This window comes from Sciurus vulgaris (genome assembly GCF_902686455.1).
Source record: "Sciurus vulgaris genome assembly, chromosome: 5".
In the NCBI taxonomy this organism is placed as follows: Eukaryota; Metazoa; Chordata; class Mammalia; order Rodentia; family Sciuridae; genus Sciurus; species Sciurus vulgaris.
In genome coordinates this window covers 81,008,930-81,252,722 of record NC_136465.1, presented here as the reverse complement: position 1 = coordinate 81,252,722, position 243,793 = coordinate 81,008,930, and the positions used below count along the sequence as shown (strand labels likewise).

The 243,793-nt window shown below is 36.8% G+C and overlaps 2 protein-coding genes and 1 pseudogene across 4 annotated transcripts; 1 reads left to right on the top strand and 2 right to left on the bottom strand.

Annotated features, from left to right (window-relative positions):
* Nucleotides 1–16,930: 16,930 nt before the first annotated feature.
* On the top strand, nucleotides 16,931–196,075 carry LRP6 (LDL receptor related protein 6). Its single transcript, XM_079140029.1, has 23 exons — nucleotides 16,931–17,127; nucleotides 34,077–34,470; nucleotides 85,677–85,874; nucleotides 104,320–104,516; nucleotides 106,533–106,664; nucleotides 109,258–109,654; nucleotides 110,687–110,858; nucleotides 136,798–137,014; nucleotides 137,663–137,952; nucleotides 138,988–139,214; nucleotides 141,724–141,908; nucleotides 142,537–142,863; nucleotides 150,483–150,685; nucleotides 152,730–152,941; nucleotides 154,288–154,478; nucleotides 161,111–161,320; nucleotides 163,740–163,865; nucleotides 174,492–174,728; nucleotides 175,745–175,855; nucleotides 179,289–179,519; nucleotides 180,781–180,917; nucleotides 188,590–188,687; nucleotides 191,359–196,075. Exons 1-23 carry the CDS (start codon nucleotides 17,073–17,075, stop codon nucleotides 191,651–191,653), a joined length of 4,842 nt encoding a protein of 1,613 aa, XP_078996155.1. The 5' UTR covers nucleotides 16,931–17,072; the 3' UTR covers nucleotides 191,654–196,075.
* LOC306662252 (max-interacting protein 1-like) lies at nucleotides 70,832–74,560 on the bottom strand (annotated as a pseudogene). The gene has a single exon. The product of its transcript is annotated as a max-interacting protein 1-like (transcript).
* Nucleotides 196,076–209,135: 13,060 nt separating the features above from the next.
* Nucleotides 209,136–231,518, bottom strand: BCL2L14 (BCL2 like 14). 2 transcript variants are annotated; one of them, XM_079140068.1, is made up of 6 exons: nucleotides 231,329–231,518; nucleotides 224,326–224,764; nucleotides 220,084–220,251; nucleotides 217,639–217,712; nucleotides 213,872–214,138; nucleotides 209,136–209,911 (listed from the first exon to the last, which is right to left on the bottom strand). In XM_079140068.1, the coding sequence occupies exons 2-6, from the start codon at nucleotides 224,756–224,758 to the stop codon at nucleotides 209,873–209,875; spliced, it is 981 nt and encodes a 326-aa protein (XP_078996194.1). In that variant the 5' UTR covers nucleotides 224,759–224,764; nucleotides 231,329–231,518; the 3' UTR covers nucleotides 209,136–209,872. The 2 variants fall into 2 exon arrangements, with proteins under 2 accessions (XP_078996194.1, XP_078996195.1); XM_079140069.1 differs by having other exon boundaries at nucleotides 217,639–217,709.
* Between the last annotated feature and the right edge of the window lie 12,275 nt (nucleotides 231,519–243,793).

Here is a 243,793-nt window from a genome sequence, read left to right as displayed (position 1 = left end):
TAAAGGAGGAAAATGCTTTAACAGTGAAGTTCAATGCTAGGACAAAGGTCTGATGGGATGAGGTGGAATCACAAAAAAAGGTCAAGGAAGGTCTAGAGAAATTAGTACCTACTCTTCAGAACATGGTTTTGAAGAAAAAGTAGAAAGCAGCTGAGTGAAGAAGGTAGAGGTTCCAACCAAAGGAACAGCATAAGCGAAGACAGGGAAGTTGAAACAGGGCTATGGAGGTGATTAGAAGTTGGAGTTTGAGACTGGCAGATTAGGCAGTGAGGGAAGGAGAGAGATGGTATCCAAAATCCCGCTTTGCCTAGAACTTTCTTATTAGTAGTCACCCCTGTCTTTCAGTTCTGGGAAAACTAGGATGATTGGTCACACTAAAAGGAAAGCCATAATAGAAACAGAAGGTTCTATGGGCCATGGAAAGAAGCACATTCTTGATTCATTGGGGGATTAGTCATTAAAAGGGACAGGGTGTGTTTGGACAAATATCATAAGGTTGCATTATCAAGCATAGGAGTCAAAAAATGCAATGCAAGTCAAGGGAAGGCAAAATCAAGTTTCCTAGATTTTACTATTCCACACGTCAGTGAAAATTGACACACATAAAGAAACTTTGTTAAAGAGGGAGGAAGGCAAGGCAGGAAAGCCAGCAGAATATGGGACTTAAAGTCTGGAGTCCTGTGTTCATTCTTTTCACTTACTCACACACCTCTGCAAGCTTTTGCTTCCACAACTGTGAAATGGGATAATACCTACCTCCCTGGTTTATTTTGATGATCAAACGACACAGTGCATGTGAAAAAGCTTGGTAAACTATAAAGTACTATATGACCACTGCCACACTTAAAATGTGTCTAGCCACATCAATCTAGAAAGTGTAATTTGGGGTGTAATTGCATCACATTGCTTTCTGCTTTTCAATAGCAGTATGTCATCATTAATAACTCCTGAGTGTCAGCTGGCTCAAATGAGGTGGAGTGGCTGGGGAGGATTGCTAGGGAGGAGGCAATCCAGAATGTTCCTTTGCTTGCACCATAAACATTTAAACCAAGTAAAATGAGGTTAAAAAGAACAAGAGAGCCGGCATGGTGGCACACTTACAGTCACAGCTACTCAGGAGGCTGAGATGGGAGGATCGCTTGAGACCAGGAGTTTGGGATCAGCCTGGGCAATATAGTGAGACCCTGCATGAAAAAAGAAAAAGAAAAAAACAAACAAACAAACAAACAAACAAAAAACCGTAAAGGAAAACAAAAGCAAAAAAGAATAAGAGGGGTGGGGGGACAGAAGAAAATGGAAGAGATTTGTTTTAGATCGCAAAGTGTGAGTCTTGATATCAAGTTAGACCACACTCTGCTGTGTCCTTTTAATAATCCCTTTTGCCTAGAAGACAAAGTTCACTCTTAATCTGCCCCCAACTTAACTCTCTAGCTTCTCTTTTATCTTCTCTCCCCATAGACCTTAGATTCCATTCAGGACAATCTACTCACCATGGTGGAGCATGTCCTGTTCTCTCTCAGATCTTCTTGTCCACTCAAGTCTTTCTCTAACTTTCCTCCTGAAGTACATTTCCTCAAACTTCAAATATGAGCTCAGATGCCACCACCAATGTGAAGTCTACCTTGGCTTCCTCATGCAAAGTCAGACATCTGTGAGCCCGTAGCACCTTGAATGCTTCTCTAGAATAGGGAAGAGCATGCAATATTGTGTATTAGACTGGGGCATTGGGTTTCCAGTTACATGCCAGATTTAAGACCCAGAGCTAGCATTTTTATCTTTGGATGAGGTGTAAGGGAGGCACTCATGTGGATTGTGAAGAGCATAGATTCTGGCCAGATGCCTGACTGTGGGACCTTATGTAAGCTCTTGGCTTCTCAGCACCCTTGTAGGTAAAACAGGGATGATGATAAAGTGTCCACTTCATAGCATACTTGTGAGGGTATATATATATATTCACACACACACATACATATATATCCATTCACACACATATATATATACACATATATGCACATACATACACAAATGAAGCACTTAAGATCTGCCTAATACATGTTTGTTAGCTTTTGTTGTTAATCTCATACTTTCTTCTTTTATGAAATACAACAACACTTACTGGAGAGAGCTAATATGAGGGTTACTAGAGACAAGAAGAAATGATGATAAAAGGTTCATAATAAACCTTTTTCTTACCTTTTACCCCTTGCCCTTTGTATTAAAATTCTTCATTTATATGGACTTTACCACTAAAAACTCTAAGCTCCTTCAGGGAAGAGGTAGGTTCATCCATCTCTGTGTCCTCAGCATTGACACACAGTAAATATTCAAGAAATGCATGGTGAATGAACTGATAAAAATATATAAATAGGAAAATTCAAAATGACTGGGTGTGGTGGCACACATCTGCCATCTATTCCAGTGACTTGGGAGGCTGAGGCAGGAATATTGCAAGTTTAATGCCAGTCTGGGCAGCTTAGCAAGACCCTGTCTCAAAATAAAAACAAAAAAAGGCTGTGGTCATAGCTCAGTGATATTGTGCTTACTTTGCATAGGGGAGACTCTGGGTTCATTCTCCAACGTGTGTGTGTTTGTGTGTGTGTGTGTGTGTGTGTGTGTGTGTGTGTGTGTGTGTGTGTCTATGCAGAGGAGAATGTATTTTGTTTTGTTTCTTTGTGTCTGTTTTTTCCTGTCACAACTTCTCTATATTCTATACCCTATGGACAGGGTTTCTCAACTTGGTTCCTAAGAATTCCTTATTATGGGAAGCAATGCATTGTAGGATTTTTAGCAACATTCTACTAACAAGTTGCCAGTAGCATTTCCCATTCCTGAGTTTAGTTCAGTTTTTTCTTTAAAGATAATTTTATTTTGGGGGAAAAGTTACATTTTTGTTTCATACCTTAGTAATTAATGAATGGATTTTTAGATTCTCTTATTTCTGCACAAATAAGTATCTGATTGCTTATGTGTTCAGAGTACATATTTCTAATTTATTTTTATTGACATATTATTTGTATAAATTGATAGGTTTCACTGTGATGTCTCCATATATGCATACATGGTGCACTGATCATGTCCACTCTCCATTCTACTCTCTCCCATCCTCCCTTCTCCTGCTGTTCCTTCCCTGTTCCTAATAGTCTTCTACTTTCAGTTTTTTTTGTTTGTTTTTTTTTTTTTCAGTTTCCACATATGAGAGAGAACATGAAATACTTGTCTTTTTGTGTCTGACTTATTTCCTTTAGCTTGATGGTCTCTAGTTCCATCCATCTTCCTGCAAATGACAGGATTTCATTCTTCTTTATGGCTGAATGATACTTCATTGAGTATATACCACATTTTGTTTTTATCCATTCATCTGTTGAAGGGGCTCCTAGACTGATTCATATCTTGGGTATTGTGAGTAGTGACACAATAAACACGTGAACGCAGGTGTCTCTTTTGTATGCTGACTTGATTTCCTTCAGATATATACACAGAAGTAGATTATATGGTAGTTCTATTTTTTGTTTTTTAAGGAAGCTCTGCACTGTCTAACAAAGTGGATATAGTAATTCGCATGCCCTCCACCCCTCCTAAAATTTCTTTGGACATTGATGAAAGTTGGGGTATGTGAGTGTGTATGTACATGGGTGTGTGAAAAATCTCCTACCTCTTCTAAGCATTAAGGACCACTTGTCCAGGGAATCTGTTGAAACATTTTCACATAAAGTCAGTTTTGCTAGGATTCATTTTTTTTTCTTTTTAATCTCCAAGGAGAAAAAATGAGCTTATATGTCTCCAAATGAAATAGATTTTGACAGTAAAAAAGGAAAAAGAATTTCTCCTTCCCTAACTACAATATTCTTCTCCATCTTCACTCTCAGAAATGGCAAGGAGGAGTAGGTAATCTGGGATGGTAGGGGCAGACAGAACTCAAGACCATGTTTTATTTATCTGGACATGTGCTTCCAAAACAGCAGTGGTATATTTCTTTCATTTAATTTTGTGGGAAAATTGAAAGAACATAGTGTTTTGCAATATGGATCATGGCTAAAAAATACATGAAACTCTGTGATTTTTCTGGGAGAAGTGGAGAAAGTCTGAAATGCTATAACTGGAGGAAAATTTTTGACATTAGAAAAACTTTTTACAGCATTAAAGAAAAATGTGTATGTTGAGAAAGAACATGCAGGCTAAAACATATTGTTGCCATAAAATCCTGAATTTGAGGCACAGTTCACAATGTTGCTTTAGGAATGGTGCAACTTTAAACCTATTTAAGCTGGGAAATTTGTTATCAGGTGACTCACACAAGTGGGGAAATCCAGTTCATTGATGCCAAAGATGAATGAGAGAGATAAGGCATTTAAATGCTGAGGTTCCAGTCAGTCTTGTGAATGAATTGCAGCAGTCTTGGATGGGGAGAAAAGAAAGGGGGCAGTTACTCACTAAGTTAAAAAGTTAAAGAGTTCTCTGGATTTAAATAATAAAACCTTATACTTATAACATGTTTATCTTTCAAATAGCATAAGTACTTTATTTCATTTTTATTTTGAAACACAAAGTTTAAAAAAATAAGTACAGTACAAAAAACATTTTGTCCTCAACAATTTGAGAATAAGGACTGTATGCTCCATCATGCTCAAACACTTTTTGGTGTTTTTTTCCTATAAATAGAACATTTTTCTATATAATCACAATGCAATCATCAAAATTAGAAAATTAAAACTGAGACAAGGCTATTGTCTAAACCTCAGACTCCACTTAAGTTTTTTTTTTTTTTTTTTGGCGGGGTTATCAGAATTGAATCCAGGAAAACTCAACCACTGAGCCATATCTCCATCCAAACTTTTTATTTTCTATTTTAAGACAGGGTCTTGCTAAATTGTTTAAGACCTTACTAAGTTGCTGAGGATAACTTTGAACTTGTGATTCTCCTGTCTGAGCCTCCTGAGTCACTGGGATTACAGGTGTGTGCCACTGCACCCAGCCCCTGTTAAGTTTTGTCAAGTGTTTCAATAAAATGTTTTCTAGCAACAGGCTCCAGTTCACAATCACCCATTATATTAAATTGTCATGTCTATCTAGTCTTTAGCTGGTATAATCCCTTAGTCTTTTCCTGACCTTGATATTTTTAAACAGAACCAACCAGTTATTTGCAACTTCTCCCTTAATTTGGGGTTAACTGATATTTTCTTATGCTTAGATTGAGATTATACATCTTTGGGAGGCATATCATTGTTAAGGTTTGGATATATCACCCCAAAAGCTCATGTGTCAATACAGAAATGTTCAGGGATGAAATGATTAGATTATGAGAGCTGTCATCTAATCAGTGGATTAATCCATTGATGGATTAATAATTTGAATGGATTACTGGATAATAACTATAGGCAGATGGGGCATGGCTGGAGGAAGTATGTCACTAGGGGCATGCCCTTGGGGATTGTATTTTGTCTCTGGCTCCCTTGCCCTGTCCCCCCTGCCCCCTGCTTTTTCTGGCTGCCATGACCTGGGCAGCTTTCCCCTACCACACATTTCTGCCATGATGGGTCTTCCTCAGCTGGGATCCAGAGCAATGGATTTGGTCAACTGTGAACTGAAACCTCTAAACTCATTAGGCAAAATAAGCATTTTCTTCCATAAGTTGTTCTTGTCAGGTATTTTGATCATATTGACAAAAAGCTGACTACTATTATCATAGAAGTGATATCATATCAGGGAGCAAATGATTTCAGTTTGTCCTACCACTAATAAAGTTCACTTTGATTATAGTGGTATCTGCCAGACATCTCTACTGCAAACATGCTCTTTTGAAACCATGTAACCCCGTTTCTCATAGAATTGTGACGCATATATGTATATGTATGTTGGATATTTGGACTATAATTCTCTATGTTACACAGTGGGTTATAATCATTTACTGTCATTTTTTTTTTTTTTTTTTTTTGCGGTACTGGGGATTGAACCCAGGGCCTTGTGCTTGCAAGGCAAGCACTCAACCAACTGAGCTATAGCCCCAGCCCTTTACTGTCATTTTTCATTTTGATACTAAATTTGTTAGTGAGTCAGTCAGTGGAAGCCTTTTCAAACTGGTGTTTACATCCTTTTAACAGGTTCCCATGGTTCCTTGAGCCCTTTCTTGCTCTATTGCAACAAGGTGTTCCAAAGTACTCTTATACTTTCCTTGCCCAAGATGTAGGAGCAACCATTTCTCTGTAACCTCTGGTTACTTTTATAGGAAAATGTTATTTAGTAGCTAAGATCCACAGTAGCTGTGCTCATTGCTGTCACTGCTCCTAGGCCTGCTATAGTGGCTGTGAAATGTGTCACTTGATCTCCTACTGAACATATTAGATTGACAGTCCAAACTCTGCTTCCTGGATCTTCTACCCCATTCACTAGGCTTCCAAGAGACACTTCCAGACAGTGGTTGAGCCCAGCACTGGTACTAAGGCAGGCTCTCTGGCAAAGACACAGGAGTCCTCCAGTGGGCAACTCTGGCTTAAGAATTTCCCATCCACTGGGTAAATCCATTCTTGGAACTACACTGCAGTCCAAGACCCTTCTTCAATCCTTCAATCCTTCCCTCTATCTTCTTTTTTTTTTTTTTTTTTTTTTTTTTTTCGGTGGGGATTGAACCCAGGGCCTTGTGAATGCTACACAAGTGCTGTAGCACTTAGCTACATCTCAGTCTGAAGAATTCTTCTTCTCTAGTTTCTTACTTTATAGTTAATTACCTATTACTGAATAACAATCATCACCAAAATGTAGTGGCTTAAAACAAAATAAGTGTTTATTATTTCACAGTTTCAGGAATTCAGGAGTAGCTTCATTGATTTGGAATCATTTGATGACTTGACTTTTGCCTGAAAGATTTACAAGCAAGATGGCTGAGTTGGCTATAAAGGCCCTCACCACATGGAGCCCTCCACAGAGATTCTTCTTTTCTTTCTATTGATTTTTGAATTTTAAATTTTATATATATATTTTTTTTTCTGGTACTCTTTTTTTAATTTTTATTGTAAACAAATGGGATACATGTTGTTTCAGTGTGTACATGGAGTAACAGCATACCATTTGCATATTCATAAATTTACATAGAGTAATGATGTTTGATTCATTCCATTATTTTTTCCTTCCCCCCACCCCTCCCACCTCTCTTTTCCCTCTATACAGTCCCTCCTTCCTCCATTCTTGTCCCACTCCCACCCCCCATTAAGTGTCATTATCCGCTTATCAGTGAGATCATTCCTCTTTTGGATTTTTGAGATTGGCTTATCTTACTTAACATGATATTCTCCAATTTCATCCATTTGCCTGCAAATGCCATAATTTTATTATTCTTTATAGCTGAGTAATATTCCATTGTATATATATATATATATACCACAGTTTCTTTATCCATTCATCAATTGAAGGGCATCTAGGTTGGTTCCATAGTCTGGCTATTGTGAATTGAGCCCCTATGAACATTGATGTGGCTGTATCTCTGTAGTGTGCTGATTTTAAGTCCTTTGGGTATAGGCCGAGGAGTGGGATAGCTGGGTCAAATGGAGGGTCCATTCCAAGTTTTCTAAGGAATCTCCACACTGCTTTCCAGAGTGGCTGCACTAATTTGCAGTTCCACCAGCAATGTATGAGTGTACCTTTTTCCCCACATTCTCTCCAACACCTATTGTTGCTTGTGTTCTTGATAATCGCCATTCTAATTGGGGTGAGATGGAATCTTAGTGTAGTTTTGATTTGCATTTCTCTTATTACTAGAGATGTTGAACATTTTTTCATATATCTGTTGATTGCTTGTACATCTTCTTCTGTGTAGTGTCTGTTCATTTCCTTAGCCCATTTGTTGATTGGGTTATTTGTATTCTTGGTGTAGAGTTTTTTGAGTTCTTTATATATTCTGGAAATTAGTGCTCTATCTGAAGTATGAGAGGCAAAGATATTCTCCCACTCTGTAGGCTCTCTCTTCGCATTGCTGATAGTTTCCTTTGCTGAGAGAAAGCTATTTAGTTTGAATCTATCCCAGTTATTGATTCTTGCTTTTATTTCTTGTGCTATGGGAGTCCTGTTAAGGAAGTCTGATCCTAAGCCAACAAGGTGAAGATTTGGACCTACTTTTTCTTCTATAATCTGCAGGGTCTCTGGTCTGATTTCAAGGTCCTTGATCCATTGTGAGTTGAGTTTTGTGCAGGGTGAGAGATAGGGGTTTAGTTTCATTCTGTTGCATATGGATTTCCAGTTTTCCCAGCACCATTTGTTGAAGAGGCTATCTTTTCTCCATTGCATATTTTTGGCACCTTTAGTATTAGTATTAGAAAATATTAGAAAATTGTATTTGTTTGGGTTTGTGTCCGTGTTCTCTATTCTGTACCACTGATCTACCTGTCTATTTTGGTGCCAAATTTTATATTTTTTGTGGGGTTGGGGATTGAACCCAGGGCCTTGTATATGCTAGCAAGTGCTCAACAGGTGAGCTACATCTCCAGTACTATTGATATTTTTAAATTTTTTTTATTCCAAGCTGGATGGCATATCCATAATATAATTTCATTTTATCTGTTCAATGTAAAAATAGTTTAAAATAATAAAAACTCTCCTCCAAATCATATTAGACATAACTATTAGTGCAACAGAGCTGCCTAACATGAGAAGACATAAAATGACAGACAGACAAAAAAGTCTAGGTCAGAGAGAATCTTAGGGAAAAAAATGCTGGGAACCAACCCAAAGGCCTGGTGCATGCTAGACAAATGCTCTACCACTGAGTTAAACCCCCAACATGGGCAAGACAACCTGATAACATTTTGAGCCATCCTTTTAGGAGAGATGAGTGTTTTAGATTTAGCAGGATACTTGGATAAACAAGTTATTGATACTCAATTTTGTCCCCTGGAAAATGTGTGAATATAACAATTTCCTTACAAAGAACTCACTTGTATTAAATGGAACAATGAATACAAATAAAGTACATGAAGGTGTTAAATGTACTGCATCTAAGTTTTCTGGAAATTAAATGAACAGATATTTTAATGAGATAGAGAAATGTAATACTACTCATTTCCCTAACTCCCAAGGCAAAGATGACTCCTGTCTCATCTTTGTGTATACTTTTTTGGTATTGAGGATTGAATTCAGGGGACTCAGGGGTGCTTTACTACTAAGCTACATCCCAACTCTTATTATTTTTATTTTTGAGAGGGTCTCACTAAGTTCCTTAGACTGACCTTGAACTTGTGATCCTCCTTGCCTCAGCCTCCCCGAGTTGCTGAGTTTATAGATGTGAACTACTGCATGTGGCAGCTTGTGTACACTTTTATTATAGCACTTACCTGTTCTAAATATAAATCTCCTTGTATCCTCCACACAGGATGCCCCTCTAGGAATGCTATACCTGTTCTTATTGTATTACCCACCCCATCAAGCCTCTGGCCAGTACATAATGAATCACTATTTGGAGAATTCTGGGAATACACTTGTGTTTTTGAGAGTGAATATTGACAAATCATACAAACACTGTAAATACATGAGTCAGTTTCAGCTATCTAGTTGGGAACCACCAAGATTGTGAACAAGGATTATGTGCACTCATACTAGTATACTTAAACAGTTCAATTTCTTGTTGGTGTATGTACTATTTATAGCAGTGATTTGATTTAAACATGTTTTTTCACTTTATAAATATTTCATTTGTCAGTACTTCTGTTTATGTAACTCAGCTGAATAATATAAACTGAAAATTATCTGAAGTTGAATGGCATTGAAATGACACCTCCCCCCTTTGTTTACACAATTCTTTTTTAACTTTTTTTTTAAATTGTTTTTATGTAGTGCTGAGGACAGAACCTAGTGCTTCACCATGCTAGGCAAGTGCTCTTCCACTGAGCCACAAACCCAGCCTGACACCTTTCCCTTTAATCTTCTACTTATTTGTAAAGAATACTCGCACAGGTCATTTAATTTTTCTTTCCTGCTTATTTACTTCCTAGAATTTTGTGGGGTGAGGTTGAAGATCAGGTGGTAAATTTTCCAAAAGTCCAGGTAGCAATGCGAATCCTTGATTTTCTGCAGTTTATTCCTGGGACAGGAAATGCTCTCACTAACAATCATCCAAGGAGGAAGAGAGATAAATTGTACTGACAAACAAGGGGGCCTGTGCACCTCATCACCTCCCCATCCAGTGCATAAAGCTTACTTCACCTACGGGGTTCAGGCTGCATCCACTAACCTGTAGGACCCAGGCAGGTCTGCATCTTACAGAGATGAGCATACAATGATTTCAGCAAAGAGGTGGACAGGAACCCATCCCATTAAGATTCATCTAGTCTTGGGTTTCTTGTTTCCATGAATGACATATCTGTTTTCCCCCTATGGTGAGTGTTCCAGAAGAACGAGGCAAACACCACTATTTATTTAATTTTCTAGTCACACTCTGATTGCTTCAATAGGTCAACCTTATTGAGCGTGGCAAGAGATTTCACAGAGGTGTGACTACCATGAGGTGAGAAACATCAGAAGCTATAGAATGCCCTAAATAAAACTCTAACACATCAAATCCTGCCTTAGTTATTGCTTCTCAGTAGGCAAGAACTAACACATTTGCTATAGAGATAGGATATATATTTTATATATATACATATGTATATATATGACTTTTTATATGTTCATATATATACGTGTGTGTGTGTGTATATATATGGCTTTCTTTAGTTCTTATAGTACATTTAAGACAGTTGATTTAAAGTGTTTGGTCAGTCCAATGTCTATGCTTCCTCAGGGAGTTTCTGTTTTTTTTTGTTTTTTTTTTTTTTTTTTTACTATTTTTAGCTGTAGATGGACACAATATCTTTATTTATTTTTTAATGTGTTGCTGAGAATTGAACCCTGTGCCTCACACATGCTAGGTGAGTGCTCTAACAATGAGCCACAAACCCAGACTGAGTTTCTGTTAATTTCTGTTTCTCCTATGCATAGGCCAATAATTCATTGTTTCTCAATGCCTCATATATATTTTTTTTGGTTGAAAACTGAACATTTTTAATATAATGATGTGGTAACTCTGGAAATCAAATTCTCTGCCTTCCTAGCATTTGTTAGCTTTGCTTGCTTTGAGTTGAGATTGTTTAGTGACTTTTCTAAACTATTTTTGTAAGGTTTATATTCTTTGTATTGTATAGTTTCTGAAGACTATTCCTTTAGCTTTGTGGTCAGCTAGTGGTTTAAGAGGGGTTTTCTTCAACTCCTAGAACCAACAAAACAAAACAAACCTCTCAGGTCTTTTCAGACTCTGTGTTGGGGACAATGCTTCAGTGCTTAGACAGACCATTTATAACTCTACCTTATCTATCACTTCTTGCTTGTGGCAAGTACAGGTCAACCAGAGGTGAAAGCTTATGGTCTTATCAGATATTTTCTGAGAATGTGTCCTGCTCTTGGTATGCATATAGCCTTGATTCCCCTTGATTTCCCTTTTCAAAGTCCTCATTCTCCAAGTATCAATCCACAGCTTTTCTTCCAAGAATTTCAACATTTCTATTATTTGCATAAACTAGTATCTTTTACCCTGGGAAGAGGTTTGTTCATTTGCCTTTCAGTATTTTTGAAGAACCTCCACTACATAGCCACTTTCTACTTTGCAAGAGTTCTAAGTTAGATAAAAGAAAGGCAAGTCCCTTATATCAGTCCTTCAGGGAGCCCCCAAGCAGGTCAAAATATGCAAACACATTTCCTTAGGAACAAGGTTCCCTTTTATACCTCCCAAACCAGGAACCTACAATGTGAAAATGGTCTAGCATCTTCTAGATCATTGCTATACCAGCCAGGGGAATTGGACTAGGGTGCATTAAAATATGACAAAATCTCTCCTACCATGAGTATTCTCTTGATTATATGGTTACTTTGTTGTCCATTTGCTAGAGTTTCCATAAAGTTGATTTTGATACTTTTTGCCAATTTTTTTTTTTTTTGGTGTGCTGAGGAGAAAGACCTAGAATTCCCTATGCCACCATTTCCATTGAACTTGGCACCAATATATCTTCCTTATATTTGTAACTCCCTTCTCCAATAGTTAGAAACCCAGATTCCATTATCTTTCATATAATTACTTATTAGATTACCCTCTGAACTTAACAAATATTCTAATTCTGTCATTTTCTTTTCCTCTGCACAGACACCTTTCTTGACTCTGACATTGAGTGCCTATTCCAGGCAACCCTCTACGTATACATGCCCTTTCATACTGTTTGGGGCTAACATGAGACTTTTGATGTGCAGTGTTTTTATTTATTATCAATATTTTGATAATAATTATGGGGGGTCATATAGTTGATATTGAAGTAAGAAAAATATTAGCAGAAATAGATAATACTTATTTTCAAATTATAATGAATCCCTCTTAGGCATCCACATCTTATTGTCATGCTATAGCTAGAAACAAGTATTATGACCATTCAAAAATGGAAAATTATAAGAAGGACATTCTTCATAGTATCCACCAAATATATGGTAAGCAGAAGCTCTCTCTTTGATGTTAGGGAATCCTTAACATGTTCTTTGTCAGCTCTCTCTTCTGTCCTCAGCAGCAGCTTTTCCAAACCTTCACCACTTTCCTGAACCTCACACCATTCTCTTATTTCACTCTCAACAGATTGACTTTACTTTCCATTTATTAAGAAAACAAAGATCATCAAATCTTTCCTCCATTATTACTTCCTTCCAAACCCATTTTATAGTTATCAGAGAAGACAGGTTTTGCAGTGTCTGAGCACATACAATTAGGGAAAGGGGCATTTTAAAGAAAATGGATACCAAAACCCCATACTTTTGTAAATTTTACAAAAACCTATGATCATGCTGAATTATTGCCAAGGTCTGTTCCAAACCCTCTGAAAGAAGTCTGTGAAAATGTGGGAGGAGGGAAAAAAATTAAAGGTCAAGCAGCTTCTTATAGCCTCGCTCATTCTTCTCTCCTCCAGAGGTGGTGATCCTCCCCACTCCCCTCTCCTCCTCTTCCTGTCCAAGCCTAATCCATTTGCTAAGCTCCAGAACCTCTGTGAAACATCTGATACATTTTTCTTTGCCCCTTCTTTATTGGATCACTCACTTCAGATTATAAATATGATCATGTTCCTCTAAAACTTAGAAAAAACAAAGTAAGCCATCAACCTTAACCAAGTCAACTCCCAAATTCCTTCAGCTCCAAATTCCTTTCCAGTCAAAAACTTGCTGTTTTTCCTTTAACAACAAAATTTTGGAAAAACTACTATCCTCCCTCCCTGTTTCCCCTTCATTTCTCAATGCATTGCACTCCTGTTTGGGCTCTCATAATGCTGTTGAAACTGCTTTGGCCAAAGTCACCAATGACTATTTTGTTCAAGTTTATAGTTATTTTTAAAAAGCAGTTATTTGAAATAGAGTAAAAATGTTCCTTCTAGCTCAAATAATAATAAAAATGTCTAAAGTAGAATTAAGTCTCCTCCACCCTTTTAAGTACATTGCTCTGTGTCTACTCTTGGCAATTTCATGTTTATTGCCCCAATTTTGTACTTTGTCTAGTCAAATTCAATATAGACATGTATACAACTATATATGATTCCTTTTTCTGTCTCTTCCTTCATTCCTTTCCTTCTAAATAAAAAATTCCACCATGCATACACTATTCTGTAACTTGCTCTTCAGTTAACAAGACATTATTACTGTATTTAAAAATCCATACATATAAATCTATCATTTTTTTTTTGAAGCTATATGATATTCCATAAGGACATACCATTGTGGCCAGATGCAGTTGCAGATGCAGTACACACCTATAATCCCAGAGACTTGGGAGGCTGAAGCAGAAGGATTGCAAATTTGAGGCCTACCTGGGCAACTTAGACTCTGTCACAAATAACAAAAAGAGATGGGTGAGTGGCTCAGTGGTAGAGGACCTCTGAGTTCAGTTCCCAGTACTGGGGGGTAGGTGGTGGGTGGAAGAAGTAGATTTGTTTATTAAACTATTCCTCATTGAAGGGCATTTGGGTTTTTTTGATTAGGCTGAATCATAAAAACTGCCATTTTTGTAGACTTATTTTTTTCTATTACATATAATGTTATAATAAATATCTGTGTTCATAGCTCTGTAAACTTTTGCTTCTGTGGATAAATTGCTAGAGGTAGGTTTCTATTTTCTCATTTGGAAAGTTCGTATATTTTATTCCCAAATTGCTTTCCCAAAGTGTTGGCATAATGTATGGTCCCATCAGTGACCTTTTGGTCAGTTCTAAGTTCCAATGTTCTTTTTCAGAGCTCCTCTCAGCAGACTTTGTCACAGTACTTTGTATTTGTCATTGTTGGCTATACCTTCTTTTGTGGTAGTACTTTCAGTCATTTGCCACTTGCCTCTTTTTGGTCTCTTTTCCTAGCTTTTCTTCTGATTGCCTCTAGATATTGTATACCACATGGTTCTGCCTTGGCTCATATTTCTATTTATATTAAATGCTTTTCTTAAGTAAGTTCATGGTTCCAGCCAGATTTTTCATTGCTGCGGATTGAATCCAGGGCCTCGCACATGCTAGGAAAGCATTTTACCACTGACCCCTTCATCTAGAATCTTACCCTCAGCCCACGACTAGCCCCAAAAGTGACTTCACCTGAATGAGGGAAGTTTTCCTTTCTTAATTAAGATGACTTTCTGCCACTTTGCACCTGCTATTCTTTTGCTTGGAATCCTTGTCAGTCTTGTTGTCCTGACAAACTCTGACTTACATTTCAAGCCTCAGTTCTACAGTTATTTTCCCTTCTTTAATTGTCTAGAAAGACTTCAGCACTTTCAACATTCAACAATTTTTACATTTAATTTTTTGATTAATTAATATTTCCAAAATAAGGTTTTAAACTTCTTGAATGTATGGACTATGATTGCTCTCATTTTTAAATCTCCAGAACTTAATACAGGGACTGGCATTTAACAGGCTCTTGAATGACTGAGAAACAGATTTTGTAATAAGAGCATCCTGGCTATGGCTTATGCCTAAGCCACAGATTTTCACTTAAGTAATTTAAAAATTTGTACAAGACATAAAATGTGTTAAAATAAATTGAAGAAAAGTGTATCTCCATCCTAATGCCTATTTTAGTGCACTTACTTCTGGTCTTTGCTCAAATATATGCTCTTTGTGTGTGTGTATCCTTATATATTTGTACTATACATATTTTACCTAACTAAATAAAATTTAAGTTCACTTTCCACTTTTTTTCCCTTCTTTGTTGTTCTGGGCATTGAACACAGGGCCTTAAGCATACATGTGCTCTACCACTGAGCTATACCCCTAGCCCCACTTTCACTTTTTTAAAGTTCAACTAATTGGGGGCTGGGGCTATAGCTAAGGGTGGAGCGCTTGCTTCGCACGTTTGAGGCACTGGGGTTCAATACTCGGCACCACATAAAAATAAATAAAGATACTGTGTCCATTTACAACTAAAAAAAAAATTAAAAAGAAGGTTCAACTAATTGAAACATTTTCCAATATTCTTGCACAATTCTCCAAACTGGGTTGGTTCACATCCTGCTAGTCACTATTTGAGTGACCTTGGGTAAGTCACTGAATTTCTTTCAGGTTCTCACTTTCCTCCAGTGTGCAATGAATATAATAAATAATAATAATAATAAAAAAAAGTCTTACCCTAGGGTTGTTTTGAGTGTCAAATATGATAATGTGTGTGCAAGCACCAGGTGAACTCCAATGTCACTAAGATATTAGTAACACCTGTAGTAGCTCACTTTCTTGCCCATCTGCCTGCAGGTAAGGGCGTGTGACAGCTGGGCAGAATGCACCTGACGTCTCCATTACGGTTAACTCTTGGAGTGCCTCAGCCTAGACTGAAGCCTTTAGGTGATTTCGTGAAGTGTCCAGGCCATTACTCCTGAATGCCAGTGCACCTGGAGCGACAGAAAGATATGCAAAGTCTTATTCTGGGGAATTCTTTCTTCCTCAAGCAGGGAATTGATCATCAAAGCAAGCCAAACATTCATTATTAAATGCGACTTGTAAAATCCCCAATGCAGTCTTGTCCAATTGCCACTTCGTTCTGTAAGAGGAGCTGACTTCTTTATCTTGGAATTTTATCTGCCAGTTTAGAAATCTTTAGTCCTTGTCAGGCTTAATTCTGGGGTAGGTATGCATTTCCGGAATGTCAGAATAAAATAAATATCTGTTTTGAGTTGGCGTTTCACTTGACCCACATTTAAAGCTAGTGCAACCAGCATTTTTATTTTCCTTTAAAAAAAAAGAGATGCTAAACCAATTTCCAGACCCGGAGACGGGATTCATCGCCGGTGACAGGATCCTCCGCCGCTCCTGAAGCATGGACACGCGACTCAGCAGCAGCTGGTCCCCAGCCCGCGGCCCAGGTGACTGCCTGCGTGGGCGCCGAGCTCCACCTGGCCGGGCCGCCGCCCGCCGCACAAAGAGTGGGGCCAGGCGGCTGCCCGGCCGAGCCGCAGAAAGTAGTCCCGACCACGCCGGCTCCAATGTTTTTCGACGTCGCTTCACGCCCTCCGCGGGGAGGGCCGAAGCTGCCGGCCCGGGAAAGAATCCCATCGGAATGCGCTGCCGGGCGGCCTCTCCCCTTCAGCAGACCCCTGCTCTTGCGGTACATCGCCCGTGGTCTCCAAGCACAAGCGTGCTCACGGGTCCCCAACTCTTTTCCTACCTGCTCGCGAGGAGGCGCTGAGGGAGGGGGCTGGCCGCGCGCAGGAAGACCTCGTCGGCGACCCTTGGAGGCGGCGGCGGTGGGGCGGCCGTATCCCTACGCGCTGCGCCAGAGGAAGAGGCTGAATGAGGAGCAGCGCGGGGGAAGTGGGGCGCCGGGGGAGGAGGCGGCGGGATGGGAGCAGACGCTGGCGTCGCGCGAGCCCGGGGCAGAGCGGCGCGGTAGAGAGGGCGGCGGCGGCGGCGCGCGCGGATCCTTGACGTGCCCCTTTCTTTCTTCTCTCTCTGGGAAGCATGAGCGTGCAGACCTGCCGCTGCGGCGGCCGCTCGGGCTCCTCGCCTCCCCCTCTTCAGGCCGCCCCTCGCCGGTGAGAGAAGAGAACGCGAGAAGGGAAGATGGGGGCCGTCCTGAGGAGCCTCCTGGCCTGCAGTTTCTGTGTGCTCCTGAGAGGTGAGAAGAGTGGGGGAACAGGAAAGTTGGTGGGATTTTGAAGGGGGGTGGCCTTGTTTCGGTGTCTGGGGGGAGGGGAGGGAAGAAGGGAGGGAGAAGACCGGGAAGAGGAGCGGGGAGAGGCCTGGTGGTGGGGAAGGAGAGGGAGAGAAAGGGGCCCGGGAGAAGGGGCTGTGCGCACCGCCTGGCCACAATGCAGACCCCTGCTTGGGTTTCCCGACTGTCTGGACAAAGCTGAGACTAGGTCCGGGCTGCTTGTCTTGGCGAACCCCTGGTACCCCATTCTGTCGGAATGACTGAGTGTCTGTGTACCTCTTTCTGCCTGGAGTTTCTAGGGAAAAGGGTCTTTGTACGTATTTTGGCTTAAAAAATGTTTGAGCCCACGGTGCTTAATGTTGGCTTTTCCCTCGAAGCCCCTACCTTTTCAGTGTTTCTTAGATGAACTTTTAAAGTCCTCTTACTATTTTTCCGGACCTTATTACAACTAATAATTGGCTTCCGTTTGGGGAATAATGATTCTGGGTGAGAGCGCAGTTGGAAAGTGACTCCGAGGTTATAGGTCGAGCGTTTCAGCAATGGGAATCATCTGAGCTTCAGCCCATAATAAAATACAAACGTTGCCCTCGTAACCTCTGGTATTCAGGACTTGCCCCTATTTTCGGAGTATGCAATTGTACAGTTGGCACCAAGTAGGGAAGTCGTCCTTGTGTGACGAGGAGCCTATCCTGGGAACTAAATTATCATTTGCTGTGCACTTTGGGGGACTGCTTGGCACTTTGGTAAATATCACAGACCTCCTTGGATAATTTGCTCTGGGAACCACTCAAATTCAGTGCCCCTGTGATGTTTTGAATTGGACTGCAAAGCTGACACATAGGCTGTGACTTTTATTTTGTGACAGTTCTTAAAGTATTTTGACTGGCTGGCAAGATTGTCCACAGGTTGTCTCAAGTAGATTAGAGTTGAAGTTGAGATGAGACTGATGTTATCGTGCATTTATCAGCAGAGGAATTTAAGTGCTGCTTGATGCAGTGGCTTGTTTTGGTTTTCTTAATTTCACTTGTGTTCATGGTCAGTTTTTTTCAGGTATGGGACCTCTGGAAGCTCTGGAGATTTTTTTTTAGCTATTAATAAGCTAAACTTTGTTAAGTCCTCTAAAACTTAGGAAGTTTGGAAAACTAATTCTGTGGTATAAATGTGACAGGTGCATCATTTCTGTGTGTCTATATGTATTTTTGATGAGAGTGCCTTTTTGTCTAGAAGAACAGTTTTCTTTAGCTGCTCTTCTGCACCATTATGTTTACATATTCTATTTATACTTAATAATTATGCCTTGTCAGCATATTTCAAACTGTCTAGTTCCACATGTAAAGAAAGATAGTGCTTGTTTAATTTTCATGGCAGAGTGCTTAATGCAGTGTTATGTACTTGAGGGATTTAATAAGTGTGTTTATTATTATAGTACACTGTTCATTGAAATATTTTGCTTTAACTGTCAGAAAGAATTATATTTGATATAAGAATACGTATTTAAGACAGAAATTAATAGATTTAAACAAATATGAGAACCAGTAGATTGCTGTTTAGGGGAAATTAAATCCATAACCTGCATAGTTCTGGTTCCCCAGTTGTATTTCTTGGAGGAAAAGGGTGTGATGTAAATGCTGTTTGTTTGTTTTAACACCAGGTTTGAACCCAGAGTTGAGTTTGTTCATTACTTGAGTTTAGAGAAGTTGTACTTGTAGTGATATGTTTTGAAGTATGATCTTATGTAACAAGAACTGAAAGAGTTAATAGGTAGTCTCATTTCTACCACCAAAGCTTTTATAAGTGGAGCTCTTACTTTAGATGTAGCATAATCACGGTTTAAGGTGGTCTTTATGTTTAACAGTATTTAATGTGAGTACATATCATTTGAACTAAAACACTTTTGATGTAAAAATTTTTTGTTCTTAACTTAGATTATCTTCACTCCTTGATAGTGTCATCCCCTGTTTTGGTAGTGAAGCTTAGTCATCCTTGGACTCCAAGGAGAAAAATATTAATTTGTTGCTTTAAGGTCATTTTTCTAAAGAGTTGGAGCTTTAACATTGAATATGTGATGGGGTGTGTGAGAGTGTTTGAGAGACCTGTTGTCCTATAACCTTGTTTAATCAGTAGTTGAAAGCCAGGAAATACTATCATGATCTAGGCTGCATTCCTTTCCTCCTCATCAGGTAGTAAAGTATAATGGAAAAATTGGGGGATTTTAACACCAAAATCTTGACTTTAAGCCAAAGTTTCACTATTTCTTAACTGTGTAGTTTTGGTTCATTTAGTTCTCTGGGTCTCATTTTTTTTTTTTTTTTAAATCTGTGAAATGTTGGTAATGATATCTGACTAATTTGCAGGATTATTGTACATATTAAGTAAATGAATTTAAAGTGCTTTGCAAGTTTTTTTTTCCATATATACATATATGTTATATAGTGTGTGTGTGTGTGTGTGTGTGTGTGTATGTGTGTGTGTGTGTGTGTGGAGGGGCTGGGGATAGAACACAGGATCTTGTACATGCCAGGCAAGCTTTATACCCAACTCTTGGGCTGTATCACCAAATCTGTATCATAATCTTTGATTATTTGTGGATAGAGCCTCAACTGCTGGGGATTTGAGGTTTAATTTGTGAAAGATTCATGAATTTTTTTGTGGGGAGTACGGATACCAGGAATTGAACTCAGGGGTATTCGACCACTGAGCTACATCCCCAGCACTATTTTGTATTTTACTTAGAGACAGAGTCTCACTTGCTTTTCCTGAGGCTGGCTTTGAACTCACAATCTTCCCACCTCATCCTACCAGACCGCTGGGATTACAGGCATGGGCCACCATCTCACCTGGCAAGATTGATGAATTTTTAAAGGTAGACGGGATCTTTGTCATGTGAGTTTAAGTGCTTCATTCATAAGTGGGGAAAATTCAAGATTCGGAGATATAACTTGATAAAGATATTATGACTGATTAATGATAGAGCAGGGCTTTATTATTATTTCAGCAAATATGTATGGGATTCCTACTATACATAAGCTTCTGGTATAGTGGTGAGCAAAACAGACATGGTCCTTGCTCTAATGGACTCTGCAATTGAGGTTGCCATTCTTCTTCTTATTTTTTTTCCCATCCAGGTGCTGGTTAGAGAAAATACTATCTCTGATTTTCTAAAGAAAGTCTTTGATAAGCATTATAAGTTTCGAAATACTGTCAAAGCATATAGTCTGTGTAAATACTTCTTTGAGAAGACATTAGTTTTGTAAAAATTCTTTGCTGATTGCTTTTTTTGTTTTGGTGTACTGATGGTAATTGTACCAGAGTAAAGCACTGTTACCCAGACTTACATTTCTATACACGTCATCTTTTTAAAGCTCCTTTCTGCCTTTAAAATCACATATTTTAAATTTTTGGGGAAGGAGAATGAATTTTGGAGTGGAAATCAGGAGAATGAAGTTATAGTTCTGTTTTCCTTTAGTTACTTTGTAACCTTGGTTAAGTTACTATCTTTTTAGGGTAAGGGATCCTTTTGGGGAGTCATAATTCATATTATCACATTAAGGGCTCCAAGGAATTCTGAGGTAGAGAGAGTAGTTTTAACTTTGTTTAATTTATTTTTCATATTTGACAATGAAAATTTTTATAAGTCCTTTTAACATGCCACTGGACTTTTTTTTTTTTTTTTTTTTTTTTTTTTTTTTGCGGTGCTGGGGATTGAACCCAGGGCCTTGTGCTTGGGAGGCAATCACTCTAACAGCTGAGCTATATCCCCAGCTCCATGCCACTGGACTTTTGCTCCAAGAAGCACAGTTGGAGAGGGACCTTGACTAAGATAATCATTTTGTCTTGGATTGATTCATTTGAATTGTTATTTCATGACAATTTCATATAGTTGAACTGATGCTTTCTTTCCAGCTTTCTTCTTGGGCTTACTTTTACTTACTGAGCTAGAGAATAATTTGGTTATGAAACTTTAAGGTTTTTAGCTTAGTATTATCAGAAGGGTTAAGTGATTATGGTTGAATTTTCAGAGAATTTTTTCATGTGCTTTAATTGGAGTTTTTTCCATTTGCTGAACTTAACTCTTCTGTGTCTTTAAACATACTTTGGCTATAAGAAAGGACTATTAATATTTAATATCAAAAGAGATTCTGTGAAGAGATACATAAATGGAAAGTATTTTCAGAACATTTTTGTCTGAATAATCTGAAGGCATTGGAAAAACAAGTAACATAGGTTATAGTACTATTTAACCCATGGGTAACACTCTGAGAATCCATTTTCATTGTGGAAATTTTATAGTAAGTTTATATTTGGAGATGAAGAGGGGTACTGTAGCAGAAAGTTAGGGGCTTCATTGTCAGACATAGTTCATATTTTCTGCCACTTTATATAGCTTTGTAAAGTTAACCTTAATTCTTTCTCTAAGATGTGGGTTATAACTTTTATTTGAGTGAGAATTGATAGGGTATTGTCTGTGAAAAGGTAGTACAGTGCTGTCAGTAGTAGACATTGAATGGATGGTCACTATAAGATGGCCATGGGTGGGAGGAAGGCAAAAATGAAGGAAGGATGGATTGTATAGAGGAAAAAGAGGGGTGGGAGGGGTGAGGGGAAGGAAAAAATAACAGAACGAGACAAACATCATTACCCTATGTACATGTATGATTACACAAATGATGCGACTCCATGTACATCCAGAGAAACAGCAGATGTACCCCATTTGTGTACAACGAATCAAAATAAATAAATTTAAAAAATAAAGTAAACAAAATTCAGAACCAAACAAAAAAAGAGATGGCCACATTTCAGTGTGTAGTGGCACTCTCCTGTAATCCTAGTGACTCAGGAGACTTGAGGCAGGAGGATCGTGAGTTCAAAGCCAACCTCAGCAAAAGCGAGGCACTAAGCAACTCAGTGAGACCCTGTCTCTAAATAAAATACAAAATAGAACTGAGGATGTGACTCAATGGTCGAGTGCCCCTGAATTCAATCCCTGGTACCAAAAAAAAAAAAAAAAAAAAAAAAGATGGCCATGTTAAGAGAAATATTGCTCAGAAAAGACCAGTAAAACATTTTAAGTGCCTGTAATGTTCCAGGCATTGTTTTTGGCAGTAGTTTTGGGCCAGTGGTTTTTGAACTTTTTAAATTTTGCTGCAACTGAAACAAAAACTCTGTGAAATGCTTTTATTTCTTTTATTTTCTGTTTTGTTTTATATAAAATACAAAATATGGCCAAACTTGTACTTTCTAAAGGATTGCAGTCCAGATACACTGTACCAGTGAACTATATCCCCAACCCTTTTATTTTGAGAGAGTCTACGTTTGCTCAACTCCTGTTGCCTCAATCTCCTGAGCACCTGGGATTATAAGGGTGTGCCCTGTTAAAGGTTGCAATCTGAACAGTGCTTTTTTAGGTGATGATTATTATAAGCTAGAGATAGATCAGTTAATTGTGATACTTAAGAATTAATATGTTAGAGCTGGGCATGGTAGTGTATACCAGTAATACTGGGTCAAGAGGATTGTGAATTTGAGGCCAATATGGGCAATATAGTGAGATTTTAGCTCAAAAAATAAAGTATGGATGAAATCACAGAAATTATTTGGTACCAATCATTGAACTCAGCCACTGAGCTACGAAGCCACATGCCCATCCCTTTTTGTATTTTATTTAGAGCCAGGGTCTCACTGAGTTGCTTAGGGTTTCCCTAAGTTGCTGAGGCTGTCACAGCCTCCCGAGCTGCTGGGATTACAGGTGTGCACCACTGGGCCTGGCAGAAATTATTACTTTTTCTTTTCTAATTTATTTATTTTTAGTTGCAGATGGACACAATACCTTTTATTATATTATATTTTATTTTATTTTTATGCGATGCTGAAGATCGAACCCAGTGACTTACAGGTGCTAGGCAAGTACTCCACAACTGAGCTACAATCTCAGCCCTAGAATTTATTTCTTTAATAAGAATGAAAATTCTGTTGATGGACTCCTCCCTGCAGGTTGAGTAGATAATATACTGAATTCTTGCATTGTGTTTCACTTTTTCATATGTGTTTACATATCTTCTGTAAAATAAACATTATTTTAATGGCTAGAACACTTCCCTGTATGATTAACTTTGAAATTTATTTAAATACATGGGCCAGGCAACCTAAGAATAGTTGATTTGCCCTTAAAATTATTTATTTTAAAATACGATTTGTTAGTACACAAATACAGGGAAATAGTTGTTTCTCAAGCTGTGCATGTTAGTTGTGGCAGTGATTATGCTCACTTAAGGTTTAAGCTGTTCAGGTGTGTGGCTAGCACATATATTAAGTATGCTTTGGCTCTATTTGGTAAAAATTGTTGGTACTTTGGTCCTATTAGGTATAATATAACTTGTCAGATATATGGTGATACTTTTGTTTAGAAGGGTTGTGTACAAATGCTTACATAATTTGGAACTAATTTTAGGGGGAGATTGGGGATGCCAGATGACATTTTTAGGCAAAAAACTAAGGTATGTAAGTTAAGAATTGATACCAGGCCTAAAGTTATTGATTGCATTTTTAGTGAGAATAAAAATGCAGAGGTGAATGTGAACAGCAGTAGTCATTTTTTTCCCTGAGAAAATAGTCACCTAAGTAATAGAAAATTGTACCTTAGTGTGGTTGACCAGGAAGGGAGGGTGTTTTTTCTCTTTTGGCCTTGGCTAATCATTGTTTTATCACTGTTGGAACCAAACCATATACCAAGTAGATTATAGGGATACGAGTCTTCCTCCTTATTGGAATGCTTTATTGTGAAGTATAATTTTAAGACTATTCATATATTCAGTTTAAAGACATTTTATAAATCTGAGAAAGCTGAGAAATGAACTTCATTAGCATGCACTCTTAGGTACATGTTATGTGTTCTTTGTAAATTTCTTGATGTATGCTAAAGAAGAAATAGCTTTTAGATGAAAAGTTTCTTTATAATAGATTTTTTTTCCCCTTCATATACTACCATGTATCAGAGCTTTGGACATACTGAATACTGTAAATTTTACATTTAAAGAATATAAAATACGTGAATATTTATAACATTTATACAGACTTACTTGGAACTTCATTTTGTGTTTTGTCTCAAATCATTGATTAGACAGGGTTAAGTTATACATTTGTAACTACTAGAAAGATTTCTTACAGAGATTAGATATGGAAAACAGACTATTTAGAAAAAATCAATTTATATCTGAGGTTGAATTTGAAGCATGGATTATGTAATGTGTTTTCTGATTTTAGGATATCACAGTTGCATTAATAATATGCTTAGTATTCTCACATACTGTTAACCTTCCATATCACTGTTCTACATTCATATATTCAACCAACTGTTGATCGAAAGTATTTGGAAAAAACACTTTTTCTTGTCATTATTCCCTAAACAATACAGTATTTACGTAGGTGTTAAATTAGATATATTGTAAATTATATTAGGTATATAATTATATAGTATATAATAGTTAATAGTTATATAGTTAATAGTATATATAGTTAATAGTATATATAGTTAATTTACTAGGTGGGTCTTTTAAGTTTTGTTGAAAGTTTTTGAAGGACTCTAAGATTAAAACCCTTTTGAGGCTAGAGATGAAGTCAGGAACTTAACTTCGGTTTTTACTTGTAGTACTGATAGATTTGAGTTAGTTCCTACCTTGTTGAGGTTTACAAAATATTCTAGGGTTTCTGGACCCTCCAGGGAGTCACCATTCTTAATTCATCTGTGAGGCTGGGAACTCTGTAAACCATTTACCTGGAAAAGTTTTTGGAAATCCTGACTCATTCCGCTGGTGTGTTCTCATCTGTCTACATGATGCCATCAGAAGAAGCCTGTGCCCTAGTGTAACTGGCACAATTCTTTTTCAACAGGACTTTTTGTTGGAGACAAGCACTTTGAACTGTAACTTATTTTCAGGTATGTTCAGAGTAAATCAAAACAAAATGAAACTGTCTGAGCTGGATGAGGTGGTGCATGCCAATAATCCCAGACTTTGGAGGCTAGGATCACAAGTTTTTTTTTTTTTTAATTTTAATTTTAATTTGTTCTAACTAGTTAAACATGACAGCAGAATGCATTTTGATTTGTTGTACATGAAGGGAGCACAACTATTCATTTCTCTGGTTGTACATGATATAGAGTCCATGTCATTTGTGCAGTCATACACGTACCTAGGTTAATGATGTCAGTCTCATTCCACTGTCTTTCCCACTCACCTGCCCCCTTCCCTCCCCTTAATCCCTCTCTGCCCAATAGGATCACAAGTTTGAGGATGGCCTCAGCATTTAGCAAGACCCTGTCCCAAAATAAAAAAAAGGAATGGGGATGTAAAGCACCCAAAGTTTAACCCCCAGTACCTGGGGGGAGTTGACCTGAGAAGTGACAAAACAAAAAACCCTCTAAAAAAGACTATATGTAGATAACAAAAAGACTTCAAATAGTATAATTAATGTATTGCTGATAATTTTAAAAGTGAAAGATTAATGAGCGGTTATTAAAAAAAATGCAATTTTGACAAGGATGTTGGTATGCAAACCAAAATCAAGTCAATCTAAAAATGTTTTGGACAAAATATCTATAAGCAATGATGATTAGCCTTATTTTAAAGAAAATTGCTATTACATGTAATTTATGAATGTAGATAAATATAACCACCTCAAAGAAAAAAAACCCTAAAGATATATAATAATCCTGAGACATAGAAGGCCATGAATTTATCAAGCATATATAGTATATGATAAGAATATACCAAGATTATCAAGTAAAAAGATTTAGTCAGTCTAGAATAGGCCCTTAACATTTGTGAAATAAAATTTCCATAAGTACATATGAATTCAGTTGAGACCCACTGATCTAATAAGATAGTTTATTCAGATTAAAGAAGTAGCTAAGGCACAGTGGCATATACCTGTAATCTCAGTTTCTCAGGAGGCTGAGGAAAGAGATTGAAAGTTCTAGGCCAGTCTTGGCAATTTAGTGAGACCCTGTATCAAAATAAAATAAAAAGGCCTGGGGATGTAGTTCAGTGATAAAATGCCTCTGGGTTCAATCCCCCCCAAAAAAAATTTTTAGAGAAGTAAAATTGTGACTAAGTTAACATTAAAACAGACAAACATGGAATTTTGACCAAGGGCATTATACTGTTATTTAATGTCAGGCAAAGTAGTACCAGGAATCTGATCAATAGAAGTATATCATCTACAATGAGAGCATCACTAAATATCTAGGAACTTCTTGTGTACATTGTCTGAAATAATTCATATTAATAACATTTTACCTATACAGATTTAATTAGGGAGGATAAGCATCTCTTTTGATTTGACAGTGCTTCCCATTCAGCTTATAATGTTTTGATCAAATAAACAATTACTTTTTTTTTTGGAGCTGGGGATTGAACCTAGGGCCTTGTGCATGCAGGCCAGCACTCTGCCAACTGAGTTATATCCCCAGCCCCAACAATTACTTGTAACTTCTGAATTTTACAAGGTGAAAAATAAATTCTTTGTGGTTTCCAGGGGCCCTTGGAAAATCTCAGATAGTTGTTAGTATAAAAGACATCATTTAGGATTTGATTTTGAAAAGGTAGAATATCAAAATTTCTCAGGAGCTTTGAATGTTTAAATAGAATTATGGGTCAGTGAGAAAAACTGTTCGACTACATTTTAACCTAAGTGACAAAAAGAAACATAGGAAGTAACATAATGGTAAAGAACCTTAGTTCTTTGGAAAGGAGCTTTAGAGTAAAATTAAAAACTGTAGATGACAAAAGACTTCAAATGGGTTGGGCACTATGGTACATGCCTGTAATCCTAGTGATTTCGAAGACTGAGGCAGGAGGATCACGCATTCAAGCCAGCCTCAGCAAAATTGAGGCACTAAGCAACTCAGTGAGACCCTGTCTCTAAAATAAAATACAAAATGGAACTGGGGATGTGGCTCAGTGGTTGAGTACCCCTGACTTCAATCCCTAGTACCAAAAAAAAAAAAAAAAACAAAAAACCCCAGCAATATTAAACTAGTCTCATTTGCCAAGATCTACCCAAAGTCATGTTAGCTTGAATTTTTAAAACATTTGGGTTAGTTTTTGTAAAAATACTTTGGAAAAGTGTAAGAAGTTTAATTTCTTGAAATCTTAGGAATATTTAATTGTCATAATTACTTAATTAGCCAATCAGAATAGAGCTCCTTTAAGAAATTTTATAATCTTAATTTGTAATACTGTCTGGAGGGAGGGAGATATCATACATATACACATACATATAGAAACATAGACACAAATGAGAGTTTATACTTCGGTTTTAAAGTTTCAGCTCATTAATAGATTATATAACAGAGTTGACTTTCTTTTTTTTTTTTTTTTTTTTTTTTTTGAGAGAGGACTTCCCTAAGTTGCCCTGGCTGACTTCCAATTAGAGCAGTTAGAGATTTTCCTGCCTCACCCGCTGTTAGGATTACAGGTGTGTGCCACCATGCCTGGCCATAAGAGGTGGCTGTTGTTCTTTCCCACTTGTGCATTTTGCTAGATTGTCTTTCTGGCAGATGGATTAATTGAAGTTACCTGTTCAGATAAAACAAGGACTCAAGTATCCCTATCATGTATTTCCTGTGCCCTGTTTGCCCTGTTGTGTAATAATAATCTGGTCTCTTATGGAGACTAGACTAAATTTTGAGTGAAGGACTGAAGAGAGGTCAAGTGGTTTACTGGTGTCTCCAAGCCTCATTCAAGTGGATAAAAGATCAGTCTGTTTCTAGCCTCTGGTTCCTGAGTTCCTCATGAGTCCCTAATTGGGGAATGGGGACCCTAAAGTTTAAGTGAGTGTTGAGAGATTAGAGTGGAAAGGAGTTGGTCTGACAAGTGTGGATAGAGGGGATGAGGAACCTGAGGTAATGATGGGGGATAGATCAAAGGAAAAATTGAAGGGGATAAAATGGAAGAAGGAAGAATGGGGGAGTTATGGAAAGAAAGAGGACTTTGGTGAGCCAGTTTGGGGAGATCTCAAGTTTTTCAAGGAGGACATTGGAAAGTTCTCAGTTGTCTTTAATAATAATTTGCCAGTTTTGGAAATACTGAACTGAATTAGTGACATGGTGAAGCATATAGTAAGCAGAGGAGAGAGGGTATCCAATTAGAGGGAGAGCTACCTATGGGGTTAGATAATATAATCAGATAAAAGAACTTAAAGAAGCTAGGAAAGAGTACTTCCTTATGAGGAACCAGGGAAATTCCCTTGTGTAATCAAGAAGTCAAAGGAAAACAGAAGATTTTGCAATGTTTGTTAAAGAGTCTGTGATTTTCTACTCAAAGAGCTAAATAAATTATTTCTTTGCTTAAAAGAATCAAAGTAACTCCTTATTGTATTGCAGTAGTCAAGTTGTCTGAAGCACTGGTTAAGGTTGAACTCTAGGAAGGATTCCTAAATCTCTGAATGGGGAACAAGTCAGATGACTCCCTGAAATGCCATTATTGAGGTGGGAATTACACAGATCCATAGGTGAAGTCTAGTCTCCCATCCAAGTCACCATACAATTGTCAAATTAAGGTAAATCTGGACTTAGGAAGAGACTTCATTTGAAAAGACCGTTGTAACAGAGAGGATGCTCTGGCCACACAAGATCTTTAGGTGTCTCAAAATCAAACCCAAAAGACTTTCCTTTTATAGATGGGATCAGTAGCACCAGCAGGATCTTTGTGGGAGAATATGGCAAACTGGTCAGGGTTAGCAGATGATTTCTGATGTGGTCTGCTGATCTCTGAATGAGTTGTTTAAGAGAGTATGTTATGTATCTGCTTGCTTAAGCTAAAGTGAACGAAAGTTTAAGGGACCATGGATAAGAGGAAGCCTGACTAAACTTTGGTTAAGCTGAATCAATGTGTAATGATATTTGTAAGCTTTTGATCAGAGTCCTTTTGGCAAATATATTTTTAGATCAGGTTCTGGAAGATTGCTTTTAAATATTAATGAATTTGTTCATCTTATTGCTGTGTGCAGTGAACTATACTAGGCATTGGGAATAAAATTAGTATTAGATGTTCCTAAATATTTGAGATCCTGGTTGAGGCAGGAAAAACACTTAAAGAATGCTAATGTCAAGTAAGTGGTAAAGGCTATAAGGGTTAAAAGAAGGAAAGCTGAGACAGTTGGAAAGATTCTCCATGTATATAAAATTTGAATTTGGTCTTGAAGGATTTAGACTTGCTTTCTGGGAGAAGGTGAGAAAAGTATGATGTGGGCAGGAAAATGAATACACTGTGGTGATAGGACATAGTGTGTTTTTAGTTTACATGTTGAAAATCTGTATGGTGCAGATTATAAAAGATAAATTTAGAGTCCTAGGTAGTGGAGGACTGAGGTAATTCATGTAGTGGAGGGCTGAGGTATGGAGGCTATTTTAGGCAAGGGGAATCAGAAAGCTTTTGAGTTGGATAAAGTGTATGTATTAGAAATAGAAAAAGGAAAGTATTAAAATCATTTACTATTAACATAGTTTAGGTGTAAGATAATGAAGGTCTAGAGTAGCATAGTGGTTCTAAAAATGAAGAAGAGGCAGATTTAAAGACATGGTTAAAGAAGAGTCATCAAGATGGAAATTGGCAGACTGGGGAAAAGAAATGAGGGAAAGATGGCTCCAAGGGACACCAGTAAGATCTGGAGAATTGTATTATTGGCTGATGAAGAATTTTTGGAGAGAAAGATGATGAATTTAAGTAAATTGGAGGAAGATGTGGCTCAAAAGAAATTATAAGCATAGAATTTAAGGTTTGACTAGAGATGGTTTGGAAATTAGCTGCATAAAGTTGTTGACCAGGTGAACTTGATAGTTTTTCATACTCTGTCACTTGGAGAACAGCAGAACATCTTAGAATACTATATATGGGAAGGAGGAGGAAGGTTTAAACCCAAAAGGCAAACAAACAATAATAATAGTGTATAATATAAACAGAACATTCTACTTCAGGTAGGGATTTGACCAACAGTGTTGAGTGCTGCAGAGAAGTCAAAAGTAAGAACTGAGGAAAAAACTATTGGATTTGGTTATGAAGGCTTAGAGAAAATAGTTTCAGTTGAGTGGTGTGTAGGAAGTTAGACTAAAGGAATTAATACCTAAAAGTACATACCAGTGTTATGAAATTTTTTTGGTTAAGAGAAAGAGTTATTCTCTTGATGGTAACCAGGTTAGGATTATTAAAGCAAAATTGATAGTAGGATCTGTATGAGCTATTGAAGGTACAAGAAATACTGAACAACTGATAGAGCAAAGTTGCAGAGAGGAGATAGCCAAATTTTTGCTGTTGTCTTAGAGTAACCTCTCCTTTGAGAAAGAGAACAATGTAAGGGAGGTTGGGGAGAGATAGAGTCGTTTTTGAGAGGTATACATTAAGATTCTGGAGATGTTTGACATTAACCTTCTTGCTTCATTGAAATTATGAGATGATCTGAGAATAAAGTATTTAAGACATGAAATTTGTCCTCAGGAGTACAGAAAAAGTTTTAAAAGGCTGCTATAGGATGTTTGGTAGGAATAAAGGAAAACTAAAGATTCTTGAGCATCCATGTGTTTGGTAAAGATGTGATTGATTATTTGGGTTTAGGAATTCAGAAAGTAGCATTCTGGAATGGAAGGTATTGAGCATATTGCATATATAGGCTACAATCAGGGTAGGTGTGTATGGGTCCAATTATCTCTTTAGTAGATAAAAACAGTAGTACAGATCAAATTATATCTTTCAGTTATCCCCGTTATTATGTTGCTGAAAAGATACTGGTGATGATATGTAGGAAGGGTTCAAGCATCAGAGGGGTGGTTGTGCAAAATGAACCTGGTTTCCTTTTAATGTGTGTGGATTTATGTACAGTCCTTTAGAAAGCCTTTGTTGTAACTAGTACTTCTAAATTAAGAAAATATTGACTTACCCTGCTTCATGCTTTTTTTGTTTTTGGTACTCAGAAGGTTTGTGAGTCAGCCAAATGGTTCTTTGGCTTTAGAAGACCAAAAGTTCAGTGAAAATATTAATGTTTGACTTGAAAGTCAGAAAGACATTTGGCTGCCATCTAATGCCATATTCATATTTGATATGTAAACAGTCTTCTCAAGTTAGTGCTATAAATAAGGTGCCCATAAATATTAGATTATTATCATTTTTGGGTTTTAAATTTTAAGTGCTAGGACTGAGCATTGTAACCCCTCACCAAAAGGAACCTTTTTTTCCTTATGTTTATATTTGGCCTATGCTAAGAGAAGGTCAATATAATATAATGTAGTAGACACTCTCAGGATTGATAAATCAGTGTGATGTTTGAAGGCCTGAAATGAGTTAAAAGTGAATCTTTATTAAGAAAATTTATGGTTTTGCCAGTAGCTGCAGCAGAATAGGCAGAAACGATTCTTAAGTCACTTTTTAAGAAAAAGCTATCTTCCCATTTGTTTTTGACTAAGAAAGTTGGATTTATATAAGCTTGATTAAAAGAGAAGTTTATTTTGTACTTATGGATGAACACAGTGCATATTCATAACTCCATTTGGCAGACACAATCCAAGGACTGATTTAAACCTCACTTTTTTCTTTATACTTTTGTGAGCACCTTAATTTTTTTGGAATTACAGTAGTTTCTTTAAAAAGAGGGAATGGTTACTTTTAAATAGTAGTTGGACTTGGCTTTGGAGATACAGTTTTAGATTTTTAGTAAGTAATTATGAAAGAAGGTCATGTAGATTATTGCATCATAATTCTGTTCTTATTCTTTATTCCATTTTTTATTCCAGTCTCTAGATCTTTGCTATTTAATACCACCATTGAACACATTTGCTTATTTAAATTCAAATTTAAGTGAATTGGTATCTATAAAATTAAAAGTATAACTTGTTAGCTACATTTTAAGTACTGCTCAGTAACATGTGGCTGGTGGCTACTGCATTGTCCAGTGGCGGGAGCATTTCTGTCAGTAGAGTAAATTCTGTAGGACCTTGGTACTCTGGATTTTTAATTGCTACTTGATACCAGCAAAGTAAATGTCAGAAGTCTGGAATAAATGTTTTAAAAATTTCAGAAAACCATAGGATTAATACTACTTCAATTCTAGTAGCTTCATCTTTCTCAAAGTTAAATGTTACTTTAAGATTGTTAAAAAAATTTTTTTTAGTTGTAGATGCACACAATACCTTTATTTTATCCATTTATTTATTTATGTGGTGCTGAGGATTGAACCCAGTGCCTCACACACACTAGACAAGCACTCTACCACTTAGCTACAATTTCAACCCTAGGGTGGGTTTAATATTTAGTTTTGGTATCAGTCTAATAATATGGAGCAGAATAAAATAGGTTAAAATCTAACTCTGCTAGACTTTTTATTTAACAGTTTTCAGGTATAATCGATATACCATAAATTGTGTATATAAAAGTTTAAATTTAATAAGGTTTTTTTGTGTGTGTGTGGAATCAGTCTTTATTGTAGGTTTCCCACTGAGCCCAACACTGGAAGGGGGTGCTGCTATCTCGGATGGAGCTGGGGAGTTCTGGAGTCCCGTCCCCTGGCACATAGACATTGGGAGGGTATATGGGGCACTTGAGCAATGAAGGGGTCAGTCTGCAGGTGGGCAGGTGGGCAGGCCCCCTTCCACCACCAAGAGGTCCGAGGTGTCACTGAGCTGCTCTTGGGTTCAAAACACCTGCAGCCCTCATGAAGAAATAACCATGAAAGCTCAGGGGCAACCACACAGCATTGACTTCAGACAGGCAAAATTTAATGTTTAACATGTGTACACCTCTGGAACCATCGTCATAATCACCCACAAAAGTTTTCTCATGCTCTTTTATAATCCCTACCTTCCATTCTTTTCCAACCCCTCTCCTCACCTCACTTTGAGACATTCATTGATATGCTTTCTGTTATAATAAATTGACTTGTATTTTCTAGGATTTTATATAAATGTGAGGCACATTAACTACACTTTTTTTTAACTGGGGATTGAATTAGGGTGCTTAACCACATCCCCAGCCCCTTTTATAATATATATAATCTAGAGACAGAGTCTCACTGAGTTGTTCAGTATACCTCGCTGAATTGCTGAGGCTGGCTTTGAACTCGAGATCCTCTTGCCTCAGCCTCCCAAGCCACTGGGATTACAGGTGTGTACCACTGCGCCTGTCCAAAATATACTTTTTGGTTCTGCTTTCTGTTATTTTGAGACTAATTCATTTTTAACATACATGTATTCTATGGTAATATTTGTTCATTAATTTGTTGATCATATTCCAGTTTAAGTTATAAATAAACTGCTGAGAACATTTACGTACAAGTCTGTATGATGTATGTTTTTTATCTCGAGTTAATACCTAGGTATGCGATGACTGGATTATATGGCAGGTTGTGCATTTAAGAAGAGTTGGTAGTTTAAGAAATTACCAACTATTTTTCAAAGTGGCTGTACCATTTTATATTCCCACCTGTAGAGTATGAGTGTTTCAGTAGCACTGTATCCTTGCTCATTTTTGGTATGGCTAAGCTTTTAAATTTTATCTCGGCTTGTTTTCATATAAAAAGACTATTCTTAAGCTGGGGCTGTAGCTCAGTGGCAAAGTGCTTGCCTAGCATGTGTGAGACATTGGATTCAATCTGCAGCACCACATAAAAATAAACAAACAAAATAAAGGCATGCTGTCCATCTACAACTACAAAAAACAAAAGACTATTCTGGTGAAATTGGTTTCTCCTTGTTTTTAAAGTGATATACAAATAATATTTACATGAAAAGATTTTAGGTATTGCCCTGGTCTATTTATACTTTCTAAATTTTTTATGGTATTTGCTCACTAATGCTGATTTGAAACCCAGTTTTTAAGAGCCAATACATTTTCTTCCCTTTTCACTTACATATTTGTCTCATTTTGTTCCAGCGGCCCCTTTGTTGCTTTATGCAAACAGACGGGACTTGCGATTGGTTGATGCTACAAATGGCAAAGAGAATGCTACAATTGTAGTTGGAGGCTTGGAGGATGCAGCTGCGGTGGACTTTGTGTTTGGTCATGGCTTGATCTACTGGAGTGATGTCAGCGAAGAAGCCATTAAACGAACAGAATTTAACAAAACTGAGAGTGTACAGAATGTTGTTGTTTCTGGATTATTGTCCCCTGATGGGCTGGCTTGTGATTGGCTTGGAGAAAAATTATACTGGACAGATTCTGAAACTAATCGGATCGAAGTTTCTAATTTAGATGGATCTTTACGAAAAGTATTATTTTGGCAAGAGTTGGATCAACCCAGAGCTATTGCCTTAGATCCTTCAAGTGGGTAAGTTTTTACATGATGTTCAAAGGTCATTGTATCTCTTTCTCCTGGTTTCTCCTCACACACATTCCTCACTGCCAACTAAAAAGAAAGATAAAACAGGAAGTTTAGACTCTTCAGGTTTTTTTGCAGAGTAGTCTTTCTTGTTCTCTCTCTCTCTCTCTCTTTCTTTCTTTCTTTCTTTTTTTTTTTTTTGCAGTACTGTGAGTTGAATTCAGCACTTATGCATATCAGGCAAGCAGTCTACTACTAAGTTACATTCCCAGCCTTTTTTTTTTTTTTTTTTTTTTTTTTCCTCCTTTTGAGAAAAAGGAAAAAAAAAATTAATTGCTCTGCTAGCAAAGTGGAAACACAGGGGACTCCTGTCCCAGAGACTTATGATTCTGCCCAATGAGGGGAACAGAGGGCCTTTAAAGAGGTGATTCAAAGGCTGCGTCCAGAATTGTAATTCACTTGTTAATTTGGAAGATAGTCATTTCTAGAGATCTTCTGGTGCCTTACCTAAAGTCTGAATTACTTTGTTTCTGTGGTTGGTGTGTGCTCAAGGACAGATAACTGCCTAGGATAGGGGAGAAAGGTAATCCTATTTCTCCAAGATTAGGGAAGGGGAGGGAGGGAGGAAGAGAAAGAAACGACTATTTTAAAATATCAGTGGTAGAGCAGCAAGGGCTACATTGAAAGCATGAAGTGGACCACTGTTATATTTCCTCACTGTCAATATTGAATTCCATTTCTTCAGAAAAATGGGTGACAACTTCTCCAAGCTGCTTTTTGCTAAAGAGGGTGAAACTGGGGGGAAGTGACCTTCTCTGTCAGGTGGGGCATGGACAGTTAAGGATATTCAGTATCAGGGCAGTTCAGAGGTCCACGGTGGCAGTTGGTGAGTGACTGGAGAAGGCATACCTAGGGCAGGGGGATCATGTTGAAATTTTTCAGGCAAGATTTGTAAAAATTTGTGGTTGCATACCCCGAAGGAGGCTGAGGCTCTGTGGTCAGATCTTGCTGGTTTCAGAGGTCTCTCTCCATAGGTGGCCAACTCTATTCCTCAGGGCCTGATGTAAGACAGAACACCATGATGGAAGAGTAAGATAGAAGGAAGAGACTCTAGGCATGGCACCAGAAAGCAGAGAGAGCTCCCTTCCCTTTTTAAAAAAAATCGTTGTTTTTGAGACAGGGTCTGGCTGAGCTGCTGAGGCCAGGCTCAAACTTGTGATCTTCCTTGCATCAGCCTCCCAAGTTACTGGGATTACAGGAGTGTGCTGCCATGACTGGCTTAAGTAGTCTTCAATATGGAAAGTTATATACATATAGTAAGGTGTTCTATAGTTTTGTGTTTCTAATAGCAGTTATGAAATAGCCTTCTTTATAGTTCTTGGTTTTCTTCTGCATTGATTTTTTTTTATAATTATGAGAGGATGATTAGAAGGGAGAGAAAGGAATGGTGACTTAACAAGACTAGTATTTGGTACCTCTAGATGAAATTTAAAAAATTTATAGGTTTTATAACTTTATTATGTAACAATCATAGTCATATTTTATAATATTAATCTTTTATATTAACTTGAAATATTAAAAAATTTTAAATTGTAGATTGACAGAATGTTTATTTTATTTATTTAATTTTATATAGTGCTAAAGATTGAACCCAGTGCCTCTCACATGCAAGGCAAGCTCTCTGCCACTGAGCTACAACTCCAACCCTGAAATACTGCTTAATATTTCAATGTTGAATTAAAACACTTAGTTATTAACTAACTCATCTCCAGTCAGCTACACATGTATTTGCAGTAAAGGTTTATTTTCTGCAGAGGCAGGAAATTTTAACTGGATAAACCCTGTTATAGAATGTGAACTGTATTTCCGCAGTGCTTCTGTTACTGTGCCTCAGTTTTACTGTATGCCATTCCTTGATATCCTTTTTTTGAATGTCATGCCAGTCTGTTATGGCTAAGTATAGGTAATGATCTAAACACAGAACCTGAAATGACCTATTAATGTTTGGTTAAAGTCCAAACATAATCTGTGTATAACCATTTCAGTATTTCTTTTTTTTTACTTTTACGTATGTTGGGAATGCTTTAAAACTCATTTATAGAAGAGAGTGGGTTAATTTTATATAATCATGTAGAACTTGGGGAAAATGAAAGAGTTGTATGTGTTCATTTGGTGATGAAGGTTAAAGATGATGCCATGATATAGAAAAATGAAAAAAATTCCTTTGATTATAAAGATAAGATAACATGGCAGTAGTACAGTGAAATTTTAGGGTTAGATATTTTGGAAAGCACAAATATACATATATTTTAGAGAGGAATTATGGGGCATGTGATGAAGTCAAAAAGTATTGTAGTGGCTTGAGGTGGTAGCAAGAGGTTTGGCCATTCTCAGAGGTTGTGTGTATAGTAAACTGTTCTGATCAAAGAATTTGGTTGTTGAGAATTTTTAAGATATTTTTGAGAAATGTAATTTGTGTTGTGCTAACAGTTTGTAAGTCTAAAGGGGTGTTGAAATATTTCTGTTTGGTGAAAAGACAATCAGTACCTTTTTATTTTTCCTTCTTGATTAATTCAGTCTTATCACTGTAAAGGTGATGATTGAAATTCTTTCATATGTCTATTAAATGGTTTATGTGTTCAGGCCTTTGTATTTTGTGCTCTGGTTGGGAAGAGAAGGGGTATATCTTTTAAGATTTATTGTGTATTTAAGGACAGAAAACTTGGGGGAGACAACTTTTTCTTTTTCTTTCTTTTTTTTTTTTTTTTTTTGGTAATACCATGGATTGAACCCAGGAACACTTAACCATTGAGCCATATCCCCAACCCTTTTTATTTTTTATTTTGAGGCAGGATTTCGCTGCTGAGTTGCTGAGGCTGGCCTTGAATTTGCAGCCCTGTGAGCCTCTCGGGCTTTTGGGATTATAGGTCTGTGCCACTGTGCCTGGCACAACTTTTCCTTCTTTAAAGCATGTTTGTTTTCATTGTGTTGAATGTGTGTGTAGAAGGAAAGAATGTTAAAGGAATTAGAAGACCTATAACTCATGGCTTGCAAACTTGATTCCTGTAATTCTGGAATAGCATCTTTATCATTTCCATAAGGGGCTATAATTATGTGATAATACATATTATAGATTATATTACTATATATACTATATATGTATGTATAATATTGCATATATTTATTTTGAATATTCAGGATTCTAATAATTTAGTGAGTAAATTGATCATTATCATTTTATTCACTAAAACGAATGAGCTTTACTGTTGATCTGATAAAAGTGACCTAGAAAGTAAGTTTGCCACCAGGTACAGTAGCACATGCCATAATCCCAGTAAGTCTGGAGTCCAAGCAGAAGGATTGCAAGTTTGAGGCCAGCCTCATCAATTTAGCCAGCTCTCTCAAAATAAAAAAGTCTGAGATTGTAGCTCAACGGTAGAGTGCCCCTGGGTTCAATCCCAGTACCAAAAACAAAAAGAAATAAAGTTTACCATATGTTAGAAGCTTTAATAAACCCATGATCCTTCTCAATATGGAATGTGAGAATTCAAAGACTCAGCTGATCTGTTACTGAAAGAGTCAATACATACTGCAGTTGGGTATGGTGGCACACGTCTCTAATCCCAGCAGGTTGGAGTCTGAGACAGGAAGATCACAAGTTCAAGACCAGCCTCAGCAACATAGGGAGGCCCTAAAGCACTTTAGTGAGACCCTGTCCCAAAATAAAAAATTAAAAAGGGCTGGGGATGTAGCTCAGTGGTCAAGTGCCCCTGGGTTTGATCCCCAGTACCCACTCCACAAAGTACTTCATATGTAGAAATAGTGTTATTTAGTTTCTAAATAAATTCAGTGAAGAATACCTGTTTTTTTCCCCAAGACCTAAAAGTTTGATCAAAAATACACAGTGAAATATATTATTATTATTAATTCTAATTGCATGACAGTAGAAAGGATTTTGTTTTTTTGGGGGGGGTACTGGGGATTGAACTGAGAGGCACTCGGACCACCAAGCCACATCCTCAGCCCCCCCCCCCTTTTTTTTTTGTATTTTATTTAGAGAGAGGGTCTCAGTGAATTGTTTAGTGCCTTGCCTTGCTTTTACTGAGACTGACTTTGAACTTGAGATCCTCCTGCCTCAGCCTCTGAGGCCACTGGGATTATAGGCGTGGGAACTCAGGGCCTTAGTGCTTGCAAGGCGAGCACTCTACCAACTGAGCTATCTCCCCAGCCCTGTAGAATGCATTTTGACACATCATACACAAATGGAGTATAATTTCTCATTTTTCCGGTTGTACATGATGTGGAGTCACAGTGGGTGTGTAGTCATGTATATTCATAGAAAATAATGTCAGATACTTTCTACTATTTTTCCTTCCCCTCTTTATTGTTTTTGATATCTGTGCTTATCAGGGAGGATAAATTTGCCTCCCCCCAACCACTTTTTTCAAAAATTCTTTTTGAATTTTGAGAAGTTATTTTGAGTCATGATTATCTAAAAAAAGTAACACAACTGAAAACAAGTAGAATTCAGCCAAATGGTATACATTTGATAATTAGCATGGTGGGGAGTGTATTTGGAATTATATTTTAAACACATGCATTTAAAAATACTTTCTATTAACAGTCTTTCATTGTTAAGCATCTTAGTTTTGTATAGTGAAGTGTAGTTTTAGTGTGAAAGTATTAAAGAGTACACCACTTGTCGAACAAAAGAGGTAGTTTCCAGATTTCTTATTTTAGGAAATCTGAAGTTTGCCTTTCAAAGTATGTGAAAAACAGTGCTGAGGAGAAATGTAGACATCATTAGAGTTCCAAAGGATCCTGGGTTATGAGGTTCAGAAGAGCTGACTGAGCCCTCTCTCTCATCAGCTTATGTAAAAGGAAAGCTATTAGAATGAGTGGTATTGTTTGAGCCCTGGGAATGAGTGGGGACATCTTTGTGCTTTTGGATGTATGAAGTTTTTTGTGAAATCAGTCAGTTTAGCATAGACCGAAGGAAGATTTTTATTTCTCTCTAAATTTGACCACTATTAGTCTGAGTTTTTTTTTTTTTTTTTTTCCTCCTTCTCTTTTTAATAGTAACTGGCAGTGTAGAGTTGCGACTAAGGAACAAGAAAATATGTGTATGAAAGTTGTTCCAGAAAGGAATAACCATAGTTACAGGAAGCAATGTTCTTATGTTGTTGTGAGTAGAGGTAATTCCTGTGTGGCTGCTCCTTATGATAAATCAGTCTGATTCCACAGTTACTATGCTCATTTTAGTGATGTTGAGAACCTATTCCAAATATAAATCTGTATGTTGTTCTGAGGATTTTTTGTTTGTTGAGGATTCTTTCATATTTCAAGTCATTTTAGACATTTTTTAATAAGTTAAAACAGTATAATATTAAAAATATTAAAAATTCTGCTTTGAAAATACTTGGCAGATCTAGTTCAATAGGAAAATTATAGTTTATAATTTTCTTATTTTATACATCATGTTTTTAAATTTTTTTTTTTTTAGTTGTAGATGGATATAATACCTTTATTTATTTGTTTATTTTTATGTGGTGCTGAGAATCTAACCCAATGCCTCACACATGCTTAGGCAAGTGCTCTACCACTGAGCTACAACTGCGGTCCCTCCTATTTTTTTTTGGTTCCGGGGATTGAACTCAGGGGCACTTGACCACTGAGCCACATCCCCAGTCCTATTTTGTATTTTATTTAGAGACAGGGTCTCACTGAGTTGCTTTACACCTCACTTTTATTGAGGCTGGCTTTGAACTCTCCATCCTCCTGCCTCAGCCTCCTGAACTGCTGGGATTACAGGCATGTGCCACCAGGCCCGGTTCCTGTGTTTAAAAGTATTTTCTACACTCATATATCTCAGATGACTAAAGTATTTCCTGTCACATAGTAGATGTTCAGAAATATTTTTTGAGTGAAATTTAAAATATTTATTATAATTCTCTTAGTTTTCCTCAGTAGGGGAGAAATTATTTTCTAAGCAAATGTAAATTTCAGTATTATCTTTGGTGAATTCCAATCAGTATGACCTGTATTATAATACTACTTTATAACAATTCAAATTTTTATTCTTCACTTTTTTTCAACAAAAGTTCTCAAAATCATATTTTATGAAAATATACTTCCTGGAGCTTATTTTATGTTGTATCTAGCTTCATTACCAGCATGATACATCTTTGTTGGAACCTCAGTTTCCTCATTTCTAAAGTGATGGGTTCTTTTTAGTTTTGTTTGTTTTTTTGTGGTGGGAATTGAACCCATGGCCTTGCCCATGCTAAACACAAGCTCCTTTCATTTTTGACATTAATTTTAAATAGTGAGACATTTTAGGAAACTACTTTAAATATCTCTTTATTTTACAGTTACATGTTGAAGCCATTAATTTAGGTACATTACAATTAGAATTGTGTTTTTATAGAACTGATTTTTTTTTTCCTTAAAATTTTAGATTCTTCTGTCCTTAACTGCAGTATTTTTTCACCCTGCGCCTCCTTTTTTAGAGCTACTCCACCCTAACCTTTTCAGACCTTTTTTTTCTTTTTTCTATTTCCCTTGATGCTAACTAAAAACAAAACAAAACAATTCAAAATGTAGAAATATTCTTATAGAAAGAATGAAAAATGTGGCCAATTACTTTTGGTTAGATTATATAGATTCATGTGTTTGGGGCGAGGTTTTTTTTTTTTTTTTTTTTTTTTTTTTTAAATTTCTACCTAAAAATTAAGAGTGGTGTGTTAGGAAAATCACCAGTCTTGTCTGGAAATCTGGATGTCTGGATGATAGGTTTATCTTAAGCAACCTCTGAGATATGAATCTCATTAGAAGAAGGCCATTAGAAATTGGAAAAAAAATTAGTGAATATACTTAGATCTTCTCAGATATTAGATAGAACCTTTCTACTTCCTTAAAACATCTTAACCCTAGTCTAGTTTTTAGTTGTTTATACCAAGTGATATTCGTTAGCTTTTCTCAAATTGCTGCTTTTCAGATATATAGTCTAATTTTTTATGTCACACATCTGTAAGCCCACTTTTACAGGTGGAATTTTTTTGTTTTTTATCGGGTTACTTAAATCCACAGATAGAAGAATCCTTGCAGTTGTTATCTCCTTAGTGTTTTCTAATCTGGGATGTTTCTTTGTTGTTCATAAATTAAACATTTTTGTATTTGGAGATTACTAGCCAGTCATTTGTAGAATTTCCCTCAACTTTGGCTTATCTGGTATTTCAAATGATTAAAATTATAGATATTTTGTGACAATTTTACATTTTTGGAATATAAAAGTGTGACGTTGTGCCTTTCTCAAGTTATCATAACAGCAGGTACATGATAAGGATGCTAAGTTGATCCCTTGGGTATGATAGTGTCTGCCACATTTTCTATTGCAGTTACTGTTTTTCACCTTGAATTATTTGAGACTGTGTAATTTTCCTGTTTCATATATTATTTTTATTTTCTAATTTTATCATTCCTTGATGGAGTTTGCTTGTAGTAATTATCATAGTGGTGTTTGCCAAATGGTAATTCTTCATAGTAACACTGCTCCTTCTGTATTTATTGTGAGGTAGGATTGTATCATAAGGATGAACTGTTCTGTCTCTCCCATGCATTTAATTGTTTATATTAACATAATATGAAAATATATTTGGTCATTGTTTCCTGTTTCTGACATAGCTCCTTAAACTTTTAAGAGCCATAGGGGAGCTAGGTACGTCTTCTGATCTAATATTTGGTCTTGGACTACAGCACCCAGCATAGAGCTTCTGATGCCTTGGAATTTCCTAGTTGATAGCAGTGTCTTTTGTTCCATGAGGCGACATTGGTTGGCTCCTTGATGGAGCTGGTCACCAGAAAGATGAAGCTATGATTAGAAGCTTGGAAGTTTCAACACTATTCCCTGTTTTCTGAAAAGGGTTAAGGACCTGGAGATTGGGTTAATAATTGATCATGCCTATGTGATGAAGCCTCCATAAAAGTCCCAGAACATATTCATGTGCAGGGAGGGTGGTAGACCCCAACTCCATAAAGTCAGAAGCATCTGTGCTTGGGATCCTCCCAGATCTTGCCCAATGTATCTTTTCCATTTGGCTGTTCATTTGTATCATTTGTAATAATCTTTATAGTAAATTGGTAAAATGTGTACAGTCTGCTAGCACAGGTAATTGTGGGACCCTCCAGTTGATGACTGCTTAGAAACACAGATAAAAGCTTGGAGCTTGTGATTGGCATCTGAAGTGGGGGCGGTCTTGTGAGACTGAGCACTTACTCTCTGGGATCTGATTCTGTTTCTAGATAGACAGTGTTAGAATTCAGTTGAATTATAGGACATCTAACTGGTGTTGAATTGCCTGATGTGAGGAAACCCTGCCCAATCCCAAATTTGGTATCAGATGTGTTCTGTGTTGTGTTAACTGGGTAAGAGAAGAAAAAGTGTTTTTCTAATACCATTGGTATAGACTTATAGGTATTTAGGTATATTATTTATAAATACTTCATTTTGCATCTATAATAAACTAAGACCTTTTTTCCCCTATAATTATAATACCATTATCTTTTACATACCTTATTTGAGCAAATCTTTAATATTATAATTTGTTCTGTCCATATTCAGATATCTACAGTAATCCAGAAAATGTTTTAGGTCCCCCACCTGTGTCCTGTGCCAGTGATGGACTTCAGGGCTGCTCTACCTATGAACCCTCCTACTCCCCTTTTTAAAAAAAAATTTTGAGACAGGGTCTTCTTAGTTGCTCACACTGACTTGCAACTTGTGTCCTCCTGCCTTATCCTCTTGAGTAGCTGGGATTACCATTATGTACCATTGTATCTGGTCATTAAAAAAGTTTTTAAAAAGGATTTTTAAAAAATATTTTGTTCGAATGAGGATCCAAACCAGGGTTCACAGAATTGCATTTTGTTATGCTTCTGGAGTTTCACTAGGATGATTGGTCCTCTCCTTACCACTTTTTCCCTCTCCCTGTTGACTTGTTGGAAAGACTAGGTCTTTTGTCCTGCAGAATGTCTGATTTTAAAAATTTCTAACAGATTCTTGTACTCTAAGTCTTATCTGATTGTGTTTATTGTAAAGTTAAATTAATTTTATAGACTTAGAGATTGATTCAACATTTTGGCATAATTAGTTCATAGGTTTTATTGAGTACTTTATATTCATTCCATCAGAAAGTATATACTATTTCACCCTATTTGTAGTGATGCTAAGATTGTTTAGTAGGTTCAGGTGGTGAAAGTTAGTATCTTTATTATGAAGGTTAGCTTTTCCATTTCTGTTCTTCCATTGATTTTGAGATGATTCTTTTGTGCTTTATCAGTATCTAGTTCCTACTTAACCATACATCTATTCATTGTGTCAGCATGCACGGAGGATTTTTTTAAAAATATTATTTTATTAGGGTTGTCTGTTACTGTTTGTGGATGTCGTAGTCCTATCTCTTATATTTTATTATTTTTTTTTGTGTTTTAATCTTTTTAAATATTTATGATCTTTATCAGATTGTTTAGTTGTCTGAGGTTCTTAGAAGTCTACTATTGTTTTTTTGTTGATTCCTGCTCATGGTGAAATGTTTCCTTGAATATGTCCTAGTTTTGTGACTGATCACTAGAGAATGTGAGAATCCTGAGTGGCTTCAGTGGGGGCATATTTCTGCAGAAAGGTTTTGGTTTGCTTTTGCCAAGCACCCTAGAGGTGTTGCCAGTGACCATTGCAAATTTTAATCTTAAACTTGAAGTATAATATGTATACAATAAAATGTGCAGATCTTAAATACAAAGTTTGGATTTTGACAAATGAGTATACCCATGTTATCATTACCCTGTTCAAGCAGAAATCACTGAAAATTTGTACTATGCAGATAAAATAAGTTCAGTCTAAACCTTTGAGAGGGCAACCTTGTGATTTACAAAGTCTTTGATGATTTTTCGTTTCCCATCTTTTTAGAGACTAGGCCAAGACTGAAAAACTTCCTTGCTCTCTGCCAGTGGGCAAAATTTTTTACTCTGTTGTTCCCTAGGAGTCTGTCCTTTTTTGTTGAGGAATTTCTCTTCTGTCTCTTCTTTCTCCTCCTCCTCTTTTCCTTTTACTCAGCCACTGCTGCAGCCACCACTGCTGTACTGGATAACGAACTCGGGGATCTTGGGTCTTGGATATGCTTGGCAAGTGCTTTGCCCCTGAGCTATATCCTCAAGCCCAAGCCCTTTTTAAATTTTTGAGACAGGGTCTTGCTAAATATATTGCCCAGGCTGACCTTGAACTTGTTATTCTCCTGCATCAGCCTCCTGAGTAGCTGAAATTATAGGCGTGTACCACTGTGTAGGAATCATACTTCTAACCCAGTCCTTCGTGTGTGCCAAAGCCTTATCTTCTCTCCTGCTTTGCCATTGAAACAGAAGTTTTTCAGTTTGAGACCAGAAAATCTCACAGGATTGCAGCATCATGTCCATCACAAACTACTTTTTACTTTCTTATTCATTTCCTCTACTTTTTTGATTCTTCAGCTTTACATTGAAATAAGTGTTTATATATTTTGTGGGTATATGTAAATAAGATTAAAAGGTTAACCAATAGTTCTAGGTGTTTTGTGAAAGGCCAGGTTTTCTGGTTATTTTGTTAGCAAGTTACCAGAAATAGAAATTCTAACTTTCATGTTTGAAATGTTGCCTGTTCTCAACTGTGGGCTCTTTTTTGTTTTTGTTTGTTTGTTTTTTAGACAGGGTCTTGTATTGCCCAGGCTGGGCAATCTGATGTTGCCTGTTTTTAGTAGGGATACATGTGTGTGATTGTTGGACTTGATCTACTCTTACTAACATATATATTAATGACATCTTTTAATAATATGTAGGATTATTTAATGTGGTTCACTTAGTTTTTATGGCTCAATTCTCAATGTTGTAATTAGCCACCTTTGTGTGTGATTATGTCTTAAAAAGGGTGAAAATTTGTCCCTTCAATCTAGATTTATTTATTTATTGAAACTGAACATTTCTGAACATTTTCATTATAGGAAACTGGATTCAGATTGAGTACACATAACAAATTAGGGACTTGTGAAAATTTTGAAAAAATTTTTAATCTTTACCTAATTACAGAAATTACATGTTTTGTAATATAATAAATTTGTGAGGCTGGGGAGATAGCTCAGTCGGTAGAGTGCTTGCCTTGTAAGCACAACGCCCTGGGTTCGATCCCCAGCACCCAAAAAAAAAAAAAAAAATTTGTGTCAGTTTGAGATTTTTTTTCTTTACTGGCATGAGAATTTTGATGTCTTGAAAACTTAATGTTTGCTTGTTTTAATTCCCTGCCTATCTTCCACCCTTCACTGCATTTAAAAATTATTTTCCAGAAAGCATTACAAATGAATATCAGGCCAGACACAGCAGTAAAATTACCTGTGTATGGACACTAGTGAACAGCTTATATCAACCTTGTGCTGGTTTTCATGATTTTTTATTAGTAACAGATGTGCATATTATTACAAAGTGGACCTGTGACCACATATGTCTAATTCTTCACTATCAACTAAATATGTTTATCTTCTCAATTCAAAGCTGGAATAGAACCTATTGAGGGCAAAGTAAATTGTGGACTGAATAGAATACGTAATTGGGGAATTAGTAATAATTGTTAATGAAGAGAGATTTCTCCTGTTATTAGCCTATAACCTGACTTTTGAGAAGCCAAGGGAAATGTTTATTTTATATTTTGTTCCCAAAGCATACTAAAATTGGTTTTTAAGTAGGTTGTGGATAAAAACTCTTGCAGACTATATTACTCAAATAGTTCAGTATAGCAATTTTGTTGTTAAATACTCCTTGGTATTTATAAATTTCTAAGGAGGTGAATTGTGAAAACAAACAAAAAACCCAAATTTAATCTGTGCATACCGATTTTTATTTTTGGTAAGAGTTTAAGATAAAATGAGGTAGGTAGTTGAGGAGCTTATCTCACAGTCTAATTTTTAAATCAGTGAAGGGACAGGTTTTCAAAAGTCTGTCAAATTCTTCATTTTAATAATAGCAAATGTTTATGTCATGTCCTAGCAGAGGATCTTGTGAATGTTTAACTCTGGAAGTTTTCTTTTTATTCCCTTGCACTCTGAAGTCTATTCTGCTAGCCATCTGATTTTTATTTTCATTTCTAGTGGCTGATGTTTAGACTGAAAGTTTGTAACTTTCTCTTACTGGCTATATTTATTTTTTAGGGGTTAACTGTTTTAAAAGTCTATTGCTCATTGAATCTAACACCTTAAGTATGTCATTTAAGCTTTTAGTCATATCAACCTCTCCTCAAATTCTTTTACATAGCCAAACAGGCAGCTAAAGTCTGTATGTCTATTATATGTTTTAGTGCTGCAGACCGTTTTCCCTCCCTCTCCATTTCACATGTAACTTGACTCGTTTGACATTTATTGTCCTTATGATGCTCTCCTTTGGCAGCTGTACTCTAGCTGTGTAAAATTTATGGAAATTTTGAAGCTGTAGAATTATTTTGAAAATGATAAAACCCACAAAGGATCCAATTTTGTTTTAAAATTAACTATATAATACATTGATGTAAAAAATGGTAAAGTTAAAGTTGCCTGGGAGTTTTTAAAGCTCTCAGGTAAACTTGCGCTTTTTTTTGGCTACACAATCTCTTTATGATTCATAGAGTGAACCTTTGTTTCAGTACCTAGACTAGTAGTCTGTTGAATTTTTAAAGGTATATTTGTTCCATATGTCTAGATTACAAGTACTTGAGGGCAGAGTATGCTGGGCTTGTCTGGCACAACACTTGCACCCAGGGATACAAAGTTTTATTCTCTTGATATGTGTTCAAATATTGTTAATTCAGCCTTGTCCATTCTGGACTAAATGAAGTCATCAGATAATCATAACTCACACTGCAAGCAGGTGAACATATCTGTTTTAATCCACAGCTGTTCAGTGTGTATGTTTTCTTTCCTCCCTCCAGGGTTTTCCCTCTCTGCTCATGCTGAATAATGGGTTTAGGTTTGCAAAGTAGAATAGGTGAAGTAGGTTGTCATAATTCTCCAGCATTGTCTGTGTAATGTCCTCTGAGTGAGGCTCAATAGTTTCTACCTTTCTTTCTTCAGTTTCAGTGCTGCATCCTTGAGTGCTATGAGTGCCTGTCTTGGGCCTGTTGCCTTTTTTGCTTTCCCTGGAGAAGGACAGAGTCTCATAAAACAGATCCTAGATTGAATACTGAGGAGAAATATAATGTAGCTGCTGTGGAGAGGAACCAAGCAAAGAGCCCCATTTTGCTGCCCAGTTGAACAAACTGAAGACGCTTACCTATTTATTACATTTTAGGCATAATATTTATCTCTCTCAAGGCTGTTTTTTTATTTCTCCCCTTGCTTACATAATTTAACTAACCTTGGGGAAATGTTCAAAATGAGAATTTGGTACCAGTTTTACTGACCACTAAAGATGACTTCCAAGTTTTACAGAACAGCAAACTGAAGCAAAAAAAGGCTTTGCCTTTTCTTGTTTCAAAATAAGATAAATGACTATTTTTTTAATTTTTATTTTACTTTTAAAGAAAGGGCACCAGAATTTAAAAAAAAAATTAGTTGTAGATGGACATACCTTTATTTCATTTATTTTTATTTTTTTGTTAGTGCTTAAGATTGAACCCAGTGACTCACAAAGTGCTAGGCAATTGCTGTACTACTGAGCTACAACCCCAGCCCTTGGGTTTTTTTTTATTTTTCTTTATGACTTTTTTTTTTTTAGAGCAGTTTTGAGTTCATAGCAAATTGAGTGGAATAAAATATTCCGAATTTCTCCCTTCCATCTGTATATTTCTCTTCTACATGAGCTACGATCATATTATTTTGATTATTATTTTGAAGAAACTTATGTGTTAGCTCAATTAATAATAAAAAAGAGTTTTTATTTTTACCTGCACTTATTCTCTGCCTAATGGTTCCTTTCTTTTTTTGTGAATCCTAATTCTTAACTATATTATTCTTCTTTCCAGTGAACTACTTTTAAGATATCTTACAAGGAAGGTCTGGCAAAAAGTACCTCAGTTTTTGTCCGGGAAAGTCTTTATATTTCTTCTTCACCTTTGAAGGATAATTTTGTAGAGTACCTAATTCTGAATTGGCAGTTGTGATTTTTATTTTTTTCTTTTTTAAAATATTTCTCTTCTTTCTTTCATGGTTTCTAAGGAGAAGTTGAATGTAATTCTTAATTTTGAACTGGTATAGGTAAGGTGGTGTTGTCTTCTGACTTAAGAGTTTTCTTTATCTTTGATTTTCTGCACTTTGTATTATGCCAGGATGTAGTTTTTTTGTTGTTTTGTTTTGCATTTATACTGCTTGGTGTTCTTTGAGCTTTCTGGATCTGTGATTTGGTATCTGACATTAATTTTGGGGAATTCTAAGTCATTATTGCTTCAAATATTACTCTTGGTATTCCCATTGTAGGCATTTTACGTCATTGGTAGTTGTTTCACTATTTTTAGATGTTCTGTTTCTCCCCATACCCCCCATCTTTTTTCTATTTGTTTTGGAGTTTTGGAAGTTTCTATTGGTGTATCCTCGAGCAGAGATTTTTTTTCCTCAGCCAAGTCCAGTCTATTAATGAATCCATCAAAGACAGTCTTCATTTCTCTTCAGTGTTTTTGATATTTAGCAATTCCTTTTGGTTATTTCCTCAGAATTTTCATGTCTCTTCCTTACATTATCCATCTGTTTTAGCATGTTTTCTGCCCCCCTTCCCCAGTGGAGTCCTTAGCATATTCATTATATTTGTTTAAAATTCTGGTCTGCTCAATACAATATCCTTGACATAGCTGAGTTTGGATCTGTTGCTTGCTCTGTCTCTGCAAACTTTTTTTTTTTTTGGCCATTTACCTTGTAATATTTTGTTGAAAGCTGAATGTGATATACCCAGAAAAAGAAACTGGTAGATAGGCTATTAGTAATATAGTGATAAGGTATGGGGGAGAGATAGCCTTCTATAGTGCTGTGACTCTGTCAGTCTTTTAGGAGCCTGTGGCCTGGACTACAGACTTCACAAGTGCTTCTTAGCTTTTTTCACTCTTTGGTGGGACAGGATAGTTAGAGTGGATTGGAGTTAGGTTATTTCTCTTCCTGTTATATGGAAGTTTTGAGTGAGCTGAGTTGGATATTTTCTTTCCCCTAGATAAAGTAGATTAACTTGAGGACAGACATATTAAGAACAGAATATTTTGGCATATTTAAAAGTGGTTTATTTCCTTTCCCTTTGCTGGAAGCTTCGGAGATTTTTTTTTTCCTGATCTTCATCGCCAGGATCTTCTAGAACTCCAGGGGGTAAACACACATACACATACACCCTTTTCCCTCCCACCATGACTGGTTCTTTCTGGAGTTTTAAGCTTTTAGATTTGTTCATACTACTACTCCAGCAGTCATAAATTTGTTTAAAATTTTCTACCTCAGTTCTGGTTGTTGTGGAGTTTTCTGCTTTGGTAAATTGTGATTCTTTATATCCACTTATCTGTCTCTTCTGTTTTGGGGACAGTGATTTGCCCTATACCTTACCTCTCTGATGGAACTACGAAGAGTTTTTTTTTTTTTTTTGGGTGATGCTGGGGATTGAAACAGGGGTGCTCTACCACTGAACTGAGTCCCCAGCCATTTTTGAGACAGGATCTTGCTAAGTTGCTTAGGTTGGCTTTGAACTTGGGATCCTGCCTCGTCCTCCTGAGTTGCTGGGATTGTAGGTGTGCACCAGCAGGCCCAGAAAATTATTGATTTTTCAGTTTGTTTGGCCTTTAATTTGCTATTAGGTTGGAGTCGTAGTTTCTAAATACTGATCTGGAAACTGAATGTAAGACTTTGCTTTTTGTGTTAAAATCTGCATACATTGAATATGGTTGAAAAATAATATAATATTGAGGAAATATAAGGATCTTATATAGTGTGTTCTGGAATCTTAATTGTAATAGATGAATTCCAGGCATATTCAGAGGTTTTAGTTTGGATTAGGACCTGCATCCAGGGTGTAGAGCCTGTATGCTCTTACCTTATTTATATTCTTAGCCTATATTCTGTTCCCTGCATGTTGGTATTGGATCTACTGATACTATTATTTATTATTTTAAACTGTTTACATACAGTAAACCAGTACTGTTCAATGGGTTAAACTGACTTTGTTTAAAAATCCTTATAGTGAGAACTGAGCCCAATAAATCCACATCATTCCAGTTATAGGAAGGTCAAAGTGGAAATCAAAGTAGTAAAATGATGGTTAGTAATCTGGAAGTGGGGTTTTCTGAAATGAATCTCTTGGAGTTTGTTAAAAAAGTGGTAAGCCTGTAAACATGTAGACTGAGTATTCTGTTTATTAGAATTGAGGAAGACTTTGGAAATGTGTATGATTGTCCGAAGAATGAGTAGTAAATTTTTGTAGGATGTTGTATATGTAGAAGATAAGAAACATGAAAAAGCACACAGCATGATTATTAAAACCCATAGAACCTTATATCAGAAGAGTGAACCTTAGTGAATATAATTTAAAGACAGTCATTTAAGAGATTGAAGGAACCTGGAATGGCCTGCAGTCTGAAACAGAAGAATATAATTACAAAGCAATAGTAACAAAGACGGCATGGTACTGGTACCAAAATAGACAGGTAGATCAATGGTACAGAATAGAGGACACGGACACAAACCCAAATAAATACAACTTTCTAATACTAGACAAAGGCGCCAAAAATATGCAATGGAGAAAAGATAGCCTCTTCAACAAATGGTGCTGGGAGAATTGGAAATCCATATGCAACAGAATGAAACTAAACCCATATCTCTCACCCTGCACAAAACTCAACTTAAAATGGATTAAGGACCTTGGAATCAGACCAGAGACTCTGCAGATTATAGAAGAAAAAGTAGGTCCCGATCTTCAACATGTCGGGCTAGGACCAGACTTCCTCAACAGGACTCCCATAGCACAAGAAATAAAAGCAAGAATCAATAACTGGGATAGATTCAAACTAAAAAGCTTTCTCTCAGCAAAGGAAACTATCAGTAATGTGAAGAAAGAGCCTACAGAGTGGGAGAATATCTTTGCCTCTCATACTTCAGATAGAGCACTAATCTCCAGAATCTATAAAGAACTCAAAAAACTCTACACCAAGAATACAAATAATCCAATCGACAAATGGGCTAAGGAAATGAACAGACACTTCATAGAAGAAGATGTACAAGCAATCAATAAACATATGAAAAAATGTTCAACATCTCTAGTAATAAGAGAAATGCAAATCAAAACCACCCTAAGATTCCATCTCACCCCAATTAGAATGGCGATTATCAAAAATACAAGCAACAGGTGTTGGCGAGGATGTGGGGAAAAAGGTACACTCATACATTGCTGGTGGGGCTGCAAATTAGTGCAGCCACTCCGGAAAGCAGTGTGGAGATTCCTTAGAAAACTTGGAATGGACCCTCCATTTGACCCAGCTATCCCACTCCTCGGCCTATACCCAAAGGACTTAAAATCAGCATACTACAGAGATACAGCCACATCAATGTTCATAGCTGCTCAATTCACAATAGCCAGACTATGGAACCAACCTAGATGCCCTTCAATTGATGAGTGGATAAAGAAACTGTGGTATATATACACAATGGAATATTACTCAGCCATAAAGAATGACAAAATTATGGCATTTGCAGGCAAATGGATGAAATTGGAGAATATCATGCTAAGTGAGATAAGCCAATCTCAAAAAACCAAAGGACGAATGATATCGCTAATAAGTGGAGGATGACACATAATGGGGGGGAGGGAAGGGTTAATGTTAGGGTTAGAGTTAGGGTTAGGGAGGGGGGCAAGTATGGAGGAAGAAAGTACTGTGTAGAGGGTAAAGAGGGGTAGGAGGGGTGGGGGGAAGGGAAAAAATAACAGAATGAATCAAACAACATTACTGTATGTAAATTTATGATTACACAAATGGTATGCCTTTCCGCCATGTACAGAGAAACAACATGTATCCATTTGTTTACAATAAAAAAAAAAGAAGAATATAATTGTATTAGAAATGTCTAAACCTCACTGAAAGGTGATAGGAGGGAAAGGTATTGACTTAAGTAACTGAAATGCATACGCACCTGTAAGACTAAAGACAAAAGAAACTTCATGTGTTTTCTAGTTGTTTGTACTCTGGATGATGTTCCTTCCACATAGAGGCACAATGAACAATTACATACTTTAATAATATAAACCAGAATTAAACAGTTAAATAAAATGGTTGGTAGGTAGTGGGATCCAGGATTCTCCTGTTGGAGTGGGAAGCTACAGACAAGGAGAGGAGACTAGAATGATTTATGTTGTGAGGGATTAGAAATTGGAGACATTAGTGTCAACGGTATATATTTAAAGGAGTTTATTTCATTAACCTCAAAGCAATGAAACAAAGTCTCAGCCCTGGAATTAATACCAATAAAAAATTAGGATAGGAATAGTAGAAAAGTGTATTTTAATCAGTACTGTCAGTATTTCATTTATTATGTATTATGGAATTTGTCAGATCTCAAGTACAGGGAAAGGATCCTGGACCCAAATTTATGCATTACCAGCCATATTATTGAATGACCTCTAGTATGAGGGAGATTTATACTGATAGAAACATGCACATCTTGGTCTTAGAGTAGTGATTATGTTTTGCAGTATTTGTAGTCTTAAGTTATGTTAAGTATATGGGCTGTCCCTTTTCCCTTATTTCCAGAGAGGGAAACAGCAACAGTGTTTCATTATAGCTAATATTTGTACATAATTTTCAGTTAAACACATTTGTGGCAAGCAAGTATGGTCATTTCTAAGTCACTCTGGAAGTCTCTGGAAGCAAAGATGCTTCTATGAGGAAAGGTAATATTGGTCTTATTCTGTTGTTACAATGCAGATTCTGATTTAATATTGGGAGGGTATGTAGCTTCAAAGTTTGCTGAGGCTGTTGGCCTACACTTTTAAGTTGTAGGACTTAAGAGCAGAGGTGGGCAGAAGTTTTCTCTAGAGGCCCAAATAGTAAATGAATCTTGGCAGACCACGTACAGTCCTTACTGTTTGCCTGCCTGCCTGCCTGCCTGCCTGCCTGCCTCTCTCCTTTGCCTTCTCTTTCCCTCCTTTTCCCATCCTCCTTAAGAAATGCAGAGATCATTTTTAACTTGGAGCCATACAGCAACAGGGCATGGACTAGATGTGACCTTTTGCTTTTCTCTGAGAGAAAGGATGTATATGTTCAGTTGTTGATGAAAACAAAAATTCTAGAATTGGTGTTTCTTATGACTTCTCAACATTTCTAATGATCATATGATTTTTCCTTTGACTTGTTGATAAGGTAAGGTGAATTATTGCTGGTGGTTTGTAAGCTTTTCCTTGTTTATGGAATTTTTTTCTAATTGTAATTGAGGTATTTATTTACAATAAAATTCACCCCTTTTAGTGTATGATATTATGAATTTTCACAAATGTATAGAGTTGTGTACTGTCAAAGATAGAGTTAGTCATTAAAGTGATGAGAACAGAATTTTTAATCAGTATGTTGCAATAGGGTGAACTCTAATTTGTACAGAGGAACTGAGTGTTTTAAAAGGAGAATGAGGGGAAGGGGAAGGGAAAAGGAAAGGAGCACACATTGGGGTAAAAATGTATTTGCAGACAGAATTGTATATAAAATACAAAAAAATTCTAAAAGTCTTTACTAGAACCAAGGAGTTGAGTAAGATCACAGGATATAAGGTTGATATAAAAACTCAGTTACATACTACTTTCTACGATGATTGCACCAATTTGCATTCCCACCAGCAATGTATGAGTGTACCTTCACCCCCCATCCTCGCCAACATTTATTGTTTATATTCTTTTTAAAAAATTTTTTTTAGTTGTCAATGGACCTTTATTTTATTTATATATTTATATGTGGTGCTGAGAATCGAACCCAGTGCCTCATACATGCCAGGCAAGCGCTCTACCACTGGGCCACAACCCCAGCCCTGTTTATATTCTTGATAATTGTCGTTCTGACTAGGGTGAGATGAAATCTTAGTTTTGATTTGCATTTCTCTAATTGCCAAAGATGTTGAACATTTTTTCGTAATTTGTTGATCGATAGTATTTCTTCTTCTGTGAAGTGTCCAGTTCCTTAGCCCTTTTATTGATTGGGTTATTTGTTTTTTTGTGCTTAGTTTTTTGAGTTCTTCATATATCCTGGAGATTAATGCTCTGTTTGAGGTACATGTGATATTTTCTCCCGTTCTCTAGGCTCTCTCTTCCTGTTCTTGATTGTTTCCTTTGCTGAGAAGAAACTTTAGTTTGAATCCTTCCCATTTATTGATTCTTGATTTACTTCTTGTGCTTTAGGACTTCAGATCTTAGGCTGTCATGATGGAGATTTGGGCCTACTTTTTCTTCTTTTAGGTGCAGGGTCTCTGTTCTAGTGCCTAAGTCATTGATCCACTTTGAGTTGAGATTTGTGCAGGGTGAGAGATGGAGATTTAATTTCATTTTGTTACATGAGCGTTCCAATTTTCCCAGCACTATTTGTTGAATAGGCTATCTTTTCTCCAGTGAATATTTTTGGCGCCTTTGTCTAGTATGAGATAACTGTGAAATTATGGCATTTGCTGGTAAATGGATGGAGCTGGAGAATATCATGCTAAGGGCAATGAGCCAATCTCAAAAAAACAAAGGCAGAATGTTTTCTCTGATATGCAGAAGCTAATTCACAATAAAGGGGTCAGGGTGCTAGGAAAGAATAGAGAATAGAGGTACTTTAGGTTAGATAGAGGGAAGTGAAGGAAGGGGAGGGAGTGTCAGGTAAGAAGAATAGTAGAATGAATCAGACATTATTACCCTATGTACATATGTAACTGTACAACTGGTGGGATTCCACATCATGTACAACCAGAAGAATGAAAAATTATACTCCATCTATATATGATGTATCAAAGTCATTCTATTGTCATGTATAACTAATTAGAACAAATTTTTTAAAAAGTCAATTACATTTCTATATGTAGCAATGAACAATTGGAAATTAAAATGTTACACAGTGTCATTTACAACAGAGTCATAAAACAGGAAATATTTAGGTATAAATGAAACAAAATATGCCAAAAAGTACAAAACACTGATAAAAGAAATCAAAGAAGACCTAACTAAATTAAGAGATGTTCCATGATTGTAGATTGGAAGACTCAGTAGTTAATATTGCCAATTCCCCTAAAACTGATAAACATTTACAGCCCTTTTCAAAATTCCATAATTTAATTTAGAAATTGACAACCAATTCTGATATTCATTTGGAGAATTGGAGAATAAAGTTGCCAACTCATACTACCTAATTTCAAAGTCTTACCATCTTTATTATAGTGATTAAAATAGTGTGTTACTGACAAAAGGGTAGACAAAAAGATAAACAAAACCAGTCTAGAAATAGATTTACATGTATATAGTCAATTGTTTTTTGATAAAAATTCAAAAGATCATTGGAGGGGATAGCATTTTCAGTAATACAGTTCGTATGTGAAGAAAAACTTCAGTAATACCTTGTATCATAAAAAAACCAAAATGGGTCATGGAGCTAAAAAAAGTAAAACTAAAACTTAACAAGGCTTCCTCTAGAAGAAAATGTAGGAGAAAATTTTAGTGACCTTATATACTAGTCAGTTTTCTGTCAGTATAATGAAACATCTAAGACAATCAGCTTATAAAGAGAAAATGTTGGACTGGAGTTGTAGCTCAGGGGTATGTGTGAGGCCTGGATTCGATCTTTAGCCCCACATATAAATAAATAAATAAAGTATCTATTGACAACTAAAAAAATATAAAAAAAGAGTTTATCTTTGTTCACAATTTTGGTGGTTCCATTCTAAGATTGGGTGGACCTATTACTTTTAGGCTTTTAATGAGAATGCTAGATGGCAATGGCAGAGAGATAGGGGAGCAAATTGCTTACCTCATGACCAGGAAGCAGAATAGGATGGGACTGGGGTCACACTATTTCCTTAAAGGACATACCCCTGGTGATCTTAGGACCTCCCATGAAGCCCCTCATCCTGAAGGTTCACCTGGGTATCAAGCCTTTAACAAATACATGGGCCTTTGGTGAACATTGAGTGTCTATATAGCACCTTGATTAGATTTCACCTCAAAATTTCTTGGATTTGAGACTGAAAGCTCAAAGCAGAATCCCTAAAAGAAATTTCTTTCCTCTTCTTCCTCATTTTACCATATTTCAAAAGCTAAGACATCTATTAGGGTGCTAAATTGTAATTGTGAGAGCAAACATTGTCACTTATATCTTAAGTAGCATTCTATATTATTCAGTGTTAAGTATGTTGATAATTGCAGGCTTTTTTGGTAGATGTACATTATCAAGATGAGGCCCTTCTCTTTTATTCATAGTTTGCTGGGAGTTTTTAATTATGAAATGATATGATTTCTTGAAAATTTTCAAATGCTTTTTCTGTATCTATTTCAGAGGAAATACGTTTTTTCTTCATTGATCTGAATTTCATTGATTTTCTATTTTTGCACCAGCCTTATAATACTGGGATTAACTATACTTGACCAGGATGAGTTACTTATTTACTGTATTGTTGGATTTGATTTAATAAAGTTTTTTGAGGATTTTTGCATTTGTGTACCTGAAAGATAGTGGCCTGTAGCTTCCCATCATTTTTATTTTTTATTTCTTGTACTGTTTTTTTTTTTTTCCCCCTTGATTTTGGAATAGTATAAAGTTGGCTGCAGAAAACATATTCAGTATTTATTATTGTCTTCTGTCCCCACCTTCCCCAAAGTACTTTGTAGAGTTGGTATTCTTTCTTATTGAAGTAATTGGTAGAATTTATCAGTTCATTACCGATTCAGCCATTTAGACTTGGAGTTTCTTTATTGGAAGTTTTTTAAACTATAAATTTAATTTCTTTAATAGATGCAGGACTGTTTGTGTTATATGTGTGAGTTTTTGTAGTTTGTGTCTTTATGTTGTCAAGTTTTGGGTATAAAATTGTTTGTAACAGTATGTGATGGTTTGGATGTGAGGTGTCCCCCAAAAGCTCACGTATGAGATTATACAAGAATGTTCAGAGTTGAAATGATTGGGTTATAAGAGCCTTAAATCAATCAGTGAAATTAATCCCTTAATAGGAATTAACAAAGTGGCAACTGAAGTTGGGTAGGATATGGCTGGAAGAGGTGAATCTTTGAGGGGTGTGTGTTTGGGGTATATATTTGGTGAGCTGAGCTTGTCTCTCTGCTTTCTGATCATCACGTGATGATCTTCCCTCCACTACTTTGTTCTACCATGATGTTCTGCCTCATCTCAAGCCCTGAGGGATGGAGCCAGCTGTCTATGGGTTGTGATTTATCAAACTGTGAGCTACCAAAATAAAAACTTGACTCCTTAAAATTGTTGTCAGGTTTTTAAGTCACAGGAGCAAAAAAGCTGACTAAAAAACAGTATTTGATTGTACTTTTAATATTTGTATGATCTGTTTTTCATTCCTGATACTAGTAGCTTGTGGGTTCTCTTTGTCTTAGGCAGTACAGAGTTTTATCAATTTCACTGATGTTTTCAAAGAACAGTGTTTTTTTTCCCCTATTTTTTGTTTCATTTTTTTCTCCTAATACCTTTCTTTTTTTCCTCTTGCTTCATTTTTACTCTTCTTTTTCTAGATCCTTGAGGTGGAAGCCTAGATGATTGAGTGAAAAATTTACTCTGACCTATTTCCCCTACCCATTTCCCTTACCCTTGCATACTAGACAAGCACCCTGCCACAGAGCTAATATAAATATTTAATACTGTTTCTTTCTTTTAAACATTTCTGACTATATTCCCCCCCAGATTGCCAAGTTCTTTCCAGTTTCATTCATTCAGTTTGCTGATTTCTTTGTCTCATGTTGTGAAGTCAGAGATCCCCAAAACTACTCTTGATTTTGACAGCAGTTGCAAATTTGAGGTTCCTAAGACTACCCTCAGACTTGATAATCCACTAGAAGAATTCGCTTAATTTAATGAAAGGTATTTCATGCATGGTTGTGGTTTATTTCATTGAAAAAAATAAAAATTAATATGAGCCAAAGGCACAGGTGCATAGAGCAGGGTTTAGGGGAGTTCTTGGTACAGAGCTTCTAGTTGTACTCTCCCAGTGGAACTGTGTGGACAGCACCTACTTCTCCTTGCAGCAATGTTCAGCAATATGTATAGAGTATGTGAAACTTGATATACACTGTTTTTATTGGAACTTAATTATGTAGGAATGATTAATGACCTGCATAGTTAACCAGTTTCCAACTCCTTTTATAGCTCACATTGTTAGCATAGGCTTTCTGGGGTATCAAGGCCCTTAGATAAACAGATATACCTTTATGTGGCAGGACTTTTCAAGAACTTGGAGATTACCCACTACTAGAGGGCAGTGATCAGATATCTCTTTGGGCACATAGTGTTCAGAAGTATATTGGTTAATTTTCCAAGTTTTAGGATTTTCTAGATATCTATCACAGATAACTAGTCTAATTTTGTTGTAGCTAGATAAACATTGCATGATTTCAGTTCTCCTTTGTTGTAGGGCCCAGAGTATAGTCTTTTTGAATATTCCATTTGTACTTGAGAAGGATGTTTATTCTATTGTGTGGGCTGTTCTCTTCTTGTACATTGGAATGCTTTTGTCTAAGATTAGAATGATTTAGTCCTTGAAAAGTTTATAGAATTTACCAGTAAATACCTGGGCTATGTCCTGACTGTATCTTCCACCTAGGAAAGATGAATTACTCTTTTGATTTTATTTATTTTTTTAAACTCTACCTTAGCACAATTTTGTTAGCTCATTTTTTTTCTGTGTGTTTCTCTGTGGTATGTACTTCTCCCGCCTTTTTTCCCCCCTCTACCTTTTTTTCTCTAATCTTAGGGATTTCTTCTTTCATTAGTTGTCTTAGTTTCTTTGGATTAGCTTTTTACTTTTAAATGTTATAACTTTTCTAATTTAAATATCTTTATGCTTACTTATACCTCACCATTTCACTATTTGTATGTAATAATTTAGTTATCTTGCTATAATTTCCATTCAGATTTATTTCTTTGAACTGATTGTTATTTTAGAAATGTAATTCTTAGCTAGGTGTGGTGGTGCACACCTGTAATTCCAGCGACTGAGTCTGAGGCAGGAGGATTGCAAGTTCGAGGCAAGCCTCAACAAATTAGCAAGACTTGTCCCCCCCCAAAAAAAAAAAATTAGAAGGCTGGGGATGTTGCTCAGTGGTATTGCCCCTGGGTTAAATTCCTAGTAACCCCCAAAATAAATAAACTAAAAAAATGTATTCTTAGTTATGAGACAGAGATTTTCCCCCCTAGTTATTGATTTCTAACTGGAAGTCATCCTGTGTGACAATGTATATTAGTTCTGTGATATTTAAGACCTGTACTATGGTTCCAGTGGATGGTCAGATTTTTTAAAATCTGCATGTGGCTGGGTGAGGTGGTACATGTCTGTAGGGAGGAGGTCTGAAACTCATCTTTTAGGCCAGTGGGTTTGGGGCAGATTTCTTTATCTCTGGATTACCTGTCTGGATGTTTTCCTTTTTAATATTTGCTGTACACAAAATATATTTTAATTTTCTATGAGAACAGGCATGAATTTAAAATATTACTTTTATTAGTTTTTCTGTAAAACAATAAGACTTCCAGTTTGCCCTATTGCCAAAATCAGACTCTTATTGTCTTTCCTTCCAGATACTCAGTTTAATTTTTTGGTGCTTTTAAATCACTTCTAATAAATTGTATTTCATATATATCAAGAAATGAAAAGAATAGCATAGTGAATACAAAATAGGGCTGGGGATGTGGCTCAGTGTTTGAGTGCCCCTGAGTTCAATCACTGGTATCCCCCTGCCCAAAAAAGATCTCTTACTTGACTGGACCTATTTTAAGAAGAAAAAGAAAAATTTCATAATTATAGCTAAGGGTAGATTCAGGTTAATCAGTGTCATAGTAACTATAGTAAATTGTATATTTGTTGAAAATTTTGGCTAACCTAGCTTTGCCATTTGGCAACGTCTTCTAAACTAGAGACAAAACTTTGTAAAAATATTTCTCATAACCCTCTTTGTTCATAACCTTAGAAGTAAAATGATACGTGTTTAATGTATTGGATGAATTAGCAAATTGAAACCCCCTTTTATGTAAGGAATTGGGTACCAAAAGCTTGAAAGGTTATAGGAGAAAATTGAAAATCTATTTTTACCCCATATATATTTTTACTTATTGGCAAATTATGAACTTCAAAAATCTTTTTTCTCAACTTGTAAAGGTTTTGAAAGAAATGTTGAAGGCTGTTGTGTGAGAGGGGATTTATTTGGTGCTTTGCTTGCTTATATGATCTTGCATTGCTTAAGGATTGAGTACTACCCTGGCGGGCAGATGATTGCCCTGTATTTTGGGTCCGCTGGTTAATGAATCAAACACATTAACACGGCCTGTAGAAGAACAGAAGGCTATGGATGAACAGGTGCCTTAGAAAGTCACATTCCTTTATTGGTTTTAAACTCGTGCATGTGAGACAGGGACCATCATGGGGACAAAGGACAAATGTACTTCTGGTCTTGGTCATAGTCTGATAGCAGAACCCAGGAGGCTTGATGTGTGCCTCCTTAACCTCTGTCAGCGTTGCTTCATTGAGGTCAGAGTGCCTTATATGCATTCTCTTGAACAGCTGCAGTAACTTATCTTTAGCAGAGGGCAAAAGGCTTGAGTTGAGTACACCTAAAGCCAATTAACATTCCCACCCTTGCAAGTAACCAATAAAACAAGCTCCTTTCTTTCATTTAGGGAGCCAACCTGAGTTCTTGTTGGAGCTGTTTCCCTTCCTAAAAGGAAACCCCAGTAAAAGCCTTGCCTGCATGTTTGCTTGCCTATTTCGTTTCCATCATCATCCTGTCAAAAGATCCTAGTGTTTGGCATCAAATGCTTTGTAATTGCTTGGGGAAACGTGTAAACAAAAGTTGATTCCTGGGTCCTAGCTCAGAACAATTTAAAAAGAATCCCTGATGGAAGAACCCAAGTTACTGATATTTTTAATGTTTCCCAGTGCTGCTGAGGTTGAACATTCCTCCTGTAGGTTTTATTTATTTATTTATTTCCCCCAGTGCTAGGGATGGAACTCAGGGCCTCAAATGTTCCAGGCAGATGTTCTACCATAGAACTGCATTCCTAGCCCTCTGCTGTAGGTATTTGCTGCTGCTGCTGTTTATTTAATATGTGGTCACGGGAGAGAAGGAGTACAGTCTAAGAAACTATGTGCTACTTATAACAATTTTCCATTAAATTCTAGTTTCTTAATACATATAATAACTAGTTATCTCATAGTTATTATGTATTAGTGTTTGAGTTCTGAATGCATGGGTAAAGCAGTTTTTTTCTCTTATATTCCGTTGTTTCATTGATTATGGTGACATAAATATCAAATTTTAACAATGTTGGTTTTTAAAAATCTATCATAAATTGTCCCTTTTTATCAGTTTGCATCAAAGATATGTTTTACATATTGGCATGATGTTGACGTCCTGGATGTAACGAAAGGAAGACTTTTGAAAAATACCATTTGTAAGAAGATAGGGAGTTTTAAGCTGATGCTTTGAGATAGGTTTGCTTTTAAGAATGTATATTAGTGTTCATAGTTTTAATAGAAATTCCATTAATTTTGTCATAAAAAGATTTGAGGTTAAAGAGGATATTGACTTACTTTCAATTTCTTAAGTAGTAGAACTGAGATTGAAATCTACAGCCAGGAACAGTGCCACAAATCATACCACAGAGCTGGTCCAGTGAAGGCATCTCTGTTAGATGGCATGCTTACTGCTCTTGGTACACTTTTCTGGCATGAAGTGACCGAATCTGCTGTCAGTGCTCTGTTTAAACACTGCATTGAAAAAGCATTCATTTATTCAAATTGAATTGAGTAAACTGTTGCTGTTGCCCTCATTCTCACCAGAGTGAATTGCTTGTGGTGCTTGGTGCTACTACTTCCTTTTCTGCTTCATTTTTGTGTTTCTTGTTGGGGTTGGTTTGTCTGACTGGCAAAGTCCAGGTCTCATGTGCCTGTCCCAATTGCAAGGGAAGTTTGGCAAGCAAATACCTGCTTTCTTTTTTATTTAAAGTATTCTTAGTTTCAGGATGTGAAAGATTCCCCAAACATAGTGAAGTCATTTAGATTTAGATGCTGGGTAGCCCATAAAAAGGCCAGGTATTCATGATAGAACATTTTGTGAAAGTTGAATGGTCATGGAATTGTGGATATTTTAAAAAAATTTCTCTTTATTTTTATCTTTTAATTTTTAAAATATGTATACATGTGTATATATATATTTTAAAATTTAATATATGTATTTTAAATATAAATATATATTTATATTTTATATATATTTTAAATATAAATATATATTTAAAATTTTAATATATATTTTAAAAATTTATATATATATACACATATGTGTATATATATACACACACACACACACACATATATATTAGTTGTCAGTGGACTTTATTTTTATTTATTTATATGTGGTGCGGAAAATTGAACCCAGTGCCTCATATATGCTAGAGAAGCCTTCTACCACTGAGCCATGACCCCAGTTCTGTGGATATATTTGCAACAGTTTCAATCTCATTTTTTTCCCCATTGCTAATGTTGGGAGAGTGAGGTGTGATTGTAAATATAAAAGGGATATGTTATAGAAGTAGCAGTTTTGTAAATAAGCCCTAGGAATAATCAATCTATGGTTATTCTCTTATTTTACTAAACTATTAAGGAAATACTGCAAATATATCAATATCTTGCAGTTTACAAAAACCCAGGTATTTTAAGTGACTTGCTCAAAGTTAAACAGAAAGTGTGCCATAAATTAGACATTTTCATTAATTATTTTACACCATCCTTAGTCACATGAACTTAAAGCTTAGTTGGGAGAGAGGAATACCACATAAAATCACCGCAAAACCACTCTTAAGGAATCACATAAGCAAGAGGATAAGAGTGATGAGATCCTGAATGAATTAATAAAGAATCAATAGTGAATTGAGTAGGGAAGCTTTCATTACAGTGGTGACTGAGCAGATGGATAGGCTTTGGAATGAGAAAATGGAAAGGTGTTTCAAAGTCAAAAAAAAAAAAAAAAGTGTATGTTGAATGAATAAAGAAGATGTGTTTGTAAGTCAGTGATTGATTAGTGAATAAGATTTATATGCTGTGGTCGTGGATCTGGAATTGACCTTTTGACAGGGGTTAAATATGTTATTTGCGATTTTGAATTTGCCTTTGGATAGGAGAGAGGGAGTTCCTGTAGTTTTAAAAAATTACATACAATTCACACACTAAAATTCACTTTTTTGTGTACAGTGATTTTTTTTTTTTTTTTTTTTTAACAAGTACATTCACAAAGTGGTACATCTGTCATCACTAGTCTTGGAATATTTTCATCACTTCCAAAAGAGACTGTACTCATTAACAGGTTCTTTCCCGTCCCTTCCTCCTGTCCCTTAGCTAACATTAATCTACTTTCTGCCATGGATTCTGGACATTGCATATAAATGGAATCATATAATACGTAACCTTTTGTGCCTAGATTCAGTTATGGTGTTTTCAAGGTAGGTTTATGCTATAGCATGTGTAAGTACTTCATTCCTTTGGAACGCCAAACAATATTCTACCACATAGAAATACCACATTTTGTTTTTCCATTCATCAGTTGATCTTTTGTTTATATTCTTTGACCATTATGAATAATTTTGCTGTGAACATTTGTGTACATGTATTTTGTGTGCACATATTTTTTCAGTATTCATGTATGTTGTTGGGTTGAGGTGCTCAGACCTTGGGAAACAAGTTCAGGATCCTGACAGGTGGAAGAAGATGTGAGGCACAGTTGGGATAGTAGAGATGTTTTATTTAGAGGTGGCAGCAGCCCTTCAGCCCCCTGAATCCTTCGATAGGCTTCTTTTATGTGCAGGCCAAAGAAAAAAAGCACATTACCAACAGGTTACATAAGTGAGTGCATGTCTCACAAGCAGATGTTTATGGCCTTTAGTACATATGCTGAATTAGGGTGTTTATGACCTTGGCTATATACTGAAAACATAGCTCACTTAGAATCCTTGGGAAGGAAGCCTAACTACAATCATCTTGGGCCTGTTTCACATATGTATACCTGGGAGTAGAATTGTTTGGTCATATGGTGATTTTGTGTTTAACTTTTTTCCCCGTTATTTGTGTTGCTTTATGCTGAAAGTATTCCTGTGCCATAAGTTTTTGTTTTCTTCATTTTCTTCTGGGATATCTTTTTCTTTTTTTGTACCCTACTCTTCTGGCTTAGGAACAGTTTATTTTTTGTGAGAATCATCTCAGTGTGGCAATGGGAACTTGTGTATGGGTATTCCAACCATGAGCTCTGTTAAGTATGGTGGTACATCTTCCACTGCTTTTTTTTACCTGGATATATGGTCTGGGCACACCTACAGAGTGACACACATTGTTTCTTTAAATTGACATCTTTCAGATACATGGTGGCTTTTTAGACATGTATACCCTTGATAGCCTGGGAAGTTTCATGGGGGTTCTTAAAGTGAACATGGAGATTTGAACCTCCTGATTTTGTTGGATTTTCTGGTCAAGAGAGTAGCAAACCATTTTCACCAATTACTTGAGGCTGCTTACAGGAAGAGAAAGCTAAGTTTAATTTTTTTGATGAAATATCAAACTGTGTTCTAAAGTTGCTATATCATCTTTACAGTTCTCCCATGTTATGTGAGAGAGTTCCAGTTTCTCTGATTCTTGCAATAATGTCATTTTTAAAAAAAATTATAACCTCCTAGTGGGCATATACTATGTACTATTGTGATTTTGGTTTACATTTCCCTAATGATTAATGTTGAAAGCATGTCTGTGTTTCTTGAGTACATATGTAAATTTGTAAATCTTTTTTGAAATACCTGTGTTTGTCCATTTTAATATTGGGATGTCTTTTTTTTTTGGTACTGGGGTTGAACTCAGGGACATTTAACCACTGAGCCACATCCCTAGCCCTATTTTGTATTTTATTTAGAGACAGTCTCACTGAGTTGCTTAGCACTTAGCTGTTGCTGAGGCTGTCTCTGAATTCTCGATCTTCCTGTCTCAGCCTCCCAAGTCCCTGGGATTACAGGCATGTGCCACTGCACCCAGTGTCTTCTTGAGTTTTAAGAGTTCTTTTTATATCTTGGATACTAGATTCTTTTTAGATATAAGATTTGCATATGTCGTCTTACGTTATATGTATTGTCTGCATTTCTTTCATAGTGACCTTCAAAGCACAAACATTCGTAATGGAGTTTTTTTAATAATCTGAATTAGCTATTTTTTGTTGCTTGTGGTTTTGGTGTCATGTCTGTGAAATTATCACCTAATTGAAGGTCATGAAGATTTACTCTTACATTTTCTTCTACGAGTTTTATGGCCTTATCTTTTACAATTAGGTTTTTATCCTTTTGGAGTTAATTTTTGTACATGGTATAAGGTAAAGGTCCAACTCCATTCCTTTGCATGTGAATATCCAGTTGTCCTAGCGCCATTTGTTCAAGAGAATATTTCCCTCCACTGAATTGACCAAATGTAAGGGTTACTTTTGGATTTTAGTTTCGTTCCATTGATTTCTGTGCCTATCCTTATGCTAGCTAGTAGTACACTGTCTTGAATACTGTGACTTTATGAAAGTTTAGCATTTGGGAAACCTGAGTTCATGTAGCTTTTTAAACTAAGAAAGTGTTGTGTGTAAGCAAAAAATGGAGACAGATTAAGAGTCTTGTTATGTTAGATAAGTCTGGGATTCATTCTGAAAAGTAAGGAAATTGCATAACAAGATGGGGAAAGGTAGGTAGTTGTAACAATGAATAATTTCAGAGCATTTTGGGAAAAGGTGTTTGAAGTTGTATTAATCAGTTTTCCATCACTATGACAAAATCTATGAGAGAAACAGCTTACAAAGAGAGATGATTTACTACGTCTCACAAATTCGGTCCATTGTTGGCCACATTGCTTTTGGTGCTATGACAAGGCAGCATATTATGGTGGGGAATGTGTGGTGGAGCAGAGCTGCTCACTTGGTAGTGACTTTCTAGCCAAAGAGAAACAGGAAGGAATGGGGAGGGGGTTGTCCCCAAATCTCCTTCGAGTGCATGCCCTTAATGACCTAAGTAAATTTCTTCCAATAGTCCTTACTTCCTAAAGATTCCACCACCTCTCATTGACACCACAGGCTGGAGAACAGGACTCAACACATGGGCCTTTGGGGATCATTCAAGATCCAAACTATAGCAGAAACCTAGATGCAAGAAGCTGTTGTAATTATCCATTAGTTTTATTGAGACTTGAGAATTTGATACTCAACTAGGTTTAAAAAAATTTTTTTTTAAATATAGAGAGGTGACTACATTTAAGAAAATAACAAAATATAAGGATTTGTGAACAACTGCACTGTTATTCTACCTAGCTTGATTGTAGAAACCAAAATCCAGGAATCATGCCAGCTCCTTTTTTTCCCTCACTCATTTAGTCTGTTAGCAATTCTTTTATTCTATCTTCTAAATACCCCTTGGATTTGTCCCCACTTCTTAACTACCATTTATACTGTCTTCAGGACCTTATATTTTTCATCTGAGTAATGGTGTGGTGGTGCATGCATGTAATCCCAGCTACTCAAGAGGCTGAAGCAGGGGGGAATCACAATTTCAAGGCCTACCTGGGCAACTTAGTGGGACCCTATCTCAAAAATAAAAAGGGATAAGGATGTAGTTTAGTGGTAGGGCACTTTCCGAACATGCTCAGGGCCCCAAGTTCAATCCCCTGTACTAGGTGAGGGAAAACTATATTATTGTTGTTTTAGAAATTGACTTTAAATTATTATAAAACAAAATTACATAATGTTCATTGTATCGTAACAAGGGTACTTTGAAATGTGTAGTAAGATCCAAGTTACTTAGAAATTTATCAGATTTTGGCTTATAGAGGTACCCCCATATCTGCCCCTCTTCCAGTGTATGTATTTAAGAGAACTCAGGTAGAAGAAAGTGAGGTAAGAGTCTCTGTCTTGGTGAATGGCTTCAGAGAAGAGCTGTAGAGGAGCATAACTGCTTTGAAGATTTTGAAATGATGAAGTAATTGGGCAAATGTATTAGTCCATTACACAAATAACTTTTTTCTTAGTCTGTTTTGCATGAATATATTTGTTATGATATCAGAATACCTGAGATTGTGTGATATATAAAGAACAGAGACTTATTTCTTAAAGTTCAGGAAGCTGGGAAATCCAGGATTGAGGAGCCTGCATCAGATAGATGCCTTCTTGTTGCTTTAGCTCACGGTGGAAGGTAGAAGTGCAGGAGAGTGTGGGAAAGCAAGATGGGGCCGCACTCACTTTTATAACAAACCTCATTCCCCCAGTAATGACAGAATCCATTTATGAGGGCTCTAATGTTAAAACCTTAACACCTCATTTTAGGCCCTTACCTCCTGATACTGTTGCTTTGGGAGTTAAGATTCTAGCATTTGAATTTGGGAACCTTATCTGCTTCTTAGAAGAAAACTTGGATCTTTAATATCTTAAAACTGCCTCCTGAAATAGTAGTGTTTAACTGATTGAGGGCAGTATTAGTAATAAACAACAGTACTGTTTTTGTCAGACCATTTTTATTACATTTATTTTCTCCATAGTTTGCTATTTTCCCAGATCTCAAGGATCAATGGGGGAATACTTGTGATGTTTATTTCCCTGTGATGCTCCCCCTTAATTTTTTAAAATTAAAAACTGTTGATAAAATTGTTAACTTTATGCTTACTTATAAGCATGTAAGCAACTGTAAATAAAAATGGAGAAGAGTAATTTCCATATTATAGGAAAATCATGTATTTTTTCTATACTTACAGAAATTGGCTCTGATATGGGGGAAAAGTTCTCATGAGTTAGAAATTTCAAATAAATTAAAAAGATTAATCAACTTATTTTATGAAATGAAATCTTACCTCTTCAAAATGATTAAGCTTATGTATTTTGCATGAGTGTTTGTTATGATTAAGGACTTTACATTCTTACCATACATTATAGTTCATTTATGAGCAATTTGAAGGTAGTAAACTGTCAGGGGCCTTGGAATGGTATATTGTATCTACCTGTTAGTAAAATGAAGCTTATTTTTACAGTGTAGGAGAGTATTAGGCTTTAAATAAAGGAAGCATTTGTATGCAGTGTTCACAGATACTAACTGGATCTCTCTCTCTCTTTTTTTTTTTTTTAAAGGAAATTTTCTTTTTTTGTTGTTGAGTGAATTATGCTTTGTCCTAAATTTTATCCTGTGATATACCTCAATCCATTAATTATTCTCTTACCTTTGACATGCTTGATGCTTACCTCCTAATAAGTGCTCAGTAGTTTAAAAAAATTGAATATCTTGGTGACTTATAAAATACTTTGTCTTTTGTGCTTCTGTGCCTTTCACTTTCTATATCTGTAATGAGTTTTTAACTTAAAGTTAAGTAACAAAATGGAAATCGTTAGTATTTATAGATAAAATTTATTTAAATTTAAAATGCTTTAGCAAATCAAAACACATCAGCAAGCTTCATTTACAAATTCTAAAATGTCTCAGTTTCATTTTTTGTTGTTGCATCTTTTATCTTGAGTGTTAACCTTGAAGTAACGTGAATCCTTTGTTTTTTGTTTTTTGGTTTTTTTTGCACTGGTAAATATGGTTGTCTTTATTTTCTTTTTCCTTGCCCAGCCCTATCTAAACATAAAATAAAACTACAGGACTGAAATTAACAACCCATTAAAATCATCAATAAGTTATGGAAATCATAAAACTTTTTTTTAAGTAATTAAGGGTATTAAATTATTTAAAGTATATAAAGTCCAACAGCTGGGGGTAAGGTCTCCAGGAAGGCTGCTCAGGGTAAGAGAGAGCAGACCAAAGGAAAACCTTGGAGTTTGAAAGACAAAGGGAACACATGACATCAAAGTGCAGGCTAGAAATTTCACTTTGAAGAAAATAACATTTCTGAAAACATTTATAAGAGCAACAATAGCATCTGCACAGTGGGATTGTGAAGAAGACTGCCTATAGAAAATGAAAGCAAGTCTTTACATTAAAATGAGACAAGTGCTGAACTTAACTATGTTAACTATGATAGTGTGTCTACTATGGATATAGATGGTTAAAAGCTGGTAAAAGGTAATGATGCTAAAAGAAAACAAAAACAGCATTGACCTTTTTTCTACCTAGCCCAGACCTCATTCATTTTGTGTACTATAAAGAGTGAGGTGTGAGGTGTTTTATCATTATCAAATGCTGCATCAAAATAGATGATTTTTCTCATGTGTTTTTCCACTATAAAAGACATCTATGTTTACTTATAAGATGTCATTTTGATTTTCAGTACATATAAACAGTTATCAAAATCTCAAATAAAAATGCTGCTGTGGCTCTGACCTTGGACTGCTAATCTGAGTGCACAACTCTTCTGACCCATGCAGACACAGGCACGTGGAGCTTTTTCCTTCTGGCTCCCCAATCCATACTCATAGGCCTTGTGTGGTAGAGGCTGTCATGCATGGACTGCCCCCATGCAGCCGGTAGGCCGTGGGATGGTGAGACGGTGGTTGGGTGCCCTAGTGCTAACAATGCAGGATAAGGTTAGCTTGTTTAGCATGGAATCCAACAGAAAGCTGAGCTGCATGATGATCCCTTTCAAAAGGCTTCATGGGAGTCTCTTTTTGTAGAGCATGAAATGAGTTTGGGTTTGTTTCGTTTTTGTTTTAAAGAATTGATCAACCACAGGCTTCATGATAAGCTGTCGCAGGCTGAGTTTTAATAGCTCCTTAGCTATCCAAGATTAATGCCTGATTATCTTTTCTTTACTATAGTTTTCATTTTGTTTCTAGGACCATAAAGCTCAGGAAGGGTTCATAACCCCCATCTTTAAATGTGTCTACTCAATGTAGTATGAGCAAACTAGAAAAAGAGGATGGAATCTCCAGTGTCCTCTTTGAAATCAATTGAATCAAATCAAGATAATTTCACACAAGTTTTCCGTTGTCATTAGAAACTGATTATTTTTCCTATATGAATATTCTGCATTTATGTGTTCTGCTGGGCAGGCTCTACCCCACTTTTTGCTAAGGATTTGCTTAAATACAGGTCTTTTGACCCTTTTATTCAAGTATAGTTTTGTTTAGGTTTAAAGAGGAGACTGCATCATGAACCCAATTTGAGAGATTGTCCTGAATTAGCCCAGTGAATATTTTGCCCTGCACTTTTCTGTCATACTGGGTTCTGGAAAGTGAACCAAAATTTGGCACTGGAGTAACCTCATCACTCCCAATATTCTGCAGGCTGCTGTGGTCATCAATGTCACTGATGCTGGTGGTACGTAAGCTCACCTCTCTATGAGAGAACTCTGTGCTTTCAACATCCTCTTCAATCTCCTCTGGCTCTGAATCAGAACGATCTGAAGAAATAGTTGATACAATGCTGTCCATTCGTATTCGTTCCATCTCTTGAGGACCCTGCAGCTGTTCCAGTCGCTGCTTTAAAAAATCTCTGTTCTCATTCCAAGTTCTCAAGCTAGTGCTGGCTTTTCCTTTCAGCTTCAAGTTTCTTGATGTGTGCTTTGGCTTTATTGAGCAAACACTGCACACAGTGTTGTGTGCCTGGTGCAGTGTGGTTCTAGTAGAATCAGAACTTTTAAGCGTTGTAAACACAGGTGCAGATGAGATCGTTGGTTCTTTTCCAGCTCATTGTGTTTAGATCTGTTGGCTGTGCTGGTGGTGCAGCTCCCGCTGCTGTGTTTCTGTGCCGGGCTCAACCGGTGGGGTCTTTGAATGCTTGTAGCCCGGGGTTCCGCATGGAAGGGAATTATGAGGCGTAGCCATGTTCACACTCTCGCTCCCCGTGCTCCAAAAACTCGGTGGCCTCCAGCAGGCGCTACAAGTTGATCATCCGCACCCACTCCATGGGCACCACGGGTGGCGACCGGCTTCTCCGTGCTCCCGTCCCTTGTGGACACGAGGCGCGCAGGCGGCTACAGCCCCGCGCTGCCCCCGGACATGGGCCCGCGGGCCAGCCCGGCAGAGGCTCGGCGCCATGAGTCGTATTTTTAAGAATTTTTAAAAATTAGTTAATTAATTATGTGATGCTGAGGATTGAGCCCAGTGCCTTACACCTGCTAGGCAGGGACTCTATTACTGAGCTACAACCCCAGCCCTGACTTGTATTTTTTAGGGATGGATAAAAGAGGGATTTGTTAGCTTTGGTGAACAGTGGCATGCAAATGATTTTTTTTATTACTAAAATTCTTGTTAGGTTAATTCATTGTAACATTTCATTTTACCACAAAATAGAGATTGAGTTGTGAAAGTTAAATTCTTACTTGGAAAAGATTAGTGACAATTGTGAAATTTACCTAAATTACATTTCACAAGGAAGAAAACAGCCCTTATTACATTTTTCATCTTGAAAGTGGGAACTATTTACAAATGGCTTATGGTTTGTCCAGCTTGTGATGACAACATTTCAAACTTGGTATGATGTAATATCTGTTATGCATGATGTTGCACATGAATTGTCAAGTATGTTTTAGTAATTTTTAAAGTGCACTGTAACTCTTTTATGTTGGTCACTTGAAAATACTGACATTTCATTTTGTGTATGAATATAGAGAAAAAGAATGGTGGCTAATGAATTGTGATGTGAACTTGTTTCTACTGTATTATCAAATTAGGATGGAAACTTACTTGATTTCAGAAGACATGTTCTGAAGAAAAATCTAGTTCATTCTGTTGACATACACATATGCTCACAAGATCATTTCACTGTTTCTGGCTGCCCTGATGATAGCAGTCTTTAACTGTGCATATTCCATCTGTTCTTGCAACATCTCCAAGTCTTCTTGTGCCCATTTCCATGTGGGTTGGTGTGGGAGTGCAAGTCAGGGGACATTGTACATGGAAAGTAAGAGTGCATGGAAAAGGACGAAGTCTGAGTTCATCTTTACTTTTGAAAAAAGCATGTATTGTCTCAATCATCTTGATGTGGCAATAAGAACTGCTCTTTACCTTTAAGTTCTTCGTAATTTATCTAAAAAGTTAATGAGTACCATAGTGTAGCAAAACAAGGTATGAGAGCATACAGGAAGGAGTAACCATCTTCCACCAGCTGGCAAAAGCATTTATAGAAACGAAGTTACCTTTAGTATCATTTTTTACTCATGTTTTAAGAAACTGTATCAAGATAAAATTTATATGCAAAAAATTTTGTGGCTGGTTTAATGGGGTTTGATAAATAATATGTGCCTGTGAAGCTATTCCTGAAGAAAATGTTTTTATCATCTCACTCCAGGGAATTGCCTTAGCACCTTTGAATTCAGACCTTGCTTCTACTCCATTAACTGCCAATCTGATATCTTTCTTATAGATTTATTTTGCTGATTCTAGAACTTAATGTAATGAGATCATGCAGTAATCAGTCTTTTGTGTCTGGTTTCTTTTGTTCAACATAATTGTAAAAATTCAATCAGTATATGAGTAATCAGTTCTTTTCCATTGCTGAGTAGTATTGTGTTGTATGAATATATCTGAGTTTATCTGTATATCTATTTATGGACTTTTGTGTTGTTTCCAGTTTGGGGCCACTGTGAATGACATTTCTGTGACTGTATATGTAAAACTCATTGTGGGAACATGTTTTTATTTCTGTTGAATAAATACTTAAAGAGTGGAATTGTTGGTTGACTAAGTATATGTTTAACTTTGTAAGAAACTATGAGATGTTTTCCAAAGTGGTTATATACCAGTGTATGAGCATTCTGATAGCTCAGTTCTCACCAATACTTAGTATTGTTAACCTTTTTAATGTTTGCTGTTTTAGTGGATCTGAAATGGTATCTTACTTTGGTTTTAATTTGCATTTTCCTATTATTGAGATAATTATTGAGGTTGAATACTTTTTATGTGCCAGTTGACCTTTCATATATCTTCTGTTGTGACATTAACTATCAAATTTTTACCCATTTAAAAAAATTAAAAGTGTAATTTATATATATTTAATTTATACTTTTTGATGGACACGTCTGAATTTAGACAAATGTGTACATTTGAATAATTACCAACAAAATTAAGCTATAGAGTAATTCCATTCTTGCCCTCCCTATTGATTATTTTTCTTTTGATGTCTGTCGTTTATGCCTGTAGCCCTAGGCAACCACTGATTTGTTTTCTGACTGTAATTTTGTCTTTTCCAAAATGTCATATAAATGAATCATATAGCACATAGCATTTAGTCTAGTTTCTTCTTTTATCATAATGCACTTGCAGTTTATACCTGTTGTGTGTATCGGGAGTTTTGTTTTATTGCTGAAAATATTCCATTATATGAGTATAGCATGGTTTATTCATCCAGTAACCATTTGAAGGACATTTGATAGTCTTTGAGAATTATGAATAAATCTTCCACAACTATTTGTATATAGGATTTTGTGTGAATGTATGCTTAATTTCTCTTGGGTATATATCTAGAAATAGGGTTAGTGTATCTTACAGAAATGTTTGTTTACTTATCATATTATTTTCCAAAGTAGATATGCCATTTTGAATTAATGTAGGTAGTATACAGTGATTTTAGTTGCTCTGTATACTCTTTAGCACTTGGAACAGTGAATTTCTTAGAGTATTACTAGTATAGTTGGGTGCTTCTGCCTTGATTTGTATTAAGGTGCCAGCAGTTTACTCACCATTGCTTTTGGACTATCAGTACAAGTGTCAACACAATTGTTCACTGTATTTTGTGTTACTCAGAAAGGTTATTCAACACCAAATATTCTCTCCCCCATTTTTATTGGTGCATTATACTCATATATAATGGTGGGATTGTTATATATTCATACATGCACACAGTGTCACAGTATTATTTGGCCAATATCATTCCCTAATATTCCCCCTATCCTGACCCTTTGCTCTACTCCTTTCCTTTGGTACTTCATTTGTTTTAATGATGTATATGCCTCTCATGTTCCTCTTCTTCCTCCCCCTCCCCCTCTTCCTCCTCCTCCTCCCTCTTCCCTCCCCCCAGCTTTCATTAATTATTTTTGGATAGTCTTTATTATTATTATTATTAGATAGAAACTATTTCTTCAAATTTACAGATTGTTTTGCTGCTTCTTCTCTTTCCTCTTAGTACTGGAGAGCATATTCATGGACTGGCACATGCTAGGCAAGTGCTTTAGACTGAGCTATGTACCCCAATCCCCTTTCCCATTTCTTTGATATTTTGGAAAGCTTTGTTAAAAACTGGAAAATTTGCAGATTACAAAATCAACATATAAAAATCAGGAGCTTTCCTGTATATCAACAATGAATCTGCTGATCAGGAAAACAGTTACATCCACAATAGCCTCAAATAATCATATACCTAGGTATAAATCCAACCAAAAAGGCGGAAGAACTCTACAATGAAAATTATAGAACATTGAAAAAAAGAAATTGAAGAAGACTTCAGAAGATGGAAAGACATCCCATGTTTATGGATAGGCAGAATTAATATTAAAATGCTCATACTAAAAGTAGATATTCAGTGCAGTCCTCATCTTCACAGAACTAGAAAAAACAGTTTTAAAATTCACTTGGAAGCATAAAAGACCCAGAATAGGCCAAAGCAGTTTTAAGCCAAAAAAGCAATGCTGGAGACATTGCAATATCTGACCTCAAATTGTACTACAGAGCTATAGTAACAAAAATGGTATAGCACTAGCATAAAAACAAACACATAGATCAGTAGTATAGAATAGAAAACATAGAGACAAACCCACACATCTACAGTCATCATGTCCTGACAAAGTTGCCAAAAACATAACACTGAAAAAAAGACAGTCTTTTTAACAAATGGTGCTAGAACAAAAGTTTATCCATATGTAGAAGAATAAAACTAGACCCTGCACAAAAATCAACTCAAAAGACCTAGGAATTAGACTAGAAACTATGCAACCAACTCCTTGAAGAAAATGTAGCATCAACACTCTAGCATTTAGGCACAGGGAACAACTTTCTCAATAGGACCCCTAAGGCCCCAAGAAATAATGCTAAGAATTAATAAATGGAATGGTATCAACTTAAAAAGCTTCTGCACAGCAAAGAAAACAGTTGGGAATGTGGATAGAGAACCTACACAATGGGAGAAAATTTTTGCTAGCTACTCTTCTGACAGGATTAATAATCATAATATATAAATAAAACTTTACACCAAAAAATCAAATCACCCGTTTAACAAATGAGCAAATGAAATAAACAAGAACTTCTTGAAGAAAGAGATACAAATGGTCAACAAATATATGAAAAATGTTCAACATCATTAGCAATTAGGGAAATGCAAATCAAAACTACACTGAGGGGCCAAGGTTGTGGCTCAGTGGTAGAGCACTTGCTTACTGGGTTCAATCCTCAGCACCACAGAAAAATAAATAAATAAAGGTATTGTGTCCATCTACAACTTAAAAATTTAAAAACAAAAAACACAAAAAACTACATTGAGATTTTATCTCACACCTGTCAGAATGGCAGTCATCAGGAATACAAATAATAAATGCTGGAGAGGGTATAGAGAAAAAGGAACACTAACACTGTTAGTGGGATTGTAAATTAGTACAACCAGTATGGAAATCAGTGTGGAGGTTCCTCAAAAGGCTAGGCATGGAACCATCATCCAATCCAGCTATACCACTCCTCTATATATATCCTGAAGAATTAAAGTTGTCATAATACAGTGATACATGCGTACCCATGTTTATAGCAGCATATTTCACAATAGCCAAACTGTGGAACCAGCCTAGGTGTCCGTCAAGGGGATGAATGGATAAAGAAAATGTGGTGTATATACACAGAATGGAATTTTATTCAGCCATAAAGAAAAATAAAATACTTGCAGAAAGATGGGATGAAACTAGAGACCATTGTGCTATTGTGTATTTTTTGTTTGTTTAGTGACTTACTTGTACTAATTCTGTTGTATATGTGTGAATGTGTTTCTGAATTCATTGCTTATCTTTATTTTCTTCTTCTTAAGTACTTTTATGCCTGATTTTCTAGGTGTTGTCCTTGTTAGTGGTCAGCTGATGATTAAAGGTTGTTGTTAAAAATCTTGGGCCAGTAAATGTTGCACCATTTTTCTTTAGGTCTTTGGATCGTGGAATGTTTTAAAATTTTAAGCTGTTTCAAGTTTGCCCCATATTTAGCCAGACTACTTTGTAAGTGTTCTCTCTGGCATCTCTTGAGAAGGGGCAGCCATGTACATACATACAGCCTTCCTGACCACCAGTGAATAATACTTCGCCTAACAGGCTCTCTGGCGGTCTCTTTCCTAGGCCTTCATGATAAATTTCCAGTTTTTCAGCTATTTTGTTGCCTGCCCCAACCAGTATCCCTGGGATAATAGCCTGCCCTGATTGTACTTTTGCATTGTTGGGCATAGATATTTTTTCATGGCTTGTCCTGAATAAAGTTATCTCCTCTTATAAGACAGAGTACCTGTATTCCTCATGGCTTGCCATGTCTGCTTAGGGTAGAATTTTTTTGCCACAAACCTGACAGTACTGGTAGGGATGCAGTTAGCTCCTAGCTAAAATATCACATAATTCTTGAGATTTAGTAGATTTTTCTTTTTTTAATTGTTTTTATTTTTATAGACTGCATTTTGATTCATTGTACACAAATGGTATACAACTTTTCATGTCTATGGTTGTACACAATGTAGATTTATACCATTCATGTATATAGGGTAATAATGTCTGTCTCAGACAACTATCTTTTCTTCCTCCACCCCCTCCCACCCCATTTCCCTCTACACAATCCAAAGTTCCTCCATTTTTTCTCTTGCCTCTCTGCTGGGGGTGGGGGACATTTTGTATCTTCATCCACTTATCAGAGCAAACTTTCGACCTTCGGTGTTTTGGACTTGGCTTATTTCACTTAGCATGATATTCTCTGGCTCCATCCATTTACCAGCAAATGCCATAATTTATTATTCTTTATGACTAGATGATATTCCATTGTGTATGTATACAATAGTTTCTTTATCCATTCACCAATTGAAGGGCACCTAGTTTGGTTCTACAATCTAGCTATTGTGAATTGAGCAACTATGAACATCGATGTGGTTGTATGACTGTAGTATGCTGATTTTAAGTCCTCTGGGTATAAACCGAAGAGTGGGGTAACTAGGTCAAATGGTGGGTCCATTCCAAGTTTTTTGAGGAATCTCCATACTGTTTTCCAGAGTGACTGCACCAATGTGCAACTCCACCAACAATGTATGAGTGTGCCTTTTTCCCCATGCCCACACCAACACTTATTATTGCTTGTGTTCTTGATAAGAGCCATTCTAATTGGAGTTAGATAAAAATCTTATGGTGGTTTTAATTTGCATTTCTCTAATGACTGGGGATGATGAGCACTTTGTCATACATTTGTTGTTCACCTGTGTATCTTCTTCTGTGAAGTGTCTGCCCAGTTCCTTAGTCCATTTATTGATAGGCTTCTTTGTATTTTTGGTGTAAAGATTTTTAAGTTCTTTATAATTTCGGAGATTAGTGCTCTATTGAAAGTGTGTGTGGAAAAGATTTTTTTCCCACTCTGTAGGTTCTCTTCACATTATTGTTTCCTTTGCTGAGAAAAAACTTTTTAGTTTGAATCTATCCCATTTATCGATTCTTGCTTTTATTTCTTGTACTCTGGGGGTCTTGTTAAGGAAGTCTGGTCCTAAGCCAACGTGATGAAGATTTGGGCCTACTCTTTTTTCTATTTGGTGAAGGGTCTCAGGTCTAATTCCTAGATCCTTGATCCATTTTGAGTTGGGTTTTGTACAGGGTGAGAGATAGGGGTTTAACTTCATTTTACTGCATATGGATTTCTATTTTTGCCAGCACCATTTGTTGAACAGGCTATCTTTTCTCCATTGTATGTTTTTAGGCACCTTTGTCTAGTGTGAGATAACTGTATTTATGTGGGTTTGTCTCTGTGTCTTCTGTTCTGTATCATTGGTCTACCTGTCTGTTTTGGTTGCCAATACCATGTCATTTTTGTTACTACTGCTCTATAGTAGAGTTTAAGGTCTGCTACCTCCTGTATCACTTTTCTAGCCCAGGATTGCTTTGGCTATTCTGGGTCTTTTGTTCTTCCAGGTGAATGATTGCTTTCTTTATTTCTATGAGGAATGTCATTGGGGTTTTAATTGGAATTACATTAAATCTGTTTAGCACCTTTGGAAGTATGGCCGTTTTGATAATATTAATTCTGCCTATCCAAGAACACAGGAGATCTTTCCATCTTCTAAGGTCTTCTTCAATTTCTTCCTTTAGCGTTCTGTAGTTTTCATTGTAGAGATATTTCACCTTTTTTGTTAGATTGATTCCCAAGTATTTAATTAAATTTAATTAATTAATTTTTAAAAATATGGAATGCTTCATGAATTTGTGTATCATCCTTGTGCAGGGTCCCTGCTAATCTTCTCTGTATCGTTCCAATTTTAGTATATGCTGCCGAAGTGAGCACTTTTTTTTTTTTTTTTTTTTTTTTTTTTTTTTTTTGAGGCTACTGTGAATAGAGTTGTTTTCCTAATTTCTCTTTCAGAGGATTCATCACTTATGAATACAAATGCATTAAGATTTATGTGTGTTGATTTTATATCCTGCTATTTTGCTGAATTCATTTATTAGTTTTAGAAGTTTTGTGGTGGAGTTTTTTGGATCCTCTAAGTATAGAATCATGTCATCGGCAAATAGTGATATCTTGAGTTGTTCTTTTCCTATTGGTATCCCTTTTAATTTCTTTGGTCTAATTGCTCTGGCTAGTATTTCAAGGAAGATGTTGAATAGAAGTGGTGAGAGAGGGCATCCTGCCTTGTTCCAGTTTTTAGGGGGAATGCTTTCAGTTTTATCTCCATGTAGAATGATATTGGCCTTGGGCTTAGCATAGATGACTTTCACAATGTTGAGGTATGTTCCTACTATCCCTATTTTTTCTAGTGTTTTAAACATGAAGGAATGTTGTATTTTGTCATTTTTTTCTGCATCTATTAATTATGATTTTTAGCTGTAAGTCTGTTGATATGATGGATTACATTTATTGATTTACAGATGTTGAACCAACCTTGCATTCCCAGGATGATCCCCACTTGATTGTGGTGCACTATCTTGCAAATATGTTTTTGTATATGATTTGCCAGAATTTTGTTAATGATTTTTGCATCTGTGTTCAACAGAGATATCTGTCTAAAGTTTTCTTTCCTTGATGAGTCTTTGTCTGGTTTTGGTATCAGAGGGATAGTAGCTTAATAGAATGAGTTTGGTAGGATTCCCTTCTTTTCTATTTCATGGAATACTTTGAGGAGTATTGGTATTAGTTCTTCGAAGGTCTTGTAGAACTCAGCTGAGAATCTGGTCCCAGACTTTTCTTGGTTGGTAGGCTTTTGATGGCCTCTTCTATTTCATTGCTTGAAATTGATCTGTTTAAGTTGTGTATGTCCTCCTGGTTCAGTTTGTGAGGATCATATGTCCCTAGAAATTTGTTGATATCTTCGAGAGTTTCTATTTTGTTGGAGTATAGATTTTCAAAGTAGTTTCTAATTATGTTATGTATTTCAATGGTGTCTGTTGTGATATTTCCTTTTTCATCATAAATTTTAGTAATTTGAGTTTTCACTCTCCTCTTTGTTGGTGTGGCTGAGGGTTTATCTACTTTGTTTACTTTTTCAAAGAACCACCTTTTTGTCAAGTTTTTGATTCTTTTGTTTCAATTTCATTGGTTTCTGCCCTGATTTTAATTATTTCCTGTCTTCTACTTTTGATGTTGTTCTGTTCTTTTTCTAGGGTTTTGAGATGTAATGTTAGGTCATTTAGTTGTTGACTTTTTATTCTTTTCTTGAATGCTCTCCATGCAATGAATTTTCCTCATAGTATTGCTTTCATAGTGTCCCAGAGGTTTTGATATGTTGTGTCATTGTTCTCACTTACCTCTAAGAATTTTTTTATCTCCTCCCTTTTCTGTTACCCATGCTTCATTCAATAGCATATTATTTAGTTTCCAGGTGTTCAAGTAGTTTTTTTACTTTATCATTGATTTCTAATTTCACTCCATTATGATCTGATAGAATACAAGGTAGTATCTCTGTTTTTTTGTATTTACTAAGGACTGCTTTGTGGCATAACATATGGTCTATTTTAGAAAATGGTCCATGTGCTGCTGAGAAGAAAGTGTATTTGCTCGTTGATGGATGGAATATTCTTTATATGTCTCTTAAGTCTAAGTTATTGATTGTGTTATTGACTTCTATGGTTTCTTTGTTTAGTTTTTGTTTGGAAGATATATCTAGTGGTGACAGCAGTGTGTTAAAGTCACCCAGAATTATTGTGTTGTGGTATATTTGTTTTCTGGAATTGAGAAGGATTTGTTTGGTGCACATGGATGTGCCATTGTTTGGGGCATAAATATTTATGATCGTTGTGACTTTCTGATTTATAGTTCCCTTAAGTAGTATGAAATGTCCTTCTTTATCCCTTCTGAGTAACTTTGGCTTAAAGTCCACTTTATCTGATATAAGGATGGAAACCCCTGCTTTTTTACTGAGTCCATGTGCATGGTAGGTTTGTCCCATCCTTTCACCTTTAGTCTGGATGTCCTTTTCTATGAGATGAGTCTCTTGAAGGCAACATGGCAACATATTATTGTTTTTTTTTTTTTTTTTTTTTTTTTTTTTTTTAATACAACCTGCCAGTCTATGTCTTTGGATTAATGAGTTTAGGCCACTAACGTTCAGGGTTATTATTGAGATATGATTTGTCTTCCCAGTCATTTGGGCTTATTTTTGGTTTTTAACATGACTTGCTTTTTCCTTTGAGGTAGTTCCTCCCTTTGCTGACCTACATTGTTGTTTTTCATTTCCTCCTCATGGAATATTTTGCTGAGAATTTTCTGTAGCACAGACTTTCTATTTGTAAATTCTTTTAACTTTTGTTTATCATGGAAGAATTTTATTTTGTCTGCAAATCTGAAGGTTAGTTTTGCTGAGTATAAGATTCTCGATTGGCAACCATGTTCTTTCAGAGCTTGAAATATATTGTTCCAGGCCCTTCTAGCTTTTAGGATCTGGGCTGAGAAATCTGCTGATATCCATATTGGTTTCCCCCTATAGGTAATCTTATGCTTTTCTCTCACAGCCTTTAAAATTCTATCTTTATTTTGTATGTTAGGCATTTTCATTATAATGTGCCTTGGTGTGGATGTGTTATAATTTTTTATATTTGGTTTCTGTAAGCCTGTTGTAGTTGATTTTCCATTTAATTCTTTAGGAAATTTTCTGATATTTTATTGAATAGGTTTTTCATTCCTTTGGTTTGTATTTCTGTGCCTTCCTCAGTCCTGATAATTCTTAATTTTTTCTTTTCATGATATCCCATAGTCCTTGGAGGTTCCATTCATAATTTCTCACCATCTCTTTTTGGTCAACTTATTTTCAAGATTAAATAGTTTTTCTTCATTGTCTGAGGTTCTGTCTTCCAAGTGGATCTAGTCTTTGGTGATTCTTTCCATTGAGTTTTTTATTTGGTTTATTGTTTCCTTCATTTCAAGGATTTCTGTTTTTTTTTTTTTTTTCCTTTCTTTCTCCAGAATCTGTTTTTTGAAATCATCTTCTGCTTCCTGCAGTTGCTCTTTTAACTGTTTATTGGAGTGGTTGTTCATTGCCTGCATTTACTGTCTTATCTCATCCTTTGCTTTGCAAATCATTTTAATTTTGTATATTCTGAACTCCTTTTCTGACATTTCTTCTACCATGGTGTCATTAGATTCTATTAATATAGAATCTTGGTTTGTTTGGAACACTTTCTTCCTTTGTTTTTTCATGTTGTTCACATTTCTTCCCCTCTAACAGTGCAGATCTGGGGTCTTGCAGTTTACCCCTATGAGCTTATCATGACTCTGCGGGTTTCTAAAACCTCTTCTTTAAGGGGGAGATCAATATTAGCAGCACCCTTTACAGACACTATGTAGCCCTAAACCAAATAGCCCTTATGAGAACATTAACAGTATTGTTGTAATAAATAGAGAGAATGAGTTTGATTATTGTCTACATTATAACCAGTAGATTTGCAGTGAAGTTTACAGTTTATAATGATGGACAAAGAGGATGGGGAGGGATGTAGGATGCAACTGTTAATGGGATACGAAAGGAGTATATATAGAAGTACTAGATTGTAGGAAGAGTGAAAGTGAAATAAAAAAAAATTGGTTTTTAGCATGAGAAGAGGGAGAAAGAGACTGACGAAACAGGTAAACAAAAGGAAAATAGAGTGAGAAAAATAAAGATATAGAAACTTAAAAATTTTCAAAAAGGAGATAAAAAAGCTACATTGTAACAGTCATATAGTATTCAAACCTCCCTTTCTTCCCTAATGTGATGCCTGAGAGGTACCTGACAACAAGCTTCCAGTCTCTAGGAGGAGTTTCAGGATGGGATTTGCTCCACCTAAAGATGGCAGCTTCTGCTTCCAGGATAATCCAAGATGACTGTGCTACATTCCAAACGTGTTGGAAAATAGGGAGCTGCAGTACGTGGTGTGGGTGCCAAGTCAATGTGGAGTGTCAAGTCCATGTGGGGCGTGGTAGTTCAGGCTTGGGGGTCCTTGAGGTGGGGTGCTGTTGTTCGGGCTGGGAGTCCTGCAGGTCCTGGCTGTTGTCCCAAGATGGTGGCAGGCATGTGTATCCAAAACTGCACGTATTGTGATAATGGACTTCCAGGGAACAGTGGGTAGCAGGTGGTCTGTGGGTGGTCTGCAGGCTACTGTTGAATGATTGGCAGGTGGACCTCCGGCAAGGCGTGATGGGTAGGTGAAAAGCAGGTGATGGGCATGCAGGAGGCAGGCAAATGGGCAAATGTTGGATGAGAGGCCAGATTTTTCTAGAATATGTGTTTCTCCTTTGATCAGTTTTCTGAGACTTTAGTTATTTTTGGCAGTGTTGGCCTATTTTTTCATTACTTTTAGGTCAGAGGATTTACTGAGCTTGTCACAAAAACTCTCGAAGCCGTAGTGCCTCTGTATTCCCTTAAGTCTTTCTCCACGTTGCAGCAAGAACATCACCCCATCCCCAAAACAAAGCCAGTCATTTCATCTTCAGTTTTAAAAAATGTTCAAGAACTTTCATGTTGCTCATTATAAACTTCCCAAATTTGTAACATGGTCTGGCCTGCTTTCCTATATAGTTCTATCTCATGTAAATGTATTCATTCTCTTATCCTGCATTCTGAGCTATATCCATATTAGCCTAATTTCGGGAGCACTTCGCTTTCTATTCCTTCAAAGACAAGGCTCTGACCTGTGTCATTAGTATTGACTTTTCAGCCTGAGGAATATAGGCTTGACTTTCTAGTCCCCATTAATTAGCAGTGACTCTGAGGAATATACTTTTTTTTTTTTTTCTTGTATGATACATGGCGATGAGAAGTAGTCCATAAAGTTGTTGTAAGGCTGTAGGTAATACATGTAAAGCCATTAGTACAGTGCCTTGTGTCTTGAAGGTATGTTTATTCTGTACCTGATGTTCTCCTACTAGCCCTTTTTTTTTTAAGTTGTAGATGGACGCAGTGTCTTTGTTTTATTTATGTGGTGCTGAGGATCGAACCCATACCTCACCCATGTGAGGCAGGCACTCTACCACTGAGCTACGACCCCAGCCCTCCCAGCCCATTTTGAATAAGCAGTTTATATGAAATAGTAGAGATACCAGTGTGCTTAAGTAAAATCAATCCATTATCACCAGGCTATCAATTATTTCAAAGTTAAACCTGAATATCACTGTGTTCCAACAAATTTTAGAAACTTATTATACCTAGTTCATAGCACCCTCATTAACTTTTTAAGGAAATACACTGCATAAGAGTATTTCCTTTTTTAAAAATTATTTAAAAATATTTTTTAGTTATTGATGGACTTTTATTTTTATTCATTTAGTTTTATACAGTGCTGAGAATGGAACCCAGTGTCTAAGTGCTCCACCACGGAGCCACAACCCAAACCCTGAATTTTTCTTTGTATTGAAGAAATTGTTTTTCCCTCTATGAGACTGTCGACTTTTAATTTTATTTTGAGAAAACTCTTGATTTTGTACCCAAGGAGAAAATAAAGCAGTAAATTCCTATAGATAACAACTGTGGGACAACTAGCACATATACGACATTTAACATTAGTATAGTAGTACTATATGATCTGACACTCCTCCAATTTTGTCTTTTTTCCCCCAATGTCTTTATAGAATTTCCCCCTACTTTATCAGTCCAGAATCATGCATTTCATATAGTTACCATATTTCTTTATTCTACTCTGGTCTGTATTGTTTCCTCAGCCTTTGATTTTGTCATAGGCCATTGTTTTGTAGAATACCCCTTAATTTGAGTATTTTCCTCATAATTTTAGTCATATGATGTGCTTTTAGGCAGGAATAGTATATAAGATTCCATGTTCTATTCAGTACATCACATTAAGAGATTTATGATGCTGTTTTAATTTCCATTGGTGGTGTTAATGTAGCATCAGCTCTTTTTTTTTCTTTTCTTTTCTTTTTTTTTTGTGGTACTGGGGATTGAACCCAGGGCCTTGTGCTTGCAAGGCAAGCACTCTACCAACTGAGCTATATCCGCAGCGGTGGTGTTAATGTAGATAACCTTTTAATGTTATTGTTTCAGGTTTGTCCAAATGTATCATTTTCTCCTTTGTCGTTAATAAGTATTCTGTGGGGAGACACAGTCAGATAGTGTGAATATTCTTTTTCTTCCTTTTTTTTTTTTTTTTTTTGGTGGTGCTGGGGATCGAACCCAGGGCCTTGTGCTTTCAAGGCAAGCACTCTACCAACTGAGCTATCTCCCCAGCCCTTCTTTTTCTTCTTAAACTTGGATCCCATGGTTTTTGTAACCTTTGATGCTTGTCTGAAACATATGATCATTGCAAATAGATTATTAAAATTTCTTGGGGTTTCAGGTTTAGTATTCTAGAGAGTTTTCTGTATCAAGTAGTATTAATTACAAAATATTTTGTTGTCATTTGCTTATGTCATGTTGTTTTTATGACCTTTAGGTTCATGTACTGGACAGACTGGGGAGAAGTACCAAAGATAGAACGTGCTGGAATGGATGGCTCAAGTCGTTTCATTATTATAAACACTGAAATTTACTGGCCAAATGGTCTGACTTTGGATTATGAGGAACGGAAGCTGTATTGGGCAGATGCAAAACTTAATTTCATCCACAAATCAGACCTGGATGGAACAAATAGGTAAGATTGTTATAGAAGGTTTTTTTTTTTTTTTTTTAATGTAAGAAAACTCCATGTTGGTTTGATATATAGTAACCAAAGTATAAAGCCTCCTTTTTCTCATGAGCTTAGTGTATTTTTGGCCAAGTATTGGAGGGGAAGAATAGACTTCTTTGTTTGGTTTTTTAAAAAAGTAATTACATTTGCCATTCATTGAGGTAGCTTTTAGAAAACACAATTGTATTTTCTCCTTCCTTGCTGTGAACTGACTTAATTCTTTAGTGGTTTTCAACTGGGAATAGTTATCTCTACTCCATCCCAGAGTATTTGGAAATGTGTGGAGAATTTTGGTTAACCCAGTACCTTGGAGTGCTACCAGCATTTTAGTTCCTTGGGAACTAAGGATACTAAATTTATTGCCATGTGCTGGACATAAACTCAACAAAGAATTGTCTCACTTAAAATTACTAGTAGATTCCTCAAGTACTATTTATGGAAGTTTCCTTGACAGATCTTTGTATGAGAACAGGTTGTCTTAAGTTTGTTTTTGTTACTGTAACAAGAATATCTAAGACTGAGTAATTTATAAAGAAAAGAAGTTTATACCAGGCATGATGGTGCATGCCTATATTCCCAGGAACTAAGGAGGCTAAGGCAGGAGGATCACAAATTGAAGGCTAGCTTGGGCAACTTAGTGAGACCCTGTCTCAAATTAAAAAGGATTGGGACTGTACTAAATAGCATGGCACTTTCCTAGCAAAATTAAGGTTGTAGGTTCAAAGGCCCAGTACTGTCACGAAAAAAAAAAAAAGTTTATATTTGCTCATGGTCCTGAAGATTGAGAAGTTCAAGATTAGGCATTCATATCTGTTGAGCACTTCATGCTACACTGTAACATGTCAGGAAAATCGGAAGATCAAGCAGGCACGTACAGAAGAGATGGGGGCCCAAAGGGGTACACATGGCTTTATAACAACCTGCTCTTGTCATAACTGATCCATTCTCCTGGGAACTCTCTTAATCTCTTCATAAAGGTGGAGCCCCCTGTGATTCAAACACTTCTTAAAGGCACCTTCTTGATAGTGTTATTTTGCCAGTTAAATATCAACATGAATTTGGGTGGCCACAAACCACATCCAAATCATAGGCATTAATCAACTTTTTCTGTAAAGACCCCAAATATTAAAATTAGACTTTGTGGGCCTTGTGATCCCTGTGGTTCAGCTTACTTCTGCTACCCGTAGTTTAAGAGCACTTACAGGTAATGTATAAGGGAATGGGCATGGTTGTGTCCCAGTAAAGCTTTATTTATAAAATGGATATGAGCCTCTGGGCGGAAGTTCAGTGACCCCCTGGATTAAGAGAAAACCTACTGCATGCATCATATATCCCAGTTATCCCAAGGAAGACAAAGTATGTCATACAGATACATGGAATTTCTTCTTGGATCACATTTAGATTTTAAGTTGCATTTTATGTTTACTTTCTTGTGCTTGATCTTGTGAGTTTTTGGTGGTCTTATTCTGAGATACTACCAGAGATGAGTCTGAGGTAGATGAAGGATTATTGAAACTATAAACTTATGTGAATTCTCTGAATTATGAAAAGTTTAAAGACTTTAATCAGATAAGTCTTTTGTTATGGAGTTTTTTGCCTTGTTTCAAAAAAAATGAAACGACCTCTATAGCATGATGGTTTAAAGAACTAAAATGTTAAAAAGTACATTTATGAATATTAAAACAATTGTTGTGTTTCAACTTCAAATTTGAAGAGATTCTAGGAAGAGTGATATGAATCCTTGTCGTAGTTGTCGTTTTCTTTTAAAAGCAAAACTGATAATACTAGGTAGTAAATCCAAAACCATATTTATAAAAAATGACTATAAAACTAACCCCAGGCATTTAGAAATACAAACAGATAAGGGCAAGCTACCAACAGCACCAAGACCTTCATGGTACCACTGTCTGTGCAGGACTTAGCAGAGAGAATTAATGGGGTATCTCACAGGGCTTGGAATTAGGGGAATGTCAAAATAGCTTCAACTATTCACTCGATAATGTGTGTGACCTATTTTAAAAGTGGTAGCAGAAATGGAAGGGTGTGTGGTTTTCTACTACAATATCAGGCAAGTGCAGTATGTCTTATGGTAAGAACATAAGAATTTAGTATGGTCTGTTCTGTGAACTCTCAAAATGTATGTGACAGAGCTCTTATCCAGAATAGGGCACCACACACAATGAGCAAAAATCAAGTGACACTTATTTTCTAAAATCTCCTAGCTTTCTTGTCACTGTACTTGACAAGAACAACTTAGAGGAGGAAAAGTTAATTTGGAGTTTATGGTTTCAGAAGTCTCAGTTTGTAGAGAGCAGACTCCATTGCTATGGGCCCAAGATGAGGTAGCACACCATGAGGGAAGGACCAAGTGGAGGAAAACTTCTCAGCTAACAATGGGGTCAGGAAGCAAAGAGAGAGGGAAGGAGAAAGAGAGGCAGACAGATAAGACAGACAGACTGAGTTAGAGGAACGGGGAAATGGCCACAGGAAAGATGAACCCTTCTAGGGTACACCCCCAGGGACCCCCCTCCTCCATCCACGCCCCCAATCTGCCTACAGTTTCCAGTCAGTCCATTCAAACTAGGATGGATTGATTACATCACATCTCTCATAATTCAGTCATTTCACCTCTGAATATTCTTCCATTAACAGGAACTTTTGGGGACACCTCATAATCCAAACTATAACAACAAGCTATCGTATTTTTGGGTTTTTTCCTATATTTTTTATTGGTGCATTATACTTATACATAATGGTGGAATTTGTTGTTAGGTATTTGTACATGCACATAATATTACAGTATAATTTGGCCATTATCATTCCCTAGCTTTCCCCATTTCTTCCCCTTTCCTGACCCTGGGCCCTTTACTCTACTGATCCCACTTCGATTTTCGTGGGAATGTCTCCCACCTTTCCTTTCCTTTTTCCTCTCTAGCTTCTGCATATGAAAAAAAAATGATCCTTGACTTTGAGTTTGGTTTATTTTGCTTAACATAACGTTCTCAAGTTCCATCTATTTTCCTACAAATGAAATGATGTAATTTCATTTGTTATATCTGAACAAAACTCTGTTGTACACATATACCACATTTTCTTTATTCATTCATCTGTTGATGGACCTGGGCTGGTTTGGCTATTATGAATTGTGCGGCTATAAACGTGGGTATGCATGTATCACTATAGTGTGATGACTTTAATTCTTTAGGACAAATACTGAGGAGTAGAATACCAAGCTATCATATTTTTTTATCATTATGTAAAAAAAACAGAGGAATAGATTCTGTGAAGTTAGGAAAACTACCTTAAACACCACTTTCTTCTAAAAGTTAAGGAAAACTAATTTTATCCAGACATGAGAATCAGGGAAGTATCAGGATAAAGTCTCACTTAAAGTTAATGCAAAGGAGAAAAGAGTAAGGAACAGAATCTTTAAATAAAAACCTCACAGAAAAACCTGACCTTCAGAGATTAAACTTTTCTTTCAAAATGTGGGTTTTGTCATCTCCATTCACAACTTTTCTCATTTTATGTTCTTCCACATGTGTTTTGGTTTCTCACCAACTTGTGTCACCTTTTATTTTTTTTTATTCCAATATTTTTATTGGTACATTATAATTCTACATTAAAATGAGATTTGTTATTATATATTCATACATGCAAACAATACAGTAATATAATTTGATCATTATGGTTTCCCAATATCTCCTTTCTCCCTCCCTCCTTCTCTCCCTCCCTCCCCTCCACTGGTCCTTTCCTCTGCTGTACTGGTCTCCCTTCTCTTTCATGAGGTCCTTTCCCCTTTTTCCTCTGCAGCTTTCATATATGAGAGACTGCACATGACCCTTGACTTTCTGAATTTGGCTTATTTTGTTTAACATAATACTCAATTTTCATCCATTTTCCTGCTAATGACATAATGATGTTCTTATTTATGGATGAATAAAACTCCATTGTGTATGATGTAAAAAATAAAAATTCCATTATGTATATATTCCACTTTTTTTTTTTTTTGTTCATCCATCCATTGATAGTCACCTGTGCTGATTCCATAATTTGGCAGTTGTGAATTGTGATGCATGTATTCTGAATTGGTATTCATGTATTGCTTATAGTATGCTAACTTAAATTCTTTAGGATAAATACTGAGAAGTGGTATATAGTTGGGTCATAATGGTAGTTCCATTCCTAATCTTTTGTGTAATCTCCATACTGATCTCTGTAGTGGTACTAATTTACAATCCCGCCAACACGGTGAAAGTGTTCCCGTTGCCCCACATCCTCTTTAGCATTTACTAACTGTTTGTATTCTTCATAACTGCCATTTTAACTGGAGTGAGATGATATCTCAGCATAGTTTTGATTTGCATTTCTCTAATTGCTAAAAATGTTGAATTTTTTTTGTGTATTTGTTGGCCATTTGTATTTCTTCTTTTGAGAAGTGTTGGTTTACCAGGGAGACCAGCCATAGGGGCAGCTGTCACACTTTTGTGACTTTTGCCTCCAGGAGCTCCATTGGATCCTCACATTGAAGTCATCTTTTTGGCTGGGGTGGGGACAAGATTATTTTGAATCACACCAGACCATTCTGTTCTTCCTAATGAGGTTTGTCCTCGGGAGAACTATTCTAGCAGAGCTTAACCTGCTGGGTTAAGCGGGGGTTGTGGCTCAGTGGTAGAGGGCTTGCCTAACATGTTTGAGGCACTGGGTTTGATCCTCAGCACCACTTAAAAATAAATAAATGGAATAAAAAAGTAAAAAGAAGTGTTGGTTTAGTTCATTCGCCCATTTATTGATTGGGTTACTAGTTCTTTTGGTGGTAAGCTTGAGTTCTTTAACTATTCTGGTTATTAATCCCGTAAGAAGAATCGTTAGCAGAACTTTTCTGCTATTCTTTAGGATCTCTTTTTCTTATTCCTATTGCTTCTTTTGCTGTGCAGAAACTTTTAAATTTGATGTTATTCCATTTTTTTGATTCTTGGTGGCATTTGTCGTGGTCTTGTTGAGGAAGTTGTTGGCTGTGCCTGTATGCGGGAGTGTATACCCTACATTTTCTTCTAGGAGTTGCAGTTTCTGGTCTGATTCTTAAGTCTTTGATTCATTTCGTATTAACTTTTGTGCAGGGTGAGAGTTAGGGATCTGGTCTCATTCTTCATATGGATAACCAGTTTTCCCAGTACAGTTTGTTAAAAAGACTGTCTTTTCTCCAGCGTGTTTTATTTTTTGCACCTTTCTCAAGGATCAGGTGACTGTATCTGTATGTATTTATCTCTCTGTCTTCTATTCTGTTCCATTGGTCTGTGTATCTGTTTGTATACTAGTACCATGCAGTTTTTGTTATTATAACCCTGTAGTATATAATTTGAAGCCAGGTAATGTGGTGCCTTCAGCATTGCTTTATTGGCATAGAATTTCTTTGGCTATTCTGTATCTTTGGTTGTTCCACATGAGTATTAGGACGGTTTTTCTAGTTTTATGAAGAACCTCACTGGTATTTTGATGGGGATTGCATTATAACTGCTTTTTGTTAATGTGACTATTTTAATATTCTGCCTATCCATGAACATGGATATTTCCATGGTATTTCCATCTCCTACTGTCTTCTTCAGTGTTCTATAATTTTAATTGTAAGGATCTTTCACCTCTTTATTGTGATTTTTCTCCTGACTTTTTTTTTTTCTCTTTTCTTTTTGAGTCTACTGTGAATGATTGTTTTCCTGATTTCTTTTTTCAGCAAATTCATTATTGGTATATAGGAAAGCTATTGATCATTATATGTTGATATTGCATCCTGCCACTTTGCTGAACTTATTAGCTCTGTGAACTTATTAGTTCTGTGGAGTTTTTTGGATCTTATAGGGTCATATCTACAAACATTGAGAATTTGACCTCTTCATTTTTTGTTTTTATCCCCTTTATTTTCTCCTTTGGTGTAATAACTCTGGCTAGTACTGTATATTGAATAGAGGTAGTGAGAATGGATGTGTTTGTTCGTATTTTACAGTAAATGTTTTCAGTTTTGTCCCATTCACTGTGATGTTGGCTTTAGGTTTGTCATATATAACTTCTTAATGTTGAAGTACGTTCCTTTTATACCTAGTTTGTTCATTGGTTTTGTCTTGAAGGGGTGCTGAATTTTGTGAAATCTTTCTCTGATTCAATTGAGATGACTATGTCATTTTTGTCCTTAATTCTATTTATGTGGTGGATTATAGTAATTGATTTGTGTATGTTAAACCATCTTTGCATCCTTGGAATGTTTGAAACCAACTTGGTTACATTGGACAATACTTTTAATATGTTATTAAATATGATTTGCTCGTATTTTATTAAGGATTTTTGCACCTAGGTTCATTGGGGATATTGGTTTGTAGTTTCCTTTTCTTGATGTGTGCTTGTCTGGTTTGGTTTCAGGATGATACTGCCTTCATAGAATTTATTTGGGAAGTATTCTACCCCTTTCTATTTCATAGACTAATTTGAGGAGCATTGGAATTAGTTCTTTAAAGGTTTGGTAGAATTCAATTGAGAATCCATCTGGTCCTGGGCTCATCTTTGTTGGAAGGTTACTCCCACACCCACCTTCAATCTCATCCCTTATTTTTGTTCTGTTTATGATTTCTGTATCTTTTTGGTTCAATTTTGTCAGGTCTCTTGTCTAGAAATATATATATATATATTTCATGTAGATTTTCCAGTATATTGGAGTATAAGTTTTCAAAATGATTGCAATGATCCTTTGGATTTCTTTGTGGTGATGCCTCCTTTTATAACTCTAAATAAATTAATTTGGACTAGTTTGGGTATGTGTTTACCAATCTAGTTAATCTTTTCGAAGAACCAACTCTTAATTCATGTTTTGTATTTTAAAAAATTCTCTTATTTCTTTGATTTTAGCTCTAATCTTAAACTAATTTGCTTCCTTCTGATTTTGGAATTGGTTTGTTCATGTTTTGTAGGGCCTTGAGATGCATCATTATGGTGTTCATTTGGGACCTAATTTTCTTATGTAGGCACTCAACAGCTCTAAACTTACCTCTTCAAAATACCTATGTAGCATTATAGAGCATTGTATCAGTGTTCTCATTTGATTTTGAGAATTTTAAAATTTCTCTCCTGATTTCTTCTATCATTAATTCATTATTCATAAGTGTATTGTTCAATCTCCATCTGTTTATATAGTTTCTGTAATTTTTCTTTTTCCCCCTAATTTCAGTCTGTATCATAAGATGCACAGTTATATAATTTTTTCTCCCTGTATTTGCTAAGAGTTGCTTTGTGGCCTAAAATATGGTTTATTTTGGAGAAGGTTCCATGAACAGCTGAGAAGAAAGTGAATTCAGCAGTTGTTGAATGCAATATTCTGCAGATATCTGTTAATTTGATTTATAATGTTTTTTAGGTCTGAGGGGTATTTCTAAGATTTTATCTTGTTTACCTATATATATTCTTATATTCTGATTCTATATATTCTTATTTTTGAGAGGTTTGTAGAAATTACCTAATATTGATCTGGTGTCTGTATCTTTAAGGTGAAAAGTGTCTGTTTTATGTAATTAGGTGTACTGATGTTCGTGGCATAAATATTTACTATTGTTACATCTTGTAGGATGGTTCTCTTTACCCAGTACAAAGTGATTTTTCTTTTTAGTCTCTTTTGATTAATTTTGGCTTGAAGTCTGGTTTGTTGAATACAAGAGGGGCTACTTCTTTTGGGGGTGCCATTTACGTGGCATATCATCTTCCATCCTTTGATTTTCAGCCTATTGTTGTCATTGATTGTAAGGTGAATTTCTTGCAAACAATATGTAGTTGGTTTTTATTTCTTATTTCATCCTACTAGCCTATGTCTTTCATTTGAAGAGTTATTTACATTGAGTGTTGTGGTAGAAAGATGTTTATTAATTCCTGCCATATTGATTTATTTCTAGCGTCTAATTTGGTCCTTATTTGTTTAGCCACTTTTCAAGTGAGATTTGTGTATTTATGAGCGCTGAAATTAGTTTTTGATTTCTTCTTGTGTGTAGTATTTAAGTGTTTTCTGTAGTACTGGCTTAGTAGTCATGAATTCTTTTAGTTTTTCCTTATCTTTGTAGGTTTTTTATTTCTTCTTCCATCCTGAAGGATATCATTGCTGAGTTATTGCAATCTGGTTGACATTTACTTTCTTTCAGGGCTTGAAACACATTCCAGGTGCTCCTAGATTTTATAGTTTGTGCTGAGAATTCAGAAGTAATTCTGATGGGCTTGCCTCTACATGTGATCTAATGTTTTTCTCTTGAGACTTGTAAAATTAAAATTCTATCCTGTTCTGTATGTTAAGCATTTTAATTATGTGTTGTGTGATTCTTTTTGGATATTGTCTATTTGGGTTCTGATTGCTTCTTGTTTCTAGATGTCCATCTCATTCCCAAGATTTGGAAAAATTTTTTATTAGTTCTCTGAAGAGATTATTTGTGTAATTACCCTGTCTGATAGCCCTCTTCAGTTCTTGAATTTGGCCTCTTAATATTGAGCCAGAGTTCTTGTATATTGAATCATGCTTACTTATTTTCTTTAATACTGTCCAAGTATTCAAGGCTGGCCACTTTGTCTTCCAACTCTGAGATTCTGTCTTCAGCATGATCTACTCTATTAGAAGGACTTTCAACTGAACTTTTTGTTCCCCCTAAATATGTCTTTCTTTTCCAAAGATTGTTTGGTTCTTTTTTAGTATCTTTGCTTACTGAGGAATTTCCCATTTATATCCTGTACTGACTACCTTAGTTCATTCTGTATTTCTGTGTTCTGCTGCAATTCATTGATTATTTTTATAAATTCTTTTGGATTCTTTATTTCATTTACATTAATATCTTTGAGGTCAGTTGCTTGTAAATTATGAACTTTAGGAGATGTTATGTTACATGTTTTTTCCTATTTCTTGTATTCCTGTGTTGGGTTTTGTGTATCTGTTCGGTTCTTTTCCACCCTTGTATTTTAGAGTGTAGCCTTTTCTTGTTGAAGTGATCTCTTCTCTGGAATATCACATTACTGTGAGTTATTTATGTATTTATTTATGTATTTATTTATTTATTTATTTGCGGTACTGGGGATCGAACCCAGGGCCTCGTCCTTGCAAGGCAAGCACTCTACCGACTGAGCTATCTCCCCAGCCCTACTGTGAGTTTTTGAATATATTTCCAAGTGAGTTTTGTATTATAGTTTCCCTGCTAATTCTTTGTTGATGATTAGTGTATTTTGACATATCAGAACTTAAGAATCCCACTTTCTCTGTAGGTCTCATCAGTGTGGTCCTTTTCATAGATCAGGAAGTTGTGTTGTATACAGCAGTGTGAATGGGCTATATCTTCCGTGATTGCTCTTCTAAACTTAACAACTCTATATATTCTAAAGCATTCTATATTGGGACCCCTTGTAGGTGTGGTACCTATCGTTTTTGTGTCATTTCTCTGTTTTTACTTTAGGGGAAGATGTCCATGAGAAGGACCTCAGTACCCTGCTTTTGCTTGTTTCTACTTGTAGCATAGTCTTTGGTTTGAGGTTTTTGTATCTGCTATTCTTTGTGTTAAAGCATTGTTAAGGTTTGAGTGTGGTTAGCTTGTGAGTGGAGCAAAGATACGTTGTCTTGTCTGGTTTGTGGGCATTGCTCTATAGTACAGTCTCTACTCTGTGAACCTGTAGTGTCCCAGTAGATTGCCAGCATCTCACAGAAAAGGGGAAAATAAACACCACCACGAACAGCAGCAGCAGAGAATGTATAGCATTAAAATAAATATCTAGTGGCTACTCTGACATCTCCAACACTGATTACCATAAAAACTGGAATGATGATGTTAGCAATTGACGATAGCAGCAACAGTAAGTAGTATTGAACCAGATGTGGCATTAAACAACATGTGTCACCTATGCCATTCATAGTCCTAATAACCATAACAGCATGATTGGTAGGCCAGTAATTATATAAATATTTCTGAAAGACTGTAAAATATAGTTCAATAAGAGAATAGAAAATGGGGTATGAAGGTGAAAGAAAATTTTGAATGTTTCAAATTGGAAAGCAAGGCAATGGTTATAAAATAGGAAGAGAGAAAGCCAAATAAGGGAAACTAAAAAGAGAAAGAGTAAGATAATTAGTTATTAAAAGGAAAAGAATGGAGTAATAAGAGAAACTAAACGGGGGGGGGGGGGCACAAAATATCCTAGCCTCAAAAGAAAAAGTAACAGATAAAAAAATGATAAAAAATATAAAACAAATGTGTGTATGTATTATATATTCACAAAACAATCCAGAAGCAAAGCAAGAACACACACACACACACACACACACACACACACAAACCAGTTCTTAATGAAAATGAAAGAATTGTTTCTACTTAGGTGGTCAAAACTGTTAACAAGGATGGATGTTCACTCTTCAAGACTGCCCTTTCTGTTTCTTCTTGGGCTGAGTACCCCTTTAGAGAGCAAATACTGGGATTGTTAAACCTTATCTCTTTTTGTGTTGCTCACCAAGTTGACAGCGAAAATGAAGTTCCTTGAAATAGCTCTCTACTTCCCTTCCCATCAGTATAAGATAGGATGGAATGGGAAGTACTGTCAATTGGAATTTTGTCCAGACTGACTAGATCGATGTACTGACAGGGCTGAGTTAAGGCACAGTTCTAAATGGAAAGTTCTGGTGGCTGGAGTTTGGCTCTGATGACCTTTGGGACTTGATTCAGTGGTATCTGCTGTGGAGAGATTAGACCAACACCCTCCTCAGGCCAGGTAGATGCTGGTCACTGCTGGACTTCTGAATCTCACAGGCCTCTCAAGAATTTCCACTTGAGTAGCCAATCCTCCACAGGTCTTGTACACTGTACCACTCATAATTATGGCATTTCCAGGATCAGTTCCTGAGTGTAATTGCACCCATCTGTTCAGTTTCCCCAGTTTCTTCATCTGGTCTAGTGAGCTGCCAAACTCATAGAGAAAGCGTGTTGTACTCCCCTTCGTATCTCTGACTTAAATTCTCTGGGTACAATCTTCTCTGTGCCTGTTTCAGTTATATTCTGCTGTGTATACCCTGAACCATATGGTAATAGGCACTTGTCAGGACAGTATGACAATCAGTGTTTACTGTGATTTCCTGGGATCCCACAGCTTCAAGCTGCAGTGTAGGCTCCTCAAGGTGGGTCTCATCTCTTGTTAGCCAGTTGAGAAACATGGAGCACTCTTTTAAACACCAGTCTCTGGTTCTTCTAAGTTCAGTCTGCTTTTCTGTTTTACAGGTTTTTCTGTGCTATATTTGTACATTGTTTTTCTCTCTGTTTGTGTTACCCTTCCCCTCTGTGGTGAACTTGCACTGTACTATGGTTTGGCTCTAATGTCTTCTTTTTTGTGCTTGTTCTAATCACTAAACTTTCTAATTCTCTTTGAATCTGACTATCTGATACTGAATTTTGGGGAATTTCCTCTGACACCCATTTTGCTGAGAAGCAGTGCTCCTAATGCTTGAATCTTGAGCCATGGGAGAAACTGTAAAGTATAGCCTTCCTCTAATCCACCATTTTATATATCCCTGTCTGGGAGGCTTTAAGAAAGTTCTTTAGTATGTTCTACATCCAGAATCATGTCATCTGTGACTAATAGAAGTTTACTTCCTTTTCCATTGTGAATGCCTTCTTTTCTTGCTTGATTGCATTGGCTAGAACCTTTTGTAAAATACTATTGCTTTCCCAATTCAGTTATTTTTTGCCATTAGACATGAGGTTAGCGGTAGTTGTGTTTTTAGACAGCTTTCATCAAAATGGATGCCTGGGGTAGGGGGAGGATTGTATATTACTAATTCACTTGATTTATTTGTATAGATCTGTTCAAATTTTTTTTTCTTCTTGAATCAGTTTTGATTATTTGTTTCTTTCTAGGAGTATTTCCATTTCGTATAAATTATGCAATTTGTTGGCATAAAATTATCCCTGGTATCTCCTTTATGATCCTTTTAATATGTGAAAATTGATGGTGATGTTCCTGTTTTATTCATAATTTTAGTTAGTTTTCACAATGGTGTCTTTGAGCTTTTTTTATGGTCACTATAACTAAAGGGTTGCCAATTTTGTTAATCTTTTCAAAGAAACCAACTTTGAGTTTTATTGATTTTTTTTCTCTATTTTTCTGTTTTGTTGATTGGCATCAGATATTTTTATTCTCCTCCTATGCTTGCTTTGGATTTAGTTTACTCTTTTCGAGTTTCTTAAGGTCATCCAGGTTGAAAGAAGATTGATTTGAGATCCATCTTCTACAGGCATTTTCTTATTATAAATTTATCCTAATTACTGCTTTAGAAGTAGTCCATAAAATTTTATATTTTTGTTTCCTTTTAGCTCAAAACTTAAAATTTTTTTTTTCTGCTATTTCTTCTGTGACCCATTGCTTATTTAGAAGAAATCAAGGAAAAATTTGGAAAATATAGAATTTAGAAAAGAATTTGATTTTCCAAATTTCCATCTGTTGTTGATTTCTTAATGAGTTCCATTTGGGTCTGAGAATATGCTCTGTATAATTTTAGTCTTTTGAAATTAATTCTTTGAGCTAGTATGTGGTCTGTCCTGGATAAAGCTTCATGTGTACTTGAAAAAAATGTGTGTTCTCTTGTTGGGTGGAGTGTGCTATAGATACTAAGTTATGATGTTAATGTTAGGTTTATGTTGTTCACATTTTCTGTATCCTTGATAATTTTTTGTTTGCCCTTTAATGAGAATAGGGCGTTAACATCTTTAGCTGTAATTTTGAACTATTTTCCTTTTCCATTCTGAAATGTTTTGCTTCATTGTTTTGGGGCTCTGTTTTTATATGCATATATGTCGGTAATTATATTTTCCTGGTGATTTGATTCTTATACATAAAATACGCTTCTTTACCTCTAATAATACTTTTTCTTCATTTTTTTTTTTGGTACTGGGGATTGATCCTGGGGTTGCTTTTCCTCTGAGCTATCTCCTCAGCCCTTTTTATTTTTTATTTTTGGGAAAGGGTCTCGCTAAGTTGCTGAGAATCTTGCTAATTGCCGAGGCTGGCCTTGAATTTGCAGTCTCCTTCCTCAGCCTCCCAGGTTGCTGGGTTTACAGGTGTGCACCATCAGGCACAACTGTAATACTTTTTGTTTTGTTTCATCTGACAGAGCTTCTACAACCAGCTCTGTTAGGATTACTATTTGCTATAACCTTTTACCATCAAGATTGTGTCTTTGTATCTAAAATATGTCACTGGTAGACACCATATAATTGGATCTTACTTTGTTTTATTCAGTCTTAATAACCTTTGCCTTTTGAAGTGTATTCACATTTAATATTAATTACAATGTTGAGCTTATATCTGTCCCCACCTTTAATCTTAGGTCATTTTTGTCCTTTTCCCTCTTTTGTATTTAGATGTTTTCTTCTGTACCATTTTAATTCCTTTGTATTCTTCTTGAAATATATTTTCAGATTTTTAAAATGTGACTTTGATAGATTGCAGTACACATTTTGACAAAATTTACTTTATGGAAATATTAACTTAATTTTTGCCTAATGCAAAAATTTTACTTCTTTGCGGTATTATTTATATTATATTGCTGTAGTAAGCAATAGTGATGTAATTATTGCTTCATATCTCCCCCCCCACCACCACCAGGGATTGAACTCAGGGACCCTCCAACCACATCCCCAGACCAGCCCTTTTTTGTATTTTATTTAGAGACAGGGTCTCACTGAGTTGCTTAGCACCTTGCTGTTGCTGAGGCTGACTTCGAACCCTTCACCCTCCTGCCTCAGCCTGCCAAACCCCTAGGATTATAGGTATGTGCCACTGTACCTGGCAATCTTATTTATTTTTATGAAGTTAAAAGGAAAAATTATTATTTATAGTCATATTAATATACATGCTTATTGTTTTGGTATTCTTCATTTGTTCCTGAAGGTTTTAGTTTTGAAGATTATCAGTTTGATTTGTCTCTGTATCTTTCTGGCACACTTCTATTGACAGTAGGGATATTACTCTCTTTGTCCTCTTTTGTTTAATACTAACCTTTGAATGGAATTTGAACTTCATTTTTTAATTTTCATGATAAGTTGTATTTTTTTATTTTTAGCTCATGCAAGAAGGCAAAGTTTCTCATCAGTTTTCTAACTTTACAGAACTCTCATGACTATGTATATACGTTTGGAAAAAACCCAGCAGCTTACTTTTTGAGATTTCTTATTTGTTTCCTTCCTCACTTTTTTCTTTGCCTTATTTTTCTATTTTTTCCTCATGAACCTATCAAACCGACTTTTTATTCTACTCTACTTTGTCCTCATTTCAAGGCTGCCTCAAAGGGAGCCCTCCTACAGTCAGTCCCCTGGAAGGTCAATTTTGAGAGTTAACTGTGGTTGGAAATACTCTAGCCCATTCCATGCTGACAATGGGTTCTTTGTATTCACTTATTCTTAGAGTAGCCACAACTCCTTCTGTTCCAGCATTGTGTGCCATGCTTTCCAGGGTTGTCTGTCTTGTATGTTCTGACCTTAGATCTGCTATATGCCCTTTTGTTTATTTCTGATTCCTTTTGCAGAGGTTCTGATATCAATTAGGTCTTCTGGCTATTTATAGTTTTCCACAACTTTTTGTGTCTTGGTGTTTTCCTTTTCCATAGATTTAGAAATGTTAGAGTTTCTGGTTTTGTGATAGTTTGTTTTCCTCAGGATTCGTGGAGATTTTTCAGAAAATTGCCTCACCATCACTAATATCTTTAGAAGTGTTGTAACAGTCTTTCCTGTGGGGAAGCTCCCTCCCAAGATTAGGTTTAGATGTCAGAACTGCATGACAGTAGTTCATAATATGGTTAAAATAAGATTTATTACCCAACACAGGCGGGCAGTTCTGAGATGGGGCAGTGTTTCTCAGACGGTATCCAGAAACAGCAAATGAAAGTGTGGAGATATTTTATGAAGAGTAAGTCCAGCTGGTATGGAATTTGAAAGTAGCAAATTCAGGGTTTATGGAATCTGAAAGAGTTAGCAAAAGAGCTCTTGTACTCAGAGCATATTGGTGTGAGTGAGCTTTATTAGTAAGCTACAGAAAATGACAGACACAGACAGGATGATACTCAGAGGTTGCTAGCACTTAATCAAATCATCTGGTGATGGGTCTGTTTCAGTTTCTTCTCCTTGGTCTCCATAGTTGAGATCCATTTTTTAGCTCTGGTTATTGTGGCATATACTAATGAGCTGGACTTTGATCTTACCTGCCACTTTTATTCTCAGCAGCTGTTATCAACTCCCGGAAGTATCTTGTGTTTCTAGAAGAGAACTAGGAGGTAGGTCTGTTTGGTAATCCCATCCAGAGATAAGTAAATTGAAGATTATGTACGGTTATCTCTACTTTTAGCAACAAGCAACAAGTCCCCATTGGCTGGACAAATCAGTAAATGACTCACAACTGATAGTTTCCAAGTGTGCTTTTTGTTCAGCTCTGTTAATTACATCTTTTCCATTTAAAATATTTACTTTCATTAAGCATTTCACTAAATGTTTAATAAGTACACTAAATTATGTATATCATATGAGATCTTTGGAATAAAAATAAGCTTAAGTCCCCACTCTCCAAAATTTATCAGATACAGAGTTTTTGAACAAGTAAATGTTTATAAAATAGTTCAATAACCTTATGTGATCCTAGAAGAAGAAAAATGACTTGTAGGTGAGGAGATTGAGGAAGGCTATGAAAGAAAGTGACATTTAAATTGAGTATTAGTGTACTATTTATGGATTCTAAAAAGTTGTTGATTTTTAAAACATATTTAAAGATTACTTCTTGAAATGTTCACATTGTAAAATGTTAGCCTTTTCAGAAATATTAAAATTTTGAAAATACATATTCTGAAATTGATGTATTATTTGTGAAATGTTAGTAACAAACATAATATGGAATGGCTTTCGCATTTGTTATGACTCAGTGAGTGATAGTAAATCAGTGAGGATAGATTATTATCTTCCATTTACAAATAAGGAAAACATTTTTTAAATAAAAATTACTGTAGAAATGATTTAAGTAGTGTCAGCGAGCATTTAAACTTAGCAGGTTTCTAATTCTGTGCTTTTAGTCACTATGATAAAAATTATGGCTTTTATGGAGGGATTTTGCTTATCCCATCTATTTATTTTCCTGTTTAATTCAGTAGAGTGATTTTGGGTGGGGGTAACTGGGGATTGAACCCAGGGATGCTTAACCATGGAGCCACATCCCCAGCTCTTTTTATTTTTTGAGACAGGATCTCACTGAGTTACTTAGGATTTCTCTTAAGTTACTGAGGCTGGCTTTGAACTTGTGATTGATCCTCTTGCCTCAACCTTCCAAGCCACTGGGGTAACAGTTGTGCGCCACTGGGCCTGACCCAGTAGAGAGAATTTTAACTTTATTTGGAGATACAAAGGACTTAGACTTTCTCTCCCCTCCAGAATTTTTTGAAGATTTGAATATGCCATTTGTAGTTTATATGGATAGTTGATGAACTGCTAAATAACTTAATATTTATTCCTTATTTTTAATTTGTATTACATGCTTGTCTTAGCATTTTCTCAGAACTCCATATCTTTCCATAAAGAATTTTGGAAAGCTGTAGTATAAAATAATTAAAATTGTACTTAAATTATGATATCACTATAATAAACAATCTAATTACTTTAACATAATAAAAATTGTCCATTTTAAAAGAGGAAACAAGCACTTGTGACAATTATTTTAGAGAAAGCGGAGGGAAAAGTAATATGCTGTGGAAGAGGGAATTAAGGTGAATAAAAGGAGAAAATTGTGGTGGTATGGGCTGTCAGAGTGGGTATGAGGTTCCAGAATATGAAGTTTGTTTGGTAAACTGATCGTGTTAATTTATATTCAACTTTTTATAAATCTGGTCTGAATTTATGACACTTTAGACTTGGAACATCCCATGACAAGAACAGATGCTATTTTTGTTAGATAAAAAGTATGCTGGGAGCTGTGGCACACGCCTGTAATCCTAGCGACTCATAAGACTGAGAAGGATCACAAAAGTTCAAGACCAGCTTCAACAGCTTAGTGAGACACTGTCTCAAAAACAAAAAGAAAAAAAAAAAAAAAAGACCAGAGATGTAGCTCAGGGCTAAAGTGCCCGTGGATTCAATTCCTGGAACATCCCCTCAAATCATGTTACTGTTCTTGAATTTAATACACTAGCAGTCTGTTAGATATTAGAGATGAGCAAATAGCCTCATGGATCTAAAAATTCAATTATCTTCCTTAAGATGTGTGATCATTATTTCTCTTCAGTAGTTTATATTCTCCCTCTCTTCCTAGGGTAGGCTCTTAGAAAATTTGAGGTTATGAAAATATCAAAGCATTTATTTCCTTGAATATTATTTAGACAAAGCATGATTTGTTCATTATTCTAAAACATTTACCAATTATTTAACAGACACTTTGCAAAATACTGTGCCTTGATTCCTAAATGCACTTTTTGTTTTACATAGTATGTGTTGCTTACATAAATTCTGGGTCTGCTTTGTCTCACGAACATATCTTGGCAGGACTTTCTTTTGACTGCCTGAATTGGGGAGATTAAATAACAATATAGCAAAAAAGCAAACTTAAATGATCATTTGCTGGAGATTTTTTAGGGAGAGCTCTTCCTGAATGCCATTTTAGCTTCATCTATATTTTCACTAGCAGTTATTAAAACCCTAAGAAGTGATGATATAAATGGGCTCAGACTCTTTGTTTTTCCACATCGGGAAGGAATATCTATTGATTTAAGTCTACTTTCCAGGGCCAGTTATAACCCTTGGGATTTTCCTTACTGTTCACCTTTCTCCTTCTATGTGAAAGAATGGAAGATGCAAGTCCAGAGATGGTAGTTGGGAAAGTGAAAATTGACAGCCTTAGACTTTGTACTTGGGCTTTCTATATCAGGTGGCTTATAGTGAACTGGGGACCTGTTGCCATTTTAGAAACCATTCTGAGGTGTTCTGTTGGTTTTTGTTTTGTTTTTGTACCAGAGATTGAACCCAGGGGCGCTTAACCACTAAACTGCATCCTAGCCCTTTTTATTTTTTATTTTGAGACAGGGTCTCACCAAGTTGCTTATGGCTTCATTAAATTGCTGAGGTTGGTTTTGAACTTGGGACCCACCTGCCTCAGCCTCATAAGCCTCTGGGATTATAGGTGTGTACCATCACACCCAACTTGGTTGGGGTTTTTGAACATCATCTGAATTTATCAGATGAATTGTTTTTCATAGATGTATTTGACTTAAAGATACATGCTCAGGATTTGTATGTGTTAATGTGGACTAAGACCATTTTAATGGGAGTGATGATGTTATGACAAAAGAATAAAAATTTAAAAAGTAAGTTTGAGTTTTTTTTTTTTGCATTAATAGACAGGCAGTGGTTAAAGGTTCCCTCCCACATCCCTTTGCCTTGACGCTATTTGAGGACACATTGTACTGGACTGACTGGAATACACACTCCATTTTGGCTTGCAACAAGTATACTGGCGAGGGTCTGCGTGAAATCCATTCTAACATCTTCTCTCCCATGGATATACATGCCTTCAGCCAGCAGAGGCAGCCAAATGGTAAGTGATCTTGATTTTTAAATTTTAAGTTGGAATAGTTTTGTAGCACTTGGATGTCTGGCTATAGTGAGAGTCAGGAGAAAAAGACAAATCTGAAGGTTATAGGAAAATATTTAAAAAGGGAAAATATTAAAATATAATTCAGGTTAAACAATATCCTAAGTCATTTGTGTCCTTATATCTATCACTATTATTACCTTGCCCTTTGGGGTAGAGATAGTGGAGGTGCTTTAAAAAAAATTGAGTTGACTCATTTGTTAAGCTTACACACAAATGCATTTCTTGTTCATTTTATTTCTCTATGTGTGCTTGAGTGTATTCCTTTGGAGTGCATTTAAAAAACAGTTCTTGAATGGAAATCACTGTTACTCTAGTTGGTGAACTTAAGCATCTCAATTTGCTGAATGAAGTACCTGAATAAACAATTCCTTGCATATGTCCCTACCTTTCCTGCTCCCCCCACCCCACTTTTTAAAAATTTAGTTTGGCTTCTATTTTTGGTCACTTTTTACAATGACTTGGGCTATGTCTGTTGACAATGACCTCTTGAGAGAGAGGAATGGAATTAGGTTTAAAAGGAATATGAGAATGTTAAGTGTTTGGCACTTGTGTGTAAATAAATGTCTGGCATGTATCAGTGTATTTCAGATTGTATTCTGTAGCCAAAAATGAAAAGCTTTTGGGTCATGTGTTGCTTTGTATTAGCTCTTTCCCTTTAGGGGGAGTCAGTCAAGTGCTGGATGTTTTATATTGGAATCTCATGATCATGAGCCCACAAAAACATTTAAAACTGTAGGTGTGAATTACTCTTTTGTTAATAAAAAAAAAAGAAGAAAAGAAAATATTTATTCACTTGTGAAATTTTTATTCTCCCGGTTACCCTCAAGAGAAATGTTTCCCCTGTAATTTTTATTTTTTTATTGTAAACAAATGGGATACATGTTGTTTCTCTGTTTGTACATGGAGTAAAGGCATACCATTTGTGTAATCATAAATTTACATAGGGTAATGTTGTTTGATTCATTCTGTTATTTTTTCCCTTCCCCCCCCCCCCCCCCCCCCCCTTTTCCCTCTATACAGTCCTTCCTTCCTCCATTCTTGTCCCCCTCTCTAACCCTAACCTTAACACTAACCCCTCTGTAATTTTTTTTTAATGTCACTGTTGATCTTTTAGTTTTACTAGTTTGGAAATTTGCATTTGTCTTTGATGTTGCTTTCTTTTCTCTCATGTTCTTTTCTGCATCTTATGTTGATTTTTTTGAATAGTATTTGACATCCATTTCTATAGTTTCTACCAGTTTGCTAATTTTTGTTTAAAATTTTCCCTTTTTTAATCAGTTCTGCTCCATCTTCCATGTTCATCTTTCCAAGGCATGACTTTTCAACATTCTCCTTTTCTTACTTTCAGTACCTTCTACTACAGTGTGTTCCTACCCTTTATGCTCATTGATCTTTAGTTACTATTAGTCAATGGAAACCATAACTTCCAATTGTACTATTCACCTCATTATTCACTTTTTTCAGTGTATGGCCCCAAGATTCTGTTCATATGAATTTACTCCATTTGAAATGCCCTGTTCTTCCTAACCTGAAGGCTCCTGCCATGTCCTACATATTCCATGAAGCTTTTCTTCAGTTATTTAAACCTCAGTGACTTATTTCATGTTTGTGTACTTGTGTAATATGTGCAAGATTGCACTTAATTTCCTTTTTTTTTTTCTAGTTTTATTGTTTGTTGATTTTACCTTACTGATTGGATTGTAAACACTTTTAGGGTGAGGATCTCCTACTTTACTTTTTGTTTATTGCTTTTTTGGATCTAAAATGCTAAGTAAATTTTCAACGAATAATTCCTTGCAGATGGTTTGGTAGTCAAGCAAAGCACCTGGATGACATTTGGTAATAATTGTGGTTTATCACAGTTGTTCATGTTATAGTTGTTAACATTTGTGTACTTAGAGTCAGGGAGGTCATCCTTAATCATTGGTATTAATCAGTGTGATTTATATTTGACAGCTACAAATCCATGTGGAATTGATAATGGTGGTTGTTCCCATTTGTGTTTGATGTCTCCAGTCAAACCTTTTTATCAGTGTGCTTGCCCAACTGGGGTGAAACTCCTGGAGAATGGAAAAACCTGCAAAGATGGTAAGATGATTTTATCCAAGAAGGAAAAAATTTTATGATAGCAATTAAGATTCTTCATGATTTATTTCTCCGTAGTAAATTCTACAGGTTACAGTGCTTTGGGAGACTATTTATTCAGAAATGGTTATATAACTGTTTTATGCCATCTTTTGAATACTATTTTATCAATTTTAGTATTTTAAGAAATGTACTGATTTTTTGGGAAAAAATTAGGCACTATTTCTGTTCTATCAGATTTCATAGTTACTGATATCATAGTTAATTCCTATGAGAATTGAGTATTACATCTTATTAAAAATACATTTTTAACAGTAGGTAACACTTGTAAATATCCTCTGTAAAGGGAAAATGTTTATTAAATTTTTAGCTATAAAGAATATCATGGGGTAAATATATTTTCTAACACTGGTTTAAAGATATTTTAAATTGCTTTTTAGTGTCAGAGAGGTGTTTTTAGAAGAAAAAAATTCACATTATATTGTTAAAAGCAACTTTTTTTTTTTTTTTTTTTTTTTTTTTTAATACTTAACCACCACACTTTGCCTCTTCTCCTTACTCTTAATTCCCCATAGAGAGAGGGCATGTTGGAGAAGTGTACTAATTTAGGACATTTCAAGGGACTTCTGATTTGGAAGAACATCAGTTCTTCTCTTTTTCTTAATGAGAATATTATTCTTCATTTTTACCCCTATGGATCACCATCTGGTTCTTTAGCAACCAACAAGACCTGGTAAGAAAATTGTTATGTTTAGCAATGGCTTCTTTATCTAACTTTGAAAAGCAGAAGCCTTTATTTCAGCATATTAGAGAGTTCCTGGCAAGGAGGTCAGGGAGTCAGAGAAATGGAATTGAGTCTGTGTACTAGATGTTTGTTATGACTTGGCATTGATAAATTGTCCTCATAGTCAAAGGTGAAGCTGGCTGACTCTAGTCTGATAGTTTCCATGGCAAACAATAATTTGGTTTCAATTTAAAACAAAAGGTTTTTGTAATGTTGCTTTTTTGTTTGAAAATGTATCCTGACTTTAAAACTGAGTATTTATTTTAGCAACAGTGTTCTGTCTACTGCCTCACAGTACTGCAGATGTACATGTTTGACAGTTTTGAATTTTAGGCATACATTTTTCAGGTAAAGTAGCCTTAAGTTAGCTATTATGTTTTGATCATAATGCCCATATTAACAGCTTTATAACTTCTTCATTTGCTAAATTTTGACTGGTTCTTTTTGGCAGTCAGCAGAGGGCCAGTGAATTCTATAGTTATTTGTAGTTTGTACCTGCCATGTGGCATTTTGGGATATGCTTTCTCAATGTTGGAGTTCATTTGTAATTAGCCCTGGAGTTAAATAGCTGATGTTGAGAAGTGTCACTCCTCTGAGCTTTTACAAATATAATTTCAGATGGATGCTTGAAGTTTATATACCAGTATTTTCTTTTGGACACTTTTTTTGGGGGTGGGTGGGTTAGGAATTTTTTTCTTGTTCGTTCAGTTGTCTGTTCGCTTATTATTTTTTAATTAGTGTTTTATAGTTAGATGATTGATGGTTTACTTGAACATAAAAAATGAAAACAGATTGAGCTTTATTTTCTTATTCTTATTTATGTTTTATTAAATCATAATAACTGTTAACTGTTAATCCTGTTAACTGTTTTGGGTTTAAAACAGTTCATAAATAAATCCCATTTAAAACTCAAATAAATTTTAAAATCTTCATTTTTAACTAGAGTACATTAGTTAATATTTATTGAGTACTTGTTCTTAGTATCATCCGGCTTTTATTGAACACTTGTATGCTTAGTACCTTCCTGAGTTTTACATTCATCTCCTTTAATTCTCACAGCAACCTTATGACATTTAAATGAAGAAACTAGGCTAAAGAGATTCTGTATTTTGCTTAAGTTCTTACAGCTACTTGAATCAAATTGTATCAGATTCACTACTTTTACTCTTTTCTTGTTGTTTGTTTTCACTATTCTTACTCTCAACCACAGTGTTATTTATCTGGTTCCCTCTCTTCATTGCTATTTCTTTCTCCATACTTCTTTTGTCCTCAGTTCTGTCAAGTGTTGCCTTGTATTTCTTTGTTAAGACAGCTTTATTAATATGTAATTCATGTACCATAAAATTCTTCCATTTCAGGCGTATTATTCAGTGATTTTTTTTTTAAATAAATCTACAGAATTGAGTAACCATCACATTTCTATAATCCAATTTTATAACATTCCCATTGACCACAAATATTCTTGTCCTAGATTTCTGTATCTTTCAAAACATGCTTCTTGAACAAAGGCTCTGTATCCTACATCTCCTTCTTCCTTTAATATTTAGCTACTCCTGAAACGAAACCAGAAAGTATATCAAAACTTGATTTGGAGAGGTTGACCATTATAGAGCTTGACCTCAAGTGAACTCTTCCTGTTTTATTGTATTAGTTTCCATTCCTATTTTAAAGAAAACTAATTTCCTTTTGTACCCACATATTTTTTTATTTCCTGAAGAAGTTCTGCATTCTTTACTTAGGGTGGCTAAACTTTGCCTGTGACTTTCAAGTGATTTTTTTTTGTCCCCTCTTTCATTTCACTTTATCATATAGGTGCCACTGAATTATTGCTTTTAGCCCGAAGGACAGACTTGAGACGGATTTCTCTGGATACACCAGATTTTACAGACATCGTTCTGCAGTTAGAAGACATCCGTCATGCTATTGCCATTGATTATGATCCTGTGGAAGGCTATATCTACTGGACTGATGATGAAGTGAGAGCCATACGCCGCTCCTTCATAGATGGATCTGGCAGTCAGTTTGTGGTCACTGCTCAAATTGCCCATCCTGATGGTATTGCTGTTGACTGGGTTGCACGAAATCTTTATTGGACAGACACTGGTACTGATCGGATAGAAGTGACACGGCTAAATGGAACAATGAGGAAAATCTTGATTTCAGAGGACTTAGAAGAACCCCGGGCTATTGTCTTAGATCCTATGGTTGGGTAAGAAACTCTGCTGTTAGTAAATATGTCTGGTGTTTCTATTTCCTATTGATAACTAAAAACATTAACTCATACAACATGAAATACATAAAGTTTATTGGTTTCTAATAAATAGTTGTTTAATGACTTCATTTTTAGAATATAATGATTGGTATAAAATGTCAAGTTAGAGAGAATTTCTAGGTTTTTTTTTTTTTTTTTTCCTTAACTGTCTTAAATAATGTTCATTTCTAAATTAAGTCCATACTTGCTGACTTTGGGTGTTGTCTGCAGATTTTGCTCAGATTGCATCATAACCATGAAAAATGTGGAAAGAAATAATTTTCAGAACCTTTTCCCTTCCCATATAAGATTTAATTTCATCCTATTTCAGTATTTATAGTAAAACTATGTCTTACTTCATATTTCTCCAAATATATGAATGACTTGATTTCTAAATCCTTGTGAGGCCATATAGCTTTACTCCTTTGTGTGTGTGTGTGTGTGTGTGTGTGTGTGTGGAGGGGGGCATATACCCTATTTAGTCTGAGGTAGCACAACTTTCTACATACTTTGAAATGTTATTATAGGATTTATTCTGGGAATGAACATAGTGACAAATTATTATACCTCACTGTATACTAGTACCTTAGAACTATTTAATTATTCAGAAGCCACAGGAATCACTTTGCACTGCAGGGAGAATTGGATGATTTCAGTTTGTCATCTGGATATTCCTACTAGGATAGCTTTGATGTCAGACAGTGACAAGCATCAAGAAAGAATTAAAGTTCATGGGAAGAGGCACAAAGTATTGTGACTAAAAATGGAATCTTAGTGGGAAGCATTTTCAGGATCAGTATAGAAACTCTGATCTGAAAATTTCCTACAAGCTTATCTACTGCTTATAATAAGTTTTTAAAACATACTCTTAGTATGTATGTGTTATTTCTTTTTCCTTTTGTGGTATTGACTGATGATGGCAGTGTAATGTCTGTCATGGATGTCACTTTTATTATCTGTTTTTGGCTCAATTTCTGTATACTTCTGCAGGTACATGTATTGGACAGACTGGGGAGAAATCCCGAAAATTGAGCGAGCAGCTCTGGATGGTTCTGATCGAGTAGTACTGGTTAATACTTCTCTTGGTTGGCCAAATGGTTTAGCCTTGGATTATGATGAAGGCAAAATATACTGGGGAGATGCCAAAACAGACAAAATTGAGGTTTGTTTCTTACTTTTTCATTTTAAAAACCAGTTTTGTATATTTTTTATTTTGGTAGTAATTTGATGTGGGTACTTTGGCCTTTTAATAGTTGTCTGGGGTACTGAAGGTGTCTTATAGAAGTTTTACTTGATTTCATGTTTCTAGGGATGATGTATTATCTTCCACCTAGTCCTATGATTTCTGAGTTACATTGGTAAGAGAAATGGATCTTCATTTATTTCTAGTCTTAAAAGCTTATGTGATCATCCTCATTTTGGATAAAGCCATGTCCTGAATTTTCTAGAGGCTGTTTTAGCAAACCAAAATTATATAAGATCTGTACTGAAAGACTGGCTATCCTAATTTGGGAAAATAAAACCCATTTGTGTATATAACTTTTGTTGGTGTTACTGGTGTTGAGACAGGAAGTGAAATATATAAAATATTAAGATAGTTACATGTGAACACTTTTTAACTTAATTTATGGACTCTATGAGGGAAAGATGAATTAACCAAAGCTTAGAAAAAATATTTACCAAGTGGTAAAATTGTGGCAATCAAATAGAATTATGGTGAAAATAACCAGTAATGAATATTTTGTCATAGTGGTTTGTAAATATATCATTGATATTAAATGTGACATTAAAATTCACACAGTTTGAATTTGTCTGTGTCAAAGGTTTTATGTACTCCATACTTAATATGGAGTTAGAATCTTATTTTTCCTTTGAGGGATGCATGACTTCTTGTATAAGTAATGACCTTGTGTGACTCTTTAGAGAGTGACTGCACATATCTTTTTAAAATTTTTTTCTTTAGTTGTACATAGACAAAATCCCTTTGTTTATTTATTTATTTATTTGTTCAGTGCTGGGGATTGAACCCAGGGCCTTGTGCTTGTGAGGCAAGCACTCTACCAACTGAGCTATATCCCCAACCCAGTATTTATTTATTTTTATGTGGTGCCGAGGATTGAACCCATTGCCTCACACATGCTGGACAAGTGCGCTACCACTGAGTCACAATTGCAGCCCTGCACACATCTTATGTATAGAAAATTTGGACTCTAGACCAGTTATTTTAGAAAGGTAGTTCTTAGGAGCTCCAGGAACTCTGAGAGAATAATGAATTAAAGGGCTTTCCTTCCAAAGTGGAAAGTTGGAACAGAAGAAACCCATTAGTATTCCACCAGGCCCAGATACTGAAAATGGCATCTCTTATTCTTGCATCTGGTTTCCATTAACAGAAAATCCTATGTATACTAGCTACATAAAATTTCTCCCTGTTGTGTTTCACTGTACCTCACCTCCTCCTTAAAATCCAAGTTAATGTTGAATCTTGGAGGGCAGTGCTAATGAGACAAAGTGATGGATTTACTTTTCAGGTGGCTGTTAACTTCATTTGGATCTGCTTGAGTACACATTACCCACCTAATTCCAACCAGTTTATAATTGTGTATTGTTCATCAGCTGTGGACCATGCTTGAATGTATTACCATTAGGAAAATAGTTTAAAGCCTGAGTGACCTAGAAGAATGTCTGTAGCAATGAAATTTACATAAGGAAGGAATACTTTATTTATTATAGGGACTTTTAAAAGTCAATATTTAGTCTTGTCTTTTTTATCTTATTATAACTTTTTGATTATCTTGAAAATAAAAGCATTTTTTTAAAGATTTTTTTTTTAAAATGTTGATAGATCTTTATTTTATTCATTATATGTGGTGCTGAGAATTGATCCCAGTGCCTCACACATGCTAGGCAGGGGCTCTACCACTGAGCCACAACCCCAACCCCGAAAGCATTATTTCTTAATGGAAAATTTTCGAGTCTTATTTTCCCCACTTGAGATATATTTAATACTTTACATATAGAAATTTATTCAGAATCACAACTATTTAAGGAGGGAGTCAAAAAAAGAAATGGGCATTTATATAGGTTCTGAGTGACAGTGGCTAAGAATAAAAATGAATACACATACAACAATATAGAATATTGATTAAATAGAATTTATTTTCTTAATTCACAGTGAGTGCAGATCTTAAAATTAGTATTCCTTCTGGCTTCCTTGTTCTGTTTTTGAGCTGTATCTGTATAAATGAACAGTAGTGCCATTGATCCCTCACCCCTTCTTTCCTTCTTCCCTAAATGGAACTAGCATTCTTAACTTGCCTCTTTTTTTTCCTTCCAGTTTTCTGGCACATAACTGCTCTTTGTTGTTTTTCTTCTTAATGACAGATTGGTATTAGTTGTAAATGTACTTCACCAAACTATTCACACAACACCTCCCTTTATTCTTTCCACTGGAGATTCTGATGAACTTTCACTGGTTGGGCATCAAAGCTTTGGTTATTTTCTTTTCACAGGTATAGTGAGGAAATAGAGCAGATATTATTACTTATTCTCTTATGATGATGATGAGTAGAACTGCTGGTACACGGCAAACTAAAGAAAGATCACAACTCTCATCTAAATCTTGTGTAATTTGAGAAAAACTGTTAGCTTTCCATCCTGAGAATAGTAGCTATTATGGGAGCAACTGTCACCACCGTTTCATCTCTTTTTACTTGGTTGTAGGCAGATAATATTGAACTTGAAAACTTTTTGAAAGAAATAGTTCTTAAAATGCTTCTAAGCCACGTGCAGTAGTACACACCTGTAATGCCAGCCGTGGGCGAGGCTGTGACAGGAGGATCACAAGTTCAAGGACAGCCTCAGCAACTCAGTGAAACCCTTTCTAAAAATTAATTAGAAAGGGCTGGGAGTGTAGCTCAGTGGTAAAGTAACCCTGGGAAAAACAAACTAAAATGGGGGGGGGGGGGGCCTCACCCCCACCCCAAAGAAGTTTATTTGCGACTCTTTCCCTGACTCCCTGCCCTGCTTTTCCTCATCCTCCTGGGAAGGCAACTTGGGATCCACAGCATCTGGGCACTTACAGGGGCTCATGGATGTAGGGTTTGACAAGAAGAGTGTCTCATAACTATGGTAGTAATTCGGTACCGAAGCCCAGTCAAAGCGTGGAGTGTACAATCGTACACAGGGCCCTGTGGCCATGGGACGGGGGCGCCAGGGCAGCTCTGGCCAGGGGCGGTAGGTGAGAGTGAGCCTAGGAGGCATATGTCTCCTGCTTGGGTTGGAAGTGGACTGCTGGAAGCCGAAAGAGCGAACTCACCTCTTTCCCAAACCTGACAGTCTCCCTATGACCTCATTCGCCCCTTTTACAGGAATCTGGTCACCACCACCACCATGGGGAGTACTTAGGATTGTCTCTATAGAGTCACAGCTGCAATGGGCAGCCTATGTCCAAGAGGTGTTCGATTTTCCCCTCGCTCTTAGCTTTTGTGTCCCAGAGAGCCAAGTGCTCTGTTAGGAAATACAGAGACTGTCCATGCGGGCATCGCAGAATGCCCCTCACCACTATAGGTCGTTTTCCTTTGGAGATTATACCAGGACAGGAGAGTGTGGGCGGAAATTAATGTCCGCATGCAGTCCCTGTGCTGTGCCAAGTGCTGGACTACGTTATCTGTTTAGCCCTTACAACGCCAAGGCGAATCTACGGGCAACTGTTCCCTAGTTTGATGCAGCCTAATTTTCTCATGCTGAATTGCAGTTGGTTTTCGTTTTGTCAGCCTTGCCAAGAGGTTTACAGCAGCCATTAATTTAAGGATGTAGATAAACTACCTCTAAACAGGGAAAAAAAAAAAAAAAAAAAAAAAAAAAGAGTTGTTTATTTGCTAGCCTCTCTTTATGTGCTATTGGTCCCAAATACTAAAATAAGTGAAATACTCCCTTATGGTTCCTCCAAGCTTTATCATGACCATGAATGGAATGGGACTGTAAGAGAGTATCAGGTTACGGTTGTGATAGCCCTGTTCTATTCTAGAAGACTTAGTTTTTTTGTGGAAACAGAGTGCCCTGTATGTGTTAATAGTACATGTGAGAAGAAAAGTAATTGGTGAATTGTTAGGTGAATTGTTATGTGGTAGTGAAAGATAAAGTGAGCTCTTATGTTTTGAGTGGAGCCCATGGGAAGAATTCAGAATGCTCATTCACTCAGATTATTGTTTCCTTTGTGGGGATGCCTTGAATCAACTTCTCCTTTCCTTTTTTTGTAGGTGGTGATGTGGCTAAATGCTGACTGTATTAGGGTTTGGATCTAAGAATTCTGGAAATCAGGGAAAAGGAATGGGGAACTGTGGGTTTCAAATTTGATTGTTTCACTTATTGTTACAGAGATGTAGGAAAAAAAATGAATAGATTTACCAGATGTAATATCAGTTTCTGGAAAGAGGAACTGTACATAGGGCATTGCTAATAATGTCACATTAAAAATAAAGATGGAGGCATTGCTACTTTAATATAAAATTTGTATCTGAAGATATGTCTGCTTTTTGTACTTGTCAGCTACTAAAGGCCACTTATCTCTAGGTGTTATTTAGAAGGTGCTGACTGGTACTTGATTATGTTTCTTCTTGATTACACTGAAATGATTTCATTGCCTTTTACAAACAGACTTTCTGATTTACTTTTTTTTGTGCTGTGTTCCAGCATCTCCCAGTTCTAGGGCCCACCTGTATTAAAAGGAAGAACATTTTTCTTTTAGTGGAAGCCTTTATTTCTATTTTGTATGACCCTGCAGTACTGAGAATAAAATCGTATCCTAAGAACATTCTTATTTTTTTCTTGGTCAGGTTTTACTGTCAAAACATCTGTTGTACCTTGGACCTACAGTACTGCTTTCCAATAGCAAAGAAATATCATTGGTAATTTAAAGCACTCCTTGCCATGATATAAAATTTAGAATATACTGTTAGCTTACTGGTATTTTCTTGAGGATGCTTTTTTCATTGTATTCTACTTTAACTGAAAAAAAAAAAAATGCATGTTAAATCCCCTCACCCTCCTACCCCTTCATTTCTGAGCTTTGTTGACAGTGATGCAACACCTGGCAGTTATAGGTAAAAAGAAATTTTCATGTCTACTTTAAGATCGTGTGGATTTGTTTGAAATCTCTGTCAGTATAAGTTTCTTTACTTTAGAGGATATAATATCCATAGGTAGTTTTGTGCATATCTAATTATACCTGGCACAACTTTGTTGGGAAACAGAGACAGAGATTATTAGAACCTTTAATGCCAAGAATTTTTGAATAAAGAGTGTTTTATTTTCTATGATGTGTGTTGAAAAAACTTGGCATTTGGTGAATGTTCTGTTTCACATTCTATGCCTGAAATTGCCGGGCTACATTTTCCTCTGATGACAGCTTCCTCTGTTTTATCAATACCCTAATAAGGAAATTTGTTTCCCAAGTATTCAGATTTCTTTTTAAAGGAATTTCTTTGTCTGGCATCTTTAGCTGACATATTGTGAAAGCTGTCCAAACACACAAGGATTTGTTTATGATGATTTTTCCTACTGTTGACTTGTAGGATTAATTTTCTTAAATAATAGTAACACAATTATCTATTGTTGAGATAAACTTTTCTGATTATACTGCAAGTATCAACAAGTAATCCTTTTGAATCTTGGCCAGTTTATAACATTCAGTCTTCCTTAAAACTGATTATACTTTCAGTTTGAGAAATTTCTGAGATAGAGGACATTAACTCCTGAATCTTTGTCCATTTCTACTGTTTTACCACACATATGTATGTGTGTGAATATGTATTTCCCTCCACATCTTGACATGATCGCAGAATGATTGATAAACTTCTGCATTAGACATGTCAACTCAACAGAGTACCTGGATTGCAGACCTGTATTCACTGAGTTTTGAACATGGTGTTGTCTTATTATATCATTTCGCAGGTTTTTTTGGTGGGGAATGTATCTCATGAAAATAAATTTGTGAAATCCTGTTTATATCCAGTTATCACAGCATCATTTAACTTGTTATAACCTCAGTAGCCAAAGTAGTACATCATTCAGTTATATGCTATTGTCTCATTATCCACTCTACTTAACCTTACTTTAAAAAAGTTTTTTTCAAGTTCAAATAAGAGAAATTTACTTGTTGATAGATGTAATCATGCTGTCCTGAACTGCCACAACAAGCCCTAGAGCCTCACCAAACAAAATGCTTTGCCTCAATTTAGGAGTTTTTGGATAGTTTTATTTATAAAATTAAGATAATATGATGTATGTTGGGACTAAGCACTTTAGTGATCAAGTTTGAACTTGCCCTTGAACCATTTTTTAAAAATGAACTCCTGAACTGGGGATGTTGCTCATTGGCTGAGTGTTCACTTAACATGTCCAAGGCCCTGGATTCAATCCCCAGTATCACAAAAAATAAATTAAATAAATAAAACCCCAAAACAAAAAAGTCAACAAATAAAGTATACTACTGTTATACTTTTTCATCTCATTATTGAATATTTGTGGAGGTATTTTTAGTTTTAATGTGATTATTGTTAAAATACTTTATTCCCTTGGTTTTTATAACTCCTGAAGGAAGAGTGCTGCTTTTAATGTCCTACTTTCTTAACAATTTATCACAGAATTTAGTTGTAAAGAGTGGTAATCTCTAAATCTTTATTGAAACTTTTTTTTAGTTGTCAGTGGACCTTTATTTTTATTTATTTATATGCAGTGCTGAGAATCGAACCCAATACCTCAACACATGCTAGGCAAGTGCTCTACCACAGAGCTACAACCTTTGCCCTATTAAAACATTTTGTAGTATTGGATCCTGATCTTAGTTTTTGTTTCATCCCCCACCCCCCATTCAACTGGGTGACTTCAGATAATACACATGATTGCTGGTCTTTGTATTTTGGACAATAAGACCTTTGGAACGAGATAATAAATTCCTTGTAGTTATAGCATTTCTGATGTTACCGTATTAACCACTTGTCTTAGTTTAAGAATGCATAATCTACTTCACTCTGGGAAAATTTCTTTTCTTTTTAACTTTTATTTATTTATTTTCATTAACTTTTTTTGACAGTGATAAGTATTTTTAAAAGTTCTTTTCATCCATGTAATAGAGTAATAATGTCTGTCTCACAATCTACTGTCCTTCCCCGCCTCTCACTCTCTACCCTTCCCCTCACTCCCCTCTGTACAATCCAAAATTCCTTCATTTTTCCCTACCCACCCTCAACTATGGATCAACATCCACTTATCAGAGAAAACATTCTGTCTTTGGTTTTTTGGGATTGGCTTATTTCATAGCCAGTACATAGCATGATATTCTCCAGTTCCATCCATTTACCTGCAAATGCCAAAATTTCATTCTTAATTAAGGCTGAGTAATATTCCATTGTGTAAATGTACCACATTTTCTTTATCCATTCATCTTTTGAAGGGCATGTAGGTTGATTCCATAGTTTTGCTATTGTGAATTGAGCTGGTATACACATTGATGTGACTGTGTCACTGTAATATGCTGATTTTAAGTCCTTTGGGTATAAACTGAGGAGTGGGATAGCTGGGTCAAATGGTGGTTCCATTCCAAGTTTTCTGAGAAATCTCCATACTGCTTTCCACTTTGAGAAAATTTCTAAAAGGAAATGTGTATCACAGATGACATGAATATTTTTGTTTTTTCTTTTGACTCTTCCTTACTTGCTGTGGCTGTAATCCAGTTAAAGAGAACTTTTTGTTAGGTGTTCAGACTTTAGTAACTCAATTTTACTGAAATAATACCCATTTAGATTTTGTACTCACTTGTATACAGTCTGCTCCATTACTAACATGGTTGCTAGGTTTAAATAAATGTTTTAAAGCTGTTGTTTGGTCCTTGCTAAACATTTTAATGTGTGTGTGTGTGTGTGTGTAAGTATTGGAGTGCATGTAAAATATTGTTCTTCAGTTTGAAGATTATTTCTTTTGACTAGTGGGAACCTACTGTCATTGTAAAGGGTCATAGATGTTTTATTTTAAAAGTTTTTGGAAGGGTTGGAAAGGGTAGGTGGACAGATAATGGCAAAGACCATAGTAATTTAAACTTGGAAAGGAGTTTGCAAAACATTGAACAGTTAACAGTGATATGTGTTTTAAAGTTTCAGTTTAAAGTTATCAACAACTATTTCAAGATTCTGTGTCAACTTCTAAAGTTATCTATGAGAACAAAGGATTCTCTTTCAGTTTTCTACTCTTTAAGAGTGGTCTGCAAAAAAATTTAGAACTGGGAAGAATGTAATAATGCAGATATGTAATTTTTTTGTTGAACTCTTAATAGATTTTCCAAACTCTTCCTTCATTGTAGTATAAATTTGTTGTTAGATTTGAATTGAAATAAGCAAGTCTTGGGGAAAAATTAGAATTCTTTTTCTTCCTTTTATTTATTATATTTTTGGTAGAATGGTATTGTTTTAGCATTTCACTTATAATTTTAAGCATTAGAAAATCTACCAGACTTCTAAGGTTTGTAAGTAGAGATAAAATTAGAAGCTGTGTATAATTAATGTAAGCTTTGTTCAAATTTTTTTGTTTTTGTTCATTTATTTTAGGATTGACTGTGTGATAACTTGGTTTTTATATTTGTGAAGATGTATAATGTTGCTTCTGTTTTAACTACTGCATAGTTTTAGCTGCTTTCCTAGAGTATGGAAAAAGTCCTTCCGTGCCACATAGATTTTATTAGCATATGTATAGTAATTAAATGTTTCATAGGTTTTCAAAGTTTATTTTCTTTGAATAAAAGAAAACTGTTTTCAGATTTGTAAAACTAACCATATTTTTTTCTAGATAGAGTCCCCCGCCCCCAACATTTGTTCTTTCTATCCAAGGTTTCTCTTATTGAAAGTTCAGCAATACTGGGTCCTTTTTGCTTACCATTTTTTGTTGTTCAAAGATATATACCTTTCTATTTAGGAAGAATGGAATTCAGGTTTCCTAATTCCTATACAATACTTTTTATGTTGTGCTCTTCTGCCTTATTTTTAGACTGTTCACTTTGAAGTAATTTCAGACTTAGAAAAAATTTTTTAAGAATAATATTTATCAAGTTTCATTTTACATAAACATAGTGTAATTATCAACCCAGGAGATTAATGTTGATACCTTTTTCTGTTACCCCTGCTGTGTTTGTTAATTTGAATTCTGTAAGGAAGTTCTTTGCCCTCTCCCCTGTGTACTTAATAAATTATTTATAACAGTATACACTCATGGATGTTTATTTTATTCTAGAGGTTATATTGCCTTATGATTCTTTTTTGTTGGCGGAATTGTCCCTGATTCAACACACAAAAGCATCTTTTAGTTGACTTTTCTAACCTTTTCACATGCCCCATCTTTTTTTTTTAGCTTGTGACAAAAACCACATAATATGAATGTTGTCATCTTAGCGTTTTTTAAATGTACAGTACAGTAGTATCAACTGTGTACACATTGTTCAAGATCTCTAGAACTTTTTTTCTTTTGCAAGACTGAAACTTGCAGTCTTTTGGATATATACCCAGAAGTGGAATTGAACAACCTTTCCTCTTTTCCCTTTTCCCCCACCCCCAGCCCCACCGTTCTACTGTGTGTTACTGTTTAAGTACTTGAGATACTCATATAAGTGAATCATGCAGTATTTTTCTTTAACAGATAATTTATTTTACTAAGCATTGTTCTCAAGTTTCATCTGTGTTGCAGCCTATGACAGGATTTCCTCTTTTTTGTCGTTGTTGTTAAGGCTTAATAGTATTCTAATGTTTGTATATATTTCACAATTTATTTAATCTGTTCATCTGTTGATGTACATTAATATTACTTCTACTTCTTTTATTTATTGTTACTTGTATTCTTGATAATTACCATTCTGATTGGAGTGAGATGAAATCTCAGTGTAGTATTAATTTGCATTTCTCTAATTGCTAAAAATGTTGAACAGTTTTTCATATGTTTGTTGCCCAATCTTATTTCTTCTTCTGTCCTTCCTGCTCTTTTAATTGGTACATGGTATCTGTTTACTTCACCTCCTGGCTAGAAAGCATTTCTCTTTGTCACCTCAGTGAGATTTGGCATTGTTGAAATCTTATTTCCATGGATGTTTATTCTAAATTATTAAATTCCATTTATATGCAGTTATATTTTGTATCCTGTAAAGTTGTAGCCTCTAATCATCTCTCTCTCATACATAAACTTTTAATGAACTACTTATTTTGGATATTGACTGAAATATTTAAAAAATGATTCATTTTGAATATTATTTGAGTTTATCACATTCCCTCTACTGCTCATTTCATAATGGATTCTTGATTGTCTTTCTGTCATACGTTCCTTGAACATGTCTAGTCAAGTGAAGTTGCATAGCAGCAATTTTGGTAGTAGATTGGCTGCCTTCCAAAATTTCATGGGTAATCCTGTCTTGACACTTAATGAGCCGGTGAAACTGCTGAAAAACTGGATGTGATGTCTGTAGAAAGTTTGCCATTACCTTGTCTTTGTGCAGATAATATTATGGTTAACCCACATCTATTTCCTGTTGTAGCCTATATTCTCAGTGTGGTTTACAATTTTTGGAAGAGCCTCAGAATTTTAAACCCATGCCGCAATGTGGTTGAAGCAGATGAAACCACTGGAGACTAGTGCAGATTTGGAGTTAGATTTTTAGAAATGACAGAAGCCTAATTTCAGTCTAACTAATTAAACCATTCTGAGGTAATACAGTAAAGCATACTCCCAAGAGTTGCCAGATTTAATTAGCACTGACTCTACTTAATGCATGAGGCTAATCTTCGGCATCACCTAAATTTGTTCTGAGTTGAGAATGTTCAAATAAACTTTTACCACTATTTTTTTAAACTTAAAAAAATTAAATTTAAGGTGCTTAAATCCTTATTTATAAACCTAGTAACCTGTCTTAAACTGTTACTTGTTGATATAAGTGTAATAGTGATTTTCTTTGAGACTTAGCAGTGTGTTTTTGCTTCACCATGTTGCTCTTGCCTCCTAGAAAGAGATTGGCCAGTACAAGAGAGATAATGGAGAAGCCAATTTTCTAACAAGTGTGAACTCTGCAAACGTAATGAGTTCAGAAAGTAATCATTGTACTTTGTATAAAGGGTAATATATAGTTCTGCAGAGCAAAGTCTCACAGATTTTATTTAAACTGTCAATCCCTTAATCTCTTTAGAGAATCCTTAATATGCTTTCCATATCATATTAATAGCAAAAATTATAAAAGCATTTATTCATAAGAGTAGTTATCATCATCATTATTATTGCTATTATTCAAGTGCTCCTACTCATTTTTCTTTCCTTCATTTTTTTTTTAAATTATGGAAAATTTCAGATATATAGAAAGCAGACTAAAGATCAACATGAACCACCTAGCTTCCAACCATTATCAGTACCAGGCTAATATAGAATGCAGTATGTCTTAAGGGAAGAACCAAGGAGATGATGGAAATGCATTCTTTTTTTGTCTTTATACTTCAAAGAAATGAAAACATTAGGTTTTTGTTGTTACTCTTACAAATCTCAGATCATGTTTTGAAATGTAAACTTGTAAATGTGATATAAGAAGAAAGTTGTTTGGTTTCTTTAATCAGTGACTTTTTTTGGGTGAGTGGTTAGTTTAACTCATAGTAGAATTAAGTATAAGATAGCTGGGAGGAGGAAAAGACCACTAGACAACATTGTTTGTGACTTTCTGAGCGTGATAACTGTAAGCCAAGCCTGAAGCTGGTGGGTATGAGAGAGACAATGATCTTTAAAATAGGAACAGATTAATTTTTTTTTAATTTTTAATTTTAATTAAAAATCATAAATTTACATAGGGCAATGTTGTTTGATTCATTTTGTTATTTTTTTCCCTTCCCCCTCCCCTCCCACCCCTCTTTTCCCTCTATACATTCCTTTCTTCCTCATTCTTACCACCTCCTTATCCCTAACCCTAAACCTAACCCTAACCCTAACACTAACCCCTCCTACCCCTCACCCCCGTATGTCCTCATCCACTTATCAGCGAGATCATTCGTCCTTTAGTTTTTTGAGATTGGCTTATCTCACTTAGCATGATACCCTCCAATTTCATCCATTTGCCTGCAAATGCCATAATTTTATCATTCTTCATGGTGGAGTAATATTCCATTATATGCCACAGCTTCTTTATCCATTCATCAACTGAAGGGCATCTAGGTTGGTTCCACAATCTGGCTATGGTGAATTGAGCAGCTATGAACATTGATGTGGCTGTATCTCTGTAGTATGCTGATTTTAAGTCCTTTGGGTATAGGCCAAGGAGTGGGATAGCTGGGCCAAATGGTGGTTCCATTCCAAGCTTTCTGAGGAATCTCCATACTGCTTTCCAGAGTGGCTGCACTAATTTGCAACCCCACCAGCAATGTATGAGTGTACCTTTTTCCCCACATCCTCACCAACACCTATTGTTGCTTGTGTTCTTGATAATCGCCATTCTAATTGGGGTGAGATGGAATCTTAGTGTAGTTTTGATTTGCATTTCTCTTATTACTAGAGACGATGAACATTTTTTCATATGTTTGTTGATTGCTTGTACATCTTCTTCTGTGAAGTGTCTGTTCATTTCCTTAGCCCATTTGTCGATTGGATTATTTGTATTCTTGGTGTAGAGTTTTTTGAGTTCTTTATAGATTCTGGAGATTAGCGCTCTACCTGAAGTATGATTGGCAAAGATATTCTCCCACTCTGTAGGCTCTCTCTTCACATTACTGATTGTTTCGTTTGCTGAGAGAAAGCTTTTTAGTTTGAATCTATCCCAGTTGTTGATTCTTGCTTTTATTTCTTGTGCTATGGGAGTCCTGTTAAGGAAGTTTGCTCCTAAGCCAACAAGTTGAAGGTTTGGGCCTACTTTTTCTTCTATAAGATGCAGGGTCTCTGGTCTGATTCCGAGTTCCTTGATCCATTTTGAGTTGAGTTTTGTGCAGGGTGAGAGATAGGGGTTTAATTTCATTCTGTTGCATATGGTTTTCCAGTTTTCCCAGCACCATTTGTTGAAGAGGCTATCTTTTCTCCATTGCATATTTTTAGCCCCTTTGTCTAGTCTGAGAAAATTGTATTTATTTGGGTTTGTGTCCGTGTCCTCTATTCTGTACCATTGATCTACCTGTCTATTTTGGTACCAATACCATGCCGTTTTTGTTACTATTGCTTTGTAATAGAGTTGAAGATCTGGTATTGCGATGCCACTTGCTTCGCTCTTTCTACTGAGGATTGCTTTAGCTATTCTGGGTTTCTTGTTCTTCCAGATGAATTTCATAATTGCTTGCTCTATTTCTGTAAGGTACATCATTGGGATTTTAATTGGAATTGCATTGAATCTATATAGCACTTTAGGTAGTATGGCCATTTTGACAATATTAATTCTTCCTATCCATGAACATGGGAGATCTTTCCATCTTCTAAGGTTTTCTTTAATTTCTTTCTTTAGTGTTCTGTAGTTCTCATTGTAGAGGTCTTTCACCTCTTTTGTGAGATTGATTCCCAAGTATTTTATTTTTTGATGCTATTGTGAATGGGGTAGTTTTCCTAATTTCTCTTTCTGAAGATTCATCACTTACGTATAAAAATGCATTGGATTTATGAGCATTGATCTTGTAACCTGCTACTTTACTGAATTCACTTATGAGTTCTACGAGTTTTCTGGTGGAATTTCCAGGTTCCTCTAAATATATAATCATGTCATCAGCGAACAGGGATAGTTTGAGTTCCTCTTTTCCAATTCGTATCCCTTTAATTTCTTTGGTTTGTCTAATTGCTCTGGCTAGAGTCTCAAGAACAATGTTGAATAGAAGTGGTGAAAGAGGGCATCCCTGCCTTGTTCCAGTTTTTAGGGGGAATGCTTTCAGTTTTTCACCATTTAGAATGATATTGGCCATGGGCTTAGCATAGATGGCCTTCACAATGTTAAGGAATGATCCCACTACCCCAATTTTTTCTAGTGTTTTGAGCATGAAGGGATGCTGTATTTTATCGAATGCTTTTTCTGCATCTATTGAAATAATCATGTGATTCTTAATTTTTAGTCTGTTGATATGGTGAATGACATTTATTGATTTCCGGATGTTGAACCAACCTTGCATCCCTGGGATAAAACCCACTTGATCGTGATGCACTATCTTTTTAATATATTTTTGTATGCGATTTGCTAAAATTTTGTTGAGAATTTTTGCATCGATGTTCATTAAGGATATTGGTCTGAAATTTTCTTTCCTCGATGTATCTCTGTCTGGTTTAGGTATCAGGGTGATATTGGCTTCATAGAATGAGTTTGGGAGGGTTCCCTCCTCTTCTATTTTATGGAATACTTTGAGAAGTATTGGAATGAGCTCTTCTTTAAAGGTTTTATAGAACTCGGCTGAGAACCCATCTGGTCCCGGACTTTTCTTTGTTGGTAGGCTTTTGATGACCTCTTCTATTTCATTGCTTGAAATTGATTTATTTAAGTTGTGTATATGTTCCTCATTCAGTTTAGGCAATTCATATGTCTCTAGAAACTTGTTGATGTCTTCGAGGTTTTCTGTTTTGTTGGAGTATAGATTTTCAAAATAGCTTCTAATTATGTTTTGTATTTCACTCGTGTCTGTTGTGATATTTCCTTGTTCATTCCGAATTTTAGTAATTTGAGTTTTCTCCCTTTTTCTCTTTGTTAGCGTGGCTAAGGGTTTATCAATTTTGTTTATTTTTTCAAAGAACCAACTATTTATTTTGTTAATTTTTCCGATTGTTTCTTTTGTTTCAATTTCGTTAATTTCAGCTCTGATTTTAACTATTTCCTGTCTTCTACTACTTTTTGTGTTGGTCTGCTCTTCTTTTTGTAGGGCTTTGAGCTGTAGTGTTAATTCGTTTGTTGATTTCTACTTCTTTTGTTGAATGCGCCCCATGAAATAAATCTTTCTCTCAGTACTGCTTTCATAGTGTCCCAGAGATTTTGATATGATGTGTCTTTGTTCTCATTTACTTCTAAGAATTTTTTAATTTCCCTCCTGATGTCTTCTGTTACCCATTCATCGTATAATAGTGTATTATTTAATCTCCAAGTATTGGAGAATTTTCTGTTTTTTTTTTCTGTCATTTATTTCTAATTTCAGTCCATTATGATCTGATAGAATACAAGGTAGTATCTGTATCTTCTTGTATTTGCTAACAGTAGCTTTGTGGCATAAAACATGGTCTATTTTAGAGAAGGATCCATGTGTGCTGCTGAGAAGAAAGTGTATTCGTTCTTTGTTGGATGGTATATTCTATATAAGTCGGTTAAGTCTAAATTGTTGATTGTGTTATTGAGATCTATGGTTTCTTTATTCAGTTTTTGTTTGGACGATCTATCCAGCGGTGAGAGAGGTGTGTTAAAATCGCCTAGTATTATTGTGTTGTGGTCTATTTGATTTCTGGATTTGAGAAGGATTTGTTTGACGTACATGGATGAGCCAATGTTCGGGGCATAGATATTTATGATTGTTATGTCTTGCTGATGTATGCTTCCCTTAAGCAGTATGTAATGTCCTTCTTTATCCCTTCTGACTAGTTTTGGCTTAAAGTCCACATTATCTGAAATGAGGATGGATACTCCAGCTTTTTTGCTGTGTCCGTGTGCATGGTATGTTTTTTCCCATCCTTTCACCTTCAGTCTATGGGTATCTCTTTCTATGAGATGGGTCTCTTGCAGGCAGCATATTGTTGGATTTTTCTTTTTAATCCAATCTGCCAGTCTATGTCTTTTCATTGATGAGTTCAGGCCATTAACATTCATAGTTATTATTGTGATATGATTTGTATTCCTATTCATTGGACTCATTTTTGTTTTTTGACATGATTTGGTTTCTCCTTTATTTGGCTATTCCTCTAGGCTCGTTCCTCCCGTTGCTGATTTACATTGTTGTTTTTCATCTCTTCCTCATGGAATATTTTGCTGAGAATGTTCTGTAATGCCGGCTTTCTTTTAGTAAATTCCTTTAGCTTTTGTTTATCGTGGAAGGATTTTATCTCATTGTCAAATCTGAAAGTAAGTTTTGCTGGGTATAAAATTCTTGGTTGGCATCCATTTTCTTTCAGGGCTTGGTAAATGTTGTTCCAGGCCCTTCTAGCTTTTAGGGTCTGGACTGAAAAATCTGCTGATATTCTTACTGGTTTTCCCCTGAATGTAATCTGATTCTTTTCTCTCGCGGCCTTTAAATTCTGTCTTTATTTTGAATGTTAGGTATTTTCATAATAATGTGCCTTGGTGTAGGTCTGTTGTAATTTTGCATATTTGGAGTCCTATAAGCCTCTTGTACTTGGTTTTCCATTTCATTCTTGAGATTTGGGAAATTTTCTGATATTATTTCATTGAATAGATTGTTCATTCCTTTGGTTTGTTTCTCTAAGCCTTCCTGAATCCCAATTATTCTTAAATTTGGCCTCTTCATGATATCCCATAATTCTTGTAGATTCTGTTCATGATTTCTTACCATCTTCTCTGTTTGGTCAACCTTGTTTTCAAGATTAAATATTTTGTCTTCAATATCTGAAGTTCTGTCTTCCAGGTGATCTATCCTATTGTTTATGCTTTCTATGGCGTTTTTAACTTGGTTTATTGTTTCCTTCATTTCAAGGATTTCCGTTTGGTTTTTTTTCAGTATCTCTAACTCTTTATTGAAATGCTCTTTTGCTTCTGTTATTTGCTCTTTTAACTGTTGATTAGTGCGTTCATTTAATGCCTGCATTTGTTCTTTCATCTCCTCGTTTGCTTCCCTGATTGTTTTAATTATGTACATTCTGAACTCCCTTTCAGACATTTCTTCTGCTGTGCTGTCATTGGGTTTTATTGATATAGTATCTAGGTTTGTTTCGGACATTTTCTTCCCTTGTTTTCTCATATTGGTCAGATGTCAATGGGACTCTGTGATATTGTAGATTTCCTCTATTGGCTTATAGTGACCCTGTAGATTTCCAGTGTATCACCTACCAGCCTTCAGTAGCCAGAAGTTTTGGATTAATTTGATAATGCAGTGCTTCCGAAGAATGCTTCCCCTAGCCCACTACCGGTTCCAGGGAGAGAGACCTGGAGAGGTCTCTTGTTGCAGAGCCCTGGTTCCAGAGGCTGGTTGTAGGTTGGAGGTCTCCACTGGCTTGGGGACTTGTGGCTGGCTCTGTGTAGACAGGCCCTCACTGCGTGATTTGCCCCGAGAAGCTAGCCTAGAGAGGCGCTTCCTGCTGGAGGGGGGCTGGGCTGCTTGGGGAAGTCCCTGGCGCCCTGTGCTGGTCACTGAAGCAACCTGTGGGTGGGCTGTAGCTGGCAGTGGGGCGGCTGCAGCTGGCTGGGGCGGGCTGGAGCTGACCGCGCTTCTTCTGTGCAGAAGGGCTCTCACTGGGGGGCCTGTTCCGAGAGGCTGGAGGATCTGTCCCTGTGGGCGGAGCCCACCACCAGACTGCACCGAGCTGCCTGGGGGAGACGCTATCTGCCCTGTCCCACTCTACTAAGCCACTCGAATCCGGGCCTGCCACCCAGCTGAGCTTCGCTGGGTGGGGGAGACTCACCCCGTGGTTCTATCTTAGTCCGAGTCTCTGAATGCCTCCCCTTCTTGAATCCTGAGTTCTGGGGCGACTGGAGATGCAGTCACCCTCTAGTCCGCCATCTTGGCTCGCCGCATGGAAAAAGCCTGCAGCTGGAGGGGGACAATGCTGCCTGGAGAGGTCTCTGGCTGCCCAGCCCTGGTCCCAGAAGCCGCTTGCGTGTCGAATATCTCCACTGGCTTGGGGACTTGTGGCTGGCTCTGCGTTGAGAGGCTCCCACTGGGCGGTCTGCCCCGGGAAGCTAGCCTAGATAGGCGCTTCCCGCCGGAGGGGGCTGGGCTGCTTGGGGGAGTCCCTGGCGCCCTGTGCTGGTCACTGAAGCAACCTGCGGGTGGGCCGCAGCTGGCAGCAGGGCGGGCCGGAGCTGGCTGAGCTGCTTCTGTGCAGAAGGGCTCTCACTGGGGGGCCTGTTCCGAGAGGCTGGAGGATCTGTCCCTGTGGGCGGAGCCCACCACCAGACTGCACCGAGCTGCCTGGGGGAGACGCTATCTGCCCTGTCCCACTCTACTAAGCCACTCGAATCCGAGCCTGCCGCCCAACTGAGCTTCGCTGGGTGGGGGAGACTCATCCCGTGGTTCTATCTTAGTCCGAGTCTCTCAATGCTTCCCCTTCTTGAATCCTGAGTTCTGGGGCGACTGGAGATGCAGTCACCCTCTAGTCCGCCATCTTGGATCGCCAGATTAATTTTTTTGTAGGCTATATCATCACCAATGTGAAATTCAAATCTGTACAATCTAATATTTACCACTAGCCAAATGTAGCCGTGGAGTACTTAAAATATAACTAGTTTGAATTAAGATGTACTTTAAGTATAAAATATGTGCTAAGAAGACCTAAATAACATCAAAGATATCATAAGATCTTATAGTATTTTAATACTCATTACATCTTAAAATGTTTTCATTTGAGATATGTTAGATTAAACAAAACATAACATTATTAAGATGAATTTTGCTGCTGCTTTTCACTTTTTAGAATTTGGCTTCTTAAAAGATTAAAAATTGACACATAACCCACATTTGTGTATTGTATTGTATTTCTCTTGGACAGAACTGTTTCAGACCCAATCCTGTTATAAAACGTACAACAGATGAGAACAGAAAGAGAGGGAATTAAGAAGAAAAAATGTGATTATAAAATTGTTTTAAAATCTTTAGTACATCTGAATTACATTGTTTAATTTGAAATAGACATGAATGTATCTTGTTTTAGTATCTTAGTTCATTCCTGTCCTTTCTCCCCCCAAAAAAAAGAAAGGGAAGGAAGAAAAGAAAAGATCCTATTAGTTTTTGAAGTAAGAGAATGAAAAATACCTATTTTTCCTATATAGGGCCTATTTTCTAATGGTTAAAAAAAAAAATCTTCTGTTGTAGCTTTTAAGAAGTTATATTTTAGTTCCTTGCCACTGCCATTCTTAAAAAAAAAAAAAAAACCTTATTACATTTGTTGTACTTTCATTACATTACAGATATTGCTGAAGACCCCTTCCTTTTTTTTTTTTTCATTAATTTTTTTCTTAGCTTCTTTAATCCCTTTTCTTCTTTCTGAAACTCTTACTTATGTTAGAGCATCCCGTTAACTCTGATCCGAATCCCAGTTTTATTAAGGAACTAGAGTGAGGATGAACAAATCATTTTTGATTATCCATTATCTGCAGTTCTGAAATCCACAAGCTTTGAAGACCAAATATTAATTTTTGTTAATTCAGCTAGTGACCTGAACAGTGTTAGACTATTTATTTATTCTATTTTATTCCAGTTTGTGGGAGTACTGTTGTATCTATTGTAGAAATAGTAACATGTTTGGCAATCAATGACTTCACTGGACCCAAGCAGAGGTGTTAGTGCTATGTAGGTGTGTGTTAACCTTTCTCACTATAGACTCTCCCCCAGCCCCTCCCAAAAAATGAGTTCTGAAATATAGCTAACCCCAAGGCTTTTAGATAAGGGATTTAAAAAAAAAATCTGTTACCAGTTTAAACAGAAAGTGAAAATGCTTTGTTAACCACGTTCTATTTTTAAAATAAGATATTTCTCTTCAGCATAAACAATCTACATACAGTGGCAAAGGTCATTGAGATGTCCTTGACATACAGCTTTGTCCTGTCATTCTCCTTAGTGAGCTTTCAGATGCAACTTTAAAAAAAATTTTTTTTAAAGATATTGATAGACCTTTTAACATTTAAGAAATATTTTTACTTGTAGATGGACACAATACCTTTATTTTGTTTGTTTATTTATTTATTTATTTTTATGTGGTGTTGGGGATCCAACCCATTGCCTCACGCGTGCTAGGCAAGGGCTCTACCACTGAGCTACAACCCCAGCCCCAGCAACTTGTTTGTATAGTTTTCTTTGTCCTAGAATTGAATACCTGCTGCAGGGAAATACCTGCCTCATGCTGTCTGTCCCCTTTGAGTTCCAATGTGTTCTTTCTGCCTCATTCAAAGCATTTCTTTCATAAGCAATCAGATATATTGTGTGTATCTTTTACTCTATGCTTCTATGTGTTATTTTATTCTGTAAAACCCTTATCTGTTTGTCAAAATTCTAATTTTTCAAGATGGATTTCAACTACTATTTTCTGAAGTTTTTCCTGATTACCTATAGACCAGAGAGGGCATGTTTATGGTTTTAATCTGAAGAGTTTACATTCCTGATAGATTGTGGTAATCCCTTAGCACTAAGAGGGCCCTGTTCTAAAAGCATTTGTCATATCTTTCATGGTGATTTGCATTCATTGGATGTCATTGTTAATGTTACTTGATTTGGGGGGAAATGGGGTGAGGGTCTAGTAGAGCAACAAAAGGAGACTCCAGTCAAATTGTTCATCTGATCCTTTTGTTCACTCTTGTTATTTTGTATTTAAGTAGCAAAAGCAAACAGTAAAAATGGATGTAGGAAATGGGAATAAGGTTTCCAGGAAATAGAAAGTTCTGTATTGGTTTTGTTCTTTAGTTTAACAGACTATTTCCACAGTCTTTTCTATTTATTGATTGATTTTTATTTTGAACCACTGCAGTTTAATAAATTAATGAAACTTAAGTGTTTACATTTAGGAACCAAAGCATTTTAATAATAATTTTAACCAGCAGGAACTAGCATTTACCAAGCACCTACTGTACATCTGATATTGTGCAGTATATTTAACATTTTATTTAATCTCTAAATAATTCATTGATGATAGTGATTCCCTCCCTATTTTACTGTGAGAAATTTTGCCTAAAGGTATTCAATGAATGATAGAACTTATATTTGAAATCTAAACCTTAATTTCCAACACAGTTTCATTTACTGATCATGTGAGATCTACATTTCCAACCCCTACAGGGAATCCAACCCCTAAAGGGAATCGAACTCAGAGCCTTTTTGGAAACTACATGAGCACTCTACCACTGAGCTACTTCCTCAAGACTTTTTTTGGGGGACGGGGTACCTAGGGATTGAACCCAGGGCCTTGTGTGTGCTAGAGAAACACTCTATCTCTAAACTGCATCTCCAGCCCATCCCCAGACCTTCTTAAATTTTATTTTGAGTTAAGGTCTAACTGAGTTGTTCAGGTTAGCCTCCAGTTTACAAGCCTCCTACCTTAGCCTCCTGAATAGCTGAGATTACAAATGTGCACTACACAGGCCATGGAAGATTTTTAAAGAGCAGAGGAATGAAAGGGAACTGCTAAATTTGAGGTGTAGATTGTGTAAACTGAAAGGTCTTTTGGAATTGTGGCTTTTGTTATTTTTCTTACTGTGATTTTCAGTTTCATTCTTAACACATTATCCAAATTCTTACTTAACCATACATCTTTTGTTTATTTACTTATCAGTATGAACAAACAACACTGCAGGGTGATGTAGCAGAATTTGGTAGGTCCTCTGGTGTTTTTGAAGTGGAAATATAAATTTTATTTTTTACAAAGGAATTTAGTGTTGGGCAGTTTGAGAGATAAAGAAGGATCACAAGTTTGAGCTAGCCTGGGTAATTTAGTGAGACCTTGACTCAAAAATAAAACTAAAAACAAAAAACAGGACTGGGGATGTAGCTCAGTTATAGAACTTGCCTAACGTGTGAGGGTTAAATCCTCAGTATTACCAAAAACAAAAAAAAAATTCTGATCAACAATCAGATTTTAGTTTGGCCAACCTTTAAATGTAGTAATCAGCAAAATTAGTTTAATTTGTTAAGTGTAAGATAATACAGAATGATTGATTTAAGATAGACTAAAACTAGGAATAAAGTCAGATTTTTTTTTTCCCCCCAGTACTGGGAATTGAAACCAGTGAGGGACTCTACAATGGAGGTACATCTCTAGCCCCCTATTTTTTATTTTTTTATTTTTCAGTCAGGATCTCATTAAGTTGGATATCTATACTGGCCTCATACTTGCCATTCCTCCTACCTCAGCTTCCCAAATTATTGGGATGACAGGGTTGTGCTGCTGCACCCAGCAAATTAGAATTTTTAAAATATCCCATAAACTTATAAGTAATAGTTTAGAGTTTTATAATACAGAATATTTAGCACCTTGTGTTGGGTGCTCTTTAAAAGGATGATAAACTCCCTCTGATGGAGAGCATAGTCCACTGGTAAGTGTATTACGTTTTAGATGTGGCATCAGTACATTTTCCTGGAGTTACAGATGGAGATTTTGCAATAGAAACTGACCAGACCTTAGACTAGAATTTATGGTTTTGTCATTTTTAAACATAAGGTAGTAGCAGGAGCCATAGAACATGGTAGGCTCTTTGGAAGGGATTTCGCAGAGAAGAATCCAGGAAATCTTGAAAAATACATAGCCTTTGAAAAAGGAAGGAGGAACCAGTGAAATGAAGAGATAAAAAGCAGTCCTGGTTATAGAAAAAGAAATAGGATCATATTGTGCCATGGAAGCTTGGTGAAGAGTTTTGTGGATGGTTAAGAATACTGAGTATTTAAAAAAGGCAAGAGCAGAGGAATAGAGGAACGGAAGAAAGTTGTCTTTGACCATTTTCAGCAGTTACCTGAGTCATAGTTGGAGGCCAGTATCAGGGAGTTTAGGGAATGAATTTTAAGAGGCGGAGGCAGCTGTCACAGATCATATTTAAGGAATATGGCAGTAATAACAATGGAGTAGTTATCAGAGGGAGTACAGAAACATTTAGCTTGGAGACAGTATCTTACTAAGATGGGAGAATTTATATATGTTAAAGGCAAAAAGGAAGGGGCTCTATATAGGGGGAAATTGAAGCTTCTGGGAAGAAAGGAAGTATTAGGAGTTCTTGTAAGAGGTTGAGAAAGAGATAATCTCCTTATAGAAGGCACAAGTAAGTTTTAAAGTAAACTTCCCCTACTAAAATAGTTTCCTAAACTGAATATTTAGTAAAGGACAGATTTTTTTTTTTTTTAATTCTGATTAGAATTTCCAGGCAGTAATAATTAAATAGGAACTCTGCTTTTAGGAGGAATGAAGAATGTATGTGTTCTCCAAAAGTAGCTAGTGTGTCATTATTTTACATCAAATTTTGGACAAGAACACTGTTCAGGTAGCAGAGCTATAGAATCTAGGGATAAGAATACTACATAATTTTTCCTTCCTATTTTTAGGGGTGGTTTCTTGGGAATTCTGTGCAACTGAGGTTTCCAGTGAGACTTGGGATCCTGCTTCCAGCATTATAGGCACTGACATTTTAAAATGGAAATTCAAGACCTTTGCATTTTATAGATACTATTTTTAAGAGCCTGAATAAACTTTCAGAACTGTGGGAGAATCTTTGTATAAGGATGATAATAGCAATCATGGTAATCAGTTAAATATACTTTTTCCCACTTTGTTCCCACATGTGTTGTCTTCATGTTCCCCAGTCCTTCTCTGATGCAGGTGGTTTTTCTACAGACAGGCACCATTTAAACCCTGTAGTCAGAGAAGCCAAGTGTTTAAAGTACACATTTTAAACATTCAAGATTAGACAAAAGCACAGAAGTTCTTTAAAAGATAGGTACAGAAACAGAAGTTAGTCTCTTTTGCTTTGTCTTATTTATAAGAAATGCATTAATTTCAACTGATTTTCCATTAAAAATCACTTAACAGATATTTATAGTTTTTTGCCAGGCCCTTTGATAGGGACTGTGGAATGAATTTGAGGTTCCTGTTATCCTAGAACTCAAATTCTTATCAAATACATAAATAAATATTCAGCCCTTTAACATTGTTTTGGTATTTACCCAAAGTAATTTTTAAGATATAACATACACATTATAAAATATATCCAAGAGGGACAAAAAACAAATTCATGTTTCAAATTAAATTAATGTTTCAAATTAAAGAGAAATTAATAATTTTAGAAGGTATTTCATGCAGGACTTGGATGAGTGTTTAGTGTTTTAGCTATGTTTTTGACTTTGGGGAAACTTATTTAAATACAGATTTCATAGTTGACCTTAATAAAAGTCTTATATCTGATATAGACAAACATTACTGTAATCTCTCCTTCATCAGATACAAATCAAATATTTATTGAAATTTGCTAATGAAAATGTAAGAATATAAGACAGTTTGACTTGATCAGATTCCAAGTACTGGGTTTGTCTGTTTTTAGTTGTTCAGCAAGTGTTTTTAAATTTTTAGGAGAGAGAAAGGGATGTAGCTCAGTAGTAGAGTGGTACTGAGTTCAATCCCCAGCAAGGTTTGTGGCCCCCCCGCCCCTCCCCTTTATACTTTGAAAACAAATGCAGACACTTAAGGTGATCATGGTACATTTTAACTTTTTTTCCAGTGTTTTTTTTTTTTTTGGTGCTTGATAGTTGTACATAATGGTGGGATATATTGTTTCATATTAGTACATGGACACCATGTAATTTGGTCAGTATCACTCCATATTTTGGTTTGCTTTGAGGTTTTTTTTGTACTGAAGATTGAACTCAGGGGTGCTTTACCACTAAGCTACAACCTCTGCCCTTTTTATGATTTATTTTGGAACAGTCTCACTCAGTTGCTTAGGGTTTTGCTAAATTGCTGAAGTTGGCCTTGAATGTTAGATCCTCCTGCCTCAGCCTCCCAAACTGCTGGGTTTACAGGTATGCACCACCACATCCAGCCACTCGCTGTATTTAAAATTTTCATTTAATAGAAGAATTGTATGCAACATCTAAAATTGCCAGAATTTTCGGAAGGAAGAGCAATAAGGGCTGGAGTTGTAGCTCAGTGGTAGAGCACTTGTCTAGCATATGTGAGGTATTGGGTTGGATTCTCAGCATTGTATATAGATAAATAAAGGTCCATCAACAACTTTAAAAAAACCTTAAGAGATTCGAGGGAAAAAGATCAAATGTTAGTATTATGTTAAGTGTTTGAAATCCTTTTCATTAAAACATGATGCTGTAGTTTGTGAAAGCTTTGTTAATGGTGTTACCAGAGTCCTAGATCAGACAGGGTCTGACTTTTCAGAGTCCCAAAAAACCAGGTCTGTCTACTTTGCCCTAAACATCAAACATAAAGTATAGGTAAAGTAGGAAAGGAATTTATTCAGTATAGCTAACATTGGGAGCACTGAGAGGATCCAGTATCTTCAGCTCCATCTTTAGGGTTACTGACAAGAGCTTTGGGTTTAAATAGGGAAAGAATTAGGGCAGAGGACAAGGGGTATATATGCATAATTTAGCAGTCTTAGTCAAACTGAGGTCTGGTTGATCATTATCTTAGGATTGGTCATGTTGGGCTTTATGGGCAGCTGTAAGAATGCTGCTCTTGCCTGGTGGGTAATTTCGATTTATCACAAGGTGTTTGATGTTTCTGAAATACAGATTGACTGCAGGAAAGAATGATTCAGAGAAAAGGACAGAGCTGAAAAGCAAGATGGTGTTAGTTCCTTAACATTCAGAGCAATGACTGGAGAGTTCTCGGTGCTACTCTTGGTATTTGGTATAGGACATTTTAAACAGTGACATTTGAAAATCTGTTGATTATGATGTCCCTGTAAACTTTGAAAATACCCTCAGTTACCTTTATCTTGGAGAGGACTACCAGCTATACGTGATAGTTGCAGAGAGGGTGTCATAAACTATAGATACTGTTTTGATAATAACCTTAGGGGAGTAAGAGATTTATTGAGACCCCTTTTATCTGTTAATTTTTTTGGTGGCAGTTGTTTAAATAATAACAACAAAATAAAAAGCATGCTAAGTGGAAAGAATCCTAAAAACACATTAGCTCTTTATAAACTATGAGATTCACGTGAATCTCATTTTCCTGCTATGGTAAAGATGAAGGTAGCAAAGGAGACAGGCAAAAAAGAAGGCAGAGATGACAAGCTTTTATCCTGTGTTCAGTTACCCGTGATATCTGCAGGCCCAGGTGAAAAGTCAGTTAGGAAAGCAACCTTTAAATCCTGATACAATAGGAATAACTAGAATATCTTTTGGATTTTGATTCAATAGGCAGTTGTATGTCTCCTTTTTAAATACATTTGAAAGATAAATACCTCATCCTTTTCCTTCTCTTCAAATTTAAACTTGAAGGTTATGAATACTGATGGCACTGGAAGACGAGTACTAGTGGAGGACAAAATTCCTCACATATTTGGCTTTACTTTGTTGGGTGACTATGTTTACTGGACTGACTGGCAGAGGCGAAGCATCGAAAGAGTACACAAACAAAGTGCAGAGAGGGAAATCATCATAGATCAGTTGCCTGACCTCATGGGGCTAAAGGCCACAAATGTTCACCGAATCATTGGTAAGTAACTACAAAATCTCCTAGAAATGGAAACTAGAAAAGAGAAAAGATAGTCAACAACTTGTGAAGCAGCAGTGTAAATTGTTGATGTTTGAGGCAATATAGAAATCTTTTTTAATTCTTTCATGTTGACAGTATTCTGGCTTCACAGTTTGAATTAAAGGACCAAATATACATGCATAAGCACTCATACACCTTCATCAAAATAATTTAATTCTATGTTGTGAATAATGCACCTTATTTTAAAGCTTTCTATACAAGGAAAAGTATTTTGTTCCAGGCACCGTGATGTGTGCCTGTAATTTGAACTACTCAGGAGGCTGAGGCAGGAGGATCACAGTTCTAGGCTAGCCCTGGCAATTTAGCAAAACTTGATTTCAGAATATGAAAAGGGCAAGAGATGTAGCTCAGTGGTAGAGTGCCCCTGGGTTCAATTACCAGTAATGGGAGGGGGCACTCTGCTATACTTTTATTCTCTTTTAATCCTCAAATTGCTTGTTTTTGAGAAAAGAATTAGAACTCTAGATAGGGAGCAACATAGTCATAGGTCTTTGCAAATCAGATATGTACTAATTCAGAAGTGAAGTGTGTTGATTATGTCAACATGTGTGTCCTTCTGTGCCTTTCCATAACTATTATATCTTTTAGGTTCTAACCCCTGTGCTGAGGAAAATGGAGGATGTAGCCATCTTTGCCTCTATAGGCCTCAGGGCCTTCGCTGTGCCTGTCCCATTGGCTTTGAACTCATCAGTGACATGAAGACCTGCATTGTCCCAGAGGCTTTTCTTTTGTTTTCACGGAGAGCAGATATCAGACGAATTTCTTTGGAAACAAACAATAATAATGTAGCTATACCACTCACTGGTGTCAAAGAAGCTTCTGCTTTGGATTTTGATGTAACAGACAACCGAATTTACTGGACTGATATATCACTCAAGGTTAGCAGAAAAAATTAGAGTATTAAAGCGGGGTACTAACAGGGAAAACGTCTTGAATTTCTGAATCTTCATGCTATTATAGCCCCTCTCTCTCATGGATTGATAAGAGTTCAACAAAAGCCCTTAACTTTTGTAAGGAAGTGAAGGGAAAAGCCTGCTTAGTATTTTACTAGGTGTCTTTTTATGCAACATACTTTGCTAGAGGTTTTGAATCCGCAAAACATAATCTTTCTCCACTTTGTTACATTTAAGGATGATAAATACCATTTTTTGCAGTTAACTGAGTAAACAGTTTTATGTTTCACACAAAGTGGCTTATAGAGGCTTGACTCTTAACTTACTTTAAACAAGATTTTGAAGGCTGACAGGTAGAAAGTGTCATTTGATATTTTGTTGTTATTGTTTTTGTTTTTTTTAAAGTGGTGCTGAGGAGCGAACCCAGTACCTCACACATACTAGATAAATGCTCTACCATTGAGCTACAACCCCAGCCCAGAAAGTGCCATTTGTGACTTACAGCATCTCTTCACATTCTTTTTCCTAGAATAAATATTGAGAAGCATACTGAGATAGAAAGAGAAACTCATTACCAAAATCTGGAATATAATTTTTCCTTGTTCCAGATTGTTGTGGGCTCATTCAGATACCTTATGTAAACTCTTGTTTAATTTGAAAAAATATGGGTTCTTGGAACCAGACAGAGTAAAGTGTCTACAGCATTATGGTCACATGTTTTTCACTGATTACTAATAAATTTTAAAGATTCATTCTGTTGTAGTAGAATAAATTTTTGGTTCTTGAGAGCTTCATGATTTTCTCTCTGAAGTGCCAGTAAAATTCATTGTTGGATCTTTAAGAGATTGACATCAAATTTTCCTATGCTTGAAAACTATGTAAATTTTATTGGGAAACAGTATATCTTCTATCTCTTGACATTTCTGCATCTTTCTACCTTCAAGACAGCCAGACCAAACCTTCCTGGATAGTGTTTTGTACTTAAATCATGTAACTCAGTTGTGAATTTTATCTTTGCAGACCATCAGCAGAGCCTTTATGAATGGCAGTGCACTGGAACATGTGGTAGAGTTTGGCTTAGATTATCCAGAAGGCATGGCAGTGGACTGGCTTGGGAAGAACTTATACTGGGCGGACACAGGAACAAATCGAATTGAAGTGTCAAAGTTGGATGGGCAGCACCGACAAGTTTTGGTGTGGAAAGACTTAGATAGCCCCAGAGCTTTAGCATTGGACCCTGCTGAAGGGTAAATAGCTTTATGTATGCATTCTTTGAAACTACATTGCACATTTTGAGGAACATGACCTTGATTGCTTGAATTATGCTCATTGGTTATCTGACAACTAAATAGCTAGATAGGCTTTACTTAAAACCATTCACTGAGATTTCACTGGTTAATATTAATTATTAACTAAAGTTTCTTTCTGTTGTAACTAATATTGGGTGAAGAAAGAATGAAATTAATTCATAATCAAATATTACTGATAAGTATTTCTATATTAGATGAATAACCCTTTTAAACATAGATTCAATCTGTATTTGCTTGCACCTACCTCCAGAGTAATAACTAGATTACAAACATAGGGTATTAAAGTCCCTGAAACAACGTTGTATGTGAAGAAATAACTATAGCTGTACCCCCTTTTCCTTGGCTCTGTTTTCTGCAGTTTCAGTTACCTGCAGCTCAAAAATATTAAATGAGGGTGGGAGGGGTTAGTGTTAGGGTCAGGGTTAGGGATAGGGTTAGGGTTAGGGAGGGGGGCAAGAATGGAGGAAGGAAGGACTGTATAGAGGGAAAAGAGGGGTGGGAGGGGTGGGGGGCAAGGGAAAAAATTTTTTAAAAAATGGGATAAAAACTTAAAATCATTGTAAATTTTATCAATATTTTTACAGTTATTTTTCCCTAATTCTTAGATTTGCATTGATAATGCATACATTAACTTTTAATTAATAACAGTATCTTACTATTTGTAAATATTAAATTCAATCTTGATATATAATCATTTTTATTAAATTCACATTTACTACTAACAATCTAATAAAATTTTATAGTAAATTAAAAAAAATTAAATGAAAAATTCCAGAAGTAAATAATTCATAAATTTAAAATAACTTTATTACAGTATTTTCCCCATTTTATATTAGTGGTTGTTAATCTCTTACTGGGCCAAATTTGTAAATAACACTTCATTATATATATATGTATAAGAAAAAAAATACATAGTATTTGTTACGTCTTGAGTTCAGGCATCCATTACTGGGAGTCTTGCAGTTTGTCTTTTATAGATAGGGAAGACTACCATCTGATGTGTCCATCTAATCAGAAAGCCACATCAAAAACAACTTCTCTGCACTGACACATTGTGGGATTATGGTGATCTTTGCTTTAAACATTAGTTGTCAGATAAACTTAGTAGTTGGAACTAAGGATTCCAATATAGGTTGCTGTTGGCAAGTGTAAAATTTCTTACAGTTATTTTTCTTTGGTTCTTTTGATGTGCATATGCTTGTCAACTGACAAGTACAAATTAAAAAAAGCCTAGTACTACTTTAATTTTCAGGAAAGCATGTTCATATGTTTCTACCAAGTTAGTCATCAGCTGATAGGCTGATGAGTGAATGTCTTTCCTCAGGTACTTCTTGAGAGTTGACATTTGGCATGTTTTCCTAGTGCCAGTATTCAGTGTCTTAAACTAGCATCTTCCTAGGTTAGTTGGAAGGGCATTTGGTTAAGGGTGAGGTTCTAGTTCTAGGTCTGCCATGAAACTGGCTTGGAAACATGAGACAAAACATTCAGTTTCTTTTAGTCCTTTGGTCTCTCCATCTATAAAACACCTAGACTGTAGGGGTAGTTCTAAGATTAAAGTGAACAACTTAAAAAAAAAAAAAAAGCAAAAGACTATTTAAAAATTTTAGCCAGGCACAGTGGTACATGCCTATAATCCCTGAAGCTCAGGAGGCTGAGGCAGGAGTATCATGAATCCAAAGGCAGCCACAGCAACTTAGTGAGGCCCTAAGCAACTCAGTGAGACTCTGTCTATAAATAAAATACAAAATAGAGCCAGAGATGTGGTTCAGTGATTGAGTGCCTCTGAGTTCAATCCTTGGTCCCCACACCCCTGCAACCTTTTTTCCCCAGGGATTGTGATAGTAGTATTCATTCCTCTTTTGACACATCAAGGGTGATTTATGGTTCTTATTCTTATTATTGTTCCCCTGGATGGTATGACCAAATGCAGGTTCAGGCTTTTCATTTGACTTGAGCCTTTCAAAGGCTTACTGCTTATTTTTACATTTGATGTAATTCTGCAGCTTGTTTTTGAGGCAAGCTGATTATATAAGGTAAGTTCAACATTTTAAAAATTGAACTTATTTGCATTCATAAACACAAAGACATTTAGTCAAAAGTGAACCAAATTCTTAGACTTGAGCTTTAATCCTTTGCTTTTTCATGAATATTTGTTTTATAAATACTATAACTGCAGTAAAGAAACCATTGGTGTGTTTCCAATTCATAGGTTTGGATGGAATAAATTCATTGGAAAGGCTAAGGAGAGCTGACTCACTTCCTTTTTGGGAAAGTGAAAAAATAAATTTAGTTGAAAGTGACAAAGTAATTAAAAGAATTTTGTTTTACCCATTTTCTCGATGTACTATATATTTCTTTAAATTTCTTTAGTTAGTGTGAATGAATATAACCAGTTTCCCCAGAAAATCAAAAGTGAAATGTTAACTGTCAATTGTTTTGAATTCAGATTTATGTATTGGACTGAATGGGGTGGAAAACCTAAGATAGACAGAGCTGCTATGGATGGAAGCGAACGTACTACATTAGTTCCAAATGTGGGGCGGGCAAATGGCCTAACTATTGATTATGCTAAAAGGAGGCTTTATTGGACAGACCTGGACACCAACTTAATAGAATCTTCAAATATGCTTGGTAAGCTTTACTACTTTTTATGGGGGTAGTATGTTTTTTTACACAAATATCAGTGACTGCTGTTCATTATTGATTAGATATTATTAATATAACTTCATATAGATGACTAGCTTCTTTCTCTGTTCTGGAGTTGTATCATTACTAACAATAGTAGCTCGACTACTGGGATTTATATCTATTTCATATGCAAAAATTTCATTATTATTGGGTTTGTAGTAATGTTTGTAACTCCCTCTATTCCTGAAGTAATTTTTTATACCAGTTTAAAAATTGTGTGTGTGTGTGTGTATGTGTGTGTGTGTGTATTTCCATCTTCTTGTGGAAAGAGGAAACATTATACTGTAGAGCCTTATGTAGTAAAAAACAATTAAAATAGACCATTCATAGGAATTTAAACAAACACAGTGATTTATAGTAGGAATATGATTTTGGGGCATGGGCTAAGACTACAAATAGATTGATTTCAGAGAACCAGTCTAGTTTTAGAGTTCCTTTCTAATGAATTGTTCTATTTTAAAATGTTTACAAATGTACGTTTTACATGTTTTTGTTTTGCAAACAAGATGCTTGTATTTTCACATATTTCATCCCTCTGTGTCTCCCCTGTCTACTGCCTTTCCAAAAATAGGACTGAACCGTGAAGTTATAGCAGATGACTTGCCTCATCCTTTTGGCTTAACTCAGTACCAAGATTACATCTACTGGACGGACTGGAGCCGACGCAGCATTGAGCGTGCCAACAAAACCAGTGGCCAAAACCGCACCATCATTCAGGGCCATTTGGATTATGTGATGGACATCCTTGTCTTTCACTCCTCTCGGCAGGCAGGGTGGAATGAGTGTGCTTCCAGCAATGGGCACTGCTCCCACCTCTGCTTAGCTGTCCCGGTTGGAGGTTTTGTTTGTGGATGCCCTGCTCACTACTCCTTGAATGCTGATAATAGAACCTGTAGTGGTAAGCAGTATTTTGAAAGTGCTTAAATTGATCTTTTTCTAGGGTAAAAAGTTGTGGATGTCAAGTTGGTCATCTGTGTAGTTAAGGGGAAGGCCAGAGGGAGGAGTGATGCAAATTTTTGTCACTTGTTTGATGATAGCAACTTGATGTTGTGGAAAAGTCTTTTACCCTTGGGCATTAATGTGTCGTGTAAAATGTACATAATGTCAGAGGGGCATGCATGCATGTTTGTACATCATTCATATTTCATTTTTAAGGAAGGGAAGAACAGAACCAATAGTACAACAAACAGAATCCCAGAGTATAACCTCCTGTTTTTTGAAGTGTATAGAATAGGACAAACAAAAAATTTACTTGCATATGAGTCCAGGAAGAAAGTGCACATGAGAAAATTTAACCCAATATAAAGCAGTAGTCAGTAGGTGGGGAACTAGAGAGCACATGCTTTCTAAACATAGTGGATGGTTGCTACTTAATTCCAGCTGGTGTTCTCATCTAGTCATGAATGTAGTGTTTTGGGTCTTTTCATTTTTAAATATTGGCAAGTAGTCACATTAAACATTACATACATGCAGTGCTGACAGCTTAGTGTATGAAAGAACATTGTTGGCTAGGGGAAATCTGGTACTGGTTTATCTGATCAAGAAATAGGTAAAGACCAGATCAGAAAGAATAGATTCATGGGAGACATCAGGGATGTGCTAATATGAAAGAAAGTAATAAACTTGTTACAAGATACTGATATAATTAAGTACTTTGTTCTGTGCCTGAGAAAATGTATCAGAAATCACACAGGAAAAGACTTAGTCTATTCTGATACAGGATTCAGTTGTGAAAGAGAATACAGCCATATAGTTTAATGATGAAGAGGTTATACTTTTGAATCTGTCAAAATTAGTGTTTTACTTTATGCAACTTAATTTTTCTCATTTTAAAAATGAGAATAATAATAAATACCTCATAGGGTTATTATAAAGATACAATACATGCTCTGATTCCTGGGAAAAAGAAAGGGTAGCCTGAAAGTCAAGACTAGCATGGTTATGCAGGTAGGCTTAGACTGAGGTATTGGCAGTGGTAAAGAGAGATGTTGATGGACTCAAGGTGAATTTTGGAGCTAGAGTGAATAGAACGTAGGGTTCTTATGGAGTCACATTTGATGGTCTGTGAGAAGGTGGTGAGATCAAAGGTATAAATTTTGGAATTGCCAGGTGTATTTAAAATGAATGAGATTACCTAGAGAGAATGTATAGTGCAGGACCCAGGAAACTTTTTCCATAAAGGACCAGATTGTAAATATTTTAGACTTTGTGGGTATGTGGGCTCTGTACTTACTCATTTCTGCCCATCTCTCCACTATTGCATGAAACCAGCCATGAACAATACATTTTTAAAGTGGGCTTGACTAAATTCCAGTAAAACTTTATTACCAAAAATAGGCAGCATGCTAGATTTGGTTTATGGGCCATAGTGTGTCTGTTTCTGGTAGAGAGAGAGAGGGAAAAGGGACTTGGTAATCTATGGGATTCTGGTTCAGAAGAGTGAGTTTATAGAGGACCCTGAAAAGTGGCAGCCAGAGAGGTAAGAAGAAAAGCAGGGGAGAATTGAGGCACTGAAGAAAAGAGTTAAGGTTGTTTCTTAAGAATTGTTGATTGATGCTGAGAGGGTGAATAAGTTGATACCTAAAATAGTATCCATTAGAGTTTTGGGTAAGGTTATTAATAGTAACCCTGAAGAGTATGATTTCAGGGAATTAATGGTAAAATGCAGATTTGAGTAGTTTAAAAACATTAATAGAAAAAAAAGGAAGAGGCAGAAGTATATATAGACATCTCTTTGAAGAAGTCTGACTTTGAATGGAAGGAGAAAAATGGGGTAATAATTGATGAAGAAAAAGAGAAAATGAAAAATTTTTTGAGGGTATTAGTCTTGTAGTTGCTTATGCCCAGACTTGTTGGTTGTTGGGTAAAGGCCATGAGAAATCACTGCTAAATGTCCCTAATGTCTGTTGACTGCCTTTCTGACATATGTAAGCAGTGCTTCAAAAGGTTTATTGTGTACTCTTTTTTTTGTGGGGGTGGGTACTGGGCATTGAACCTAGGGGCACTCAACCATTGAGCCACATCCCCAGCCCTTTTTAATATTTATTTAGAGACGGGGTCTTGCTGAGTTACTTAGAAACTAGGTAAATTGCTGAGGCTGACTTTGAACTCACAATCCTCCTGCCTTAGCCTCTCAAGCCACTGGGATTATAGGGGTGTGCCACTGAGGACAACTGTGTACTCTTTATAATTTAATATTTGTGTAGAAATATATTAGATTCCAGGGCACATTATAAGAGAAGTTTAACACAAAATTCTTGCCCTCAAAAATTTCTGACATTTTGTCTTTTGCTCTTTGACCTGTATTAAAAGCTAAATCAGACCAGTTTGTTTCTGTACTCAAATCTTACAGTGCTTCCCATTTTACACTGAGTAAAAACCTAACTATTTTAAGGGCTGGTGAGTTCTGCAAACCCGATCTATGTCCCTCACTTCATAACCTGTTCACCCCACAGTTTCCCTCTTTCTATTCTCTCCCTTGCTTTTTCCATAACAGCCATACTGGCCTTGTTGATGGTTTCAAATATGCTACTTACTTCCATCTCAGGACTGTTGTACTGCTCATTTCCTCTACTTGGGATATTCTTCCTTAAAGTATTTGCGTGGATATCTTTCACCTCCAAGTCTTTGCTTACTTGTGACCTACCTATTGAATTCTGATTACACTATTTAAAATTACAAATCATCTTTCCACTCTATCTAGCATTGCTAATGCTTTTTACCTATACTTTTTCTCAAACTATTTATCACCTTTGTATATGCTGTATAATTTATGTGTTCCACTATTTATATACTATGACTTCTTTCTTTGTTTATTGCTTATTACTTATTAGAATATAAACTTCATAAAACAGCACTTTTTATTGTTTTCTAAGCTAATGTATCTTGGGTGCCTAGGCTGCTGTTCATAGTATGTGGTAGGCACTCCAAATGAATGAAGAGGCAGGATGGGTTCTGTAAAAACATGACTTTTTCTCTCAACTGCTTTGTGGCTTTGGAAAAATTATTTAACTTTGTTAGCCTTGGTTTGCTCACTTACAAAATGGAAATCTTTTGGAAATTAAGTAACAGTATGATGCACTTGTGAAACATATTGAAGGCCCTTGATAATTTTTTTCTTGTTTTTTTCTCCTTTCCTCCTCTGAAATAATTTTATTGTCTTCAGAAATCAAGACTGCAGGACTTTCCTTGTCATCCAATGTATATTTCTTCATTTATTCAGTCAATGGAATATTTATTTAATACCTAATATGTACTAGGCATTATTTTAGCCCATGGAAAACACAACAGTGAATGAAATAGACATAAATTCCTGCCCTTACAGAACTTACCACTCGGACAAATAATGAGCTAAATAAACTGTATCAATGTTAAATGGTGACAAATATTTTGTAGAAATATTACAAGCAAGAAAGGGTAGTGGTGGTAGAGGTTGATTTTTAAATAGGGTGATAAGCAGAGTCCTTACTGAAAAGTGACATTTATGTCAAGAACAAGTGAGGAAGTGAACTATGGAGATACCAGGGAGAAGACCAATCAAGCAAAAACCGAGAGCAAATGCAAAAACTCTGGGAGGAACACGTCTGACATGATACGAGAACACTTACGAAGACTAGTGTTGCTAGAGCAGAGTGAATAAAAAGACTGAGATGAAATGGGGAGCCATATTGTGCAATCCCTTTTCTAGTACTGAAGTGGCCTCAATGGCACCTTTGTGCAAATTGAAAAAAGATGTTTGCTCTGGACAGACTTGATCCTACTGGTGTATGACTTGGCTAATGAAGTGTGTGCTGAATTTCAGTCCCTGCTCAGTGCCCTTGGCATGCACAAAGGGCACAGACATATGTGGTGGGTTTCACTTTGTAGTTTATTCTGTTCTTATTTAAGAGCAGCACTTTCCTTTAAGTTACAGGTAAATATTGGTGCCTTCAGTGCATCCCATTCTTCTACTTCTGTATGTTGCTATCTATGTTGTGGGAATGCAAGACTTAGATAACCTGCTGATATAATTTTTAAAGCAGCAGTTTTCCAAGAGATGGGGGGTTTGTGTTTAGAGTTTACATAAATTAGATAGAATGGATTTAGTCTTTTAAAATGGCATATTCTGTGTCATTGCAAACCCCAGCTCATGGTAAAATAAGTCAGAACATTAGTTTACTTTTAGAAATAGTGATAACCATTTGTAATTGTTAATGTCTTTTGAGTAGACTTGGTGGAACAAGCATTTACTTGGAGTTACTTTTGGCTTTATCTTAATCTGCATTTCTAGAACAAGATCTGCACCCAATTGTGGAATCTTATTTAAGGTTAAGACGTGTTTTGGAAAAAAAGTACCTAATAAAATATACTAGAAACCAACTATATATTTGATAAATTGCTTCCCAGACAGGAAAATTTGGGAACTAAGATTATGGGGTCTTTCTGCTAAGTCTCATTGTCTTAGTACCTAGAGTGCTTATGCTGTTGGAAACTTACCAATTTAGAGTCTTAATTTACTAAGAAAGTGTTATTAAAAAAGTCTTCAAAAAATTATGAGAGATTTTGCAGCTACTCTATGTGAAATGTTCTTAAGACCTGGACTCCTATTACAATTGCTAAAAGTTAAATAAATACATGATGGGCTCCAAATAATAGAAGATTCTAGCAGATCATTGACATCCTTTCTAAAACTTCCGAACTTTTAACTAAAGAAGAGAAATTAAACAATTTCATTGTTGTGAATATCAAGTTTTTTCTTTTTTTTTTTTTTTTTTTTTTTGCGGTACTGGGGATTGAACCCAGGGCCTTGTGCTTGCAAGGTAAGCTCTCTACCGACTGAGCTATCTTCCGGAATATCAATTTTTTTGTGAATGCAAATGAATTCCTTTGGGGTTTAAGTCAATATACATTTGAGTGTGAATGTAAAGTAAGCCAGAGAATTACAAGTAGTGGAGCTATAAAGGATGGCACATAGGTTAAAACAGGCCCTTAGTTCTGACTTGGCTCTTTGTTTGCTTTAAGTCAGTAATTTTTATTTAAGGAATTTCCCAGGGTGATTGTTTTGTTGTTCATCTCAAGGATCCTTTTTTAGGAGAACTGATGCTTAATTTGTTGTCCCATAAGCCCATAGTTCTTTGGAGGGGAGAAGCTTCTGTTTCTACTTTAATTATGAACCTACTGATGATGATTTCACAATTCTCCATATAAAATATTTGGGATGTAATTTCTTCAAGTAATTGACTTTAGGATCACATTTGGGAATGATGGACCTGCCTGGTTCTCAATTGCTGACAACTTCTCTAATCATCAATGAGTTCAAATCATATTCATTCCTGTTATTACCCTCAGGAATAGTACAGATGTGGGATATGCCAATACTACAGTTAAACAAACATGATCCAAACACAGTACGATATATCTTCAGCTTCGTGTATCATTTTCTGAAGATAGAAGCTTGTAAGAAAAAGAAGTCATCTTCTTGTATCATAATATTAAAATTGGAATGTTGAATCAGTGTAACTGAGATTTCTCTCATGACCTGTACTTTTTGTTAACTTGTTAGTCTTAAAACCAACCTTTGTAGTTACCAGTATTCCATCACTGTAAGCTGTCTTAGGTATATTTCTGCTTATGTATCAAAAGTCATATGGAACAATGAATTCTGGGTTGCAAAAGAGGATTTTTTTTTTTTTTTTTTTTTTTTGCACTTGTCTACAAGTCTTTGCCTACAAGTTAAACAAAAACACATACAAGTGCTGTGTGGCTTGGCTCTTTATGTTTGTATTTCTGAGGAGGAAAAAATTCTATTGGATTTAGGTGAGGACTGGAAACCAAGAGAATAGAGTATAATTATGGAATTTACACACACACACACACACACACAGAGTGGTCCTCTCTTATCTGACACTTTCCATTGTTTCAGATATTTCACCCACCATTTGGAAATATTAAATGGAAAATTCTAAAATTTATAAATTTTAAATTGCATGTAGTACTAAGAAGTATGTTGAGGGAAGGGAAAAAATAACAGAATGAATCAAACAACATTACTCTGTAAATTTATGATTACACAAATGGTATGCCTTTGCGCCATGTACAAGCAGAGAAACAGCATGTGTCCCATTTGTTTACAATAAAAATAAATAAATAAATAAAATAAAATTCATCTTAATATTTCCTCAAAAAAAAAAAAAAGTATGTTGAACTCACTCTTCATCCTGCCTAGAATGTGAATCCCTTTGTCCAACATGTCCATGCTATATATGCTACCTGCTGTTAGTCATTCATAGCCATCTCTGTAATCACATCATTTGTCACAGTACAGCTTATATTCAAGTAACACTTACTTTACTTAATAATGGCCCCCAAACATGAAAGTGATGCTGGTAATTTTATTACAGTGTATTAAATTATTCTATTTTTAATTTCTTATTGTGCCAAATGTATGCATTAATTCATCATAGGTATATATAGGAAAAATGGTATATATAGGATTCTGTACTGTCTGTTGTTTGAGGTATCCACTGGGAGTCTTGGAACGTATCTCCCACTGATAAGGGGGAACAACTGTATTTTAGTGAAGGTTTATCACTGCCATTCTTTTCTAGACGTTTTCATATGATAAAAATGATTACATAATAATCAAAAGCCTAGTCCCTGGAAAAGGGAAATATTTTATGCATTTTCCCTCTTCATGAATTAAGGGCATCATCTTGGCATCAAAGGAGAATTTTTTTTTTTAGTGAAAATACAAATGTATGGTTTCTTTTGAGAATTAAAAATAAAGAATGTAAAATGTCTATTATTATTAATTGAGGGATAATTTTTATCTGCCTTTTATCCCTGCAACCATCATATTCATGACAGAGCAAAATAAAGTCCATATCTGCATTCATGAGGGTTTAATTCTTGTAAGTTTATTACTGCTACTACTAATAATTGATAATAATAAACAATAGTTATTTGTACTTTTATAACATGGCTTCCAGGTTTTAAAGTATTTTCATTTAAGTTATAAAATTCTTACATCAACTCAATGAGAAGGACAAGGTGGCTATTATCTTTATTTTACAGTTGGATAATATTTGACCCAGGGAGGGTCAATGACTTAGTGATCAAATAACTAGATAATGAAGAGTCTGAATTTAAAAGTTATTATGAAGTTTCTTCTTTGATCTATGGAGGCCCAGGTGTTAGGTCACACACCACACACAAGAACAGGTTGAGGAGAAGTAGAGTTATTCACCTGATAGACTAGAATTAAGTATACCTTTATCAGATGCTTCATTGAAATTGTCTTCTGTGGTATCTCTATGAAAGAGGGAGAAAAGTAGACTAGGTGATTATGTCACTGGTTAAATTCATAACCCAGAGTGCTGATCATTGTTACTCTGAAGAGAGTTTTGAAGAGCATGTCCTCAGTTCTGCTATGTCTGTCTGTATTGTATGTAGGAGATAATATACAATAGGCTGATCAAATCTTTGGGTAATGCAAGACTCAATAACTATATTTTGAATTTGCTCTTTTCTTTCTTTAAGCCCCCACCACCTTCCTGCTCTTCAGTCAAAAGAGTGCTATCAATCGCATGGTGATTGATGAACAACAGAGTCCTGACATCATCCTTCCCATCCACAGTCTTCGAAATGTCCGGGCCATTGACTATGACCCTCTGGACAAGCAGCTCTATTGGATCGACTCACGACAAAACATGATCCGAAAGGCTCAAGAAGATGGCAGCCAGGTAATTCAGGGCTCATTAATTTCTTCTCTTCCCTTCCCCTTCTTCTTTCTTTTCTCTTTTCTCCTCTCTTTTCCTTTCTTTTATTTTCCCTCCCTCCCTTTCATCTGTCTATCCATCTTTCTTTTTCTTATACTGGAGATTGAACTCAGGACCTTACATATGCTAGGCCCAAGGGTCTTGAGCTACATCTCTAGCCCTTTTTATTTTGAAACATGGTCTGGCTAAGTTGATAAGGCTGGCCTTGAACTTGTGAGTCTCCTGCCTGAGCCTCCTAGTAGCTGGAATTAAGGAGTGTGCCACTATACTTAGCCAGGGCTCAGTTCAAAATTCGTTTCTTCTGATTGGTAATTGGACTAACCAATTATACTATTTCACTTGATTCTGCTTAAGTGTGTGTGTGTCAGAGAGAGAGAGAGAGACTGAGATTTTGAACTTAGAAGCTCTCTCCTCCTGATGATCTTTCTCTGAGTAAATAATTACTTGACAATGGTATTGGGTTAGAAATTATATTAGGATAGCTTAAGCTCTTATATCAGTATTGACTGTCACTGTTACATCCATTTATGTAGTCTTTTCCCTTATGATTCCATTTGTGTGGAATGTTAGAAGTTTTGAAGTCAGATAGGCCTTAGTTCTGATCTAAGCTCTATCTTTTCCTAGGATTCTTATAAACTTTCTTAACTGAAAAAAATGCAAAGCACATAGCACTTACCTGTTATGTGGTAGGGACTTGATAAATAAGAGTTACATTATTGATTACCTATTATTTAAAAGGTTCAGAGGACAGGAAACATAACATAATCTTACAAAATTTAAAACATCTAGGATGTGCTGTTGATCCAGTATTTTTTGGTAAATATTATTTAGTGTCTATGAGATAGGAATAAGAATATTGTCAGTCTTATTTATGCCTACAACACTAGTAATGGATTTATATATTACTATCATTTTTTCTTTCTGTGACCAAGCAGTGTTAGATTGGGATTACAATAAATATAACTCTTTATTGTCTTCCGTATAGCAGTGATGTTAAACTTAATTTTGAATGTACAAAAATTTAGGGGGATTCAATTATTAATTTTTGCTACATCTTTTCAAACAGGAGCAAGGAGGTAATATATTTAGGGCTATGGAAAGATTCTTTAGGGGTGGGGTTATAGTTGTATATTCTAGATACACTTTATACTGGTAGGTCGGAACTAATGACTGATAACTAGTAGATAGAAACTGTGGTTATTATATAACCAAGGACATGGCAAATAAATAATCACATTAAGAAATGTTTCCTCAAAGTCTCGGTAAATGACTTTACCAAGATCTGAATACATTCAGATGGACAGATCTTCTCATGATTGACTTTGTATAAAAAAAAAATACACACACGTATTTACTTTATTTGTGTGGGGGAGTGAATTTCAGGATTAGAGATGATTGATAGAGTTGGTTTGTAGTCCTGACTCGTGTTATCATTTCTAGAGCAATTTCTCTTAATTCTAAACTGTTGACATTTGGGGCCAGATAAATCTTTGTTGTGGGGCTACCCTACATGTTGTAGAATGTTTAACAGCATCCTTTGCCTCTACCCACTAAGATGCCAATAATATCCCTGTAGTCCTGACAACCAAAAATGTCTCCAAACATTGCCAATTGTCTGTAGGGGTTAGACATTATCCCTGATTGAGAAACATGTCTCTGTAATTTCTGGGGTGTGGTTCTAGCCACAGTTGTGTACAGTTTGCAGGAAGCTGCTGCTGCTTTCTCCCTTCTGTCTCTAATCAAGGCATCATTGGGTTCTTGGAGCAACTAATCTATCCTCAGCTCCCTCTTCTACCCCAGGCCATAACAATCCATGGAATATTTGAGGTGCATGTTAACAAAGAAGCACATTATCTGTAACAAACGTGTTGGTAAAAAAGCTCCCAAAGACTTGAGACATCCTTCTCAGGTGTGTGACCACATAGGCGGAAGTATTGTGAATGGATACCTCAGGGCTATTTGGTATGGAGTCTTTAACTTTCTGTGTGTGCCTTTTTCTTTCCTTTAGGGCTTTACTGTGGTTGTGAGCTCAGTTCCAAATCAGAACCTAGAAATACAACCCTATGACCTCAGCATTGACATTTATAGCCGGTACATCTATTGGACTTGTGAGGCTACCAATGTCATTAATGTGACAAGATTAGATGGAAGATCGATTGGAGTGGTGCTGAAAGGCGAGCAAGACAGACCTCGAGCCATTGTGGTAAACCCAGAGAAAGGGTATGTTACTAAAGTGGTATTCAGCTATCTTTGCATCTAAGACCCTTCTTGATTTTCCTTTTCAGCTCTTTATTTATCTTTAGGTATTCTGTGCTCCTGTGAACAGCTCATTATTCTTCATCCACTTGCCCATGCATTTTCTTATAGCTTTCTTCTATTTTCTTTTATTTCACTGCCTAGAATTTCCTTTCTTGGTTTAGTTCTAAATTTCACTCATACCTTCAGGACCTTTGCAGCTGCTGTTTCCTCTATAAAGTTTCCTTGGTCTTCCCACTCCCAGCCAGATGTGATTCTCCCCTCTCCTAGATACTCAGTGCTCTGTATCTGTTATTCTCTGTTCATATTTAGTCCTTTTCAGTTTGTCTTATACTTAACTATTTTTCAGTTGTATATTTCTTACTATGCCTTAGACTATTTATGACAAGAATTTTTTTTTATTTATACAGAGCTTTGCATTTAATAAATATTAAATACTCAGTTGCATATGAAAGAAAGATAAAGAATTCAGCAAGGAAAGTAGCTTATTTATAAAAAATTACAGAAAAGGGATGAAACCTATAAGTTAAATATAAGAAATGATTCATATAACTTGTTTTTAGTTATTAACAAAAAAGGAACTTAAAATTTTGTGTCTAGTTCCCTCTGGCCACTGATTTCTAATTTATTGTGTTATTCTGAAAACATTGGCATGCCTATGTCTAACACTCTTCTGTTAATCTATGGAAGTTAATTCCTTTGAATTTTCATGTGCTCTTTGTTACTTCTATGAAAGTAGAAGCATACCATGGCCTTTTTTAATATTAAAGTTTTAGGTGGGAGGGACAAATGGGGAATGGTAAATCAGTGAGTATGAAGCTATAGTTAGATCGGAGTAAAAAGTTTTGACACTGTTGCACAGTAGGGTGACTATACATAACAGTGTATTGTATATCTCAAAAAACTAGAAAAAAAAAGGATTTTGAATGATAAAGCTTAAGATAATTATACCTGGTAATGCATGTATACATGTATTAAAACATCATATGTTACTCCATGCATATGTACAGTTTTTATCAGCTTAAAAATAAAACAGATTTAAAGACATTTACAAGTAAGATTTAAAATATTATTTTACCTTCATTTATCTTTTTTTTTTTTTAATAGTGATAGGTATCAAGCCAAAGGGCTTTGTGCATACTAGGCAAGCATTCCACCACTGAGCTGCATCCCTAGCCCCTACCTCTATTTGTCTTAATCATTAAGCATATTCTTATTTTACATGGTTTCTTACTTTGATAACTTCTCATTTCTTCTAATTATTCTTCTGGTGAAGTATAACTTCTTATTTTCTTCTAATTACTCTTCAGGTATATGTACTTCACCAATCTTCAGGAAAGATCTCCTAAAATTGAACGGGCTGCTTTGGATGGAACGGAACGGGAGGTCCTCTTTTTCAGTGGCTTAAGTAAACCAATTGCCTTAGCTCTTGATAGCAGGTTGGGCAAGCTCTTTTGGGCTGATTCAGATCTCCGGCGAATTGAAAGCAGTGATCTCTCAGGTACCCAGGAAGTATATTTCCATATTTTTGAGTTTTTAAGATGATTTAATAGCATTTGCATTTTTCTTGCATTGTATTTCTGTACAGATTTATTTACAGTTTTATTTTGTATAGTATACATCAAGTTGTTTGGGTAAGAGCCTTTTCTTTAATCATCATCATGTACTTGCTCTGTTATATAATTATTTGCCAGTTTTCTTGATATGGTAGTAGAATATTTCTTATGTATCTTTTTTCTTAGTTCTTCTCCTCTGGTTTACATTCTCATCTGATTGATTGGTGGTCTCCCTGCTTGGTTTTCCTTATAAAAGTGTACATATATAAACTTTCATGAACATAATTTTATATATACAAATTTAATTTCTGAAACATGTTTTTTTGTTTTGTTTTGGGTGTTACTGGGAATTGAACCAAGGGCCTCATGCATGCTAGGCAAGTGCTCTACCACTGAGCTACATCCCCAGCCCTTTTCATTTTATTTTGAGACAGGGTCTCACTTAGTTACTCAGGCTGGCCTTGAACTTGATTTTCTCCTGCTTCTGCTTCCTGAGTAGCATAAATTACAGGTGTGCACCGTTGCTCCCTGCCTGAAGTGTGGTTACTATTGTCACCACTTTACTCTAAAAATCTTTAGGACAGTCAAATAACCTGCAGGAGAGAGGTTTAAATGTACACTTAATTTGCTCTAAATTGATATTTACCTTTCACAAACTTAGCTTGACTTTACATTCCTCATATTTTAACCAAATTAAATCATTCTTTGTTCTTAAGATACTTTAATTTCTCATTTCTCTATAGTGCTCTGTGATCATATTTTACTCATCTACCCTAATTTCTTATATCTAAACATCCTGTACAGCCTTACTAGTGATCAGGGAAATTAAATTAAAATAATACATTGTGTCTATCAGGGTGATGAAAACATTAAAGTTGATGATAGTTAACACTGGCCAGAATGATAGAAAATAACATTCTCATATGGTTTGGTGAAAATGGGATTAGATAGAGCCTTATGGAGGGTAATTTGCCAGTAGTTATCAGCATTTAAAACTGGCATTCCCTTCAATGTGGCAGTTTCCCTTTTTAGAGAAATATAAACCCAAGTGTAAGGGGTATTCATGAATACTATTTGTAATTGTTTTTCATGGAGAAACATTCTACTACATTAGCGTATAGGATATTAAAGTCCTTTGAAAGAGTGAGGTAGATATGTGTGCACTGATGTAGAAGGATGGAGACTTTTTAAAACAAATTTCATAACCATGTTTATTAAGATCCAATTTTGTTTAAAATTTAAAACTATACAGTATATATGCATGAACCTCCTGCCACACACAAAGTATATATACCATTAAGAAATAAGAGCACATTTGTATGTTCACCTTTTTTTTTTTTTTTTTTGGTAGTTATAGATGGACAGAATGCTTATTTTTATGTGGTGCTTTGTTTATTTTTATGTGGTGCTAAGGTTCGAACCCAGTGCCTCACATATGCTAGGCAAGTGCTCTGCTACTGAGCTACAACCCAGCCCTGTATGTTCACTTTGAAATATGTAGACACATATGCCTTGAGAAAGATTTGGAATGTTAGCATTATAAAATGTTAAGAATATTATTTCAAATTTTATATTTCTGAATACATTTGTAATTTAAAATATAAAAAAACAATTCTGGCCAGATGTATTGGCACATGCCTGTAATCTCAGCAGCTCGGGAGGCAGAGGCAGGAGGATTACAAGTTCAAAGCCAGCCTCAGCAACTTTAGGAACACCCTAAGCAAATTAATGAGACTCTGTCTCAAAATAAAATTTTTTTTCAAAGGGCTTGGGAATGTGGCTCAGTAGTTTAGCACCCCTGGGTTCAATCCCTGTATCAAAAAACAAAAATAAAAACAAAACAATTTTGTCTTTTCTTCAGGTTCTAGAGCCCCCTTTGCTTTCTCTGATTCTGAATAATCATATACCTAGTTACGCAAGTGTATTCACATGTCTGCCATAGTATATCCTTCCCCTGATCTGATTTCCTATGTCTCTTATTTCACCTCTGTTTTGTATAATAATTGTTTATGTCCATGTTTCAGCTTTTGTATTATTATTGAAGATGTTTTCCCACCCCCTTGCCTTTTCTCTCTTTCTCTTCTTTTATGATGTTTGGTTTTTGTTATTAAAGTAACACATGTTCATTAAAGAAAGTCTGGAAAATAACTTAAGGTATCAAGAGATTATCTGCCACACTTATTTTTAACTTCAGTGAGTTAACTTCCGTTTTTTAAATTGTTTTTCTCACTTTTTTTATTGGTGCATTAGAGTTGTACATAATGATGGGATTTTCCTCATAATATAACAATATAACTTGGCAAATATCACCCCTCAGCAATTCTCCTCATCCTCCCTCCCGCTTTCTACCCTTCTATTCTCCTCCTTCTCTACCCGAGAGGTAACTTTTGATGTTTTTCTTTGCCATGTATGTTTTGAGGTGTTTGTGTTTATTTAACCTATACACACACACACACAAACACAAACACACACACATTTATATATCTTTTCACTTTGTAATATAAATAGTCCCATCATATATTCTTTTATAGATTGCTTTTTTCAGGAAAATTATGGTTTTGAGATGATCCATGTTGATCCAACTCTGTTGTTTGTTTTCAATGCTAAATACCATTTTATTGTATGACTATTCTGTTATTTGTCTATTTAGCTATCTACACTGTCTAAAAAAAATTTCTGAATTTTTTTTGCCATGAACATAGTAAATGTCCCTGTGCAAACATTTAAACATTTCTTCAAGGCCTAATATTACTAGTGGAATTTCTGAAATATAATATGGACATATATGTGCATGTATGTATGTCTGTTAAACAGGTATAGATTACTCTCCAGTGTGATTACATCAATTTGAAGTTTGTATCAGTAATATATGAGAGTTACCACTCATATTATTGTTATTGTTATTGTCAGGCTTACAGATTTTTGACAATCCAGTAAGTTTAAAAGATAAAACACATTAATAAAAGTTTTCATTACCCTGTTTCTAGCAAGTCTTAACAAAATGTCATGTTTTTATTGGTAATTCACATTTCTTTTGTGAATTGCCGTTCACAGCCTCTGTTCATTTTAATTTTCCCTTCTTTTCTATTTTTTGAGACAGAGTCTCACTAAGTTTCCCTGGCTGGCCTTGAACTTGCAATCCTCCTGCCTCAGCCTCCAGAATAGCTGGTATTACAGGCGAGTGCCACTGTGCCCAGCTGCCGTTTTTCTATTTTGGATTTCTAGAATTCTTTATGTATTCAGACTATTAATTCATTATTTAGTTACATATGAATTGGAGGATAATTAGCATGTTTAAGAAATTTACTCTTTTTATCCATAACCATGAATATCCTTCCTTCATTTTGGTCTTGTTTAATAGTTTTTGGTACATCTTCATAGTTTTTTCTGTAGTGATCTTGTACTTCATTTGCAGATATATAGGAGCCTCCTTTTACTTACAAGGAACCAAGTTTTTTTTTTTTCCAATCTGTGTGGCAAATTGAGTTTTCAACACCATTGACTAAATAATCCATCTTTTCTGATACACAACTTTTATTATATATAAGATTCTTATACATACTCTAGTCTTATCTTTTTAGTTCTCTTACATGAATGTATTCTCTTGCAGAGATCTATATAGTCTTCCCCCTTCTCCTTAGAGGATATGTTCCATGATCTCCAGTGGATGCCTGAAACTATGGATAATACCAAACCTCAAATATTTTATTTCCTGTATGCCCTGCAGTGTAACCACATAGTACCAGAGTTAATCTCTTTCCCTGTTTTATGCGCTCGTACCTCCTTCATATCTTGTACTTTGGGGCCACTGTCAAGCAAAAGAAATGTTTCTTGAACACAAGCACTGTGATACTGTGATAGTTTTTTTTTTTTTTTTTTTTAAAAACAGGCTGCATTTTGATTCATTGTACACAAATGGGGCACAATTTTATTTCTATGGTTGTACACAATGTAGATTCACACCATTCATGTAATCATACATGTACATAGGGTAATGATGTCTGTCTCAGTCCACTATCTTTCCTTCCTCCACTCCTCCCTCCCCATTTCCCTCTACACAATCCAGATTTCCTCCATTCTTCTCTTGCTCTCCCACCCCCCCCTTATGTATCATCATCCACTTATCAGAGAAAGCATTCAACCTTTGGTTTTTTGGGCTTAGCTTATTTCACTTAGCATGACATTCTCCAGCTCCATCCATTTATCAGCAAATGCCATAATTTTATTCTTTTTATGACTGAGTAATATCCCATTGTGTATATATATATCATAGTTTCTTTATCCATTCATCAATTGAAGGGCATCTAGGTTGGTTCCACAATCTAGCTATTGTGAGTTTTATATGAGATGACTACCAAGATACCAATGGTAGGTACCTTATATGATGGTGCTGAACTTTCTCCGCTATAAATATTTTTTTCTCCTATTATACAGTTCTTTTTCTTCTACTTTCTTGGAACGCTTTTTAAATTTGTCATCCAGCTTTCTTATTGAAAAAAAGGTTTTTTTGACTTTTCCAGTGTCATGCTTTTAATTTGCAAAAGCTGTTTTGTTTGTTCATTTTGTTTTTTCCTCTGAATGCTCTGCTCTTGAAGCATCCTGTTCTATAGGGTTTTAATGACTAATTTATTTATTTTCTGCTGCTTTTGTTTTTCCTCTTATTTCAATTTAAAATTAGTTTCAATTTTTTTTTAAATATATATTTTAGTTGTCGATGGACCTTTATTTATTTTCATGTGGTACTGAGGATTGAACCCAGTGCGTCACACATAATAGGCAAGTGCTCTACTACGGAGCTATAACCCCAGACAGTTTCAATTTTATACAGAGGTTTTCTTTAAATATTTGGTGATCCTTACTTGTCTTTATATTTAATATCAGGCTGGATGCAGCGTTGCAGCAGCTTGGCATGGCTGAGGCAGAAGGATTTCAAGTTCAAAGCCAGCATCGGCAACTGAGTGAGGCCCTAAGCAATTCAGCGAGACCCTGTCTCTAAATAAAATATGAAAAAGGGGTTGGGGATGTGGCTTAATGGTTAAGTGCCTCTGGGTCAATCCCTGACACCCCCCCCGCCCCCCCCCCCCAAAAAATAGAAATGGGTTGCCTAGTGTTCTTAAAAGATGTTGGGGATGGTATTATCATTAGAAAGATTTTTAAGTAATACTCTTGTGATAATCCATTTATGGCACTAACTTTTTGTCTTTGCCTGGTATATTAAAGTCTGATTATTTTCAGTCTTCTGCCAGACTAAAGGAGGAGTTCCAGGAGCTATTTAACTTGAACATAATTTTGGTTAATATTCTCTTTCTAGCCCCAGCCATATAAATCCTCCCTTTGCTGCATTCTAAAATACCTGGTGCTTCCGTATCCTCAGGATGAGTTTATGCACTAATCTTTTATTGCCCATCACCACCAATTTAGTATTAGTAGAGAACATAAGTAACCTTGTTCTTAATCTGCCATGTTGACTTAGGTAGTGCCTTCCTTTCTGGTTTCTTCACTTTTCTCCATTTATTAAAGCATAGCATTATGCTTGCCTCTTTCCTAGAACTATCCTTGTTATTCCTAAAACATAAGCTAATGTCTTTCTTTAACTGAACTCATTAATTAGAAATCTTGAAAACTTTCCATATATATTCAAAGGACTATTATGAAGAAAAGGGAAAGGATTATATATATTATTTTCTTTTTTCTTTTCTTTTCTTTTTTTTTTTTTGAGTGAGGGAGAAGCAATGAATAAAGGAATGGCATGTGTGGACTCAGATGTCAGCCTCCTCTGTGGAAGAACTTTCACACTGTCAAACAATAAAACAACTTGCTTCTTCAGAGTCTAGATAGCTCTGTGTTTGGGATGTTATAGGAATAATTCTTGTCTTGGGGTAAGGCTTGACCCAGTGAGTCAGTCTTTTTTCTGTGTTCTGAGAAGCCAGGTGGGATGAGGGCAGAGTTATTTTCACAGATGTTCTCCCCTAGTAGGGGGTGCCAAGCATAAATCTCTGGGCTTACCATCACTGCTTCATTTAAAGAAGGGCCATTTTTATCTGTTTTATATTGGAGTTTCCATAAAATTAAGTTTGGAAAATGGACTCTACTAAAATGAAAAATGAAATAAGCTGCTCAATTCTTTTCTACATTTCTATAAAGTAGACATTTTACTGTCTCTTTATTGTGGTACTTGGTAATGAACCCAGGGGTGCTTCACCTCTGAGCTATATTCCCAGCCCTTTTTATTTTTTAATTTGAGGTAGGGTCTCACTATGTTGACCTGGTTGGCCTTAAACTTGTGATCCTTTTGCCTCAGCCTCCTGAGTAGCTGGGATTACTGGTGTGTGTCCCTATACCCAGCTTACTATTTATTCTTTTTTTTTTTTTTTTAATTATTTACTCTTGATAGTACATTGATTCATTGTCTGTTTTCTGATGTGTATATATTCTCAGCATGAGTTTTAAGCTTTGTGGTAAAGAGCTCATCCTTTTCTTTCCCATACTTGGAGTCTAACTGGTATTCATTAAATAATGGTTGAAAGTATGATTTGACAAAATTAATCATTGCTGTTGAATGTTCTCCTTTTCCAAGGTGCCAACAGGATAGTGTTAGAAGACTCCAATATTTTGCAGCCTGTGGGACTAACTGTGTTTGAAAACTGGCTCTATTGGATTGATAAGCAGCAGCAAATGATTGAAAAAATTGACATGACAGGTCGAGAGGGCAGAACCAAAGTCCAGGCTCGAATTGCCCAGCTTAGTGACATTCATGCAGTAAAGGAGCTGAACCTTCAGGAATACAGTAAGTGCTGATGGACTAAGGCTAATTGGAGGACTTGTTTGTGTTGTAAGAAACTGATATATACTTTTATGTCTTCTTGGCCTCTTTTATCTTCAAGATTTTCATGTACTTTTAGTTTTGCCATTTTTAAAAAACAAATTCTTTATACGTTTATAGCTTTATGTCAAACTCATCTGGAATCTTTTCCAAATTGATAATTTCCTTGTAATGCAGGAATGGGAGAAAGTCGTGTTCTTGCCAATTTAAAAAAATTTGTGCTGAGGTTATAGCTCAGTGGTACACTTGCCTAGTATGCACGAAGAAGTCCTAGGTTCTGTCCTCAGCAACACACACACACACACACACACACACTCCCTCTCTCTCTCTCTCTCTCTCTCTCTCTCTCTCTCACACACACACACACACACACCCACACAGACTGTAAGTATTAACTCTGCATTTCATGCCTTTTCTCACACACACACACACACACACACACACACACACACACACCACAGACTATAAGTATTAACTCTGCTTTTCATGCCTTTTCTTTATCTCCTTCAGTCACTTTGAGATACTGGTATTAACTTTTATTTCTCTTTTTCACTCCTTACCCTTAATGTTTGAACAAAGGCAAAAATTATATTTTATATAAAGATTAATATGCTTATTGTGGATTAATGATATTTTTAAGCAAAAGCAAAATAAACTACATATAGTATGTAAACAGAGAAGACTTAAATCAGTAAGTGCTTATTTATTATTTTCCTTTTAGATAAGTTTTTTTAATTCCTAACTTAGAAAAAAAGTTATGATTTTTAAATTTTATGAAAACTTTGGAAAATGACTAAACATCTTGGCTTAATTTCTTTTTAATTCATGTATATAACCAAAAGTGTCCTCATAGCAGTCATTATTATAGGACTTAGATTATGATAGTGCTAAAATTTAATGGAAAACTAGAGAGGGAACCATTATAATGCCTTACCGTCTCAGCTCAGTGCTTTCCAGTAGAGTTGAAGCATGAAAAGAAAATGAGGGAATGTGAAAGCCATTCCTTGTTCATTTCAGGTGTTCATTATGTTGCCACCGATCATGAATTAGGCTGTAAAATTAAAGGTATTTGAGAATTAGAAAGTTAGAATTTTTGTCATTTTATGTTGTAACTTGGACTAGGCATTTAATAGAAATAAGGTAATAATGACAGTACCTGCATCATTTAGTTGATAAATGAATATTTGTTTTTGCAGAAAAACTCAATGGATTTTTTTTTTTTTTTTTTTTTAAGAATTTCGGCTAAGAGTATCTTTTTTGTTTTTATATTTAGGAAAACATATTTTAAAGTTTCTAATAACATAAGAGAATGATATTTTTGTTAAAAGTTTCATGGAATTAAAGATTGAGAGACATTGCTGTATAGATTGTATTTTCTAATATAAGTGATGTCTGTTTTGGACAATCTTTCATAGATGGCTGATTTTGTCAATCTCATCAACACAAACAAGCGTAACATGTTAATTTAGATGAAAGTTGGATAATAAATGATGGTACATTAAATGCTGTTTTGGGGTTTGTGTGTGTGTGTGTGTGATGACAGGTCAAGTTGCTTGTAACACAAACTAAATAGAAAATTCAGAGCAATGATTTTTTAAAATACAGTTTGTGAACCATATTTTAAAATGTTTTGCCTAATGTTTTGTTTCTCTAACTTTGCCCAAATTTGAGGAAATTAGACATTTGTGATACTGCAAGTTACCCTTTGCAATTGACCAAGCGATAATTTTTTGTCTGTCTCTGAATAGTTCAATTCCATGTGATTTTAAGTTTTTTCTCCTAATAACTTTAATTCTCAATGGATTCCTCACTAAAATACACCTTTTAGGTGAAATCATTTTATCTTTTAAAAGATAAAATTTCTGAGATAAAATCTTAAAAGAGTTCTTACAATAGAATGATATCCAGGTCTCAGTGGATTCCCTAGCAATGTTTCTATTAGTTCTATTAATTAGCTTTTCTTGTTTACAAAATTAACAGAAGGAGCTGAGGGTTGTGGCTCGGTGGTGGAGTGCTTGCTTAATGTGCGAAGCACTGGGTTCAATTCTCAGCACCACATAAAAATAAAGATATCATGTCCATCTACAATTAAAAAATATTTAAAAATTTAAAAATCATATCTTTGGAAGAAAAACAAAATTAACATAAGCCTGTAATATCATGTTGTTTTTATGTATATGTGTGTGTGTATATATATAAAACCACTATATCAGTAAGTATATAAAAATAACAGCAACAGTGGTTAGGTATAAATCTATTCTTATAGGTTGTATGGGGATGGAGTGAAGAATGATGTTATGGAAGTAAAGTCCAAGCTGATTTTACACTTGGGTTTCATGTAGTTCATAAAATAACCGACTTTTATAATTGTTCCTTTTTCCAGGACAGCACCCTTGTGCCCAGGATAATGGTGGCTGTTCCCATATTTGTCTTGTGAAAGGAGATGGTACTACAAGGTGTTCTTGCCCCGTGCACTTGGTTCTGCTTCAAGATGAGCTATCTTGTGGAGGTAAATACATCATAATTTTCTTGTGGCAGTCTAAATGCCACTATATTTCATACTGTGGTTTTAGCCTTCTATGATTAGGCAGTGAAATTACCTAATTAAATTGGTTACTTGTGTTCCATTCATCTGCACTGTACTAGGTTTTTGAGTTATTTTCTCTCTCCTCATCCCCTCAGCTCTCCTTCCCCTCATCCCCTGAAAATCACCATTTTAATCTTTGTTTCTGAGTTTGACTTTTACATTCTACATATAAGTGGAATTATGTGATATTTGTCTTTCTGTGCCTTGCTTATTTCATTTAACTTTATGATCTCTAGGTTTGTTTGTTGCAAATGATAGCGTTTCCTTCTTTTTTAAGGCAAAGTAGTATTTCATTGTATATGTATTTGCCACATTTTCAGCCTGTGAATGAGTATATTTCCTAATAATTATGGTAACTTCCCTACCTTCCCAGAGGGTAGCAAGATTAATTAATATCACCTCTTGTAATCTATATCCACTGATTTCTGGATTATGTCAGTTTATGTATCATTGTTGGGAAACATCTGGTGAAAAGAATGTTCTTTTGTTCTATCCATTAATAGTTCTCTGTTGCTTTTTGTATTTACCTAGTTAATAAAATAAAAAATAATTATAATTTTTTAAACTACCAAGAATATAGTGATTATATTGTGAAGTTTGTTTAATTACTTACAAGGCATAACAGATTGGTACATTTCTTCATTAAATCATAATATGGCAATATCAAGCACCATAATAATTTTCTTACCCTTAATTCAGAATTCCTGTTGGGAATAATTCTGAGTTAATTCAATGAAAGGAAAAAAGACTGTCATGCTGTTATTTATAATGATAGAAATTTTAAACAATCTAATTTTTGTTGTTTGGAAAATTATTCAGTAAAATAACAAGTTCATACAGCTACTAAATGCTATGTCATGAAGCTGATGCAAAAATATATTTGGCTCAAGTGAAGGAAAGATTTATTAAAATGTTGTAGATTAGCAGTAGAGTGTTTGCATAGCATGTATGAAGCTCTGGGTTCTATCCCTAGTACCTTAAAAGAAAGAAAGAAAAAAATAAGTGTTTTCTTCTCTGATAAAAATTAAATACATACATCTGTAAGCCAAGATTTAAAGCTAGCATACATTCAAAACTATAAAAATTGTTGACAAAGTGGGATTACAAGTAAATTTTATTTTTCTAACTTGTTTTAACTCTTTAGCAAAGGCTTTTTATTATGAGTAAAAGTGTAAACATTTTTTCACTTACTATATACAAGCTTATTATAAGAAGTCCGCCCCATTCTGTTCATATTTATCAATTTAGATAGTATTAAAAATTTCTCCAGGCTGGGTGTGGTGGTGCATGCCTGTAATTCCAGCAGCTTGGGGCTGCTGAAGCAGGAGGATCGCAAGTTCAAAGCCAGCCTCAGCAACTTAGCAAGGCCATAAGCAACTCAGACCCTGTTTTCTAAATAAAATACAAAAAAGGACTGTGGATGTGGCTCAGTGGTTGAGTGCCCCTGGGTTCAGTTCCCAGTACCAAAACCAAACAAACAAAAACAAAAACAAACTCCTATTATTTTAATGACTATGTGGTATATTTTAATCTACCTAAATTTTCTTATAAAATAACAAGTCGTACTAGCTTGTTTTTTAAGTTCTTACTGTGTATAAAGAAACATTCCAGTAGCTTACATCTATTACATTGTGTAGTAAGTAGGAATTTAGTAGGTAAAAGTAAACATTATTGCCAGTGTTGTTATTCTTACAAATTTGTTAAAAAATCTTGTAGCCTTATTAGAAAAATAACTTATTGTCACATAAATTGCTTTAATGAGGCCAAAATTGTCTTAATGATTACTGTTTCCTTTCCCAAAATTGTTAATGTATCAGCCTTTTACTGATGTATTTTAAATTGTAGCATGGAATACAGGTCAGGTTTTCTTGTTTAGAAGTGTACATATTAGAATCACTTTTTCCTGTCACTTGATTTATGCATAGACCCTTAGAATTTTACCTAGCGTTGTCAATGAGAGAAATGTATAATTCCTGGGAATCTAGATTATTTATCAAGGTCTATATGTTATTTGAAAGGCTGATACAATTAATACTGTAATGCTATATAAACCAGCAGTCATGGGCACATTAATTTTTTCCATATAATTAACTCATTATATTCTGAGGACAAATACATCGTTCTCATCTAGGCAGATGTGATTACTGTAGGTTTTTTTGTTTGTTTGTTTTGTACCTGGGATTGAACCTAGGGCGCTTAACTAGTAAGCCACATTCCCAGCCCTTTATTATTATTATTTTTTTATTTATTTATTTTTTTCAGTTTTCGGACAGGGTCTCATTAAATTCCTTAGGGCCTTGCTTAGTTGCTTCTACTGGCCTCGGCTTACTATCTTCCTACTTCAACCTTAAGCTGCTGGGATTACAGGTGTGAGCCACTATGCCTGGCTTGTAAGGTTTTTAATAATTAAATTAATCCTGATCATAGTGCAAGGCAACATTTATACATATGCTCAGTCTCTGCATAGAGGTTATATGTAATGACTAATGTTAAGAAGAACCTCCATTTCTTTGGTTTTGCTTTCTTGTGCAGATTGACAGTGACCCTGTAATGTCCAGGTTTCTTTCTTCATTCCTTCTTAATTCCTCTCCATATGGAAAGTATTTGTTATTGATTGACAAAGATATCATAGCCATTGATCCATGTTTTTGAATTAGCAAAGCTATCTATTGAACATCCACAAGCCCTGGGGATTAATTTTGTTATTTCCTCTCCACCTATTCAAGGCAGTTAACCTAGATTAGTATATGTGTTTAGCAGACAGAGTTTCACTTGGGTGAGTTTACCAAGTTCTTTGGCCTGGAAACCAAAGCTAGGTTCTCCAATTAGTTTTATCAGTTTCGAAGTCAATACTATCTTTCCATCAGACTATCTTCCATGTCTTATTTTTCATTTCATTCTAAATACAGGACAAGGGGGAAAAAGCGGGATGATTTATTGGTTTCTCCACATTCAGCAAGAATACTTCCTGCCACATCTCTTATTCTCTTGATGAGATTTCCAGGAATCTGCCAGCCTGTAGCCATGTACCTAGGAGAACGCACTTAACTACATTACTTTGTATGTACCTAGGAGAACGCACTTAACTACATTACTTTGTGAATAGCTGGCACTAGGTTTTCCAAATGGTTGTTCTGGGCTTTGTGTGATGGATCTATACATATGCTAGTGTCTGATTCTTAGACTGTCCATCCTTATTAATGAACATGTCGAGATGGGTTCACCTAATTTTTCATCTTCAAATCAAAACAGAAGTAGATCAAATATTTAATAGGCAGCTGTTACTCATAGTGTTTCTGTGGATGGCATTGTAAGATATAATCAAATAGATATTGAATATACTATGTCTGTCGCTTTGTCTCTTACACATAAATGCATACTAAATTACTTAAATATTGCATTGCTTAATAAAACTTAATAGTGTGAGTTATTTTTCTCAGCTGAAACAATAGCAATGATGATGGTAAAGATATCAAGGGAAACTTCTGGGGACTCAGTAATTTTTTTTTTTTTGAGTGGTAGTTACATTGGTGTTGATCATTTAGTGACATTTTACCAAGTTGTACAACTTATTATTTGTTCATTCTTCAATATGTATGCCACACCACAAAGAAACTACTGTAAGAAGTCATACAGGAACTAAAGTGAAGAATGAGATCTCAAATAGTGTATGAAATTTAAATTTGAAATCTAATTGTCCCTTTGAGTATCTTGACTTACAAAAAGAATGGAGCTCCTGTTTTTACTGGATATAGTTATATTCTCCACTAGAATGGAATAACATAGAAAAGTCCTGTATTTTTATAGCATTTACATTTGACAAAACATTAAATAATCACAAAGAGCCAGGCACAGTGGTGCATTCCTATAATCCCAGTGGCTCAGGAGGCTGAGGCAAGGGGATCACCAGTTCAAAGCCAACCTCAGCAACTTAGCAAGACCTGTTTCAAAATAACAATGGCTAAAAAAAAAAAAAAAAAAAAAAAAAAAATAACAATGGCTGAGGATGTTGCTCAGTGGTTAAGTACCCCCCGGGTTCAAAATAAAATCCTAATAAAAATAATCACAAAATGACTTGATATCTCCTGAAAATACTTGTCAAAAATGCTAATCTGCGTAGAGACAAAAAGACTGTACCTGTGACTACCTATGTTAAGATATTTACATATTTAATTATGGAAAAATTGACTATACTATACTACCGTTAGTAGAATTTGCCATGACTAATCAGGGATTTATTAGCCACAAAAATGCAACTCTGAAGAAAACTGAAGGAAATATTACAAGAAAAAAAATTAACAAGTCATAGTAAAAACGATAAATTCTTCAGAAAGATTTCAAGTATTTTATCTTGGAGATGTGGCTGAGAAAGATTAAAATTGCCAATACATGTCACAAACAATTATTTAGTATAATTTTTTTATAATCAGTTAATTTAAAGATGTTTTTCTTTTGTTTTAATGTACATAGATATGTTTTTCTTATTTTTACAAAACATTTTATTCTTTTACAGTGTGAAATAGGAATGTCATAGGTACATCAGTAAATGAAAATCAGTTTGTAAATAATCACAAAATGTAATACCAAGTGTGATGATTATTTTTATGTGTCAACATGGTCAGGCCATGGTGCCTACATAGTGGTCAAACATTCTGAATGGGCATTTTTGGATGAGATAAACATTTAAATTGCTGGATTTTAAGTTAGTAACCCTCCACAATGTGGGTTAGCCATACTTAATCCGTTGAATAGATTAAAAGGCCTGAAAAGATTAAAAGGCTGACCCCACCCAAAGAAGAATAAATTCTGCTGTCAGTCTGCATTTAGAGTTCATCTGCAGCAACAGCTCATTTTGTTCACCAGCACACTGCCTTTGGATCAGTTGGAGCTCTTTTCCTGAGTCTTCAACCTGCTTGTTTCCCCCATCAGATTCTGGACTCCCTAAACCTCCATAATCCTGTGGCAGTTCCTTAAAGTAATCTATTCATCTATCTGTACACATAAACATCCTATTTTTTTTTCTTTTTTATTTGTTCTTTTTAGTTATACATGACAGTAAAATGTATTTTAACATACATATATGGAGTATAACTTCCCATTTTTGTGGTTGTGCATGATGTGGAGTAACACTGATCGTGTATTTACACACAAACATATGAAAGTTATGTCCAATTCGTTCTACTGTATTTGCTATTCCCATCCCACTTCCCTTCATTCCTCTTTGTCTAATCCAGTGAACTTCAATGCCCCCTCCACACACACACTTATTGTGAGTCAGCAGATACATATTAGAGAGAACATTTGGCCTTTGGTTTTTTGGGATTGGCTTATTTCTCATATACTCCAGTACCATCCATTTACCAGCAAATGCCATAATTTTGTTCTTCTTTATGGCTGAGTAACATTCCATTGTGTATAGGTACCACATTTTCTTTATCCATTCATCTATTGAAGGGCACCTTTTCTTTTTTTTGGGAAACCCTGACTGATTACTGAGAATTAGAAATTTATCATAATTTCTTCAGAAACTCTTAATATTTGAGCAAGCAGGCAAGACAAGAGTATAGTGTAGATCTTTAGGCTATCAATCTGTCAATCTTGCATTCTACAGTAGCATGCCCAAGAGAAAGAAGTCTCTCAAGGGAGCTTCCTAGGTCCTGGGTCCTCAGCGCTGGGTTCTAGAGGCTTGACTGTTCTTAATCTCCAGGTTTCATTAGTTTCAGAGGTTCAGCCCTGTTGGCAGAGTCCACTGCTGTGGGCCTTAGATGAGGCAGAACATCATGGCTAAAGGACATGATGGAGGAAAGCTACTCAGTTTATGGTGGCTGGGAAGCAGAGGGCTCAGTTTTTTAAAATATAAGTAATGCACATATGGATTAGCAGCCACAGGTAGTCTTAAACTATAGGAATTTGAAGAACTTCAGGATAGAGTGTAATTAAGCTGGATGCAGTGGCACGTGCTGTAATTCCAGTGGCTTGGGAGACTGAGGCAGGAGGATCACAAGTCTGAGGCCAACCTGAGCCAAGATCCTAAGCAATTGAGTGAGACCCTGTCTCAAAATAAAAAATATAGAAAGGACTGGGGATGTAGCTCAGTAAGTGAAGTACCTCTGTGTTCAATCCCTAGTCTGAAGGGGGAGAAAAAGTAATCAGAGGACCACCCAAGTATGTAAAAGTTAAGCTCTGCTATTTGGGGGAGGTTAAAAAAAAAAAACAGCAAATATTGCACAATAATTTAATGCCACTGAACTATATGTTTCGAAATGATTAAGTTGGTAAGTTTTATGTCACTTATGTTTTACTATAACAATAACAAAATCATGTCTTTCCATATCAGAGTACCTGTTACTTTAAAAGTTAAATTCTAGAAAAATTTCCTTTGTTAATAACATAGGTAAAACTGAATCAAGATCTCATCTTCCAGTTAGAAAAGGGCCTTTGGTTTCACTGTTCATTTAGTGATTATTATTATTATTATTTTTTTGTGTGTGTGTGGTGCTGGGGATTGAACCCAGGGCCTTGTGCTTGTGAGGCAAGCACTCTACCAACTGAGCTATCGCCCCAGCCCCATAGTGATTATTTTTAATGTGTATATTAAATTGAATAATAAGTTTTGGAAAAGTGTACAACTATGATACCAATACCCAAATCAAGATATAGCATTTTACCATTGAGAAAACTGTTTTCAGGCTAGTGCTTTATCTCATATCAGAGCACTTGCCTAGCATGGGCAAGGCCCTTGGTTCAATCCCCAGTGCCACAAAAATCAAATCAATTAATTAATACCTTCATGTCCCTTGCTGGTAATTTCTCCTTTTCCAAAAGTAACCACTGTTGTGATTTTTAGCTCTGTAGACTAATTTTGTCTTTTCTTGAGTTTTGTATCAATGAAATCATTACATGTAATTTTTTGTGTGTCTAGGTTTCCTGCATAATATATTTTAAGAGTACATAAAATTTGAATACTGTAGAGCGTATTGGTAGTTTATCTTTTATATTGCTGAGTAGTAGTTCATTATATACCACCACAATTTTATTGCTCTCCTGGGAGACATTTAAATTGTTTTCAATTTTTGGTTATTTAGACTAACACGGCAATGAAGATTTGCATATAAGTATTTTCATAATTTAGTATTGATTTTACAGTGGAGATAAATTCCTCTACTTCACTTTTAAAACATTGTTTCATTTGAACCCATCTTAACCTCTCCATCTCATTTTGTATGTCTTCCCAACTTGCTCACTGTTCACTATTTTTGTTTTGAAGTTGATGACCACTATGTTCTGTTTTGCTTTGCTTCTGTAGCTTTTCTTCTGATATTTCAGGGATGTATTTCTCTTCTTGCGTGCTTGTCCTAAATCTTACTCATTTTTCAAGGTTCATCTGGTCTCCTGGTACTCTACAAAACCTTTGCTAGCTGTTGTTTTCTTCCCTTTTCCTGAATTATAGCACTTGTGACCACAGTTTTCATGATATACACTTCAGAGTAATGCTATCAGTTTTGTTTATTGGGCCCTATCTAAAACCAAATTCAAAGCTGTTTTATGAATTTTTAATTCACCATATGATTTGCTATAGTTGCTGAATACATAATAAGCCCTTAGAAAAGAATCCTTCAAATTCTCCAGGTAAAATATTCCCCTATAGTCTGTAATATTCTATTTTAAAGATAAGGGATTTTCAGATCCATGGTCTTATAATAAAGTTGTATGTTCCCTAGAGAATGTAACAGGTAAGGTTTTTAAAAAAAAATTTTTTTTTAGATGTTGATAGACCTTTATTTTATTCATTTATTTTTATGCAATGCTGAGAATTGAACCCAGTACCTCACACATGCTAGGCAAGTGCTCTGCCACTGAGCCACAACCCCAGCCCAACAGAAGAGTTTTAAAGAAACCATGATAAAGTAGTAGAGGCAATGTGCTAGAAGTAAGGACATGGCCATTCTAATCTTTTTTTTTTTTTTTTTTTTTTTTTTTTTTTGCAGTGCTGGGGATCGAACCCAGGGCCTTGTGCTTGCAAGGCAAGCACTCTACAAACTGAGCTATCTCTTCAGCCCCTAATCTTTTTTTTTTTTTTTTTATTAATCATCCATTATTTTACAAGAAGCTCTGTGACCTTGTGCAGTCACTTAGCCCCTCTGAGCCTTAGTTTCCTCATTTATAAAAACAAGGAAATTGAGCTTTAATTTCAGTGCTCAAACTGTTTGTTCCCAGTATATTTTTACATTTTAAAAATTGAAGACCCCAGAGAGCTTGTTTTCATATGTTGTATTTATATTTACTGTACCAGAATTTAAAACCAAGAACTTTAAAAACTGTTAAAAGTAATAATAAAACTTTATATGCTCTCATAAATCAAATATTTAAAAATTAACTATTTTTAAGGCAAAATAATTTTTAGTGAGAAATTTTGCTTTCGTGGACTACTGTACATTCATTCTATTGTGATATGTAGTTTTGGTCTAAATATATGAAGAAAATATTGGTCTCACAACAGATACATAGTTGGAAGAATAGCCTAACAATAGTTTTCAAATAATTATGGATATTCATCTGGGATACTTTACCAAATCTTGACAAGTGATAGCTTCCTTTAGGTTTAGTTGCAGTGCAGAATTTGAAACCATTATCAATTAACTTTTAATGATCTGTTATATTAAAATGAACTGATCTGACTGGGTACGGTGGCACATATATAGTCCAAGCTATACAGGAGACTAAGGCAGGAGGACTTCTTGAGTCCAGGAGTTTGGTGCCAGCCTAAGCAACATAGTAAGATCCTGAATCTTCAAACGAAAAGCACAGATTTCCTAGGAGGAGATCTCTGAATTGATGTATGGATATTTTTACCCAGGCATGATTTTACAATCTTATATCTTGATCATTTGGAAGTATTAGAATTTCATTCAGAAATTCCCAGGTCTTCAGATTTTGATTCATTTTATCATATGATTTCAAAAAATTACATTTCTTAATTGGTTATGGTGGCATATGTCTGTAGTCCCAGAGACTTGGGAGACTGAGACAGGAGGATCAAAAGTTAAAGTCCAACCTTAGCAATTTAGCAAGATCCTATTTCAAGACAAATAGATAAACAGAGTATGCACGGATGGACAGATAGATTGATTTTAAAAAAATTGGCTGGGGATAGGGCTCAATTGTAGAGAGCTCCTGGGTTCAGTTCCCAGTAAAACACACACACACACACACACACACACACACACACACACACACACAAATCACATTTGTTAATATTACCATTAGTCTCATCAGAAAAACATCTTTTAAGTGCTGGAAATCTGTCAAGATAACAATGTTGGATAGAAGTTTTTCAAAATCTAATTTCTAATTGAAAGCTTTAATATAATTTGCCACTAATATTATCCATTGTTTTTGCTGAAGAAACAGGTTCACTTGGTTCATTTTTTTTTTTTAAAAAAGGTCTTGCCTAATAACCAAGTGTAATTAGCTATAGTTTATGTGTTATTCTTTCAAGTAAAAAGTACTCCATTTTGATTTGTGCTCACAATTTGAAAAAGGCTTTCCACTAGAAACTGTCATGCTTATGTTTGCAACATGAGCTTTTTTGGTTATTTCCAGTTCATCAAACAGTATTGAAGAGAGATGCACTCAGAAGTTGATTTTACCACAAAAAATGGAATCCTAATTAGAATCAGTTATACTCCATGTATGTATAATATGTCAAAATACACTGTACTTTCATGTATATTCAAAAAAAAGGACATTCACACTAAAAAGATGATTTTAATAAAATTTATATTTTTATTGGTTCTTCACACTTTTTTTCCCCTGCAGTACTGGGTATTGAACCCAGGAATGTTCTACCTCTGAGCAACCTTTATTTTGAGTCAGAGTCTCAAAGAGTTGCCCAGGTGATCTTGAATTTAGCAATCTTCCTTTCTCAACCTCCCAAATAACTGGGATTACAGGGATGTGCAACAATGCCTAGCTCATCACAAACATTCTTAAGTGAAACTGGCCCTTTTGTTTGCTTAACCTGTGGGTTTGTGGCTGTATAGAGTACAGTGACTGCTAGTATAGCTTGGTACAATTGCCTTGAGTCTGCCAAGGTACCAACAGTTTCACAAACCATTCCTTTTATAGCATCTGTGCAAATGTAGTGAAAAAAGCAAATGACACTTAGAATTATTGTAAAATAGTTCTGGCTTAGCATATCCACTGAAGAAAAGTCAGTGGATTGTGAGGAGAGAACCTTGGAGCTAGAGGACTTATTAGTTCTAGGCTAACTTTGAAATGTTTGGAGGGCTGGAAATATAGGTCAGTGGTAGAGTGCCTGCCTAGTATGCATAAGGCCCTGGGTTCAAGTCTAAGCACCACAAAAAATAGTAAGAAAAAAAAATTTTTTTTTAAAGTTAGAGGTTGGTGATTATAGTGATTTTCTTAGGTTATTTTTGAAATCATAAAGTGCTTTGTATATGTTTATTATTAAATGAACTTCACTTGAGTATAAATGCTTGACCATTACTGTGCTTTTATCATTCCTTTCTCCTTTTTCATTTGAAGAACCCCCAACATGTTCTCCTCAGCAGTTTACTTGTTTCACTGGGGAAATTGACTGTATCCCTGTGGCTTGGCGGTGTGATGGGTTTACTGAATGTGAAGACCACAGTGATGAACTCAACTGTCCTGTATGCTCAGAGTCCCAGTTCCAGTGTGCCAGTGGGCAGTGTATTGATGGTGCCCTCCGATGCAATGGAGATGCAAATTGCCAGGATAAATCAGATGAGAAGAACTGTGAAGGTAATCAGACTTCTCAGAAAATTATTTTTCCATCAAGTTGTTTAAAATTTAGTTTATTAGTTTGGTTCAGTGGTAGATTTGGGGTGTTTCAAGTACATTTGATCATATCATGAACATAATGCCATGTTCCGAATTACTTGAACTCATTTCATATGCATAAGGTTTTACTGATAAGTGTGTTCAGTCGTTTTTTTTCTAACTTAAATGAAATACCTGAGGCTGGGTAATTTATAAAGAGGTTTATTTAGCTCATAGTTCTGGAGGTTCAAGGGCATGGTGCTGGCATCAGTTGGTGCTCTGGTGAAAGCCTTTTGGCAGTTGGCAACCCCAATGAAGGTGCACTTGTGAGAAAAAAAAGATCACCTCCCAAGACAGGAAGCCAGAGCAAGGGGAGGGGCCAGATTTGTTCTCATAACAGCCCTTTCTGGAGAACTCAGTCAAGAGACCGGTGCCAGCTACCTTAATCCATTCTGAGAATGGGGTCCTAATGACATTCTAGTAGGCTCCTCAAGGTTCTGCCAACTCTTCACCATACCACACTGAGGACCTGCTGCCAACACATACATGAATCTTTTGGGGGAACACTCAAACCATATCCAAACCATAGCTCTGAAAATTGAGAAATGGGACCAAAAGATTAGGCCCTCACTATTTAAAAGTAGTCTTTGTGAATCTGATTTTATAGATTTACTTGCTACAATCTAAAATTTTTTTCTCTCTTTCCCTCACTAACCTCACACAGTACAAATAAGTTCTCTAGAATTCTTTAGGGTAAACAAGAAAACTTTATTAGCAAAAGAGGAATTTAAAGAGCAAAGTAAGAAATTTTCTGTTAGGTTCCTGTTTCTGCTATTCTTTTCTTTGTACCAATGGGAATACCCAGAAAATAATATTTAGAGTGTATCTAAAAGCTTTAATGCATTTTCATTTGTATTCAGAAAGCATCTTTTAATTCTTGCCAGAATTTGGCTTTATATAATGGTAAAAATAAAAAAAACTATTTGCATTTTTTCCAGTACTTTGTTTAATTGATCAGTTTCGCTGTGCCAATGGTCAGTGTATTGGAAAGCATAAGAAATGCGATCATAATGTGGATTGCAGTGACAAATCTGATGAACTGGATTGTTGTAAGTAGGAATAAAACCTTATATATAATTTACTCTCAATGGAGAACTTGAGAAACTTTAAAATACTTTTCCATTTTCTTCATGTGCTCTATTTATTATCAAGATTTTCTTATTAAGTACTAATATTAAGCTCGTTATTTGTGCCAGAAATTTGGTTTTTTTTATATATATATGTATATGTATATATATATATTTTTTTATTCTGTTTTGTTTTTAATAATTTCTTAAAGGTAAGAATTTTCTGAGCTGGAGTCATCCTGGCTCAGTGGTAGAGCACTTGCCTAGCACATGTAAGGCACTGGGTTCAATCCTCAGCACCACATATAAATAAATAAAGGAATTGTGTCCATCTATGAATAAAAAAAATTGTTTTAAAAAGATAGCAGTTTTCTTATGAATAAAAATATTCACAGAAATATTTCATAAAGCACAGGAATGAATAAACACAGTTGTGCTACAACTAAAAAGTCACAAACATCTCAAATAATTTAGATAGGATGAAATTAGTTAGTGATCTCAACTTAGTTTTTGAACGTTATTCCCTGTTTGGGCTTAACTGTTGACCATTGTTTTCTCTTAAGTGTTTCTGCCAGTTTCTCAATGGCTAGAAGACTTTAAGAGTTCCTAAAATGCATCCTGAGGATACTTAGACAAACATATACCTGGAGACTTAGAGATCCTTTCCTGAACAGCCTGTAGTTTCTTCAGGGCTCATTACTGCTAACCAATGCCATAACATTTGTCTCTCCCAAATCAATAAAAGTTCAAGTGGATATTTACTAATACTTTTAGAATCTACTCATTGATGCAATAAGCATTTACTGCCTTGTGCTGAAGATATACTGTACCTGCTCAAGGTTCTCAGAATTGTCTATATTGTCTAGGCAGTCCATTCATAATGGAGAGTCATTGAAAATTCTAAGAAGAATCTGCTTGACTACATAAATTAATGAATACATAAAGGCCATATTAGAGGTGATATTGCAGGTATATTGGAGGAGATTATAGGCAGGGAAGTCTTTTAAGCTGGTTGTTTTCAGACTGCTTTGGATCATATCGAGGAATATAAAGATGTGATTTCATACATAAACAGAAGTGTCACACAACAGTATTAACCCAGGGGCTGGGGATATAGCTCAGTTGGTAGAGTGCTTGCCTTGCAAGCACAAGGCCCTGGGTTCAATCCCCAGTACCAAAAAAACAAAACAAAACAGTATTAACCCATATGATGTAGACTGCACCGTGATGTTTTCTTCATTCCTTCTTTCTCTTTTCTTTCTTTCTATAAATGCCAGTTGCAACCCACTAAATTGTTTTTATCATCTACTAATGACTTATAGTCTATAATTTAAAAGTACTTAGGAGGCTGTGTAGTTCAGACAGAAGATGAAGATCTAAATTGGAAGCAGGAGTGGGGGTGTTAAAAGAAGGAATAGATTTCAGAGTTATTTTAAAAATAGAATAGAAAGGATTTGGTAACCACTTAGATATAGCTGACAAGTTTAAGTTGACCCACAGATACCTTATTGAGTGGAGTCATTAAGATAAATAGTAGGGACTGAGAACTGAAGTACCGAACCATATCCTGGATGTAGGTGTGATGTTTGGTTGATGCAATGTTTTTTGTTAATTTGTTTTTGTTTTAATTTAGCTTAAATACCTTTAGGCAGGCACGCACTTCACAGCTTACTACAGGCCCAATCACTTTTCCTTGTCCTGTATTAGACTTCTTCCTTCATTTGTGATGTGCTTCACCTCTGGAATGTGGGAAAAACAACAAATTGTAGTAATGAGGAATTCATTTTGGGATATGTTGCATTTAAGATAACTATGGAATGTATCATTGAAGCTGTTAGGAAATTGTTGATATATAGATCTATGGCTCAGGAGGATTTGGTACTCTTCAATTTACTGACGATAATTAAAGCTGTGGCAGTAAGCAAAGTATCTCAGGAGAGTAGATAGAGGAGGAAAAATTAGTTGATAGGTCTCAAGTAAACACAGTTGTCAGGAGATAATGAAACAAAAACAAAAACCAAGGAAAAAACCAAAAAGCAGAAAAAGAATAATAAAATAATAAAACTGAAAGAAATGGTGTCTTTGAAGGATATTGATCAGACATTTTTGAGAAAAAAGAACATGATCCAGCAGTATTGAATGTGTAGAGAGGGCAGTGAGATGAAGTTTAAATAGTATGGCAGATGGGGAAAAATTGACTTTTGTTGTAGCAGTTTTTAGTGCCTTGGCAAGGGAATTGCCAATTCATTGAATTCAGTGAATTAAGATGTAGCCCAGAGCCTAGAAATGGGGGTGTAGTGCATTTAAACAATTTTTTCTTGACGCATGACATTAGAAAGGAATACCAAAGCACAATAAGTGAATAGAAAAGATGGGATGCTGCTTATAAATTCAGATTCCACAGACTAAATTTGTAAAAGATAGTCCCTGTATATTATATAACTTAGTGCTATCATTTTCACATCATTTCTTTCATATAATCTGAGATAAATTTAGCTATGTGTATAGGAAATTTGTAGTAAGATAAAGCAGAAGAAAAAAATCTTTTAAAGGATCTGCAATTATGAAGTAAAAGTTAACTAGTCAGAATGGAAGCATTTTCCCTCTAAATAGAAACGCTTCTGAATTTGATAAGTACATTTGCTCTTTCTGTCTACCTCTGATATTGATGTCCTCTGCATATTTTTTTTTTTTTTTTTTTAATGCCCTCTGCTTCTTAAAGACTCAGGGATCCAGAAAAGGTGAATACCCTGGATGCAATCCTTTCTTTAGCGCTCTAACCTTTCTCTGTGAATCCTCTAGTAAATCAGGTATCAGAGACCTGTATTTCTTGCCCCTAGGCAACCAGACAGCCTGAGGGCAACAGCTTATTGGATCTGAGAACCCAGGATCATCTGTAATTTTTAATTTTCCTTTACTAGGCCTAAATGTCATCATTAAAATCTAAACTGTAGCATGTGTAGCATGGCTTCTTCATCATTCCAAGTCAAACATTTTGATGACTTTTCTAGATCCCTCCCTTCTGGCATATAATGTTCCCTGAAATTCCAAAATAACTGTAGATTTTTATGATATACAGAAAGAAGTCGTTTTATCTGCATATGAATTTATAGCTTCTTAATGTTTAAATCTATACTTTACTTGCCATCTTTGTTTCTGTCAGTTTATAGTTATACTTACCAATCTGTTTTATTTCTGTCTTCACTTAATAGTGGTTCATTTTGATTCCTAATGATGACATTTAATTCTTATTTCCATTGGGCATGGTATATATGTATTCATAAAAGAAAAATATGTTTGAGTTATATTCATTAGTTTTATAGTTTAACATTCTGTTAATAAACTCTTTTTAGTTGCTATTTTGAATATACAATTATTTTGCTGTTAGATAACTATATAACATTCTCCACTTTAGATCCAACTGAAGAGCCAGCACCACAGGCCACTAACACAGTTGGTTCAGTTATTGGAGTAATTGTTACCATTTTTGTGTCTGGAACCATATACTTCATCTGCCAGAGGATGTTGTGTCCACGTATGAAGGGAGATGGGGAAACTATGACTAATGACTATGTGGTTCATGGACCAGCTTCTGTGCCTCTTGGTTATGTGCCACACCCAAGTTCTCTGTCAGGATCTCTTCCAGGTGAGTTAAGACTGATCTATGAGAATCAAGTCTTGGATCTTGGCAAGAATATTAAGTTTCTGTTATGGTAACAGAATACTATCTAGGGTCTGCTTCCAACTAGATTATTTTGGGTTTAAAAAAATTACAAGAACAATGTTCTTGTTTACTTTTTGCATCTTGTCTTTTACACAAAAAACCTTAGATATAGTTTGGTAGAACTTTGCAAAGGTTATAAAGCAAATATATCTGCAAGCTCTAAGTCCTCTGACTGTCCTCTGGAAAAATGCTCCTGAAAGCACATCAGCCAGTTCTTTGCTGAAGAGTTATAAACCACACATTATTTAGGTTCATAACTACCAGGGAACCCTTTACTATTGATCCCAGGAATAAAAGGTATCTCCAAAATAGGTAAACTTCCCTTCAGCAAACAAAGATTCAGAAATAACTGGGTGACAGAAGGGAGTGATAAATTGTTTTATGTTTTCTCCTGACGTAAGAGATGACAGGACTAGGACTGATTTAAGCACTGCCAGGTAGCCAGAAGTTCCACACTTGGGTAGGCCCTGTTGCTCAAGGAAAATATAATTTTCTTTTTAGTGTTTTCTGGTGCCCTTAGTGAAAAGAAGCCTTCCTTTTAATGAATATGAAGAAGGAGGTGTCTGGCCAAAAACCTCTGAAAATAGGAACTTATTCTGGGTGTAACTATTAAGTAAATAATCATTGTAGTTAAGCTAATTATGAGAGAGTTTTCTTGGTGCTATACCTGTTTAATGTATGTGAAATTTGGGGAAGCTACTTGGAAGAAATAGAACTTTTTTCTTTGGAGTTGGTAGTTTTGATTCCAGCAATATTGTATCCAGTAGGTGAAGAAATGTCTTCCATGCATTGTGTTTATGCCCTAAAAATTGACTTTTTCTCCCTTTTAAACAAGCCTTATTATTTAACCTACCCTGCTTTACAACCTTCATCATTCACCAGCCTTTCCCTCTCAAATCCTCTAGGCTGTTGAAAAACCTCACTTTGAAGGGCTTTGGTGTTTGTAACCCTAGTGTTGAGCAAAATTATTTCATATATTTTTATAGATCTTACTCATCCTGGGTTTTTTTTCATATTTTTATAGATGCATTATAGTTATACATATTGATGGGATTTCTTATTACATATTTGTACATAAACACAATATAACAATACAGTTTGGCCAATATCACTCCCCAGCACTTTCCCTCCTCCCTCCTGACCTCCTACTCCTCATCTTCTGTTTTTGTTTCTTTCATCTTAGGAATGTCTCGAGGTAAATCAATGATCAGCTCCCTCAGTATCATGGGGGGAAGCAGTGGACCTCCCTATGATCGAGCCCATGTCACAGGAGCATCATCAAGCAGTTCTTCAAGCACCAAAGGCACTTACTTCCCTGCAGTAAGCAGTTTGTCTTGCTTTTTCTCTGAATACTAAAATAAAAAACACCTTAGATTAAATTGTGAATGCTCAGTGATGATAATGTAAAAATTATCGTGGGTTTGTTTTTGGTACCAGAGGTTGAACCCAAGGACACTCAACTTCTGAGCCATCCCATTGTATATTTTTTATTTTGAGACAGGATCTCCCTAAATCCAAAGCCTCAGCTGACTTTGAACTTGTTTTCCTCCTGCCTTACGCACCCTCCCCCTCCAGCCATTGAGATTATAGGTGTGCGCCACCATGTCCAGCTGTAAAAATAGTTTTTTAGTGTAGAATTTAGGTATATAAGTCTCAAAGAAGGATTTACCACACTGTCCATGCTTATAAATCTTTCTTATAAGTTCACTGACTGGCATATTTGAAAGCACGGGATATTAATTTTCTATTTCAAGTAAAAATAGAATTACTAAATGGTATCTCTCAAGAATAAGGGCCTTCATTTCATGACCTCCCAAAAGAGGGGACACACCTAGAATTTCCCTAAATCATTCATTTTTCTCCAAACATTTAAGAATTTTTGAAAAATGTGCCAGGCGTGGTGGCCTATGTCCTCTAATCCTAGTGACTTGGGAGGCTGAGGCAGGAAGATTTCAAGATTGAGTTGAGTCTGTGCAAATTAGCAAGACCTATCTCAAAGTAAAACATAATAAGGACTGGGGCCTGGCACACTGGTGCATGCCTGTAATCCCAGCAGCTCAGGAGGCTGAGGCAGGAGGATCACAAGTTCAAGGCCAGTCTCAGCAAAAGCGAGATGCTACGCAACTCAGTGAAGAACTTGTCTCTAAAACAAAGTACAAAATAGGGCTGGGGATGTGACTCAGTGGTTAAGTACTCCTGAGTTCAATCCCCAGTACCAAAAAAAAAGGGGGGTTGGAGACATAACTCAGTGGTAGAGCACCCCTGGGTTTAATCCCTAGTATGGCAAATGGCAGGTGTGTGTGTGCATGTGTGTGTGTGTGTATATGTATTATTTTTAAAAATCAGAACCTAGCTGTGCTGAACTTAAACTAGTGACTTAGAGATTACAAAATTTTCTTTTTTTTTTTTTAATTTATTTTTATTGTAAACAAATGGGATACATGTTGTTTCTGTTTGTACATGGAGTAACAGCATACCATTTGCGTAATCATACATTTACATAGGGTAATGATGTTTGATTCATTGTTATTTTTCCACCCCTCCCACCCCTCTTTTCCCTCTATACAGTCCCTCCTTCCTCCATTCTTGTCCCCTTCCCACCCCCCATTATGTGTCATCATGCACTTATCAGTGAGATCATTCACCTTTTGTATTTTTTAGATTGGCTTATCTCACTTAGCATGATATTCTCTAATTTCATCCATTTGCCTACAAATGCCATAATTTTATTATTCTTTATAACTGAGTAATATTCCATTGTGTGTGTGTGTGTGTGTGTGTATCCATTCATCAATTGAAGGGCATCTAGGTTGGTTCCACAGTCTGGCTCACAGTTGTGAATTGAGCCGCTATGAACATTGATGTGGCTGTATCTCTGTAGTATGCTGATTTTAAGTCCTTTGGGTATAGGCCAAGGAGTGGGATAGCTGGGTCAAATGGTGGGTCCATTCCAAGTTTTCTAAGGAATCTCCACACTGCTTTCCAGAATGGCTGCACTAATTTGCAACCCCACCAGCAATGTATGAATGTACCTTTTTCCCCACATCCTCTCCAACACCTATTGTTGCTTGTATTCTTAATAATCACCATTCTAATTGGGGTGAGATGGAATCTTAGTGTAGTTTTGATTTGCATTTCTCTTATTACTAGAGATGTTGAACATTTTTTCATATATCTGTTGATTGCTTGTACATCTTCTTCTGTGAAGTGTCTGTTCATTTCCTTAGCCCATTTGTTGATTGGGTTATTTGTATTCTTGGTGTAGAGTTTTTTGAGTTCTTTATATATTCTGGAAATTAGTGCTCTATCTGAAGTATGAGAGGCAAAGATATTCTCCCACTCTGTAGGCTCTCTCTTCGCATTGCTGATAGTTTCCTTTGCTGAGAGAAAGCTATTTAGTTTGAATCTATCCCAGTTATTGATTCTTGCTTTTATTTCTTGTGCTATGGGAGTCCTGTTAAGGAAGTCTGATCCTAAGCCAACAAGTTGAAGGTTTGGACCTACTTTTTCTTCTATAAGATGCAGGGTCTCTGGTCTGATTTCTAGGTCCTTGACCCATTGTGAGTTGATTTTTGTGCAGGGTCAGAGATAGGGGTTTATTTCATTCTTTTGCATATGGATTTCCAGTTTTCCCAGCACCATTTGTTGAAGAGGCTATCTTTTCTCCATTGGATATTTTTGGCCCCTTTGTCTAGTATGAGAAAATTGTATTTATTTGGGTTTGTGTCCATGTCCTCTATTCTGTACCATTGATCTACCTGTCTATTTTGGTACCAATACCATGCAGTTTTTCTTACTGTTGCTTTGTAGTATAGTTGAAGTTCTGGCATTGCAATACCCCCTGTTTCATTCTTCCTGCTAAGGATTGCTTTAGCTATTCTGGGTTTCTTATTCTTCCAGATGAATTTCATGATTGCTTGCTCTATTTCTGTAAGGTACATCATTGGGATTTTAATTGGAATTGCATTGAATCTGTATAGCACTTTTGGTAGTATGGCCATTTTGACAATATTAATTCTGCCTATCCAAGAACATGGGAGATCTTTCCATCTTCTAAGGTCTTCCTCAATTTCTTTCCTCAATGTTTTCTAGTTTTCATTGTAGAGATCTTTTACCTCTTTGGTTAGATTGATTCCCAAGTTTTTTTTTTTTTTTTGAGGCTATTGCAAATGGAGTTGTTTTCCTCATTTCCCTTTCAGCTGTTTCATCACTTGCGTATAAAAATGCTTTAGATTTATGCATGTTGATTTTATAGCCTGCTATTTTGCTGAATTCGTTGCTGAGGTCTAGAAGTTTTCTGGAGGAGGTTTTTGGATCCTCTAAATATAGAATCATGTCATCAGCAAATAGTGACAGCTTAAGTTCCTCTTTTCCTATTTGTATCCCTTTAATTTCTTTAGTCTGCCTAATTGCTGTGGCTAGAATTTTGAGGACTATGTTGAATAGAAGTGGTGAAAGAGGACATCCCTGTCTTGTTTCCATTTTTAAAGGGAATGGTTTCAGTTTTTCTCAATTAAGAATGATGTTGGCCATGGGCTCAGCATAAATAGCCTTTACAATGTTCAGGTATGTTCCTGCTATCCCTATTTTTTCTAGTGTTTTGAGCATGAAGGGGTGTTGTATTTTGTCGAATGCTTTTTCTACATCAATTGAAATAACCATATGATTCTTATCCTTAAGTCTATTGACATGATGGATTACGTTTATTGATTTACGAATGTTAAACCATCCTTGCATTCCAGGGATGAACCCCATTTGATCATGGTGCATGATTTTCTTAATATGGTTTTGGATATAGTTTGCCAATATTTTGTTAAGGATCTTAGCATCTATATTCATCAAGGATATTGGTCTAAAATTTTCTTTCCTTGATGTGTCTTTTCCTGGTTTTTGTATGAGGATGATATTAGCTTCATAGAATGAGTTTCGTAGGGTACCCTCCTTTTCTATTTCCTGGAATACTTTGAGAAGTATTGGAATGAGTTCTTCTTTGAAGGTCTTGTAGAACTTGGCTGAGAATCCGTCTGGTCCTGGGCTTTTCTTGGATAGTAGATTTTTAATGGCTTCTTCTTGATATTGATCTGTTTAAATTGTGTATGTCCTCCTGGTTTAGTTTTGGAGGAGCATATGTCTAGAAATTTGTAAGTTTTTTTGGTAGTTTCTATTTTGTTGGAATACAGATTTTCAAAGTAGCTTCTCATTATGTTCTGTATCTCAGTGGTGTCTGTCGTGAATTGCATCACGAGTTTTAGTAATTTGAGTTTTCTCTCTCCTTCTCTTTGTTAGTGTGGCTAAGGGTTTGTCTATTTTGTTTACTTTCTCAAAGAACCAACTTTTTGTTTTGTCAATTTTTTGAATTGTTTCGTTTCAATTTCATTGATTTCAGCTCTGAGTTTAATTATTTCCTGTCTTCTACTACTTTTGCTGTTATTCTGTTCTTTTTCTAGGGCTTTGAGCTGTAATGTTAGGTCATTTAGTTGTTGACTTTTCATTCTTTTCTGGAATGCGCTACATGCAATGAATTTTCCTCTTAGTACCACTTTCATAGCGTCCCAGAGATTTTGATATGTTGTATCGTCATTCTCATTGACCTCTAAGAATTTTTTTATCTCCTCCGTGATGTTTTTTGTTATCCATGTTTCATTCAATAGCATATTATTTAGTCTCCAAGTTTTGGAGTAATTTCTGTTTTTTATTTTGTCATTGATTTCTATTCTCAGTCCATTATGATCTGATGGAACACAAGGCAGTATCTCTATTTTTTTGCATTTCCTAAGGGCTGCTTGGTGGCATAACATATGGTCTATTTTCGAGAAGGTTCCATGTGCTGCTGGGAAGAAAGTGAATCCGCTGGTTGATGGATGGAATATTCTATATATGTCTATTAAGTCTAGGTTATTGATTGTGTTATTGAGTTCTATGGTTTCTTTGGTTGGTTTTTGTTTGGAAGATCTATCTAGTGGTGACAGCGGTGCGTTAAAGTCACCCAGAATTATTGTGTTGTGGTCTATGTGATTCCTGAAATTGAGAAGGATTTGTTTGATGTACAGGGTTGCACCATTGTTTGGGGCATAAATATTTACTATTGTTATGTCTTCCTGATTTATGGTTCCCTTAAGCAGTATGAAATGTCCTTCTTTATCCCTTCTGACTAACTTTGGCTTGAAGACCACTTTATCTGATATAAGGATGGAAACCCCCGCTTTTTTACTGGGTCCATGTGCGTGGTAGGTTTTTTCCCATCCTTTCACCGTTAGTCTGTGGATGTCTTTTTCTATGAGATGAGTCTCTTGCAGGCAGCATATTGTTGGGTCTTTCTTTTTAATCCATTCTGCCAGTCTGTGTCTTTTGATTGATGAGTTTAGGCCATTAACATTCAGGGTTATTATTAAGATTTGATTTGTATTCCCAGTCATTTGGCTTATCTTTGCTTTTTAAGTTGGCTCGGTTTCTCCTTTATTTGGCTATTCCTTTAGGATAGTTCCTCCCTTTGCTGACCTCCATTGTTGTTTTTCATTTCCTCCTCATGGAATATTTTGTTGAGAACATTCTGTAGTGCAGGCTTTCTGTTTGTAAATTCTTTTAACTTTTGTTTATTGTGGAAGTATTTTATTTCATCTTCAAATCTGAAGGTTAGTTTTGCTGAGTATAGGATTCTTGGTTGGCAACCATATTCTTTCAGAGCTTGAAATACGTTGTTCCAGGCCCTTCTAGCTTTTAGAGTCTGGGTTGAGAAGTCGGCTGCTATCCGTATTGGTCTCCCCCTATATGTAATCTGATGCTTTTCTCTCGTGGCCTTCAAAATCCTATCTTTATTTTGAATGTTAGGCATTTTCATTATAACGTGCCTTGGTGTGGATGTGTTGTGATTTTGTGCATTTGGTGTTCTGTAAGCCTCTGGTGTTTGATTTTCCATTTCATTCTTCAGGTTTGGGAAATTTTCTGATACTATTTCATTGAATAGGTTGTTCATTCCTTTGGTTTGTATCTCTGTGCCTTCCTCAATCCCAGTAATTCTTAAATTTGGTGTTTTCATGATGTCCCATAGTTCTCGGAGATTCTGTTCATGATTTCTTACCATCTTCTCTGTTTAGGCAACTTTATTTTCAAGATTAAATATTTTGTCTTCATTGTCTGAGCTTCTGTCTTGCGAGTGGTCTAGTCTTTTGGTTTTGCTTTCCATTGAGTTTTTTATTTGGTTTATTGTTTCTTTCATTTCAAGGATTTCTGTTTGGTTTTTTTTTTTTTTGAGAATCTCTATCTCTTTGTTGAAATGATCTTTTGCTTCCTGTACTTGCTCTTTCAGCTTATTAGTATTATCATTCATTGCCTGCATTTGCTCTCTTATCTCATCCTTTGCTTCACGAATCATCTTAATCATGTATAATCTGAAGTCCTTTTCTGACATTTATTCTAACATACTGTCGTTGGATTCTATTAATATAGAATCTAGATTTGTTTGGATCATTTTCTTCCCTTGTTTTTTATGTTGTTCATTTATCTTCCCTTCTAGCAGTGCAGATCTGGAGTATTGCAGATTTCCCTCTGTAGGCTTATAGTGGCCCTATAGGTTTCCAAAACCCTTTCTTTAAGGGGAGATCAATATTAGCAGTGCCCAATTCAGACTATGCGATCCTAGACCAAATAGCCCCTATGAGGACAATAACAAAATTGTCATAATAAACAGAAGAAGTTCAAATATTATCTTCAGTAAAACAAACAGATTTGCAATAAGGTCTGTAGTTTCAAATGGAGGACAAAGAGGATGCAGAGGGATGTAGAATGTGGCTGTTAATGGGATAAGAAAAGAATATACAGAAGTTCTAGATAATAGATAAGGGTGAGAGTGTAATCAAAAGAAATTGGATGTTAGCATGCAAGAAAGGGAGAAAGAGACTCTGAGGGAACAGGTAGACAAAAGGAAAAGAGCGCAAGAAAAGTAAAGAAATAAAAACTTAAATTTTTTCAATGAGGAGAAAAAGGAAAATCTACAGTATAACAGTCATATAATAATGAAACCTCCCAGAGTTCAGTAGCCTGATGCATGAGAGGTATCTGACAGTGAGCTTCAAGCCTCCAGCAGGAGTCTCAGGATGGGTTTGCCCCACCTGAAGATCAGAGCTAAGGCTTCCAGGATTATCCAAGATGGCCGCTCTGGCTTCAAAATGTGTTGGCAAATGGGAAGCTGCAGCTCAGGGTGTGGCCGTGGTCAGCAGGAGGTCCTGGAGGCAGGATGCCTCCAGGTCAGGTAGGCTGACCTGGTCAGGTTGGTCAGGTAGGGGTCCTGGAGGTCCCATGTGTTTGGTGTGGTTGTGGGATCCTGGAGGCTGGTTGCAATCAGTCGGTCTGGGGTCCTGGTGACAGAGCGCAGTCAGTTGGTCTGGGGGTCCTGGCGGCAGGGAGCAGTCAGTCGATGTGAGGGCCCCAGAGGCAGGGAGTGATCGATCGGGCTGAGGGATCCTGGAGTCGGGGCTCAGTCAGTCTGGCCAGAGGTCCTATGGGGCCTGGCTGTTGTCTCAAAATGGCGGCAGCCACGTGTAATCAAACCTGCAGGTACAGTAACAGTGAACTTCCAGGCAACAGCAGGCAGCTGGTGCTCTACTGGCGGCCCGCGATCAATTTGCTGACTGTTGTCAGACGATCAGGAGGGGAACCTCGTGCATTGGGTGATGGGTAGGTGTAAGGCAGGAGATGGACAGGCAAGTGGCGGATGATAGATGCCTGACCCTGAGCAGTCTGCACTCTAAAAAGGTGTCCATGAGATTACACATTTTCTTTTCGTTACTTTATACAGTTTAGCGATGATGAAATTGTCCTAAGGAAGGGGAAGCCACAATCATAAAGTACTATCTTAGGTCAGATTTTAGGTCAGTTCTTTGGAAAAGGATTGTGCAGTATAATGAAAAAGAATAGGAATAGAAAAGGTGAAAGAAAATCCAAGTCTCTTATCTGGAATAGGCTATTTTAATATTTTAATTATTTTTCTTTTTAGATTTTGAACCCACCACCATCCCCTGCCACAGAGCGATCACATTACACTATGGAATTTGGGTATTCTTCAAATAGCCCTTCCACTCATAGGTCATACAGGTATGTACATCCTCCTTTAATGTAAGTTGAAGTACTTATTAGAAGAAAGAAGTGTTCTAGTTGTGACTTGATGTAGCCTTAAATGAGCAGTTGGTGGTCACCAGATGGAGAATAGGCATCTTACCCCACTCCTTTTCTTCCTGGGAATTTTACATGTTTAAAAGAGTGACACAGATTCTGGCCTTTAGAGTAATGAAGTAGAATCCCAGGCTTTGGTAGTATTCTGAGGAAAGTTTACCCCCAAAGCCACTGATACCAAAATAAGTTACTAGTCAGATTAAGTGTGATTGATGCTCTAAGGATTAAATATTGGAGTAATTCTGTTCAAAGAGTTGTGTGAGCTCTTAAACAGCAGGGGTATTAAGAGCACAGAATTTAAGAGAAGTGCAAGGTCAGCTCTTGCTTACATGTGTTACCGTAATCAGGAGTAAAAGATTTCTCATGTTTTTGTATGTAGTAAATTAAGACTGGCTAAAATAAATGAAGTATATTAATAAGCCACAACAGGGGAAATTATGCCTTTGTGCTAATATGTGAGTCTGTAGAGCAAATTGAAGAGGTCAGCTATCAATGTATCTATCTGCCTTATTCTTCCATCTTCCTTGAAGACCAGCAGAAAGTCAGCATCTTTTATTTTCTGTCTTGACACTGAGTGTTATGTCTGTGGGCATCTCCACATGCTCATTATCATTCAGATAAGGTGTCCCCTAGCATTTAAATCGAATTGACTTGATATAACCTTACACATGGACAGAAATAAAATGGAACCGATTTACAGTCTTATTTGAATTATATTTCAGTTTATATAAAGTTGTTTGAGATAGACTGGATAGAGTTGGCACCAAACTAATTGTTTTTATGGTTTATTATACTGTTGCTTCCTGTCACAAGTTTGTTCTAAAAAGCAGAAAAGCAGAAGACTGAAAACTAAAAACTAAAAGACAAAAGGAACGAACTGAAATTTTATTTTAAAAAATTAATTCAAATTGAATAAAACACTGATGATAGTAAACATAACTGCATCAAAAATAGTTATTATTTAACCATATCCCATATTTCAAGTTAAGCCCAATTTCTGTTCTCTGTCAAGCCTATTATCATTTGATGAAATTTTTGTCTCAACCAGAACTTAAAAGAATTTTGAAAACCAGAATTATATTCGGCCCTTTGAATACTGAGCCAGGACATTTAACCAAGTCTTTGACACCTGTTTGATGGAACCAAAACAAAAAATGCAGAAACAAAAGCACTATGACATACTGTCAACCCTGATAGTAGAAGCCTTCAAGAACTTGCTCAGCAGGTCAAGTAACTTCCAGTCTTCTGGAAACTGTTTCTTTTGAGGCCAGGCAGAGTGGCAGTAGATTATTTGTGTCTTGTAATACTATCTCCTGTGCTCAGTATCAGTAGGTATTTTATAAATGATTCTCAGTTGTTCTTGGTCTTGCCCCTTCTCTTGTAGTCATTTTGGTAAGAAAACTCATACATAAATCTTTGGAATAAATATGAAATAAGGAAGCCTTTACTATATTTACAATGAAAAGATATAAGAACTTACATATAGAAGTAGGAAAGACAGAAAGGCCAGCTAACTTTAGATTAATTCCTAATTAATTCCCTCTCTTTCCAATGTGTTTTTCTTAGATAGCCAGGCTACAGATTTACCAACTATGGATTACTTGAAAAGATAAAGTGTAAAAAATATATTAAGCCTCTGAAATATATATATTAGAAAATTTACTGGCCCTCTATGAGTATTTAAAATTCATCATTTTGAAGTTCAGTTAAAGCTGCTCTTATGACAGTATTCCTATCTATAGTGAATTAAAACTATTTCCCCCAAATTACAGCAGTTTCCCTTTGCTAATGGTAATAGTAACAGGATAGATATGCCCTTTAGGCTGTCTACCAAAATTCACCCTGGGTTGTGTAATGTTCACCTTTTAAAAAACAAAACGAAGATTTCAAGGATCATTAACTTATTTGTCAGGTACCTAATAGAGCAGTTAAAGAATGTTGAGGGAATGCTAACATTTGTAGTGTGAAGTATGTAAAGACTCATTCTTCTCATAGGCTGTTGTTGCAATTGGCTACATGCAGAATGTGTAACAGACACATTTTCCAAAGATGACCATTAAGTATAACTTATAAGGTTTTTTATTTTTTACTTTTTTAATATGGTGATGGGGATCAAACCCAGGACCTTGCATATGCTAAGCACACATCTGAGTTACACTGAGCTACATCTCAAGCCCAAATACAACTTTGAACAGTCCTTTTTTATTTTGTGATAGTTTAACTTAAAGATATAAAAGCAGGGACTGGGGAGATAGCTCAGTCCGTAGAGTGCTTGCCTTGTAAGCACAAGTCCCTGGGTTCGATCCCCAGCACCCCAAAAAAAAAAAAAAAAAAAAAAGATATAAAAGCACATCCAGAAACTAGGTTGAGTTTGCCTCTGATTTCCCATTCTATCCATTTTTACTTACCTCTAATTAGGTTTTATTTGCAAATACAAAAATACGTGTTCTATTTTCCTCTGCTAATTCACCATTGAAATTTGCTTCTTGTTATATTTTCAAAGTGAAGTTTATATCTAATGTCCCTGAATTCTGATAAAATTGTTTTTCTATAAAACTTAACTCTGCATCTCTGTGTTTTCTCCCTGTACCAGCTACAGGCCATATAGCTACCGGCACTTTGCACCCCCCACTACACCCTGCAGCACAGATGTTTGTGACAGTGACTATGCTCCTAGCCGGAGAATGACCTCAGTGGCAACAGCTAAGGGCTACACCAGTGACTTGAACTATGACTCAGAACCTGTGCCCCCACCTCCCACACCCAGAAGCCAGTACTTGTCAGCAGAGGAGAACTATGAAAGCTGTCCACCTTCTCCATACACAGAGAGGAGCTATTCCCATCATCTTTACCCACCGCCACCTTCTCCCTGCACGGACTCCTCCTGAGGAGGGGCCCTCCTCCTCTGACTGCCTCCAACGTGAAAATGTAAATACATATCTGGTTGAGATCTGGAGGGGGGGAGGGAGCTATTAGAGAAGGATGAGGCAGACCATGTATAGTAAAAATTATAAAATGGGGGTAGGGAATACTGGAGATATTTGTACAGAAGAAAAGGATATTTATATATTTTCTTAAAATAGCAGATTTGCTGCTTGTGCCATAAAAATTTGTATAAAAATAAATTTGTACTAAAAGTTTTATTTTTGCAAACTGAATACACAAAGCATGCCTTAAACCCAGTGAAGTGACTGAGTACAAAGGAAACAGGAATAATAAAGGCATCACTGGCCAGGAATGTCTGGACTTTATTGATACCAAAAAAAAGAAAAAGAAAAAAACATTTTTAAAAGAAGAAATTAAGTCCATCTCAGAGCGGCAAACCATAGATGCTTGGAAGTGGCCAAATAGCCTTCAGGTTAACTAACATTTGAGGGCCAAGAAGTTAAATAATGAAAGAAGGGAAAAGAAAAGAAAGTAATACTAGCATAGACAAAGGACTTTGTTTTCGCTTAGGAATCCAACCATTTTAGTGAGGAAGATAGATACTTACAAGAATCCATTCTGATGGTGGTATTGTAGGAAAGATTGGTGGTCTATAAGATGTTGTGGGCCTGTGGATGTGCAAGTCTTCTGTCCCTATGTTAGAGCCCACACCTTTGTCAAAATTAAAGTTTTCCATAGATGTTTTCACCCTACTGCCTCCCCCAACAACTTTGTAGGCCATTCTGCTAAGAGACCATGGTTTATTCAAGCATTTTACCTGAGGAATCAATTAAATGATATTTTCTAAATTAGGTTTTGACTTTAATGTTTCTACTAGCTCCATTCCCCAATAGACTCAGATCTTCAATTTAACTGCTGTTTTTGCATAAATGATCAAAATTTAGCCATATTAATGGTCTTCTTTACTTCCAAGATTGTTTTAGTGCTCATTAAAATGTCTTTTTACAACACATATAAACAGTTTTTAAAAATTACAATCTAACCATTATGTTTTTGTTGTAAATTAATCATATATCCTTGCAGTACTTTCAGCATATGACAATATGAAAATCACTTATATATATTTTTTTTGAGTAAAGCATTTAAATATGTTCTGGTTATAAGCAATATTTAAAAATTTTTTGTTGTTGTTAGTTTATCCCTTTATTAACTATTTGTGACATTTTCATGTTCTTTAGACCAGTTTTTCTCAGAATGCTGTCTACATACATACCTCTTCTAATGTGTGACATGAGTTTAATATCTTCCTGTTACTCACTGTGAATGGTAGGTTGTTTTGATTATCCACAAATAATTCTTATAATCACCTCATATATTTTTATATGTGTTCTGCCTTATCCCATTATGAATTAAGATAACTTAACAAATTTAACAATGGGGTTGAATTGAGAAGACAAATTATAAATTTCTCAGCTGTCAGAACTTGGGTGGAGGGGAATGATGGAAGTCTCTCATGTACCCTGCCTGACCTGCTGTCATGTGTGGTACAGGGGCTGACCTGTGGAATGATTCATTCTAGCACTGCTCTGCCACCTTGCCAGAAATTAGTTTCCTGCTTTTTACATGTGTCTAGCACTTCTCTGCTAAAATCGAATGTGTTTTTAAACTAGTATACTTTTACCTACCAAGTGTTGGGTCAGTTAGTCATTGAGTGATTTTAAAATTCAGTCCTGGTGAGAGGATCCTCTGAGTTTCAGGACCCAAGAGAAAACAACAGATGAAAGGATTCAGAATTTTGGCAAGTGTGAAGTAATTTTTCAAGCAATTTTAAACTACAATTTAAAGAGGGAAAAAAAAAAATTGTTTTCAGAATATTGCTCAGATTGTTAGGGGCAGTTTGATTTTGCATGTAAATAAATGGTAATCCATCAGTGTCTTGCATTTCAGTCAGACAAGCATTAACTTCCTGTTGGTGGAACAAAGTGCTCCTAGTCTAAGACAAAATGAAAATGTTGAACATGAGTTCTGTGACACACAGGGACACTTGATGCTTAAATGAAGATGGAAAGGTTAGCAGTAACTGGGTATCAATTAGAATTTGAGAATTCTATATGTTTACATTTTTAATGTGCATCTTTATCTGGTGGGCTTCCCATGTGGAAACTTGCACTATAATGAACTAAGAAGAATATTGCCTTGTTGTATCTCAGTCCAAGTGCTTGTACTGCGATGGCAATGGCCTCTTCTTGCAAAATACTAATTTGTGTGCCAATTTGTTTGAAATCATTTGAAGGCAGTTCAGCTTAATCTCAGTATCCTCTTTCTGGAGTGGTTGAAATGGATTTTTAGTATTTCTGAGAATCCTTTTTGTGATGGAGAGTATTATCAAATTCAGGGGTTATTTGTTCTCAGTTTACATGGACAGTTATACTTATTATACTTGTTAAACACACAGCTTTAATTGGAAAAAGTGAGGAAAAAATAAACATGAGACCACAAACGAGGAAAAAATAAAAAAGGAGTTTTAAATTTGATATTTGGTATATTTCTAGATCCATCATTCAAGACAAAAAAATGAATAAAATTTCATTAGATTCCTTAAATATGTATTTATTTTGAACCCAGATCTTAAAGTATGTATCCTTCTGATAAAATTATCACACAGCAGACTTTTTGTGTACTACACATTGCAATGGTCTTTACCACTAAAGTTCTGAACTTGGCTTCCTCAGGCCCTAAGTCTTCTGAACAGTGACCCAAGGAGTTTTGTTGCTAAAGTCAGAGAATTGGCACATTCACAGGGGGGTTAAAAAACACAGCTATTGGATAGAAATTTGTCAGTGATAATTTTTCTTCCAGAAATTTTTATTATGCTTTTGGCACTTGCTGGCACTCTTCTATATGGTGTGTCACAGATGTTTAGTTAGCAGAATATTTTATATATATATATATTTTTTTTTTTTTTTTTAATTTTAATGTAAAAACACTTTGTGATGTCCCACCAAGAGATAGCTGATCCTTTAATGTTTGAGGACAGCTGTTCTAGAGGGACTATGAGTATATTAGAAATAAGAATTTAAAGTACATTTTCATCTAAAATAAGCCAGTAATTTGGGAGGAGGGAGCTTTGAGCAATAGAATTTTAAGATGGTCCAGGGTCATATTTGTTATTTTAAAATACCTTTAAGTCAATAATTTGTACAGGGCAACTCATTCCATACTTAAGTTGTAAGAATAGCCACTATCTCTCAGGTAGCAGTGACCTTGGGGGAAACATCTTTTGTTTTGCTGTAAAGGCCCATGAGTGAAAGATCACTTCCAAGACATGTCAAGTAGTTACCTTGCCTTTAATGAGATCCTTTTGGTTGTGTGCCCTGATACCAATGATCATAATAGAAACTGGAGAGGCTTGCCCAAAAGCTAGCCTGGTTCTCAGAAAGTAGGTGGGCTGCTGCTGTTTTCCTATGTAGACCTTGCTTAGATTAGATTCCTACAAATGTAGTTTTTAAAATCTTTGTGTTTCTTGGAGGGGAAACTTTGTAAGATCCTGAAACAAAAATTGTGGACTTCTCACATTCCCAAATATGCCATGCTTTTAGTAAATGTAAGAAATCCATAGTTTGAAGTATTGATATGGGTGTGAAAGTATCAGTTGACTGACATGTATTTCAGGATTCACAAATTATATGTTTATACACTAAATGTAGACATGGACTAGGTCCTAAAGAAGTTCATAATCAAGTATTGTTTAAAACTTACTATGCAGAATTCTTAAACTCAAGAAATTTAATTTTGTTCCTTTCCTCATCCCAAGCCTAATAAAATAGGTCACGAAAAATAACATTATTTTAGAAAGTACGGTAGCATATGTGTGGTTATTGACATCTAGTATGGCACAGTTTCATAAGTCTCAAAATTTGGCTTCTTTTGGAGTTTTAGAGTAAAGAACTTTGGACCTCAGGCATAAAAGTGAACATTTTTAATTTAAAAAAAATTATGAACATTGTGAATCCATGTTGTGAGGATGTTTCTCTTTGACCTGATGTTTCCACATGTTATTAGAATAATCCTGTACCTGAGTGGAAGGGAAGGTAGATACTTAGGTTTATCTTAATGACTTAGAAACAAATTACTGAGGTTAACTTCACTGTTTTTCCCACAAGTCATTTTTAATCTACAAACTAAGTGATTGCTTGTACTCAGAAGTGAAATGTGGATCTAACATAAACCAACTATTAACACTTCCCACTGTCACTTAGGGTTTGTCCAGAGGTTAAAACCAAAGAATTACAGATAACATGCTTTTGTTTAACTGTCCATTTGGATTGTTTTGTTTTTTTAATCGTATATAAGGTCAGGGGATAGAGATATATATCTATGTAGATATATATCCGTATATTAATGCCTAAATATGGGTACTAAAATAAGAAAATAAAGCAAGTATTATTAGTTCCACTGTTACATGAAGTTAATTATCTGGGTTAGTGATGGAAATTTAAGAAGAGGAAAGAGGATACCATGAAGCTTAAACTGGACTGGCCTTACTTGCAAGTGAAGGATCTGGTGCTGCTTTCAGATGTTTATCCTTTATGTTTTAAAATTTTTTCTTAAGCTTTAATCTTTGTCATTGTCTTAAAGTCAACTGGTGTTTCTATGTTCATCGACTTTGGTACGATGGTGCTTTGCAAGGATGTATTTATATTATAATGGCCAACATTTGGTCAGCCCTTGTCCACTTATTCACTTCCCCCTTTTGTAAAATAAGTGCTTTAATTATAAACTGTATAAAACTACCTTGTATAAATTCCCTTTTTGATTATTACAATAAGCTGAATTGTAACAAATGAAATGTTGATTTTTATAATAAAATGGTGGAAAAACAAGTGTCATTTCTTCTCATCAAGAAATTAGAACAGTAGATAGTGTGCTTTGCTGTGATATCAATAAGACTCCTGTGTTTCAAATACAACCCAGCCATATTGGCTGTATTTCTTCTAGGGAAATAGAGCCCTAGAAGAGACAGACTTGAGAAGGGCTGTTGCCTCAGTGCTGACAGTACCTGTGAGTGGGAACAGAGAAGGAAAAAAAGCTGTGCTTCAGGACTGCTCTTCACTGAACTGGAAGGAGTCCTGATGTGGATTCTGAGTAGTCCCCTTCCATTCCCCTAAATCTGCTTATAAAATGAATGACCATTACTTGTCCTAGTTTAGAGCCCAATGTGATATAGAACACTTTTTCCTTAAGGGTGGGTTGTGGTAAGCCAATGAGAACCTGAACCTACCAGGTTCCAGCTTGAGTCTTAAGTAGGTTTGAGAGCCAGGGAAAAAAGCCACTTGTTTTATTTGTAGTAGTAGACCTCAGATTTCAAAAGTATTAAATGGAAACCAAGATCTAGTATGATCTAGTGTAATTGTTCAAACACCCTGGTGTTTGCTGACTCCTATTCTTTCCCCTGAAGGGAAAAGCTATATAAATCATGCCATTCCAAGTTAAATCAAAGAAAGGATAGGCAGAACTCTGGTTGGTTTGCGTAAATTAAAGATGGTCTCAAGAATGGGGAAAACCCTGAAATGTGTTTTGTGTCCTTTCCCCACATAGGTTTTTAGCAAAGTTTACAAAATCCTTTTTATTCTCTTGGCTTTGAATGTGGTTGTCTTGTTTCTGTAAATTTAATCCAAACGACAAGGTGGTCAGATCTCTGGTCGTTTATACCATTATGCATTCTGCACAATCCCTTTCCCCTACATGGAAGATTTTCTACTTGAGATTTGCATTTGCAAATTAAGATTAACCACAATAGAAAATCAATTTTCCCCAACAAAGAGGCTTAAATAAAATAATTTTTTAAACTTTTTACCTGCATTTACTGTGTATGAGGCACTACTGTCTTCCTTTACTACCACCATCAAGGTAATCAATCAATCAATTGATAAATGACCAAACTTGACAGAAAAAGTCTAGTTTGAGTATGAATAACTCTAATGCAATATTTGAGTCAAAAACAGGTTGGCAGTGGGCACATGGACTGAGATCTAGATTCTACTGTTAAGATTCTAATCAGTTGTCAAGACATACCTGAATTCATTCTCTTGGTATTTATTTCTTGGTCTTAGTCTCTAATGTAGAGTTGCCTTAGCCCAATTCTTTGGTCAGTCAGTTCTACCACCTGGTTTAGAGAGGGACTTTCACATGAAGCGTTCAAAGATCAGGTATAAAGTAGATCTGCTGGAGCCCAGATACCTGTGTGGTATTCTATTCCATGTAGATGCCTATTGGATGCCTCCTTCCCAACCCCCTGGCTCTGCTTTCCAAAGGAATTGACACCCTTCAAAAGGGAGACAACCCAGTGCCCACCTTACATCACAGGCTCTATAGCAGATGAAAGTGATTACCTTGAGAGCTTTTACAGTTTCTTCACTAGATACAGAACTATTTATATATTCTATTCCTGTGTCTATTTTAGTAACTTGTGTCTCAAAGAATTTGTCCATTTCATGTAAGTTATGGATTTTTGACATAAAGTGTATCCCTTATCCTTTTAATGTTAGTTTTCATTTCTGATGTTGGTAATGTGTGTCATCTTCGGGGCTTAGAACGCATTAACCCCAAAATATGGCACCTTTGCATACTGAATATTTTAAGCTGAAGGAGTTCAAAGAATAGTCTCTATTCAAGAATGGTCTCTCTAACTCCCTCATCTGTCTTCCCTGAAGCAAGGGGAGGAAAAAAATCCTGTAAGTATTTTCTAATCTTCCCTGAGGCAGGTCCCTCCCTCTAACCAGAGGAAAGGAATATTCTTATCTTTGAAGACAAAGGGTCTCGAAAAAATCTAAACAAACAGGACTTGTAACTTTCTCCATTTTACTACTGTTAGATCATGTCATTTGTGCTGTCATGTGAGACATACTACATACATTTGGTGGTGTTCTCTTATTAATCTGCCTTTTATTATGGAGACTTTGGTCATGAACCTAGGAGAAGTAGAGAGAAAAGATTCTTCCTTTCCTACTTCTCCTTTATCTGAATTAGTCAAACTACAAAAATATTAGTAGTATTGAGCTTTTCAGGAAATTGGCTCATAGTGGTTGCTTTTCCTCTCTCACATGTTCACTTTCTACTTCAGTGATTTCTACTCATTTCCTTCCTTTTACTTATATTGAGTTAAATTTGCTAACTTCTTAAGATGGAAGCTGAAGTCCCTGATTTTAGACCTCTCTTTTCTGATGTAAACACTTAAAGATAAACATTTTCCTCCCAACTTGCTTTAACTATATCCCACAAATGTTGATATTTTCATTATAATTCAGTTCCAAGATTTTCTGATTTTGCTTGTTTTCTTCTTTGAATCATGAATCACATAAAAGTGTGCTTAATTGGGCTGGTGAAGTAGCTCAGTGTTAGAACACTTGCCTGGCACATGCACGACTCAGGGTTTGATCTCTAGCACTGCAAAAACAAAGAGCCTTGCCCCAAAAGTATGTTTAATTTATAAACTGGGCATTTCTGCACCATATGTTTTTTAAAATTTAATTCCCTAATGATCAGACTGTTAGCTTTCTGTTACTATAACAAAGTCCCTGAGGTAATCAACTTATAAGGAGAAAAATTTTATTTTGGCTTGCAGTTCTAGAGGTTTTAGTCCATGATCAGTTTGTCCCTGTTGCTTCTGGACCTGTAACAAGAAGAGCACATCATTTCACTTAGTATAATGTTCTCAAGATTCATACATGTCATAGAATTATGTTAGAATCTCCTTTTTAAGGCCAAATAATAGTTCACTGTACATATACATACACCACATTTTGTTCATTCATCCATGGATGGACAACTAGGTTGCTTCTGTGTTTTAGCTATTGTGAAATAATACTCCCCTGAGCATGGAGGTACAAATATTTGTTCAAGTTCCTGCTTTCTAGTGGGAATTACACCCAGAAATGTGATTGCTATATCATGTAGTAACTCTGTTTTTAATTTTTTGTGGCATCACTGTACTTTTTTCCACAGCAACCATCTGTTTTTGGGTAGAGTGTGCTGTATGTATCCATTAGATATAGTTTATTACATTAGGTCCTTTATTTCCTTATTTTCTATCCGATTGTTCTATTTATTATTGAGAGTAGTATATTGAAGTCTCCAGCTATTATTTTAGAACTATTTATCCCTGCGGTTCTATCAGTTTTTACTTCATATATGTTGATGATCTGTTAAATATAAATGTTTGAAATTGATATATCTTGACCTGTAATCCCAGGTACTCAGGAGACTGAAGCAGAAGGCCTACAAGTCCAAGGCCAGCCTCTGCAATTCAGCAAGACCTTGTCTCAAGACAAAACACAAAAAGGGTTGGGGATGTAGCTCAGCGGTAGAGCACTGGGCTAACATGCATTAGCTCTGGGTTTGATCCCAAATAACAATAACAAAAATTTATATATCTTTTTGCTGTATTGAATTGTCCTTTGCCTCTTGAAACATTTTTCAAAGTTTAGTTTGTCTGCTATTAGTATAGACACCCATGTTCTCTTTTGGTCATGATTTACATGAAATGCCTTTTCTATCCTTTCAGTTTCAGTCTGTGTCTTTGGATTTAAAGTGAGTCTGTTATAGACAGCATATAGTTGGATCATATTTTTTAATCTGTCCTTCCAGTCAGTGTCTGTGGACATTGTTATGGTTGGATCTGGAATGTCTTCCATAAAGCTGTGTTTAAAGGTGCTCCCCAGTGCAGCAAGGTTCAGAGGAGGAGCTTTGAGGCAATGCTTGGATCATGAGGACTCTAACTTTGTTGGTAGAAAACTGAATGGACTTCTGGGAGCTGGACTCTAGATGGAGGAAGTGGGTCACTGGGGGAGTGCCCTGGAAGGGTTTGTCTTTTTCCTGGTCCCCATCTCTCTCTCTGCTTCCTGGCTGCCATGAACTGTGGAGCTTTCCTCTGCCATACCCTTCTGCCATGATGTTCTGCCTCACCTCTGGCCTGAAGTAGTGGTGTTGGCTGACCATGGCCTAAATCTCTGAAACTGTGACCCAAAATAAGCTTTTCCTTCTCTTGCTTGCTCTTCTCAAGTGTTTTGGTCACAGAGATGAAGAACTGATTAACACAGAGAATGTAATACATTTACATTTAAAATAATTACTAATAAAAAAGGACTTGAATCTGTCATTTGCGATTTGTGATATGCCTGAAGCTTCTCTCCACCATTGTTTCTTGTATTACTGTCTTTTGTGTTGATTTTTTTGTAGTGAAAAAGGAAATCTCATTTCCTTTTATGTATATTCTATAGCCATTTTTCTTTGTAACCTCCATGGCTACCCTGGACTTTACATTTTATATCCCAAAGTTATAACACTCTAACTTTTATTTATAGAAGCTCAACTTCAATGACATACCAAAAACCTGCTCCTTTGGGAGTTCTTTTATTTCTTCTTAGGGTTTCAGGTTACTGTCTAGTGTCCTTTTATTTTACCCTCCATAGGACTCCTTTTAGCATTTCTAACAGAATGGTCTAGTGGTAACAAACCCCTCTGGCTTTTATCTAGAAATTAATGTCCTTGTCATCTTTGTAAGACAGTTTTGCTGAATATAGGACTCTGGATTAACAGGGTTCTTAAATTGTAGAACTTTGAATATATTGGCCCTCTTTATTCCTGGCCTCCAAATTTTCTGAGAAACCTGCTGATGGTCTGACTGAGGGTCCCTTCTATGTGATGAGCCATTTCTCTCTTGTTACTTTCAAGATTCTCTGTCTGAAATTTTTATTATGTGTAGGAGTCTTTCAGTTCATCTTACTTGATGTTGATGAGTTTTTTCTCTCTCTCTTTTTTTTTTTTTTTTTTTTTGGTACAGGGGGTTGAACCCAAGAGTGCTTAATCACTGAGCTACATACTCAGTCCTTTTTTGTATTTTGAGACAGAGTCTTGCGTATTTGTTTAGGTCCTCACTAAGTTGCTGAGGGTGGCTTTGAACTTGGCCACTGGGCCCAATTAGATTGAGCTTCTTGGATGTTTATATTCATATCTTTCATCAAATCTGGGAAGTTTTCAACTCATTATTTCTTCCAGTGTTCTCTTTGCCCCTTTCTTTCTTCCCCTTGTGGTAGTCAGTCCCAGTGAGCATGTTGGTCCACTGATGTGTCTCACATAGCCCTTAGGCTCTGTTCACTTTTCTTCAGTCCTTTTTCTTTCTGCTTCTAAGACTCAGTAATTTCCCTTGTCCTATTATTAAATTCACTGATCTTTCTTTTGCCTGCTCGAATCTGCCTTTAAATTTATCTAGTGAATTTTTCTTCTCAGTATTTGTGTTTGTCACCTTTAGAATTTCTTTTTGTCTTTTTTAGGTTGATGGTCTCTTTATTGATATTTCTGTTTTGTTCGTACTTCATATTCTTGACCTTCTCTATGTCTGTCTTTAGTTCTTTGAATATCTTTAAGATAGTAGTTTGAAGTCTATCTAGTAGACCTGCATCAGATTTTTATCGTGATCAGTTTCCGTTGAATTTTTTTTCTTCCTTTTTTCCCCTCGGTGCTGCAGATTTAACCCCGCGCCTTGTACATGATAAGTACATTCTCCATCAGATCTGTTTTTTCCTTTTGAGTCATACTTTCCTCTTTTCTTTTTATGTCTAGCAATTTTGTTGCTAAAAACTAGATGTCTGAATTTAATAATGTGGTGTTTCTGGAAATTAGATTGTCCCTCTCCCTCAGTGTTTGATGGTTTTTTGTTTTGTTTTGTTTTTGTTTGTTTTCCTTTTTATTGTAGGCTGCCTCTGCTGTGGATCAGCCTGAAGTATAAACTTAAGATCTTCTTGGATCCTTCCCCACCCCACCCCAGTGGTAGATGGCACAATACCTTTATTTTATTTTTTTTTATGTGGTGCTGAGAATCAAACCCAGTGCCTCACACGTGCTAGGCTACCACTGAGCCACAATCCCAGCCCTTCTTGGATCTTTTGAATCTGTGCCTTTCTGTGGATATGCAAGGTCACTTTTTTTTTTTCTTTTAATCTTCTCTGTGTCTGCATTTGTCTTTGAATGTCCCAGTCTTATTCTTTGGTTTCCTACGGGGAAAAGGAGAGAAATGATGGGGGGATAAAAAGAGGGTACAGGCCAGTTCAATTCATGAAAAATCACTTCAGCCAGAGGCAGAGGGGCTTGTAACCAAACGGGGTGCAGGGAGCAAAGACAGTGACTACCCTCTTTGCACCTCTGTGATCAGAGCACCCTTAGCAGCCGCAGCACAGATCCCTAATAATTGGAGGATGGGATCCTTTTGTTTCCCTCTTGGTTACCCCAACCTATGTGCAGATTGTTCCAGAAAGGGGTGTGTATTCCTTGCCGTGGACCTGGGTTGGGAGATGAATAGATGTCAGTGTGTTCAGAGCTGAAATGACAATGAGCTGCAGTTTGCCTGTGGAAGCTTCCCCTGGATGTTGCAAGTCCAGAGTTCCAATATAGTTACACCAGGCAGATTCTGCCAGTGTTATCTAGGTGGGTTACAGATTTTTGGTGCTTCCTACTTCACTGTCTTAGCAGAATGCTTTCTTTCTTTCTTTCTTTCTTTCTTTCTTTCTTTCTTTCTTTCTTTCTTTCTTTCTTTCTTTCTTTCTTTCTTTTCTTCCTTCCTTTCTTTCTTTCTTTTCCAATTGTCATACATTGTGCTTCACATGCTGTAAATATCAGAGTTGTTATTTATGCTTTTTAAATGTTCAGTTATCTTTTAAAGAAATTTAAATGTGAGAAAAATATTTTTATTTACCCAAATACTTACTTTTTGGTGCTCTTCCATCTGGTATAATTTTCCTTCAGGCTAAAAATTTCCTTTGATACATCTTCTGTTATTGATCTGCTCATGAGAAATTTGTCTGCAAATGTTTTCACTTTTAATTTGGAAAAATTTATAACAGCTTTAATGACCTATAATTGATATACAATGTACAGTGATAAGTTTTGTAATGTTCATATACATCCATAAAACAATAAAATAATCAAGATAATGAGCAGTTCTATCACTCCAGAATACTCATGACTCTTAAATCCCTTCTTCCCATTCCTTCCTGTCCCTAGGCAACAATGGTCTATTTTCTGTCATTGTCTACATTTTCTAGAATTTTATAGAAATAAATGTACATCATGAATGCTTTCTGTTTAGTATCCTTCATTTTGTGTAATTTTGAGATTTATCTGTTGCAGCACACAGTAGTAATCATTTGTTTTTACCATTGGATGATATTCCATTGTATGGGTATGCCATAATTTACTTGTCCATTATTGTGATAATGGACATTTGGATTGTTCTCTGTGTGGACTTTTAACAAATAAAGCTACTATATATAGTACATATTTCACTTTATGTTCCTTTTCTTTGAATTACTTCTTGGCAGTGAATAGAGGAGTAACATAGTAGATGTTTATTTTATGCTCAACTTTTTAAGAAACTTCCAAACTATTATAACATTTCTTTCCCTCCCTTCTCTCCTTCCTTTCTTGTGTTAGGGATCAAATCCAGGACCTCACATATGCTCGGCAAGCACTCCACCTCTGACCTATTTCCCCAGCCCATTCTATTTTATTTTTCTTTTTTAAACATTGGGAATTGAACCCAGGGATGCTCTACCATTGAGCTACACACCCAGTCCTTTTTTTATTTTGAGACAAGATCTTGCTAACTTGGCCAGGCTGGCCTTGAACTTGGGATTCTTCTACCTCCCATAGAATGGGGGGTGGGGGACATGTGCCACCATATCTGGCTCCCCTTTCTGTTTTCCTTGAGCAAACTTTGCTAGTTTCTAGTTTCTGTCTTGCAAAAATGTGTTCATTTCATCTGTTGTTGAATTCTTGCATGAAGATATTTATCATGGTCTCTTATCCTTTATCTGCAGAACCTAGAGATTCTACTTTAATTTGGGCCACCTTCCCCCGCACCCCGTCAGTCAGGTTGAAGGTTTTATTGATCTACTAACAAACCAGCTTTTAGTTCTTTGATTTTTCATAGTCTGCAGTCTATTTTGATTCCCCCTTTTAACTTCCTTTCTCATACCTTTTTTGTGCTTTTTGTAGTTTAAATTGCAAGCTTAAGTCCTGCACAGTGGTGCATGCCTGCACTCCCAGAGACTCAGGAGACTGAGGCAGGAGGAAGTTCAAAGCCAGCCAACCTCAGCAATTTAGGCTCTAAGCAACTCAAGTGAGACCCTATCTCTAAATAAAATACAAAAATAAGGGGCTGGGGATGTGGCTTAGCGGTTAAGTGCCCTGAGTTCAATCCCTGGTACCAAAATAAATTAAATAAATAAATAGTAAGCTTAAGTCATTAAAGAATGACTTTTCTTTCCTGATATAGCTGTTTAGTTTCCCTCTACTAAAGTACTAGTTAAGTGCCTGTTACAAATTCTGGTATGCTGCACTTTTTTCTTCTTTTCTTTTGGTACTTGGGGCTGCACCAGGGCACTTCACTTCTGAGCCACATCTCCAGACCTTTGTATTTTATTTTGAAACAGGGTCTAAGTTGCCCACACTGGGCTTGAATTTGCCATCCTCTTGCCTCAGCCTCCTAAGTTGTTGTTGTATTCACATATATTGAGACCAGCGCGACCAAACTCTCAGGTCTGGCAAGGGGCAAAGGAGGATTGGAAAATATTGATTCACAGACACAGATCTTGAAGATTAAACTGGGATCAGGTGGAGCCTTCTCTCTGATGGAGATGCAAATCTAAAGAGTTACGCCAGCAATCTTTATTTATATATGTTTCATTATCAGGTTGAAGACTATGCGACAATTATTCTTTGTATTCAGGAAAATTGTAGAAACTAGGACATCCTATGTAGCTTTTCCACAGTTAAAATCCATAGTAAGGAGCTTTGTGTAGCTCTCAAGAAAGTCCATTGTTTTAAGTTACTGTAGGGCAGGCAGGAACTGGAGAAGCAGAGGTGGTGAAACATTGTGGTTGTCTAGCATAAGAATTCCTTTCTTCCAGGGAACTGTGTACTTGAGATCAAGGTTAGAACTGATGGGGCTCTTGCACAGAGCCTCCTCATGCAGGGCATTACTATAGCAGCTAGGCATCCTGTGCCCTTGCACAGAAACATTCCCAGGAACCGGGCATGCCACAGCCATGAGGGCATCAGAGACCCCTGATCTCAGTAACTGCTCTCCCATCTTCCATCACTGCTCTCAACAGTCATACATTTTATTCTACATATAAAACCTACAACTTATTTTTCCTTTAAACAGTATATAATGTTTTAAATAAAAAGTTGGTTTTTATATTCACTTACATGTTTATCATTTCCAGTGGTCTCCCTTCTGTAGATAGATTTCCTTTGGGTATAATTCGGCTTCTACCTGAAGGAATTCCTTTTTTAAATTTTAGTCTAGGTCTCCAGGAGAGGAATTCTCCTTGGTTTTGTGCATCTCCAAAAGTCCTTATTCCACCTTCAGTTTTTCTTTGAAGTGGGGGGTGCTTATTGGGAATTGAACCCAGGAGTGCTCTACACTGAGCTTTATCCCAGCCCCTTTATGTTTTATTTTGGAGCAGTCTTGCTAAGTTGTCCAAGCTGGTCTCAAAGTTATATCCTGCTGCTTCAGCCTGCCCAGTAGATAGGACTTCAGCTGTGCACCATGGCACTTGGCTTTTTTTTTTTTTTTTTTTTAATATTTTTGTAGTTGTCAATGGATCTTTATTTTATTTATTTATACATGGTGCTGAGAATCAAACCCAGTGCCTCACATATGCTAGGCAAGCGTTCTACCACCGAGCCACAAACCCAGCCCCTTGGCTTCATTTTTAAATCATCTTTTTGCTGGTTGTAGAAATCTACATTTAAAGGAGGGTTTACACACACACACACACACACACACACACACACACACACATTATAGAGAGGTTTACTCTATGCGCTCTCATATAGTCTTCTAAAAGTTTGCTGTCATTTTAATTTTTGTTTCTCTGTATATAATATACCTTTTTCTCTGGCTGTTTTTAAGATCTTTTTCCTTATCAGTGACTTTGAGCAATTTATTATGTACCTGTGTGTTGTTTTCAGCATTTGTTTTCGTCCTTGGCATTCACTGAGTTTTTCTGTTCTGTGGATTTAGTTTTCATCAACTCTGGAAACTCTTCACTCTACTTATAAACACGTTAGGCCATTAGAAGTCCTATGATTTGGGTTACAGCTCAGTGGTAGAGCACTTGCCCAGCATATCTGAGGCCCTGGGTTCAATCCCCAGGACCTCATGAAGTCCTATGATTTACTGTTGCTTTCTTTGTTTCCCCCACCCCCCCTGCTTTGTTTTGTTTGCTGTGTCTTCAAATTTACTTATCTATTCTTCTGTAATGTCTAATCTGCTATTAATGCACCTCAGTGTACTTTCTTCTGAGATATTACAGATTTCAGCTCTAGAAGTTTGGCATTTGTCATGTTTATAACATGCATTTTACATCTTCCATCATTCCTCTGACTTATTGAACATGTGGATTGTAGTTATAACAGTCCTAGTGCCCTTATCTAATCATTTTATCAGTGGTGGTATTTCTGGAATGGTTTTTCTTGGTTTCTGTGTTTCTTCTTCCTCTTCTTTTTTGGTGGTGCTGGGGATTGAAGCTAGAGCCACATTCATGCCAGGCAAATGTTCTACTACTGAGCTGCATCACTAGCCGAATTTCCCTCCTTATTATCAGGGTCACATTTTCCTGCTTCTTTGCATTCCTTGTAATTTTTTGTTATATGCCAGACATTGTGAGTTATCTTACTGGGTTTTGGATTATTTGACAATCTTATACAACTTATTAAACTTCATTCTGATATACAACAGAGCTACTTGGTAAATTTAATCCTTTTAATTCTGGTCTTAGTCAACTGAGCAGACAGAAAAGTATTTAGGACTAATTTTTTTTCCATTTCTGAGAAGAAATTCTTTTGAGTATTCAACATATTGCTGAAATAGGCACTACTCCTGTTCTGTATAAGTTTGGAGAATATTCCTTTAACTATTTTTAGGTGGTTCTTTCCCAATCCCTAGGTAATTTCTTCACATGCATGCATTGATGAGTACTCACCTCTAGACATAAGGGGAACCGTCTGAGGGTCTGGAGCTTCATGTGCCACTCTTTTCTCCTTTATCTTGCCTGCATACATCAAGCTGCTTTGGCCTTCCTGGACTCTCAGTTCTCTCTGCTTCACTGAGGGAGACTACTGACCCCTGAGTGGGATCCCCTCTCTCTAGCATGACCTGGAAACTCAACATGCAATACTCCAGAGCAAAATTTTGGGCTCACTTAGTTCATCATCGGTCCAGGACCAGTTCTTCGTGGTAATGCCCAATGTCTCGAAAATTGTTTTCATTTATTTTGTCTGTTATTTAGTTGGTTCAAGCAGGATATGAAATTTGATTAACTGATTTATTTGATTAATTTGATTATCTTGATTAGAAGCTAAAGATGACATTGGAAAGACTTGAAGAACTTGTAATGACTACACGTATCTAGGGCCATACTCCAGTCATATACTGATTTACAAGCAATAGAAGCAAGGCTGGGGTATGGTTCTGCAGTTGTGTGCCAGAAATATGCCTGGCATTAGATATACAAAGTTAAACTCGATAAAATACTTGTTAATAATCCACTGAGAAAGACTGGGAAACTCAGTTCTTATGGTACATTGTATTAAGTATAACATAAGCAGAGGGTGTTTTGGAACATTCATGTGAGGAAAGGCATCCAAATAGAGCCCTATGATAGCCAGGTCTGAGTTAGTAAATGATTCAGGAAGGAAATGAGGTAGTAAATATAGAAAGATGGGCTGGAGTTTGTTGGATTAGTGGGAATAGGGGGAAAGGAAGCTGGCAGGCAAGGACATTCCAAGTAGAGAGAATAGCATTCATTATGAAGGCTCAGAAGTGCAAGGTTACATACTGCATTTTGGAAATGGCAAATAGGTTGGAATGGTTGGATCAAAGGAGGAAAAGGAAGAAGTCTTTGGTAAATCTATTTGTAAATAGATTTCTTTATCCCTAAGATTTATGACTTTCACGTGAGAGAATAGAATAATAACTCACTTCATTGTGATAGGTTATTGAAGTCCAGTTTCCCCTTGAATCTGAAAGTATGTCTGATTGACTTATTTATTTGTTCATCAGAGTTTGTGAAGCACCTATTTTATGTCAGGCTGCATGATAGGTGCTAGAAATCCAGAAATGTGAAACATGCTATAATGTGATAGTATTTTTTAAAAGCATGACTTAAACATTTACTATTGAACATATTTCACTTATTAAAAATCTTCATTCTGAATAGTATCAGTTTCAGAAAATCAGTGACCGAGAGAAGAGTAAATTTTTGGCTTAGTGGAGGGCTCACACATATTAAGGAACATAAGCAATCACTTAACACAAGTGCCAGGGTCTGTTCTACTTCATGTAAATTAACTCATTCAATCTTCACGGGAACCCTAGTACTATTACTATTATTTTAACTAAAAGACACTCTTATCACAATAGTCTATCTGTGTATTTATTTTACCAGCTACTAATCATTATGCTACCACCAAGAATGATAAAGGAGGTTCCAGAGGCTTTGTGAAGTAGAGGTGTCAGAGAGATGCAGTTTGAGGGCCATGGGGGTAGTGGTTTTGGTCTAAATTGAAATCTTTCAAACTGCCAAAAAATTATTTTGAGAAAAGTGGCACAAAAAGGCATCTACAGCTGTATCTCCCCAAACCAGTGGATGCAGTAAATTTAAGAATTTCTTTTCAGCTATGTCTGCTAACACAGATAACAGCTTCTTTCTAAAGGTAGGCTTGAAATGTCATTTGTTAGGCCATTCCAAATGTAGTTTAGAAAATAAATAGTACTAGAAACTAAAAAGTAAACGTGGACAATTAGCGTTTCACCCTTTTGAGGTCAGCAGACATCCATAATACTCCTCCGAAGAGCTAACAGATGCAGGAGGATGGTTTCTGTTCTCAATGTTTGAAAGCAAAATGACCACTTATCTTTATAGACTTCCTCCCACACTCAGTAAAGGACCTGAAAAATATTAATGTCAAAACCCAAGACCATGCTTCAGTGTCCCATGAGCTTGAGATGAGCAAGGCCTCTCCCTATGCCTCTTTGAGTCATGGGAATAATCTCCATCTGTGATGTATGTTTTAATTTTTCCTGTAGTCTCCACTGAGACTGGTGTGCACTGGACCACCGTTGGACAATGACTATTCCAGATGACAAATCTGATATTTCAGTCTACTTCTTCATGTGATATCCCAAGTATTTTTTCCTAAAAGAGGAAAAGAGAAATAAATTCTTAAAATTCCAAGTTTGATTCACTGTTGAAGTGAAAACATATGCCTGTTAACTCTGCTCTTATCCCAGGCATGACCTGAGGCTTGAAGACTATGTTAGGGTTGGGGGACGGTTTGGAAAGGTGACAGACATCCTTGGTATGCCTGCAAGAAAAACATTAGCTAAGGTCTTATGTTACACATGCAGGACTAACAGGCTGTATCTTTTCTCCAAGATGGGAAGACTTTGAGGCTATATTTAAAATTCAACAAAGTACCAAAAGGTTGATGACTATGAAGGTGACAAAACTCTCCTTTTGAAGTGCTGCAGAAAGGTGAGGTTGTGAACTGCAAGGTAACAATGTGAACAGTGTCGCACAAAGAGGAAAAAGAGCACCCAGGAGTGAATTAAAAACCAAGAGTAAATAAAAATCTCACGGTAGCTTGATTAGCATGCTTTGGAGATGGAGTTTCTATTCATTCATTTGGTTGATTCTATCACTATTTCACAAGTATTGGCTGAATATCTGTGATGTAAGCAAAGTGATGGGAGCTATGGGAGATAAAAGGAGGCATAAAACACATCATTCTGCCCTCATGGACTTATTTGTAGTTCCGTTGGGAAGATTAGAAGCACTCTTGGGAAATGTGGGATGCCCTGAGCTTCTAGTAGGTTTGTGCACAGGAAGAGTTCTTCTCCTTCTGCCCCAAGAGCCACCAAGATACTTGGGGCCAATGGAAGTCCCCTGATTCCTGTCCAGGGAGGTAGAGCACAGGTGCACGTCCCCTTCACACCCTTATCACTCATATCAACTCATAGCTGCTCATAAATATTCTCGTATGAACATCTTTTATTTTTTCAATCCTTTTCTGTCAGTTTGGAAAAATGAGTCCTTTCTCACACATTCTTTTTCTTCCCTCTTCTAATTTCCATTTACATGTTCCAAATTAAACCTAACTCTGGCCAGGAGTTGAGATTCAGGTTTCTGATATCCTGGATAAGTCATAAATTTTGGATTGAAAACTATAGAGGATAGAGAGCTTGTGCCATCAATCGCTAAAGTCTTTGGCAATCCCCTTTAGCATTTCTACTGAAGAATTAATTCTCTCTAACTAGATCTGTTTTTTTCTCTAACACCAGAAGTCAAATTAAAATTTTAAAAAATGCTTGCATTCACTTTGCTTTCCTTTTTTGATTACTAGAATTAGAACCACTATTTATATTTACTGAAATAAAATTATACCATAAAATCTACCCTACTAAAGTATATAATTCAGTTGTTTTTACTATATTCAAAATTTATGTATCTATCATATCTGGTTATAAAATATTCTCACCACTCTAAAGGGAAACTTCATATCCATTAGCAGTTACTCCCATTCCCTCATTCTCCAGCCCCTGGCAACAATCTACTTTTTTTCTTTATGAATTTGCCTGTTCTGAATATTTCCTATAAATTGAATCATATAACATATGGCCTTTTTGGTCTGATTTCTTTACCAACATGATGTTTTTAAGTTTCATATATATATATATATATATATTTAAATAAATATTAGTACTTATCAATATATGTCAATATTTTATTTCTTTTTATGGCAGAATCATATTGCACCATGTAGTTTTATTTTGTTTACCCATTCTTCATGGATCAGTTGATCGGCATTTTGCCTGTGCTACTTCTTGGTTATTATGAATAATCAATTCTGCAATGCATATTGGCAGACACATTTTATGTGAAAATGTGTTTTCAGTTTCCTTGGTTATAGGAATGCTACTGGCAACTCTTTGTGTTTTTGCTTTTGTTTTCTCCTGTGGTGCTGGGGATTGAACTCAGAGCACTGAACACATTCAGCCTGTGCTCTGCTGCTGAGCCACACCCCAAGCCCCTCATAACTCTAAATTTAACTTTTTGAGAATCTGTCAAATTGTTTTCCAAAGGAGTTGCACCATTTTATAACTCAGTCAGCAATGTATGAGGGTTCCAGTTTCTCCACATCTTCACCAGCTTTTATTTAAGCCTCATCCTGGTGGGTAGAGCTCATCATGGTTTTGATTTGCATTTCACTACTGCTGAAATGAAGATGCCAGGCATCTTTTGTGTGCTTATTGACCACTTATATATCTTCTTTGGAGAAATGTCTATGTAAATCGATGGCCAAATTTTAAAAGTTGGATTACTTTTTATTGTTGAATTGGAAGAGTTCATTATATTTTCTGAATATGTCATTACTAAAATATGATTTGCAAGTAATTCTTTTCCCTATTTTGTGGGGTTTTGTTTCCTGTTTTTGTGGTTCTAGAAATGGAACCCAAGGCCTCACACATGCTAGGCTAGTGCTGTACAACTGAGCTATACCCCCAGTTCTGATTTTTCATTTGCTGGTGGTAGAAGCTTTAGAAGCACAAAATGAAATCCATTTTTTCTTGTTTTTGTTGCTTGTACTTTTGATGTTCAACCACTATTTGTTTTGTAGTACTGGGGATTGAACTTTGGGGTACTCTGCCACTGAGCTATGCCACTCCTTTTTTTCTTTTTGGGACAGAGTTTCACTAACTTACACAGGCTGACCTTCAATTTGCAATCTTCCTGCCTCAGACTCCCAAGGAGTTGGGATTATAGACCTGTGCCACTGCTACCACCCTACTAATTTTTTTAATACAACTTTTATAACATTTTCGCTGTAATAGTGGCTCAAATAGACTTATGAGAGGTGGATTGTGAACCCAATTGATACTTATTATTTCTTCAGGGAAATATAGTAATAGGACCAACAACAATTTAAACACTTGAAACATGGTTGGGAATTTGATCATTGTGTATTATTGTAGTGCAGCCATGAAGTGTTACAGCCAGAGACTGATGAGGCCATAGTTCGTGTGGTCAGGAAAACTTTGGGGTAGAGGAGGGACTTGAAGGGATCCTGGGAGGAAGATCAGGGAGAACCAAAATATTGTCAAGGAATCTATACTCCTTTCAGAATGGATTAAGGCAGCTTGTATTTAGAATGCATAAGGGTCTTAGTTGTTCAAATCAGCCACTTAAGGGTTATCATACCTGGTGCAAACATGGAAGATAGAAAGGAACAGTAGATTAGGTAAGCCCAGTGGGCAGCACTGAAGACCATGGTGGGCACTTTAGCCCTGTAGGCAAGATCAACAATATCAAGAGACTAAGCCAGATTGGAGGTCCCAGAGTCACTGTGGCCATGCCTAGTGTGAATTTAAGCTTCCTGTGGTCCCTGGACCATTCTCGTGGAAGGAGGACTAATGATAATGTGGAACAAAGTCCTGTCCTCCTGGGCCTACTGGGATCTAAGGTTCTGGGGTAAAGCAATGGGTAGCCATTTAAACATGGTGGTTTTAAGGAGATCTCAGGGAATGGAGATGGGGGGGGGGGAGATGTCTGTTTTGATCAATATTGGCTAATTAAAAATAGATGAATGTTAAATTTTTGCCTTTTAGTTTGTATCCAAATGTCCCTGTCAAAGTGGGTGGGTCAAAGCAGCAATGACAAAATGCCGTGACCCCTGAATCTCTGCATGAGGATTAGCCCCCACAGTCTGTATCTTGAAGCATGAGGCACTGTCTCCCTGCCCTTGTCTCACTGCCAGACTTCCGTTGCCTGCAGAATTTGTGAAAACAGAAATTACATCTATCTAAACATTTAATATCTCAGCATCTCCTCATTTCCTGCTTTATCTGACCAGTCTCTTGGCACCCCCACCCCCACCCTCATACCCTGAGATAACTCAGTAAATATTTATGGATGATGAAGATAATCACTAAAAGTATTTTTCCATCAATGGCATATATCTCTTGCCACTCAAGTGTCCTAAACCCATGAGAACTGCTTTACAGAAGTGTTCCCTTTGCTTCAAAACAAAACAAAACCTTTCCATCTCATCCCTTCTGAGTTCAGAGAAGAATCATTTTTAAGTAGAAATGCACTTACCCATCCACCATGCTGCTGGACCCAGGGTGAGAAGTTCTCTTTCAGGTACTTGGTTCCGAAGCCCAGCACCCTGTTCATTGGGTGGTTGTCAATGGCTGTGAGCTTGGCTATGGCGTCTATTGCAAGGGCAGCCTTGAAGCCTTGTGCCTTTACTTCTGATTCTCCTCTGGTATCCACATTCCCTAAGAACTGGTCTGTGATAGTCTTGAAAACAGAGTAGGACAGAACATCCTGGAGGCTGCTCAGCAAAGCCTTATCTTTCTTCAACTGTGTAGGAAAGGAAAAGCATTCACTAAAACAGCTTGACTCACTGAAGTAGACAGAGTGCTACTTTTTAACTTCAATGTGGGCCACCAAAGAAACTAACAAAAAGATTCTGAAGTCTGGCCTCAGTCATGACACAATGTCCTGAAGAACCAGATGAAGGCATGGACCTGCTCTGTGGATTCATTGCATCCAGACAAAGAAGTGATAAAATTAAACAGTCCATTCATTCAACATTTAACAATATTCCCGAGCATTTACAGTGGACAGGTACAATGGAGAATTGAGAATCAGACCCTCACTCAGGGGGCTCACTATCTGTAAAACAGCACTATGTGCTTTACTAGAAGTAAAATAATGGACAGGATCTGAAGCTTGGAAGTCAATGACTTGGCTTGTAAACCTCTGCCCTGCCTTTTCCTTGCAATGCAATTTTGGGGAAATTAACCTCTCACGTTTAGTTTTGGTATCTCTAAATCAGGATGACGATAGTACCTATAATATAATTCAGTAAGACACTTAGCATAGTGCCGGATGTGGAGCAGGGGCTTTGGAAATAAATTATCTTTTTCCTTTGTGTGTGTGTGTGTCTTTCTCTGTCTGTCTCTCTTTCTCACACATACACACACACAAAGAGAAGAGACTGGATATTGAACCCAGGACCTTACACATGCCTGACAAGTGCTCTACCACTGAGCTATGCTCCCAGACCTTTTTAATTAATTAATTAATTAATTAATTTAGCAGTACTGGGGATTGAACTCAGAGGCATTCCATCACTGAGCTACATTCCTAACCCATTTTATTTATTTATTTTTACTTTTTATTTTGAGACAGGGTCTTGATAAGTTGCTGAAGTTCTTGTTAAATTACTGAGACTGACCTCAAACTTGTGATCCTCCTGTCTCAACCTTGAAAGTTGCTGGAATTACAGGTGTGCCACCATGCTAAGCCAATCATTTTTCAGGGTTCTGTGGGAGCTGGGGGTTTCAGGAAGCCTCCCTGAAGTACACATGTTCACTTAAAAAATCTAATCCAGGGCTGGGGCTGGGGCTCAGGGGTGGAGCACTGCTTGCCTCACACATGTGAGCACTGGGTTCCATCCTCAGCACCACATAAAAATAAATAAAATAGTATTGTGTCCATCTACAATTAAAAATATATTTTTTTAAAATTTGATTCCTTTCCCATTTTTCTACCCAACCGATTTCACCTCTCACCATTCCTGCAGCCTGGTATCTCTCTGCTTTACCTCCTTTGGACTACCATACCTTAAAAAAAAAAAAAAGTCTACACTGCCTCGGCTTCTTTTGAAAAATTGGGGCATGTGCCATAAAGGCATCCATGTGTCACCTTCATTTAAAGCATCCTTGCAATATCTGTTAGTATGATGATTGCCAAGTGAAAACAGATTTCTCAGTGAGCAGAGACTAAATGCTCATTTGAAAATCCTCTAGTTCTGTCCTTGAGGAATGGCACAGTAAGTAGGTTTTCAGCAAATATTTAACAGGGATATTTGAGGGATGAGTCAGATGCTGTATGAAGATTTTGGTAGATAGTGTCCTTTACCTGAGCCAAGCTCCCCTCCCAACTTCAGAGACACAGGGTCCTGTTTGAGTTATAAATCTGAGCAGGAATGACCAGCTTTCTACACAAAGAAAGAACTTTTCTTTAGTGGCCCAGTCAAAGAAGCAAGGCTCAAAACCTTAGCCAGCAGTTGTTAAGTGTGAACTCTGCCCAAACAGTAAAAAAAAAAAAAAAAAAAAAAAAAGAATCAGATTCCAGAAAGAAAACATCAGCAGAGTGCCTCCTCTACCCTTTCACCCCTCAGTCACACCTGGCTCTGGCCTCTCAGATGATCTTTTGCAGATACTCTGCTGCCAGGGCGGGCACCCCTCCTCAGTGTCAGTTTCCCACCATCCAGTGGGAACTCACCTCCACATAAAACAAGGTCACACCTACCTTATTTCCCACCAAAGTCTTCTACTGGGTAAACATGCCAAGGAAATAAGAACCAAAGTTTCTAAATAAATAATGTAGAATACCACCAAAAATTATAAAGCATCAGGCAAAGCAAGGCTTTTGAGCATGAGAATTTGTGGGACGGAAAGGAAGGAAAGCCTCTTCCTTTCTAACCAAAAGGGTCACCTTCTCACTAGCCCTCCTGGACCCCAGCTTGGCTACTGCAAGTCTCTGCCTTCAGAATCCAGGAGGAGGTAGTGGCTGCATCAGAATTTCAGGGTTGTAAAGAACCTTTAGGGTAAAAGATCCTTCCTAGTTCAGGTCTGAATGGCTGACTGGTTTTTGGCACCCACTTGCACTTCTAGTGACAAGATCAATCTATCACAGGCAGTCTTTGACCCTGAGGGGTGGCCCTGAGTACAAAATGTTCATTCTTACAATGGGAAGAAATCAATTCCCCCATAACTTTTGGACCCACAATGCTGGCTCTGGAGAAACTCAAGTTGTCCTCAAACCTGTATCATGTTTCAGTCCCTGCTGCCTCTGCACCTCTCCACACCCTCTACTTGTGGCCCCAGAGCTCACACACTCCATTCTCTTGTCTTTAGCCAAATACATCTGGTTTTCATTCTGCAACTTCCAGTACCCCTGTTTTTCATTCTGTACCTTCTCCCAGGCCTTTCACCTTCCTGGTCACCATCCTCTGGGCACACTTCTGATAAAGCTAATGTGAGAGGAGCTGTTAGCATGCTGTGACTGAGTAGGGTGACCCACTAGTTCCTGCTGTCTCCCCCTACTGCAGAAGCTGCCCTGGGACTGACTTCCTCCCCATGGATTCTGGAAAAACAAAGGCCAACATCCTGATTGACAGCCCCCAGAGATGATGCAATAGCCTGGGGAAAATGGATACAGAAGAGATGGAGTTCTTAAGAGAAGCCCTCTGATTACATTGGGTGTTTGTTTATCATCTCCTTTCTCTGAAGGCAGCTCTCTTAGGTTCCTGATTAGAAAGATGGTTCTCAAGTTGGAAATGGAAGAAAGTCTACAAGTTCTCCAAGTAGTATCCTGCTTCCCTGGCCAAATGACTAAGAGGGACTATAAGCAGATGTGAATAGTTCAGCAACTGTAGGGAAGATTTCAGAAGTCTCCAGCCTTTGAGTCCCTGTAGGACACAGATACCCAGGCCGCAGGGCAAACGGGAGAGTCTAAACAGCACCAAGGATCAGTTACATGGGGAGTGAGATTAATAATCCTATTCAGCAAATTTTAATTTACTGGTGTTTTTTCTTGCAATGCACAGTTACTTTTCTAGTTTCCAAAAATTCCAAGGAGGCTCCAGAAAGTTTACTTATGTTTTCCAAAGTGATTCATTTTTGAGATGCAGCCAGCATGAATGTGGACTCCAAGGGAAATAAAATTTAGGACTAAGTGGAAACCAGAACTTTGAAAAAGAATAAGGTTACAACCTGGAATACAATTCCATTCTTGTGCACTAGTACATGGGAGAAAAAGAAATCTCATTAATTCAAGGCACTTCATACCTCTCTGTCCAATTGATCCCCTGAAAATTTCAGCAGCTCAACAATTTTGGGTATTATTTGGTCTTCTCCATCTGCTGAGGGGAAAATTCCAGTTATTTCTTTTAAGAAAAGCACAAAATAATCTTAACTTTTCCCAGTGGTGATGCTTGTAGCTTGGTTAGGAATCAAGGAAGAGGAGTGCTTTCTAATTCTTAGCTAATAAATCTTACCTTGCCTCTTCTGATCAGCCACAAACCATCTGAGACTCTTCTATAGTCCTTTCTTTCCTTGCTCTGCCACGCCGCCCCCCCCCCCCACTGTAAGAATGCTGTTGAAGACATCAGTTTCCCTATTCATGATCCTATGAAGATATTAGAAGAAATTTCCCTTTGGTTTTTATTTTGATTTTATTATTTTATGTATTTTTTGGTGCTGGAGATGAAACCCAGTTCCTCATGCAAACTAGGCAAGCACTCTACCATCTAGCTACACCCCCAGCCATCCCTCTGGTCTGTAGCCTTTTCATCAGCAATGGTGTTTTTCTTTAAGGACACCATAGATTCCATATTTGATCATAGTTTCACCTTTGAATCATCTACCAGAAAGAGTCATATTTATAGCCCAGATCTAAGGGAGAATATAATCTTCTGTCCTATATTTTGGGATTAAACTAATTCCTAAAACCATCTTATTTTCCTATTTTTGTTTTCTCTTTCTATTCTCTTTTAAATTTGATTGATTTTTAACTGACTGAAATGTATACTTTATGTGCCATGTCTTTACAACAAGGTGGGGTAAAAAATAAATGTGATTAATAAAAATAAATGGAATTAATAACATCCCCAAGTCTCTAATGGCAGGTAGAACTGAAAAATGGCTACCATTTTGTGTAGTGTACATGTTGGAACCAGGGAAGCAGATTATGATTTTTCTTGTCTGACAACTTGCTAACAAACACGATGAAAAAAGTCATTGTAGGCGTGGCATGGTGGCACATGCCTGTAATCCCAGGGACTCAGGAGACTGAGGCAGAAGGGTCACAAATTCGAGGCCAGCCTTAGCAATTTAGTAAGGTCCTGTTTCAATATAAAAAAAATAAAATGGGGGATGTAGCTTAGTGGTAGAGCACTTGCTTTACATGTGTGAGGTCCTGGGTTTGACCTGTAGTACAGAAGAAGAAGAAGAAAAACAAAACAAAACAAAACAAAAAACAAAAGAAAATGGTCACTGGTATAGAACAGAATTCAAACAGAGAAAGGCCAGTTACTGAGAGAACAGTATTTCTTGTTATGGCCCAATCTTGGAGGTCATAGAATGCACATTTGTCCCAGATAAAGGGAACAGAGTAGGGAGGTCAGGAATTGGTGTAACCAGTCTAGTGAAGGGGAGAGGGAAGCAGGATGCCTGGGCTCAGATTTCTTGAGAGCAAGAACAGAATGCATCGTCTGGGCAGTTTTCTTTGCTGCTGCCTTCCTCTGGGGAAGCTGCTCTGAGAGCACCCTGGATTTCCCCTATGGAGGAAGAGCATCTCAGCTTCAGCTTGGTTTAGGAGATCACTTCCCATGCCCCAGGCACATTTGAGATAGCAATAAAGTATTGGCATTTTCTTTTGAGCAGACTCAGAGGGCTCCTCCTCTCCTCCAACTCCTCACTCAAAGCCTCAGTGGCAGTATGTGTCCCCTGCAGTAGAGCAGAAGGTGGACAAAGCCACTGCTGTGTGTCAGCAGTTGCAGGGAGAACTTCTCCTTGACCTTAGAGTGCTGCAAACCCAGGAGCCACCTCTGCTTCACATCCTCCACTGGAGATGGTGGGGACAAAGTCACAGGAGACAAACCTATTTAGTGAGGAAAGGCAGGAACGAGCTTTTCTTGCTGTGGCACTTGGTCCTTCTCTCCTTAATTCTCCCCTTAGAGCCCCAAGTTTCCATAAGCCTCATGGGACCTATAGCCCTAGCTATAGCTATAGCTGTTGCTATGGTTTTGGTGACAACTGACTAGTCTGGTCACTACTTCTCAGTTTTGCCTCATGTTCTTCACCAGACATGGTATCTGACAGCTCCCTGCTTTTCCATAGGAGCCCAAAGCAATATTTAAATCTCTGAGCTGATGTTCCAACTCTGTCCAGTGCAAACTGGTCCAGAGCCATTGGTAATATGATCAAATCTGATACTACATCCCCCACCCCCCAGGACAAGGTTGAATGCATGCTTTGTGGTTCCTCCTCTCCCACTGTAGGAGACTTTTCTTTTGACTTAGCAGTGAGCTCTGCATGTTGGTTCAACCTGTTGGTATAGTCCCCATGCCTTGGGCAGTATCTCAAGCTAGAACTCAGTGCCTGCAGCATGTTGCTGGCAGGTCTGCTGAGACTCACAAATTTCAGAGTGCTGAGCCAAACAAACACATGAATACCTGTACACCTCTGCCTGGCACACTCAGTCCAACACAAACACATGGAAAGAAGGTTTACCTTTCTTAGAACTTGCTTCTGTAACTTTTAAGTGTTCTTTTTGGGCAGGACCCTGTAGCTCCAGGAACTCCAAGCCTCCTCCATGGAGGCGGGTCTTTTCTGGTGGTGGCCAGGAGTAAACAATTTCAGCCACTCGGTTGGCAATGGAAGCAACTTTGGGGTCCACAGCTGAAATAAGAGAAAATGGGACTGAGTGGCCTTTCCCAGAACTTCATCTGGCTCATTGGTATGCAGTTTCCTGGAATAGAGAGGCCAGCCCAGAATGAGAAGAAATTGCCCAGGAGTGAGAGAGAGAAAGAGAGAGGAGAGAGAGAGAGAGAGAGAGAGAGAAAGAGAGAGAAAGAGAGAGAGAGAGTGTGTGTGTGTGTGTGTGTGTGTGTGTTTCTTCAGAAAGGACTCTGCAGTTGCCTGGCAGAAGCTGGGATGCAGGAGGAGTACTCAGAAGAGTGATTATCACCTTGAAGCAATTGCCTATTTTTCTCTAATTTTGATGTCATTCAAATTATGGTCTCCTTTCACCTTTGCAAAGGAAGAAACACAAAAGGGAGTGCTTTCATGAAATATTCATTAAGATTTTGTTTTTATTCTTCATTTTGTTTTGATTTTGGATGCCCTATATACCTATGAGCAAAGGAGGGCTTTTAATAGTCTGACAAACATTTGGGTGTTTGTTACTGAGGAAAGAGAAATATTCCAGATGTTAGGTCATATTCATCACCTAAATTCATTATTAAGTAAACACTTAATTCCACTTGCTCATTAAGTCACATGTCTTTCCTCCATGTCCACTGGAAAGCATTCAATTAATGCTTATAGGTAAACAAGGATGTGCAGAGTGCAAACCATCCTTTAAGAATTTATAACCCAAGAAAGGGTTGTGCATTTGCAGGCAGAGGTATAGAATAAAGCATTTGGGAACAGGAAGGTTTACGTAGCATTGACCCCCCTGAAGGTTGTAGCCTGCCAAAGACAAGTGGACTTGGCACCTGTTTGGGGATAAGATGGAATGTGGTGGGCAGGTACATGGCTAAGTTGTTGGGTAGTAAAATCTTCCTTATTGATTTGTCACCAAGTTCTTAACTGGTAGAAGCTTGCACAGGCTCTGTCTTGGATTCCATATGGAGCAGCTGAGTTGTTTCATGTCTTATTTGAAAAAGAACACCGACTCATTCACAAGACTTGAGATAGTTTGGGCAAGAAGGTTGGTATACCCAGGCTTTGTAAATCATGATAGATAAGAGACAAGGCCTAGGTTCCAGGAGGAATATGTCACAAGAGAAACAGGTGGAGCTGCCAAGGCAATTTCCTATCCTCTGTCTCTGAAATTCTCCCGCGGCATGAGAGCTTTGGTGCCCTCCTTTGCATTCACTGGCCACTCACCAAAGTGTCATAGAGATAATGCTCTACCCATCAAGCTTTTCTTAGGTGGACATCTGGCTTTAAAAAGTCATATTTTTCATGCTTAGACCATAGGATTCAAAAACTGTTAAGGAGTGAACTAGAGAGAGGAAAAGTCAAGGGAAAAAGGGTCAATGCTTTTCCTTCTCATAGTAACAACCAAACCAAATGTACTTCCCATTTTAAAATCACCTTATTGCACCCAAACTAACTGCCTGTTCAACACTGGCTACCATAGCCCCTGACAAGGAAATAGCAAGAAGCTGGTTTCCCAAGCCAAGTGTGCAGTCTTATCAGGAGGTGAGACAGGAACTCATACATGTACTCTCTCTTATAACCTCCTATGGTCTGTCTAGGGGTATCAGTGCGTGGTTCTCCCACCAGAAGTCACCCTGTGCCCTTCTTCATGCTGAGATGGCCAGGCTGATGAAGAGCCTCAAAGGCTCTCTCCTCACTTTCCAGAACAACCACAGTAATCTTATTTCACCAGCAGGCACAGAAGTACACAATCAGACTAACCTGTAGCCAGTGTACTGATTGCTATGGATCTGTTAAAATGAATGGGGGATGCATAGGAAACATGTGCAGGACAAGCTACATGAAAACATTCTCAGGACTAGCTCCAGTTAACATTCCCATCTGGAATAACTTCACTTTAAAAAAAATGACTGAAGGAAAGATTCTAGATATGGTCCTGATAGGATAGGAGTCTATTTTGGAGATACTGGGGGGCCAAGAAGAGCAGAAAGCAGAATTGGGAAGGTGCTACTCAGTCTTTGACCTGAAACATTTGCTTTAAAGAGAAAGGACAGGGAATTTAGGTGTGATTTCTATATGGGAGAGTTTGCTATTTCCCACTTAGTATCCATATTCTCTTTCCTTAGTAACAGTTCCCTAAAAAATGTAAAAGGTAGCTGTGGGACCCAACTGAAACAAATATATCCCAGCCTTCCTTGCAGCAGGGGGTGACAAATGAGATGTAAGGAGAAGTTAGGAGAAGTTTCAAGAAGGCTCTCTAAAAGGGAATTGTCTAGAAAAAAGGCACCCTGGGACCTTGCCTTGTTTTCTTTTTCTTCCTGCTTAAAATGTAGATAGACTGGTTGGAGTCTGAGTAGCTACTTTGGAAGCCACTAGCTGAGGCGTGGCAGAATTCCTAGGAATCCCTAATGACTTCCTGTAGCAGCCTATCAGACCTGGGCCTCCACACTTTGGTCTTCTTTTATGGGAAAGAAAAGTAAACCTCTGTTATCTAAGCCAGTTATTTGGGTTTTCCAATCTATCTTGCTGAACCTAATCTTAACTGTAACAGTCCTCATGTAAGAAATCAGAGCTGTAGAGAAACAAGATTCACAAGTAAAAGAACCTGGGCTGGTGGGCTAAGGTATGTGTTAACTTCCATTTCTCTACATCTTGAGGACTCTAAGGAGAACACTTTGGTCTTGGGACCTACCTCACTGTTGCCACCTTAAGCCTGGCATCTGAATACTGGCGGCAGTACAAGGTTACATTGTACCCTTTAGTTAAAAGAACCAAGTGAAACTAAGCTCTGCCTGATGTGTGGCAACAGAGAAACAGAATGTGAGGCTCCTTTGGGTCACACCCAGTAAAACCAACACAATTAACATAAAAACCACATTACTAAATAAACAAAAAAGGGAGGAGAGAGGGGAGAAGGGAAGATAAGCTGTACATAAGTGTTTAAAGCAAAGCTTCCTTAGACATTATGTATATATTAGCCATAGATATTATTCAGCCCATAAACCCTCTGCTTTTTAAATTTAATATTTTATTCTCAGTCTCTCATAAGAGTTAGCTTTCTTAACCTACCCTCCCTTCAAAAATAAAGAAGCTGCTCTTGAAACTTCAGAAAATTAAACAAGGTCATGTGATACTTCTGTAAATATCAAAACACAGAATGTCATTATCCCAGGAAAAAATCTGAGGATGAAAATCTGTAAAGACCTCCTGTCTCCTGACCTGAAGTTCTTTCTGTTGGCTGCAGAGTTCAGAGACAGTCCCCGCCCCTGCACCCCCCCAGGAGTATGCTGTGCTGTGTGAGGGTGGGGGATTGTGGGAGGAGGGGAGGACACCTGGGAACTGTCTCCTTCACTCTAGAGTTGCTGTTGCCGCCCTCAGCTGCATAGAGTGCAGAGCACAGATGCCCCGCTGTGAAGGTTAAACAAAGGCCCAGGATGACCTCTAGTTCTGCCTTTCCTTTGGCACAGCCCTCATAGTACCTGTGCAAAAGGGTTCCCCATGCAGTCCCAACCCTGACCTTCCTTAGTCTAGATGTCTACCACTCTAACAGGAAGTGGACATTTCCCAGATCCCAGTGAGTTTTCTCAAGCTGTTAACCTGTGGGCTGATTCTCCAAGAAATTCAGCACGATCACATTTTAAAATTGAGACATTACTGCCACCTGTTGACTCATTATCAACAAGTTACCCAGGCCAATCAAACCTTGCAGGAGGGGGCTTGCTGTTAAAGTGTGGGCATCTTTGCAGATGGAAACACTGTGCAGGGCCCAAGAGGTCAGCTAACTTGGGAAGGGAGGCAGCCTTGGCCCTGATGTGGCTGTCGGGCACAGGGGATTAGGCATTTGAGCAGCAAGCATATTTACTGACAGTGGAGCCAGGAAACCAGTCCCATCACTCTTCACTGCTATCTTCTTCCTTTCTGTGCAGTCTTGAGCAGAGCAGGGCAATTATTATTGAATACAACAAGCTGGAGAGCTGAGGCAGGAGTGCCCCAAGGCCTGGCTCTCCCAGACGGAAGAGGTGAGCTGTTGTGCATACACAGAGGGGAAAGGTTTGGGTGTGAGAGAGAAAAAGTTCCCGAGCCTACCTCCATTCTCCAGGTGCTGTTCCACATTGGAAAGGGACCGGGACCACTGCTGACCATGGATACCACCCTGAGATGCCACTGCCACCAGGCCCTGACCACAGTTCTTAGGTGAACTCTGCGGACTGTCCTCCTTCTCCGTTACTCCAAAGAGAGTTTTCCAAGAAGACTTTTTCTTGCCAAGGTTTATGGCCTTCTCACTGGATGGGGAATTTCTGCAAGGCCATGGCACCTGTGTCCATGACTCAGCTGACCAACTCCCCAGTCCCTTCTGGGACAAACTTCTTGTTCTTGGCAACTTGGGTGAGAAGAGAGCCGGGGCATTCTTGAAGACATGGTGTTTGGTGTAGAATGCCAGGATTTTGAATTCTAAGCTGTTTGGGTCGTCATCGTCCAGGGGGATGTCTTCCAGGTCACAGGTGCTGGTGCTGCACATGATGGACTGAAACGACAAAGTTCACATGTCCTTCTATGTGTGGGGACGTTAATTCTTTGTAGGTTAAGAGAGATGGGTGAAAACTCAATATACACTTGCTGTGCACCTGTTCTACCTTGCTCAGCCAGGGATAAACCAGAGATGGAATAGCCACAGTCTTACTGTGATGGGAAGAGGGACATGACCATTGATAATTCCAAAGGAAGAGAATGAGCTAAGAGCTGTAATGGAGATGTGGGTAGCCAGGCACTTCTGGCAGGGGCAAGTCAGCTTCAAACAGAGGGGTGAGTGAGGGCTTTTTGAAAAATGAAGGTTTAAACAGGTGGGCTAAGAACTGCATGGCCAGGCAGTAGACTGGGTGACTTGAGGATGTGTTTGAAGAATGGTGTGAGGGTGGCAGGCATATGTAGGCAATGCTTGGGCATACTGGAGGGAAGATAAATCAGGGCTGGATTATGGAGGCCTTTGAACACCAGCAGAACAGCTTTGTTTTCTTTTGTCAGTCAGTACCTTTCAAAAACAGCCATAGGGCTGAGGAAGTGGGGAAAGGTCTTCTTGGGAGAGCATGGGTGAGCAAAGGGGAAGGCCAATTCAGGGACAGAGAATGTCTGGGCCCATTGACTCTTCCTCTCTCACTTTGTCCTGTACCTTCTGCTTTAGTTTGTCTAGGTTTGCTGCTATTCTTGTTCTATTTGGTATTTCATGTAAGATTTCATCTCATAAAAGCCTCTTGTTATTATTATTATTAATTATTATTACAAATTTGAAAAGCACTGATGGAGGCAGTGGAGAGCTTTTGCTGTTCTGCTGGGAGAGTGATTTGTTCACAGGCATGCCTTAGAAAGATGGGAACAAGCTCTAAAATGACAGGAATGGAAGTGTTTCATCTTGATTTCCATCCAAATAATTAAATAGAGATAGCGAATTGATTTTGTTCAATTTTTCCCTGCTTAAGCTTTCATAAAGTAACTCCATTTCTAGTTTCCTGCTTGAAAAATATTTATTGAAAAAATATGTATATATTAGTTGTAGGTGGACACAATACCTTTATTTCGAAAACATTTATTTTTGCAAATAATCGTCTTTGCTTTCTTCTGTTATAGGTTAAGGACTACATTTCCCTTTTTGTCTTAGATGTCAGAAAGCCCAGGTCTGTCTATTTCGCACTGGATTAAAATTCATAGCCAATAGGTATATTGGAAAACAGCTCAGGTTTTCAAACAGTCTTGAGTTCAAATTCTGGTCATGCCAATGATACCTTTGTGACCTAGGGTAGATTACTTCACCTCCCTGACCCTGAGCTGTCTGTAGGTAAATTGCTAATCATAATAGTCATCCTGCAGGGATACTGTGAGGGTACAGGATAATAATGCTTGAGAAGTCTTGGTGCAGAATCTTGCTCAAAAGTGCTACGTAGCTGTTATTTTATTCTACTACAATCATGCATGCATCAATAATGACAGGAAATTGTTTCGAGAAACACATCATTAGGTCATTTCATCATTGTGTGAACACAATATGTATTTACACAAACTAAAAAGGGCTATGACATTACTTGGCAATAGAACCTTTTAGGACCACCCTTGTATCTGAGGTCCATGTGGACTGACACGTCTGATGTGGCACGTGACTGTGGAAATGTTATACCAGGTCATCTGGCTCTGTCCTTGGCATGGCTTTTACTTGTGTTCCCTTCTCTTACTCGGTCTACTGATCTTTTGGCATGCAAACTGGTATGATGATAAATAAGCTGTAGTGATATTGATAGGATGAACTGGCATGCCTCTCCTTTCCTTTCCACTGTACCCTGTCGTATCAGGACCAACCTGTAAAGGAACAGGACAGTAACTGCAGACCAGGTTTGAGGTGGTGTGATGTGCTATAGGCAAATTGGATAGGTGTCTGTAGGAACCACGGTCAGGGTCACCCACTGCTTCTAACTTGCTATGTCCCTGGGCAAGTCAATCTCCTTGTACTTGGTTTCCATACAGACTGAGAATGTTCTCTTGTTCTGCTATTTGAAGGAGAAGTAGAGGCTGGATATCTTCCCTGCAGGCTTGGTGGGTGCTTCCTGTTCCCATTGTGGTTTTCCCTACTTTTTTTTTTTTAGAAGATGCTTTTGCTGGCTGATTTAGGAGCTGTTCGTCTAAGGAACAACTCCTTCACCAGGCCCTGAGAAAGCAATGGCACCTGGCTAGGTGAGTTCTAATGGAAGTGAGCTGCAGGGGGCTTTGCCAAAACATCAAGTGAAGATGCAGAGGCAGAAATGGTTTCCAGTGCAGCAGTAGGCAGAGTTGCAGAAACCAACACACCTACTACACATCCAGACATATTTACACAACTCCTCCTCCCAAGCCCTACAAACCTGCCTCAGGTGAGTGTAAGCAAATACTTGAGAAATGTGGCACGAGTGGGGGTCACAGTCACCTTCCTCCTCCTCTTCTGTTTCTTCACATTCCTGACCTATTGCAGCACTTGACAATCTCTCTTTCCTTGAACGCTCCCACTTTCACACTTATATTAGGTGGACATTGGCTCTGTTGCTTCAACATCCCCAAACATGCTCCTTCCTGCTATTCTACCTCTCTGCTCCCGGCACAGGCACCTCACAGATCAGTTGATCCCCCTCATCAAGCCCACAGCCTGATCCTATTTTGACTCTGTCACACATTTTGTGTTCCTACACACACTCAGTCCTGCTTCCCTGTTCCAGGCCACTGTTGTCTCTGCCTTGGAACACTGCAAGATCCATTTTTCCCCTCTTGTCCTTCCTCCAACCTAGACTCCATCAGCAGCCACATGACCTCTTAAAAATACAGGGCAAAGTCTGAATCAGATCTACAGCACCTGAACCCAATGACCAATCTTCTCATTACTGAAGGTAAGAAAAACAATTTTGTGCCCACCGTTACATGATGCAAAAAAAAAAAAAAATAGATCTGAACAACTCAAGCCTTTAAATATAAGAAAAGTTTGCAGGAAATGCAGGGGGATAGAGAAATAAACTAATGGCATAAGGAAGCAACAGTACAAATTCAGGTTATGGTAAATTCTACAAGATGAATTAACTGATTTCTTCAGCAAATAGCACATGTGCACAGATACGGACACACAGAAGTGAAGAGGGGAACTGTTATAGACTAAAAGAGATTTAAACATATTTCACATGCAATGAATGGTCCTTCTTTGGAATCGAATTCAAACCTATTTACCATTCAATGATGTCGATGTTTTTGAGACAATAGGGGAGGTCTGAATATGTGGGTTTTAGATGGTGCTGAGGAAATATCAATAATCTTGTTAAATGTGGTAACATTGTTTTTCAAAAGTATTTATCTGAAAAAGTATATACATCTGTAAGCATATATACTACATATGCATATATGATAAAGACATATATACTGCAAAATATGAAGATACTTTGACTTTCCCAGAACCTAGAACAGCACCAGATACATGGCAGGTGCTCAGTAAATATTTGATGAATGAATGAATGAATGATTATAGGACCACCAGATGAAACACAGGACATCTGGTCCAACTTGAATTTGAACAAATAAACTTTATAAATAACAAGTAAATTTTAGTATACATATGTCCCAAATAAAATACTAAATTAAACTAAAAAATAAAAATTTGTTATTTACTTGATATCCAGACTAAACTGGGGGCCTTGTATTTTGATTTGTTAAATCTGGCAACCCTGTGAATGAAAGATATGTTGAGAAATCCTGAGATCTGAGGTGTGAATAAAGTGGACCAAGGGTTGAGACTGAGGAACTGAAGACAAGCAAGCGAACGAGCTAAAGAAAAGTGAAACTGCAGTGGGTTTTGTGGTCACACAGACAAGCAGCTGGTGCGGTGTGCAGGAGGCTAAGCCCAGGCAAGAGACCAGAGCTGGGATTTCCCAAAACAGCATTTATGAGGTTTTTATATGAGGCTTCCTTTTTTAAATTGGGCAGCTCCAGACCCAGTAGGCAGGAGGTATACTTGGTCCTGTAGGAGCTATGTCCTTGAATAGGAAGGGTGAGCCCTTTTCTTGAATGTGTGTTGTTAGAGAGAAGAAGGATCTGGCTTCTTTGAGAAATAAGTTTGATAAATGCTGATTCAGGAGCAGAATCAGAAGCGTGTGTACTGCAGGGCATAGAAGTGTACACCTGTAATCCCAGCTATTTGGGAGACTGAAGCAGGAGGATCACAAGTTCAAGGCCGGCCAGGGCAATTTAGCAAGATTCTTTCTCAAAATAAAAAAAAAAAAAATGAAAAGTTCTGGGGATGTAACTAAGTGGCAGAGCAGCCCTGGGTTCAATCCTGAGTACAAAAAGAAAAAAATATATATTGGCGGGAGCCACTGAGGACAGGATGGTGCTTGTGGTCCTTTCACTTCGTAAAACAAGAGACTTTGGGCTAGAAAAGAACTGGAGACTTGTCCCAACCAACTGGCAAAGCCAAGGGTGAGAGAAGAACGGAAGGCAATGCTTGCTCAGGACGTGGACGCAGAAGAGAGAGGAGGGACGGGATGCTGTGACCAGAGCTTGGAATGTGTGTGGGTGAAGAGAAAAATGCAGACCTAAAAGTACTAACGAAGACACTGTAAGTGTACTGGATGAGTGCAGGGGAGCGCTCCTGCTGAGTGATAGCTAGTCTTACTTTAAAGCAGCGGTGAGCAAGTCAGTTTATAACACGTTTGATCCCACCTGCTCTCAGAGGTGCCTAGGGACATTTGACTTTATAGAAGTCCAACTTCTGGACTTCAGGAAACATAAACTATAAAGGAGCCCTGAGCACTGGTTCAGAACCTGGAAGGGGGATTTCACTTCCCGCACAAAGGCCCGTGCGGCTTATGCTAACTCAGTGACTCAGAGACCCAACCCTATTCCTAACACCTTACATTTATATACTATTTACATACTTTCTCCTTATCAGTAACAAACCCACATTTTTTTTTTTTTTTTTTTTTTTTTGTACTGGGGATTGAACCCAGGGACCTTAACCAGTGAGCACATCTCTAGCCCTTTATTTTCAACTTTGAGGCAGGGTTTCTCTAAGTTGCCTAGGGCCTTGCTAAGTTGCTGAGACTGACTTTGAACTTGTAATTCTCTCACCTCAGCCTCCTGATTACAGGTGTGTGCCATTGTGCCTGGTTCTAAAACCTGCACTCTAAAAGCCAAGGCTATGGAGCTTTTTTGTTGACCTCTTTTTTTCCTTTCTGAGAACTCTTCCCTCCAACTTGTTAATGGGCCAAACTGAGTGTTTTCCCGTCTCCCCAGCATGACCTTGGGAAGCACAGACTGTATGGCTTGCACCAAGTGTCCCCTGAGAAAGCCTACCTAAAGGGAGCCCCTAAGCTGTGGGGCTTGCCAGACACACTTTGGGATGTTTCTACCTCTGTGGAGGTTGGATTTCACTTCCCTTCCCATGGCGGGTAATGGATGAGCACACAGAGGAAATGACAACGGAGGCCCCGTGACCTAGTGCCCCAAACATGCTGGAGTTGGGTTCTCTTCATCTTGGTTCTCTTCACCTCTGCCTGTCCCAGATGTGGGGGGCATGGAGAACCTCTCAGTGGCAGGTCCAGCAAAAGAACTGACTTCAATTTGCCCTGGACCTGCAGCAGAGGCTTGAGTGCAACTTGGGGTGTTCATGCCCTTCCCCATGGGAGGTTCCTAGCCCAGATCATAAGCTGCATCTGTTCAGCTGCCTTGAGATCCATCTTCAGCACCCTGGGTCCTTCTGCTCCGTGGAATCTAGCTTCCCTTTTCCCTTTCCCTCACTCCAGAACTTTCCAGGCCATCATTCCTTCCTGCCTTGTTTGCCATCTCAAAGTATGACATGTTCTTTAATCCTGAAGGTGAAATGAGGAATAAGGTAAAATGCCTTAACTTCCTGCTTTAGAAGCTAAACTCAATACCTTAACTTTAGAAACCCAAGCTAAATAGAAAGAAACTAAACAAAGTCTCAGGTCACGTTCATCACACAGAAGGACTAAAGCTCTGTGTAGAAAAGGGGTGGGCAGGGAACTCAGGGAGCAGGGATCTTTCTCCAGGGTCAGAAGATGAACCTCCCCTTTCGCCTGGGCCTTGTATTCAAGGAAGTTCATAGGGAGACTACGGGACTAGAATGAGTACCCAGGTTCCCCAAGGTGCTCAGGTCTCTGGGCTCAAATCCATCTTTGCTCCAGGGGAAGGGTTAGTGTCACCAGCCAGGCAGAGGACCCGGCCACTGACCACTCTCAGTCATCATGTACCTTGTCATAAACACAATGAGAGAGAACTGCATAATGTTAAAAAGCACTCAACTGGTTGTATATTTTTAACTGAACTATCTATTCAAAACCCTCTGAAGCAAAAGAGAAACGAAAGAGAAACCTTCATGACCTTTCTCTTTTTCCTGGAAACCCCATTAACTAGATTTTCAGTGTCTTTTTGCATTCTGAGACAGACATACGAACTTTGTAATAAACCCGGTCAATAGCTCCCTGAGTTCTACCTTCTCTGGCAAACCAGGACTGAAGCTCCCACCTGTGCTCCTGAGGAATCTGAGCAGGAGACTGCTGCCGCCTGCTGTTACCTGGTCTGGAAGCTGTCAGCGGCTGGTGCGGCAGGGCAGGTGGCAGTGTGACTGTTTCTATACCTGAGTCTCTCTCCACGAAGCTTAAGAGGAAACTGCCCACAGGTCTTCTTGGCTTCTCATTTAGAAAGACTTTTGCGACTTAAAGCTCCAGGCTGCAGCCTCTTCAGGTTTAGGACCAAAGGCTGAAGGGAAGCTTAGGGAAGAGAACCACTTCCTTATTAAACCCCGCCTCCAGTCTTTTCACCCAAGGAGCACCAACCTTTGCTTATGTCATTTAACTCTGAAAGGAATTCTGCATCCTTTACCAGACACTTTGGTTGCCCTGTAGGAACAACTAGGTGGGTGCTTTCCTGATACTTTATTCTCTTATGGTTTCATCAGTTTAGTACATTCTTACTGACCACACCTAGAATGCCACAGGTACTGTTCACATACTTAATCTGAACACTAGCAAGGGGTTGGTGTTAGTATTCCTATTTTCCAATTGAGGTGACTGAGACTCAGAGAGGAAAAGAATCTGTTGGGGGTCCCCGTCACTGAAATCGAGATCCAAATCCTAGTTTTTTTGGCTTTATAATATTGTGTTACCTCTCCTGAGAGATTTAAAAATTGTATTCAAATGGACCCACTGGAAAAGTTTTAAAAACTAATCTAATCTCAGCCATAGTAAAAGCCACACAAACTCATTTAGGGACAACATGTTACTATTTTAGGGATAGAATTTCCTGTGTATATGAAATAAGAAACAGTTAAATATGATTTTACTCTCTATCCAGATTATTTAAATTTTTTTTTTAGTTGTCCATGGACTTCATTTTATTTATTTCTATGTGGTGCTGAGAATCAAACCCAGTGCCTCACACATGCTAGGCAACTGCTCTACCACTGAGCTACGACTCCAACCCCTCTGTCCACATTCTTAACTGAAATAGATGTTTATGGCCATCCTTGTGATCACGAAACCATAAGCATAGCTGACTGAAATGTGAAGTTGAAGGAAGTGTGAGTGATGAAAGGAGAACTAAGGCTATTTTCATCAAAGTAGGGGAAGAACTGGTCATTTAAATATTAGGCAGACCCACGAGAGATGAACAGATGGTAGTTATGGGAAAGATTGTTGATGACTCAAAGTGAATTTTCACCAGCAAAGTAATATTTATTGAACATAATATGCACCAGCCTGGTCAACTTAGGAGGTATTAAAGAAATATTAATAATGTCTTTTCTCTAGACGAATGAGAAGTTGTGCTCCATTGTGTACAATGTGTCAAAATGTATTCTACCAACATGAATGGCCAATTAGAACAAATAAAACATTGATAAAAAAACGACTTTTCTATTTATTTATTTACTTACTTATTTATGGTACCAGGGATTGAACTCAGGGGCACTCAACCACTGAGCCACATCTCTAACCCTATTTCGTATTTTATTTAGATACAGGGTCTCACTGAGTTGCTTAGGGCCTCACTAAATTGCTGAGGCTGGCTTTGGACTTGCAGTTCTCCTACCTCAGCTTTCCAAGCTGTCGGGATTACAGGTGTGTATCCCCACACAGGGCAAGAATGGTTTTCGTCTTCAAACAAACTTACAGTCAGAGCCGGGGGTGTAGTTGAGTGGTAGGGTTGCTTGCCTAGTATGTATAAGGTCCTGGGTTGGATCCCCAGCACCAAATGAAAGAAAACAAAACAAACAAACAAAAACTCCCCAAAACTCACACTTTTTCTTTGAGGGGGATGAAATAGTATGTGTTTATTTAAACAATGCAAGTATAATGAAATGCATGTAGCCAATAACTAAAGCACACGATGAACTACAGTGGTTATTGGGCTCAGAGTTAGGTAACCAAATGACTCTGTTGCAGAAACTGGTAGGATTCCAAAGGTCTTGGCACAGAAACTATGAACACAGTAGGGGCGATCACCATGAGGAAGTGACCTCCCCAAGGGTGGGGACTGGCCCCGTCTCCTTCACCTTCATATTTCCCATGCCTACCACGCTGGCACATCACAGTGATCTGACTCGACAAGCCATGTTGTGCATTTAAAAACTCATAACAAAAATGACTTTTCTTCTGATTAAAAAATATACTTTCTATTATAGAAAACTTGCAAAACAACATACATAGTAGGATCTCCATGATCCATTCATTCATTCGATGGCAAATATTATTTAAAATGTGGTGTATTTCCTTTTTTCCATGACATAAAGATTAGCTAGCTGTTGGTGACTGTCCTGCCTGTTGCCCTCCTCCATGCTGCCCTTGGCGGGGTTTGACTACACCACCGCGCAATATCCAACTGTAGCATAAGGATTTTCTGAGCTGAAGGCAATTATGGAAAAGCAGACATGGGGGCAAATTCTCAGCCCTCTCCTTCTGAATGAGGCTGGGCCAATGAGTTCTGCCCAACTCCAAACTCCGCACACCCGGAAATAGCACCAGAGCAAAGTACATAACAGACCTTGCTAAAACTGGCCCTGATCTTTCTCTCTTATCTTCTTACTCGCCCCATATTCTTATTTCCATGGTTGGCTGCCTTTGGAAGCCCAACACCCTTTTGTTTTTTGTCTTGCCTGTACTCTACAGATTTATGGATTTTTTTTTGTTAAGCTCTCTATATCAGCCCCTGATTCTAACCACCCCTTTGTTCCTCATCAGCGAATTCTGTGTGTGTATGTGTGTGTGTGTAGGTGTGCATACATGCACAGCAGCAGATGTCACCAGAATTCTAGATTGTTGTTGTTTTTGTTGTTGCTAGTCTGCTTTTTGTCAGTCTAATTTGTGGGAACCCAGATGAGTAAACCTCTAACTTGTGTTTGGGTGAAGACAAAATAATAGGAGAATTGAATGGACTGTCTGTGTCGGGGTTGTAGCAGCTGGCTCTGCCAGAGTTAAGACTGATGATGTTTTGATACAGCGCTCTCACTGGCACAGAGCAAGACAGAATTGTGACAGGAGATTTAACTACCCTGAATGTCTGTTGAAGATTCCTGAGGAACAAGGAGCATCTCATACTTGATGCTAATATCATTTCTTAAGTTGGAGAAAGTCAGAAGGGTAAACGTTGCTTTACATTTGAATCATTGGGAAACTTGGAGAAAGAATAGAAAGAATCCATGTTCATCTTTTTAAAGAATTTGTGGTCATTAAGAGAGAATTTTGGGCCGGGTACAGTGGTGCACACCTATAATCCTAATCCCTTGGGAGGCCAACGCAAGATGGGGTGAGAGGATTATTTCTGGTCTGGTTGGGTGTCAACCTTAAAATAAAGATAGGCAGGCATAGTTTTATGGTCACAGGCTCCAAAGAGACATAACAATAATGGCTCTCATTTTACTGAGTCTCTGTCAATTATTCATTCAGCTGTGTAGTAGGCATTTACACTTATGCCCATTACAGATGAGGGAACCGAGGCACAGAAGGCTAAGTAAAATTGCCCAAGGTAACAGAAACCACATGAGGCAGAACTGAGATTTGAGGGAGCCCCGGCAGTCTGTTTTTAGAGCGGGTGACTCTAAGCTCTTGACAATGTTTAGGTATATTCCCTTTGTTAATGCTTTGTCTTGTTTCTTTTATGGACCCACTATCATTGCCATTTGGAGTAGGGAAACACTGGGAGATATGAAATGGGCAAAAGAGAGTACTGAATATCTTTTTGATGGAACGTTAGAAGCTTTGGGGATCATCTGATTTTATAAAGATATGCCTCTTTGCCTGATTTAGATTAGGTTTTTTCACAATGCTCTAGAGATTCAGGTTAATTGTAGAAGGCTAGTAACAATGCAAATAATTCCACCCATTAAAAAGAAACTTGGGGGTGGGGGGGAAGGGAAAAAAATAACAGAATGAATCAAACAACATTGCCCTATGTAAATTTATGATTTTTTAATTAAAATAAAAAAAAAGAAACTTGGCCTCTGCAGAATCCAATAGATTTATTATCCTGAGATATTGACCAGCCTTTCCAGTTTTGCTTCTTTTTGCAGATTCATTCCAGTATTTCTTATCTGACTATAAATGTGTGGTGGTTGGAGTTCTCCTTTGAACTGGTTGTAATATTTTATTAACTCTTAAAAGAGTTATTAAAAACATTTGACACAGGTTCTTTTTGTGGTTTTAACCTTAAATTTTTTATACCAGGGGTTGAACCCAGGGGCACTCAACCACCAAATCACACCCCCAGGCCTTTTTAATATTTTATTTAGAGACAGGGTCTCACTGAGTTGTTTAGCACCTCGCCTTTGCTGAGGCTGGCTTTGAACTTGCCATCCTCCTGTCTCAGCCTCCCAAGCCACTGAGATTACAGGTGTGCACCACCATGCCCAGCTCATTTTTAATCTTTTAACTTTGGTTGAATCACTCAAATTCTCTGGCCCTCAGGTCCCCTTCAGTCTCTTCTTGGTTTATATGTTTAATTAATTGAATTGAACTTTTTTTTTTTTTTTTTTTTTTTTTTTGGCAGTGCTAGGGAATCAAATCCAGGGCCTTGTGCTTGCAAGGCAAGCACTCTACCGAGTGAGCTATCTCCCCAGCCCAATTGAGTTAAATTTTAACAGCAATCTCATGCTTCTTTTACTGATTCTGCCTCTTACTAGGTGAAAGGTGTGAGGGAGTGATGTGGAGGAAGAAACCCAAAGAAGCTCCTTTTTTGAGGCTAAAAAGGAGCTTTTTGGATAAGCTCTCACTTTATGTTCTTTTTAAAAAATTAAACAAAATTTTAAAAAGAATTTTTTAGCTCTCACTTTAAAAGTATGTATACAAAAGGTATTCAAAAGAGACCCTAAGAAAATGTTATTCTGACAGGTGGTGAAATGGCAAGACAGACTTTACTCTGGACCATTGCCATAGGGATAGTGAAGCTCAGCAGGAGGGGAGAGAGTGGACTTAACCCTGATGAGAGCATGGGCAGTGGGAATTTAAAAGTCAAGGACCAGGTGGGCAAAATCAGTGGATGGAAAGTTACTAAGAGGAAGCACCAGGGTAAGAAGAGACTATGGTTAGACCCACAAACAAAATCCTGGCTGAAGCAGGCCAGGTAATCAGACATCTTCTGGGGGAAGGTGGGGAGTAGAGTTTGGATACAGAGTGAGGATATGCTAAGTGCAAGACCCAGTTGGGCCCAGAGGAGGCTGACTGGTTTGGTCAAGGGGAGAGCATCTGTCAGCGACTCAGACAAAAAACAAATGCAAAAGAGTGGCACAGGCCTGGAAGAAGAGGGTCAGACCACACAGAGGTTCCTGAACAAGTTTATGACAAAAGAAGAGATTTTTCAAGTTTATTTACAACAGAAAGCAGAGAGAAAGCAAATCTGTTGTGAGCTGAATTGATTTCACATTTGGAAATGACTGAGAGACTCTGAGGCTTTGAAGATGGCATAAGAAGATGGCACAGGTATACTTAGCAGTGTTAAGTGGAACTTAACATCCAGGTCCACCATTATGGGTGCCTGAGGACTGGTCATGACTCTTTCAGTTTAAGGGTCTCAAAAATCACACTTGTGTTCATGTCCAGTAAAATCCTACACTGGGCTATTCAATGGATGATTTATGAACTGTCGGGGTGGTGAATTTCACATGTTCTCAGAGAGTTGGTCAGGGCAGATGAATCCCATCTCCCACAGATCAGGGGTGTTTTGGATGAAGTGCACATTCACTCCTGCAAGGCTTTTGACAAAGATCTCAGGAGACATGTGGGAATGAGTTGGAGAACTACAGGCTAGTTGATACTGTAATTGCAAAACTTTCTGGGTGGTTTCTCAATAATATTCTAAGTGTGCATTGATGGAATGGGGAGGGACTCGACCTTGTGGATTGCTTTTTTCTTCTTCCTTCCCTTGGTGTGTGAATGTGGGCAAATTGTTCAACTTCTCTGGCCCCCCCAGTAGTATGTGAAAAATGTCTTATCCCTGCTTATGACTAGATGAGTAATTGGTTCTTGTACACCCAGAGGGATGTAATTTGCCTCTGAGCTCTGTCCTTGATTCTGTTTGACACTTTTTATGATCAATTTAGATAACGACAAGTTTACAGATGGTTCAAAGAGGTGGGAAGAGAATATGGATGTAATTCAGGCCCTAGAGTCAGATAATTCTGGATGTGAATCTTGGATCTGTCACTTCCTAATTGGATCTTGAGCAAGTTTCTGAGCCTCACCAGCCTTGATTCTGTGTTCTATTAAATGAGGACAATAATCATATTTGGCTTTATGTAACGACTAACTGACTATAAATGTGTTTCATGAAAACACCTAGCAGGGTCCTGGTACAAAACTGATCCTCCAATAAATGTTAGCTATTGTCATTATTTCTGTGCAGAGAGAGGTAACTCTGGAAAACAATGTTCCAAAATTATAATAGCATGGAATGTGAGCTAAAACCCAAACTTTTGTAGTATTGAATGTAAACTTCAATGTTTGGGATTAATTAATCAGCTGTATGTGAACAGAATGGGAGAGACCTGGCTTAAGAGTAGCTCATGTCAAAGACATGAGGTTTTAGGTGACTGCCAGCTTCATTGGTGATTGTAATGTGACTTCCCAGAAAGCTGACCTTGTCTTAGGCTGAGTTAATGGGAATGCAAAAGAAGCTACAGTGCCACTCTATCTTCACCTTGGTGGGTGCACAAGACACTACAGTTCAGATGTGGAACAGAGCCATGTTCAGCCCTGCCCTTGCAGCTTTAAGTAAGGATTGAACCCAGGGCTTTGTGCACTCTAGGCAAATTCTCCACCACTAAACTATATCCCTAGCCATAAGCTTGTTTCTTACTTGAAGAAGTGAAGCAGGTAACCAGACTACATGCATTTAAATTTCAGCTTTGTTATTTGCCATGATCTCTATGAACTTGGGCAAGTTATTTAACTTGAGGTTCAAATAAAAGCAAGGAGGGAAGATCCAAGATGGTGGACCTAGAGGGAGGCTGCATTCCTTGTCGCTCAGTGACTCGGGATTCAGGCACAGGAAATAACTGTTTCTCTGCAAGGCAGCTATTGCTGCCGACTGATCCCCTGCTGTTTACCCTCCATTTGTCCTCTGTGATCACCCGCCATCTGCCAGCGTATCACCCTCATTTTGAACACAGATTGTTCTCTGATGGCCGCCTATCAACTGCCACTTGCCTGTTTGCCCACCTCCTGCCTGGTCACCTCTTGCCTGCCCATAGCCTGCCTTTCACCCAACCATCACCCACTGCCCAGTGTCCGCCTGCCAATTGCTCACCATTAGCCTGAAGACCACCCACAGACCACCAGCAGATCACCTGCTGCCTGCTGTTGCCTGGAAGTCCGTTGTCACAGTACCCACAGGTGAGGTACTGGAAGCCTTCAGGGACACTATAAGATTACAGGGTAAAAACTGTGCTGCATCAGATCCATACCACTAGATGAGAAGACACACAAACAACATGAAAAAACAAGGGAACGAAGCACCTCAAACAAACTAAGATGTTCCAACAATAGAATTCATAGACAACACAGTAGAAAAAGTGTCAGAGAAGGAGTTTAGAAACTACATAGATTGATCTTCAAAATAAAGGATGGCGTTGGAGAGAAAATACAGGAAGTGAAAGATCACTCAATAAAGAGGCAGAGATTTTAAAAAAGAATCAAGCAGAAATCCTCAAAATGAAGAAAACAATAAACCAAATTAAAAATTCAATGGAAAGTATCACTAACAGACTAGACCATTTAGAAGACAGAACCTCAGACAATGAAGACAAAATATATACTCTTGAAAATAAAGTTGACTGCACAGAGAAGATGATAAGAAATCATGAACAGAACTTCCAAGAAATATGGGATAACATGAAAAGACCAAATTTAAGATTTATTGGAATAGACAAAGGCATGGAGATACAAACCAAAGGAATGCACAATCTTTTTAATGTCATAATATCAGAAAACTTCCCAAATCTAAAGAATGAAATAGAAAATCAACTACAAGAAGCTTACAGGACCCCAAGTGTACAGCAGGCCCACACCAAGGCACATTATACTGAGAATGACTAACATACAGAATAAGGATAGAATTTTAAAGGCTGCAAGAGAAAAAAATCAAATTATATACAGGGGAAAACAATTTAGATTTCAGCTAATTTCTTAACCCAGACCCTCAATGCCAGGAGGTCCTGGAATAACATACATCAAGCTCTGAAAGAAAATGAATGTCAATCAATAATTTTATATCTGTCGCAGGCTCTTTGCGGTTCCAAAATCCATGGATATTTGTCACCTGCAGCAACAACTTGCACGGGTCTTATGGGTGGTGGAGTGGAAACTGAGGCACTTCTATCTTTCTTTTTAGTGCACTGCTTTCTTGCTTGTTTATAGAGGATAGAGGAAATGAGGTTTACTTGCTTTGAGAGGAGAGAGAGAGAGACTCTGCTTATCAGAGAGAGAGACTTTGCTTAAGAGAGAAACTTGCTACGCCTTAAAGTCCTGCATCCTGTGAACTAAGGGTACGTCCACCCAAGGTGCCCTAGTGATGCGTCTCAGTTCTCCGTTCCGTGATCTGCCTTCCGCCGCTGCCCCTACTCGCTGCTGTGTTCTTTCTTCTGGCTTTTTTGCTAATGGCTGCTGTGGCGTGTCTTCTCTGGCTACTGCCGCACCGCGTGTCTTCTGCTACTGCTTTTCTGCTGCTAATGGCTGCTGTCCGTGTTTCTCCCTCTGGCTGCTTCTAATGGCTGCTGTGTGTGTGTCTTGCTCCGCCTACGCTTATATCACCTCCAGGACGCGGAGAGCAGGGCCACGCCTCTTACGCAAAGATTAGGCAAGACGCTCAGAGCAGGCAATTAGTGCTCGAGAACACATGCGCATACATTGTATGCATGGACGAGAAAATCACCTGAGTGTGCTTATGTCAATTAACCTCCTCGCTGCCGATGTGATCAGGCGCCATCCCGGCGCCGCCAACATGGCACAGCCCCCAACAATATCTAGCAAAATTAACCTTCAGATTTGAAGATGAAACAAAAACCTTCCAAGATAAACAAAAGTTAAAAGAATTTATAACTTGAAAGCCTTCACTACAGAACATTCTCAGAGAAGGAAGTGAAAAAAGCAGTGAAAACCAGCAAAGGGAGGAACTGCATTAAAGAAATAGTCAATCAAAGGAGAAACTAAATCAAGTTAAGAACCAAAAATAAACCAAAATGACCAGGAATATAAGGCATAGCTCAATAATAACCCTGAATGTTAATGGCCTAAACTCACCAATCAAAGACATAGACTGTAGATTGGGTTAAAATTAAAAGACCCCAAAATATGCTGTCTTCAGGAGACTCACTTCCTAGGAAAAGACATCCAAAGACTGAAGGTGAAAGGATGGGAAAAAACCATATCACTCACATGGACTGCATAAACAAGCAGGGATTTCCATCCTCATATCAGACAAAGTGGACTTCAAACCAAAGTTAATCAGAAGGGATAAAGAGGGACATTTCATTCTGCTTGAGGGAATCATACACCAATAAGACATAACAATTGTAAATATGTATGCCCCAAACAATGGAGCATCTACATACATCAAAAAACCCTTCTCATTTTCAAATAGACCACAATACTATATGTACTTGGTGACTTTAACACACCTCTCTCACCACTGGATAGATCTTCCAAACAAAAACCAAAGAAATTATAAAACTAAATAATACCATCAATGATTTAGACTTAATGGACCTATATATTCATCCATCTTCAAGTGAATATACTCTGTTCTCAGCAGCACATGGATCCTTTTCTAAAATAGACCATATGTTATGCCACAAAGCAACTCTCAGCAAATACAAAAAAATAGAAATACTACCTTACATTCTATCAGATCATATTGGAATGAAACTAGGATAAGATAAAAAATAGAAGTTACTCCAACAGTTGGAGACTAAATAGCATGCTGTTGAATGATGAATGGATAAAAGAAGAAACCAGGGAGGAAATAAAAAAAAAATACTTAGAGGAAAATGAGAACATCTGTACAACATATCAAAATCTCTGGAACACTATGAAGGCAGTGTGCTAAGAGGAAAGTTGATTGTATTGAGCTCATTCATTAAAAGAGTAAAAAGTCAACAAATAAATGACCTAACATTGCATCTCAAAGCCCTAGAAAAAGAACAAATTAATACCAAAAACAGAAGACAAGAAATAATTAAAATCAGAGCTGAAATCAATGAAATTGAAACAAAAGAAACAATTCAAAAAATTGACAAAACAGAAAGTTGGTTCTTCGAAAAAAATAAATAAAATTGATACAACCTTAGCCACACTAATGAAGAGAAGGAGAGAGAAAACTCAAATTACTAAAATTCATGATGAAGAAATATCACGATAGACACTACTGAAATATAGTGGATAATTAGAAACTATTTTGAAAATTTATACTCAAATAAAATAGAAAATCTCAACGACATCAACATATTTCTAGAGACATATGATCTACCCAAACTGAAGCAAGAGGACATACAGTATTTAAATAGATAAACTTCAAGCAATGAAAAATGCCATCAAAAACCTACCAACCAAGGCCTAGGATTGTAGCTCAGAGGTAGAATGCTCACTTTGCACGTGTGAGGCACTGGGTTTGATCCTCAGCACCACATAAAAATAAAATAAAAAGTATTGTGTTCATCTACAACAACAACAACAACAACAAAAAATTTAAAAGAACCCCACAAAAACCTACCAACTAAGAAAAGTCCAGGACAAGATGGATTTTCAGCTGAGTTCTACAACCTTCAAAGAATTAACACCAATACTCCTCAAATTATTCCATGAAATAGAAAAGGAGGGAACCCTTCCAAACTCATTCTATGAGGCTAGTATCACCCAGACACCAAAACCAGACAAAGACACAGCAAGGAAATAAAACTTCAGACCAATATCCCTGATGAACATAGATGCAAAAATTCTCCATAAAATTCTGGCAAATCGCATACAAAAGCATCAAAAAGATAGTGCACCACGATAGTGGGGTTCAACCTGGGGATGCAAGGTTGGTTCAACATACGGAAATCAGTAAATGTAAAACATCACATCAGTAGACTCAAAGACAAGAATCATATGATTATCTCAATAGACGAAGAAAAAGCATTTGACAAAATACAGCACCTCATCATGTTCAAAACACTAGAAAAACTAGGGATAGGAGGAACATATCTAAACATTGTGAAAGTCATCTATGCTAAACCCAAGGCCAACATCATTCTTAATGGAGAAAAACTGAAAGCATTCCCTCTAAAAACTGCAACAAGACAGGGATGTCCTCTTTCACCACTTCTATTCAACATCGTCCTTGAAACTCCAGCCAGAGCACTCAGACAGACAAAAGAAATTAAAGGGATACCAATAGGAAAAGAAGAGCTCAAGTTATCACTATTTGCTGGGGACATGATTCTATATTTAGAAGATCCAAAAAATTCTACCAGAAAACTTCTAGAACTAAAAAATGAATTCAGCAAAGTAGCAGGATATAAACTCAATTTCCATAAATCAAATGCATTCCTATACATAAGTGATAAATCCATTGCAAGAGAAATTAGGAAAACTACCCCATTCACAACAGCCTCAAAAAAAAAAAAAAAAAAAAAAAAAGTACCAAACTTGGGAATCAATCTAACAAAAGAGGTGAAAGACCTCTACAATGAAAACTACAGAACACTAAAGAAAGAAATTGAAGAAGACCTTAGAAGATGGGTAAATCTCCCATGCTCATGGATAGGCAAAATTAATATCGTCAAAATGGCCATACTACCAAAAGTGTTATACAGATTTAATGCAATTCTTCTTAAAATCTCAACAACATTCTTCATAAAACTAGAAAAGCAATCATGAAATTCATTTGGAAAAATAAGAGACCCAGAATAGACAAAAGCAACCCTTAGCAAGAAGAGTGAAGCAGGAGGCATCACAATATCAAACCTTAAACTATACTACAGAGCAATAGTAACAAAAATGGCATGGTATTGACGCCAAAATAGGCAGACCAATGGTGCAGAATTGAAGACACAGAGACAAACCCACATAAATACGGTTATCTCGTATAAGACAAAGTTGCCAAAAACATACATTGGCGAAAAGATAGCCTATTCAACAATGGTGCTGGGAAAACTGGAAATCCACATGCAGTAAAATGAAATTAAACGTCTAGCTCTTACCCTGCCAAAATTCAACTCAAAGGGGATCAAAGACTTATGCACTAGAATAGAGACCCTGAGCCTAATAGAAGAAAATGTAGACCCAAATCCTCATTATGTCAGCTTAGGACCTGACTTCCTTAACAAGACTCTAAAGAACAAGAAGTAAAATTAAGAATCAGTAAACTTCTTCTCTGACTGGGGTTGTGGCTCAGTGGTAGAGCAGTTGCCTGGGTTCGATCCTTAGCACTGGATATAGATAAACAAATAAAATAAAGGTCCAAGGACAACTAAAAAAATATTAAAAAAAAAAAAAACTTCTCAGCAAAGGAAACA

Coding starts and splice junctions, on each gene's coding strand:
- LRP6 (XM_079140029.1), top strand. CDS start 17,073: ATGGGGGCCGTCCTGAGGAGCCTCCTGGCCTGCAGTTTCTGTGTGCTC. Junction 85,875..104,319: donor GACCTGGATGGAACAAATAG/GTAAGATTGTTA, acceptor TTGCATTAATAG/ACAGGCAGTGGTTAAAGGTT. Junction 137,015..137,662: donor AAATGTTCACCGAATCATTG/GTAAGTAACTAC, acceptor TATATCTTTTAG/GTTCTAACCCCTGTGCTGAG.
- BCL2L14 (XM_079140068.1), bottom strand. CDS start 224,758: ATGTGCAGCACCAGCACCTGTGACCTGGAAGACATCCCCCTGGACGAT. Junction 220,252..224,325: donor ACAGCACCTGGAGAATGGAG/GTAGGCTCGGGA, acceptor CTCTTATTTCAG/CTGTGGACCCCAAAGTTGCT. Junction 209,912..213,871: donor TCCAGCAGCATGGTGGATGG/GTAAGTGCATTT, acceptor TTCCTCTTTTAG/GAAAAAATACTTGGGATATC.